Consider the following 284,695-nt stretch of genomic DNA (forward strand, 5'->3'; position numbering starts at 1 on the left):
GGTGATGACATCTGGCTTGGTGCACCTGGAATGCGACATTAGTCCAAGGTTAATATAAAGTGTGTTTTTATGTTTTTATGACAATAGTTATACATATACAGACTGAGTAGGAAGCATTCTTTTATGTATTTACAGTTTCTTATATAGCGCAGCAGATTCTTTTGCGCTTTACAATTGTAAACAGAGATAAAACAAACTGGGTAGATACAAACCGACATGGAGGTAGGAGGGCCCTGCTGCAAGCTTACAATCTATAGGTGTAATAGGAGGGATACATAAGGATAGATTACAGGACAGTCCTGATGGGATGCTATGAGATATGAATGCTACTGGAAGTTGTGTGGGGGTGCTGAATATGATAGGCTTGCCTGAAGAGGTGAGTTTTCAGGGAACACTTGAAAGTCTAAGGCTAGTAGAGAGTCTTATTGTGAGTGGAAGGACATTCCATAAGGTGGGTGCTGCCCGACAAAAATCCTGCAAGTGTAAGTGGGAGCGAGTGATGAGTTCGGATTCTTTGTATGTAATGTACTGTAAAGTGACATTTAAAACATTTGCAGCAGTTTCAGTGCGTCGGCAGAAATGGGTGTGTTTTTTTTTATACTTTTGCAACCAATCAAAGGCAGTTGGTATCATCTGTGGGCAACTTCCACCAGCGGTATAGGGGTATGGGTCATTGGGTGGACTCAATTAAGGTCGACATACATTGGGTCAACCACTGAAGGTCGACAAGGCTTAGCCCATCACCTGAAATAGGTGGACATGTCTAAGGTCGACAGGATTGGAAGGTATACACAAGCATTAGGTCAACAATGGGGAGGTCTTAGAAAATGGGAAAAACTCACCATCGACCTTTTGATTGTCGACCTAATGCTTGTGTCAACCTTTCCATTTTTGACCTAATGCTTCTGTCGACAGTCCAACCATGTTGACATTAGCCATGTTGAGCTATTTCAGGTGTCGATCTAAGCCCTGTCAACCCAATGTATGTCTACCTTAATTAAGTCAACCCGGTGACTGTTTCCCGTTTTATAGCATCTGCAGCCCAGGGACCCTTCGGGGGCTACATTAAATAAATATGTCAGCTCAGGAACAGTATTATTTGGGGGGCCCCGGATGACCGCCCGACAGTTGGGATTTCGACTTCTCCCTCATGGATGTCCATGACCCCGTATACGGAGAATAAAACCTGTGCAGAGAGCCCACAAGGGGCTTCTTTGTGCCCGCCGCCCTCTCGGAGTACCGGCAATTGGGATTCCTGACTGTCGGGCGCTCACACCACACCCATTACTTGGATCAGGTGTACATCAAGTCTGTATCCTTATGCCGCACCATAGAGGCTAGCACGTTATTACATCACCATGTTTGTACCCAATGTCATAATGGGCCTGATTCATAGGTGAATGCAGCTGCAGTAACGCCTGTGACTTGTGTTACAGCTGCTGTGAATTTATGACAATGCTGCAGCCGATCAGCTGTCTACTGAGATGCCCTCCAGCTGCGGCACCATCAGACAAGCACTGGCCACACCATCGGACGTTTCAGCAGCCCTGTGGTTGCTCGGAATGTCCGATGTTCCATGGCTGCCGGTATCAGTGGAACTGCAACGTTCTACGCAGTCTATGACACCAGCACACCTGCCGATCACTGTCAATGTCTAGGAGTGCCTATCGGGGTATCGGGGACAGCCCCGGGCTTCAGTCCCGGCAGGTAAATTCTGGAGAGGGGGGACCCATTCATTGGGGGGCCCCACTTCCCCAGGATCCCTGCCCCGGCTGACTGGTCAGGGGGTAAATGCTTTAGCCAGGGGGACTTGTTTAAAAAGTCTCCCCCCCCCCCCCCCCCCCAGCAGTGGCATTACCCTGCTGGCTGGTTGGGCCCGGTGCTGGTTCTTTAATTACGGAGGACTCCTACTCGTTTTGTCCCCTGTAGTTTAAGAACCAGGACCGGCCCTTGAGTCTGGTGCTGGTTTTAAAAATCAAGGGGGACCCTATTTCCTTTGACCTGTAATTTTTTTAAACCAGGACCGGCCTTTTGAGCCCGGGGGCTGGTTATGCTCAGGAGGGGGGACCCCATGCCGTTTTTTTTTTAAATTTTATTTTACATTTACCCATCTTTTAAGATCGAACCATGCACAGATCTCAATGGTATGAGCATGGGTCTGTCAATTTCACCTGTCAGAACCTATTTTTTTTTTTTTTGCACCTATTAAATTTGCAAGTTGTATACTTTATAATGGGAAAACATCTGGATGCGAATTGAAGTGTGAGAAAAAATCGATAGGTCAAAATGTGCAGCAAAAAGTGAGATTTTTAGTGCAATTCACATTCTATTAAATGTGCGATTTTTGGAAAATGTGCAAGTTTGGCAATTTTTGGGGAAAAAATTGCAAAAGTCTAAAAATTGCACTCTATTAAATCTCGCCCCGTGTCTTCACTAATAACAAGTGGCGCTCATAGAGGTGAGGAGCAGCGCCTTAACCTTTAATCTTATAGTATAATTGAATGACAGGACCCATATACACCAATACATCTTCCATAATAGTAGTAGAACATTTCGGCACTTTGAAACAAATTCTGCACAATGTGCTACAGATGGACACATAATATCAAAAAACATCATCTTGTCTTGACTGTTTTCAACAATTGTTTTGGTGAAAGTTGTATCCAATACAAACATAGAACCTCAAAAGCCGGCAACTGTTGTTTTCCAGAATCTGACACAATATAGCCATGATACAAATTGGGTGACAGGGACAATAGGCAATGCGATACATTCCAAGCTTGCACCCGGTGGCTAAAGCTATCTTTAGATGATGTTACCCAATAGAAACCTATGGGGTACTTTCCGCATTTCCTTCTGATCCAATCAGATCCCTCCCGGCAGCACCTAAACCCGGAAGTTCAGTGAACGTGAAGGACAGCCCTTATCAGGATAGCTGTCCTTTATAGGGATGGCCATCGTTGCCTTTTCCATCGATGGTTGCCATCGATGGCAAAAGTGCAACTGGCTATCAATAGTGTATTACTATTCAATGGATGACCATTGATGTTTTTACATATCGATGGTCATCCATTGTCTATGATTGATTGGCCCGTGGGTGTCGGGGGCGGAGCTATGCTCCGTGTCCTGGCCCCTTAAGCTTGACATTGATGGTGGGAAACCATCTGGTTCTCCCCATGGATGGCAAAACTATTCAACATCGGCCATAAACCATTGATGATTTATAATGGTCTTTGGCCATCGCTAGCCCTTTATGCACAGGACAGCATTATTAACTCAATTCTGTACACAATATGGTGGCCTGGAGCTGAAGTCCCATCCTCCCCATTTATAATCTGACCCTGACAATTACGAGAATAGAGACATTGGTAAAAGATATAACGTCCTGACAGAACTCCATAGTAAGATTGCCCATATTATTCTATCGTTAAAGGATCATCGTCCCATCCGGGTCCCAGGACCCATACAAGCCACAGCGTACACATCACAACCAGGTGTTGCTCATATTCTGCAATATTCTTCTGCCCTCACACGCTGTAGTTTGGGGACACTTACGTCTAAAATTACCTAGTTTGATGAAAACAGAACTATCGAAATCATGGGGTATGGGTAAAAACCGGACCCGGACAAGACCCCGGGAATGGACATCAAACTCTGCATTCCGGAGCTTGTAGTGTCCTGTCTGGGGAGGCTGCCAGTGACAGCTGTCACCAGGGAGACGAGGAGGGGAGGGAATAAAGCCTCCCTGTATGGTTCGGGGATGTAGCAATACCGGAATGGTCCGGATCACACAGGGAGGCTGTAATCTCCCCTTCCCCATGTCCCTAGTGCTATCACAGGCAGCCCCCTGGATGGGACATCCCCTGGACCGGACAATACAAGGAATGCTGAGTTTGATGTCCGGTCCGGTGTTCCGGGGACTTGTCCGGTTCCGGTATTTACTTAGTGCCTAAATCATATATGGCAAAACGTCGTCTGTCTGTCTGTTGAGTTATTATGTGACCTCCAGGCTGATGTTGACCTAAGGACAGTTATACGGATGGCTCATCTGTATTTCCATGCTGCGTATTGCAGAAGATACATCTGATCTCTTGCACCTATAACATGGCTGATACTTAAGTTGGGTGTGTGTGTGTGGGGGGGGGGGGGGGGCTTACAGTGATATCGACTATGAAAGCAACAGGTTCATTTTGGCATTTTTCTCCGTGCATTTAATGCTGGTCTACATACAACCAACCTACATTGCCCCATGTGTGTCCAAATGTTCCCCTTAATTTCCAGTGGCCTGGGTCAAATTCAATTGCTGAGTAAGATTCAAGGGCAGATGTACTAAGCCTGAGAAGTGATAATATGGAGAGTAATAGACAGAGAGTGAGAGAGAGGACAAGCTGCCGCTGCGTGTGCTGAGCTGGGGAGAGAGGCTGTGCTGCAGCAGTCTGTCATCTCTCTCCCCACTGCCCGGCTCCCTGCAACAGGGGAGAGGGAGCGGGACCCGGGCCCTTACAGCAGACCCGGGCTGGGGAAAAAGTACCACACAACACCACCCCCCCTTGACTCCACTGCTCCTAACTGCCATGTTACAGGATGGGTTTGAAAAATGAGATTAAGGAGCCATGCTCACTTCTTGCCTCAGGTCTCCTTACCTGCAGCTCATGTCACCTGTCTGTCTCCCCTTCTTCTAGATTGCAAGCTCCTTAGAGCAGGGCCCTCCTCCCTCCTGTTCTCACAGCACTCTTCTTGCATTTAAATTACAGCCCTCTTACTCACCTACCATCTATACCTGCATCTCTTCTCACTCACCTCCCTATGGGCCTTATTCTAGTTCACTCTTTCTGACAAAATCCTTCTTAGATGGACAAAACCATGTGCACTGCAGGGGGGGGCAGATGTAAAATGTGCAGAGAGAATTAGATTTGGGTGAGTTATTTTGTTTCTGTGCAGGGTAAATACTGGCTGCTTTATTTTTACACTGCAATATAGATCTCACTTTGAAGTAAAACCCCACCCAAATCTAATTCTCTCTGCACAAGTAGCATCTGCCCCACCTGCAGTGCACATGGTTTTGTCCATCTTAAGGTGGCCATACACGTTACAATTACACCTTAAGATGGACAAAACCATGTGCACTGCAGATGTATCCCATATTGGATACAATATCGCATCTCATCGCATCTCGGTTTTGCGATAAGATGAGATGAGATCTAGTACAAAAAGTATGTAAGGATTTTGTCAGAAAGAGTGAACTAGAATAACCCCCTATATCTCAGCTGTATTGTGTACTTAAGCTGGCCATACATCAGAAAGATCAATCTTAAGATCGATTGCGCTCATGATTGTGTACAATTTCCCTTGAAATCCCCGGGAGTCCTTGGTGGTTTTTGGACACACAATCTACTCACAATCCATCATACAATCAGTCATACAATCCATCTGCTGTATGATTGTGTATACAAGATGTGCACACAATCTGCATACAATCCATCATACAATCCGTCATACAATCCATCTTATGATTGATTGTATGATTGTGTACACAAGATGTGCACACAATCTGCATACAATCCATCTTACAATCACTTGAGATTGTATGATTGGGTACAATATCTTTCTGATGTATGGCCAGCTTAAGACTTGTGCTTTAGTTGTGTTATGTCTAGTGCTGTGTACCCTGTACTGTTCTAATGTGTTCAATATGTACGGCGCTGCGTACCACTTGTAGCGCCTTAGAAATAAAAATATAATCATAAAGGAGCTGATTTATCTAAGGAGGTAGTTTATCACTCTCCATTTTATCACTTTTCAAGGCTTAGTACATCTGGCCCTCAGTTAATTAAACCAGCCCAGCTTACATCTGTTATTACAGTAGTTGAAAACGAATGGGGAAGTAATTACCATCATTTCTAAAATCTGCCCTTAGAAATGGGGGTGGGGGGGGGGTAGGATATTCTTCCTGTTGTACAAACCCAAGCTAGCTGATCCTGCATCATGCGGGAGGGGTAGAAGTATGAAGCAGTGATAAGGGTGGGTCTGTACAGGCCCAATAGTGTACAGTGCCTTTTCTGCACACCCGAAGGCCATGGTGGTAATATTCGTTCTGCCCACAGCCAACTGTTTAAGAGTAGGGACGAGAAGATCCAGGGTATGGTCCCTACTCTTGGACAGTTGGCTGAGATCAGTATGAATATTACCACCTTGATCTTCAGATGTGCAGAAAAGGCTCTGTACACTATTGGGCCTGTACAGACCCCACTCAGTGGGGAAAATGGCTGCTGCTGAGGCTTGAGGCCAAAGTGGCCAGGAGGTTGCTGCCATCCTTATAGGATGGAGACGTTTTTTGGGACCTAATGACCTATTATCTTGTTAGCCTACGTAATGAGATACTTGATCCATCTTTATGGGAGCCTATGGGAATGCCAAAAGGCTGATGCAAGAAGAGGACCCACTAATACCCCTTTCACTTCGCAGCTAAAATCTGGTATTTTGCCGATTTTAAAACAGTAATCGCTGCAATGTGAATGCGCCCTAGGGAATTTACTGGTTCCGGTATTTGCAAATGTTAAAAAAGAAGGATTCTACACGGTTCAGACCCGTATTTTGTGTAGTGTGAAAGGGCCTGAACCGGTACTTAGTACCCAGGCAGTGAGCTGGTCCCGCTCCGTGCATATCTAATGAGTGGGAAATACAATTATAAATGGTACTTGTTTCCTAGCACGGCCACAAATCTTGGCCATTGGGGGTAATTTTAGTGGCCTGCGATGCCCCCGATTTTTCCATTGAAATGCATTGAAAACAGTGAAAAATCGGGTCGGTCGCGTCGTGTGCGCATAAAAATGCTTAAATGGTCCACCCGCGATGGCCGCGATTTCCCCATAGGGAACAATGTTAAATGGGTCAATTTACCCAAATCATCATAGGGAAGAATGGTAAATTGGCCAGAAAGCCCAAAAAAAACCCCTGACCAGTGAAATGTCCCCCCAAAAGTAGTTCACGCCACCCCGCGATGAACGTGAACCCGAAGCGTGGCGAGTCCGCGAGGGGCGGCGGAACGCGTCCTCCGACCTTTTCATACCCCCACTATCCACTAGGGCGTGGAGAGAGAATAGAATAGTGTGGCGAGCGCAGCGAGCCACCGAGCCCGAAGCGTGGCGAGCGGCCGCGGATACCTTCACAGGTAAACGCGTCCCTTCGCGGGCTTCACAGGTAAACGCGTCCCTTCGCGGGCTTCACAGGTATCCGCGTCCCCTCGCGGGGCGCGCTGCGCTCGCCACGCTTCGGGCTCGGTGGTTTGCCACACTATTCTATTCTCAACTCCACGCCCTAGTGGATAGTAGGGGTATGAAAAGGTCGGAGGACGCGTACCGCCGCCCCTCGCGGGCTCGCTGCGCTCGCCACGCTTCGGGATCACGTGGTGGCGTAAACTACTTTTGGAGGGACATTTGAATTTTCAGGGGTGTTTTTGGCCCATTTACCATTGTTCCTATGATAATTTGGTTAAATTGAGCCATTTCACATTGTTTCCTATGGGAAATCGTGGTCATCGCGGGTAAATTGAGGCATTTAACATTGTTCTCTATGGGGAAATCGCGGGCATCGCGCCTGGCCCATCGCACCCGATTTTTTTGCGCATGCGATGCCCGCGATGGCCCCGATTTTACCCCCGATGACCGCGATTATGATCGTTGTGGCCGTGCTAGGAAACAAGTACCTTATAAATTTTAGTTTATTTTATTATCTTTTAAATACTCCATGACAGGTGGCCCAATACTTATGTCTGCTTTATGGGCCCAATTCATAATTGTAAGAATTGTACAGCCACAATGCCATGTCCTTTAAATGCAAAGGCAGCAAAGAGCCGCTCGTGTTATATCAGTGCAATGAGCAGCCTGTAATAGCAGAGACTGTGGCCCACAATGATAGGAATTGGATACTCTCAGGGCTTGACGCTTGGAGCAGGGAAGTAACTAGAACTTTGTAGGCCTTATAGCAACATTTTGAAAGTTCCCCGCACCATTGTCATGAGAGAGAGAGAGACAGACAGTGAGAGAGGGGGTGTGAGGGAGACAGGAAATGAGAGAGCGTGTCAGGGAGAGAGAGTGAATGAGAGAGGGTGTCATGGAGAGAAAGGGGAAGAGACAGTGAGTGAGAGAGGGTGGCAGGGGGAGAAAGGGAGAGACAGGGAGTGAGAGAGGGTGTCAAAGAGAGAAAGGGAGTGATAGAGAGAGAAGGTGTCCGGTAGAGAGAGGGGGAGGAAAGAGATAGAGGAGAAAGAGAGACGGTGGCAGAGAGAGAAAGAGGTGGAGTGAGCAGGGGCAGTGGTAAAGCGATAGCACGGGTTGAGAGAAAAATCATAAAGACAGCAGGGGAGAGTGCATGGGAGAGAAAACGGGATAGGGAGAGAGCAAAAAAGAGGAAAGAGAAGGGGACAAAAGATGAGATACAGGGTGGTGGGGAGAAAAGTATGAGAGATGGGGTGGGCGGTTGGGGAGATAAAGAGGGGAGAGAGGTGAGACAGGGTGAGTGAGAGGCAGGAAGATAGAGATAGAGGGAGGGGGTGTGGGGAGGGGAGGCAAGGAGGGGGTTAGGGGGCAGGGGGGAGATAAGGGAGAGCAGGAATTTGAAAAGATTGTGACAGGCATCACTTTGTCCCTCGATATCCCTCTCGCCCACCCCCATCCCTCAGTACAAGCGGTGGTAAGTCTCCCACTCACCAGCCGCCAGTGCCGGGTCTCCCATTCACCAGCAGTGGCTTGTCTCCTGTGTGTTGGGTCTCTTATGCCTCAGTTCTCCTGTGGGGCAGCGGGTCTCGTGTGTGGTGTCTCCAATGTGCAGTGCAGGCAGTGGCATGTCTCTTACACAGAAGGTCGGTGCGGAAAAGCGGCACAGCCACTGCCCGCACATCCCTGAAAATGGGTGTGGATTTGAGGAAAGAGGGTGTGACTTTGCAGAAATGTTCCCTCCACTTGCCAGACTGGTTCCTTGCTCCGCTAACACTTTACCCAATGGGAGTCTACCTGGATGGTAAAGTAGGAAAAGGTTAAAAAAAATAGGGGGGAAAATCGGGAAAAACTCAGGTCAACCTTTTCTTGTGGCAACCATTTGTCCATGTTGAGCCAAGGCATGTCAATAGCGACTGTCAATGTATAGTGTGGATCCCATGGCTGCTCACTTTGCCCAATGATAAAAGGGCCGGGAATAATGACCTGACTTGTTCTTTCTCTTCCAGTCCTCATGCCGGGTCAACAGGAACACGCTGAGCGGCTACTTCCTGGCCGGGAGGAACATGGCCTGGTGGCCGGTGAGTACTGCGACTCTTCCTCAACCCTTTAGGACCCAGCGTCTCAGACTCATTTTGGAAAGAAGGGAGGGGGGCAGATGGGGAGAGGAACAGAAGCCTGTGTGCGGGGCGTGTCTTGTGTGTCCGCGGAACTGTGCATACGTACTGTAACTATGGGCCTGGCACACCTCTGCGCTGATAGTGCTGCCAAATATGAAACCCAGCGTAGGGCTGTCCCGGCCACAGAGATGCAGGTGTCTCTGCGTATCCACCTTTATGGCTTGTTAGCGGTTATATGGCGCACACATATTCCGCAGCGCTGTACAGAGAATGTATAACTCATTCACATTAGTCCCTGCCCTGGTGGATTCCTCCCACACGTACGCACATTTATTTGTCAGTAGCCAATTAACCCGCCGGTATGGTTTTTAGATTGCAAAAATATAACTAAAAATGTAGAAGACAGACAAACCCTGTTGGGAATTCAACTCAAGACCTCAGTGCTGTGAGGCCGCAATGCTGACCACTATGCCAACCAGTCTGTGCTCTATGGGAACAGTTACATACAGCTTGCATTCATTGTCATTAGTGCAGGAATTCTTGTCAACGGTAGGAGTAAGATTGAGGAACCCAATGTAATATAGTAATATGGGTACAGGCGTCACTTGGTATTATTAGTGGGATCCATTCACTAATATTCCAACTTAGGACCTTATTGAACTACTACTCTACAGCTCCACAGAATTCACTTTTTTGCATATTTCCCTCCCTCCCATACTAACCAAATGGGTCGGTGCATAGGGGGCGTGGCTGGCACACAGGTGGGCTGTCAGAGGGTGTGGCAGCATGTCACATCAAAGTGACTCCACCACCTGCCCTTCAGTGCTGAGAATACAGGCACTGTATAGTGTGGGGTGGGGGGGGGGGGGGGGCTACGGTGCCACAATTTAGCACAAATCACATAATTAGTTCCCCTGCATCTATTGGGGATACATGAACCCCCATCTCCAGGTTACCGGCTTTTTCGGCATCCCAACAACACTAGGTCTGTACTTGGGCGCTGCAGAACCCTTGTGGCACCATAATAATGAAGGATAAGTATAATAATATAGCTTGGAGAGGAACAGAAGACTGCAGGTAGCTTGGGCTGTAATACCCGGGGCTATGGTAACTGTATTAATGAACGGGTTAATGCACAAGTCCTGGGAATTACATCTGTAAGGATTCACTCGGATTTGTATAATGGATTAGCTAGAGCTTTTTGGCTTTTGAACTTATTCAGCTTCTTGGCACAGACAACCTGCTGGTCAGACGTAATGGGAAAGTCAGCGCCATCTGGTGGTGAAATGAAAGTACTGCATGTGTGGCATACATTTAGCTGGCCGTAGCACTCAGATTATTTATTAATTATTTAGTAAAAGTTATTATTTAGAGCAGCAAATTCCATTGCGCTTTACAATATGAAACAGAAATATAACAAACTGCGTAGTTACTGACAGTTATAGACAGTGCCAGATTAAGGTCTCTACTATTGTGGTCGTTTAGTATAAGGGGCACTACTGCTGTGGGCATTATGTGTATAAGCAGCACTACTACTGTAGGAATTGTTTATAATTGTGTATAAGACATAAATGTGTGGCGTAACATGTATAAGGGGTAATACTGTATAGCGTAACGTGAATAAGGGGCACTACTGTGTGTTGCTTGAATAAGGTACACTACTATGTGGTGTAATACCAATCAGGGTACTACATGCGGTGCATTCTGAATAAGATTGTGCTACTGTGCAGCGTAATTTAAATTCAGGGAACTGTTGTGTGACCTCACCCCTTGCTTGTGAGATGTAAGTCCCTTTATAAAGAATGGGAGGTAGGGCACAAATGTATAGTTTGCATGGGTGTTCTACAAACCGTAGCTCTGGCCCTGGCTCCACCTAATGGGGGGAAGGGTGGTGTCAAGGTCAATGCGTTCCCCCACCGGTCCAGGACCACTTTAAGTCTTACTCACAGAGTGCAATCTAGGCCTACGTGGAGTGTGGTGGGTAGCTGGAGCCACTTCATCAAGGGCTATTTCTAGATTATGGTTCAGGTGCCTTACAGCCATCTCAGGAGTAGTGAAAGCAGAGATAGGTACAAGCTGTTGTTGCAGAGACGAGGAAAGGTCTTGAAAATCTCTTATATATTTTACTACATCTGTCATTAAAAGTGTGTCTGGAGCCTCTGACTCACATGACAGAGAACCAGCCCAGTGAGCCTACAGACAGTGCCAGACACCCTCTGCCTCTCCATGTTACACAGCAAAGACACAGCTACACACCAGACACACCAGGTGAGCGCCCCACACCTCCATACCTCCCAACATGACCCTCTCCAGGAGGGACAGAATGCTCTGTTTGTGGACTTCCATCTTAATTTATGATTGTCATCACCTGTTTTAAACAGGGTAATTGATAAGAAAGGTGTTTAAGCACAGGTGATGGTAATCCATAAATTAAGAAGAAAGTCCAGAAACAGAGCAATGTGTCCCTCCTGGAGAGGGTCATGTTGGGTATGCACCTCCCTCCCCCCCCCCCCCCCCCGTTCACGGCATCCCCACGATTAAATGGCACATGCAAAACACTGACATGGCTATGGTCGACAATGAAAAAGGTTGACAAGATTTATTTTTCACTTTTTCAATGTTTTCATATTCATTCTCATGTGTCGACATGGACACCAATGAAGTGCCACACTTATGTCAACATTTACATGTGTTGACCTTTCTGTGTTGATTTTTTCTTGTGGCGATTCGCGGCACCCCCCACGACCCCCCTCCCGCGATTTGCAGCACACCCCCCGCAATTCGCGGCACCCCCGGTGACTCCCGCGATTAGCGGCCCCACCCCGTGACACCCCCCCCCCTCCTGCGATTTGCGGCACCCCGCGACCCCCCCTCCCACGATTCGCGCCAACCCCCCGGGCCCCCCCTCCCACGGTTCACGGTGCCCCCCACGACCCCCCCTACCGCGATTCCCCACCCCTGACCCCCCCTCCTGTCATTGCGGCAACCCCCTGCCCCCGCGACCCACCCTCCCGCGATTCACTGCACCCATACACCCCCCCGCCCGCAATTCATGGCATCCACCCACGACCCCTCCTCCCGTGATTCGCGGACACCCCTCACCTCCCCCCCCACCCTCGCGCGCGATTCACGGCAAACCCAGGATTAAATGGCACATGCAAAACACTGGCACGGCTATGGTCGACAATGAAAAAGGTTGACATGAGTTTTTCAAGATTTATTTTTCTTTTTTTTATGTTTTCATATTCATTCTCATGTGTCGACATGGACACCGATGAAGTGCCACACTTATGTCAACATTTACATGTGTTGAACTTTCTGTGTTGATTTTTTCTTGTAGCAATTTTTTTCCAGTGACAACTATGAACTATGTGCACGTCAACCTACACATCATCAACCAATTCTTTGTATAATATATAACACCTGTTCTGTTTTACTGTAGGTGTTTTAAGTCAGATCTTTTACTGCTACTATTACTGTTTATGTAAATGCATTCTGAATGACCGCAACATCCTACCATCCTTCTACAAGAATATATAACCAACTAGGTGATTCATCGCGCCCCGTGCCCCCACCCCCTCCCGCAATTCACGGACCCCCCGCGCACCCCCCCTCCCACGATTCGCAACCTCCCCTCGCGCAATTCACGCCCCCTCCCACGCTTTGCGGACCCCAACCCTCTCCCGTGATTCGCTGACACCTGCGCCCCCCCTCCCTTGATTCACGGCACCCCCCGCGCCCCTCCCGCAATTCACGGCACCCCTAAGCCCCTCTTTAGTCCCCCGTATACTCACACACCCTTATCACTACCCAGCTTCCTGCTCTCCTGAACCGTAACTTCCACCACTGGGGAGTCGCTGACGCTGTTTTGCCCACATGCCCCTATCATGCCTCATAGCCCAGCCTCCTGCTCTCATGCACCCGAACTCCCACCCAGTAGGAGGAGACACTGACTAAGGGCCACCATCCTGTACTCCTGTACTGCCACGCTGGACCCTCACCCACTGGCAGAAGCTGCACAGTATCTCCCACCCTCCTCTTTAGTCCCCCTTATGCCCACACACCCCTATCACTACCCAGCCTCCTGTTTTCCTGTGTCGTGACCTCTGCCAGTGGGGAGCCGCTGACTCAAAAACACCCTACTATACTATTGCACACACACACCTAAACAACATGCACACACAGCCCCCGCCCCCCCCCCCACACCCACAAATGTCACTGTACCATCCACACTATCAATGTACATCTTACTCTGTAACCGCTTTTTATTTAAACAAAAAAATACACACCCCTTCCACATCATATGCTCTCTATGTAACACATTTCACCTATAACTCAAGTTGCAATACAGGCCATCTTTCATACAATTCTAACCATCTTTCTCATATACAAATGTTCACAAATTAAGGGGGCGCAGCCCCTTACGACGGTGTGAAGAGCGCCCGTAGGGCGCGATGAATCACCTAGTCATTAGTATTTATATATATTCAGGTTTGAGGTAGATTGGAGACTTCAGTGACATAGAGTATGCAGTAATGGAGGGCAGTATTCAGGTGATAAGGTTGTGATCTGAGAGATGGAAAGGAGTGTTAGCGAATTCAGAAACTTAGCATAGACTGGTGAATACAAGATCAAGACACTGGCCCTCCCGATTAGTAGAGGAGTCCATCCATTGGGAGAGGCCAAGAGAGGAGGTTATAGAGAGTAGTTTGGAGGCATGAGCAGCAGATTTTGGGATATCAATAGCGATATTGAAGTCATCCAGGATGATAGTGGAGATATCAGCGGATAGAAAGTGAGGGAGCCCGGCAGAGAAATCTTCCAGAAATCGCGTTGGCTGCCCAGGTGGGCGATAGATAGCTGCAACACACAGAGAGAAAGGAGTGTAAGTCCTGATAGAATGTACTTCATACTGTATGATATGAGTGATGGAACCTGTGGAAGAACTGTGTATGTGAGGACTGTTATAGTAATATTCCAACCCCAACTCTTCTACTGTTACAAGGCCTGGGGGTATGTGTGAAGTGGAGACCACAGTGTGAGTGCTGCAGGAGAAGCTGTGTCTGATTGTGTGAGCCATGTTTCTGTTCTAGCCAGCAGGTTTAGGTTGTTAGAGATGAAGACGTTATGTATGGAGGTTCATTTGTTACAAACAGAGAGTGCACTCCATAAGCCACATTTTACTTATTTGGAGGCGGAAGGGAGACATCTGATGTTTATGAGGTTAGCTGGATTTCTATATTGCTTGAATTAGGGGACTGAGAGTGGGGTAAGCGGTTGTCAAACAAATATTTCTTAATACATTTAACACACACGCAAACACTTGAACATGAAGTACTGTATACCTGATGACTTTTAATGGTCACATCCAAAAGAGTCTACGTCCAGGTCCATGTGGCGCTGTGTATTACATAACCATTAGCCCGCCCTCTGACATACAATGATATAGTCCTATGCAGGGTGCAGGTCAATGATCATCTGATTTTGCGGAGATGACATCATTGAGCACCTGGACTACCCCTTCACCAAGTTAATGAAAAAGGAGGAATGGCCTCATAAATGGGGGCATGGCCTCGCTGTAGTGGGACATGGTTGTGCATCACGCTGCCATTTTTAGTCACGCGGGCATGCCTAGAGCTACCTGAGCTGCTGAAATTCCCCCAGCCCTTCTCCCTTAGGTATGGATGCAGTGAAGCTAGATTTGGCTAATGAACTGATTTTGTCTTGGCAGCTGCCCTACAGCCCCACCTCTGGATCCGCCACTGGTCCTGGTGGTTATTAATCACATGGCCCCCGGGCTGTCTTCCATCTTCCCATTGGAATGGCAACACATGGTATTGCCTCAGAAACTATAGAAACATAAAGCAATATGTAACGCTCAACCTGTTATACACATTCATACCAGCATGTTATGTTCTGGGGTACGGTACAAAAGGGGAATTGGAAGCGGCACAGGTTTAATGTCTTAGCTTTAGTTTCTCATATTAATATTCATCTCTCTGTTTTTCTATTACACCCTTAGATTGGCGCCTCTCTCTTTGCCAGCAGTGAAGGCTCTGGGCTGTTTATTGGACTGGCGGGCACTGGAGCGGCAGGTGGCATCGCTGTGGGCGGATTTGAATGGAATGTAAGAAATGGCACATTGTGATGGCAGCGCATTGTCTGGGTGCATAGGCAGGGGATGATAATCTGCAGAAGATATTTGGTTTAACATTGGGTTTTCGCTAAACAATTCTGTGCGCCTGTCCACCCTGGACATAGCTCCCATGCAGATTCATCATTGCAGAGTTTGTCTGCTACAGCCGGGACCCCCACCTACGGGTGCACTGCGACAGGTGGGAAAGGGGGGATGCAGGGTGGTGTAGAACCAGACAACGCTGATTGGTGCGGTACACCTTGACATTTGGAGACCATAATTGGCGCAGCGCTGGCCTATCAGTGTGTAGATCAGGCAGACCGGAGGCGGGCGGGGAGGGATAAAATTGTAATTGTCCACAAACTATGTTTATAGCCAATCCCAGCGTGCGATTCATCTGTCAGGTAAAAGTCTAGTATCGGAACGTTTACCACAGACGTTCTCTTCAGATTATTTTATAGGTAAGAGAAAGTGACACAAAACAAGTATTGTTTTCACAATAAGAATTTTTGGATAATGTACATTTAAATCTGCTATTAATTATTTTACAGGCCACGTACATCTTACTGGCCCTGGCGTGGATCTTTGTACCAGTTTATATCTCCTCTGGGGTAAGTACTGTAGGGGCATGTGGTCAGTATGTTTGGCATGGCCACGTGGGGAGTGTGGCTGCATCTGGTCCGTGACCAAAGCAGCCAGGGAGACCATCTTGGTGGGGGGGGGGTTACACTTACGTCATAGCTGTCGTGATAATAACCAGCTGGAAGCCGCTGTTGGTCTTTTATCCACTGGCAGCCTCAGCATCGGGATCACGTATCGCCCCACTAAAGTCTACTCACTCCTGAAACCTGGGCTGGATGTGTTCTAGGCATGGCCTTCAACCATGAATATATTTTGCAGCCGTCGATGGTCTATACCCAATGGCAAGGGAGTTTTTTTTCCCCATCGATGGTGGGTGCCTGATGAGAAAAAACGCATTTGTGGTGCCAACCGGATGCACATGCACAGCACTTGACTCAGCCTACAATGGCTAATCCATCGATGGTATACTAACAATGGCCATAACTAATGTGCACAACACTGTGGTGATGTCACATGCAGGAAGCACTGGGGAGAGGAATGAGGAGGATGTGTTCTACAAGAAAATGGCCACCAATCTCCTTATTTGAGCGCTAAACTTTAGAACTGCTTTGGGACATAAGTCTGACATGCCTCTCAGCCTCACAGTAAGCGCCCAGCACAAAGGTGTTGCCAGGGCCAATCTCGGGAAGTTGCCCATGGTCCCACCGTTCTAGGACCCTTCCAGCAGGGGCGGGTAGTGGTCACCCAATCAGAGTAGCCACACAGCATTCTCTACCTGCCTCCCATCCTGCAGCCAGCATGCTGATTGGTCGATGACTAGAGCTATCCACCAATCCATATGCTGAAAGCCAGTCACTGTTTGGAAGCATGTGGAGAGATAGCGCGGAACCACAGGATGGGCTTGTATGATGGTCCCCATGCATTGCTTTGCCCAGGGCCTACAATGTGTATAAGATGGTTCTGGGTGTTGCCAGGGCTGCCATCAGAAAGTGTGGGGTCCAGGACTGACAGAATAGACAGCCATCCCCCATGGCAAATGATTGTGCCTTTTATTTCTTTTGATTGTAAAGTTTTCACTATCCGCCTACACAGCTGACATACAATTTTCAGTAAATATTAACTAGCATATAGTATTATAAATTAAAAATATATATATTAAAATAAAATAAATAAATTATGTATTCTAATTACTAATTGTGGCCCTCCCGAGTGATATCGTTTATAATATCGTTCCGCGTGTACACTCGATATTGTTAACGACGCGCACTTCAGCATGTCGTTAACGAGCCTCCCCGCCCTAGCCCACCATCGTCTGTACTGCATGCTTAATGTTGACTGTATCATCAACAATGCATGCTGGGAGTGGGTGGGCAGTTGACGTCACTGAACAATATCGTTAATGATATCGTTCAGTGTGTATGCGCTATAATCCTTCGTCAGGGAGAACAGCTGATATTGCTAAGAATATCGCTCCCAGAACGATTCTAGTCTAGTTTGTATGGGGCTTTAGTTTTAAAGTCAGGGGAAGAGAGGAGCCTGGGATATATCAGTGGAGGCTGCAATTAAATTAACATAATCTCCGTAGCACGCTGTGGGACCCCTTCTCAGTCTGGGCCCAGGACTAAAGTCCCAGCAGTCCCCCCTTGATGGTGACCCTGGGCCTGGGTGGTGCTTTCACAATCTACCTGAAATGTGTTTTTTTTTTTTTTTAAAGTAGACAAGTTTTCCCCTGTTACTGTATAAAACGTATAACAATATGTCCATGCCAGGCTCCGCCCCCAGGGGAAATTTACTAAACGTTGATTTCAATTATTTATACATAAAACACCTGTTGACAAATTTATTTCAGCCCATGAAACCCAACATCGATCGAGGTTGATATCGATTTAAAATTGATCATTTAGTAAATTGCGCCCTGTTGTTCATCCCTAATGATACTACAAGTAATGTATCTATGTAATGTACAGTAGCGCAGTGGTAAACACGCATGTCATCGCTCCGTAGTATACACATCTTATGTAGTACATGCCTGCATATTAGCTGTGTGTCCTGGTCTCACATATCATCTTCTTCCAGTACAGAGATACTACCCCAGCAAAGTGCTGTCTATTACTAGTGTAACAGTGCCATCTTCTGGCGGGTTAGTGACAGAGCAGGCTGGAAAATTGGCAAGAAAGAGTTTCTGGAACAGTTTGTACTTAAGCATTGTTGCTTAATAGACACTTTGTTCGAATATTAATATTGTTATACTGAATATTAACAGATTTATTGTGATTAGGCAGAAAATGTGTTTATATTTAAGTAACAGTAAATCATTAACCTTATTATTATTATCTTTTATTTATACGGTGCCACAAGGGCACTGCAGCGCCTAGTAGAAAACATAAATGAGCAAAAACAAGAAAACCATGACTACAGTACAAAGCAATTTAGGATAAGCAAATGGTAATTATATATAGGTGCACCAGGGGCAGGACACTCATGTAATTATTAGGGTGGCAAAGACCTAGGGTTGGGTGCCTCTGAAAAGAATAAGGAGTACAAAATAGTCTAAAGGTGCGTACACACTAAATGATATATTGTTAGCGATAGTGTTAATCATTTATGGTGCATATCATCTAGTGTGTATGCACTTTATCGTTAACATTGATAAATTGGAGAGTGATAAACAACCAGCCAATCAGCTGCTACCTGTCATTTTTCAAACCCAGCCTGTGACATTGTAGGTAGGAGCTGATTGGCTGGTTGTTTATCACTCTCCATTTTCTCACTTTTTGAAGCTTGATACATCTGGCCCACTGTCTTTATCGTATGATCCAAATCTTTGCACTGAATCCTGATAGAAAAGTGGCACAGTTTAGTTGTGTTGTAGACGTAAGTCCGGGCATCTGTGTATGTGGGCAGTAGGCATGGTATAAATAGCCTGTGAACACGGCCTTTCATCTTTCAGATTGTCACCATGCCGGAGTACTTGCAGAGAAGGTTTGGTGGAGAGAGGATTCAGATGTACCTGTCTGCACTCTCGCTACTGCTATCTGTCTTCACCAAGATTTCCGTAAGTACCCACCAACCTGAGGCCCGCTTGTAGGGGTGACAAATAAACTTACAGGGGTGATCACTCCTGTTTTTTACCCTTATGCATATTGTTTTGTTTTGTTGATTACGCTCTGCTACCTTTTTACTTGACCATTATTAGTGTTATTGAAATAATGGACATGTTTCTGACAATATCTCTGACTTGTTGGTTACCGCCGCTTCTGTTGCTATGTCCCTTCACCCTAGCAACCGATGTTCAGCAGATTCATCCTGCAGCCGCTTTAGGGGGAAACTTACCAAACAACTACAGAGGATGATTGGAGGTGTTGATCTTAACAACCAATCAGATCTGGTTACCAGTTTATAGACTGTAGTAGAGAAATAATAGCTGGAATTTGATTGGTTGCTATGGGCAACACCACTACTTGTTATGATCATAGGTGTAATTACAACCAGCAGATTATCTGGATGCGCTCAGCATTCGGTAACCTCTGTCTGGACGGATGAATTCAATGAATCTGCTACATCAAGCAGAAAATGATTACGCAGAGATCCACGCCCTGTTATCTGTACATTACTGGAACTGGTCCCAAAGCAATTACCTCAGGGATCAAAGGACTTTCCACTATTTCTCCATCATGTCCCATGCTCAGACATGTCAGGGTGCGCTGGAGAGGAATAGTCAGGGTGCGCTGGAGAGGAATAGTCAGGGTGCACTGGAGAGGAATAGTCAGGGTGCGCTGGAGAGGAATAGTCAGGGTGTACTGGAGAGGAAGGGCCAGGGTGCACTGGAGAGGAAGGGCCAGGGCGCGCTGGAAAGGAAGAGCCAGGGTGCACTGGAGAGGAAGGGCCAGGGTGCGCTGGAGAGGAAGGGCCAGGGTGCGCTGGAGAGGAATAGTCAGGGTGCGCTGGAGAGGAAGAGTCAGGTTGCGCTGGAGAGGAATAGTCAGGGTGCACTGGAGAGGAATAGTCAGGTTGCGCTGGAGAGGAATAGTCAGGGTGCGCTGGAGAGGAATAGTCAGGGTGTACTGGAGAGGAAGGGCCAGGGTGCACTGGAGAGGAAGGGCCAGGGCGCGCTGGAAAGGAAGAGCCAGGGTGCACTGGAGAGGAAGGGCCAGGGTGCGCTGGAGAGGAAGGGCCAGGGTGCGCTGGAGAGGAATAGTCAGGGTGCGCTGGAGAGGAAGAGTCAGGGTGCACTGGAGAGGAAGGGCCAGGGTGCGCTGGAGAGGAAGAGCCAGGTTGCGCTGGAAAGGAAAAGCCAGGATGCGCTGGAGAGGAAGAGCCAGGATGCTCTTCCAGCCAGCCAATCAGCTCCTGCCTCACATTTTTTCAAACACAGTCTGTGACATTACAGGCAGGAGCTGATTGGCTGGCTGTTTATCACCTTTGAAGCTTAGTGCGCCTGGCCCATATAGTACTGCAGTGTGTATATCATATGCTGATTACAGACTTTAGACTAAAGTGTTTCTTCCAAGTCCCAGCACACTTTGGCAGGACGGACATGCTGGGGCATGTAGTTCCACAGCATTACAGGTTACCTGTCATACAAAGCAGCTGCCGCTCTCTACCTGCTGTCCTCACACCCTGTAACTATTCCTATGTCATGTATTTCGGGGTGTCTTTCTCACGCCCAGCTCTGGCATGTAGCTGGCTTTTATTTCATGCCAGAGGCCTGGACACGCCTGCCATGACATTTCTCGTGTTACTTGGTGCGTTATTGAGGTTACCCGGGTATTTATTACCACAGAGATTACGCCAGAGATTGTCAGATAGACAACCCATGCTGCACTGCAGGTGGGCAGATGTAACAGGTGCAGAGAGAGGAAGTTTTGGGTGGGGTGTGTTCAAACGGAAATCTAAATTGCAGTGTAAGAACAAAGCAGCCAGTATTTACCCTGCACAGAAACAATATAGCCCCCATCGAATATGTATAACCATTTTCAGTGTGTTCTGACGGCGAGGCACATCACATTTTCCCTAACATGTTACATGTATGTTTCCCTGCAGACTGACCTGTACTCCGGAGCGCTCTTTGTCCAGGTGTGTTTAGGATGGAACCTCTACCTGTCCACGGTGCTGATGCTGGTGGTGACCGCGCTCTACACCATTGCAGGTGGGCCGACGCCATGGGGCGTAGCTTACAGGAACACACATTGGACCTGATACACGAGAGATAAACCCTAGTCCCCCCTGTGGACGGTTCACATGATGTGCCACACTGCCCATGCTTAAGAGCTGAACATTCGTATGCATAGATGCTTACAGGTCGCAAGCAGTGGCGGATCCAGAGGAGGGGGCTGCAGCACCGTTCAAAATTCAAATAAATAAGCCACACCCACTGCGAATGAGTCAGTTTGGAATGGCAGTTGGTGGCAGTGAATGGGGCTTCCCTATTTAAATATTTAACTGTGCTTCAGCCCCTGCTCTGGTCATAAGCACCTCAGTGCTTATGGTCATAAGTCCAAAATCTCATTATGGAATGCAGATATTCCAAAATACATCTGGTCCCAAATATTATGGATATGGGAAACACAACCTGTATATACTTTTTCCAGGGTAAGTTATTGCACTTGGTTATGAGGCAGATCTGCTAGTATTTGCTGTATCCCATAGCAACAAGAATGTCAAAGTCTACCTCATCATGAAGTCAGTGGTTTTTGGTTCATGAAACAAAATGGCTGCCTCCACCAATGCTCTCTTTCTAATGCGTTTTTAGCCTGGTCAACACTTTAGTATTACGGTTCCAGTAGTGGTATGTAGTGTTCATTCTTATTTTGTGCCACAATAGTGCTATAGCAATACCTTGGCGGGGCTTGCTCATGTCAAAGTAGGGTTACCACCTCATCCCTTTTTCTATCCGGACACATATTAATTACACAGGTTCTGTGGCTGGATGCACAGGCCCGAGAGAGGCCTGATAGAACCCGGGTTCAATATCGCCCCCTGCGAGCGAGACCATTGCCCGTCATTAGCAAAGTAATCGCCTTTGGTTTTCTGAACAATAAAAACAGGACAACAGAAATGATATAATTTAATGACTCCAGAATTTATTACCTCCCTTCTCTTTCAGGGGGCCTGGCGGCGGTGATTTACACAGACGCACTGCAGACTGTCATCATGATTGTGGGGGCTGTAATCCTGACCATCACAGGTAATACAGGCTAGATCAGGCAGTACTGAAAACCCATCAGCCTGAATCAGGGGTATGTCAACATCTGCTCTGGAACTACACCTCCCAGCATGCACAGCTGCAGTTTTGCTGTTACGGCATGTTGGAACGGTCGTAGGGGATGCTGGGTTGTGAAGTTCTCCTAGATATATGTGCACAGCACAGGTATATTCCTGGCTCCTTTCCCCGTTTATCCTGGGTGTAGTCGGTGGATACTTTGCATTGGGAAGAAGCATGTTCCCGGCACCTCTGCTATTCCACCACGGACAGACACTAACGGCACGCTCAGCGCACCTCTCACGGAAAGCCCTGGGTAGTTATTCCGGGACACATTTAGAACCATCATTTGGGTGGAGTATTCCAGGATTGGCATGGGAAACACTAAAGCATCTACTCTGGAGACCGCACACCAGCTTCCACTAGAGATATTTAGGGTACTGGTATGATAGGTCGACAGCATATGTCAACATTCACAAACTGTCAAAACACCACTAGTCGACGCACGAAAAGATAGTCATGCGTTTTTCCACGATTTGTTTCTTTTGTTGGAATTTTCTCAAGCTTCACAATCCACACGGATGACAACTGGGAACGTTAAAGTGTGCCGACAGGTGTCGACAAACACAAAATCGTAAAAAAATCTCATATCAACCTTTTCATGTGTCTACATGTCTGTAAGTGATGTTGTTCTACACAGAAAACGCTAATTGTACTGAAAGGGAACAATTCCAATACGGGTAGAAAAAAGGGGTTCTACAGAACATGCAAATATTGCTACGGAGCCGCTTATTAAAGGGGTGGAACACAAGACCCCCGATCCAGTCCCTGTCCATCCTCACACTTCATTTTGTTGTAGCTTTTTGCCTTTGCTCTGTGCTTTTCAGCCTTGTATTTCTATCACCTGTAGCTGAGTACCCCGCATAACTTCATACATGATACTCTGCACTGAACACAGCCAAATCCATTGAGCAGCTCTGTGTTCTATCCCCCGGCAACATAAACAACGTGATCTGATGACACATACCAATGGCTGTAAAGCACAGCAAGACCGATCCACCAGTGTTTTTAATCCTTTGAGCGCAAAGTGAATTTGTCAAAATAGGTGTGAAAATTGGCAAGTAAACATTTTTATTCATCATAATGACCAGTAATGTTACATTATATAGGAAATAAAATCTTTGGTACTGGTGTAGTTTCACGGAGGCAGGAAAATCGCATGCGATTTCGCGATGGTACTTGTGTAGTTCCAAGGTGCCCCTTCCCGCATCACATGTAGCACATTTAGCACACCCCCCACTATCCACGTCATCCCGAAGCGTGGCGAGTGTACACGGAACGCGTCCTCCTGACCTGTTCATACCCCCACTATCCATATCGGGGTGGAGTTTATTTAATAAAGTGTGGCGAGCACAGCGAGCTACCGAGCCCGTGAGGGGACATTGAGAACGAGCCCGAAGCATGGTGAGCGGACGCGGAATACACGTCAAGTAATCCGCATCCACACGCCACGCTTCGGGCTTGTTTTCAGTGACTGCTCGCCACGCTTCGGGCTCGGTGGCACGCTGCGCTCACCACACTTTATAAAATCAACTCCGCGCCGAAGTGAATAGTGGGGGTATGAATAGATCGGGAGGGCGCGTACTGTGTCCTCTCGCGGGGCTCACCACGCTTCGGGGTGACGTGGATAGTGGGGGTCTGATAAACGGGCAGGGGCAACTTGATACAAGTACCATTGGATCGCATGCGATGCGATTTCCCTGCCTCCTTGAAACTACACACGTACCTAATCTTTTTTTACACATTTTTTTTATTTGAATTTATATAACAAATGTGAGCAATGCTCAAATTTTTCGTGGATATTTTGAACATTGCTCACAGGGATTTTGGCACTCGAAGAGTTAAACGGGTTTTGGGAGAATCCGAACCCTCAATTAAAGTCATCGGAAAGGGGAAACATTCCTTTGAGGCACCAAAATGCTTTGGAGGTGCTGTAACATGACGGAATACATTTTCAGAAGCCGCTGTATAGTTAAAATAGGCTGTAGTGATTTATATGTTAGATGAATACATCTGTAAGATATAATGTGATCATGTTCTCAGTGTGCTTTGTAGCTGCCAAAAAGATAATTAAAGGGTACGATAAATATTTATGTTGGTACAGTTTGGCTACATACATTTGTAATGTTTATCTACAAGAGGACGCGTGAAATACACAGAATTCGCCGTAAGTTACAATAAAACGCCAGATAGAAGTTTCCAGCTGTCACACAGAAGGCAGATGGGAACAAAACACTGAACATGGACCCGCCTAGTAATGGCCATCGACCATCGATGGTTTACGACCAATGGTGAAAAAGTTTGCCATTGATGGAGAGCAGCCAGATGGTTTCCCTCCATCGATGGCACAGCAAAACTTTTTTGCGGGACATAGAGCATAGCTCCACCACCCCACATTTTAGTTGGCCCATGGTCCAGTGCGTCAAAGAAATTGGATGACCATCAACAGGTAAAACTATTGATGGTCATCCATCAAATAGTTTGTTACTATCAATGGCTGGTTGCAGTATTGCCATGGATGCCAACCATCGATGGCGACTGCACCGATGGTCATCCCTAGATATGCCTTGTATAACTCAGTTGATATTATGAAGCAGGTCTGGCAAACCTGTGGCTCCTGCTGCTGTAAAACTACACATCCCAGCATGCTCTGCTACAATTCAGCAGAGAAACGTGGCAGGGCATGCTGGGACTTGTAGTTTCAGCACAGCTATCCAGGCCTGTTTTAAAGGCTTCCTTGCGTACGGAAAACAGACATGAGCTTTTACGTCCTATGAATAAAATAACGGACGTCAGTGGGACAGACAAATCAGAGGACACCAGGAAAGGGTTTTAAATACTGCATATATTTTAAAATAGCTTAAAAATTTATTTGACACCATACAAAAATACGTCTCAGAACTTTGCAGATTGTCACAGCTGAAACACGAGGAAACAGACAGCAGGGTATTCGCTGATCTCTGGTCATTTAAAAGACAAATTTAGACGGTAGATGAGACTTATACAGACAATATGGCCGACTGGTCACCTGACAGCAATGGTATTCATTTCCCTCAGAAAACACTGTAAACGCCGACACACACTGGACTGTATAGAATTACTATCATAACTGTACCAGTTCTTACATGTCAGGGGATTTTTCACTTACATATACTGTATGATATGTGCAGATACAGCCATGTGCAGCAGTTTAGCAGACAACCCCGCTTATAAAGAGCACCCGCCACCTAGCCACAGCGGCCATTTTGTAGACAAACAGGAATATTGCCTATTGAATTGCTAGGCTGTGCATTGTCATGACTACGGCTCACAAAATGGCCACATTACTGTACAGCTACAGGGCTGCCGCTGTTCACAGATTATGTAAAAACACACCAAACATGGTCTCAAGGTTCAAACGAAAGCTTTACTGCTAGGCCGACAGTCGGAACCTACGTTTCCGCATCTGTTCTAGAACATTTTTGGTTTTTCACATTTTTAGTTATATATTTATTTTTCTTTCCAGCATTTAACAAAATTGGAGGCTACCAAAATCTGCAAAAAGCATACGCCGCCGCCATTCCAGCTCTCATCGTCCCCAACACCACGTGCCACCTGCCTCGCTCCGATGCCATGCATCTGTTCCGTGACCCGGTCTCTGGGGACCTCCCTTGGCCAGGCATGACCTTTGGCCTTACCATACTTGCCGCCTGGTATTGGTGCACGGACCAGGTAATAATCGCTGTCAGAACGTATTGCACCGGCTGACTGAAGGCGCTAACACCCGCATTAAGTATCAAGCATTTGGCTTGGCCAGGTGGGGGTTGAGTGGCCGACTGTATCGGACGTGTGGCGTTTATATGCATATCCCCTTCCCTGAGGAATCTGACACTTGTTAGAATATTCTCTCCCCTGTTAAAGTGCACAAGTATTAAAAATAGAAAGCAGCACTTAAAAAGTTCAACCAATGGTCATTAATGCAATATCTAACCTGATGCAGTGACCAGCCTGAGGCTTTGTACAGAGGATAGAGATCATTTCCTATCTAACAAGAGAAAACACAATTATTGCCATCTTATATTCCATTCATGTATAGAAATGTGACTGCAGACATTGGAATGCGGCTTGGGGCGAGTGTAAGATACTTTTTTTCCCCCCAAAGAAAAGAGTCGCTTTAACATATTATCCCTTTAATCCCAGACACCTTTGATTTACACAGGTTTTGGGGCTGGCTAAGCCGGGTGGAATGCAGAATGGCAGCCCAACAGCCACAGAACCTGTACAGTCCTTGAGTGTCCCTGATTGAAGGGATATTATTAAAGGTCTCTGTATGGCTCACAGACAATCTCTAGGTAGACCGTAAATAGGTCGACATACAAAAGGGTCAACATGTACTAGTTAGATATTGACAAAAAAGGTTGACACCTGAAAATCGACATGGCATGTTTTTCACCGTTTTGGGGACTTTTTCATACCATCCATTGTAGTCTCCAAGGGGTGAATTTACTAACGTGGGAGTTTTTAGAAGAGAGATGTTGCCCGTAGCAACCAGATTCTAGCTCTTATCCTCTAGAACAGTGATTTTCAACCTTTTTACCTTTTCAACCTTTTAAAATTGCGAAGGCACAACATGACATTCCCCACAGGGCAAAACACATTGCCCCCCACAGGAAGAAAAAAAAAAAAAACTATTAGCCCCCATATAAAAAAAAAAAACAACCACACTGGTCCCCACAGGTAACAAAAATAAAATACATTGGCCCTTTACATGAAGAGACCAGTAAATAACAGTTGAACTGGTGGTGGCTGTAACTGGTTTGGGCATCGCTACATCTAAGGGTACACTTGAGAACAGCTCAAGGCCCACTAGTGTGCCACAGCACAGTGGTTGAAAAACACTGCAGCTAGATAAATAAGAAGTAGTATCTGATTGGTTGCTATGGGAAATCTCTCTCGCTTCTAAAAAACGTTATGCCGTAGCTATGATCCTGCCTGGCAGAACAAAGATGGCCCCACAATGACTTCGGGATCTGTACCCCTAGCACTAGTACCTGATGAGTTGGTCTCGCATACAGAAGTCTAATATATACAGTACATACATACACACATGTATCTACATAAAGTTACATATTCACATACATACAAATTGCAGCAAGTTTAGGAACCAGGGTAAACAATGCCAAAGCGCCAGGCCGGGCGACAGTGAGCGTTAGGAGAAGCTTAGATGACAGAGGTGTCATTTATAAAGCGCCTTTGGCGCTACACAAATGACCGCTAATAACAGCAGTGGCTTCCCAGACGCACGTTCTGATCACAAGCCACAAACTAAAACCCAACAGCACCATTTTCGGAACACAGAGGACGAACGCTATCCTTGCGGTAGGAATGTCTGGATCCACTACAGCGGAATGAGAAATCACAACTTAATACATTTGCCGCACTCCAAGCTCCTCGTTAAATGACGCGGTTCAAGTAACAATGTAAACAGGTCGGGCGGAAGCGCAGAACCAGCAGCCCAGGCAGAAGAGGGACACAGCTGCACCAAGCACATACATATCTGGGGCATTTAGGCGCCTCTGTATGTAAGAAAAGCAGCATGTTTCCGGGGTATCTGGATCAGGGTAGACCACAGTCCGTGTTCTCCAACCGTTGGGCTTACATTACAGAACGTCCACCTGCTCAGAGCACCTGGGCATTCCCGTAGTACGGAGGAACCAGCGCCCCTTAGTCCCGGGCTTCACGGAGGGAAATCTCTGCACTGCCAACTTAGAACCTGTCCCCCAAATCTTATTTAAAGGTCCTTGTGTCCTCGGGGGACATGTCCTTTCCTTCTGGAGTCCAGGCTGGAAGCTCCGATCTTGCTCTTGAGGTGTTTCGCCTGGGACAACTTAGAATAGGGAATCCCAAAGGGAGTGTTTGCATTGTCAGGTACTGGACTCTGAGCAGTGGGGCTCGTATAGCTGCTCCCGTAGTCCTTGCTGCTCCAGAGTCTGGATCTTGCCCCTGGAGATTCTGGATTCCGGTGGACATGCCGGTACGCACCGTCCAGACTCTCTTTATTGCCTCTTCCCTTGCCGGTGTTCCTGGTGTCAGGGTGGGCCTGGAACCGGTCATAGCCTCCAGTCGTCCCGTTTGCACTGTACTGAAACAGCGGGTTCCCCTTGAAGAAAAGGATAGGATGTTAGTATAGACTAATAGCCAGCAGGGTCAGTAGGGGCAAAGAACTGAAAAGCCAAGAAGGCCTGCAGCGTTACTATGAAGCACAGCGCACTGGCGTCAGCTATACACAGAGCTTGTGTCCTCCCCTAGCATGTTAGGTGGCAGGTGGCCACATGCTGCCTTTATCTGCATTAAAGTGCTCACCTGGGGTGGGATAGTACTGGGGATTTACTGCACAATGAGGCTCTGAGGAACGCAATGTCTGAGACGCTTTGAATCTATTCACTCCCTGCTGTTTGCATTAAAAGGCTTTGTGTCTCCATATTAGTACACCTGACCCATTGCACCTATTTTTTTTTTAAATTAAAAGTAATGTAAATTTGTATACAGCCACTAGGGGGCAGCACATCTACAAACACATCCCAGTGCAGAGCATGGTACCTGTTGCGGAGAGTTAACCGGGTGTTATAAAGCAATCCCTCATGTAGTGCCCAGGTCACCACGACCAATGGGATGCTTTCTCTACCCAAAGCCTTATAATGTGTTGTGGCCCTTCATCAGACAGAAGCCACCCACTAATCTCCTCCTCCTCCTCTTTCACCAGGTCATCGTGCAGCGGTCGCTGTCCGCCAAGAACCTGAGTCACGCCAAGGCAGGATCCATCCTCGCCAGCTATCTCAAAATGCTACCCATGATCTTCATCGTCATGCCGGGGATGATCAGTCGGGCCCTCTATCCAGGTTAGGTGGGCTACTACATAGGGGTGCTATGGGAAGTGAAATACTGTGGGTGCCGGACGGGGTCCCGATAGTCGGGATCCCGACAGTCATTTACCCGACGTTGGGATCCCGACAGTCAAAACCCAGACACACGGGGGCCCGACGGCCACTGGCTATTCTCCCTTGTGGGGGTCCACGACCCCCATAGAGGGAGAATAGAATAGCAGCGCAGCGAGCCTGCAAGGGGCTTTGTTGCTCTCACCATGCTGTCTGGGTCCGGCCATTCGGGATCCCGAGGTCGGGATAATGAATGTCGGAACCCTATACCACACCCCATACTGTAATATAAAGTATCTTTGGGCCGTCCACACATTGACCTTTAACCCTCTTATATTCCACTTGTATATAACGCCACGTGCATTTCACTGCCATCAGCACAATGCCAGCTTGTGTGGGCTAATGGCACTGTAACGAATATGGATATGACAAGTAACAGGCGTTCCTGGTCTGCAAACAGGCACCGTGCTACACAGTAGGCCAAGGGTATGTGCGGGTCACAGTAATCTGAGGGGAATAGATGTGGTAAAATAAATGGGTGAATACACGGTTTATATGAAGAATAGACGCCTGCAGAGTGACAGAACCAGGAACAGGTACTGTGGCGTTATTGGGAGAGTGTTTTGGGCATAGATCACCTCAAATCAGCATTAAATGTGTTCTCAGAGATCAGAGGATCGCCAATAAAAAACACACAAGGTAAAAGCTCAATGCTTTAGATCAGGCATGTCCAAACTGCGGCCCTCCAGCTGTTGTAAAACTACAATTCCCATCATGCCTTGCCACAGTTTAGCTATTAGGGAATGCTAAAACTATGGCAAAGCATGCTGGGATGTGTAGTTTCACAACAGCTGGAGGGCCGCAGTTTGGACATGCCTCCGTTATATGGTGCATAGAGGGTGGCGGGATCTCTCTTCATCTACGTTAATTGTATTTCCTCGCAGGCCGCACTGACTGGAAACATTACAGCAATTTTAAGTAATAACCTCGAAAGGATCATTTTTAAGTATAGGGGGGCCATTATTAACCATTTGAGCGCCAACGTTGCGGTGAGAGGTCCTCAAAATAGGAAAGCTAGTGTCAATCACAGCGACTGTTCTATTTTTTGGGTGCAATATGTAACTACGCTTGGTTGTATGTAGATTTATTTATACTGAAAGAACAGTCGCCGTGAGCAACGCTGGCATTTTTAGCAGATATTTTGAGGATCTCTCGGCACTCAAAGGGTTAAAACTTCCACTGAATGAAATGATAACACCACAGTAAAACATTTGCCTGATTGTTGTTAGACCAAGCCATTGATAGCTCTGAATGGGGGGGTGGGCAGGGAGAGGTATAACTATGGCTAGGCAAGGTGAGGGCATGCCGTAACTGGGGAGTGTTGGCAGGGTGTGAAGTCAGTGGTGGACTGGCCGTGGATATGGCACAGGTGTCAAACCTTGAACATTATGGGCCAGATGTATCAAGTTTCAAAAAGTGATAAAATGGAGAGTGATAAACAGCCAGCCAATCAGCTCCAACTGTCATGTTACAGGCTGTGCTTATAAAATGGGAGTTAGGAGCTGATTGGCTGGCTGTTTATCACTGTCCATTTTATCACTTTTTGAAGCTTAGTACAAACAAAAAAAATTATAATCCCTCACACCCTATTATTTATGAGACCGTTTCTTAACATCCTTTAAACAACTGTTTACGTCACAGAGAAAGTCCGAATCCACAATCTAGTGATATCTGACTGATTGATTACACAGACGCCACCAGGCAGCTGGCCCAGCGCTTTATACCACTTCCAACAAGAATGATCAAAATAAATCCTTACAACGTGCAAAAGCAAGGTTAGGGTTACAAATAAAAACGCAGACAGACGTGTGAGAAATGGTGTGCCACTGTAAACATCCCTGACAGGAACGCAGTGTACAGGCCATGGGTGATCAGACGGGCACAGGCTTAATACAGTGTGCCAGGCTCATTCCTCAAGGCTGCAAAAGAACTACAGTCTCTCCTACAGATATTCCAACCTCTGGCACCTTATCTGGCCACAAATCAGATCATATGTCTCCGCTGTTCCAGATCACTATGTGATTAGGATCATTCAGGTGGGATCCGGTTCACACCGAATCTGACCCAAGTTCTGAAGTGCTAGAACTTTCAGATTTGGGCTATATTTCAGCACGGTTACCTAGTCTGTGCCTCTGGAGCTAGGAGCAGGGTGCTTGCTATATAAGATATTATACAGTGTTCATTGCAATTGAATACAGGGGTTGGTTAACAGAAAAAGCCACAGAAATCACCATGGAGGCAATGGTCCTTTATTCTGGTTCACTCGTAAAGGCAAATTCCTTCTCAAATGGACAAAACTATGTGCACTGCAGGTGGGGCAGATGTAACTTGTGCAGAGAGAATTAGATTTGGGTGGGGTTTTACTTCAAAGTGAGATCTATATTGCAGTGTAATAATAAAGCAATAAAGCACATAAACAAAATAACACCCAAATCTGAAGCTCTGCACATGTTACATCTGCCCCCTGCAGTGCACATGGTTTTGTCCATTTGAGAATAAATTTGCCCTTGTGAGTGAACCAGAATAAGGGTCAATGGGGCAGATGTATTAAGCCTTAACAAGAGATAAATACAAGGGTGATAAGGAGAGATAAACGTCCAGCCAATCAGCTCCTTACTGACTTTTTTCAAACACAGCCTGTAACATGGCAGTTAGCAGGTGATTGGCTGGAAGTTTATCTCTCCTTATCACCCTTGCATTTATCTCTTAAGGCTTAATACATCTGCCCCAATGTTTGTTGACTATACCTACATATTATTTTACGCAAAGAGAACGGATCCAGAGGCAGCCATTTTGTTTGTGACGTGTAAACCAGTTCTCACAGTTAAGTAGCGTAATAACACAGAGTATGTAAAGCAGCAATGTTGTTTCCCCGAGAGATGGGTCCAACCTCAATTTCCAAGCAGAAAAGTGTTTTTCAACCCCTGTGCCGTGTCGCACTAGTGTGTCTTGAACTTTTTTCAAGTGTGGCACCTGAGCTAGAGATGTTCACATTAGTTTACAGCCAGCACCACCAGTTCAACTGTTATTCACTGGTCACTTGTTTTCATTTGAGGGCCAATGTTTTATCTCTATTACCTGTGGGGACCAGTGCAATTGTTTTTTTTTTTTCATATGGGGGCCAATAGGTTTGATTCCCTCCCTCCCCCCCCCCCCCCCCCCCCCATGTGGGTTAATGTGTTTTTCCCTGTGGAGGTCTGATGCTGTGCCTTGTCAATTTAAAATATTGTTTTGGTGTGCCGCAATTTGAAAATCACTAAAGTAGAATATGTCCCCTTTATTGCATTAGACATGTTCACCAAATCAGTTGCAAGTTGGTCAAAAATAATAATTTCTCTCATGTAACCTGCACATAGAGGAGGGAGCCATTTTGTATGTTGAACCAGGTTTCGGCCCCAAAAGTAACCAATAGAAAACTAGTGCATGTGACCCCATACATTTGCTTCCAGGTTCACACAAATATTACATCAACTAACAAAATGGCCGTCTCCTCTGCAACTTGAACTTTAGTGAAAAGCACTGTATATGTCTTGCTACCCCCCAAGGAGAGAGCAGCCATATTTTAAACAAAAGCGGCAACTGGTTTTAGACCCAATCGCTGTCCTTTTACATAGCACAATCTAGAAAATAACAAGGAACATGACTACATGAGGTTACAGACAGGTTGTGACCCTGGCACCATATCATTGAATTAGTCTCTGTTTGAACAGTAGGCACATAGGCCCAGATGTATCAAGCTTCAAAAGAGTGATAAACAGCCAGCCAATCAGCTCCTACCTGCCATGTTACAAGTTGGGTTTGGAAAATGACAGTTACGAGCTGATTGGCTGGCTGTTTATCACTTTTGGAAGCTTGACACATCTGGCCCATTATGTGTAACACTGTTTACCATTAAGAGTTTTGTGAGGTAACAGGGTAAGCTCTCTTAAAGCTGAGGCAATAACAATTGTACCACAGCTCAAATCTCCATTATTACACCTCATAGTCTGTCAAGTATACCACAACCTGCAGTTTGTGTCTCAAAATACACAAGAACAGCATTTGTTACGGCCTTCATGTTTTCTTAGCTGCCTTGGCTAGGGACAGAGTACCTAATATGCTCATCAGATGGTTACACATAAAATGTGGAGGGGGCTGCAAAGCAAGATCCTGTCAGAGCCAATCAGAGCGCTGGAATAGTAACAGCGGCACAAAGTAATTCAGCTTTTGCCAGCTCCTGCATGCCCATTGGACTGGAATGGCCATCATGCAGCCAATCCGGACAACGTCCAGAACGAAGAAGGTGATAGGACGCTCATTCCAAACAGCTACCAGAAAGTCATGGTGTCAAAATCCACCACTACAGTAGTTAATATAGTGAAACACAAATCATTATTTTTAGGTCTCTGATTCGCTTTTGATGTTGGTTTGCGGCAGATCATACCCGCGGATATCAATACACACCTGAGGAGGATCCAAGGCGTAGATCCGGTCTGTCCCTTGGACTTGATGGCCTGAGGATAGCACACGTTTCAGCTCCTCCTCCAGTGTGTTCCTCCTCTTGCCATTTTCAGCGGCTCTCCTGTCCATTAAATGCTGAGAGGAGCTGGAAGGGCTCAGGAAGCTTCCTCTGCTTATGTGGCCATCGCTCATCTTCCTGTGAGGAGTAGGGCGATCCCCGTTGGGTATACGATCCGAGCTCCTCCTGTGCACAGATGAGGAGGGGTAGTACTCCTCAGACACGGAGGAGGCATTGGAAGGGGGCAGAGAACCAGAACCGCTGGAGGAATATTCCTCAGAGCACAACCGATACACATCAGCATGGTCTCCCTGCCGATCACTGTCCGTGTGTTCATTCTCAATGAGAAGATCAATATCTTCCACCTCACTTCCCTCGGCATCCACACCGTTGACAGATGGCACAGTGTTTTCACCCGTTGGGGAGCCGGGCATGCTAGATTTGGTGTTCAGGGTGTTCTTCATGGTAATGAAGTCCGTTACTGGAACGGTTCTTGGCTTTGGCACCGGAGGTGGATTACCGTCAGCTGCTCCCGGACCTTTGTTATTGGACACAAGGTGATGACTCCCAGCCAGTTCTGCAAAGCCTTCTACAGGCTTCCGTGGAGAATGGGGAGGTTCTAAATCCTCAATCACATTGGAGGCTTCTGTGGGCACATTGTCTGAGTTTGGGATAGACTCCTGCCTAGATGGGCTACCACAACTATTACTAGGTCCCGACTGTTCCTCTTGGGGAGCCTGGGTTTTACTGAGTCCAGACTCCACATCTTGGCTGGCCTGCTTGGATAGGCTTCCCTGGCTGTGACTAGGTCTAGATGGCTCATCTTGGCTCCCCTGCCTTGATGGATTACCTTGGCCATTACCAATATCGGACCCTTCGCCTTGGCTGGCTTGTCTAGATGGGTTAGTGTTGCTATGGCTACAGATTGGACTGTTCTGGTTTTGCCGCAGTTCATTCTCCCTGCTCTGCTGCATATAATGAGCCGTTGCTTGGGAAGTGTCACAAATCTTGATTCTGTTCATCTGTGAGAGCTGTGCATTCTTGATACTGGGGTCAATGATATTAATATAGCCTAAGATATCACTTCCCGGTTCTGGGTCTGGCTCCACCCACGTGGGCAGATAGTCGAACATGTTGGCCCTCTCCATATCTTGTAGTGCTGGGTGAATCTGGGGCTCATCCATATGAGATAAGATCGGACCTCTGGTCTTGGTGATGATTTTCTTGACAGCGTTGGCTTCTGGTTTCACTTCCTTGCCAGACTCACTGGCACTCTTGACATTCACCAGAGCATATTTGGGGTTATGCATCTTCCGGGCAATTGCTTCGGAAGTTGCGCTGGGTACGGAAGCGGGCAGTACAACTGGTTCTGGTATCGGCTCATTATCCATTGGAACATTCTTCAGACTGACACTCTTGGACAGCAGATAGAGTTCCTGGAATTGCCGGTCAAAACTCTCCACTACTTGGCCAGAGAGGACGGTGATCAGATTTCGGTCGATCCTTGCCGCCGACCAGGTAAAGCTAATATAAAAGAAAAAGAAAAATAATAAGTGTCTGAAAAATATGACCAAATATAAAAGTTTAGTAAAGTAAAAAGTCATTTACGCAACAGACCCAAATGAATAGTCATAGACTGCCCCTATTGTATGTTATCAGCTGAACTATCTTACATGTAGAAGGATGGCCAATAATCCCTTTCTCATCATGGGCTGCCCATCTGGTTTGTTGCCACCTTTCCAATTACACTCCTGCTTACTGTCCCTCTCTCATAGGCTGTCCATCTGGTTTGTTGCCACCTTTCCAATTACACTCCTGCTTACTGTCCCTCTCTCATCATGAGCTGCCCATCTGGTGTGTTGCCACCTTTCCAAGTACACTCCTGCTTATTGTCCACCTCTCATCATGGGCCGCCCATCTGGTTTGTTGCCACCTTTCCAAGTACACTCCTGCTTACTGTCCACCTCTCATCATGAGCTGCCCATCTGGTTTGTTGCCACCTTTCCAAGTACACTCCTGCTTACTGTCCCCCTCTCATCATGAGCTGCCCGTCTGGTTTGTTGTCACCTTTCCAGGTACACTCCTGTTACTGTCCCCCTCTCATCATGGGCTTCCCATCTGGTTTGTTGCCACCCTTCCAAGTACATTCCTGCTTACTGTCCCTCTCTCATCATGGGCCGCCCATCTGGTTTGTTGACACCTTTCCAAGTAGACTCCTGCTTACTGTCCACCTCTCATCATGGGCTTCCCATCTGGTTTGTTGCCGCCTTTCTAAGTACACTCCTGCTTACTGTCCCTCTCTCATGGGCCGCCCATCTGGTTTGTTGCCACCTTCCGTCTGGTTTGTTGTCACCTTTCCAGGTACACTCCTGTTACTGTCCCCCTCTCATCATGGGCTTCCCATCTGGTTTGTTGCCACCCTTCCAAGTACATTCCTGCTTACTGTCCCTCTCTCATCATGGGCCGCCCATCTGGTTTGTTGACACCTTTCCAAGTAGACTCCTGCTTACTGTCCACCTCTCATCATGGGCTTCCCATCTGGTTTGTTGCCGCCTTTCTAAGTACACTCCTGCTTACTGTCCCTCTCTCATGGGCCGCCCATCTGGTTTGTTGCCACCTTTCCAAGTACACTCCTGCTTACTGTCCACCTCTCTTCATGAGCTGCCCATCTGGTTTGTTGCCACCTTTCCAAGTACACTCCTGTTACTGTCCCCCTCTCATCATGAGCTGCCCATCTGGTTTGTTGCCACCTTTCCAAGTACACTCCTGCTTACTGTCCACCTCTCTTCATGAGCTGCCCATCTGGTTTGTTGCCACCTTTCCAAGTAACCTCCTGCTTACTGTCCACCTCTCTTTATGAGCTGCCCATCTGGTTTGTTGCCACCTTTCCAAGCACACTCCTGCTTACTGTCCACCTCTCATCATGAGCTGCCCATCTGGTTTGTTGTCACCTTTCCAAGTACACTCCTGCTTACTGTCCACCTCTCATCATGAGCTGCCCGTCTGGTTTGTTGCCACCTTTCCAAGTACACTCCTGCTTACTGTCCACCTCTCATCATGAGCCGCCCATCTGGTTTGTTGCCACCTTTCCAAGTACACTCCTGCTTACTGTCCACCTCTCATCATGAGCCGCCCATCTGGTTTGTTGCCACCTTTCCAAGTACACTCCTGCTTACTGTCCACCTCTCATCATGAGCCGCCCATCTGGTTTGTTGCCACCTTTCCAAGTACACTCCTGCTTACTGTCCACCTCTCATCATGAGCCGCCCATCTGGTTTGTTGCCACCTTTCCAAGTACACTCCTGCTTACTGTCCCTCTCTCATCATGAGCTGCCCATCTGGTTTGTTGCCACCTTTCCAAGTACACTCCTGCTTACTGTCCACCTCTCATCATGAGCCGCCCATCTGGTTTGTTGCCACCTTTCCAAGTACACTCCTGCTTACTGTCCACCTCTCATCATGAACCGCCCATCTGGTTTGTTGCCACCTTTCCAAGTACACTCCTGTTACTGTCCCCCTCTCATCATGAGCTGCCCATCTGGTTTGTTGCCACCTTTCCAAGTACACTCCTGCTTACTGTCCACCTCTCATCATGAGCTGCCCATCTGGTTTGTTGCCACCTTTCCAAGTACACTCCTGCTTACTGTCCCCCTCTCATCATGAGCTGCCCGTCTGGTTTGTTGTCACCTTTCCAAGTACACTCCTATTACTGTCCCCCTCTCATCATGGGCCGCCCATCTGGTTTGTTGCCACCTTTCCAAGTACACTCCTGCTTACTGTCCCCCTCTCATCATGGGCTTCCCATCTGGTTTGTTGCCACCCTTCCAAGTACATTCCTGCTTACTGTCCCTCTCTCATCATGGTCCGCCCATCTGGTTTGTTGACACCTTTCCAAGTAGACTCCTGCTTACTGTCCACCTCTCATCAAGGGCTGCCCATCTGGTTTGTTGTCGCCTTTCTAAGTACACTCCTGCTTACTGTCCCTCTCTCATGGGCCGCCCATCTGGTTTGTTGCCACCTTTCCAAGTACACTCCTGTTACTGTCCCCCTCTCATCATGGGCCGCCCATCTGGTTTGTTGCCACCTTTCCAAGTACACTCCTGTTACTGTCCCCCTCTCATCATGGGCTGCCCATCTGGTTTGTTGCCACCTTTCCAAGTACACTCCTGCTTACTGTCCCCCTCTCATCATGAGCTGCCCATCTGGTTTGTTGCCACCTTTCCAAGTACATTCCTGCTTACTGTCCACCTCTCATCATGGGCTGCCCATCTGGTTTGTTGCCACCTTTCCAATTACACTCCTGTTACTGTCCCCCTCTCATCATGGGCTGCCCATCTGGTTTGTTGCCACCTTTCCAAGTACATTCCTGCTTACTGTCCCCCTCTCATCATGGTCCGCCCATCTGGTTTGTTGACACCTTTCCAAGTAGACTCCTGTTACTGTCCACCTCTCATCATGAGCTGCCCATCTGGTTTGTTGCCACCTTTCCAAGTACACTCCTGCTTACTGTCCCCCTCTCATCATGAGCTGCCCGTCTGGTTTGTTGTCACCTTTCCAAGTACACTCCTATTACTGTCCCCCTCTCATCATGGGCCGCCCATCTGGTTTGTTGCCACCTTTCCAAGTACACTCCTGCTTACTGTCCCCCTCTCATCATGGGCTTCCCATCTGGTTTGTTGCCACCCTTCCAAGTACATTCCTGCTTACTGTCCCTCTCTCATCATGGTCCGCCCATCTGGTTTGTTGACACCTTTCCAAGTAGACTCCTGCTTACTGTCCACCTCTCATCAAGGGCTGCCCGTCTGGTTTGTTGACACCTTTCCAAGTAGACTCCTGTTACTGTCCACCTCTCATCATGAGCTGCCCATCTGGTTTGTTGCCACCTTTCCAAGTACACTCCTGCTTACTGTCCCCCTCTCATCATGAGCTGCCCGTCTGGTTTGTTGTCACCTTTCCAAGTACACTCCTATTACTGTCCCCCTCTCATCATGGGCCGCCCATCTGGTTTGTTGCCACCTTTCCAAGTACACTCCTGCTTACTGTCCCCCTCTCATCATGGGCTTCCCATCTGGTTTGTTGCCACCCTTCCAAGTACATTCCTGCTTACTGTCCCTCTCTCATCATGGTCCGCCCATCTGGTTTGTTGTCGCCTTTCTAAGTACACTCCTGCTTACTGTCCCTCTCATCATGGGCCGCCCATCTGGTTTGTTGCCACCTTTCCAAGTACACTCCTGTTACTGTCCCCCTCTCATCATGGGCTGCCCATCTGGTTTGTTGCCACCTTTCCAAGTACACTCCTGCTTACTGTCCACCTCTCTTCATGAGCTGCCCATCTGGTTTGTTGCCACCTTTCCAAGTACACTCCTGCTTACTGTCCCCCTCTCATCATGAGCTGCCCATCTGGTTTGTTGCCACCTTTCCAAGTACATTCCTGCTTACTGTCCACCTCTCATCATGGGCTGCCCATCTGGTTTGTTGCCACCTTTCCAAGTACATTCCTGCTTACTGTCCCCCTCTCATCATGGTCCGCCCATCTGGTTTGTTGACACCTTTCCAAGTAGACTCCTGCTTACTGTCCATCTAGTGACCATGCTAGAACCTCCGAAGTGGGGCACCATCCACAGTGGGCTTACCTGTACGATCCACACACAGCTTTGTCTCCATCCACAAACATGAACTTCTGTCCTAGTGATCCCTTAAACTTGGTTGAGAAACGGGTATAAAACTCTGCGCCTTCAATGCTACGGACCCGGAGGTTCTGCAAAACAAACAAGGGCAACGGATCATTGTTTGGCCCCCTATGTAGTAAGACAGGACTATTTTATACCACAACAGGAGATGCAAAAGGTAACATGACTGTATATACTGTACTTTCCCAAATACGCTGCATACGCCGCCAATTATTATATATTCTTTAATTAATGGGAAACTAATAATTTAAATCTCCCGTGGAGTTTTGTAGTTGCATGAACAGCAAAACCTCTAATTACAAATCTAAATATATACGTGGAACATCCGCTCTCATCCTCCCCACCTACTATCCTGATTCAGGTAGGAGCGATGAGTCACACAGAGACAGGACGCGTTACAGAGAGCACACAGATGATACCAGGCTTTGTAATGAGACACAGGAAGATCTATTTACACAGGAGGCTGCGTAAGACACCATGTGACCGGGTAACTTGCCCCTTTTGCAGCCCGCTCCTTTGTGCATTTTGTTATTGGAACGCGGGGAGGTTTAATATGTAAGCAAAATATAATATCATGACAATGTAACCAGACCTGAATCCATGCATCGCTGTGTGACTGGGTGTCCCCTATGGCTACCCAGTGTTATTATTACTGTGAGCAGGAATGTGTCACGTACACCATCCAGGCCCTGAATCCAAACTGTGCAGGAACAACTAGTATTGGAGCGAGGGGGGGTGGGTGGGCGGTGGGTGGTGGTGCTTGGGAATTGTTGCTTAACGTGTAGCTATAATAACACAATTAGCCTACCTGTATATTTTTGGATTGTGGAAGGAAACCGGAGTACCCGGAGGAAACCCACGCAAGCAGGGGGAGAAAATACAAACTCAGCACAGTAGGGCCATGGTGGGAATCGAACCCATGACCTCAGTTCGATTGGGGGTCTGTGCATGCGTTGTTGTGCCGACCCCGGCTGCCCGCACTGCACCACTGGCAGTGCGGTCTGTAGCCTGTAGGCTAAAATGGGCTACCGCAGGACCCGATGTTGTCCGATATTGATACATCGGGCAGCATTGCATCCCCCCCATAGAAACATATGGGGGATGCGGCTGCCGGCGGCTAAAGAGGGATTCCTGCTGTGGTACTCGTAGATACATTCCGAGGATACTTGATAAATACAGCAAACCCCCGAAAACGGGTATTTTTTGTGGAATTAGTCGCAAACATATGAGCAGTGGAAACAAGGATGATAGGACAATGACTGCGCCCCTTAACACTGCAGCTGGTGAACACTCCCCAGGATGTACCACAATCCTCCAACCTCCAAAAAATTGGAATATCACCGGCGCGGTGTTTCCATATACGTCAACAGGATTAAAGACCTCTACTTATCAAACTCTGTATAAAAGGTCCTTCCTGTATCTGGTGAGACACAGAATTACTAACTGACCTTAAATAAATGCCCTATGTGCACATAGGGGGTATCTTCCATGGGGAGGTGGTGGACCTTCCTTACTCCAAAAGCCCAGAATCTGCACAAATTCCAAATAGTCTCCGGAACTCAAGAAAGTGACTTAAACGGACCTTATAGGACCGCACTGCCGGTGATATTCCAATGATTTGGAGATATGAGAAACGGTCCCTGCGGTTTCCACGTCCATAGAGATTTATTACGGTCCCTAGCTATGTATGATATTTAGGTGTAAACAAGGCTGTGTATTTTTCATGCATTAATCCCACTACAAGGTGATGTACTACAAGGAAAGCTTTGTCGTCTGGCACTAGTAACAGCGGAGACCCAATACAGATACAGTCAAATCTCTCTAGGTAAAGAACACTCAGCGTGTAGCAACCAAACCTTACAGAAACCAGTGAATCCAAAAATGATAGAGGCCTGTTAAGGATATCCCGACTTTCTGGCATGCTCGGGGAGAGCCAGCTCACACTTGTGTACTTGCTGGAATAAGCTCCCTTTGCCCCTAGCATGGCTACAGCTCACAAAAGACAGATAAGTGAGTTGTAGGATTCCAGACAATAAAAAGTACTTTGTAAACTGATCTGAGGGAATGTAATTACCCCCCCCTCCCCCTGGTTACACACTGTTTTTCTTACAGACTAATCTACACTCTATACATTGCACAGCAAACACACCCTGCCTCCTGGACAAAGCTTTCCTATAAACCTTCCTTCTGGTGGGGACTTGCCAGATGCACTGAAAACGTCTGTTTGAAACACTGTAAACACGGGTTATGGCTGGGGGAAGTATACTTGCAGTTTTGCATTAAAAAAATGAATGTATTTAAATACTATCACAGTAGGGCTGTACGGTCGGCACAATAAATGGCAGCATTTACTGTAGGTTGTAAATATTATATATATACATATATATATTTGTACACTTTTGATTTTTCCGCGCCTCCTCATTGTGCTAAATTTGGGAACGGCTGCCTGTATGAGTCCTGCCACAGTCACTTAACCGACCAATCAGCATGGTCAGGTCAGTTTCTCCTCCAAGTCTGTTCAATGAAGCAAACGGTACAAGCTGAATGGTTGCTCTGGGCAACGACTCCACTGGACTCATTCGAAGGATTGAACCACCTTGCCCAGTACCTCAGCCACGACATTAATAAGCAGGGCCCTTGTTCCCGTGCCTGGTCGTGCGTTTTGAGCCGTGTACCCCACTCACTGCAGTATCTAGTATTCTCCGGGCCTGGCTGCCATGATATTGTATAAAGCAGGCATGTCCAACGTTGGCCCTCCAGATGTTGTGAAACTACACATCCCAGCATGCTTTGACACAGTTTTGCTATTAGAGAATGTTAAAACTATTGCAAAGCATGCTGGGATGTGTAGTTTCACAACATCTGGAGGGCCAACGTTGGACATGCCTGGTATAAAGGGTAACCTGGGCCCTGTATGCTCACAGATATAGGTAAAGGAGAGGAGAGTATTCAAAATGCTGTAATATAATAGGAGACTGGTGCACCAGAGGCGGGGCCCATGGTAACCAATCAGATTCAGGCATATGGTAGCTGCATGTCCTCCTTAGCACCTGCACACAAGCTGTCGCCCCGTCCGCCTCTCCCATGTGATGGAATGCGCTGGCCTTGGTGTAATCAGGCGAGTGGGCGGGGCACAGATGTCCGCCGCATCAGGTGCAGCGAGCACACACCTGGGAGGTTATTAAAGTGCTGGTAGAGTGTGTTCTATGGATTCTGCGTGTTTCCATATCAACGCAGGATATAGGAGATTTGGGCGTACCCATGTCCTATAACCGGGTGCAAACTGCCCCTGTTCTCCAATATTATATTAGGTAGTGATGCTGGGCGTTCCCCTGGTAACGCAGCCGGTCCGATGCCAGCTCATGATGGGCGGCGGACGTCACTTGACCGTCGAATGGTTAGCGACCACATCCCCTGGTATGGCAGCGAAGGGATTCAACCTGCTTAGCAAGCAAATCTGAATTAGGCCATAAGTGAGACCTTGCAGGGAGCAAGTTTGGTGTTTACAGGACAAAACTCCGCCCCCACCACAACCGTCTGTCTGACGAGCAGATAAGACAACCGGAACGTCTGCCCATATACAGAGGCCACGGTTATACTCCGGGACAGTGACATTCCGCTCATTGCCGGCTGCTCACATGGGAACAGATACGATCTACAGGCCACTGACGCTTGTGTAACCGAATCACTTGCAAGTCTGCAGAACACAACATATTATATCATGAGAAAAGGACTCAAATCTAAAATTACCCAGTTAGAGTGTCACTCGTTTAGCCCCGAGGGACAGGAGAAGCCGTAGTGACGGCATTACGCCGGGGACATGGGGAATTACTGGTACGCCCGGTGAGTGTAAATGTGTGTGCGCTGCTCTGAAACAGCCGCTCACACATCATGGAGGCAGCGTTTGTACGGAATGAGGGCCCGATTCAGATCAAATTTGCAACCCTGGCATTTATTGAACGAGCACGCATGTACGCGGTACGCAGAGGCGCCTGCGAAGGAAGCCAGCGATGGATTGTCATCACTAGGTTTTTGCTACTTGATTGACAGGTGACCAGCATTTGTGTGCGGCACAGGCATTTTCTTGCAGGGCTGAATCAGGCCCTGAATGCTTGTCTGCAAACCCAAGGCATAGGGCATTATTCAATGACAATATTCTCCGTTCATGGCGAGCGTTTTTTTTCGCTCGCCATGCACTCGCCGTGTTTTTGCGGAGATTCTCTATGTTTGGAGACTCTCCGCCACGGCACTTTAGATAGTATTCAATGTGACTGAGGGGTAGATTTATTAAGCTCGGTGAAGTGATAAACTGTCTGTTTTTTATCACCGGCCAATCAGCTCCTACCTGTCATTTTTCAAACCAAGCCTGTAGCTTCACAGGTAGGAGCTGATTGGTCGGTGATAAAAACCAGACAGTTTATCACTTCATCGACCTTAATAAATCTACCCCTGAGACTCGCCGCCCCTCGCAGCGAGTCTCAGCCAATCCAGCGTATGAGGTGACGCTGCTGGGAGCCTGAGGACGGCGGCAGGCAGGGAGATGGAAATCTCCCTGCCTGCCCCAGAACGTATGTGGGGGGGAGGTGGGCTCCCCGGGAGCCAGGCAACACAGGCTGACCCCCGGGAGAGCCAACAGGGGACCGGATATTCACTGCACCATATCCTGCATATGTAATGATCGGGTGCAGTGAATATATGAATATCTAATGAGCGGCTCGGCTCCCGGCCCCCTACTGGCTGCTCTGTGTAAAAAAAATATATATATATATATATATATATTTTTTTTTTTTTATTAAATATATATTCATGTGCTATAAGCACATGAATAAAAATAGCATGCCCTTTCACAGAATAAAATTCCTGATTTTTTTACACCAAAATTAAAAACAAAAAAAACTTTTATTTTAAAAGTTCACATTCCACTTCTCCATGAAAAGATGGAGAATTGCTACACGGAGAGACACAGCGAAAATCACTTAGAAAGACGGCGAGAAGTGCACGTTGAATAGGGTTGCTCGCTTTTTGAGAGCAAAAGTCTCCATCCGACGCGAGAAAAGCACAAACTCGCCATAAAACACGGAGAATTTTTCTCATTGAATACTGCCCATAGAGTGATAACAATGGTCCATAGGGAGGCAATAGCCGCTGTGGCTGTACGGTGCGGTTATCCATTAACTGGCCTGGTGACATTGATGAGGCACCCAGATCCCAGGAAACAGACAGGCTGCGGTTTTATATGACTGGAGCAAACAGGATGACTGTCCTCACTCATTCCAATATACAGCTGCGGTTATAGTAGCTTCGCAGTCAGTCCTCAGTGCATCAAGCAGGCCAGGTTTTACGGATATCCAGGCTTAACCCTGTGAGTGTCACCATCTCTGTGAGAGATGTTCAAAATATCCGCTAAAAATGCCAGCGTCACTCACATTTGTTATATAAATTAAAATAAAAAATGGGTAAAAAACAAAAAGACATTGTTCCACCGTGGTGGGAAGAGGACATCCCTCCCTCCCTCATTCCAGACGGATTCAGTATGAAATCCCGGCGGTCGGGATCCCGGCGTTCAAAATCCTAACGCCGGAATCCCGACCGCCGAAATCCCGACAAGGGGGGGGGGGGGGGGGGACGTGGATCACCCCACCTTGCGGGCTCGCTGTGCTCGCCACGCAGCGGGCCCGGTGCCTCGCTACGCTCGGCACGCTAATTTATTCTCCCTCCATGGTTGTCGTGGATACCCACGGAGGGAGAAAGTGTCAGGATTTCGGCGGTCGGGATTCCGGCGCCGGGATCCCGACCGCCGGGATTTTAACTGCATCCCTTCCAGACAGCTGTAGCCCTCCCATAGTGTTACAGCTGCTGACATCACACCAGTCCTGCCCCAGTGTACGAACCCACACAGTATAGTCCCAGCAAGTTTGCCAAACGGTCACTCACATTTTGCCCCCTCACCCACATTATACCAACTGTCCCCTGAGAAGCGGGAGATCATGGTGCACATGTGCCCAAGTACAAACCTGGGGCATAAAGTCCCACTCGGAGAATGCTGTGGTAGGGGCTCATGTTTAGGGGTGTGGCCAGTCTCCAAAGTGGAATGCCTAACCGTAGGAGGGCAGCGATCCGGGCCTGCAAACGCTGAGGTTCCTGACCGCAGCCCCAATACCTGTCCCACTGCAGGAGAATGGGAAACGTCAGTGCGTATTTACTAAACCTACTTTCGCACAGGATGACAAGGTGTCACAATGACAGTCAGTTACCCATGCATTGTACACCATTAACAAACTGGTTCCCTCCGTGTGTCACACCTCTCCCAGTGACTACAATTACTTAAGTCTGTCCTGCATTGTGAATTATCTTCCATACACCCAAATGTCCCAGAGATCGGGGTGTGCGCAGTGAGGGAACCGACCCCTGCAGCCATGAGCTGCCCCCCCTCCCCCCCCTCTCCCAGCTTCCGCATCAGCGATGTACCAGGCAGAGCTGAGGCTGAGCGCACTGCTTACTCACATGTTCTCACAAGCACAGCCCAGGGGCAGGGAGGCGTCCGTGGGTGCTCAGGAGACTGCTGACACCTACATACAGAGCAAAAGCAGATATCAGGGTGTTGGGTAGGTGGGCCCGCTCTGTTACAAAGGGGGATTAGGCCGTAATCCTGGCATGCACGCACCTGTTCAATAGAGTTTCCTGTCTAACAATGAATCCTTCTGCAGAGTCATTTCATGGCCGCTAATGCAGATATAGGGTTATGTGGGTGCAGAATGGCTCACCTGCAGTCTCCAGTCCTGGCTGTTCTCTCGGACCGCACAGGCTGCAGTGCTGACTGTGGTGCCCGCTCTTCTGCTCGGACAGCCCCCCGTAGCGGTGGCGAGCAGGTGTGGTTAGAGCCATCCTGCCAGAACCGCTGCATCGATCACAGCAGGAGCGGCTGCAATCCCGCTACAGAGTCAGACCTGTGCGACAGGATGGTGTTTGGGCCCCCCAAGCTTCCGTACATCTGGCATGTGGGACCAAATTTAAAGGTCACCGTTTTCCAGATCACAGGATGCGCAGATGCTCAGGGCATGGTATTTAATAAATACACATTCTGCACCTGAATCGGAGCCGCTGGTTATTGAGCCAGCCGCAGGAACTTGATAGATCGGGTTTACGTCACCTCAGAAACAGTCCAATAGGAGGTCACCCAAATTTTGAACAAACATCTATAAAGGATTTTTTTTTATCAATGGTCTTTCCCAAATCACCACGCTTCCGAGTGCCGATGAGGTGCCGTACTGGTCGGTCTCCCATCCCTGCCGATATGGTGTCAGACCACTTTTTGTTTTAGAAATGGCCTTAGATATAAAGTAAATGGAGAATTGCAGACAGACAGATGGCCACGTCAGTCACAAGGACAGGATCGGTATACAACCAGTGCATAGAAACCGATGGGCGAACTGGGTATATCCCAGGCCCAGTGGCGGATTCAGGGGGGGGGGCACCCGGGCACGTGCCCCCCCTGTCATTTATTTTGTATCTGAGGACCAGGGCTTTCCAACGAGCCCAGCCCCGTGTCTCTAGTCCCCCGGGAACCGGAGATATTGCCTGGCAAACCTGTAACGTTTTTTCCCCATAGGATAATATGGGACCCGTCAATTCCAACGGCTGCCAGTTCCCGTCCTGGCATCTCAGAAGCTTGTGGTTGATATCATTCAATTCCAAATCGCTGGGCCTTCAATATGATACCAGGCTGGTCAAATCGGTCAATCGGTTCCAGAGATAATGTGTGTAAACCGAATTTTTTATTTTTGAAATGTAATTTCATGGCTGTTCATGATTTTGAGGGCAGATTACTCTGGAACCAAACGTTCCAGTTTCACTGGACCAAAATCATTCAAAGCCAACTCAAAAGTTCTTCAATATAATACTTGTCTCATGTAAATGGGTCAGTTGGTTCCAAAGATATAGCCGGTTAAATGAGATAACTGGTTAAAGGGGGGAGGGGTGGTTTTCTCTCCCCCTCACACCAGAAAATGCAGGGACTAGGCTGGTGTAAAAGGGGCCAACCTGGGAATGCATTTTCTGGTGTGAAAGGGGTATTATTTCAAATAGCCGGGACCTGCAGTGCTCTGAATACAGCCAGGCTCTGCCACTGTCAGTGGCTATCACTTCTGCCTGGCGGCGGCTGTCCCCCATTTACCACGAGCATGTATTCCCCCTTGGCAATGAGCATGTAATCCCACATGGCAATGAGCATGGAACCTCTGGCAATGAGCATGGAACCCTTGGCAATGAGCATGTAGAGAAGCAGCACTTATGTAGCATAATTTTTAATAGGCATTATGGTGTTTGGCATAACACATAATGGACATAATGGCGTGTAACTTAACGTGTAATGGACATTATGGTGTAAATGTTTAATAAGCGCCTTTGGTGGACAATGTCCCTGTTTATGAAGTGTATTGTGAATTTTGGCTTAATCTGTGTGGCATTATGTGAATTCTGGCTCAATCCATGTGGCATTATGTGAATTTTGTCTCAATCCGTGTGGCATTATGTGAATTTTGGCTCAACCCATGTGGCATTATAAGAATTTATGTGAATTTTGACACAATCCATGTGGCATTATTTGAATTTTGGCTCAATCCATGTGGCATTATGTCAATTTTGACTCATTCCATTTGGCATCATGTGTAAGGGGCAAGTATAATGGGGTCTAGTATTTTGTTGCATAATGTGTAGAAGTTGTATATGGTGTTGACACGCCCCCTGTTGAGGGGCCACACACCCTTTTCTGGAGCGCGCCTTTGGCGCGCGCACAACTACATCCTTCACTTTTGTCGCCATGGTGGGCCTCCGTACTTTAAATGCCAGGGCCTATTTTTAATTCCATTCCAACCCTCTCCTGCCGCTCTCTTAACATGTACACTGGCACCATTAACACCGCCCCTCCCCCACCCAAACCCTTTTTTATCATGGTGCCCCCCCTGTCATTTTATCCTGGATCCGCCCCTGCCCAGGCCTGAGGCAGTCATTTTTCAAACACAGCCTGTAACATGGCAGTCAGGAGCTGATTTGCTTGTACTTTATCTCTGCCCACTTTATTATAGCTCCCATGGTAACGACAGGCGTAGAGTGGGGGAAGATACCAATAGCAACCTATCAGCTTTGACGTAACATTTGTCAAGTGCATTCCAGAAAATGATACGTAGCAGCCGATTGGTTGTGTTGGCTCATTTCTCCACTGTTATCACTGCTTCATGCATCTACCCCGCAGTCTGTAAAGTGGCAGTTAGGAGCAGATTGGCTGGTACTTTACCACTTCTACGGCCTTGAGGGTCTCAGTGGAAAAAAGAGGAACATGCCACATTTACACGGAACTGGGATGTGTAATGCCAACATGTCCTGCCCACCAAACATCTACTCCACAACGTCTGGCACAGTGGCATGGGCCTGTTTCTCACTAGCAGCAAAATGCAAATCCCTGGTATTATGTTCAATGATATATTATAAAAAAGGCGAATCCCTCATTCACAGCATTGTGTCCAGTACTGGACTCAGGAGAAGCCGGTTACCACAGAGCAATATCAACATAATTAGCCAGGGGGCACTATTTAAGTCCGATTTCTGTTCACGCCCTTAGGAGGGTGCAAGGAGATATCGCTGGTCATCGTGGGTTTACCGCGCAGCCAACGGAACAGCCCCAGACACATAACCCAGAAGCGGCATCGCTCCGCACATGTCAGACCATGCAGGTCCTGGGATCAGCAGAGAACTCACCTTGAGGTGACCTTTGTGCATCTGAGCCTTCTCACACATCTGTAGGAAATACTTCACGTCGGACTCGTTCAGAATGAGGTAGACCCCGACTTTCCTCTTGAAGCCAGCTTCTAGAATGTCCTTAAATATGTCCAGATCGGTGAATACGTCCATTACCAGAGCAATCACCTGGGGTGGAGAGGAGAGAACACGGAGGTTATAGATGGAACTGCAGAGAATGACGGTAGGGGAATATACACTAACATGCTTGGGAAGTATACATAGTGATTATCCAGTGACAAAGCAGAACCGGCCCATCCATAGTACCACATACAGCCTCCTACCCAACCAGCATGTCCCACTCCCCCGGCCACATACAGCTCCGTGCCCCATGTATGATCCTTATGCCCAACACAGTCCTGAGCCAAACCTCACAAATCATGTTATACATATATATATGTATAATACCTTTACGTCCCCTGTTCTAGTCCTGCCCCATGTATAATACCTTTACATCCCCCGTTCTAGTCCTGCCCCATGTATAATACCTTTACGTCCCCCGTTCTAGTCCTGCCCCATGTATAATACCTTTACATCCCCTGTTCTAGTCCTGCCCCATGTATAATACCTTTACATCCCCGTTCTAGTCCTGCCCCATGTATAATACCTTTACGTCCCCCGTTCTAGTCCTGCCCCATGTATAATACCTTTTCGTCCCCCGTTCTAGTCCTGCCCCATGTATAATACCTTTACGTCCCCCGTTCTAGTCCTGCCCCATGTATAATACCTTTACGTCCCCCGTTCTAGTCCTGCCCCATGTATAATACCTTTACGTCCCCCGTTCTAGTCCTGCCCCATGTATAATACCTTTACCTCCCCCGTTCTAGTCCTGCCCCATGTATAATACCTTTACCTCCCCCGTTCTAGTCCTGCCCCATGTATAATACCTTTACCTCCCCCGTTCTAGTCCTGCCCCATGTATAATACCTTTACGTCCCCCGTTCTAGTCCTGCCCCATGTATAATACCTTTACGTCCCCCGTTCTAGTCCTGCCCCATGTATAATACCTTTACGTCCCCCGTTCTAGTCCTGCCCCATGTATACCTTTACGTCCCCCGTTCTAGTCCTGCCCCATGTATAATACCTTTACGTCCCCCGTTCTAGTCCCGCCCCATGTATAATACCTTTACGTCCCCCGTTCTAGTCCCGCCCCATGTATAATACCTTTACGTCCCCCGTTCTAGTCCCGCCCCATGTATAATACCTTTACGTCCCCCGTTCTAGTCCCGCCCCATGTATAATACCTTTACGTCCCCCGTTCTAGTCCCGCCCCATGTATAATACCTTTACGTCCCCCGTTCTAGTCCCGCCCCATGTATAATACCTTTACGTCCCGCGTTCTAGTCCCGCCCCATGTATAATACCTTTACGTCCCCCGTTCTAGTCCCGCCCCATGTATAATACCTTTACGTCCCCCGTTCTAGTCCCGCCCCATGTATAATACCTTTACGTCCCCCGTTCTAGTCCCGCCCCATGTATAATACCTTTACGTCCCCCGTTCTAGTCCCGCCCCATGTATACCTTAACGTCCCCCGTTCTAGTCCCGCCCCATATATAATACCTTTACGTCCCCCGTTCTAGTCCCGCCCCATGTATAATACCTTTACATCCCCCGCCCGTTCTAGTCCCGCCCCATGTATAATACCTTTACGTCCCCCGTTCTAGTCCCGCCCCATGTATAATACCTTTACGTCCCCCGTTCTAGTCCCGCCCCATGTATAATACCTTTACGTCCCCTGTTCTAGTCCTGCCCCATGTATAATACCTTTACGTCCCCCGTTCTAGTCCTGCCCCATGTATAATACCTTTACGTCCCCCGTTCTAGTCCTGCCCCATGTAGAATACCTTTACGTCCCCCGTTCTAGTCCTGCCCCATGTATAATACCTTTACGTCCCCCGTTCTAGTCCTGCCCCATGTATAATACCTTTATGTCCCATTCTAGTCCTGCACCAGATAATATATTTGTCCCACATACTATTTGCCGAGATCTTCCCCTTCCCGACCACACACACACACACACACACACACACACACACACACACACACACACACACACACACACTTCCCAATTGTAATGAAACCAACATGACATCATGTAGTTCCGGAACATGCAGAATGCAGGCGTAGCTGCCACAGTGCCCTGTGCTATCGCGTGCCGCCCTGTGATCTGGGTTACTTTGTGGCCTTTATAAACTCCTCTATGAAAACACTACAGAAGATAAAAGCGCCCAGAGTCCTTGTGTCACCCCGTGAGTCACACAGCTGAGGGGTAAATACACAACGGTGTATCGCACTTTGTACACAGCAACGATGACACCAAGGAACTCTCAAATACTCATTATATCCCAGTTCTTCATTCAGGAGAGTACCATGAATTGTTCAACTGTAATGTTCCCCAGAAAGACCACTGGGGCCCGACTAGGGGGGAATGCTACGGCGGGCACACTTCGTCCTGAGTCTGTCCACAAGCTGGCCGAGTGACACCGATGCTATACAATTTGGACATAGCCCAGCTAAACAGCCCCTTTGGCACAATCTCCTTCAACGTGAATTGAAGTCTGTACAATCAAAAACATGACAGTGGCCATCTTACTGCCACACGTGCTGACAGGCCCGAGAATAACCCAGTAACATGGTCATTTTAAGGCCCCACATTACGAAAGAGATTTTTGACCATTTGCCAGACATCACTAGAATATAGAATTTACAGCAAGCAGCATCGGGAGTATCATTTGAATTTCATTAACATGTTGGTAAACAATCAGAAAGTGTCCTGGTCGCCCACACAAAACTAAAAGGGCAGCCATTTTGTGAAGTGACCCAATAACCAGCCTCTAAATTCACTAGAAATAAGTAAGTTTCTGGCTCGTAATATATATGAAGGTAAACCAGATGCGATCAGATAAACGATTTATAAAGATGCAACCAGATGAGTTACTGTTTTGTGCATGAGGGGAGATATTTTTCCTACGCACCACAGACTTCCTGTCAGTAATGCCACTGACAAATGCTGCAGTCAGCCCCTATTCATTTTCAGGTCGACATGCGTTTTTCCTTTCGTTTTGTTGTCAATATGTAGTTTTAATTTGTGTCGACATTTTCATGTGTCAACGTCAACCTTTTGAACTAGACATCGTCGACCTATGATCCGGATCCCATTTATTTGCACTTTGCTACATCTATATATAGATATAGGGTACCGCTACTGACCGCTTGACAGACTAAATGATTCCATGGTGCGCTAAAACATGTCATAACAGAAAGTGAAAGCTATTGTTGCAGGGACACTGCTCTGTTTCAAAGATCAACTATCTTAATTTATATCAAGGTCTGGAAACATTCTCATATATATATTTGTGTGTGTTGTCAGTACCTCGTGCCTCACTGGAGGCACCGGGGGAAATTTACTAAGATGCGAGTTCTGTTTCAGAAGTGATGTTGCTATGGGCAACCAATCAGATACTATCTAATATCTTCTAGAAGGTGCTAAATAAAAAGAGGATTCCGATTGGTTGGCCATAACACCACACGTGAAACAGAACTCCCATCTTAGGAAATTTCCCCCCACCATTTTTCAGCAGGTTCTCTTTGCAACGTCAATGTTTTTGGGCCTGTTTTAGCACCACAGCTCTTTTCTAACCTACTTAACACTATATCTGTCATCAAGTGTCACATTCCCTCACACACCCAGAGGAGAACACAAAACATTTGAAAGTTTAATTAATACGCAGCCAGGGTGAGAACAGGACGCGGCATTCCTGCCTGGCATAGGGTTGTTTATTTGATAGGACGCCATCCCAACGCGCTGACAGAACATACGCCACAAAACATCGGCAGAGAAATGAAGCGCTGGAACCTTTTTTTATTTATTTGACCTCTTCTATATCTGTTGCCACCATGGGTTCAGCTTTGGAGAGAGATAAAGTGGACAGGTGTTGATGGAAAAGGTCTACGGTCTCTAGGTAGTAAAATCAATAGGTCTACGCCAAAATGCCAACATACCAATAGGCGCCATTAAAAAAAAAATCTGCAAAAATATTGTTTGTTTTTTTAAGACACCTGTCGACATGGACTTCCAATTAGTGTAGCGCGTACCCAAACATGGGGTCCACATTAAAGAAATATTAATGCATGTCGACAATTTGTCAATGCTAACTTTTTGGTGTTTCCCTAGACACTCTAGGCCTATCAGCCAGATACCAAAGCGGACAAAAGTACCAGCCAATCGGAGCCTAACTGCCATATTACAGGCTGTGTTGACAGAAGCGGATTGGCTGGTACTTTATCTCCTGATAAATATCAGCTTCCGTCATTAACGTAGCACAGACTTTGAGATAACCACTACATGCAGGATTAGACTTGGGTAACTTCTCTTCCTCCCGCCAGGCTGCCAGCGGCGCCGGTCGGTTCCCATTGTTCAGTACTAATACCGCACTGACTGTACAGGAGGTTGTGGACACTGGGCGTTTAATCAATATTAGAAGTAGATATTGTTCTGCTTAATAAGGGAGTGTTTGATAAGGCGGCCTAGTGGCAGGGTGCAGAGTATATCCAGGCCATGCAAAAGCCAAAGATGTCATTTATACACAAGAGGAATATTACATGGCGACACTTGAAAACTTAGTGAACCCCCCAGTATTGCATTGTGCACAGCGTACATGTGAAATATGGACCAGCCATTCATTTTTGCAGACCTCAGACGTACAGTACACAGTCTATTTAATAATTGCTTCTGTGGCCAGTCTCCTGACTGAACGGTATTTATTTAACACGTACAAATTGGCCTTGAAGTGTAATTCGTAGGTTTTTTTTTCGTTGTTGCTGTGGAACTTTATGACCTTCTATTATTATTAACCTTTATTTATATGGCACCACAAGGAGCCTTTTACATACATCCCACCGCTGCAGATGCCACATGTACATGTTGGCTGTGCAGGTTATATCTGAGACTTTGCTCTTAAACACTAAAGAGATATAAATGAATCTGTGTGTACAGAAGGATTACCTCGGCTGGAGCCTAGCACACAAACAGGGCCCAGCTTGTGTTTGTCAGCCTCCGAAGCCTCCACCTCACGCTGACTTGTGCTTCAGACCATGGCCGTATGACCTATTGTCTCAGGTTATTTACATCTGTAGAGGGCAGGTCATTTGTTCAGTCAGGTGAAATGTTATATTGTTACTTGAAAGCACAGTTATAATGGCCGAAGACATTACAACTGTTGCAACCGTTGTTGGGAAATCCACTTATTGGTAGCGCCCTGGTGCAATATTTCAGGGGTTTTCCAGCTCTTTAGAATGTAAGCTCTCACGAGCAGGGCCCTCCTCCCTCATGTGCTTTTACTTCTCTTACTTATGTAGGGTACGCACCAGGACGATCATGCTCGTGTGACGATCGGGAAACAATTTCCTTTGAAATTGCTCTATGATCTCACAATGGATTGGAGAATATATTGGGGGGGGGGGGGGGGGCGCATCAGAATTGTAGCGAAAACCTGTATTATTCTGCTCTTTTTACATACAATCGGTCGTAAGACGAATTGGAAGAATTGAGTCCAAATTGTCCTGGTGTGCACCCAGCATTAGACCCTCATTGATAGCACCAATCCTTAGTTTTTTTGCTACGGATATTAATTAGTGTCCTCTGCTGATTATTCGTTTATGTACTCTGTAATTGGGCGCTGCGGATCCCTTGTGGCGCCATGTAATAAAATAAAAGGATAACAATAGTACTCCATACGCGCTTATGTTGTCAACTTGAAAATAGTTGAAGAAATGTGGACAACAGGTACTTCAGGGTAAGCGCTAGCCATTTATTGAACAAAAAAAGAATATTACTTACAAATTTTGTCTCTGGAAAAGCACTAAATCTGTTCGATGTGTCCTCCCATAGTGGTCCAACAACAGTTTCCATTAGAAGAACACAATTCTCCATAGCAAAACGCAGCACGTTAGGCGAAACAGCCAGAACATGACTTTCATTTCGGACTTTGTAGGAAATCCTTCACATTCTATCCGGTTCTTCAAAAACTCCACCTCCAATAGTCATATGGGGTGAAGTTCAGTGATCGGGGTGGCCATGATGTCCGAAAGCAGCAGCTATTGACCACTTCTGTGCAACTGTAGCATTAATCAAGTGATCTTAGCATCACATCAGCATCTAGTTATACAAATTCCAACAAGTGGCTAGTGCAGTGGTTCCCAAACTGTGTGCTTAGGCACCCTGGGGTGCCTCCGGATGTTTGCGAGGGTGCCTCGGGGTTGGGGGTCCATTACCAAAACAAATTATTAATAAAGTTATAGGCAAATCCAGTGCTGATGGCTGCCAATCATACAATGTATGGACAATTAGAACCACAGCGATGTTCCCCACCACATATCTGAACCGGAGGGGGACCGTTAAGCACAATTGACTGTATTTTTTTATTTATCCATAAGAAACTTTTTAACTAGGGGTCCCTTGAACAAATACGGATATTCTAGGGTGCCCTGGTCAAGAAAGTTTGGGAACCACTGGTCTAGTGCTTTGTGTCAGAGACTCTAATTGGCTCTTCAAGTTCACAGGTCTGGCACAATCACGTTAAACCCGGCCAGGTCACCCATTACACAGAGGGTTTAACCATTCTTATCACCCAGGTTGAATTGCTGGGTTGCTTAACAAGGGTTATAAGGTTTGGTGCTTTCACACTGCACCTCGAACCGGGTTCTTTTGGGGATGTGAAAGGGGTATTATTTTGTATTGTTATTACATTTCCGGACCCTACTCTTTTGACCTTCTAGTATTTCTCCATTTTAATTCAAATAATAATTGATTTACATATTTACTAATCTTATACTACTGTATTAAGTTTTTTTATTTAGTGTTCTGACCTTGAGGATTACTCCTGCTTCTATGCCTAATGAAAGCACCTGAAACACATTGCAGACTCTGAATTAGCTGGTCCTCTATGCGTCACCTTTCTGAGTTATTGCGTATGGCTGCTGATGCTTCAGTGGGAGTCTACTACTGAGGGAGCCTTATGTGGCAGCGGAATATGTGGTGGAGGTAGAGGTAGGAAGCAGTGCGAAGAGTGGAGAAGTAGAATAGAAACATAGCATTTGACAGCAAATAAGAACCACGTGGTCCATCTAGTCTAGATTGCAGTAGGCTGCTCATTGCTCTTTTGCCCCAATAGGGATCTCTGATCCTTGCACTCAGTTTCCTGTCCCAAAAATATATGACCAAACCAATGTCCAATGTTCTTGCATGGTTGACTTTGCAGTGTTTTGATTGGCCGATTTACTGTGGTTTGAAACCTTTTTTTTTTAAGTTGGGATCAATGGTCCCTAGCCTGCAGCGTCCCCGCACACGTCTGTATGTAACACACAACGGGAATGATGGGAATGGGAATGCTCCTCTGAATTGGCTCTGTCACCCAGCACTGAGTACGGTTATTTGTGAGGTCATTAGAGCCTTGGGGCAGACGAGGAGACAGACTCAGAATTGCAAGCTGTACGCCTGCTGATGACGATGAAGCGCAGAGCGGTGAGAGACCCCAGGATTCTGCAGAGCATGAGTAAGATCGCACCCAGGTGTCACTCCATTCCCTAGACTGTGGTTAGCGCAGCCAGGTGTCAGTCAGTCCTCGCTGTGATCTCCAGCAGCCAGGTGCGGAATGCGAATTTCTGCTGCCTTCACACCCTCATCATAAAGCAGGAACCTTAACCCCTTCAGTTTTACCAGCGACTGCCCAGATGCGGACAAAGGGCCTGATTCAGCACTAATAGCTGCTGAGTGAATTTGCACAGTGGATGATTATCGATGAACTGCATTGCGCGTTTGCGGCGTATACTAGCGAAGGAATCCTGCTACTCTTTCCCTCCGTCCGCAAGTTGGCACAATGAAATCTGTATGCCATCTCCTGGGTAGAGTAATGCCCTCAAGATTGTAAATATACCCCGTTCAGATGCCTACTGGCTTTTGAGCCCCCGAACATTAGGATCCGCTGAGTACATGTCCCGCAGTCTCTGTGGCCGTGCGGATCTTCTGGATCTCTCTGCTGAATAATACAATGCCAGTTTAGCTCACATGACCCACCAAGGTAAGAAGAATCCCTACCAAGCCCAGTTGCACACTAGTGTATTGTTTAAAGGTTCCTCTTCTTCCAGCCAATCCAATAGCTGCTATGGCTTAGACTCTGCAATGGAACAGGGGTAGGGCCTGTGTTAGGAGGTGAGAGCAGGTCTGGCTAGTGGTTGACAAAGTATCCAAGAATGGTGTTAATATTATAGAATGCCTGTAAAGTTCTGGACAGGTCCAGTGTTAGTAGCCAAGATGAACCCCATCTGTTACCTCTACGCCTAAATGAATGTGCGGAACTGTGGGTCACCACCTATCTATGGCGGATATTATATAATCCCAGTTATATTCCGCTACGCGGTACAGAGAATATTTGACCATTCACATCAGTGGAGCTTACAATCTATATTCCCTATCACACGTACATGCATGCACACACATTCATGTTCATTTTGTTGGGCTCCAATTAGCCTACCAGTATATTGTTGGATTGTGGGAGGAAACCGGAGCACCCGGAGTTAACCCACGCAAGCACGGGGAGAATATACAAACTCTGTACAGTTAGGGCCATTGTGGGAATGGAACCCATGACCTCAGTGCTGTGAGGCAGTAATGCTAACCATTACACCGTCCATGCAGAGTTATCTAGAAGCTACCACCTTTTTTTTATGCACTTATTAAAAACTGTGTACTGGGAACATGCCTGGTTCCAGGCCCTGGGGTGGTAGTGCTGTTTCGGCAGCCTGGAGCTCGCTTCCTAAATCCTACCAGCTGCCAGAGGGAGCCTGGGTCAGGAATAAGGAGAGTGCCATCTTGGTGAATAAGAAGCAATACCATCAGCTGACGTACACCCTCTGATTCTGACAGTCTGGGTAATCCATCTTATTATTGTCTTATGACGGGATCCTTAACTCTTTGTGCCCTTTCCCTATGTATAAAACTTTTCTTCTCGTCACACGGACAGATAGTGGAGGGCCGACTGCTGAAGGTACCAGGCTTTCGGTAACCTACCCTCCCGCCCTGCACAGAGTCTTTTATCCCTTACACTGGCTGCACACTATACCAGAGTTTCCCAAACTCTGCCATTACAGTCCAGGTCTTAAGGATATCCATGCATGCATTTAGGAAAGTATACAATTATCCGGCCAATCGCACTGTAAGATCGGCTGACGATTGTATCGTGTACACATACGAGCACAGATTATTGCAATATCAGATGAGTGTTCCTTGCAAATGAATAAAAATCGCATCGTAAGTGACAAGAGACAGGGGTGTACCCAGCTGTAGGTTATGTCAGCTCCCGCTGTAATATGTAGTAAGACATTACAGTCTCCGCCAGAGCATGTTAATCCCTAGCACAAACATTCCAAAACGGGGTGTTCGCCTGGGGTGATATCTGCTCCCTTCCCATGTCTTCCTACGTCACGGCTGGGAAACGGGGACTATGCTGCCTGACGCTGCGGCTATGTCCGGTCACTTAGCAACCTCTAACCCAGCACAGGCAGACGCACTGTAATGTATTGTTACCAAGTTGGACTCATCATGCACAAATGCCTATGTGGTTAACGTCACGTGGCCGTATCTAGACGTTCATACACCCAGTGTGTACACACAAATGACACGGCTGCTCAGCGAGTCGGATTGTTATGAATGCAGCAGGAGTCCTTTTCCTTCCTTCCTCCCTGCTGGCAAAATATATAATTTGTGCATACTTGTGGAGACGATCGGCTATTTCTGTTCTACATTTCACGGTGACTGCAAAAACATTCGTAAGTACATCCGAACATTTCCGGCATGCAAAGACGGATGCTGAATAAAAACAATAAATAAGGTTCAGAAGAACAGCTGCACATGGGAGAGGTGGTACAAGTATCAGAGAGAGATAAAGTACCAACCAATCAGCTCTTAACATTTTACAGGCCGTCTCCCACCCTCACTGAACTCTGCTTTTCATGCGACTGCCCCCCCCCCCCCCTTCCTTCATCACAGGCCAGTTACACCCCTTCTGCTGCTGGTGGACTGATGGCCGACTTGGTTCCGGGGCATGCGCAGTGCAAAGTTAGGATAGATTAGTGATGGCCATCGTTTTTACCTATCGATGGTCATCCATTCTCTTTGACTGATTGGCCTCTTGGGCCTATCAAAACATAGGGGCGGGGATTCCATGTGTCAGGGGAGGAGCTATGCTCCATGTCCCAGCCGCTTAGGGGGAAAAAAAACCTATTTGTTTATTCTTGACATCGATGGGAGGAAAAAAAACATCTGTTCTCCCCTCATCGATGGCAAAACTATTCTACATCGACCATAAACCATTGATTTTAAATGGTCATCCCTATGCTAGATGGGCTTAACAAGCAGGCGCATGTTCCGCTCATTATTATCCCCATTGCATCTAAAAGTGCCGACCCCAAATCGCCAATTGTGGTGTCGCACTAATTGGACGGTGGCAACAGGGTTATGGTAGAATGGATCGACGAGGTCTAGATCCACAGTCATGTAATTGACCAAAAAATGGAGGAACGCGTCTAACTAAAAATGGTCGGACAGTAACAGAAGATCGAGGCAAGTTAAAGTTCTTCCTCTATATCCACTGGGATGGTAAAATATGAACAGGTTGGTTAAACAGACCAAAAAAAAAAAAATAAAGCATGAAAAATGTCTCCCTTGTCACAATCGACCACATTATTTGTCGACCTTTTGCTTGCGTCGATCAATTGCGAAGACAATGCCGACCATTTTTAGGAGTCTAACTAGACGCGTTCGACCATTAGTAAATCGACCACACGATTGTCGTTCTAGACTCCGTCGACCAGACACCATAAAGTAAAACACTGGCTCTATAGGAAGCATGCATGGAGCGTCCTTTAGCAGGTCCCGGCAGTACTGCGGCACCCATGTCCCTGACTGGCAGGACCGCTGGCATACCCCCAAGTTACGGCCTTGGCCTTTAAAGTACAATTCCTTTGTGTATAGGTGTATTCAGAAGGATTAGGATTAGGTGAAAGCCAAATAAAAAAAATCGGAGAGATCGTGCCCAGTACTTTTGTGAGCTCCAAAATCTCCCCAACCCACATTCCACAAATAGCAGCAACGCTGGAACGGAGCGAGTCCCGGCTCTGGGCTGTGCGATCTGGCTGTGCTGCTCAGACATAATGCTCGGTGCAGGGATGTAATGATTTTATACGGCGATACAAGACGATGAATCACCGCGCAGTAATATGTGACAAGTAACATCACTTTACAAGATCACATTCCTGGAAGAGATAAGGGGAACGTGTCAGGAGAAAGTTCACAGTGGTTCAGCAATAGGAAGGTCCAAAACAGCCGGATATCCAGACAGAAGATCAATGCTATGCACAAATGGCACCAATAGGAGATCAATGGAGTCCAATATTAATGGGTGAGATGAAGTGACTGGGTTACCGATCCCTGCATATGGCTGTGGTAGTCACAACGTGTGCCCAGTACAGTGATTAGAAGTGTGATCACACTCCTTGTATTACCTACACACTGCATAAGTTGGGCACAGAAGTGAATACAGCGCACCTAAGAGCCACCGGCCTTACTACACAGAGACCAACATGGACGACGTCCTGGCAGTATAAGAACACCAAACACAACACACAGATGCTCGGTGCAACACAACTTATTTTGTGACGTCTACATAGGATTTACATAACTGAGATGTTAACAGACACAATTATGGGCTTTGCGGAGTTTTTCAGTATTCTACATTAGCCACATTGCCACTTAGGACTAGACTAGGTGACCTACGGTAGCCGCCGCGGACTAGACTAGGTGACCAACGGTAGCCGCCGCGGACTAGACTAGGTGACCAACGGTAGCCGCCGAGGACTAGACTAGGTGACCAACGGTAGCCGCCGAGGACTAGACTAGGTGACCAACGGTAGCCGCCGAGGACTAGACTAGGTGACCAACGGTAGCCGCCGAGGACTAGACTAGGTGACCTACGGTAGCCGCCGCGGACTAGACTAGGTGACCTACGGTAGCCGCCGAGGACTAGACTAGGTGACCTACGGTAGACGCCGAGGACTAGACTAGGTGACCTACGGTAGCCGCCGAGGAATAGACTAGGCGACCTACGGTAGCCGCCGAGGACTAGACTAGGCGACCTACGGTAGCCGCCGAGGACTAGACTAGGCGACCTACGGTAGCCGCCGAGGACTAGACTAGGCGACCTACGGTAGCCGCCGAGGACTAGACTAGGTGACCTACGGTAGCCGCCGAGGACTAAACTAAGTGACCTAAGGTAGCGGCCGAGGACTAGACTAGGTGACCGCCAAGAACCAGACTAGGTGACCTACGGTAGCCGCTGAGGACCAGACTAGGTGCCCAAAGGTAGCCACTGAGGACTAGACTAGGTGACCAAAGGTAGCCACTGAGGACTAGACTAGGTGACCTATGGTAGCTGCTGAGGACTAGACTAGGTGTCATATGGGAGCCACTGAGTGCAGGACTAGGTGGCATATGGGAGCCAACGAGTGCTGGACTAGGTGTAACAGACATCAGTTAGCAAATGTCATTTGAATCTCTCTCCAAGCTGGACCCTTGGAAATGTTCCTCCCCCTTAAGCTAATATGGCCGAGAAGTCCTCCTTGTCACGTGTAAGCGCACATATGCAGCTTTTGCTTTGTGTGCAATTCGCCCCATAGAATATGATGCCTTTTGTAGACTATTTGTACCCCCTTCCCCAAGGCTAAGCCTGCCCCAGGCCTAGATTCCTCCCTATTATGCAGCAACAGAATACGCAGTAAACACATATTTTAAGACTTTTGCACATTCCTGCAATAACCAGTAATCCTGTATTACCACAGCGTGTAAACGGACAGAAACGTATGGCCATAAAACAGATTTTTACTTTTCTATAGTCGTTGACCTGTGTAACAGTGAGCAAACTTATGTCCCCAGCTCCTGGTATCAGGACTGGGAATCTCATGCCAAGTGGCGAGCTATGTCCATTCACGGCTTGCATCACCAACACAAACCAGCAACTGAGACTACCGGTGTTCCGTTTATCTTCCCCTGAGATCACACAGAGAATGAATCATGTGCTGAGGTCACGGCTCTTGCTCTAACACGTCAAGGGGTCTAGAGCCAAAATGAGAGAGGATTGCTTCATTCTGATGATGTACTTCAAACGAGTCTGTTGATCAAAATATAGAAGGGCCTCACACCTTCCAAGTGGGCTGTCCCATGGTCTGACGCAGCCTCTGGAAGGAAAGCCCCCATACACCAGGGCTGAATTGGGGCAATGATGTGATCCCTGGATGGTCAGGTCGGGGTTTTAAACAGGTTTCAAAATCCAAATCTTGACCATTTTCGGCTGGGATCAGGGAATCTGGCCCTTTTATTGTAGTATTTATTTATTATCAGTTTCTTATATAGCAACGAATTCTGTGGCGCTTTAGAATTGGAAATAGTAATAAAACAAACTGGGTATTTACAGAGAGTCATAGGAGGGCCCTGCTCCCAAGGTTACAATGGCTTGATATTGACATGTTTATCAAGGATTTTGAACAGGTTTAAAAATCAGGATCAGGGAACTGGGCATTTTTAACATGGTTAATTTCCCACAATCCCCTAATGGATTGCCATTCTTTGATGGCGGATCAGTACTTTGGAAGGGTCAGCGGAGATTATATATATATATATATATATATATATATATATACATATATATACATATACATACATACACACACATACACACACACACAATATACATTAAGGCAGGATGCAGTTATAATCCCGGCGTTCAAAATCCTGACACTTTCTCCCTTTATTGGTGTCCACGACACCCATAGAGGGAGAATAAATGAGTGTGCCGAGTGTAGCAAGGCACCAGGCCTCCTGCGTGGCGAGCGCAGCGAGCCGTCAAGACGATCGACATCCCCCCCCCCCCTTGTCGGGATTTCGGAGGTCGGGATTCCGGCGTCGAGATTTTGAACGCCGGGATTTCGTATCAAACCCATTAAGGCCAATGTACATTACACATTAACGCAAAATATTAATTCTGCCTTAAAATAAACTGTAGGTTTAATTCCATCGCCAAAATCTTGCCGCAGGCTAGTAGATCTGCACCGTGGAATGACAGAAGAAAACGACAAAGCAAAAGTAAATTTTTGCCCGCGCCTTTATGTTCCACCGTGAGAATCTCACCTTGACCTCACTCGTTTCCCGATATATAACCACGTTTCTTTATCTGTATCACCCTATTACTATTCCGACAACTTTTCTCAGCCCAAACATGGGAGCCACCTAAAAAAGGTGTGACGCTGTATAGTAAATATAAGGTACGGTGGTTTATTGTGTCAGCTTGCGTTCTTTGTTCTGTATATGAAGTTCGGAGGTTGATCTGGACTAACAACGTCCTTCCTGACGCACAGAGTCTTGGTGTGTACTTTAATAAGTCAATACACTCAGGAAAATGTACCTGGTAAGAAAATGCTATGACATGGTGACATAATTGTATGCATATTGTATAGACCTGGGGATTTATGGTCCCTGCCACCATATAGATCCACAACAGCTAGAAAGCCACCGCTTATTTGTTCTGAGAGTTGTTAAATGTTTAAATGGCATTTACTCACCTTCTGGGCTTGAGTAATCACCTTCCGGACCACCTCCTTTATGTGAGGTTGCCCATCAATTGGAGGCTGCATATATACCGTTGCTCGTGTCACTCCTCTGTAGGCCACAGTGTCCGGCCACCCCAAGTCTAGGTCTGGTATGGAGCAGTCCGATTTATCGGGCCAGTATTCCAAGGAATGCTCTGCAACATCTTGGAGGTCCACCTCTCCCTCCTCCAGCTTGTCTCCAGTTATCCTGGGGTGACAGTTATCAGGGTCAAAAGGTTCCACACTGGACACTAACTTGGCGAGTTCTGGTTCTGACAAAAAGTCCCTGATGTTCTCCTTTTTGACCACTTCATAGAAGGCATCTTGTCCAGAGCTCACCAGAGCTTCCAAGGCCAACCTCTGCTCCTCACTGTAGAAGAACTCTGGCTTGGACTCACTGGACCTCCAGTTGACATTGTTGTTGTCCAGACATTGGATCTGGGAGAGGGCCATAGCGGAGGATCCTCAGGTGGGCTCCTGGAGTGGAGCCTGCTGTAGATCCTCAGATTGGTCCCAGTTGGTGGACCTTGCTGAAGTTCCTCAGATGGGCCCCAAGAAAGGACCTTGCTGAGGTTCTTCAGGTGGGCCCCAGGAGTGGACCTTGCTGAGGTTCTTCAGGTGGGCCCCAGGAGTGGACCTTGCTGACGTTCTTCAGGTGGGCCCCAGGAGTGGACCTTGCTGAGGTTCCTCAGATGGGCCCCAGAAGTGGACCTTGCTAAAGTATATATATAATCTATGAGTCCTCAGACTACAGTGCCTACTGGTGGCCAGCACTCCTGCTCCTGTACAGGGTCTCACGCTGACCCATGATGCGGTAAATGCCCACCCGGGCTACAGCCTGTGTATCCGGGACCACCCTGACCCCTGGCAGTAGCACTCCAGTCTCGGGTCTCCCGCAGCTGCTGCCGCTCTCTGTCCCGGGTCTCCCGCTGCAGCTGTTGCTCCCGATCCCGGTCTGGGCTGCTGCACTCAGTTCTCTGACACCAGTAGTTAGCAGCAGGGCTCAGCCGGGAGGGGAGGTCACGTGAGCCGGCTGCTGGTCCCCGCCCACCCCAGCTCCCGGCCGCCGCGTCATGTGACTGCCAGGCTGCCTGCCTGCCCTGACCTGTGTGTGACGCTGTGCTACCTGGGCTGGCTGTGCTCAGGGTGCAGCAGAAGCAGGGGTTCGTTAGAGCGTCAGCTCTGCCGCCAAGTTCCATAATATCCTTTTAGTAGGAGAATGGAAATATGTTACAGTAGCTAGTAAAGGTTAGTGTTACTAATGGTTACTGACATCTGTGCAACCCCCTAGCAAATATACTGCGCTATTCAGTAATAAGTGCGCTGTAACTACTGTCTGGTGTGGCTGGCACTCACCATGGGCACAGATTAAGAGGCGGGTGCTCAGACCCCCTTAACTACAAATCTTCTGGGTCGGAAAAATGGGGGAATGCTCCCCTCAAATGTCCCCACCCCTGAAATGCCGGCTTCCTGTCAATCAACTTGCGTATGGTTATCAAAAAAAGTGCATGTGTACTTTCGGCCGTACACATGCGCAGTCTACCGATAATCGCTCGGCCTCCAAATTGGCAGCCGTGCGATCAGGTCTGAATAACCCCCTATATTTCTGCATCTACTTTGACTATCAGTAATGCACTTAGGTCTGTATTACTGAGACATCACCTCATTAGCAGCGAGATTCTCTATTACAGAAATGCGGTAAAAACCCCGTTATCGGGGTTTTTACCGCATTTCTGTATTCTCTAACCTCCCACCGCAGTGTCACCGCTGCGGAGGGAATCGCCAGCAAAAGCTGGCGGTTCCCTGCAGAAGCCTATGGGCTTCTTACCGCAGCGGTGTGTGAGGGATCCGTTACGGATCCCTCCCAGCATGCCCTGCGGCCGGCGCGTCAGTCTGCGCATGCGCAGACGGACTCCCGGGTCATAGACCCGGAAGTCCAGCAACGGTGCCGCATCGCAAGGGACAGCTCTTATCGCAAGAGCTGTCCCTTGCGTTAATGACCGCATATTTTAGAGAATATGCGGTCATTAGAAATGCGATGCCCGGCGAAGAGGGCTGCGGATTTTAGAGAATCCCGTCCTACCACTCGATAAAAGGTTATAGATCTCTCTGTATGCAGCAAACAGCGGGAAGCGCACAGTCCCCATTGCCGGCAGCGAGGCCCTTAAGCGAAGCCTTCCAGGGTTTGCGGAGTCCCTGCTTGGTGAAAGTGAGATGCGCAGAGGGCAATTCACAGATATACAGTATCACGTACAGCCAGAGGCGGAACTACCAATGGTGCAGCAGGTGCATTGCACCAGGGCCCCTGAGGACTAAGGGGCCATTGCTGTCTAGACCAGCAGCTTGTACCCCTGTCACTTGGTGTGGGGCCTAAATTGTTCTTTTGCACCTGGGCCCACCACTCACAAGTTCCGCCACTGCGTACAGCTGAAACCCAATATAGGGGCAGATTTATTAAGCTCGGTGAAGAGATAAAGTGTCTGTTTTTTACCACCGGCCAATCAGCTCTTAACTATGAAGTTACAGGCTTGGTTTGAAAAATGACAGGTAGGAGCTGATTGACCGGTGATAAAAACCAGACACTTTATCACTTCACCGAGCTTAATAAATCTACCCCATAGAGAGAGAGAGAGAGAGAAATGACAGTTCCGATGGATTGGGCAGTGTGAATGGAGAACACATTGCCTGATCTGTCAGTAGATATATCTATTCGTGTGTACCCAGCTGAAGCCACCAGATACACTGGAACTGCATCTTTAGATTATGTCACTTCTGTTATTTCAGGTGTTTTATGTACATGAATCACACACAGGCTTTGTTATAGTCCCCTGCGTTCCCGCTGTGTATCACCGCATTACAGATACAGGCTTACTGTACTTCCCGGTACATCTGTGTAATGTGAAAAGGAAATGTTCATTCATCTTTAGATGCAGTTACTAGTGGCAACATGACTACTTCTAGGTAGCCAAGAGTTGATAAAGTAGTAAATGACAAACTACAAACCAACTAGCTCATAACTCCCATTTTCCAAACAGCCCGTAACATGGCAGTTAGGGATCGGTGGCTGCTACTTTAACTCTCTCCATTTTATTACTTTTCAAGGCTTAGCACATCTAGCACCAGCATTTTTCTATTCTATTCTACTATTATATTATTATTTATAATAATAATAATAATAATTATTATTATTAAAAATGAACAACAACTCAGTGAGAATGGAATGCCATTCATTATCCAGATATGACTATAGAGCCAAAAATATGTTCTGTCATGTTGCCTGTAGGAAACCTGAGGTCCCTCATTCAGTATTATTCCCCCCCCCCCCCCCCCCTCCCGCCCCACCCTCTCCTCCCCCTGCTAGTATATTGGCTGTAAGAAAGCTATATCAGCATTTACATGTTAGCGATCCTTGAACAACAGGCACATCTGTTATTTCAGGTGTTTTACGTACATGAATCACACACAGGCTTTGTTACAGTCCCCTGCGTTCCCTTACAGATACAGCCTCACTTCCCGGTACATCTGTGTAATGTGAAAAGGAAATGTTCATTCCTCCCAGACAGCTCAGTCACTGGGAAGTTGTTAGAACGGACTCTCAAACAATGACGCGTTATTTTCACACGGGATTCATGTGGCAGGATGCCAATTCTGTGATTCCCGGAGATAAGGAAGGAATGTGCGGAACGCCAATGTGCCAGTATCGCCCCTATATACTGTGGCATATCGCTACCCACCATCATAGTGTCGGGAAGTTCAGGGTATGGCCGCATTCCACACTACCATGTCAGGAACGCTGGGTGACTTCGTGTCCAATAAAACATACAGGGAGATGTCACGTCTGTCACGTGCAGAGAGGGGCTGAGCAAAGCAGGTGTGGGTCATTCACCGTATTTACGTAGACCACTCAAGGTTGACAGGGCTTAGGCGGACACCTGAAATAGGTCGACATGACTGAGGTCGAAGGTCGAAACAAGCAGGTTGACATGAGTTTTTCAAGTTTTTTTTTTTGTCCAGAATGTCGACAAGGACGTCGAAGTGTGCCGCCTCTCCTCGCTTTGCTTATTTTCCTGCACATTCCTATAGGGTGCAACAAAAATGAACAAAGGTACTGGGGCAGGTCATCCCATAGCTGCAGGGTTGGCACAGAGGTTAGCATGACTGAGCTCATGAGTACAGTTCTCAGTCATGGCCAATCAGGGTGTTGTTTACGTTGGTGTCTCTTTCGTGTGCTGCACCATAACAGGGCGTCAGTGTACCCCGTCTCATAAACCTACAACCGTGTCCGGCTGCTCCGTATTCTTACCACAATCAAAAAACATAATGGTACTTGAACAGGGTCAGCTGACGAGAGGAGATGGCCATTTGCAGTCTCAGGGGCAGGTTAGGGCCCTTATTCAGATCTGATCGCAGTACAAATTTGTTCTCAAAATGGGCAAAACCATGTGCACTACAGGTGGGGCAGATGTAACATGTGCAGAGAGAGTTAGATTTGGGTGGGGTGTGTTGAAACGGAAATCTAAATTGCAGCGTAAAAATAATGCAGCCAGTATTTACCCTGCACAGAAACAGAATAACTCACCCAAATCTAAAGGGCCCTACCCAAGTAGAGATTTGTGCCAGAGATTTATAACGGGAGATTCAGCATGAGAGATTTCCCTTACACTGAATCTCTCAGATAAGGGCCCACACACAGAGAGATTTATAACGGGAGATTCAGCGTGAGAGATTTCAAATCTCTCTGTTTAAATAATAGGTTGTAATAAAGCCTGGGGGAGTGTCATATGACACATGTCACTGTCATTGTGACATGTAAACATTGGTGCAATAGTGTCATCGTCCCGTCCACCCGTCCACCCCCCTCAAATAAATAAAAGTTTTTCAAATAGTGTGGTCCCCCCCTAAACATAAACGTTGGTGATATACTGCCCCCCTCCCAAACACATTAACATATTAACATACTTTTGACTTTTACCTGAAGAAATGTGGTCTATACACTGTGCTGGCTCCTTTACGTGTTGGTCCGGGAAGTCTGCCACACAGCTGATGTCATGATCTCAGAGATGCTCCGCAGCAGCGCTTCCTCCCGCTCCATGTCCTGTGACAGCTGCGCACTGCCCGGGGAGCGCTCTTCCTGCTCTCTCTCATCTTAGAGGTCAGCCGCTGGGGTGCTGTGTTTGGGTGCTGCCAGTGCCAGGCGGGACTCGGGCCGGGGTGCTCGCCATCATCACTGAACGCTGCTCCCACTCCATGCGCTCCAGCGTCTCCAGGGGCGGCAGCACGGGAGCTCAGGGCAGCTGATCGCTCAGAGGCCACCACGCAAGCAGAAATGTGTGGGCCTTCTGAGCGACAATAACAGTCAGGGCTGTTCTGTATCGGGGTCCCGCAGGGCCGCGCATCTGGGTTGCTGTGTGGGCTGCACACACAGCGATAGTAAGCCACTATCTGAGCGATTATGTAAAACCGCTCAGAAAATGGCTGAATATCGCTCAGTGTGTAGGGCCCATAACTCTCTCTATACATGTTACATCTGCCCCACCTGCAGTGACCATGGTTTTGCCTATTTTGAGAACAAATTTGTACTGCGATCAGATCTGAATAAGGGCCTAAGCCTGGTGAAGAGATAAAGCGGAGATAAAGTAGAAGGTGATAACGTACCAGCCAATCAGCTGTGTTTGAATAATAACAGTCAGGATGTGATTGGCTGATGAGTTTTCACCTTCCACTTTATCTGCACTTTGGAGGTCATTCTGATTGACTCGCAAGGCTGCTTTGCGAACCAACTAAACTGCACCCGCACAAAGGTCCGCCCACCTCCCACACGCAGATCGCTCTAAGACACTCTCTGGTGTCTTAGATCTGTGGGCTCCCTGTACGGTAAGTGGGCGGGCAGCTGACATCCGACCACGGCACCGAGAACCAGAATAACTCCTTTATCTCTTCTCCAGGCTTACGACACCCGACCCTCAGTGCGGGCTCCCGCCTCCTCTCTTTCCGGTTTGACGCAGAGGCGCATGTAACGCAGCGCAAATGCTCTTGCGGCTGTCTCTAAACCTGAGTTTATTGGAAACCTTTCTCCAAACGACGCAGCTGTCTAAGCCCCATCCCTCATCTCTCTCACCGCAAGTACTTGTCTTAATAGTGCCACTTATGACGTAATAACAACTTTCACCAGATCCTTTCTCCTGTTTTACACGCCAGAGCACAGCTGCAAGATGAAAGCAACGTGCAAGGCGAAAAGAATGTGAAAACAAAAAAACTTTAAACAGGTTTTAAAGATATTTGAACTATACAATCATTTCTCACCTCACACCGGCTCTTGTCAATGTCAGACCAGGTACCAGCATCGCGCCTGCGGCTTTTCGAAACCAGTAAAAATGGGGGGGAGGGGGGGGGGTCGCTGAAGGAATATGCTGCGCTATATAAGAAACTGTAAATAAATAAATTATTACACATATTTTTAAGGGTTTGGAGTTAATAAACATACGTGACTTGCGGTGGATAAAGAAAGAGGTAATCGTAGCAAAGGCGATGTATTGGGACGCTAACTAAGACGCAAACGGATTTGGACTTTAGAAACATTAGATTGTCAAATGAAACGCATTGTGCATTGGAAGTTCTTAATATCTTCATTAATATGTTATTACTTACTTGTATGTTTCCCTAGGAGTTCTATCTGTATCCTGCAAAAATGTGCATCGTTTTGGTGATGTGACCTAGTGATTCATTGGCAAATGCATGATTTTTATAGGGGGGTTTCCCAATGTAATACAAAATCTCCCACTCATTGGAGTAAGTACGGGAGTCTGGGGGAGTGGTAACAGCCCCCAAAATTTGTCTTTTTATACACTGGATCCTGTATGGAATACAGTATTAATATTTAACAGTACACATGGTATATAGTGTAGCCTGTTTCTAACATTTAAATAAGATAAGTGGTCAGGAAAAGGTTAAACATTTAATAAATAAAAACAAAAACATAATAGAACCAGTACTGTACTTTCTAAGCTCACAATCTCCCACTTCATGGTAAGGCTTCTGTCTCTTCCTCCTGGCAGCTGCTCTCTCATCCATTGCAACGTTTGAGGGCTCAGAGCCACACATACAGTATATGTGGTAGAAGAAGCTGGTACACTGGGCATGTGCAGCAGCTCCGCTCTGTCCCTTACACTGCATGATGTGGTGGCAGCTCTGTTGACCATATTATATAGCAACTATTGTTGTCACAATTTAAGGCACTTGCCAAGAGGGAGTTTCTGGGCAACCAGAACCACCCCCAAAATATTGGTATGGTTAAGCGACCCATTGATTTAGTGAAGTAACCTATCAGTTTGGTGAAGTGACCAATTGGTTCGGTAAGGTTGCCCATTGATTTGGTGAAGTGACCCGTGATTTGATTAACTGGCCCATTGATTTGGCCAAAGCGACTGATTGATTTGCTATTTGATTTGATTGGGTAAAGCGATCCACCAATCTGGTGAAGTGCCCTAGTGATTTTGTAAGGTGACACATTTATTTCGCGGGTACCCGTTCATTTGGTCTAGTGACCCATTGATTTGGTGAAGTCGCCTATTCATTTAGCAAAGTGATCTATTGGTTTGTCAAAGTAGCCTATTGATTTGGTGAAGTGACCCATTGATTTGGTAAAATTGCCCATTGATTTGGTGAGGTGGGCCTATTGATTTGGTAAAATTGCCCATTGATTTGGTGAGGTGGGCCTATTGATTCGGGGGGAAGTGACCCATTGACGTGCAACATAGTACTGAAGATTGGATCCATGGCTTGGTCTTTAGCAAGTTGGGAATATGGTGAATTATTATATGTTCTGTTATGGATGGGTGATACCATATCCCAGCCTAGTAATTAACTAAAGAACGACTTGGGCTGAGGCATCTGGTCACATCATAATGGGCACAATAACTAGCACGTAAAGGAAACACTAAACGCAGTATTAAGGGTGTGTAGTAATGAGCATGGCCATATCAAAGAGATTTAAATAGTACATGCCCAGATATAAATGCCCTCTGCCAAACCTCGTAAATAAATGCTGCCAACAGCTTTACAAGAAATTACCGTCTAATCATCATTATTATTAATTATATGAAAATTTCTTAAAATAAGTCTAAGTCCGGTAAGTGGTTTACTTGCTTCCGGCAGAGGTTCTTAGCTGGTGGGTGCCTACGCTCAAAAGCAGATTTACATAAGCACCTGCCTAGGGCCCAGCATGTCCCAATGGGCCCCATAAAGATATCCCATACTTGCCGACTTTGAAATTTGCCTCTCCGGGAGAAGCCTGGAGAGGACAGCCGGATCTCCTGGTTGGGGGGCGGGGACAAGCCTGATGACTCAAAGCCCCGCCCCCAACCCATGCAAACACCGCGGCTAAAATGACGCGAAATGACGCGATTTGCGTCATTTTAGTCCCGCCCCCTCCCACGGACCCGCGAATTTCGGCATTTATTTCCAGTGTCTCCGGTGGGCATGCGGGAGACTTGCCCACCTTTCCAGGGGGCCGGGAGGGGGTCCCGATGTTCGGGAGCCTCCCGGCCATTCCGGGAGGGTAGGCAAGCATGAGATACCCTGGTCATCCAAATCTTGCCCAGAGGAGCATTGCACAACTACCGCCTGACATTATGACATCACATGGACCCGCCCACACTCCCAAAGTCCCTGTGATATTCTTTGATAGGATACAAAATGTTTGAGGGCAGTCAGGTTACTGTAAATGTGACGCAGGTATCAGGCCTACTTCCAAAAGACCTGATTCAGATTAGTACGCAGTGCCGATGGTCACGCAGCTGAGAATTTATCGGTAGACTCTGCACGTGCTAAGATAATCTATCGATGCTGCCCGCAACCAACAGCAAAACTATTGTACTACGGATGGTTTGAGGGAGGTAGGCCCCAAACCGGTATCTTGCCTAGGGCCCCATGAGGTATAAATCTGCCTACTCTGCGGTCAGTAGACTGTGATCAGATGCCAGCCTCGGTTTGCTCGCTGCCACATTGCTTCCAAGCGTTACTTCCCTGCATGATAACCCATCATGTGTTCATTACTGACCTATCAGCTGCTGTAGCTGTCTGGGCGGCTGTATCCGGTTTATGGAGCAACAATAGATGACTTAGAATAGGACTGTATTGTATTGTGAGCTGTGATATGTGTGTATAGCCAGAGGGATATCTCATGCTTGTAATACGGATTATAAGGAAACAATGAAGCTCTGACCCTTTTTCATGGCTGTCCTGATTTGTACCAGAAGAAAATGGCAAAACATTGACTTAAAGCCGCACATTGAAAATAAAGAAAATCTATTTAACGCATCTACTTTTGTTATGTATACAATGGCTCAGATGTCCCCAAAGGCAAAAGCGTTCTTCGCCATTTAACTCCCTCATTGAATACAGCCCTTAGTGTCCAAAACAATGGGACAGCATGAGAAACGCTGTAATGGAACGCAATGTTTATCAGAAACTAGCGAAACGTGGGCCTAAAAAGTTCAACGCAAACCAGCCATAGATGCCCCCTACAATTAAGGCTTATATGTTCTAAGCAACTTGCGTTTCACCTTGCCCCTACCCACACACTTGATTTGTATTATGATCAATGGTGTCCATTTGCATCACCAAAAATGCCATATTATCGATGGTGTACGCACTGTGGGATTCCTGGCATCGCTGATATTGTTAACTATATCTGTGGTGCAGTAGGGGTAACGATATAGAGCATGCACACTAACCAATATCAGTAACCATATCGGTCCATGAGGTTACCAGTCTTCCACTCCGTACATGCATTGTTGACTAGATAGTCAAGATTGAGCTGCATGTACAGATACTGAGTGAGGGGGTCATTAACGATGCAGCGTCCATCGTTATTGACATTGAGCGTACACACTGGTCGATTTGCACTATATATCATTAACAATACCATTCTCACCTCCCTGGGCTCAAATCAATCTGCAATATCCGTCAACATCCTGAGACCTGTGCAGATCTTTATCACTACTATCTGGTGATCTGGTAGTCTGTATGGTCATGATACAGTATGATGGTGCTATTCACTCATGTTCAAGCCAGAGTAGGTTTTACTGAATATAATATAAATGTAATGTAAGACAAATAAGAATCAATTTCTCTGGGGTTAAGTGTGGTACAGCTGTACAGCACTGTGATGCTCCAGAAACACAGTGACAGACATGTTCACATGCAGATATTTTTCTAGTGGCATGTAAACAAGTTTTAGACCTTGGTGGAGTGCTAACACAAAATTATAATTGACCAATTGGGTATCACAAATATTTTATTTACTATGAAAGATTATGATAAAATGATATATAGGTTTTAAAAAGCAATTGCATTTTCCATATTACAAATAAAAGGTGTACAGCCTAGTCTGGGACATATAATATATGCAAGAATACAGTTGGGGGTATCTCACTTGTTCCTAGATACGCTCTCCTGGGATAGATGTAGCAATCTCCCACAATCAATTGAAACTGGGATGGCGGGTGTCCATTAACCTGCTGGAGTTTTCTTGGGACCTGATCCAGATTTTGTTGGACCTTGGGGTTAAGTCCTTGGTGTAGTGACTCCAGATGTAGTGGCAGTTGGTGGTTTCCCTTAAAATGTCCAGTGAGTGTCCAAAGAGTAAGGAAGGTGGGGAAATGGAGAGGTGGTCCAAATGAGAGTTCTTTTGTAATCCCAAATCTGTACGCTGTAAACGCTTTGCCTGTTGAAAAAGTTGTCTGTGGACGACGAAACGCGTCAGACCAAGCGTTTACAGCCTACAGATTTGGGATTACAAAAGAACTCTCACTTGGACCAGCTCTCCATTTCCCCACCTTCCTTACTGTTTGGACACTCACTGGACATTTTAAGGGAAACCACCACCTGCCACTACATCTGGAGTCACTACACCAAGGACTTAACCCCAAGGTCCAACAAAATCTGGATCAGGTCCCAAGAAAACTCCAGCAGGTTAATGGACACCCGCCATCCCAGTTTCAATTGATTGTGGGAGATTGCTACATCAATCCCAGGAGAGCGTATCTAGGAACAAGTGAGATACCCCCAACTGTATTCTTGCATATATTATATGTCCCAGACTAGGCTATACACCTTTTATTTGTAATATGGAAAATGCAATTTCTTTTTAAAACCTATATATCATTTTATCATAATCTTTTATAGTAAATAAAATATTTGTGATACCCAATTGGTCAATTATAATTTTGTGTTAGCGCTCCACCACCTGTCTGTTTTTTTCCTCTCTGTTTTCTGGGGGCTGACCTCCCCATGGTGTGAGCAGCTTGCCAAACAACCCACCTTAAAGCGCCTGTATATACCGCCCCACCAAGATGGTACGGTATATATACTTTGTTGCAAGTTTTAGACCTTGATTTACTAAAGCTTCTAAATATGAAAAGGTGTTGCCCATATCAACCAATCAGACTCTGTCTATAATTTATCTATTACATCCTATAAAATAATAGACAGAATCTGATTGATTCCTATAAGAAACATCACATCTTTTCATTTTTAGAAGTGTAAGTACATTTATTTACTGGAGTCTAGACAGTCTGGTCTGAGTTTGGTGAACAATAGTTCCACTGACATTTACTGTTTTTTTTAGACAATAATTTGCATGAACTGGAAGTCATTGTTTGTTAATGCTACAGGTAGACAAGTATACACTTGTGATAATGTGGTTATTCAACAAGCAAGAATATTTATTAACATTTTAAATAGAGAAAATGTTCATGTTAAAATGTTAATTGGCTGCATCTCCCCCAACCCCCAAATTACCCTCTTAACCCAACTAGACATTTCGGGACTACCTTCAATATTAGTCACCATGTTGTGTTGGTTGGGCCACAGATTATTCTCCCAAGAAGGTATTGCTAAGGGTTAACAAGTGTCCAGGATATCGAGCATGCAATGTAATTCATAGCCCTTTGTTCTGTCCAATGGATCTCCTTTTAAACTGTTCCAAGGTCCACCACACTACCCACAGCTGACCACCAAAATGGGCTTGCTGTAGTGTGCCACACAGTGGGAGGCGAGCTGGAAACCTGTTCCTCCTAAAGTCACACAACACTGGGAATCAGTTCAGGGTAAAATTGGAACCTTTGTCTGTCTTCTTTGGTGCTGCACCAATTTGGGGTTAAAGGAACGTTTGGTACCTCCAAGATTGACCTAGGGATTGGTTCTTCACGTCTCTGCAGACATAGGACTTTGGGCCTTATTCTGGTTCACTCTTTCTGACAAAATCCTTCTTAGATGGACAAAACCATGTGCACTGCAGGGGGGCAGATGTAACATGTGCAGAGAGAATTAGATTTGGGTGAGTTATTTTGTTTCTGTGCAGGGTAAATACTGGCTGCTTTATTTTTACACTGCAATATAGATCTCACTTTGAAGTAAAACCCCACCCAAATCTAATTCTCTCTGCAAATTTAACATCTGCCCCCCTGCAGTGCACATGGTTTTGTCCATCTAAGAAGGATTTTGTCAGAAAGAGTGAACTAGAATAAGGCCCTTTATTCTGGTCCAAACACAAAACTGCCAATTTTGCAGCTTTGCATGTGGAGCGATCAAATCAAAATCACCCCCATTATCACAGCCATACCCTGGAGGAAGGAAGACGATGACCTTGGTCCCTACCATGGTAATAAATGTAAGGTACGCCGGTACATGGGTCTAAGAACCCTGGGGAATATAGCTGTGGTGGGTACGGTTACTTGGTAGGCTTTTTATGCATTGCAAAGTGATTAGATCCTGCAGTTCCTTAGACAGGTGGTATATTTCATTAAGTCATAAACTCAAATCTCTCATATGTGCCAAATATAATGATATTTATTTATGCAAATATATAATTACAAAATGCAAATTCCAGTATAACCACAAGCATCAGATGACATAGCAGTGACATCACTAATCTTGCTTAATACTCATTAGTCTGCCTCACAAGATTAGTGGATCCTTAGCAACTGATAAGGGGGGGTCCTCGTGGGCAGTGCATGCACTATGTACGGGTAACACGTCCAATTTAAGAGAGTCGGTGTAAAGGGCAGTAGTAATGTCATCCCAACATCTGCTCTCTGACAGACCGATGCGGTGCACACATACAGGGGAGAGGATTAGCACTGGATGATAATATCCGGTTACAATCAGAGATCGCCGTCTCCACTTCACTGTTGATATGTTTCTGTTGTTCACCAATTTTAAGTGATATATTAATAAGTTATGTATTCATTATTACCAAATTACCACCACATATGTGTGCCCCGAATAGCAATTTTGTTCTTTTTTGCTCCTTTGCAATCAGCAGACCATTCATTATTAGATTAAGCCAAGATCTAGTGAGCGTGTCCATTTGCCGTTGAGGAGGTGGCTGCACCCTCTGGTTACTCACTTTCAGCTTCTTCTTTGGAATTTGTGCATTGAGAACGGTTATGACACACCCTAGTTGTGTACACATCACGTAACCAGCTTGTTTTTCTATACATATATTCATATTTAGGTCTAGAGACATTTATTTGACCAAACGAATCAACCGTTGTACCATGTGCACGCTCATTAAAAAACAACAGCCCCATAGACAGCGGTTTGGAGTCATCGATAGACCTGGTAGACCTGCCTTGCTATCTAGTTGTTCATCATGGCGCTACGCCCTGGGTTCCTGGCCGTGGTTACACAACACTTGTAACAGGCCTTCATTTTTGAGTATAAATCTTCCATGTCTTCCTCATCGGAACGAGCTGCTTTGAGAAATATCTGTCGGTAGGAATTAATCAAAACCGGGCAACTCATCTAGAGCCTATGGATCTGCCAGGGAATATTACGTGCTGAGACTTTAGTCTGGGATTTGTTATCTGGAACAAACATTTCATAGAGTGATGCCAAGAGACTTCAAATCCCCAAATTCCTTCTCAAGTTCTGAGCTGGAGAAAGATTATCGGGCAGGAACGCACCAGCCACACAACCAGAGATTACGGCCCTTATTCAGATCTGATGGGCAAAACCATGTGCACTGCAGGTGGGGCAGTAGTAACATGTGCAGAGAGAGTTAGATTTGAGTGGGGTGTGTTGAAACTGAAATCTAAATTGCAGTGTAAAAATAATGCAGCCAGTATTTACCCTGCACAGAAACAAAATATCTCACACAAATCGAACTCTCTGCACTTGTTACATCTGCCCCACCTGCAGTGCATATGGTTTTGCCCATTTTAAGAACATTATTATTCAGACCTGATTGCAGCCCTGTTTACAAGGTGGACAATTCTAGACATGCATATGGATCATAGCGCGTAGCGAGGCCATTCAATGAAAAAGCATATTTTCTAATCGCAAGTTGATAGACAGGAAGCTCCCGTTTGGGTGTGGACGCCGGCCATTTCCTGGGAGTGTCAGGGAAAACGTCGGCATGCCCAGGTGTTTTTAGTAAGGGGGTGGAAAATAATTCGATAATAAGTGAGTTGCGAATGGATTTGCAGCTATTCGCCGATCAGCGAATTTACAGATGAGCGATCATGTCCGAATCAGACCCATAATCCTGTGGGCCTGATTCATTGGTTCTGGTTGATAGATCTACAGTTTCTAGATAGTCGTCTACCACAAAAGGTCAACTTGCAGTAGGTCAACAGGGTCAAAAGTTGGACATGAAAAAGGTCAATAGGGTCAAAGTGTCTTTGAAAGGGAGGGGGCACATCAGCCCCATTTTGAGTATGTGCCATCAGGCGCAGACTTCTTGGACCCCGGTGCCTAAATCCAAGGGGAATCATAACCGACGGCCATGATGGTGATACAAGGCTCCATCCTCAGACGCAGCACTTGGATCCCCACTAATGCCGACACGAGGCATCCCTCTCCTACAGGCGCCCCCTGCTGCATTATAGTTGTAATTACCCGGATTTGCACAGCCTGCAGCCCTGCAGCTACAGTATGTAATTCCTACTTACATCCATGCACCAGGACCTAAATGTATAACAGTTCCCCACATATCTAATGCCAGTCGAGTGAGAGGAAACTGTAACATACATTATAGGCAGATATGGGGCACTACAGGGTGACCTAGTAAACAGCATCATTGGCGATAGGATTTAAAAAAAATTTAAACTCTGTTAGACACGCTCTGATCAGGAAATGGTAGAAGCAGAATAATACATATTAATAATACCTGATAATCACGCTTAGGCCGAGATCCAGCACTTTGGTGAAACCGGCATACAGTACTGTGTGACTGGTGTCCTCAATGCTTTCTGTCTTGCAGATTCCGTTGGCTGTGTGGTCCCTGAGGAGTGTTTTAAAGTCTGCCAGTCTGAAGTTGGCTGTTCCAATATTGCATACCCTAAGCTGGTTATTGACCTAATGCCCAGCGGTAAGTGACCTCCTCCCTCTTATGATTGATTTGCAGTAGGTACAGTCAAGGGGATGCAGCTGCTATGGGGCCCAGAGCTGAGAGGGGCCACCTTCCCTGTCATAGTTACATGAGTTATATACATTTATCAATACTGGTTGGTATTTAAGGGCCCTTACAAACTTTTGCTATGGGAACCACAAATGTCTAGTTACAGCACAACCACAGATCTATGTTTCAGTCTATTGCTGAAGTGATATTACATAATGACACTGTTCCGCCATCAATTCAAATGGGAGTTGTGTTTTCTGATGGGAGTTGTAGTTCATAAACGTACCTGTCCCTAACCTGATCTTACCCTTGTGAACATGTCTGTTCTCTATTTCCCTTTCTGTGGCCACGACCGGTGACGGCTGCAGGCCTGCGCGGACTGATGATCGCAGTAATGATGGCAGCGCTTATGTCTTCACTGACCTCCATATTTAACAGTAGCAGCACTCTCTTCACGATGGACATCTGGCGGAAGTTCAGGAGGAACGCTAATGATAAGGAGCTTCTGCTGGTGGGAAGGTGAGGTTCTAGTCTACTGTTGGCATCTTCGAGGTTCTAGTGTTGGCATCTTCGAGGTTCTAGTGTTGGTATCTTCAAGGTTCTAGTGTTGGCATCTTCGAGGTTCTAGTGTTGGCATCTTCGAGGTTCTAGTGTTGGCATCTTCAAGGTTCTAGTGTTGACATCTTCGAAGGTTTAGTGTTGGCGTCTTCAAAGTTCTAGTGTTTTCATCTTCAAGGTTCTAGTGTTGACATCTTCAAGGTTCTAGTGTTGGCATCTTCGAAATTCTAGTGTTGGTATATTCGAAGTTCTAGTGTTGGCATCTTCAAGGTTGTAGTATTGGCATCTTCAAGGTTCTAGTGTTGACATCGTCAAGGTTCTAGTGTTGGCATCTTCGAAATTCTAGTGTTGGCATATTCGAAGTTCTAGTGTTGGCATCTTCAAGGTTCTAGTGTTGGCATCTTGGAGGTTCTAGTGTTGACGTCTTCGAAGTTCTAGTGTTGGCGTCTTCTATGTTCTAGAGTTGGCATCTTCGAAATTCTAGTGTTGGCATCTTTGAGGTTCTAGTGTTGGCATCTTCGAGGTTCTAGCGTTGGCATCTTCAAAGTTCTAGTGTTGGCATCTTTGAAGTTCTAGTGTTGAACTATATGTTTAGACTGACATTTATTGCTATAGCATTTCCTTGTTACGTGTTTATAGGTTGTGTTCTCTGTTTCTCCTGACTGCTTTATAACTTATAGAAAGATAAAAGATCTGCTCAGTCCCAGTAATTAACTTATATAGGAGTCAAGGGTAAGGCCCCTGGAGCCGTTGATGGTTTTCTAACCTTGTGCTCAGTGTGTTATTATTGTGCATACTGTGCCATTATGGCCTGTTATCTATAGAACACTGGGAAGTGAAAGTCAGCTGTGTGATTACAGGGCCCCGTGACAGATCCTGATTAAGACTCATAGGGCCCTCAGGCAGATAGTGGTTGTGTTCAGAATGAAAAGAGGGCGACAGAAGTATACACCTGGAACATCATGTGTAAAGACGGGCAGATGTACGAACTAAAGGTGCATACACACAGAGCAATTTGGCAAAAGATCTGCGCATTCCCGACCGATTGAAACAACCATTCCCTCAAATCGTTCCATGTTTATGAGCGATATAGATGCCGACGCGCATACCTGACAGTCGTTGGTAGAGGTCGATGATCTTTCCTGCATGCAGAAAGGTCATCTCTTATATATTTAGCCAGATCTGTCACTCATCCCCTGTGTATATAACGTTCCCGCCCAGCGGCATACACAAACCCGCCCCCCCCTAGGGAAGACCAGTGTTTTATGTGTATAACATTTTCATGTGTATAACGTTCCACCCCCTTGACATCACCTCCCCCCGCCCAGCCAGGGCTACAGTACACGCCCATTACTCCACAGCCACCATCCACCATTACTCCCGCAACCCCCCCCCCCTTCTATCATACAATTCTAACCATAATTCTCGCAATACAAACGTTCACAAATTAAGGGGGCGCAGCCCCTTACGCCGGTGTGAAGAGCGCCCGTAGGGCGCAATGAATCACCTAGTAGACCAATCTTTAGCGATGTGTACCAATCCTTTCATGTGTATGCAGGATGAACGATTTGGTAAAGCTGGTTGACTGGCTCCCACTCCCCTCCACCATCGTTACAGATCAATGGTTCATGTGTAATCCTTTGTACAATCATTCATCATTTGACACCAAATCGTTTGTGCAGGAGTTCTCAGGAAATCGTTAAAGACATTGAATCAGCCCCTGAAATTTTTCAAACACAGCCTGTAACATGACAGTTAGGAGCGGATTGGCTGCTATTTTATCTCACGTTAATTTACCCCTCTCCAAGACTTTAGAACATCTGCCCTAGGGATGATGTACATTATTGGGGTTAGGAGAGAGAGCACGCCTAACCCCGCAATGTGTGTATCCGGGCCCTGGCTGTGTATCTGACAGGAGGTAATCCCCTAGGGCAGCTATGCAGAGTGTTTGGTTTATTTTCAGCCTGTTTGGTCTGTCTGGGTTTTGGTTTCATTAACTCATATCTTATCTATTTAAGGATATTTTAATTAGACTAATTACCGATGATCAATCACTATGTCACACACTAACCTCTAGTGTGTTATTTTTCCTTCATACTAAATCTTCCAGGTTGCAAAACCTTACGCAATAATGTGTAACACAGATAAAGTGGGCAGATTTACTAACAAGTCTAAAACAGACAAGTTTCTGCCTGGCGTTCTCTGGGGTGCAATGGAGTCATTTCGGTTAGAACCGGGTGATCTGTGGCTCTCGTGTGTGTTGGTTCTCTGCTTGCACATTCTGTGGACGTAGACGTGCTGTTGTCTGTGCAGACTGGCGCAGTTCTGGGACGTAGATCCGCCTACACCTGGTGAGACGGGAAGGATGGGGCGGTTTATTGTCGGACAAGTACAGTAGGGATGTGGTTATCCAAATCCGGATCATGCCCAAATACAGGATGATGGCATAATCCAGGCCCGGAGACGCAGGACAAATTTGGGCACAGAGGGGTTGTTTACTAATATGGGAGTTCTATTGAAGATGGGATGTTGCTATTGGCAACCAATTAGATTCTGTGGGGGAAATTTTCTTATACCCCTTTCGCACCAGAAAATGTAGGGACTTACCCGGGAATATGGTCCCTGGATCATGCAGAGACATTCCTGGGTTTGCCCTTTTCACACCAGCCTAGCCCCTGCATTTTCTGGTGTGAGGGGAGAGAGAAATCCCCCCCCCCCCCCCAGGGGGGCTATGAGCTATGGCAGGAGGGGCTGGGTGCACAGCAGCTCTGTCAGCAGGCAGTGGAGACCCGGCAGCTTCCTCCAGCGGCGGCTGTGGCAGGAGGGTGTCCCCAGACAGTGACACAGCGGCTTCCCCAGTGGCAGTGCTCACCACCACGGCCAGAGACAGCAATCCGGGTCTGTATCCCAGGCTGGTCCCGGGAGCAACTCTGCCTGCTAACAGGGTTGGAATCCTGGCACATCAGTCCGGGATTTTGGCCCGGCAGCCTTTCACACAAGCGCTAGTCCCAGGTTGTTTCTGGGGCCAACCTGGGAATTTTGGCTGGTGTGAAAGGGGTATTAGATTGAATGGGTACGAATGCATGTCGGCTAATTACAAACAGACGAATTTGGCGGATTTGCTGTTTTCACGAACGGAATCTCACCTGAATTCATCATTATGAATGAGGAGACCATCGATGGAACTGGGCTGCAAATAGCCACGGAGTTCTAGGGGAGTGGCGGCACCCCCAATAAGTGGACAGAACTACAGGGGACCCTATGAGTATGTATGTTGTATGTATGTATGTTGTGTGCATGTTAATAAACTTTTACTTTACAGGGCGTGTGTGTGTGTTTTTATTGCGGTTTAGTTTTGTTGTGGAACTACAAGTCCCAGTGGGCCCATTAATGCCCCACACGCTGGGACTTGTGGCCCCAGTGAGGTGTCACATGAAAATAAGACTAATGCTGGGTACACACTGGTTAGTATATCATTGGTCATATCGATGCACAATATATTGGCAAGGGATCGGCAGATGTGTACACCCGATATGTCTGTGACCGACGTCCTTCACAGAAATGTCTGCTCGCCCCAGCAGCTCAGCTTATATATATATATGTATATAGAACATACTGTATATGAATGCATCTGCTGACATCACAGATGGCCGCACAGTTGTGAGTTCTGTCCTGACCTAGGGTCTGATTGGTCAGGCACGATGGTGGGACTTTCCAATAAGAACCTAGAACCAAGCCTAAAATGGCATAACCGTGAAACACCTGTAATGTAATGTGAAGTGACTACTGCAGAATGTATTAATGGACATTCTAGCGACTGAGGCTAACCATGTTAAGTACCAATTAACATATTTTTTGTCTTACATCAAGATATTTAATTACTTAGGAGATGCCTTAATGATTATTTTCATCTCCGTGGGAAGATCCGACACTTTTTTTAATGACACATGAATACATTTACATGGCCCAATAGCCTTCATTCCGATACACTGAGGGGCCCATTTACTAGTGACTATTGGTGGTTAATTCTCTGAAAACAACTGTTAGCCGCAAATATAATGTATAAGGTTAATAGATGAACATGGTATGGTTATGGTATGTTACACGTAAAAGGCCACGGGCGAGATGTACTAAGCCTTGAAAAGTTATCAAATGGAGAGTGATAAACCACCATCCAAACAGCTCCTACCTGTCATTTTTCAAACCCAGGCTGTAAATTGGCAGTTAGGAGCGGACTGATTGGTGGTTTATCACTCTCCACTTTATCACTTTTCAAGCTTCGTACATCTGGCCCCAAATATGATATGAAAGCAGGAAATGTCTGGGCATGGCCTATTATTTGCATAGTTCTGCGAGGCCACGCCCCCATTTTTGCCGCTGTTGGGGGCGTGGCTTCTAGCCATGCCCCCAGCCCCTCTGGCCGCTGGGAATAGATGCTGTGCGTCTATGTAGCGCTGCTCAGCGAGTGACAGGGGGGAATCCCAGCTGCCCCCCTCTGCGGAACGCTGCTGGCCCTGGAAGGGACGCGGGTACGTCCCTGCGGAAAACTAGACAGTTGGGAGGTATGCGTGTCAGTTCTGTGCATTGCCATGTATCATCTCACTTCCCAGAATCCTTTGCTGTTGGCGTTGGTCATAATAATATATAGGGTGAGGGGGAGGCTAGACATCAAGAGGTTCTTTGCATACTTGTGGCCAAAGCGATAGGTCAACCCACCGCGCCCACCTGCCCACCACGCCCAGGTGAGAGTCACTCGCTGATGCCTGCAGGAAGTCAGCTGACTATGAGCAGGCGTTGGAGGAGACGGGCCTGTTTGCCAACTGACCTGGATAGCTATTTCATTTCATTTAATTAAGGAGCGTTTAAAAAATAAAACCATTGTGACTTCTGTGCCAGGGAAACTATTTAAAATTGTAAATAGACCTTAAGAGGATCACGCCTCGTATGGAAGTCATAGCTGATACGTCATGTGAAACATATTGTCTATACGTACATTATAGGCATGGTCTCATGGCATAGAGTGGCTGATGCCAGAGAACAATAGCTTGCATTCCATACCAAATTAAATGTATTCATGTTCAAGTACACAATGAGTTTTGGGGTTGGGGTGCGGCTTAACAAAGGGCTTTGTCCAATGGTTTTAAAACTATCGGTCAAAGCTTCAGATGATCAGTGACTTTGGCCAGGGGGGCACCTCGGAGCCAGCATTGTAGGCCCCGGGCAAAGCAATGCATTTGGGGCCCTCCACACCCATTCACGGGAAAAATGTAAACAAAGAAGAATCATAACAAGCACCTCCTGTGGTCCTGCACTATCTCTCCACTTGCTTCCATACAGTGAATGGCAATCAGCACTCTGATTGGTGGATAGCTCCAGACATCCACCAATCAGCATACTGAAAGACATTCCCCGTCTGGCTGCAGGCTGGAAAGCAGGAAGAGAATGTTGCCTGGTCGTTCTGTCTTTGAATGCGCCGCTGGCTTTCACAAGCTGCCTTTTAGTAAATAAGCCCCGTGTACCGGTAACTTGCAACAGGCAGTTCACGCATCAGTTTAACTCCTCTAGAGATTGTGGTGAGTTTTGCATATGGGGTTTGAACGGCGCAGGGCAGTCTTCGACGTCGGTTGCATCATGTCAGCATCAGAATCTGTGATTGACAGTCTGATGCCATTTGGGGATCGACGGTGGCCTTGGTTTGTCCTTGGTTGCGGCCCGGATTAGTAATGCAGCAGGAGATGTGACGCCCCCTGCTGGATTACCCCTATTAGTGCTGTCGCTGCTGCTTCCATATAAGCACAGTGATAGCACCTCCAGCCACAACTGAACTGAGGGCCACTGAGTTTTGGACATGGGGGGTGACATTTAATAGGATGCGATTTTTAGTAACATTTTGAAATCGCACCTTATCGCACTTTTTAAAATCGTATTTTTTGCCGCGAATTCACATGTTTAATGAGGTGCGTATTCCGGGCAAAAAAGTGCGATTAAGTGCGATAATGTGCAATTTTTAGGCATGAAAATGTGTGATTTTTAGCCATGAAAATGTGCGAATTTGAGGAAATGTGCGAATTTGTGCTAAAACAAAACAAAAAATAATAATTTTACCCATTTTTTAAGACAGAACCCTGCACAGATCTCAATGATCTGTGCAGGGTTCTGGCCAATTCCCCTGTCAGAACCTGGTCTACATATGTGTCGAATTTTAGACACATTTTCCCAATTTCGCATCTCATATTATATGTATGCGAATTGTATACTTTTCAATGGGAAAACATCTGGATGCGAGTTCCAGCGCGACTTAAGTCAGAATGTGCGATTTCCTGGCAAAATCTGCGGTTTTGCCGTTTTTGGCATCTCATTAAATATGCGAATTCTGGAAAAAGTGCGTTTTCTGAGGTTTTTGGCGAAAAAAATATCAAAAATCACATTTCCGCATCTCATTAAATGTCACCTGGGATGTATGATATATATTATATATATATATATATATTTACCTTATAACTATATACAGTATATGCCACATTATACTGAATTCTCAACAATATAAGAAAAAAGAAAGACAAATGATCCTTTTTGCCGATAATGTTGATAAATTGGTCCCAATGTGGCGTCCCATATTTTGCTGAGACAGTGCACAGCCAGCTTCGTATCTGTCAGCAGAATGATTCAGCGATGCCTGCAAGTCACCGTACCGCTGGAGACGCGGCGTCAACACCAAGCTCAGCAGCAGCCGACACACCCCAGCATTCAAAAGCATTTTTTCATTCCACCCAGTCGCAGGGAAGCTCTTAAAACGTACAACGACGACGACACACCTCTGTAATTGTTTTCAGCCTGTGTGTCACGTGTAGCTCCTCCAATTCCACTTCCCCGTAGGGAACCGACCAGGACTGACCCAGCTGTGAATGAAATCTACTTGGCAGCTCCTAATCCTGGCAGGAAAACACGTTCATTGAAGTCTAATAATGTGGATCAAAGTTCCTGGCTGTTGTAATAATAAATGTTTATTTCTTTATATTTATGGAGAGTGCCTGATGGTGGTTTGGCCAAATCCAGCAAGTTCTGTCAGATGAGGCTTGTTGTGTTGTTGCTTCACGCACAGTGCCAAATGCTGGTAATTGCTGTAATTGGTCCTTGAAGTGCTGGCAGGATTTAATGAAAAACAAAGGGTGATGTAGTGGTGGCTGATGTCTGCCATTAACCCTTGTCTTGCATCTCCACGTAGGCCCCATATATATATATATATATATATATATATATATATATATATACAGTGGTCGAAGTGGAAATTTTGAAGTGGGGGTATGGAAATTTTGAAGTGGGGGTATGGAAAAGTAAAGAGTGAATATAGTGCGCACCTTCGGACACCCCCCTGTCCATCAACGTCTCCTGCCAGACTGCCCCGTTGTACAGGGGTTTTACAAAAGCACAATATGCGCTGCTGAGTGATCAGAGAGCATCCTGAGGGGGGGGGGGGAAGTTTTTTTTTTTTATCTTCAGATTAAAGTGGCGGTATGGCATACCCCCGTATACCGCCCCACTTCGACCACTGCATATATATATATATATATATATATATATATTAGTGGTGGGCAACGATTAAAATTTGTAATCGCGATTAATCGCATGAAATATTTTGCGATTAACTGCGATTAATCGCGCTGATAGGCACATAAGTGCCGCTTACCTAAAATCTCGTTGCCAGGGGTTCCATGCTCGTTGCCAGGTGGGATTACATGCTTGTTGCCAAGGGAGATTGCATGCTTGTTGCCAAGGGAGATTGCATGCTTGTTGCTATAGTGGGTTTCATGCTTGTTGCCAGGGTTTTGTGCTCCATGCGGGGGGGGGGGGTTACTTGCTCCATGCCAGGGGGGTGGTGGGTTGCTTGCTTCATGCCAGGGGGAAGGTGGGTTCCTTGCTCGTTGCCAGGGGGAAGGTGGGTTCCTTGCTCCATGCCAGGGGTGTGGTGGGTTGCTTGCTTCCTTCCAGGGGGGTGGTGGGTTCCTTGCTCCATGCCAGTGGGGTGGTGGGTTGCTTGCTTCCTTCCAGGGGGTTGGTGGGTTCCTTGCTTATTGCCAGGGGTGGGGGTTCCTTGCTCGTTGCCAGGGGGGTGGTGGGTTATTTGCCCAATGCCAGGAGGTGGTGGGTTTTTTGCTTCCTTCCAGGGGGAGGGGGTGTTTCCTTGCTCTTTGCCAGGGGTTGCAGGGTCCACAGCGCTCCCGGAATCCGCACTTCCGGGTAGCACTGGTCACTCTGCACATCCCTGACAGACGCTAGAGGTAAAGGAGCACCTCTAGCGTCTGTCTCCTTCACAGCGGCGGCCATATTTTGAGGGGCGCAGGGTCTCCGTCAGCATGTGGACAGAGACTCTGCACCCCTGCGGTGAAGACCGGTCCGTTTCCCCGTGCCCGGCAGCCCCCGTCTCCCAATCCCTGCCACGGCAGCGCCCCCATCCCGCCGCGTGCCCCCCCCCCCCCCCCACGCGTTAACGGCGATAATAAATTTAATCGCCGTTAATGTGCTGGCGTGTTAACGCGATATTAACGCGTTAACGTGCCCAGCACTAACATATATATATATATACATGGGTATATACAGAGAATGCTTTCCACCAAATCTAAGCAAGAGGCCTAGTTCTGTTACACACAAGGGGCACCGCCGAAATGGGCGGAAACAAACGATGTGATGGACGCCATCAGGGAAAATTACGCAGTTTGCTGTGCAATGACATGATCTGCAGCAGGGAGCATGGCCGCAGCGACACCATTTTGCATAAGCAGGCCCCACCCACAGCTGCGCAATGGCGAGACCCTATGAGGTAAATTGCGTCACTGTATCCCTTTATATGGATCCCAGCTGGTATTCTAGTGTTAGATGTAATGCTTGGGGGTGGGAAGTGTGTGTGTGGGGGGGTCTATTTAACCTTGTGATTGTGATTTAAGGCTTTTTGTTTGGTGTGTTTCAGGACCCTTCCTTCAGGGTTGCCAAGGGCTGGGATGGGCCCTGGTACTGGAGGGGCAGCGGGTCCAAAATCCTGGAGGCGTGTCTAAACAACATCCAGCAAAAGTGCTAAAAATACAATACACGGCGCTGTTGTGTGGCAGGCACAAAGCGGTGCGAGGGGTGGGGCAGGAACTAATTATCTGGGCCTAGGCTTGTTGGAGGGGCCCAGCGGAGGGGGGGGGGCGTCGCCAAAGATCTGTGATTAAACCATGCCCCTGCTATGATGACATGAGTCCCATCATTGCCTCGCCCACTTCCACTCGGTAAGCTGGCGGATGTGGAGGGGAGGAGCCGGCAGCTGCTGGGAGGTGTTTGCGGTTGAAGGCCAGCTATAGGGTGGCCCGGAGCACCACTCCACTTTAGGGGGCCTTAGGGCCGTTATGAGACAGTAGACAAGTGGTCGGGGGTTTATGGTACCCCTGTTTCTTGCTATTTTTGGCCAGAAAAATGTGGTGTGGATCAACATGCATAAGGTCAACAGTCAATAGTACGACCACTATTGGTCAACAAAAGGAAAATATTGGCATGGAAAAGGTCAACAAAAGGAAAATGTTGGCATGGAAAAGGGTCGACATGGGAAAATGTCGACATATACGGTTTTCATAATTTTCCTGTCGACATAGGTCAACATGGACACCGTATTAGTGTAACGCACCCCCCCGTCGACATTTTGCTTATGTTGACCTTTTCTCTATGTTGATGTTGGTGTTGATCTATTGGCTGTCAACCTAGACACACACTGTCGGCACTTTATACTATAGCCTGTCTGACAAACGCTTTGTCCCTGTGTCATTAATTTTGATGACCATGTGACATGCACACATGACAACCCAGCCGTTATATGGTGTGTGCACAGAGGTGACGCAATGGCCGGCCTCTACGTCTGGGCGACAGGCTTTTATCTGGGAGTCAGAACATAACAGGTGCTTGAGACTCTTGTATTAGCACTTGTAGTTAATGCTCCACTACAGGAAACTGGCACAAGCAGCACTACACACAATGTATGTGTCATTATTGCATTGTGAAGGGAGAAGGGCAGGGGGCCCACCCATTTCTGTCCCAGCGTGCACGCGTATGTAAGTGACTTGAAAGTCACATCTGTATGGTGCAGCCGGCTAACAAACAACGGGGGCCTAGGATACCGTTAGCAGAACCACAAGCCGAGAATAGGCAATTCCCTGTGAGATTGTAACGTGCGATGTTATGTCACCTGCAGGATAGTGACTGTCGTCCTGGTTATCATCAGCGTGGTCTGGATCCCTATCCTCCAGACTGCCAACAGCGGGCAGCTCTACGTCTACATACAGTCCGTCACTAGCTACCTGGCGCCGCCTGTCACAGCCATCTTCGTCTTGGCAGTGTTTTGGAAGAGAGCCAATGAGCAGGTAAAGTACACCTGGGCTGGTCACGCCCCTATGCATACAATACTAAACAATGAACACACACACACACCGCATGGCACACCTAAGACAGTGCATGTTGGTGTTCTATTTCACATTGGATGTTGCTATGGGCAACCACTATCTGTGGTGGGTATTGCTGGGGCAGGACAAACCTGCCCCAGTAGGTTTGTCCTACCCCAGCAAAACCCACCACTCAAGGGGTTAAATATGTACAAACATGTTTTATGAAACAGATTTGATGAATTGTCCCCTTAAGTAGGTAATTACAGTTGAAAAAGGCATTAAATGAATTGCAGCTTTTTGCTTTGAAATGACCACCTTATTTATATTTGCTTTATCTATAATTGCCAGGATAGCACATGTGGTAGAGGGCTGTGCAGGAATGGGGATTCTTAACATCGCATTTTGCAAAAAATGCTTGCATGCACCATAATCTGATTATGTCAGACAGAAGCTGATTGGCGAGCCAGCCAGGAAGAGCGGGCCGGTTAGGAGAATAGGGAGCTGACAGATATAGCGGAGAAGAAGTAGCCAGCTGGGGAAGTGAGAAGCCAGCGGGCCCAGTGTAAAATACAGTTCCTTTTAGTGCAGTGGATAAAAAACAGAAAGAGAAGTTAACTTCCCTGCCCTTCTCCATTTCTGCAGGTAAGAAGACACACAATGCTATCTAGAGATGACATTATGCTTGTCAGAAAAGATGAGAGATGCTTCCCTTCTCACATCTATGTAAATAATACTATATCCAATAGGGGCTGCAGGATAATAACTGAAAAGTGCCCTTTTCAAGTAATTAAAGAGAGACCAAAACACAACTGTCATTTTCTTATCGTTGCCGAGGACGTTGTTATGTAGACCCCCTAAGTGCTGTACCCTGAGAATGTTCTGTCGGCAGATTGTAAAACTTGCGGAGGCGTTGTAAGCCGGCGGCACAGTTTTACTAATCCAGCATATGTGACAGGATGAATCCAGACAGAGACAGCCGTCATCTTCATTTGGAATAATTGCTGCATTGGTAAACAGGTGTGTGTAGATTCCTGGGTTCAAAATAAATGTTAATCCTATGATTTAACCCTCTCTCCTGTTAAAAGCAGGAGTTCTGCAGATTATCTGCTCACTTGCAAATGTCTTCGTGTCCTGCACTTCTGTGAGTCCTACAGAGGAAGCGATATCTGATAAAAAGACGGTTTTATTTCTGTTCTATAACTGATGTGCGCTCCAGCCTCAGTTTCTCTGGAGATGTAATTCCAGTGTAACCATAGACTACTTAGACTGACCACCACCACCACCACACATCCCACTTCTGCCACCAAGATCACCTACATCGCTGCCACCACAACCACCAGTCAATATTGACTGCACCAATGAAGGACTGGATGCCCGCAGAAGTAATGCAATGGCAGTGGAGCCCACTAAAATTATGATGCCTGTACCCTATTTTAGGGATGTGCAGATCCGGATTTACCTGGATCTCAAAACTAGCTCTTATTGGAAATAGGGCTGTCACATGTTTGGAGTCGAAACATGTGACAGCTGATAGCCAATAAGATCCCATTTTGAGATCCAGGTAAATCCGTGGAAAATGTTGGATCTGCACATCCCTACCCTATTTCACATGTCCATGTTGACCACAGAGTGACAGAGAGCTTTGGTTGTGTGGGAACGATTCTATCATGTATGTTCAGGTCAGTAACGCACAGCCTTCCATGTACAACAATATCACTGTCACATACAGGCGTTACTTGCTCTGCAATGCTGCCGTGTCAATTTAAGTGATGTCTATTTATTAAATGCTGATTGTTCCATAATGTTTAAGTAGAGATTATTAAGCACTTACAATGTTCTTCTAACTTCCCAGCCCTCAGGGACACATAGCCAGACTGGTGTATCACTAACAGTTGAGATTAGCACAAAATGGCCGCTTTGTGTTCACATGACTTCTCCATACACAAAATGAGAGCTGAGCGGCCATCTTAGACAGAAGCTTAATGTGACGTTATCAGAGAGCAGCCTAGTATCCGACCCTGGGTACCCATAAATGAATTAAGCATTGGTGTTTGGATGTTTTTATCCGCCTGTCTGTCCTCACAGGGTGCATTTTGGGGTCTGATGGTTGGCCTTGCGATTGGACTAGTGCGGATGATCATGGAGTTTGTGTACCCCATACCCCGTTGTGGAATTCCTGATGAGAGACCTTCAATCCTGAAGGACATCCACTACCTGCACTTCGCCATCATCTTGTGTGCGCTGACGGTGGGAGTCGTTGTAGGGATCAGTCTGTTGACGGAGCCTCCCCTACACTCCCAGGTGGGTTCCTTATTAAAATGAGTACGACTTGTATCCGTATGATAAAGCTACAGGATAATCAAGAAGAGGCGTAAACTGGTAAACTCAAAGTAAACTGGTTGCCAAACACAGTGGAAACAAGGGCACTAATTACATAATAATACTTACTAAATTCTCACATTCACTTCAATAACTCATTCATTTCAATGGGGTTCCTTAACTTCCCGCACATTATACAACAATGGGTTACCACAGGGAACGATAGCTCTTGATATAATAACTGGACGTTACCGGCTGTGAGAGAACGTTAAGCCGATCAGTCACCAAGGATTTCTCTGTTTTGGGATAGATAACAAACCTCACATGGTGGACGATACCCCGTGGCAGGAACCCACCAGAGATGACCCTCAGAAAAATATCCAGTCGAAGCCACGCTGGCCGAGGAGACAATGAAGGTAATGCAGGTCTATGCATTCCTAATCGAGGAGATGTATCAAACTTTGGGCAAGTGGGCAAGTTAAGAAGCATCAACTTCTAGCATCTACCCAGTATGTTCTATAAAAGTATAGGGAAAAGCTTCACTCGTCCACATTCCACTCTTTCGAAGGTTTGATACATGCCGTCCCCAGATCACAGTATGGACGTCCTGTTGTTGTGTTGGTGGCAACAGAATGGAAAAGGTCTGGTGGGTCAGTTTTTACAAATGTTTTCCCCTAAGTGCTCCATACGCTGCACAGTAATTAGTAGTGTTTGGGTGGAGACCCCCTTTACGTTTCTGAGGTAAGGTTTTACTTTGCACCTTTTTCTGATGAACTTTCTGTTGGTTTTCCCCATTCCCCATGGTTAGCTCCAGAAAATGGTTCTGCACGCAGTCGGACCTGCAGCAATGTGTTCTGCAGCGAACCTAAAGAAGTAGCAGAGACCCCCAACCCTCTTCAACAGCAGAGCATTAAAGAAGACCCGTTCTGGGCGCGTGTGTGCTGCATTAACGCCATCATTCTGATATGTGTCAACATTTTCTTTTATGCGTATTTTGCCTAATATGCCAAGATCTGGGGGAAAACGCCTCAACATTAGTAATCTGACTGCTCTGTACATTACAACCTCTGGGGCCAACTGGCTGTCGCAGACGGAGATGAGGATAACGCAGCAACTTGGCTAATGTGGTAACATAAGGCGCCTGCACAACTTTACAGGATACTAGCCTGGGACAGTGTTGGATCTGCTAATTACTGCCACTTTCCTATTAAATCATTTGCCAGAACATCGCGTATGCCAGCAGAATATACATTCCTTGCTCCGGTAAACTACTATTGGTTCCAGCAGCGAGAGCCGGCGGTACGTGTCACGTGACAAAACCAAGATGGCGGACCACCAAGCCTAAACAGGCAGGAGGGTGACATTCCTGAGATTGTGTGAATGAATAAAGTACAATTATTGAATAAAACGTGTTATTAAATTAACTGCCTCCTCCTCGTTAACCAAGAAAGGGGATTTTAAATCCGTCTTTTACAGCCCTGACGCTCAGGAAATCACTGTGTGTCAGATATAATTTCCAGGTCATGAATCACTGAGCCGAAATCTTTCCCTCAAAGTTGTCAACAACAACATGCTGTCTGTGAGGGAACATTCCCAAATACTGTATACCTATTTCCAAGTATCTTGTTGCATCAAATTAGAGTTCTGCCCTTTCTAGTGCCTAGTGGAGGCAGCCATTTTGTAGAATAAACCAATAAGGAGCCTTAACCCCCTCCAACCCTACTTTCAATCAATTCAAGTGAAAGTTTGAAAGTTTAGCTATGGCATCTTAGAAGTTCCACAGCTGCCTAAGTAGAACAAGGATGTCTTAATCATAGACATCCTTTATTTGTGATAGGCAGGCTCAGTGGCGCCCTCTGGATCCCTGTGTCCTAAGCAGCTGCTGTCATGATGGCTGGATTACTCCCAGTGATGGATTAATTCATGACTGGAGTAGGACTTCTATCAAAATCACCTGTGTAAAAAGCAGAAACAGACCCTAGCTGACATTTGAGAGATGTGTTCTTCAGGACTGATAGTCAAAACAGAAGGTGTTCAAATATCTTTCACTATAAAAGTGTTGTCTTATGCCGCTTCCAGACATGTGACCCGGAAATTTTCCAGGTCTAGCAAATCTGCAAATTCACAGATCTCAGCTCCATGACCTGGGACATAGACCCTCATTCTGATCTGATGGGAACAGGGCGATTTCGACTTTGCACAAGAGGTCAGAGGCTGAGAGGCTTGTGCTGAGCTCTGATTAGTGGAGCTCATTACATGCTTCTCAGGCCCATGGAGGCTCGTCATGGGAGGGTTTTTTATCAGAGGGAGCGCTGAGCCTGTGAGGTCTCCTACAGTCCTACAGAGTAAGGTACAGAGGGAAAAACAGTTACCTATTGACCAAGTTTATACTGCCTTTGTGTTTTGACAGTGTAATATTCTCCTGTGCAGTTTGCGGCCAGTAATGACAAGTATAAGGGGGCCCCCTATCTAAAGTGACACGGGGCCCCCCCGGAGGCTTAATCCGGCCCTGCCCATATACCATACATAGCTGGAACTTCTCGCTGGAGAACATAGATGGTTGTTGGTGTCAGCGACCTCACTTAGCCCACCACGATCTCCTAGATCAAGGGTGGCCAACCGGTCAGAGGTAAAGAGCCAAAAAATATCTGTAGTCAAGCTAAAGAGCCAACAACATGCGCGCGGCAAAGGCACGCGTGCCAAAAAAAGGGGCATGGTCTATTTGGACCACTTGGGTGGGTGTGATACACATATGCCTCCAATAGTGCAGTGCCATATATACATATGCCCCCAATAGTGAAAGATACACATATGCTCCCACGATGCCAGAAAGCTGGTGGGTTATTTGCCCAATGCCAGGAGGTGGTGGGTTTTTTGCTTCCTTCCAGGGGGAGGGGGTGTTTCCTTGCTCTTTGCCAGGGGTTGCAGGGTCCACAGCGCTCCCGGAATCCGCACTTCCGGGTAGCACTGGTCACTCTGCACATCCCTGACAGACGCTAGAGGTAAAGGAGCACCTCTAGCGTCTGTCTCCTTCACAGCGGCGGCCATATTTTGAGGGGCGCAGGGTCTCCGTCAGCATGTGGACAGAGACTCTGCACCCCTGCGGTGAAGACCGGTCCGTTTCCCCGTGCCCGGCAGCCCCCGTCTCCCAATCCCTGCCACGGCAGCGCCCCCATCCCGCCGCGTGCCCCCCCCCCCCCCACGCGTTAACGGCGATAATAAATTTAATCGCCGTTAATGTGCTGGCGTGTTAACGCGATATTAACGCGTTAACGTGCCCAGCACTAACATATATATATATATACATGGGTATATACAGAGAATGCTTTCCACCAAATCTAAGCAAGAGGCCTAGTTCTGTTACACACAAGGGGCACCGCCGAAATGGGCGGAAACAAACGATGTGATGGACGCCATCAGGGAAAATTACGCAGTTTGCTGTGCAATGACATGATCTGCAGCAGGGAGCATGGCCGCAGCGACACCATTTTGCATAAGCAGGCCCCACCCACAGCTGCGCAATGGCGAGACCCTATGAGGTAAATTGCGTCACTGTATCCCTTTATATGGATCCCAGCTGGTATTCTAGTGTTAGATGTAATGCTTGGGGGTGGGAAGTGTGTGTGTGGGGGGGTCTATTTAACCTTGTGATTGTGATTTAAGGCTTTTTGTTTGGTGTGTTTCAGGACCCTTCCTTCAGGGTTGCCAAGGGCTGGGATGGGCCCTGGTACTGGAGGGGCAGCGGGTCCAAAATCCTGGAGGCGTGTCTAAACAACATCCAGCAAAAGTGCTAAAAATACAATACACGGCGCTGTTGTGTGGCAGGCACAAAGCGGTGCGAGGGGTGGGGCAGGAACTAATTATCTGGGCCTAGGCTTGTTGGAGGGGCCCAGCGGAGGGGGGGGGGCGTCGCCAAAGATCTGTGATTAAACCATGCCCCTGCTATGATGACATGAGTCCCATCATTGCCTCGCCCACTTCCACTCGGTAAGCTGGCGGATGTGGAGGGGAGGAGCCGGCAGCTGCTGGGAGGTGTTTGCGGTTGAAGGCCAGCTATAGGGTGGCCCGGAGCACCACTCCACTTTAGGGGGCCTTAGGGCCGTTATGAGACAGTAGACAAGTGGTCGGGGGTTTATGGTACCCCTGTTTCTTGCTATTTTTGGCCAGAAAAATGTGGTGTGGATCAACATGCATAAGGTCAACAGTCAATAGTACGACCACTATTGGTCAACAAAAGGAAAATATTGGCATGGAAAAGGTCAACAAAAGGAAAATGTTGGCATGGAAAAGGGTCGACATGGGAAAATGTCGACATATACGGTTTTCATAATTTTCCTGTCGACATAGGTCAACATGGACACCGTATTAGTGTAACGCACCCCCCCGTCGACATTTTGCTTATGTTGACCTTTTCTCTATGTTGATGTTGGTGTTGATCTATTGGCTGTCAACCTAGACACACACTGTCGGCACTTTATACTATAGCCTGTCTGACAAACGCTTTGTCCCTGTGTCATTAATTTTGATGACCATGTGACATGCACACATGACAACCCAGCCGTTATATGGTGTGTGCACAGAGGTGACGCAATGGCCGGCCTCTACGTCTGGGCGACAGGCTTTTATCTGGGAGTCAGAACATAACAGGTGCTTGAGACTCTTGTATTAGCACTTGTAGTTAATGCTCCACTACAGGAAACTGGCACAAGCAGCACTACACACAATGTATGTGTCATTATTGCATTGTGAAGGGAGAAGGGCAGGGGGCCCACCCATTTCTGTCCCAGCGTGCACGCGTATGTAAGTGACTTGAAAGTCACATCTGTATGGTGCAGCCGGCTAACAAACAACGGGGGCCTAGGATACCGTTAGCAGAACCACAAGCCGAGAATAGGCAATTCCCTGTGAGATTGTAACGTGCGATGTTATGTCACCTGCAGGATAGTGACTGTCGTCCTGGTTATCATCAGCGTGGTCTGGATCCCTATCCTCCAGACTGCCAACAGCGGGCAGCTCTACGTCTACATACAGTCCGTCACTAGCTACAGACAGAGACAGCCGTCATCTTCATTTGGAATAATTGCTGCATTGGTAAACAGGTGTGTGTAGATTCCTGGGTTCAAAATAAATGTTAATCCTATGATTTAACCCTCTCTCCTGTTAAAAGCAGGAGTTCTGCAGATTATCTGCTCACTTGCAAATGTCTTCGTGTCCTGCACTTCTGTGAGTCCTACAGAGGAAGCGATATCTGATAAAAAGACGGTTTTATTTCTGTTCTATAACTGATGTGCGCTCCAGCCTCAGTTTCTCTGGAGATGTAATTCCAGTGTAACCATAGACTACTTAGACTGACCACCACCACCACCACACATCCCACTTCTGCCACCAAGATCACCTACATCGCTGCCACCACAACCACCAGTCAATATTGACTGCACCAATGAAGGACTGGATGCCCGCAGAAGTAATGCAATGGCAGTGGAGCCCACTAAAATTATGATGCCTGTACCCTATTTTAGGGATGTGCAGATCCGGATTTACCTGGATCTCAAAACTAGCTCTTATTGGAAATAGGGCTGTCACATGTTTGGAGTCGAAACATGTGACAGCTGATAGCCAATAAGATCCCATTTTGAGATCCAGGTAAATCCGTGGAAAATGTTGGATCTGCACATCCCTACCCTATTTCACATGTCCATGTTGACCACAGAGTGACAGAGAGCTTTGGTTGTGTGGGAACGATTCTATCATGTATGTTCAGGTCAGTAACGCACAGCCTTCCATGTACAACAATATCACTGTCACATACAGGCGTTACTTGCTCTGCAATGCTGCCGTGTCAATTTAAGTGATGTCTATTTATTAAATGCTGATTGTTCCATAATGTTTAAGTAGAGATTATTAAGCACTTACAATGTTCTTCTAACTTCCCAGCCCTCAGGGACACATAGCCAGACTGGTGTATCACTAACAGTTGAGATTAGCACAAAATGGCCGCTTTGTGTTCACATGACTTCTCCATACACAAAATGAGAGCTGAGCGGCCATCTTAGACAGAAGCTTAATGTGACGTTATCAGAGAGCAGCCTAGTATCCGACCCTGGGTACCCATAAATGAATTAAGCATTGGTGTTTGGATGTTTTTATCCGCCTGTCTGTCCTCACAGGGTGCATTTTGGGGTCTGATGGTTGGCCTTGCGATTGGACTAGTGCGGATGATCATGGAGTTTGTGTACCCCATACCCCGTTGTGGAATTCCTGATGAGAGACCTTCAATCCTGAAGGACATCCACTACCTGCACTTCGCCATCATCTTGTGTGCGCTGACGGTGGGAGTCGTTGTAGGGATCAGTCTGTTGACGGAGCCTCCCCTACACTCCCAGGTGGGTTCCTTATTAAAATGAGTACGACTTGTATCCGTATGATAAAGCTACAGGATAATCAAGAAGAGGCGTAAACTGGTAAACTCAAAGTAAACTGGTTGCCAAACACAGTGGAAACAAGGGCACTAATTACATAATAATACTTACTAAATTCTCACATTCACTTCAATAACTCATTCATTTCAATGGGGTTCCTTAACTTCCCGCACATTATACAACAATGGGTTACCACAGGGAACGATAGCTCTTGATATAATAACTGGACGTTACCGGCTGTGAGAGAACGTTAAGCCGATCAGTCACCAAGGATTTCTCTGTTTTGGGATAGATAACAAACCTCACATGGTGGACGATACCCCGTGGCAGGAACCCACCAGAGATGACCCTCAGAAAAATATCCAGTCGAAGCCACGCTGGCCGAGGAGACAATGAAGGTAATGCAGGTCTATGCATTCCTAATCGAGGAGATGTATCAAACTTTGGGCAAGTGGGCAAGTTAAGAAGCATCAACTTCTAGCATCTACCCAGTATGTTCTATAAAAGTATAGGGAAAAGCTTCACTCGTCCACATTCCACTCTTTCGAAGGTTTGATACATGCCGTCCCCAGATCACAGTATGGACGTCCTGTTGTTGTGTTGGTGGCAACAGAATGGAAAAGGTCTGGTGGGTCAGTTTTTACAAATGTTTTCCCCTAAGTGCTCCATACGCTGCACAGTAATTAGTAGTGTTTGGGTGGAGACCCCCTTTACGTTTCTGAGGTAAGGTTTTACTTTGCACCTTTTTCTGATGAACTTTCTGTTGGTTTTCCCCATTCCCCATGGTTAGCTCCAGAAAATGGTTCTGCACGCAGTCGGACCTGCAGCAATGTGTTCTGCAGCGAACCTAAAGAAGTAGCAGAGACCCCCAACCCTCTTCAACAGCAGAGCATTAAAGAAGACCCGTTCTGGGCGCGTGTGTGCTGCATTAACGCCATCATTCTGATATGTGTCAACATTTTCTTTTATGCGTATTTTGCCTAATATGCCAAGATCTGGGGGAAAACGCCTCAACATTAGTAATCTGACTGCTCTGTACATTACAACCTCTGGGGCCAACTGGCTGTCGCAGACGGAGATGAGGATAACGCAGCAACTTGGCTAATGTGGTAACATAAGGCGCCTGCACAACTTTACAGGATACTAGCCTGGGACAGTGTTGGATCTGCTAATTACTGCCACTTTCCTATTAAATCATTTGCCAGAACATCGCGTATGCCAGCAGAATATACATTCCTTGCTCCGGTAAACTACTATTGGTTCCAGCAGCGAGAGCCGGCGGTACGTGTCACGTGACAAAACCAAGATGGCGGACCACCAAGCCTAAACAGGCAGGAGGGTGACATTCCTGAGATTGTGTGAATGAATAAAGTACAATTATTGAATAAAACGTGTTATTAAATTAACTGCCTCCTCCTCGTTAACCAAGAAAGGGGATTTTAAATCCGTCTTTTACAGCCCTGACGCTCAGGAAATCACTGTGTGTCAGATATAATTTCCAGGTCATGAATCACTGAGCCGAAATCTTTCCCTCAAAGTTGTCAACAACAACATGCTGTCTGTGAGGGAACATTCCCAAATACTGTATACCTATTTCCAAGTATCTTGTTGCATCAAATTAGAGTTCTGCCCTTTCTAGTGCCTAGTGGAGGCAGCCATTTTGTAGAATAAACCAATAAGGAGCCTTAACCCCCTCCAACCCTACTTTCAATCAATTCAAGTGAAAGTTTGAAAGTTTAGCTATGGCATCTTAGAAGTTCCACAGCTGCCTAAGTAGAACAAGGATGTCTTAATCATAGACATCCTTTATTTGTGATAGGCAGGCTCAGTGGCGCCCTCTGGATCCCTGTGTCCTAAGCAGCTGCTGTCATGATGGCTGGATTACTCCCAGTGATGGATTAATTCATGACTGGAGTAGGACTTCTATCAAAATCACCTGTGTAAAAAGCAGAAACAGACCCTAGCTGACATTTGAGAGATGTGTTCTTCAGGACTGATAGTCAAAACAGAAGGTGTTCAAATATCTTTCACTATAAAAGTGTTGTCTTATGCCGCTTCCAGACATGTGACCCGGAAATTTTCCAGGTCTAGCAAATCTGCAAATTCACAGATCTCAGCTCCATGACCTGGGACATAGACCCTCATTCTGATCTGATGGGAACAGGGCGATTTCGACTTTGCACAAGAGGTCAGAGGCTGAGAGGCTTGTGCTGAGCTCTGATTAGTGGAGCTCATTACATGCTTCTCAGGCCCATGGAGGCTCGTCATGGGAGGGTTTTTTATCAGAGGGAGCGCTGAGCCTGTGAGGTCTCCTACAGTCCTACAGAGTAAGGTACAGAGGGAAAAACAGTTACCTATTGACCAAGTTTATACTGCCTTTGTGTTTTGACAGTGTAATATTCTCCTGTGCAGTTTGCGGCCAGTAATGACAAGTATAAGGGGGCCCCCTATCTAAAGTGACACGGGGCCCCCCCGGAGGCTTAATCCGGCCCTGCCCATATACCATACATAGCTGGAACTTCTCGCTGGAGAACATAGATGGTTGTTGGTGTCAGCGACCTCACTTAGCCCACCACGATCTCCTAGATCAAGGGTGGCCAACCGGTCAGAGGTAAAGAGCCAAAAAATATCTGTAGTCAAGCTAAAGAGCCAACAACATGCGCGCGGCAAAGGCACGCGTGCCAAAAAAAGGGGCATGGTCTATTTGGACCACTTGGGTGGGTGTGATACACATATGCCTCCAATAGTGCAGTGCCATATATACATATGCCCCCAATAGTGAAAGATACACATATGCTCCCACGATGCCAGAAAGCTGATATGCCCCCACAGTGCCACAAACTGCTATGCCCCCACAGTGCCAAAAATTGCTATGCCCCCACAGTTTCACAAACTGCTATGCCCCCACAGTGCTAATTTCCCAGCAGCAGCACTCACCGTTGTTGCTGCTGCTGCCGGGCGGGGAGAGGACAGACTGGCATCTCCCTGCAGTCCTATAATGTCACTGAGGGGAGGAGAGCACAGCACACCGCGGGTCTCCTTCCCCCCTCACTGTGACTGGGCCGTCCACCAATCAAAGCTCGCAGGCCGGTTCCTGATTGGCTGCGGTCCCGCGAGTTCTGATTGGCGGATGGCCCATTCACAAGGATGCACAGTGAGGGGTAGGAGAGATGAGCGATGCTCACTCTCCTCCCCTCAGAGGGAGAAGGGAACCAGCAGCGGGTAATGGAGGGATGGGGGACTGGGGTGGGCGGCGGGCAGCTGAGTGGGAGCAGGAGCCACACTTTAACAGGGGGAGAGCCGCATGTGGCTCAAGAGCCTCAGGTTGGCCACCCCTGTCCTAGATCATTACTATATGCTTCTGTACCCTGATTAGCAAAGTGCCACACAATGCACAATGCAATGATCTCCAGCACTTTGTGCATTCGGCCAATACAAGCACTTTCACTTCTGCTGATGCTCAGGAACCCTGCTGACATAAATCATCCCTGAGAACATCTTGGTTCTGCTTGGGGAGATAAAACAGAATGGAATTAATGAAAGCAAATGAGAAAATTGCTGAGCTGTCTGTAAACCAGCCGAACCTGTGAAAATAACTCCCCATTAAAGCAATTATACTCACCAGGCCCTCGTTTAGTATGCAAATATTTCCAGGCAATTAAAGGCTTTGAGACAATGAAGCAACAGGCTAAGCATTTTATGCATGCAGCAATCAGCAAATGTCATTACACATGTCTGGTCTGCAGACAGCGGGAATAGGCCAGCTATCCCCTACCCATGGGGCAGCGCCTGAGGTTGTGGGCATGCCTTTCCCAACTTACCCTAAGCCAGAGGTTCCCAATCTTTTTTGATTCACGGCACCCTAGAGAATCAGAATTTTTTTTTCACGGCACCCCTAGGTCACAAAAAATGTGTTTATATGCGATTCTTAGCGGCAGTTATGTGGTAAAGGGCAGGATTTGCTTCTGTTTGTACACATTCTATGATTGGCAGCCACCAGCACTGGTTTTGCTCATGAATAATTAACCATTAATAATTTGAGTTGGTCCTAGACCACCAAGCCGCGGCACCCCTGCATGTGTCCCGAGGCACCCCAGGGAGCCACGGCACACAGTTTGGGAACCACTGCCCTAAGCCCTAATGAGCCAGTGAAAATGTCAGCTTTTGCCATCAATGCCACACCGTCTTCCTCACTTGCTTATGGTGACCGTATTACACGTGGCTCCGGATCTGCCACAGCATCCTGTAAATCCCTACACTGTCTCTCTGTGTCCACCAGTATATCATTCATGTAACTAATCTAGTATACTGCCATGTCACACCTCCCCTACTACCTACACTACTCCCACCTACCCTACTACCCCTATACTGTCTACTCTAATACACATCACACCTCCCCCTACTACCTACACTACTACCACCTACCCTACTCCCCCTATACCGTCTACTCTAATACCATGTCACACCTCCCTACTACCTATACTACTCCCACCTACCCTACTACCCCTATACCGTCTACTCTAATACCATGTCACACCTCCCTACTACTAATACTACTCCCACCTTCCCTACTGCCCCTATACTGTCTACTCTAATACCATGTCACACCTCCCCATACTACCTATACTACTCCCACCTCCCCTACTCCCCCTATACCGTCTACTCTAATACCATGTCACACCTCCCTACTACCTATACTACTCCCACCTACCCTACTACCCCTATACTGTCTACTCTAATACCATGTCACACCTCCCTGCTACCTATACTACTCCCACCTACCCTACTCCCCCTATACCGTCTACTCTAATACCATTTCACACCTTTCCTACTACCTACACTACTCCCACCTACCCTACTACCCCTATACCGTCTACTCTAATACCATGTCACACCTCGTTACTACCTATACTACTCCCACCTACCCTTCTACCCCTATACCGTCTACTCTAATACCATGTCACACCTCGCTACTACCTATACTACTCCCACCTACCCTACTACCCCTATACTGTCTACTCTAATACACATCACACCTCCCCCTACTATCTATACTACTCCCACCTACCCTACTCCCCCTATACTGTCTACTCTAATACCATGTCACACCTCCCCTACTACCTACACTACTCCCACCTACCCTATTCCCCCTATACCGTCTACTCTAATACCATGTCACACCTCGCTACTACCTATACTACTCCCACCTACCCTATTACCCCTATACTGTCTACTCTAATACCATGTCATATGTCCCCTACTACCTACACTACTCCCACCTACCCTACTACCCCTATACTGTCTACTCTAATACACATCACACCTCCCCCTACTATCTATACTACTCCCACCTACCCTACTCCCCCTATACTGTCTACTCTAATACCATGTCACACCTCCCCTACTACCTACACTACTCCCACCTACCCTACTACCCCTATACTGTCTACTCTAATACCATGTCACACATCCCTACTACCAATACAACTCCCACCTACCCTACTCCCCCTATACTGTCTACTCTAATACCATTTCACACCTTCCCTACTACCTACACTACTCCCACCTACCCTACTCCCCCTATACCGTCTACTCTAATACACATCACACCTCCCCCTACTATCTATACTACTCCCACCTACCCTACTCCCCCTATACTGTCTACTCTAATACCATGTCACACCTCCCTACTACCTATACTACTCCCACCTACCCTACTACCCCTATACTGTCTACTCTGATACCATGTCACACCTCCCCTACTACCAATACTACTCCCACCTACCCTACTGCCCCTATACTGTCTACTCTAATACCATGTCACACCTCCCCCTACTACCTATACTACTCCCACCTACCCTACTACCCCTATACAGTCTACTATTATACCATATCACACCTCCCCCTACTACCTACACTACTCCCACCTACCCTACTCCCCCTATACTGTCTACTCTAATACCATGTCACAACTCCCCTTACTACCTACACTACTCCCACCTACCCTACTACCCCTATACTGTCTACTCTAATACCATGTCACACCTCCCCTACTACCTACACTACTCTATTACACCCTCATACCTCCCCTACTCCCACCTGTACTACTCACACTAATACACCCTCACACCTACCCTACTCCCACCTATACTACCCACACTAATACACCCTCACACCTCCCCTACTCCCACCTGTACTACCCACACTAATACACCCTCAAACCTCCCCTACTCCCACCTGTACTTCCCACACTAATACACCCTCACACCTCCCCTACTCCCACCTTTACTACCCACACGAATACACCCTCACACCTCCCCTACTCCCACCTGTACTACCCACACTAATACACCCTCACACCTCCCCTACTCCCACCTCTACTACCCACACTAATACACCCTCCCACCTCCCCTACTTCCACCTATACTACCCATACTAATACACCCCCACAGCTACCATACTCCCACCTATACTACCCACACTAATACACCCTCACACCTCCCCTACTCCCACCTGTACTACCCACACTAATACACCCTCACACCTCCCCTACTCCCACCTGTACTACTCACACTAATACACTCTCACACCTCCCCTACTCCCACCTGTACTACCCACACTAACACACCCTCACACCTTCCCTACTCCCACCTGTTCTACCCACACTAATACACCCTCACACCTCCCCTACTCCCACCTATACTACCCTCACTAATACACCCTCACACCTCCCCTACTCCCACCTATACTACCCACACTAATACACCCTCACACCTCCCCTACTCCCATTTATATTACCCACACTAATACACCCTCACACCTCCCCTACTCCCACCTGTACTACCCACACTAATACACCCTCACACCTCCCCTACTCCCACCTATACTACCCACACGAATACACCCTCACACCTCCCCTACTCCCACCTGTACTACCCACACTAATACACCCTCCCACCTCCCCTACTTCCCCCTATACTACCCACACTAATACACCCCCACAGCTACCATACTCCCACCTATACTACCCACACTAATACACCCTCACACCTCCCCTACTACCCCCTATACTACCCACACTAATACACCCCCACAGCTACCCTACTCCCACCTGTACTACCCACACTAATACACCCTCCCACCTCCCCTACTTCCCCCTATACTACCCACACTAATACACCCCCACAGCTACCATACTCCCACCTATACTACCCACACTAATACACCCTCACACCTCCCCTACTACCCCCTATACTACCCACACTAATACACCCCCACAGCTACCATACTCCCACCTATACTACCCACACTAATACACCCTCACACCTCCCCTACTCCCACCTGTACTTCCCACACTAATACACCCTCACACCTCCCCTACTCCCACCTTTACTACCCACACGAATACACCCTCACACCTCCCCTACTCCCACCTGTACTACCCACACTAATACACCCTCACACCTCCCCTACTCCCACCTCTACTACCCACACTAATACACCCTCCCACCTCCCCTACTTCCACCTATACTACCCATACTAATACACCCCCACAGCTACCATACTCCCACCTATACTACCCACACTAATACACCCTCACACCTCCCCTACTCCCACCTGTACTACCCACACTAATACACCCTCACACCTCCCCTACTCCCACCTGTACTACTCACACTAATACACTCTCACACCTCCCCTACTCCCACCTGTACTACCCACACTAACACACCCTCACACCTTCCCTACTCCCACCTGTTCTACCCACACTAATACACCCTCACACCTCCCCTACTCCCACCTATACTACCCTCACTAATACACCCTCACACCTCCCCTACTCCCACCTATACTACCCACACTAATACACCCTCACACCTCCCCTACTCCCATTTATATTACCCACACTAATACACCCTCACACCTCCCCTACTCCCACCTGTACTACCCACACTAATACACCCTCACACCTCCCCTACTCCCACCTATACTACCCACACGAATACACCCTCACACCTCCCCTACTCCCACCTGTACTACCCACACTAATACACCCTCCCACCTCCCCTACTTCCCCCTATACTACCCACACTAATACACCCCCACAGCTACCATACTCCCACCTATACTACCCACACTAATACACCCTCACACCTCCCCTACTACCCCCTATACTACCCACACTAATACACCCCCACAGCTACCCTACTCCCACCTGTACTACCCACACTAATACACCCTCACACCTCCCCTACTCCCACCTATACTACCCACACAAATACACCCTCACACCTCCCCTACTCCCACCTGTACTACCCACACGAATACACCCTCACACCTCCCCTACTCCCACCTGTACTACCCACACTAATACACCCTCACACCTCCCCTACTCCCACCTATACTACTCACACGAACACACCCTCACACCTACCCTACTCCCACCTGTACTACCCACACTAACACACCCTCATACCTCCCCTACTCCCACCTGTACTACTCACACTAATAAACCCTCACACCTACCCTACTCCCACCTATACTACCCACACTAATACACCCTCACATCTCCCCTACTCCCACCTGTACTACCCACACTAATACACCCTCACACCTCCCCTACTCCCACCTGTACTACCCACACTAATACACCCTCACACCTCCCCTACTCCCACCTATACTACCCACACGATTACACCCTCACACTTCCCTACTCCCACCTGTACTACCCACACTAATACACCCTCACACCTCCCCTACTCCCACCTGTACTACCTACACTAATACACCCTCCCACCTCCCCTACTTCCACCTATACTACCCACACTAATACACCCCCACAGCTACCATACTCCCACCTATACTACCCACACTAATACACCCTCACACCTCCCCTACTCCCACCTGTACTACCCACACTAATACACCCTCACACCTCCCCTACTCCCACCTGTACTACCCACACTAATACACCCTCACACCTCCCCTACTCCCACCTGTACTACCCACACTAACACACCCTCACACCTCCCCTACTCCCACCTGTTCTACCCACACTAATACACCCTCACACCTCCCCTACTCCCACCTATACTACCCTCACTAATACACCCTCACACCGCCCCTACTCCCACCTATACTACCCACACTAATACACCCTCACTCCTCCCCTACTCTGATTTATATTACCCACACTAATACACCCTCACACCTCCCCTACTCCCACCTGTACTACCCACACGAATACACCCTCACACCTCCCCTACTCCCACCTATACTACCCACACGAATACACCCTCACACCTCCCCTACTCCCACCTGTACTACCCACACTAATACACCCTCACACCTCTCCTACTCCCACCTGTACTACCCACACTAATACACCCTCCCACCTCCCCTACTTCCCCCTATACTACCCACACTAATACACCCCCACAGCTACCATACTCCCACCTATACTACCCACACTAATACACCCTCACACCTCCCCTACTACCCCCTATACTACCCACACTAATACACCCCCACAGCTACCATACTCCCACCTATACTACCCACACTAATACACCCTCACACCTTCCCTACTCCCACCTGTACTACCCACACTAATACACCCTCACACCTCCCCTACTCCCACCTATACTACCCACACGAATACACCCTCACACCTCCCCTACTCCCACCTGTACTACCCACACTAATACACCCTCACACCTCCCCTACTCCTCCTATACTACCCACACTAATACACCCTCCCACCTCCCCTACTGCCATCTATACTACCCACACTAATACACCCTCACACCTCCCCTACTCCCACCTATACTACTCACACGAACACACCCTCACACCTACCCTACTCCCACCTGTACTACCCACACTAACACACCCTCACACCTCCCCTACTCCCATCTGTACTACCCACACTAATACACCCTCACACCTCCCCTACTCCCACCTATACTACCCACACTAATACACCCTCACACCTCATAAAGGCTTGTTGCGGTTATTTAGGGGGAGGGAACATTTCCTGGCCTCTGCGTCGGGCAGATTGAACACCCCCATGGATACCGCAAGCCTCCTGTGTTGTTACCTGTGGGGACTAGTGTGTTTTTTTTTATATGGGGGCCAATAGATTTTTTTTTTCTCTGTGGGGGCCAATGTGTTTTGCCATGTGGGGATCTCATGGTGCGCCTTGCCAATATTTAAATCTTATTTAGTGTGCTGCAAGGTAAAAAGGTTGAAAATCATTCAAGCAGATAAAGGCGCAAACCACACAATGTATAGGTTTCTACAGTTTAATAAACAGGAGGTCTAATGTAGCCTTTTTTCCTGCCCCACGTGTTCGAGCCCAGTGTCATACAGTCACCTTTACTGTGAATGTGATAGGGTCCCAACTTTTTACATACTCTTTGCTTTCCCATTGGTCCTAACACTATGCACCAAACAAAGAGGTAGGTCCTTCAACATGATTCCCTGGTGGGAACACATCTCAATGTTCATCATAATCACTATTTGCTAGTATTTTCCATCTCAAGCCAATATAAAGAAAGACATTCTCTGTCGCTACAAAAGAATATCTGGTGACAAGATCCAGTCTCTTACTAGAATGAAGAGAATATACTGAAGCCAATGTAAGGTCCTCCAAGTTCTCAGTAGAGTAGAGGGTCCGGCCACCCTCTGGCTGTCCTGTCAGAGAAGGTCAGTACGACCGGCCAGAGGAATAGGTGCAGTGGGTCATGACTGCATCTGGCTGACGTAGTTCAATGGGAAAAGACCAATCCTGCCGGCGATTCTTCCACGCCACCAGTTGGGGTCCGAGTTGTCCATGACCTCGATGACATCCCCTCGCTGAAAGGACAGCTCGCCAGGCTTGCCAGACATGAAGTTGAACTGAGCCTGGACAAACTGTTTTTTCCTCTGTAGGGGAAGAAAGAAAAGTGGGAATATTACTGGTTGTCTTCGCATGGCCACAAGGTGGGAATGGCGGCATACCTCCTACCTGACAATGGTGACTGTAGGATGGACAAATCGAGGAGATGTTTCAAAGCTTCCAAAGAGTGAAGACATGGAGAAAAGTAGAAGAAGCCCATAGCAACAAAATCAGCTTCTAGCTATCATTTATCAAGCACATTCTATAAAGAAAAGGCCGATTGGTCACTATGGGCAACTTCTGCATATCTCGCCATATTTAGAGGTAAATGTTTTGTTCTTCATAATTATCAAGTTCATCTACTTATTTCCATTAGATATTTAGCTGCACTTGCCAATGCTCTTGCAAATACCGCCAGCATAGTGATAGAATAAACTGCACCAAGGGATATATCGTATTGGAAAGATCTTCTTAGAAGGCAAACAAATTGTATACAGTCTTCTGGCTCTTACTCCCTGCCTGGCCAAACGCTACAGTCCCAACAGCCTCCTGGCAATAGGCCATTCATAGTAATTATATACAGTGTTCTGGCTCTACCTCTCTACCTGGCCACACTCTACAGTCCCAACAGCCTCCTAGCAATAGGCCATTCACAGTAATTATATACAGTCTTCTGGCTCTACCTCTCTGCCTGGCCACACTCTACAGTCCCAACAGCCTCATGGCAATAGGCCATTCACAATAATTATATACAGTCTTCTGGCTCTACCTCTCGGCCTGGCCACACTCTACAGTCCCAACAGCCTCCTGGCAATAGGCCATTCACAATCATTATATATAGTCTTCTGCTTGACCTCTCTGTCTGGCCACACTCTACAGTCCCAACAGCTTCCTAGCAATAGGCCATTCACAATCATTATATACAGTCTTCTGGTTCTTACTCCATGCCTGGCCACACTCTATAGTCCCAACAGCCTCCTGGCAATAGGCCATTCACAATCATGATATATATTAATATAAAGACATAGGTAACACATTTACATTTGATCATAATACAGCAGTCGGCTTGAAAGGCCTGCTGGGATTTGTAGTTCACGCATTGTCTGAGCTTGCTCTGTGACATCCTGCCTGTGAAGTTGTACTTCTCAAAAACTGAAAGTGGATAAATCAATGGGGCCAGATGGGATACATCCAAGGATACTAAAAGAGCTCAAAGGGGAGCTGGTAAAACCAATAACAGAATTATTCAACCAGTCACTAGCTACTGGAGTAATCCCAGAGGACTGGAAAACAGCGAATGTAGTCCCACTGCACAAAAGTGGAAGCAAAGAAGAGGTAAGCAACTATCGACCAGTGAGCCTTACATCAGTAGTAGGGAAAATGATGGAAACACTCTTAAAAGAAAGAGTTGTAGAATATCTCAAAACCAGCAATTTACAGGATCCAAAACAGCATGGGTTTACTGGGGGAAGATCATGTCAAACAAATCTTATTGACTTTTATGACTGGGTGACTAAAGTAATAGATCAAGCTGGGGCTGTAGATGTAGCTTATCTAGACTTTAGTAAGGCTTTTGACACTGTCCCACATCGCAGACTGTTAAATAAACTTGAAAGCTTGGGATTGGATTCTAAGATAGTTGAATGGATAAGAGCATGGTTGCAGGACAGAAAACAGAGAGTTGTAGTAAACGGAGTACAGTCAAAGGAGGGAAAGGTTACAAGTGGAGTACCCCAGGGATCTGTACTTGGACCAGTGCTTTTTAATATCTTTATTGGTGATATTGCAAATGGAATTGAGGGTAAAATGTGCCTTTTTGCAGATGACACAAAGGTATGCAACAGGGTAGACACACCAGGAGGGGCAAAACAAATGATTGATGATCTAGGTAGATTAGAGGAATGGTCAAGAGCATGGCAACTACAGTTTAATGCCAAAAAATGCAAAATCATGCACTTGGGTTGCTAAAATCCAAAGACTAAATCTCCTATATATTTGGCTACATCTGTCACTCAAAGTGGGTGTCTGTGTCTATAACGCTCTGTTCCTGGACTTTCCTCTTAATGTGTGATTGCCTTCATCTGTGCTGAACACCTTTCTGAGAAATTAACCTGTTTAAAACAGGTGATGGCAATCATACATTAAGGGGAAGTCTAGAAACAGAGCATTGTGTCCCTCCTGGAGAGGGTCATGTTGGGAGGTATGTGACAGAGAACCAGCCCAGTGAGCCCACAGACAGTGCCAGACACCCACTGCCTTCCCATGTTGCCCAGCACTGCTACTCCACAGCCACCAGGTGAGCGCCCCCCTCCCGCGATTTGCGGCAAAACCTCCCCCCGCGCGCCCCCCCCCCCCTCCCGCGATTCGCGGCAAAAACACCCGCTCCCCCGCGACCCCCCCTACCGCGATTCGCAGCAAAAACACCCCCGCGACCCCCCTCCTGCGATTCGCTGCAAAAAGAACCCCCCCACGACCCCTCCCGCAATTCGCGGCATAACCACCACCCCGCGACCCCCCCCTCCCGCGAACCCTCCCCCGTGCCCCCCCCCCGATTCGCGGAACACCCCCCCCCCCGCGACCTCCCTCCCGCGATTCGCGGCAAAAAGAACCCCCCCGCGACCCCCCCTTGCACGATTGGCGGCACCCCCCCTGCGACCCCCCTCCCGCAATTCGCGGCACCCCCCCCCCCGCAATTCGCAGCAGCCCCAGGATTAAATGGCACATGCAAAACACTGACATGGCTATGGTCGACAATGAAAAAGGTTGACATGAGTTTTTGAAGATTTATTTTTAATTTTTTAAATTTTTTCATATTTCACATTGTCATGTGTCGACATGGACACCAATGAAGTGGCACACTTATGTCAACATTTACATGTGTTGACCTTTCTGTGTTGATTTTTTCTTGTGGCGATTCGCATCACACCCCCCCGCAACCCCCCCTCCCGCGATTCGCGGCACCCCCCGTGACCCCCCACCTCCCGCAATTGGCGGCAACCCCCCACCGGAACCCCTGTGAACCCCGCCCTCCCGCGATTCGCGGCACCCACTCCCGCAATTCGCGGCACCCCCCCATGATTCGCGGCAGCTCCAGAATTAAATTGCACATGGAAAACACTGACATGGCTATGGTCGACAATGAAAAAGGTTGACATGAGTTTTTGAAGTTTTTTTGTAATTTTTTGAATATTTTCATATTCATTCTCATGTGTCGACATGGACACCAATGAAGTGCCACACTTATGTCAACATTTACATGTGTTCACCTTTCTGTGTTGATTTTTTTCTTGTGGCGATTCGCGTCACACCCCCCGCAACCCCCCTCCGGCGATTCGCGGCACCCCGGCACCCCCCTGTGACCCCCCCCCTCCCGCAATTCGCGGCAACCCCCCACCGGAACCCCCATGAACCCCGCTCTCCCGCGATTCGCGGCACCCACCCCCTGCAACCCCCCCCCCCTCCCGGCAAATCGCGGCACCCCCCGCGATTCGCGGCAGCCCCAGGATTAAATGGCACATGCAAAACACTGGCACGGCTATGGTCGACAATGAAAAAGGTTGACATGAGTTTTTGAAGATTTATTTCATTTTTTGAATGTTTTCATATTCATTGTCATGTGTCAACATGGACACCAATGAAGTGGCACACTTATGTCAACATTTACATGTGTTGACCTTTCTGTGTTGATTTTTTCTTGTGGCGATTCGCGTCACACCCCCCGCAACCCCCCCCCCCCGCGATTCGCGGCACCCCCCGTGACCCCCCACCTCCCGGAATTCGCGGCAACCCCCCACCGGAACCCCTGTGAACCCCGCCCTCCCGTGATTCGCGGCAGCTCCAGAATTAAATTGCACATGGAAAACACTGACATGGCTATGGTCGACAATGAAAAAGGTTGACATGAGTTTTTGAAGGTTTTTTTTCATTTTTTGAATATTTTCATATTCATTCTCATGTGTCGACATGGACACCAATGAAGTGCCACACTTATGTCAACATTTACATGTGTTGACCTTTCTGTGTTGATTTTTTCTTGTGGCGATTTGCGTCACACCCCCCCCACCCCCCCCCCCCCCACAACCCCCACTCCCGCGATTCACGGCACACACACACACACACCTCCCCCGCGATTCTCGGCACCCCACCCCGTGACCCCCACTCCCGCGATTCACGGCACACCCCCGCGACCCCCCCTCCCATGATTCGCCGCAACCCCCGCCCCGTAACCCCCCCTCCCGCAATTCACGGCACCCACCCCCGCGACCCCCCTCCCGCAATTCGCGGCACCCCCCCGCGATTCACGGCAGCTCCAGAATTAAATTGCACATGGAAAACACTGACATGGCTATGGTCGACAATGAAAAAGGTTGACATGAGTTTTTGAAGGTTTTTTTTTTCATTTTTTGAATGTTTTCATATTCATTCTCATGTGTCGACATGGACACCAATGAAGTGCCACACTTATGTCAACATTTACATGTGTTGACCTTTCTGTGTTGATTTTTTCTTGTGGCGATTCGCGTCACCCCCCCCCCCCCCCACAACCCCCACTCCCGCGATTCACGGCACACACACCCCCCCGCGATTCTCGGCACCCCACCCCGTGACCCCCCTCCCGTGATTCACGGCACACCCCCCGCGACCCCCCCTACCATGATTCGCCGCAACCCCCGCCCCCGTAACCCCCCTCCCGCGATTTGCGGCAACCCACCCCGCGACCCCCCTCCCGCGATTCTCTGCAATCCCTCCCCTCCCGCGATTCGCAGCATCCACCCCCCCACAACCCCCCCTCCTGCAATTCGCGGCACCCCCCGCGACCCCCCCTCCTGCAATTCGCAGCACCCTCCGCGACCCCCCCTCCCGCGATTCGCGGACACCTAAGTTGCAATACAGGGCATCTTTCATACAATTCTAACCATATTTCTCATATACAAACGTTCACAAATTAAGGGGGCGCAGCCCTTACGACGGTGTGAAGAGCGCCCGTAGGGCGCGATGAATCACCTAGTATAGTATAAATGGCACTATAATGGAAACTACTGAGGAAGAGAGGGATCTAGGTGTCACTATTTCAGGGGACTTAAAGGCAGGTAGGCAATGTAACAAAGCAATGAAGAAGGCAAGTCAGATGCTTGGTTGCATAGGGAGAGGTATCAGCAGTAGAAAGAAAGAAGTAATAATGCCACTGTATAGGTCATTGGTACGACCTCATCTAGAGTATTGTGTTCAGTTCTGGAGGCCATATCTCCAGAAGGATATAAATACATTAGAGACTGTACAAAGAAGGGCAACTAAAATGGTGCATGGCCTACATCACAAAACGTACCAGGAAAGACTAAAATATCTTAATATGTATACTTTAGAGCAGAGAAGGGAAAGGGGGGACATGATAGAAACTTTCAAATATATCAAGAGTTTTAACAAGGTACAGGTGGGATACATTCTTCACAGGAAGAGGAGCAACAGAACACGAGGACATGCACTGAAACTAGAGGGATGAAGATTCAGGGGAAATGTGAGGAAGAATTACTTCACAGAAAGAGTAGTAGATAAGTGGAATAGCCTCCCATCAGAGGTGGTAGAGGCAAATACAGTAGTACAATTTAAACATGCTTGGGATAGGCATATTGATATCCTTACAAAAAAATAAAGATCAAATATGGTTTGAGGTAACATGTTTAAAAAAGGGGCAGACTAGATGGGCCAAGTGGTTCTTATCTGCCGTCACATTCTATGTTTCTATGTTACTAGGCAGCTGTGTACAAATGAAGAATAAACTGCAGGCAGCATACAGGTACAGGTGGGGGCTGCCGCCCAGGTATTCATACTCAGCACATACACCCACCAGGTCTGTCAGCCCTCACTCCTGACTCTGCAGGTCTGTCACACTCACATGGCCCCACACAGCTGCCTCCCATCACTTTCACATCTGTACATGCAGCCCGGGCACCTGGAGGCTGGGAGGAGAAGCTTTTTTCAACATTGCTTTAATTAAGTTATTGGAGAAAAATAATAGACGTTTATAGTTTGACAGCCTGCCAGGTATGAGGTGATCCCGTCCTAGGAGACACACAGATGGCTGCTTGTTACCAAATCTGATAATAAACATACAAGTTTATGACGCAGTCTTTATTACATACATGTGACATAAGGGGCCCTCTGGGCACATGTCATGTAAGTGCCTGATTTATTTACAGTGCTGAGACGATAGAAAGGACTGATTGTAATGGGCATGGAAAGAACATAATCATGTTAGGCACTGAGTGTGTATTGACTTACTGGGGTAAGTCACTCCCTGGGGTGAGTCACTTATGTCACACTATAGTGCCTCCACATTATACTGTGCCACATTACAGTGCCTCCTGTTCCTATTATGTCACACTATAGTGCCTCCACATTATACTGTGCCACATTACAGTGCTTTCTGTTCATATTATGCTACACTATAGTGCCCCCACGTCATACTGTGCCACATTACAGTGCCTTCTGTTCATATTATGCTACACTATAGTGCCCCCACGTCATACTGTGCCACATTTCAGTGCCTTCTGTTCATATTATGCTACACTATAGTGCCCCCACGTCATACTGTGCCACATTACAGTGCCTCCTGTTCCTATTATGTCACACTATACTGCCCCCATGTCATACTGTGCCACATTTCAGTGCTTTCTGTTCATATTATGCTACACTATAGTGCCCCCACATCATACTGTGCCACATTACAGTGCCTTCTGTTCCTATTATGTCACACTATAGTGCCCCCACGTCATACTGTGCCACATTACAGTGCCTCCTGTTCTTATTATGTCACACTATAGTGCCCCCACTTCATACTGTGCCTCATTTCAGTGCCTTCTGTTCATATTATGCTACACTATAGTGCCCCCACATCATACTTTGCCACATTACAGTGCCTCCTGTTCTTATTATGTCACACTATAGTGCCCCCACTTCATACTGTGCCTCATTTCAGTGCCTTCTGTTCATATTATGCTACACTATAGTGCCCCCACATCATACTGTGCCACATTACAGTGCCCCCTGTTCCTATTATGCTACACTATAGTGCCCCCACGTCATACTGTGCCACATTACAGTGCCTCTTGTTCCTATTATGCTACACTATAGTGCCTCCATGTCATACTGTGCCACATTACAGTGGCCCCTGTTCATATTATGCCCACTAAAGTGCCTCCTCTGCATACTGTGCAACATTACAGTGGCCCCTGTTCATAGTATGCCACACTATAGTGCCTGCAATTCATCTTGTGCCACATTACAGTGCCCTCTATTCATATTATGACACATTTTAATGACTCCACTTCATACTGTGCCACATTACAGTGCCCCTGTTTATATTATGCCACACTATAGTGCCTCCACTTATATTGTGCCATATTTCAGTCCCCCCGTTCATATTATGCTACATTAAAATGCCATCTTTTCATATTATGCAACATTGTGCCTCTAGTTCATCTAATGCAGTGGTAGCCAACCCTAGCCCTCGAGAGCTACCAACAGTTCACATTTTCCAGACAACCTAGCTGCTGCACAGCTGCACTCATTAATCACTGATACATTTTAAAAGATCCACAGGTGGAGCTAATTAGCTCACTTGTGATTCTGTGAGGAGACCTGCAAAACATGCACTGTTGGTAGCTCTCCAGGACTAGGGTTGGCTACCCCAGATCTAATGCCACATCACAGAAACTCCAGTTCATATTATACCACATTATAGTGCCTCTGGTTCATATTATGCCACATTACAGTGCCTCCGGTTCATATTATGCTACATTACAGTTCCACCACTTCATATTATGCCACATTATAGTGCCTCCAGCTCAAATTATGCCATACAATAGTACCAACACTTGATATTATGCCACATTACAGTGCCCCCAGTACATATTATGCCATATTACAGTTCTTCACTTTATAGTATGGCAGAAACACTTTCCTTTAGGAGAATTTCAAAAATGTGAAAGCCTCTTCTAATAAACCAGGTATGTAACCTGTATGATCCCCTAAACACCTGTTTTCGGTGGTTAGCCTCAAAAAGTATCATCGGCATATATAACAGTGGTACCTCTGCGGTCCCTCCATTTCCGCCACCAGCCGCATCCCCGTAGATTTCTATGAGAGTTCACAGGGACTGACCACCTATGCGCAGATACTTCAGCAGTCAGCAGAGCACATCGCTGGGATTGGCTCCATTCAGTGCCCCCCTCCCTGTGGGTGCCCTTTTATACATGCTGCCCAATAGGATTGCATAGAGCAGTACGATCCTGGGTGGCTGAATTGAATATGCGATCCATCATAAATGGGCCCCATAGTGAGGTTACACTAGGCAGCGGTGTGGGACAGAAATGACCAAGGAAAGCTACATTTCTGAATAATTGTTTGCTTTTACCATCTAGGGGCATCAGTAGTCCCACGTTCCCAGCAAGCTGTGAAGCTGGTATAGTAATTCACAGACAAAGCCAAAAATCACACACGGCCAGCCATATAAAGAAACAAATATGTACATCTGTAACTATCGGCCTTCTTATAACAGAGTTAGATGTGTAAGAGAGCGGTGTGGCGGGGGAATTAGTGACACTGAAAGAGTTAATGTCCTCATCATGCACGGCTGCCCCCACCTGTACCCACTGAGCTGAGATGTTCTGCCAGTGCACCCAGCAGTGGGTGGTACATGGACATTACAAGAAGTGAAACCCCGGCTTCCTTCCTATAACTCTCTGATTCTAGGCCTCTAAGGTGCAGTATAGAGTTTATACACGCAATGATTAAAGGACACCTAAAATACTGAGTACCCTATTTGCATACAGTATGACACTAGATACATACTCATTATTCCTTTCTACACCAACACCTGAAACCTGAGGGGACGGCAGTGGGCGTCTCCCTACAAAAGACGGCCCCTGCGGAGCGGACTCAGTACTGAGCTGATTGGTGTCCACCTTTGAATGAGGGCCAAATACTGTACTATTATCCTGCCCTGATTTAACATGCACATGTCACATATGTTATTAGCGTGTTGGGTGTTGCTGTCAAGTGAAACAGATTCTTGTGGCTGAATATGACCGAACGGCCTCTCATGCGGATGAGCTCTCGGAAACTCCTATCAATCGTAAATCTTGCTAAACTGCGTCTCTTACCTTTATTGTTAGGTTATAATTCCTGTCACAATAGGCCAGGGGTTAGCTGAGCATGATGGGATTTGTAGTTCAGCTGTACTGGATATTGCTGAGGCTGTCTATTGCTGCAATATAATATTAAAGGGGAACTCCACTGTCAGACGTGGAGTTCCCCTTTAAGTCGCCTATGATGGATCCTATGTATAGTACAAGGAAGACACAACATAGATGAAAGTCCCCTTATTATAATGCAGCCCTCTTTGTGTGCGTCCCTGCAGGTTTACAAGCACATTCCAGGCATAGGGTGTTCTACAAGCTTTGGCTGCAGATCTTTGTCATTATTGTGTTATTATGCCCTGGCCAATCAGATGCCGGCGTTGCATTTTATAGGCGACAATCCCTAAGCATATAACGCTGGGAGGTAGTCATCCACAAATATTGTATAGTAATCATAATTCTTATTTACATGCTTCAGGCGTTCGGACCTGCCCAGGTTGTACACATCCCCCTAACGCGGTGCACACTGGAGAAAGGCATTTTTCCAGACAAACATACTAAGCTCTCACGTGATAGTAGCACAACAGCCATGGAGCCTTTCCAGGTAAAACACTGCGGTATGTCCTTATCCATACAGTACACATTCAGTGTACACTGAGCAGCCTGGGCGGCAGCCTGCATGTTGTGGTGCAATACCTACACCGAGCAGCCTGCAGTATGTAATGCAACACCTACACCGAGCAGCCTGCAGTATTTATATGTAATGCAACACCTACACTGAGCAGCCTGCAGTATTTATATGTAATGCAATACCTACACCGAGCAGCCTGCAGTATGTAATGCAACACCTACACCGAGCAGCCTGCAGTATTTATATGTAATGCAATACCTACACCGAGCAGCCTGCAGTATTTATATGTAATGCAACACCTACCCCGAGCAGCCTTCAGTATGTAATGCAACACCTACACCGAGCAGCCTGCAGTATTTATATGTAATGCAATACCTACACCGAGCAGCCTGCAGTATTTATATGGGTACTTATGTAATATCTGGGCTCCCGTTTTTCTTATGAGACCGCGTCCCCTCGCGGGGCTCGCTACGCTCACCACGCTTCGGGCACGGTGGCTCGCTGCGCTCGCCACACTATATAAAATCAACTCCATGCGTAGTTGGATAGTAGGGGTATGAAAAAATGGGGTGCATTTAACATGGGAGCCCAGATAATACATAAGTACCTTTATATGTAATGCAATACCTACACCGAGCAGCCTGCAGTATTTATATGTAATGCAATACCTACACCGAGCAGCCTGCAGTATGTAATGCAACACCTACACCGAGCAGCCTGCAGTATGTAATGCAACACCTACACCGAGCAGCCTGCAGTATGTAATGCAACACCTACACCGAGCAGCCTGCAGTATGTAATGCAACACCTACACCGAGCAGCCTGCAGTATGTAATGCAACACCTACACCGAGCAGCCTGCAGTATTTATATGTAATGCAACACCTACACCGAGCAGCCGGCAGTATGTAATGCAACACCTACACCGAGCAGCCTGCAGTATGTAATGCAACACCTACACCGAGCAGCCTGCAGTATGTAATGCAACACCTACACCGAGCAGCCTGCAGTATGTAATGCAACACCTACACCGAGCAGCCTGCAGTATTTATATGTAATGCAACACCTACACCGAGCAGCCTGCAGTATGTAATGCAACACCTACACCGAGCAGCCTGCAGTATGTAATGCAACACTTACACCGAGCAGCCTGCAGTATGTAATGCAACACCTACACCGAGCAGCCTGCAGTATGTAATGCAACACTTACACCGAGCAGCCGGCAGTATGTAATGCAACACCTACACTGAGCAGCCTGCAGTATGTAATGCAACACCTGCACCAAGCAGCCTGCAGTATGTAATGCAACACCTACCCCGAGCAGCCTTCAGTATGTAATGCAACACCTACACCGAGCAGCCTGCAGTATTTATATGTAATGCAACACCTACACCGAGCAGCCTGCAGTATTTATATGTAATGCAACACCTACACCGAGCAGCCTGCAGTATGTAATGCAACACCTACACCGAGCAGCCTTCAGTATGTAATGCAACACCTACACCAAACAGCCTTCAGTATGTAATGCAACACCTACACCGAGCAGCCTGCAGTATTTATATGTAATGTAACACCTACACCGAGCAGCCTGCAGTATGTAATGCAACACCTACACCGAGCAGCCTTCAGTATGTAATGCAACACCTACACCGAGCAGCCTGCAGTATGCAATGCAACACCTACACCGAGCAGCCTGCAGTATGTAATGCAACACCTACACCGAGCAGCCTGCAGTATGTAATGCAACACCTACACCGAGCAGCCGGCAGTATGTAATGCAACACCTGCACCGAGCAGCCTGCAGTATGTAATGCAACACCTAGCCGAGCAGCCATCAGTATGTAATGCAACACCTACACCGAGCAGCCTGCAGTATTTATATGTAATGCAACACCTACACCGAGCAGCCTGCAGTATGTAATGCAACACCTACACCGAGCAGCCTTCAGTATGTAATGCAACACCTACACCGAGCAGCCTTCAGTATGTAATGCAACACCTACACCGAGCAGCCTGCAGTATTTATATGTAATGCAACACCTACACCGAGCAGCCTGCAGTATGTAATGCAACACCTACACCGAGCAGCCTTCAGTATGTAATGCAACACCTACACAGAACAGCCTGCAGTATGCAATGCAACACCTACACCGAACAGCCTTCAGTATGTAATGCAACACCTACACCGAGCAGCCTGCAGTATTTATATGTAATGCAACACCTACACCGAGCAGCCTGCAGTATGTAATGCTGCAACACCTACACCGAGCAGCCTTCAGTATGTAATGCAACACCTACACCGAGCAGCCTTCAGTATGTAATGCAACACCTACACCGAGCAGCCTGCAGTATTTATATGTAATGCAACACCTACACCGAGCAGCCTGCAGTATGTAATGCAACACCTACACCGAGCAGCCTTCAGTATGTAATGCAACACCTACACCGAACAGCCTGCAGTATGCAATGCAACACCTACACCGAGCAGCCTGCAGTATGTAATGCAACACCTACACCGAGCAGCCTGCAGTATGTAATGCAACACCTACACCGAGCAGCCTGCAGTATGTAATGCAATACCTACACCGAGCAGCCTGCAGTATGTAATGCAATACCTACACCGAGCAGCCTGCAGTATGTAATGCAATACCTACACCGAGCAGCCGGCAGTATGTAATGCAACACCTACACTGAGCAGCCTGCAGTATGTAATGCAACACCTACACCGAGCAGCCTGCAGTATGTAATACAACACCTACACCGAGCAGCCTGCAGTATGTAATGCAACACCTGCACCGAGCAGCCTGCAGTATGTAATGCAACACCTGCACCGAGCAGCCTGCAGTATGTAATGCAATACCTGCACAGAGCAGCCTGCAGTATGTAATGCAATACCTGCACCGAGCAGCCTGCAGTATGTAATGCAATACCTACACCGAACAGCCTGCAGTATGTAATGCAACACCTACACCGAGCAGCCTGCAGTATGTAATGCAATACCTGCACCGAGCAGCCGGCAGTATGTAATGCAATACCTACACCGAACAGCCTGCAGTATGTAATGCAACACCTGCACTGAGCAGCCTGCAGTATGTAATGCAACACCTACACTGAGCAGCCTGCAGTATGTAATGCAACACCTACACTGAGCAGCCTGCAGTATGTAATGCAACACCTACACCGAGCAGCCTGCAGTATGTAATGCAACACCTACACCGAGCAGCCTGCAGTATGTAATGCAACACCTACACCGAGCAGCCTGCAGTATTTATATGTAATGCAACACCTACACCGAGCAGCCGGCAGTATGTAATGCAACACCTACACCGAGCAGCCTGCAGTATGTAATGCAACACCTACACCGAGCAGCCTGCAGTATGTAATGCAACACCTACACCGAGCAGCCTGCAGTATGTAATGCAACACCTACACCGAGCAGCCTGCAGTATTTATATGTAATGCAACACCTACACCGAGCAGCCTGCAGTATGTAATGCAACACCTACACCGAGCAGCCTGCAGTATGTAATGCAACACTTACACCGAGCAGCCTGCAGTATGTAATGCAACACCTACACCGAGCAGCCTGCAGTATGTAATGCAACACTTACACCGAGCAGCCGGCAGTATGTAATGCAACACCTACACTGAGCAGCCTGCAGTATGTAATGCAACACCTGCACCAAGCAGCCTGCAGTATGTAATGCAACACCTACCCCGAGCAGCCTTCAGTATGTAATGCAACACCTACACCGAGCAGCCTGCAGTATTTATATGTAATGCAACACCTACACCGAGCAGCCTGCAGTATTTATATGTAATGCAACACCTACACCGAGCAGCCTGCAGTATTTATATGTAATGTAACACCTACACCGAGCAGCCTGCAGTATGTAATGCAACACCTACACCGAGCAGCCTTCAGTATGTAATGCAACACCTACACCGAGCAGCCTGCAGTATGCAATGCAACACCTACACCGAGCAGCCTGCAGTATGTAATGCAACACCTACACCGAGCAGCCTGCAGTATGTAATGCAACACCTACACCGAGCAGCCGGCAGTATGTAATGCAACACCTGCACCGAGCAGCCTGCAGTATGTAATGCAACACCTACCCCGAGCAGCCTTCAGTATGTAATGCAACACCTACACCGAGCAGCCTGCAGTATTTATATGTAATGCAACACCTACACCGAGCAGCCTGCAGTATGTAATGCAACACCTACACCGAGCAGCCTTCAGTATGTAATGCAACACCTACACCGAGCAGCCTTCAGTATGTAATGCAACACCTACACCGAGCAGCCTGCAGTATTTATATGTAATGCAACACCTACACCGAGCAGCCTGCAGTATTTATATGTAATGTAACACCTACACCGAGCAGCCTGCAGTATGTAATGCAACACCTACACCGAGCAGCCTTCAGTATGTAATGCAACACCTACACCGAGCAGCCTGCAGTATGCAATGCAACACCTACACCGAGCAGCCTGCAGTATGTAATGCAACACCTACACCGAGCAGCCTGCAGTATGTAATGCAACACCTACACCGAGCAGCCGGCAGTATGTAATGCAACACCTGCACCGAGCAGCCTGCAGTATGTAATGCAACACCTACCCCGAGCAGCCTTCAGTATGTAATGCAACACCTACACCGAGCAGCCTGCAGTATTTATATGTAATGCAACACCTACACCGAGCAGCCTGCAGTATGTAATGCAACACCTACACCGAGCAGCCTTCAGTATGTAATGCAACACCTACACCGAGCAGCCTTCAGTATGTAATGCAACACCTACACCGAGCAGCCTGCAGTATTTATATGTAATGCAACACCTACACCGAGCAGCCTGCAGTATGTAATGCAACACCTACACCGAGCAGCCTTCAGTATGTAATGCAACACCTACACAGAACAGCCTGCAGTATGCAATGCAACACCTACACCGAACAGCCTTCAGTATGTAATGCAACACCTACACCGAGCAGCCTGCAGTATTTATATGTAATGCAACACCTACACCGAGCAGCCTGCAGTATGTAATGCTGCAACACCTACACCGAGCAGCCTTCAGTATGTAATGCAACACCTACACCGAGCAGCCTTCAGTATGTAATGCAACACCTACACCGAGCAGCCTGCAGTATTTATATGTAATGCAACACCTACACCGAGCAGCCTGCAGTATGTAATGCAACACCTACACCGAGCAGCCTTCAGTATGTAATGCAACACCTACACCGAACAGCCTGCAGTATGCAATGCAACACCTACACCGAGCAGCCTGCAGTATGTAATGCAACACCTACACCGAGCAGCCTGCAGTATGTAATGCAACACCTACACCGAGCAGCCTGCAGTATGTAATGCAATACCTACACCGAGCAGCCTGCAGTATGTAATGCAATACCTACACCGAGCAGCCTGCAGTATGTAATGCAATACCTACACCGAGCAGCCGGCAGTATGTAATGCAACACCTACACTGAGCAGCCTGCAGTATGTAATGCAACACCTACACCGAGCAGCCTGCAGTATGTAATACAACACCTACACCGAGCAGCCTGCAGTATGTAATGCAACACCTGCACCGAGCAGCCTGCAGTATGTAATGCAACACCTGCACCGAGCAGCCTGCAGTATGTAATGCAATACCTGCACAGAGCAGCCTGCAGTATGTAATGCAATACCTGCACCGAGCAGCCTGCAGTATGTAATGCAATACCTACACCGAACAGCCTGCAGTATGTAATGCAACACCTACACCGAGCAGCCTGCAGTATGTAATGCAATACCTGCACCGAGCAGCCGGCAGTATGTAATGCAACACCTGCACCGAGCAGCCTGCAGTATGTAATGCAATACCTGCACAGAGCAGCCTGCAGTATGTAATGCAATACCTGCACCGAGCAGCCTGCAGTATGTAATGCAATACCTACACCGAACAGCCTGCAGTATGTAATGCAACACCTACACCGAGCAGCCTGCAGTATGTAATGCAATACCTGCACCGAGCAGCCGGCAGTATGTAATGCAACACCTACACCGAGCAGCCTGCAGTATGTAATGCAATACCTGCACCGAGCAGCCGGCAGTATGTAATGCAATACCTACACCGAACAGCCTGCAGTATGTAATGCAACACCTACACCGAACAGCCTGCAGTATGTAATGCAACACCTACACCGAGCAGCCTGCAGTATGTAATGCAATACCTGCACCGAGCAGCCGGCAGTATGTAATGCAACACCTACACCGAGCAGCCTGCAGTATGTAATGCAATACCTGCACCGAGCAGCCGGCAGTATGTAATGCAACACCTACACCGAGCAGCCTGCAGTATGTAATGCAATACCTACACCGAGCAGCCTGCAGTATGTAATGCAATACCTGCACTGAGCTTACTGCTGCTTACTGTGTGCACCACAGCCGGGACTGACAGCTACTATAGCAAGGTATACAGCCATTAGGTAGACCCATTTAGGTTGACATGCATTGGATTGACCACTGAAGGTCGACATGGATTAGCTGGACACTTGGAATAGGTCGATGTCGCTAGGTCGACAGTCAAAAGGTCGACATGAGTTTTTCACAGGTTTTCCTGAGCCGACATGTGCTGACAGGCAGTATTTCATGCCCTACCATCCACTACGGTGTGGTGGGAGAATAGAATAGTGTGCCGAGCGCAGCATCATGCGAAGGGGGCATGGTACACTTTGACGGGGTCCATGTCGACTATGTCGTCATTCAGGACAAAAAACTTGAAAAACTCATGTCTACCCTTTGTCGACTTAAGGCTTGTGTCGACCTCCCAACCCTGTCGACCTATGTTATGTGTCGACCTAAACCATGTCGACCATTTCGACCCAATGACCCGTACCCCTATAGCAATGACCCAATAGGCTCACTTTATTTATAACCTGTCCGGAGCTCATTTAAAGGGTATCTGGTCGGTTAGTTGACAGTAATTAGGTCGACAGCCAATAGGATGACCACTATTGGTGGACAGGCAATAGGTCGACACATGAAAACGGTCGACGGGTTCATGGTCAACACTGACAAATAGTCAACACATGAAAAAGTCGACATGAGTTTTTCAGTTTTCCATGTCTGCAGATTTCGAAGCAAAAAAGTGAAAAACTCAAGTCAACCTTTTCCTGTGTTGGCCATTTCCATGTCAACCTTTTGATTGTGTTGAGCTTTTGTCAATGTCTACCTAGACCATGTCGACCTTTTTCACATGTCAACATACTGCCTGTCGACCAATAGTTGTCAGCCGATTGACTGTCGACCTAATGATCCACACCCCATTTAAAGAATGGAAAACTGTAATCTTCCTTGTAGACATCGCTGGCCTATCTCCCTGCAGCTGTGCCTCGGTCTGTGCAGAAGTGGTAGTGACTAGGGGACTGAGGGAGGGGTGGAGGGGGTACTAATTACCCGGGCCCTGGTCTGATGGAGAGGCCCAGTGGGACCTTGCATTACCTGGCAGAAGCAGGTCCTCTCAGCTCAGCACATGCTGCTGTGTGGATGCCTGGCCACGCCTCCCGTGATTAAGCCACACCTCCTGAAATCTATCTGGGCCCATCCAGGCTCTGTACTGGCCTGCTGTGCGGAAGTGTGCACTGTTACATACAGTATGCAGCATGCCCATGACTCATGCTTAGGGATGGACATCGTTACCATTGCCGGCAATTCTGCAACTAGCCATCGATAGTGCTTAACTATGCAATGGATGACCAATGATATTTATACATATCGATGGTCATCTATTGTGTTTGATTGGCTTGTGGGCCAATCAAAACACGGGGACGGGGCTTCGTGGGTGTCTGGGGCGGAGCTATGCTCCGTGTCCCGGGACTTTGAAAAAAAAAAGAAAAACATAGTTTTGCTTTTCCATCAAACCATCTGGCTCTCCCCCATCGATGGCAAAAGTATTCGACATCGGCCATGAACCATCGATGATTTAAAATCATCGTTGGTCAATGGCCATCCCTACTTGTGCTCAGTGCCGCCCACTGCTGATGCCTCACATCTGCCGCTCTTGCTTGTAAGCAGGAACATCAGGTGCATCATTGGACTCTTGAACAGCACTATGTTGCGTCAGACTGAGTGGCTTTCCTAAGGCGTTGAGGCCCTCTGGGACTAGGGCAGGGATGGGGAACCTTCGGCCCCGCTCCAGTTTTGCTATTTGGCCATGCTAAATCTGTTGCAGGGCATGCTGTGATATGTAGTTCAACAACAGCTGGAGGGCCGAAGGGTTCCCATCCCTGGACTAGGGAATGCCTGTATTTCCCTAGCCACACCCCCATTACCTGCCGGAAACGCTGACTACCTGTCACTCACTTTGTGTGCCTCGCTATAATTCTAACTACAAGTGCGCAGTGCGGTTTTGCGGTGGAAAAATATCACTCCACAACACTGCGCACTCCCCTGGCCCAGACCCTGTGTCGCAGCAAAGCGGCCTGATACCGGTATTTGGACACACAGGTGTGCTCAGGAGATGCTACAAATAACTCCGCAGATAAACAGGTTCCGGGCCAAGCTCTCATGTTATTAGGCACCGCCCCTGTCTTGGCAAAATGCAGCAAATCGTGGATCAGTGGGCAAGAAGTGGGGCTAAATGGCTCAGTTTGCATTATTTCAGTCACTCCCCCCCCCCCCCCCCCATACAGAGTTGCGTTTCTCGATATTATTGCACTATCCCGGTTGCTTCACTATTGAGGGGAGATCCACCTGTTCCTCCAGGGGAGCGGGAGACTGACCGCAAAACTGGGAGTCTCACACTACGTCTGGGAGAGTAGGCATCACATGCACTTTTTGTGCTTTACGCCCTCCTCTGTATCAGGAAAATTACCTCTGGATTATAATGAGAGACAAAGCGGTGACAGCAGGGCTTCCCCTGACTAATGCAATAATCACAATGAATGGAGCCCTTCCATCCTGAAACTTTACCTTGTCCTCCTCATCCCGCAGCAGCACGCGGTGGGTTTTGGCGATGGAACTTGATCGGTAATAATCCACCAGTTCATTCAGGGAGCTGAACTTGGTCTCCCACAGGAAGTAGCTGGTGCGACTGTCCTCCCTGTCCTTCAGCACCTTGAAATGTTGCACGTGGTGTCCATAGCTGGAGGGAGACAATAGGAAACACAGGCTGTGAAGGTGGCCCCCTCTCCATAACATATACCACAGTTACACATCTGGGATTAGGGATGGACACTCCGCACACAGATTTTATCACACATCGGGAGGTGATGTTGCCCATAGCAACCAATCAGACACAAGCTAGTATTTCTCTATTGCATCCAAATGATAGAGAGAATCTGATTGGTTGATATAGGAATCCCCACCAATTGTTTGGTATAGATACTGTAGTAAATCCTGCTGACACAATAAAACAGTGTAGGCCTTTACCACTGGTGTACACGCTAACAATGTAGTAGAGAAATTGTTTGTGACTGCACATGCAAGTCTCACCACGCATTGTTTGCGTGCACAGACACTTGACTGCCATCATGGGAGGCCATAGACGGACGGAGAAAGTGCACCCCCCATTGGGTGCCGATATGTATTACAGAGTTTATGGACGCTGACAGATGGCATCTCAGTCCTTGCACGTTCTGACGCACACAAGAGAAGGACTCTGTGTTGGCACTGCCATAAAGTCACTGATATGCAACCAATATACGCAGCTGCAGATGAGCCTTGTATCACTGATGTCACTGGTTTCTAGGCTTTATTCACATCAAATCGTTTCAGGTCACAAAATGGCTGCCCCAGTGCGTGAGGTGATGTGTACATTTAGCTAGGACATTCCTTTATTTGAATTTTGAACTGTGCTGTGCAGCCCCCCTCCTGTGCATGAATATATATATATATATATATATATATATATATATATATATATATATATATATATATATATTAGGGGTGTGCGTTTTGGGTTCTGATTACCTTCAGGTTTTGGGTTCTAATAGGTTTTGCCAAAACACCCCCTCAAGGTTTTGGGGGTTTTTTTTACTCCTGACTATATTACAGGCCATAGCAGAGACAGGCGGGAATCTCTGAGCGCCGCTCGGATCCGGCCTTGGATTCATACCGTTTGTGCAGGCTTGGATCTGGGAAATCCGAGCCCGCACCTTTCTAATATATATATATATATGTATAAAACACGCATGAGACACGTCACTTCCATAACAGGTGACTGTGTGGAACTGACTTCCCAGCCTGTGCCAGCCTCAGGGAAACACTTCCCAGTGAGTAATCATAATGAGCCGCAGAGCACTGCTTTGTCTGGATGCTGTCTCAACTTGCTCCCTACCTGCTTGGTACATGTGGGTGGGGCGAGTGGATGGGTGGAGGGGGCTGCCCCCCCCCCCCTTCTAGATACCAGAGGTATTGCCACAGCATCAGACTTGGTTGCCTAGTGACAGACAAATCAAACCTTGAAGAGAGATAAAATGGCAGCAAATCAACTCATAACTGTCATGTTACAGGCGGTGTTTGGTAAATGACAGTTAGGAGCTGGTTAGCGGTTACTTTATCTTTCTCCATGTTATCTCTCTCAAGGATTTGATACATCCCCTTATTAAAACAATGAACTGAGTTCCGGCAAATCATCTGTGACTCACTTGATTTGATTGCCAATGAAGTTGGAGTAAGAAGGGTAAATTGGGAAACAAGGAAGTTTTTACAGTCCCACGTGGGGATGTGATCCCAAGGAGACTGCAGGTTACAGTGTTATACAAACACACTGTCCAAGGAGGAGCTGCTGCTGCAATCGTTGTCGATGACTCACGTTTGCTCAGAGTATTAATGGATCCACCCAATATGTCCCACGTTTGTTTAACCTGCTGAATCTGTCTGTTAAGAGGACAAGAGGGGGGGTTTATAGATTCCAAATACACCAGAAGGTGCGGAAAGGATGGGCGCCGATCCCTCTAGGTTTTTTCCTTCATTTAAAGCTTAAAAGCGTGTCTAAGCCGTGAGCTCATTCATTCATGACACTGTACTATGAATATTTTATAGGATGTAGAACAGAATGCAGAAGCTTAGTGTCAGCATACGGTAACTAATCCCATCCATCCATGATCAAAGGTTTGGTGGGAGTACGGACATTGTACTTCCAGAGCGAAACCTGTACATTGGGAATCTTCAGGTAATACCCCTTTTAGACATTCTACCCGGGATTTTGGCCAGGTTTACCCAGGATTTTCAACCCAGGTCACTCCTGGGATTTTAGTAACAGACCCCCTTTCACACTACACCTCAGATCCGGGAAAACCCGGGTATACCCCTTTCACACATAAGCCAGGCTTTTCAAGCATTTCAGTGTTTCATCATTAAAATGGTACATTTCGAAGAAGATGCCCGGCAGCAAAAAAAGCAACATCACATGTTTAAAACTGAAAAACCCGGGTAATACAGTTCAGACATAAGCCGGGTATTATACCCGGGAGTAAAATACCGGGAAAAACCCTGGTCAATTGCAGGTGCTCAGTATCCGGGAGTGAAGTCCCAGGTATAGCCTTTCAGACATACAGTAGTCCCGGGTTTAGGCGCATTCATGTGAAAAAAACCAGGATTTTTTCGCGTATATGTCTGAAAGGGGTATTATAGAGGCACCGGTAGTGGCTCCTGGGTTCCACACCAGGAGTCGCCCTAGTCGCAGGATTAACCGTCTTAAACGGATCGATCGAATCGGACAAAAATCATATACTGCAAATAAAAATGTAACCCCCCCCCCCCCCAAAAAAAACCCCAGAGTTGTTGAAGGATCACACTTGTGTGTATATACTATCTATCTATTTATCTATCTATATACATATATATATATATATTTTAATTTTTTTTGTCATTTTTGATTTAAGTGGTTCAAATATAAAATATTTTGAAATCCCGTTTGTTCCTGACCAATCTGTTGTGATTAGTAACTGGGTAGGATATCACAAGGGGCACGCGCCTGCCTAGATGATGACTTTTTGGCTGCAGCCCAAAATAATTTGATATCTTTGACAGATCGGGAAGCCAGCAAGATCTACTTTGATCAAGTTGATTTTACAGATTTACCAGCTGAGACCTCGCTGGGTTTATATGACAAACTATTGAAATGAAGGAGACGTAAAACTGATTTGTTACTCCATGGCCAGTTTCTGAGCGGGTACCATCATACGAGAAAAATACCTAGAGGCTTCAGAATAGCCAACGTGCCCACCTTGGGGAGAAATAATCCCAGCATACACAGAAAAAGAGAAGGGGACTGTTCTCGGGAACGCATACCTCCCAACTTCCGTCCGGAGGAAATAGAGCGTCCGAAAAGGGGGCGGGGCGTATGCAAATGAGGGCGCGGCTTATGCTAATTAGCCACAACCTCATTTTCATACGAGAATAGACGCTGTGCGCATGCGCACAGCGTCTATTCTACTAGATTGGGGGGTCTCCCAACTGCCACCCCCCGCAGCGGGACAATGCCTGCCGCGGGTGGGACGTCGGGACAGGACCCGAAAATCTGGACTGTCCCGACGGAATCGTGACAGTTGGGAGGTATGGGAACGCACAGAAAATTATTAAAATATAACTTTTAATGTCTAATATTTTAAGACTCCCTTACATAATCTCTTCCGGGAGGTAACAGTGAAATTAACAAGAATTAAAAATTACACATATAGACGTACATACACAGGATGTGTATCATGGTGAAAATAAAGAAAGAAATGTGTGTGCTAAAATACTGGTGTCAGCCTGAAAAATGTCTGATTTTTTCAGCACAAATTGGTGTCGGTAATGGAGTACCTTATAACCCTGGATTATTTATTAGTAGGTCCGGGTTGGTAATTTCCACATGGGGTACTATGGAGTTTTATATCTACCGCACAGTCCAGGTATTATTCAATTATCGCACAGTCCAGGTATTATTCTATTATCTCCACCTATTAGGCTCTCTATCTAGTACCTCTTTGTGCAATATAGATTATACGGTTTAGCTGCCACCTATCAGATATATACCCGGCTCCCAAAAGGTGCTAATACCCTCTGGAGAAATAATCCCACCTACTGCTCTAGATGATGAATAGTTATTCAGCCGACCTACTCTTATTAGTTATCGGGGATACGCTCAGAGATTGAAGCCTTTAAGACAACACAACTAAAGAAATGAACCGGTGACAAGAGTGAGCCGTAGCTAGAAAAACTAAGACTCAGGTAGAAACCTATCATCAGGAGTTATTGCAACACACAGCTAACCGGTGGCTTGTTGGGGAGAGTGATCAAAGTAGGGGACGTATGTGGCAATCCACTCTGAGTGCCCCTGTGCCCTCAAAAAGGCTTAATGGCAGCCAATGCTGCTATTAGGAAAGACTGCAGCTTCATAGACACTGCAGGGATGTGAGGGGTTAACAGACCCAGCTCACATCCTGACATTCCCCTGATTGGCTGCCCTGGAGTGTGTGAAGACAGGAAGCTGAGAGGTCAGGGGTCAGCCAGCAGAACGGGACAGAGAAAACTTGCTGCAGTGGAGAGAAGGCAGAGATTGTGCACAGAGAGAGAGAGAGGACACTTGGCAGCCTAAAGACCTGCAGAGAGGGCAGAGGTCAGCCCAGTGTGAGAAGAAGCAGCAGCAGCAGCCATCACAGAAGGGGCCTGATTCGAGACCAGCAGGAGCTGGCAGCAGCAGCAGCTGAAACAGGTATTTCAATCCTCCTGTCTGCACCCTTGACACCCCAGTCACCCTGGGACACTGTTGGCCTGACCTGTACCTGGCTAGTCTATGCCGCCCAGCAGTCGGCCACACTGCCACACAGTACCCTCACAGTGGTGTGAGATGTAAAACTCTGCATATGCCCGGCTACTTTGCAGCCCCATTATCCCAGCCAAAGGGAACTAGCCACCGCTGCCATCAGCCACTGGCGGAGCCAGTGACCCCATCGCCAGGGTGTTGTTGCACCCAACCTCACCCCTTACAGTTGTTCCTCACCAACCTCGCAGGGAGTTGCCCTAGGTAACGGGAACCCGCCTGTACCCCTTTGAAGGGGATTGTTCATTTGTTCTGTACTATTCATAGTAGTGTGCACACTGTTAGGGCCTAATTCAGAGTGAGGATTTGTGCGTCGTGGGACCGTTATTGCCCTCAGGAACTCTGTATGGTATCTGAGACTGCAGTTACAGGGTGTGCAGCACCACCCAGTGGACAATCTGATTTATAGTAGTACAGGTGTAGTTAAGCATTTGAGTGTCATATTATTGTCTTTAATATTTCTCTCTTTAATAGTATTTTCTTTAAATGTCTTTGTCTTGGTTATTGATGTTTGCATATGTGTAGGAGTATATCACAGCGACTAGTGCAGTTGTTTTTCTTCAATAAATATTTGTCGCTGTTTCCCGAAGTAGCGTTGTCTTTTGTGGGTCCCTTGGGTTGTGCCGTTCCCTGCCACAGGTTCTCCAGCAGAAGCCGCGAAGAATCCAGAAGCCGCCGCCGTCACCAGCTCCAGATTAAGGTACGCCATCTTGCACCACACCGAACAGGGGCACTGTCACACTTGGCGTCACGAACAGGATTGCACAAGACCCCTGTGAACGGCAAGATGTGGCGATCGCAGTACATAGAACCGCTGGAGATGCGAAGAACCGCCACTCCACCAGCCCAAGCCAATCAGAACTCGATTGGGGCCATCATCGAAGCGATGAATGAAATGACCAGGATGATCCGTGAGATGCGTCAGGAATGGGCGGAGGATGAAAAGGAAAGACAGCAACGTGAAGGTGGCAGAAGGCTTAGATGGCAACAGAATCGCCAATGGAGGTCGGAACGACTACACAGTGACCGAGCCGATGTATGCCCACAGACTGTGAGATGGCATGGGAGAAGAGGTCCACCGGCAGTGTTCCAGAACACGTCAAGAGCATCCGGTGTAACGCAGATGACTGATAGGCCGCGAACCGGCCCAAGAAGGATCACAGGTCGTGTCCTGTGGTTTGATGTGCCACGCGGATATGGATACATTAGACGTGCAGACAACGGGCGTAGCGTCTATGTCCATTACACCGCCATACAGAACGAAGACCCCCAGAATTGCTTTCGGAGCCTGAGCGATGGTGAAGCCGTCGAATTCGAATTAACAAGCGGGAAGAAAGGCACCAAGGCCGCAAAAGTGACGGGGCCGAATGGAACGCCGGTGCTACGCAACAGACATGCCCCAGAACAACAGTGGCACTACCCGCACCGTAAAGAGCCTCTACCATACCACCAATACACCGTAAGTACAGCTGAACTGAGAGAGGTCAAGCTAGAAAAAGAAAGAGTGAACAGCAACCCTCCTCGACCAGGACAGATGCCCCGCCCACCAGAACCTGAGATCACGAGGGCAAGTGAGAAACCGGTCATGTGGAGTGAGGTAGTCCACCAGAAGCAGCAAGCAGCGACTAGGCCTCTTGCAGAGCCAACCAGAGAGTACGTGCCTAGAATGGATGATGCCGATTATCGGGTGGCGAACCTAGGGCCAAGAATGGTAGACCAGCAGAGAAGCCCCGAGACCGTGGTTCAGATTGCTGTGACGCAGACAGTAGAGCCACCAGAAGCAGAACCAGTGGTGCCACTGCATGAATCCAAGGCCAAAGTAGAAGCACCAGAGAGAGAAGACAAAGCCAAGATCTGTTTCATCGGTGGGAAGCCGGTAACAAGTGGTGAATATACGACCATCTCAGGAGAGGAATTCGCCCTCAGAATCCAGCAGGCGATACAGAGGTCGAAGAGGCAAGATCGAGAGGTGAGACATGCCTAAAGATGCGTACATCGTGAGAGTGGGCGCCATCCATTGACAGCCTTGGAGAAGCTGGACCGCAGAGGGATGGAGGTCCTGTGGCGGGGGGATGGTTGACCTGGGGAGCCCACATTAGATATCAGGTGGCAGGAAGGTAGTGATGCTTATAGTTGTTATTGAATGTATAATTGATCACACCTGTTTTCATTTAGCGTTTGAATGTTGTCATGGACATTGACAGGACTTTGTCAAGAACTTATTGGTCCGGGTAAGTTGCCTGCGGACAGGCAAATTTCCAGCAGGGAGGTATGTGGCAATCCACTCTGAGTGCCCCTGTGCCCTCAAAAAGGCTTAATGGCAGCCAATGCTGCTATTAGGAAAGACTGCAGCTTCATAGACACTGCAGGGATGTGAGGGGTTAACAGACCCAGCTCACATCCTGACATTCCCCTGATTGGCTGCCCTGGAGTGTGTGAAGACAGGAAGCTGAGAGGTCAGGGGTCAGCCAGCAGAACGGGACAGAGAAAACTTGCTGCAGTGGAGAGAAGGCAGAGATTGTGCACAGAGAGAGAGAGAGGACACTTGGCAGCCTAAAGACCTGCAGAGAGGGCAGAGGTCAGCCCAGTGTGAGAAGAAGCAGCAGCAGCAGCCATCACAGAAGGGGCCTGATTCGAGACCAGCAGGAGCTGGCAGCAGCAGCAGCTGAAACAGGTATTTCAATCCTCCTGTCTGCACCCTTGACACCCCAGTCACCCTGGGACACTGTTGGCCTGACCTGTACCTGGCTAGTCTATGCCGCCCAGCAGTCGGCCACACTGCCACACAGTACCCTCACAGTGGTGTGAGATGTAAAACTCTGCATATGCCCGGCTACTTTGCAGCCCCATTATCCCAGCCAAAGGGAACTAGCCACCGCTGCCATCAGCCACTGGCGGAGCCAGTGACCCCATCGCCAGGGTGTTGTTGCACCCAACCTCACCCCTTACAGTTGTTCCTCACCAACCTCGCAGGGAGTTGCCCTAGGTAACGGGAACCCGCCTGTACCCCTTTGAAGGGGATTGTTCATTTGTTCTGTACTATTCATAGTAGTGTGCACACTGTTAGGGCCTAATTCAGAGTGAGGATTTGTGCGTCGTGGGACCGTTATTGCCCTCAGGAACTCTGTATGGTATCTGAGACTGCAGTTACAGGGTGTGCAGCACCACCCAGTGGACAATCTGATTTATAGTAGTACAGGTGTAGTTAAGCATTTGAGTGTCATATTATTGTCTTTAATATTTCTCTCTTTAATAGTATTTTCTTTAAATGTCTTTGTCTTGGTTATTGATGTTTGCATATGTGTAGGAGTATATCACAGCGACTAGTGCAGTTGTTTTTCTTCAATAAATATTTGTCGCTGTTTCCCGAAGTAGCGTTGTCTTTTGTGGGTCCCTTGGGTTGTGCCGTTCCCTGCCACAGGTTCTCCAGCAGAAGCCGCGAAGAATCCAGAAGCCGCCGCCGTCACCAGCTCCAGATTAAGGTACGCCATCTTGCACCACACCGAACAGGGGCACTGTCACACGTAGACCCCCAAGATGTCGGAAACAAAGGGGAATCCTCAATTCAATCAATACTCAACTTGATCATCTTCGGATGGTGGGCTTACCTATTCCAGTGATAGCAGAGGAGAAAGGGCGGCTTTTAGAGATCCCACTCATAAGGTAAAGGGAAGAGAACGCCCCACTGTACCCACCGAAGGTGGGGGGGTGGTAGGAAGAAAAGGGTGAAAACCACAGAATCAAACCTAATTTTTAATCTGGTGGTTCAAGACTGGTGCGAATACAATCTTGAGATACGGCGCCAGCTATCAGACAGTGACCCATATAAAGTGTTGGCCTCAAACCCTACAACCATGATTAAGACGCAGATTGACAGTAATATTGGTCTTGGCCATTCGGCAGGGTGGATTGACATGAAAATTGCTAAATATCTATGTGTAGAACATCCAGTGACATGTATACCTTGTACATAAGCGGCTCAATAACCCCCCTGGTCGACCTATCATATCGGTAAGGGGGATGTTATTTCAGCCATGTTGATAGGTTCCTTCAACCCCTGGTTAGGTCTACTGTAAGCTATGTGAAAGATACTTCTGATTTTCTAAACAAAATGAAACACTGACTGATAATTAGACATGGGATGCACTGCAGTGTAATAGCAGTTCACCATCCTACCCCACTACCTAATGCACAGAACCATAGGTACAATACAATATTAACAAGCAATGCACAGAGACCGGAAAACATACATCCTATTCAGACTGAGTACCATAGACACCTGATCACACAGCGCCACCTACCTGCACCACCAGGAATAAACATTCGTTGAAAAAAAAAAACCTTCAATAACAGATGGAATTGTTAAAAGCTTAAACAGAGCATAACTATGTATGCAGATAGTAAATAAAATGTATGTAATATATATTCTGAAGCCTTAGCTCTTCTTTCAACCCCGGCCTATACCCTTATTTGTGTAGCATTAGAATGTGACCAGGCATGCCCAAACTGTGGCCCTCCAGCTGTTGTGGAACTACACATCCCAGCATGCCTTGCCATAGTTTTATCATTCCCTAATAGCAAAACAGTGGCAAGGCATGATGGGACTTGAAGTTTCACAACAGCTGAAGGGCCATAGTTTGTCCATCCCTGCAGAGCCGCCCCTAGCCTAAATGACGCCCTAGGCAAGATTTTGGCTGGTGCCCCCTAGCACCACCACTAGTTCCGCCTCTGACTCTGCTCCCCTTTCCCAGCACCATCAACCCTCATCATAGAAGTCATCATTTTGGTGCTCCTACCCGCAATATTTTAAATAGAAACAGTGCACACATTTGGTGTGCGGCCCAAACAGGGGTGTGTTCTTGCTGGGAAGGGGCATGGCCACACAATTTTACCCCCAGTTCAAATTATGCCACACAGTAGTGCAACTTTATTCACATTATATCATGCGATGGTGTCCTTTATTCACGTTACATCGCACTGTAGTATCACTTTACCTAGTTATATACATTACTCCTCACATTATTCCCTTAGAAAAAAATCCTGAGAAAATAGTGTATTTTAACCACCTCCATGGCCACACTGCAATTCAGCACAAAGCAGTGTGTGCTGGGCAGAGCAGAAGAGCTGATTAAGGGGAAGGGGCCGGGGCCCCAACTGGGCCCTCCCATCAGACTTTGGCCTGGGTAATTTGTACCCCCTACCCCTTTTTCTCGGCACCCCTGATAATACCACACAGTAATGCCCCTTATTAATGTCCTTATAACCATAATGCCCCTTACACATTATGCCAACCTTTATTAATGCCCTTCATACACATAATGACACACATAATGCCCCTTACACATATGTTGCACATTATTAATGCCCTTATACACATGACACACATAATGCCTGTTACACATATGTCGCACATTATTAATGCATTTATACATGACACACATAATGCCCCTTACACTTATGCGAACACTATTGCACAACCAACCCACCCGCAGACAGCACTCACACAGCCACTAACACTGTAACCTCTGCCTCTGCTTGGATATAGATGTTTCCGCATACATCTTGTCTCAATAGGCCATGCTGCTCCTGGCCAGTTCTGCTAACGTTGGTAGCATTTTTTGCTGAAAATTCGTCTTATTTGCATTGTTGGGACCAGCACACACAAGGGGCTTCTGATGATTAAAATGATATGCGGCATGCCTATATTTTATGTGCGACTGTGGCTGTACCTGCATATGGAATGCTATGTTACAGTGATTTCCATGAATACACTATTTCATATGCAAATACAGCCTCACTCACACACAGAATATAGGCATGCTGCATATCATTTTAATCAGCAGAAGCTGCTGATGCCCCTAGGCATTCCAAATGCCCTAGGCAATTGCCTAGCTTGCCTATGCCTAAGGCCGGCCCTGCATCCCTGATTGTAAGCTCTCTTGCAAGCAGGGCCCACCCCACCCTATATGACTTTATTTTGTCCACCCTCTAAACGCCTGCTTTCACTACTACTACAACTGTGGTGCCTTATAAAATGTATGTCAGTAATAAAACTGTGCCTGTTGTCCCATTTTAGAAATTGCTATTTTATACTTTATATAAAACAATGACATTTTAGGTTTGTCTGTGTCCTGTTTTAAGTGGGAGCTGTTATTAGGTGAGGAGAAGGGAGCAGGGTGCTTTACAGTCAGCATTATGGATTCTCCAGTCATGCCCCTGCTGTATGAACCACGCCCCTGCAGTATGTACCACTCCCCCAACATGATGTGGCCATCCCCTGCGGTGTGTGACTACACCCCCTTCCAGAGTGCACTCTCAAGACCAACTTTAAAGATATAAATGTGATGAGGTATGGATTCAGCCCAGACTTCTAATCTCCTGGTCTAACAAATTCCGTCACCCTTCTGCACCCTGCCTATGTCCTATAGAAATGGGTGTGACTTGGGGCCTGAGGACAGAATAATCCAGAAACTGCATCATCCAAACCTGGACCCTCTCTGTGCAATGATGTGATCTATGGGAGGGAGGTGGAGCGATACAAGTTGTGTCATCCACCCCCAGATAAACTGTTTAACTATATACCATACTAGGCTGCTCCACTTCACCTACCAATGGTCATCCCTGCTCTATTACTCACTGGCCAATCAGAAGTGGTGCACAGTTTGTGGATCAGGTCAGGGAACGGGGCTACACTCCGTATTCCAGAGACAATCCACCTGGATTGGCTTTGTGCCATGGATGGCAGATAACTATCAGATCTCAGCCATAGATGGTAAAACCTCTACCATTGGTGGTTAACCATCGATGGTTATAAATCATTAATTGCTCCAAAGCACAGCACGATAAATAATCATTGATGCATTTCCACTATCTACATGTCTTTGTTGTACCTCTGTGTTCTACTAATGAGTAAGAGGTTTGGACAGTCAGAATGTCCCTAGCACCCCAGAGGATGTTATTGGATGATTCCACACACGACCTCCCACTACTCTGTTTACAATGGCGCATCCCTCCCATAGAACAACATGGCGTGTGTTTGTTTATATGAAGCGGCGTTAGTCACCTCAATGATAAGGACTCAGAAAGGTGCCGCTCTGTTATGGCAGGTGACACCAGGTGAGGTGTAATCAGCCAGTGCTGGCGTCTATACTGAGGCATCCCAACAGGAGTGAGAAGATTGCAGTAGGGAACATAGTGATTTATTAGTGTCACAGAACAATTAGCTTGGCTCGGCACTGAGATCCCTGCAGGGAGGAATGAATGGAATTAATTAAGACAATAAACAATCATTGTGCATTGATCAGGATGTTTTTGGCAAAGGTCATCAGACCTCACTCAAAGCCGCAGGGAAACGAGAAGAAACGTCCATACCCGCACATGTAACGCTCGAAGCAGCAGCAATAGTGGGTGCAACAGTCTGGGAGAATTCTCTCGCATTCCTGTGGCTTCTGATTGGTTGTGGGCACAGGATAGGCGGCTGACACTCACAACCCATTGGATGTCTCCTATCTGTGACTGTAACCCCTAGTAACTCTTTGACACCTCTCCTAAACATTAGATGATTCATTCTAAAGGAGCTCAACAACCCATTGACCACTTAAATGGATAATATGTCTCCAGAACATGCTCAGCAACTGTAGTATCTTATGACTGAATGAAGTAAAAACATCATCACAAAAGATCAATGACCGATATATATTGGGCCATCGATGACCATTGAGGTCATTGTGACTCTCTCCAGGTTCAGGTGGTCTAATCTCTGAAGCTGTGGAGTGGGGTGAAGATCCTCTTCCAGCAGCCCCATAGTCAGCGTTTCTGACTGGTCATGTCAGGGAAAGGCCAGCCTGGTGTGGTCGCATTTTATGCGACAACGCCAGGCAAGTGGCTAAAAGGCAGCCATGCAAAAGTAAATGCTAACCCTTTGTTAGTGTCAATGAATACAATTTCTAATACAGGTGGAGTCAGGGAATGCAGTGCAGAGAAGCGTCGGGATGAAGAGGCGCTCTCTCTGCTGTGCTACCCTGCGCGGCTCTCAGTGTCAGCTCAGATCTCCAGTGTGGCACTACTACTGTGGGTATTATGTGTGGCACTACTAATGTGAAAGTTATGTGTAAGGGGCACTACTATGTGCATTATGTGTAGCACTAATACTGTGGACATTATATGTAAGGGGCCAGTGTAGACGTGGGTGTCACAAGCCACGCTCTAACGCGTTTCGTCTACACTGGTCCCGGCGTCTCTCCACACTGTGTGCCCCGTCCCGGTCTTCGGTGTTTATACGGCGCAACCCAGCGCCAGTGTTTCCTGTGGATTCTGTGAATTGGAGGTCCTGATCGGAGCAGCTTGCCTGTGGTATTTATTATATCTCATGTGGTATCCAGCCCACAGCGTGTTTGTTTTTGGTAGGAGCACTTGCTTTTAAAAACCTTTTGGAGTTCACCTGTATGTCTCCATATTAAAATCTTTTACCTGCACTATGGAGCGCACCTTTCTTTCTTGTTGTTCCCAGATTGCTACATCCTGACCCTGGATGCTGTTATTTGAAAGGGAGCTGCAGTCCGCTTGTGGTTGGACTTTGGTGATTTAACCCTCTCTTGCTCAAAAAAGGTTGGGCGCATATTGTGCTGGACATTATTAGCGCTATTTACATCTACTATTTTTCAATATATATATATATATATATATATATATATATATATATATATATATCCCACTATATGCCGGCACTCGGGGGTCTCAGGATCAGCTGGCTTGGGTGCACTTTAAATAATACAAACAGTCCTCCAATGAAAAGGCACTCCAATTGCAGATAAAAAACTTTTAGTAAATGGATGTCACCGAATACATGTATTTTCGGGGTCAGCGCCCCTTCCTCAAGGTACAATCCAAAACTGGAAACAGCAGAGTAACAACCGTCACCCCCCCACCACCCCCAATAAATACCTGTAACTCCATGTGTCCACACCTGCCGCTCGGCGCCCGGGCCACCTTCGCCGGAAGTAACAGCCTGAACTTCCGGGTATCGCGGGGAAGGATCATCTGTGCGCACTCCCTGTGCGTTCCAGATGCGCTCCACACATACTTCCGCCTCCCCGCTCATCAGGAAGTCCTGCACTTAGGTTTAACCAACGGGACGCCGGCGCGCAGCTGTAGAGGAGATACAAGCTTTATTTATACAGTGCAAAAACAAAAAATATGGAAACAGATACATACAGAGAATATGGAAAATACATACAATAACCAAGAATACATATACAGAAACGAAAAATAGACACATAGCATATTATAGATAAACGGAGCAGCCTAGGTATGATTTACACCAAGCTGTTCCAATTTATCTTTTCGTTAAGTCCCATAGGATTAATAGTATTTAATCTGAGGATCCATTGAGACTCTCTGATTAGAAGAGTCCTAGCCCTATCCCCCCTTCTCAAGTTTACTGGCACATGATCTATCATGTAATAGCGCAGGGATTCAAGAGTGTGGCCAGCAGATTTAAAATGCCTAGAGACCGGCTGATCAATATCTTTACCCCTAGATGTAAGGGTAATTGCCGATCGGTGGGCTGCCATTCTCTCCTTGAATTTCCTTGTGGTCTGCCCTACATAGAACAGACCACAAGGACAGACTATAACATAGACCACAAAGGAGGAATTGCATGTAAGCACGTGGCGGATATCATAGGACTTGTCTTGGTGTGGGTGTTTAAATCTTTTGCAGGTTACCATAAATTTGCATGTAGCGCAATTGCTACAGCTATAACAGCCTGCTGGCTTAACATACACATTAGGTGCTATCGGAGGGTTTCTGCAGGTGATGTCTGTTTTCACAAGCCTATCCCTGAGATTTCTGCCTCTAGTGTAGGCTATCAGGGGTCTCTGATTCCTAAACACCGGAAGGTCCTTGTCTGTACGAACAATTGGCCAAAGGGCCTTAGTTGCTCGACGAATAATGGGACTGGCCACTGTGAATTCATTAACCCAAGGAAGGATGTTATCATTAATACGTTTTTTAGGGACTAGCAGGTCTTCCCTTTTGATATTAAGCACCTGTTGTTTGAGCCTCAGCAGTAGACTCTGCTCATACCCACGCTCCAAGAACTTAACCACCATCTTATCAAGTTCTGCTTCAACACCCTGACTGTCACTAGTGATGCGTGCCACTCGCATCATCTGTGACAGAGGTAACCCCTGCTTAAGGGGGGGGGGATGATGACTGGATGCTCTCAGTAGAGTGTTGCGGTCTGTACTCTTAGCATACACACCTGTCGCAATGCTACCTTCTGCGACTGAGACCGCAACATCCAAGAAATTAGCCTGTATGGGGCTACACGTATAAGTAAACTTAATAAATTGACTAGAGGCGTTAATCTGCTGCATGGTGTCAAGGAAGCTCCTCTCCCCCCCGGACCAGATCAGGAACACGTCATCAATGTACCTGGTGTACATGACAACGTGCTCACTGATACTGGAATCCCGGAAGAAGAGGTCCTCCTCCTGGGCAAACATATAAACGTTAGCGTAGGAGGGTGCCACGGAAGAACCCATGGCACACCCCCTACGCTGCAAAAAAAACTCCCCATCAAACAGAAAATAATTACGGGTCAAAGTAAGTTCAAGTAAAGTAAGGAAGAGGGTATGATCAAACACTTCGGGATCCAGATGATTTGACAGAAATTCCTTCATAGCCCTGAGGCCACCCTCATGCGGAATGGACGTATACAAGCTGCACACGTCCAAACAGCACAAGAGGGCCCCAGGTGGAATCTCCACCAACTCCTTGAGCTTTAGTAAAAAGGTCGTTGTGTCCTTTAGAAAGGTTTTCTCCAGTGGCAGGAATGGCTGCAAGATACTGTCCAGCAGCTGTGATACTGGCTGCAAGAGAGAGCTGCAAGCCGAGATTATCGGTCTCCCTGGTGGTCTAAGCGGATTCTTATGAAGCTTCGGCAGAGTGTATAATGCCGGCACAGTCGGGTATTGTACCAAAAGAGTCTCATACACTTTTTTAGGGATGAGATGCTCACGGAATGCCTTTTCCAAGATGGCAAATAGTTCTCGTTGGTACATGATGGTCGGATCTCTTGCCAACTTAGAATACACTTCACCATCAGAGAGTTGGTTCTTGATCTCATCTCTGTAGTCTTCTATATTCATAACTACAATCGCCCCGCCTTTGTCTGCGGGGCGTATAACGATTGAGTTATCCGATTCCAATCCCTTTAGGGCTGATAGCTCTTCCTTGCAAAGGTTTGGACGTATTTGATATGGAGTGGCCAAAAACCTATCCATAGAATCATCCATTAATCTACAAAATGTTTTAAGGGAACCATTCTGGGATGGGGGATCAAACGACGATTTAGATCGTTTTTTTAAAAAAGGGTCAAAGATGGTTACTTCCCGTTGAGGAGCAGAGTTCTGGAAAAATTCTTTACGCCTAAGTTGGCGGGAGAACTTGTGCAAATTTCTTTTCCAGTTATATTCATTGTGTGAATTTGTTGGCACAAAGCTCAATCCACGTTCCAGAACTTGCATTTCTACGGGTGACATAGGCCTGCGGGATAAATTAAAAATCAAACTTTCAGCTTTGTTGCCGCTATTGCTGCGGCTTTTCTTCTCTCGACGGCTCTGGCCCCCCCGACGGGTGGGAGTGAACTGGCTGACGCCCCTCCACCCCGTTGTCCTAAAGGGACGGCATTTGCACGGCTGGTATCCTCTGACTCAGAGACCAAGAAGTCGCTGTCACTGCTTGATTTTCCCCCGCCTGATTTTGGATTTCTTTTTTGCCAAGGTCTACGGCGTCTTGTATTGCCTCTATCTTGTTGGCTTCTTTCACCACCTTGTAACCAGGTGTATACCCTCCGATCCTCATAGTCGGTATCCACTGTAGATTTTTTACTTTTTTTAAACTTAATGAGTTCCCTCCTGTACTGCTCACACTGGTTTTCCAGCTTCTGCAGCCAACTGCCACTGCTTTCTAGGTCCAGCACATTTTTGTATTCAGTCTGCAGTGATGCAATGCGCTGCCTTGTAACAACCAGCTCCCGATTGGACTCTTCCACAACAAGGACCATAAGGTCAAAAGCGCATTTATTTAAAATGGCGACCCATTTTCTGACAAATTCTGGGTTGTTTCGACCAATTGTGGGTGAGTTGTGTACTCGGAACCCACGTGGTATCTTACGCTCCTTATAGTAATTAGAGAGTGACACACTATGCAGCATATAATCAGTCTCTCGACGACGTAGTTTCAATAGTTGATGATACACATCCTCAATATTGTCTGCAATATCCATAATATCTCCACTTTCCTGGGAAACTATAGCATCAATTTGATCTTGTGAGAAGCTAAATACTTCACCAGGTGGAGTCACAATCATAGCCGGTATTTCTGCAGTGTCTGGCATGGCACTGCTATTTTGTAAAAAGTCCATACTGTTATAAACAGATACAATCCACGGCTAGGACTGATGCAGAGAAAGTAACGGAACAGTTGCGCTGCTGTGAAGCAACTGAACTTTTTAAACACGGTGGTGCCTTGCAACTAGTACTGCAATAGTACTTACAAACATATCCCACTATATGCCAGACACTGCAGAAATACCGGCTATGATTGTGACTCCACCTGGTGAAGTATTTAGCTTCTCACAAGATCAAATTGATGCTATAGTTTCCCAGGAAAGTGGAGATATTATGGATATTGCAGACAATATTGAGGATGTGTATCATCAACTATTGAAACTACGTCGTCGAGAGACTGATTATATGCTGCATAGTGTGTCATTCTCTAATTACTATAAGGAGCGTAAGATACCACGTGGGTTCCGAGTACACAACTCACCCACGATTGGTCGAAACAACCCAGAATTTGTCAGAAAATGGGTCGCCATTTTAAATAAATGCGCTTTTGACCTTATGGTCCTTGTTGTGGAAGAGTCCAATCGGGAGCTGGTTGTTACAAGGCAGCGCATTGCATCACTGCAGACTGAATACAAAAATGTGCTGGACCTAGAAAGCAGTGGCAGTTGGCTGCAGAAGCTGGAAAACCAGTGTGAGCAGTACAGGAGGGAACTCATTAAGTTTAAAAAAAGTAAAAAATCTACAGTGGATACCGACTATGAGGATCGGAGGGTATACACCTGGTTACAAGGTGGTGAAAGAAGCCAACAAGATAGAGGCAATACAAGACGCCGTAGACCTTGGCAAAAAAGAAATCCAAAATCAGGCGGGGGAAAATCAAGCAGTGAAAGCGACTTCTTGGTCTCTGAGTCAGAGGATACCAGCCGTGCAAATGCCGTCCCTTTAGGACAACGGGGTGGAGGGGCGTCAGCCAGTTCACTCCCACCCGTCGGGGGGGCCAGAGCCGTCGAGAGAAGAAAAGCCGCAGCAATAGCGGCAACAAAGCTGAAAGTTTGATTTTTAATTTATCCCGCAGGCCTATGTCACCCGTAGAAATGCAAGTTCTGGAACGTGGATTGAGCTTTGTGCCAACAAATTCACACAATGAATATAACTGGAAAAGAAATTTGCACAAGTTCTCCCGCCAACTTAGGCGTAAAGAATTTTTCCAGAACTCTGCTCCTCAACGGGAAGTAACCATCTTTGACCCTTTTTTAAAAAAACGATCTAAATCGTCGTTTGATCCCCCATCCCAGAATGGTTCCCTTAAAACATTTTGTAGATTAATGGACGATTCTATGGATAGGTTTTTGGCCACTCCATATCAAATACGTCCAAACCTTTGCAAGGAAGAGCTATCAGCCCTAAAGGGATTGGAATCGGATAACTCAATCGTTATACGCCCCGCAGACAAAGGCGGGGCGATTGTAGTTATGAATATAGAAGACTACAGAGATGAGATCAAGAACCAACTCTCTGATGGTGAAGTGTATTCTAAGTTGGCAAGAGATCCGACCATCATGTACCAACGAGAACTATTTGCCATCTTGGAAAAGGCATTCCGTGAGCATCTCATCCCTAAAAAAGTGTATGAGACTCTTTTGGTACAATACCCGACTGTGCCGGCATTATACACTCTGCAGAAGCTTCATAAGAATCCGCTTAGACCACCAGGGAGACCGATAATCTCGGCTTGCAGCTCTCTCTTGCAGCCAGTATCACAGCTGCTGGACAGTATCTTGCAGCCATTCCTGCCACTGGAGAAAACCTTTCTAAAGGACACAACGACCTTTTTACTAAAGCTCAAGGAGTTGGTGGAGATTCCACCTGGGGCCCTCTTGTGCTGTTTGGACGTGTGCAGCTTGTATACGTCCATTCCGCATGAGGGTGGCCTCAGGGCTATGAAGGAATTTCTGTCAAAACATCTGGATCCCGAAGTGTTTGATCATACCCTCTTCCTTACTTTACTTGAACTTACTTTGACCCGTAATTATTTTCTGTTTGATGGGGAGTTTTTTTTGCAGCGTAGGGGGTGTGCCATGGGTTCTTCCGTGGCACCCTCCTACGCTAACGTTTATATGTTTGCCCAGGAGGAGGACCTCTTCTTCCGGGATTCCAGTATCAGTGAGCACGTTGTCATGTACACCAGGTACATTGATGACGTGTTCCTGATCTGGTCCGGGGGGGAGAGGAGCTTCCTTGACACCATGCAGCAGATTAACGCCTCTAGTCAATTTATTAAGTTTACTTATACGTGTAGCCCCATACAGGCTAATTTCTTGGATGTTGCGGTCTCAGTCGCAGAAGGTAGCATTGCGACAGGTGTGTATGCTAAGAGTACAGACCGCAACACTCTACTGAGAGCATCCAGTCATCATCCCCCCCCCCCTTAAGCAGGGGTTACCTCTGTCACAGATGATGCGAGTGGCACGCATCACTAGTGACAGTCAGGGTGTTGAAGCAGAACTTGATAAGATGGTGGTTAAGTTCTTGGAGCGTGGGTATGAGCAGAGTCTACTGCTGAGGCTCAAACAACAGGTGCTTAATATCAAAAGGGAAGACCTGCTAGTCCCTAAAAAACGTATTAATGATAACATCCTTCCTTGGGTTAATGAATTCACAGTGGCCAGTCCCATTATTCGTCGAGCAACTAAGGCCCTTTGGCCAATTGTTCGTACAGACAAGGACCTTCCGGTGTTTAGGAATCAGAGACCCCTGATAGCCTACACTAGAGGCAGAAATCTCAGGGATAGGCTTGTGAAAACAGACATCACCTGCAGAAACCCTCCGATAGCACCTAATGTGTATGTTAAGCCAGCAGGCTGTTATAGCTGTAGCAATTGCGCTACATGCAAATTTATGGTAACCTGCAAAAGATTTAAACACCCACACCAAGACAAGTCCTATGATATCCGCCACGTGCTTACATGCAATTCCTCCTTTGTGGTCTATGTTATAGTCTGTCCTTGTGGTCTGTTCTATGTAGGGCAGACCACAAGGAAATTCAAGGAGAGAATGGCAGCCCACCGATCGGCAATTACCCTTACATCTAGGGGTAAAGATATTGATCAGCCGGTCTCTAGGCATTTTAAATCTGCTGGCCACACTCTTGAATCCCTGCGCTATTACATGATAGATCATGTGCCAGTAAACTTGAGAAGGGGGGATAGGGCTAGGACTCTTCTAATCAGAGAGTCTCAATGGATCCTCAGATTAAATACTATTAATCCTATGGGACTTAACGAAAAGATAAATTGGAACAGCTTGGTGTAATTCATACCTAGGCTGCTCCGTTTATCTATAATATGCTATGTGTCTATTTTTCGTTTCTGTATATGTATTCTTGGTTATTGTATGTATTTTCCATATTCTCTGTATGTATCTGTTTTCATATTTTTTGTTTTTGCACTGTATAAATAAAGCTTGTTTCTCCTCTACAGCTGCGCGCCGGCGTCCCGTTGGTTAAACCTAAGTGCAGGACTTCCTGATGAGCGGGGAGGCGGAAGTATGTGTGGAGCGCATCTGGAACGCACAGGGAGTGCGCACAGATGATCCTTCCCCGCGATACCCGGAAGTTCAGGCTGTTACTTCCGGCGAAGGTGGCCCGGGCGCCGAGCGGCAGGTGTGGACACATGGAGTTACAGGTATTTATTGGGGGTGGTGGGGGGGTGACGGTTGTTACTCTGCTGTTTCCAGTTTTGGATTGTACCTTGAGGAAGGGGCGCTGACCCCGAAAATACATGTATTCGGTGACATCCATTTACTAAAAGTTTTTTATCTGCAATTGGAGTGCCTTTTCATTGGAGGACTATATATATATATATATATATATATATATATATATATATATATATATATATATATATATATATATGTGAAGTCTTAAATGCCGAAACGCGTTGGGTACTGCCTGCTGACTCCTCCAAAATAGATAAGTTCTGATTTTACACTTTATCTTAAAACTTTTATATATCCCCTCCTTATTTTTAGCGATATCACATGTAGGCAATTTTTTACTGAGCTTCGCATTTTTTATATTGCTGTTTTTCTATGTAATTTCATTGAACTGTTTGTTCTTATATCCAATGCTATTGTGCATTTAAATTTATATATATAAAATAAATTCTTATATGTTTTAAAAAAAGGAAAACGTTTCTTATATAGGTTGGTATTTGTAGTCGCTTAGACCTCTATCCAATCCGTTGTATTTTTTATGTCAACACCCCTTACCAAAGTGTTTATCCTTAGAGGTTAGCCGACACCCTTTTCTATAAAGGTTTACCTGCATTTTTATACTACATAAACGAAGTTGTTCAGGACATAAGTGGCGCCCTACATCCCCCTTTTTTTCTATATATATATATGTACTAAATTGGGTATACAAGTATGATGTGGCCCACAATGACATAAAGAGGATCACACAGAACTTGTGGCCCATCATACAAAACGACAAGGATCTCAAATGTTTAAAAAAGAACCAGAATACGCTCCTGTTATAAGAGAGGCAAAAACATTAGGGATTATGTCATTAGAGCGGATGTCACGGAGCACGTCAATCTTTCTAAAGGTATCAGTGTGAAAACTAATGGCTGCCATAAATGCTCAGGGTGTACAACCTGCAGTCACATGACAGCAGGGAAGCACTTTTTTCACCCACATAATGGTACTAAATATACTATTAGACATCCGTTAACGTGTAGCACCTCACATGTGATCTATATGATTAAATGCCCGTGTGCAAAGGCATATGTGGGCAAGACCATCCTACCCTTTAAAGAACGGATGCCACTCCACAGGTCGTCTATAAGAGCCGCTCTAAGCGGCAAAGGTAATGACCAACCTGTGGCAAAACATTTTCTTGCTGAGCATCACACCATATCCAGTTTCCCGATGACCATAGAGGGGGGGACAGGGGTAGGAAGCTGTTATGCCTTGAATCCAAATGGATACACATGCTTGATACGGTGTATCCAAGAGGATTGAATGAGCAGTTGAATTTGAGCATGTTTCTATGAAATTTTCTATAAAACTAACAAAGTATCATACTGCGATACAGTGGTGTTATTGAAGAGAGAATTGCACTGGTATAATCATCATGTTGTAAATATGTATTATATGTAATAACTTCTTTGTTTGTATTAATATCACAGGTGAATGTATTGTACACAGCGCACACACGCTGAGACGCGCCAGGTAACCATGGCAACGCATCATACTCCCGGGGGAGGTGGGAGTACTACACACTCCAGACTTCCGGTTGAGGGGCGGAGATTGCGGGACTGGACGGGCGTCTAGCATGGCACGCTTCAGGTATAAAGGTATGTGTTGTTTTATGTCTTTGTTATTCTGTACTGCCTGACGACGGGTTTAATAAAGGAACCCGAAACGTTGCAAATGCACATCTAAGCTTCTGTGATTCTTTAGATGGTGGGTGAGTGCCAATTTTCGCCTATATATATATATATATATATATATATATATATATATATATACATACTAGCTAAGTCTGCTGAAAGCTAGTCCTAATTGCCTTTGTGTTTCTGTACGTGTGAAGAAACTATTCTGGGAGTGTCGGGGAATACTTGATAAATGCGGCCCTAAAACTTGCTCCAAACCTCAGCCACGCTGGCCAGGTGGTGGGCCTTGTTGTTACTTAAGAAGGCCATAGCATAACCCCCATTTCTCCATATGCATTCTGTGGGATTCTGGTTTGCTGAAAAGTACAACTGTCCTCATTGCCAGAGCCGCGCTGCAAGAGGAATAAGCCCTACAGATGAATCAGACACACTCGCCTCTAGTTGTACTATAAATAATAACACGATCTGCATTTAAACGCAGACAAACCAGTGCCCTATATTTAGCAATGCAAAGTACGGTCTCATTTCAAGTGAATAATGCAGGAGGGATTTGCATGACAAAAAAAAAAGAAAATGCTTATTAAATATAAAGTCATCTCCCAGTGCACTATGCCGTGACACAAGTACTCCATCCTACTTGCAATGCCTGTGTCATCCGTGCCGGTAATAGAAGTAATCTATGCATCAACTGGATAAAAGCCAATGACACTGGAAGAATGTAATTCCGGAGCATGACTGGGCCAACAGGCCTTATTAACACCTGACCGTGCGATTATCGATAGACTGCAGATGCGTATAGACCATAGTACGCAAGCACAAGGCTGAACTGTGATTAAATCCGGCTGCTTTTTTTTTTTTTTAATCGCTGGCCGTATGCATTGTGACTGACAGGAAGCCGGCGTTTGGGGGGTGGTAACCGGCTGTTTTCTGGGAGTGTCAGGGAAAACGGAGGCGTGCCCAGGTGTTCTAGGGGAAGTCATGTGACATCAGCTCTGCCCCCAATCAGCCTGATTCTATCGCAGCCGCTGAGTCCAAAGTCCTGGGCTACGCACAGACTGCGCACATTCCATGGTGAGCAAATGGATTTGCAAGGAATCTCCAATACGGCTAAACAATTCTCAGGCTTGCGCTGGGCAGGATTTTACTTTGGAAGGGCGGCATATACCTGATCGCAAGGCGCCAAAAATAAGCAGCTCAGCGATCAGGTCTGAGTTATGCCCAATAGCTGGCTGTGTAGGAGGCTAGAGAGGGAGCATGTATACTGAGAGGGATCTGCAATGCTGACTGTCCTCTCTAGGGAAATGTGCTATGAATGGGACCTGCAATGCTTCATGCTGAGACCAGCTGTCCTCTGATTTCACTATTCCAAGCTTTATTCCAGCCAGCAGGGTGCAGACACACAGCTCTGGGCCTGGTGGGCGGCAGACACATGTACGGCAGGAAGGAGTGTCCGGCCGGGATCTCAGTCCTCTATGTGGCAGAACCGGTTCCTTGTGTTGTGTTATTCTTGTATAACAATACATTCTATACATTGCTGGCTATGTGTTAATCCGCCGCCGGTGTCTGAAGGTCATCGCACAAATATGTCTGTTATCAGCGTGTGTAGAATAAGCAGTTGTACAAAAACACTATTCCCTGAACAGAATGTAACATAGAACATAATCTAGACTTCTTGTGCTTTATATCATGTGGACAAATCCGGATCATACATTAGGGCCCCAGGCCTGGCCAACCTGTGGCTCTCCAGATGTTGCCAAACTACAAATCCCATCATGCCTTGCCACAGTTTTGCTATAAGGGAGTGTTAAAACTGTGGCAAGGCATGCTGGGATTTGTAGTCTCACAACATCTGGAGAGCCACAGGTTGGCCTGTCCTGCATTAGGCAATCTAGGCTTCAGTAAGAATTAAGGGACACAAATTATTCCGATCTGTTAAATTTTTTTGTTTGTTGTTTTTTTTTTTTTTTGGGGGGGGGGGGGGGGGGCAGCCTAACCCTAACATTCCCCCTCCTGCAGCCTACTCCTAACCCTCACCAGTGCCAAATCCTCCCCCTCCTGCAGCCTAACCCTCTCCAGTGCCTAACCCTCCTGCAGCCTACTCTTATCCCTCTCCAGTGCCTAACCCTAACCCTCCTGCAGCCTAACCCTCTCCAGTGCCTAACCCTAACCCTCCTGCAGCCTAACCCTTTCCAGTGCCTAACCCTAACCTTCCCCCTCCTGCAGCCTACTCATAACCCTCCCCAGTGCCTATCCCTAACCCTCCTGCAGCCTGACCCTCCACCAGTGCCTAACCCTCCCCCTCTTGCAGCCTACTTCTAACCCTCCCCCTCCTGCAGCCTAACCCTCTCCAGTGCTTATCCCTGACCCTTCGCCTCCTGCAGCCTAACCCTCTCCGAGTGGACTGCGGGTGTAGATTGGATGAAAAATCCCCACTAATACCAACATTACACAGGTATTTAAAAAAACGATTTTTTGTTTCCCCTACATTAGGGAAACTATTGCCGGTTACACTAGGCACACGAATAAGTGCCCCATTCACAGCGCATTTTTATTATATGCGCTGGAGGTCACTCCTTAATTTCCTATACCTATCAATGCCCCGCAGTTAATCTATATTGCACTCGCATAGCACTGTATTAACAGCGCTATGCGTTCCACATGCGCTCCACTCGATTACCGGAAGTACGCAACCGGAAGTCCTATGACGCGGCCGAGGTACTCCGACGAAAATATCAGTTCTATACCCTAAGAACCACTCGTTTTCAAACTTATGTATCTTATGCTTACTTAGTTCTGTCTCCTGCTCACTATGAGGTATGTTTTTAACTGTTTTTATGCAATGCAAGGTTAATTGTTTGCACACAGGTGTACATGGTTTACCTGACATCGAAGGTATATATACCCCCACCCCTGCCTGCCACTAACCACCTTGAAAAAGCTGCTCATTGCGGCGAAACGCGTTGGCCCTGGCCTCTGATTGCCCACCCATCACGCTGCCATTCCACTATCACCACCTACTACAGAAAAGCTAACCGGAGATCCAGACTTTCATCAACCACCTACCCATTGACCTGGAGTGAGGTACACACCATCTGAAGGCAAGCCGCCTATCTAACACCCACCCAGAGTCACCCAGCGGACGTCTCAATACCACTTCTGATTCCAATTGGGAGGAATTCAACCCCCATTCTACAACTGGAGGAAGTTTCAATCGAGCACCGCTTTGGCCAAGTCTAAAAGGATCACTCCATACCATCCCCTGGACTTGCAAAGGTGATATTACAATTCAGTGGATGCAGCTTTTTACATCCCCTACCCCCCCCCCCCCCCCCCTGTTTTACATTGTGCATATTGTGATTCACTTGTATTTTCTAGTGTGTTATTGTACAATTAAATTACTTTTTTAATTTACCTCACTCTGTCATCAATAAGCGCAGTCTACCACCCTTTTTAATATAACCCTCTCCAGTGCCTAACCCTAACCCTCCCCCTATTGCAGCCTACTCCTAACCCTCTCCAGTGCATAACCCTAACCCTCCCCGTATTGCAGCCTACTCCTAACCCTCTCCAGTGCCTAACCCTAAATCTTCCCTATTGTCTATCCTTAACCCTAGTACCTAGCCCTAACCCTCCCCTCTCTGGGTTATCTGCGTGTGTCGGTGTCCCTGGGCTATCCCTGCACCTGGGATATATGCGTGTGTGTCCCTGGGCTATCCCTGCACCTGGGCTATCTGCGTGTGTGTTCCTGGGCTAGCCCTGTACCTGGGCTATCTATGTAACTGTAAATACACACAATCACTCAAAAGCATGTGAGCAGCGCCAGTTACATAGATTTATATAGTACCGCAAGTGTTTGATGGTATAATATATCTTTACTTGTAACCACATGAAATATACAGGTAATGAAAAACACAATTCTAAAAATCACATGAGGGAACCGACTGCAGCTTTATTAAAGGTCGATAAAGGTTTGATAAAGCTGCAGTCGGCAGTGAAACGCGTTAGTTGCCTTCACTTCATGCTCAGGCCCCTACATTGTGGACTTCCCTGCCCACTGTGGACACTTTGGAAAATCTGCTCCATTTGCATCCCCCCTTTTCCATTCAATTGGCGGACCCCACCCCCTGGACTCCTCCGGCGGCTTATTCTCATCTGGCCACCTGTGTGACAGGACACAAGTCTCGGTTGCGGGTCACCTGCCTCTAGCGGTTGCCAACATCTTGTACAACTAGTGAGGATTACAACTACGTGGGGATCGGAGCCCACCAGCAAACAGTGGTATTTAACAATTGGTAAAATGCACTTACCTTGAGATGTATTTCCACTCGGGCTAACATCAATACTTTTAATCCATTCCTGAGATGTGAAAGTGTTTTTATACATTTCAGTTTCATGTGATTTTTAGAATAGTGTTTTTTATTACCTGTATATTTCATGTGCTTAAGTAAAGATATATTATACCATCAAACACTTGCGGTACTATATAAATCTATGTAACTAGCGCTGCTCACATGCTTTTGCGTGATTGTGTGAATTTTTTGCTTCGGTGGGGACTGACTCTGCCCCCCCCCCCGCGCCATTGAGCAGCTGCTTCCCCAGAAACCCAGCTCCTGCCTAAGCGCCTGATTATTCGTTCTGAATCTTTCTCGTATCTATGTACCTGGGCTATCTCTGTACCTGGGCTATCCCTGTACCTGGGCTATCTCTGCACCTGGGCTATCCCTGCACCTGGGCTATCTCTGCACCTGGGCTATCTCTGCACCTGGGCTATCCCTGCACCTGGGCTATCTCTGCACCTGGGCTATCTCTGCACCTGGGCTATCTCTGCACCTGGGCTATCCCTGCACCTGGGCTATCCCTGCACCTGGGCTATCTGTGCATGTACCTGGGCTATCCCTGCACCTGGGCTATCCCTGCACCTGGGCTATCCCTGCACCTGGGCTATCTTTGCACCTGGGCTATCTCTGCACCTGGGCTATCCCTGCACCTGGGCTATCTCTGCACCTGGGCTATTTTTGCACCTGGGCTATCCCTGCACCTGGGCTATCCCTGCACCTGGGCTATCTGTGCATGTACCTGGGCTATCCCTGCACCTGGGCTATCCCTGCACCGGGGCTATCCCTGCACCTGGGCTATCTTTGCACCTGGGCTATTTTTGCACCTGGGCTATCCCTGCACCTGGGCTATCCCTGCACCTGGGCTATCTGTGCATGTACCTGGGCTATCCCTGCACCTGGGCTATCCCTGCACCTGGGCTATCCCTGCACCTGGGCTATCTTTGCACCTGGGCTATCTCTGCACCTGGGCTATCTCTGCACCTGGGCTATCCCTGCACCTGGGCTATCTGTGCATGTACCTGGGCTATCCCTGCACCTGGGCTATCTGCGTGTGTCCCTGGGCTATCCCTGCACCTGGGTGTTTGCATGTGTCCCTGGGCTATCCCTGTACCTGGGCTATCTGCGTGTGTCCCTGGGCTATCCCTGCACCTGAGCTATCCCTGCACCTGGGTGTTTGCGTGTGTCCCTGGGCTATCCCTGCACCTGGGCTATCTGCGTTTGTCCCTGGGCTATGCCTGCACCTGGGCTATCCCTGCACCTGGGCTATCTGCGTGCGTCCCTGGGCTATCCCTGCACCTGGGCTATCTGCGTGTGTCCCTGGGCTATCCCTGCACCTGAGCTATCTGCGTGTGTCCCTGGGCTATCCCTGCACCTGGGCTATCCCTGCACCTGGGCTATCTGCGTTTGTCCCTGGGCTATCCCTGCACCTGGGCTATCTGCGTGCGTCCCTGGGCTATCCCTGCACCTGGGTGTTTGCGTGCGGCTGCACAATACCAGCCACATAGTAATTGTCTCCTAATGTGACTGTGATGAATTAGCAATGACATATTTGGATGCGGAGATGCATGTTTTGCGCTACAATGGAGATTAATGACTTGTCCATTCAGACACTGACTCACTGGAAACTGGTGAATAAAACTGTCATTATACTGAATTAGTTCCGTGGAGACAGACTTTGGAATGTCACTGACTGCTACACCTGACAGTCACCGCAGCCTGGCAGCCGATCAAGGGTTAAAACTAATGATTATCCAGAGGAATCATAGTGCAGGTTAGATGGGAGAACATTCCGTGTGGTGACATCACCGGGTCTGATGCACATTAACCCTGATGGCTTCAGTTCATTATACAGATAGCGCCACACTGACACTCATCATTGCTGCGATCCGCCAACTCGCGCCAAAATCCGACCTGTGGTTTAGGAATCACCACACTGAGAAATCGCCAATAAGTTTGTTTTTATGAGCCATGGGAGCGAATTAGAAGCATGCGCGTAGCGATGGGATTGGGCCAATCAGCACAGGCGTTACATGTGGAGCTTGGAACGGCAACAAGCGTGCTATATCTGTATTACACACATAATACATCTTTCACCTGTAAATAGTTCTAATTTCCTAGTGCAATAAGCAGCGGTAGAGAATCTGTGTTATCCAGCATTACATTCCAGATTATAACTCTGGTCCTTGCATTGCAGAGTGGTTTGTCCAGGTGTAAAGTTACCTGGGTAATAATGACAAGGGTCGAGGACCTCGAGGTTATTGTGCTGTTGTCACCAGTAATACAGATGACAGGTATATCGTTTCTGCTGACTGGTGAAAGAATCATTACTTACATTTTAAAGGCCATTTTCCTCACCTCGCTAAGTGGCCTCATTATACCACAATGGGCCCTGCGCAAATTAACTACTTAATAAGCGTTGTGTGGCGACAGACCTTAATCTATCAGAACCTATCTATCATTGTCTCAGTGATGAGGTAACTTCTCCAATCAGTCTGAACTGTGACTCTGTATGTCAGTCTGTACTGCACTGTGATGCTGTGTATGGCAGTCTGTACTGCACTGTGACGCTGTGTATGGCAGTCTGTACTGCACTGTGACGCTGTGTATGGCAGTCTGTACTGCACTGTGACGCTGTGTATGGCAGTCTGTACTGCACTGTGACTCTGTGTGTGCCAGTCTGTACTGCACTGTGACACTGTGTATGCCAGTCTGTACAGCACTGTGACTCTGTGTGTGCCAGTCTGTACTGCACTGGGACGCTGTGTATGCCTGTCTGTACTGCACTGTAATCTTTGTATGACAGTCTGTACAGACATACACTGTTGTGTGATGCTGTGTATGCCAGTCTGTACTGCACTATGACTCTATATGCCAGTCTGTACTGCACTGTGACACTGTGTATGCCAGTCTGTACTGCACTGTGACACTGTGTATGCCAGTCTGTACTGCACTGTGACTCTGTATGGCAGTCTGTACTGCACTATGACTCTGTACGCCAGTCTGCACTGCACTGTGACTCTGTGTATGCCAGGCACAGATACTTGGAGTCACCGGTACTTGGAATCGCCATTACTTGGAGTCGCAGTTACTTGGGGTCGCAGTTACTTGGGGCCGCAGTTACTTGGGGCCGCAGTTACTTGGGGCCGCAGTTACTTGGAGCCGCAGTTACTTGGAGCCGCAGTTACTTGGAGCCGCAGTTACTTGGAGCCGCAGTTACTTGGAGCCGCAGTTACTTGGGGCCGCAGTTACTTGGGGTCGCAGTTACTTGGGGTCGCAGTTACTTGGGGTCGCAGTTACTTGGGGTCGCAGTTACTTGGGGCCGCAGTTACTTGGGGCCGCAGTTACTTGGGGCCGCAGTTACTTGTGGTCGCAGTTACTTGGGGCCGCAGTTACTTGTAGTCGCAGTTACTTTTGGCCGCAGTTACTTGTAGTCGCAGTTACTTTTAGTCGCCGTTACTTGGGGCCGCAGTTACTTGGGGCCGCAGTTACTTGTAGTCGCAGTTACTTGGGGCCGCAGTTACTTGGGGCCGCAGTTACTTGGGGCCACAGTTACTTGTGGTCACAGTTACTTGTGGTCACAGTTACTTGGGGCCGCAGTTACTTGTGATCGCAGTTACTTGGGGCCGCAGTTACTTGGGGCCGCAGTTACTTGGGGCCGCAGTTACTTGTAGTCGCAGTTACTTGTAGTCGCAGTTACTTGGGGCCGCAGTTACTTGTAGTCGCAGTTACTTGGGGCCGCAGTTACTTGGGGCCGCAGTTACTTGTGGTCGCAGTTACTTGGGGCCGCAGTTACTTGGGGCTGCAGTTACTTGGGGCCGCAGTTACTTGGGGCCGCAGTTACTTGGGGCCGCAGTTACTTGGGGCCGCAGTTACTTGTGGTCGCAGTTACTTGTAGTCGCAGTTACTTGTAGTCGCAGTTACTTGGGGCCGCAGTTACTTGTAGTCGCAGTTACTTGGGGCCGCAGTTACTTGTAGTCACAGTTACTTGGGGCCGCAGTTACTTGTAGTCACAGATACTTGTAGTTGTAGTTACTTGTAGTCGCAGTTACTTGGGGCCGCAGTTACTTGTAGTCACAGTTACTTGGGGCCGCAGTTACTTGTAGTCACAGATAATTGTAGTCACAGATACTTGTAGTCGTAGTTACTTGGGGCCGCAGTTACTTGGGGCCGCAGTTACTTGGGGCCGCAGTTACTTGGGGCCGCAGTTACTTGTAGTCACAGTTTCTTGGGGCCGCAGTTACTTGTAGTTGCAGTTACTTGGGGCCACAGTTACTTGTAGTCACAGTTACTTGGGGCCGCAGTTACTTGTAGTCACAGATACTTGTAGTCACAGATACAGTACTTGTAGTCGTAGTTACTTGTAGTCGCAGTTACTTGGGGCCGCAGTTACTTGGAGCCGCAGTTACTTGGAGCCGCAGTTACTTGGAGCCGCAGTTACTTGGGGCCGCAGTTACTTGGGGCCGCAGTTACTTGGGGCCGCAGTTACTTGGGGCCGCAGTTACTTGGGGCCGCAGTTACTTGGGGCCGCAGTTACTTGTGGTCGCAGTTACTTGGGGCCGCAGTTACTTGTAGTCGCAGTTACTTTTAGTCGCCGTTACTTGGGGCCGCAGTTACTTGGGGCCGCAGTTACTTGTAGTCGCAGTTACTTGGGGCCGCAGTTACTTGGGGCCGCAGTTACTTGGGGCCACAGTTACTTGTGGTCACAGTTACTTGGGGCCGCAGTTACTTGTGATCGCAGTTACTTGGGGCCGCAGTTACTTGGGGCCGCAGTTACTTGGGGCCGCAGTTACTTGTAGTCGCAGTTACTTGTAGTCGCAGTTACTTGGGGCCGCAGTTACTTGTAGTCGCAGTTACTTGGGGCCGCAGTTACTTGGGGCCGCAGTTACTTGTGGTCGCAGTTACTTGGGGCCGCAGTTACTTGGGGCTGCAGTTACTTGGGGCCGCAGTTACTTGGGGCCGCAGTTACTTGGGGCCGCAGTTACTTGGGGCCGCAGTTACTTGTGGTCGCAGTTACTTGTAGTCGCAGTTACTTGTAGTCGCAGTTACTTGGGGCCACAGTTACTTGGGGCCACAGTTACTTGTAGTCGCAGTTACTTGGGGCCGCAGTTACTTGTAGTCACAGTTACTTGGGGCCGCAGTTACTTGTAGTCACAGATACTTGTAGTTGTAGTTACTTGTAGTCGCAGTTACTTGGGGCCGCAGTTACTTGTAGTCACAGTTACTTGGGGCCGCAGTTACTTGTAGTCACAGATAATTGTAGTCACAGATACTTGTAGTCGTAGTTACTTGGGGCCGCAGTTACTTGGGGCCGCAGTTACTTGGGGCCGCAGTTACTTGGGGCCGCAGTTACTTGTAGTCACAGTTTCTTGGGGCCGCAGTTACTTGTAGTTGCAGTTACTTGGGGCCACAGTTACTTGTAGTCACAGTTACTTGGGGCCGCAGTTACTTGTAGTCACAGATACTTGTAGTCACAGATACAGTACTTGTAGTCGTAGTTACTTGTAGTCGCAGTTACTTGGGGCCGCAGTTACTTGTAGTCGCAGTTACTTGGTGCCACAGTTACTTGTAGTTGCAGTTACTTGGGGCCGCAGTTACTTGTAGTTGCAGTTACTTGTGGTCGCAGTTACTTGGGGCCGCAGTTACTTGTAGTCGCAGTTACTTTTAGTCGCAGTTACTTGGGGCCGCAGTTACTTGTAGTCACAGTTACTTGGGGCCGCAGTTACTTGGGGCCGCAGTTACTTGGGGCCACAGTTACTTGTGGTCACAGTTACTTGGGGCCGCAGTTACTTGTGGTCGCAGTTACTTGGGGCCGCAGTTACTTGGGGCCGCAGTTACTTGGGGCCGCAGTTACTTGTAGTCGCAGTTACTTGTAGTCGCAGTTACTTGTAGTCGCAGTTACTTGGGGCCGCAGTTACTTGGGGCCGCAGTTACTTGGGGCCGCAGTTACTTGGGGCCGCAGTTACTTGGGGCTGCAGTTACTTGGGGCCGCAGTTACTTGGGGCCGCAGTTACTTGGGGCCGCAGTTACTTGGGGCCGCAGTTACTTGTGGTCGCAGTTACTTGTAGTCGCAGTTACTTGTAGTCACAGTTACTTTGGGCCGCAGTTACTTGGGGCCGCAGTTACTTGGGGCCGCAGTTACTTGGGGCCACAGTTACTTGGGGCCACAGTTACTTGTAGTCGCAGTTACTTGGGGCCGCAGTTACTTGTAGTCACAGTTACTTGGGGCCGCAGTTACTTGTAGTCACAGATACTTGTAGTTGTAGTTACTTGTAGTCGCAGTTACTTGGGGCCGCAGTTACTTGTAGTCACAGTTACTTGGGGCCGCAGTTACTTGTAGTCACAGATAATTGTAGTCACAGATACTTGTAGTCGTAGTTACTTGGGGCCGCAGTTACTTGGGGCCGCAGTTACTTGGGGCCGCAGTTACTTGGGGCCGCAGTTACTTGTAGTCACAGTTTCTTGGGGCCGCAGTTACTTGTAGTTGCAGTTACTTGGGGCCACAGTTACTTGTAGTCACAGTTACTTGGGGCCGCAGTTACTTGTAGTCACAGATACTTGTAGTCACAGATACAGTACTTGTAGTCGTAGTTACTTGTAGTCGCAGTTACTTGGGGCCGCAGTTACTTGTAGTCGCAGTTACTTGGTGCCACAGTTACTTGTAGTTGCAGTTACTTGGGGCCGCAGTTACTTGGGGCCGCAGTTACTTGTAGTTGCAGTTACTTGGGGGCGCAGATACTTGGGGCCGCAGTTACTTGGGGCCGCAGTTACTTGTAGCCGCAGATACTTGGAGTTACTCGCAGTTGCGCATCTCACAGACATCCTAGGTTTGCCATCCTGTTTCCCGTGGTTTATGGCAGTAACAGGGACTGGGCTCAGTGAGAACACTGCCAAAGCATACATGTTCTCAGATAAGGGACTGATGTCAACTGTTGTTGGTGTTAGATACCAGGCTCATGTGGAAGAACAAAATAGTAAATGTTTTGTTTTCTGACTTCCAGGAAACAGCAAGATGCTGTCATGTATCTTCTCAGGGACATCATTTCATTACATCACCTGCATTCAAGCAGGACCATCCACCTGGGCTACATCCCCCGCTAAGGAGGTTTTCTAATGGTAGCCATACACTGCTGCCATGTATCGCAGCGGTCTATGTCCACCCGATCCCCTGAGCCACCCTGGAAGTTCCCGGGTGGCAGGATCGCATGCAGTACATGCGATGTATAGCATACGCCCCCGATCCCAGGGCCGGGAGGGGGCCGAATCCGGAGATCATATATGCAGCAGGTCCGTGCCGATCCGTTGACACTTAAGTCTCCCTTAGCCCTTGCCCTCAGAAGCAGGGAACATTCGTATTATACGTCACAACCAAATGTTACCATGTATCAGATCATTTGTGCCAGATTAAGGGGCCCATTTATCATGACATATTTGTGGCTAGTTCCCCGAAAACACACATTTCCTATAGGGAATGCAATGCCTTTGTCCCTGCGTATGCCCAATGGTACATCCCACTGATGGGTTGATCAGACCCTGATGGGCACAAAAGAGGCATCTGAAGAGGTTGTAGTAATTTCTTTTACACTGAGATTCCCATCCACCTCCTGCCTGCGGCTCATCCCTGTTCCCACACTGCCCCCTTATGGAGAAACTATGTATTGCATCTCCCAAGTCACTGGCAAATCCTCTCACATATTAATCCCACCAGACTCAAATCAGGGATCGGAGCACACTATGATCTGAGCTGGTTTGGGGGATTGGGGTGAGGTTTGGTCACATGTGGGCCTGACGGCAGGGATCGTGGCCACTGGCTAAGGTACCACGGTCAGTACACTTTACATATTGGGGGAAATTTACTAAAGGAAATTTGTAAAAAAATAGGTGTATTTGTATCCAGAAATACACTTATTTTTGACATTTACTATCCCGAAAATACGGCAATTCGTATTCATATTGATAGCACATCAATACGACTACGAATTGCCGTATTTTCGGGATAGTAAATGTCAAAAATAAGTGTATTTCTGGATACAAATACACCTATTTTTTTTTACAAATTTCCTTTAGTAAATTTCCCCCATAATATCTAAATAAAAATCTCAGTCCATTTGTCTAATAATAACGTAGGTATCGGAATGTGGCACAGTGCAGAATTACTGAGCGATGTGTTCCGTCCAGGTAGACGTAACGGCTATAAGTGATGGCCACCATTAATCTGTCTGGGGTCTGGGGACGTGGGAACCGCACATGGATAAGAACCAAACAATACCTTTCACACCATACAAAGGAATAGGTACCGCAGTGTGTAACACAACCCTGTAGTTACTGTACACATCATTTTATTATCAGCAGAGGACTACTCATTTTATCATTTTAGTGGACATGTCCTATATGTGAGCAGTATGTAGCAGCCCAGAGAGGAGACTGTCAGCAGCACTTCGGTGGGCGGAGCCTGATGTCGATATCATCAAGCCCGCCCCTAGTACAGCAAATCACGCGGGTCTTCGAGGAGGGGGTGGGGCTAAATGAATCCACTCACTAGCATGCATTCGCAAACATATCCGTTCGCATGTGGCCGAATGGGAATAAATTAATTTGATGGTCGCTCTCTATTGAATGATTATTTCCCCCCATTGCTAATAAAAGTCAGTCTGATGGATGAATTTGGGGCGGGCGCTAACATTTGCAGGGGTACGCCCACCATTTTTCTGGGCACACCCATCAATTGCTTGGTAGTCTCCTGCGTCCGCCCCCTGCCCTCCCATCCTGGAGCGAACGCCCGAAAAGTGTGAAACTCACCAAAGGCGTTTGCTCTCAACAGGTCACAGTAACCCCCAAGTGTAAGTGTGCCATTTATTCAGTTACCGTGAGCGTCAATGCGGGCTAATTCAGACCTGATCACACAGCCGCGAATTCGCAGTAGCCAGCGTTCAGGTAGAAGCTGCCCCCCCATAGTGAAATCCCACCAAATGAATGTGATCGCTGTGAGAACGGTTGTGTATGGCTGCAAATCTTGTTGCAATCATGCAAATACGTTCAAAACCCACCGTACCCGGCTGACCATGTAATGATTGTTACACCGGGCATCGCAGGCTCAGAATAGCCTGGGACTTATCAGCTGGGATGGGCTGGGATGGATAAAGACACATGTGGCCTGGAGCGGACGTCACACACCCTTCCCTAGAATGCTTGGGCACGCCTGCGGTTTCCCCGTCACTCCCAGCATTTTTTGGAGCACACATGCGTTTTTTCATGGCCAGATACTGTCCGGTTACCACCCCCAGACGCCGGCTTCCTGTCAATCACCTTGCGAACTGCTAGTGAAGGAAAAAGCGTCAGGCTTTCATCGCAGGATGACCTCGCCATAATCGATGCAAAGCTGTGGCCGTGCAATAAGTTCTAAATTATTCCCATTGTGTCAATGTAACATTGTCCTGTTACCTCAGGTGTCAGTGCATCATTGTCCTGTTACCCCAGGTGTCAGTGCGTCATTGGGGTCAGTGCGTCATTGTCCTGTAACCCCAGGTGTCAGTGCGTCATTGGGGTCAGTGCGTCATTGTCCTGTTACCCCAGGTGTCAGTGCGCCATTGTCCTGTTACCTCAGGTGTCAGTGTGTCATTGGGGTCAGTGCGTCATTGTCCTGTAACCCCAGGTGTCAGTGCGTCATTGGGGTCAGTGCGTCATTGTCCTGTAACCCCAGGTGTCAGTGTGTCATTGGGGTCATTGCATCATTGTCCTGTAACCCAAGGTGTCAGTGCGTCATTGGGGTCAGTGCGTCATTGTCCTGTAACCCCAGCTGTCAGTGCGTCATTGGGGTCAGTGCGTCATTGTCCTGTTACCCCAGGTGTCAGTGCGCCATTGTCCTGTTACATTGAGTGTCAGTGCGCCATTGTCTTGTAACCCCAGGTGTCAGTGAGCCATTGTCCTGTAACCCCAGGTGTCAGTGCGCCATTGTCCTGTAACCCCAGGTGTCAGTGCGCCATTGTCCTGTTACCCCAGGTGTCAGTGCGCCATTATCCTCTTACCCCAGGTGTCAGTGCGCCATTATCATGTTACCCCAGGTGTCAGAGCGCCATTGTCCTGTTACCCCAGGTGTCAGTGTGTCATTGCATCATTGTCCTGTAACCCCAGGTGTCAGTGCGTCATTGGGGTCAGTGCGTCATTGTCCTGTAACCCCAGGTGTCAGTGCGTCATTGGGGTCAGTGCGTCATTGTCCTGTTACCCCAGGTGTCAGTGCGTCATTGGGGTCAGTGTGTCATTGTCCTGTTACCCCAGGTGTCAGTGTGTCATTGGGGTCATTGCATCATTGTCCTGTAACCCCAGGTGTCAGTGCGTCATTGGGGTCAGTGCGTCATTGTCCTGTTACCCCAGGTGTCAGTGTGCCATTGTCCTGTTACATTGAGTGTCAGTGCGCCATTGTCCTGTAACCCCAGGTGTCAGTGCGCCATTGTCCTGTAACCCCAGGTGTCAGTGCGCCATTGTCCTGTTACCCCAGGTGTCAGTGCGCCATTGTCCTGTTACCCCAGGTGTCAGTGCGCCATTATCCTGTTACCCCAGGTGTCAGTGCGCCATTGTCCTGTTACCCCAGGTGTCAGTGCGCCAATGTCCTGTTACCCCAGGTGTCAGTGCGCCATTGTCTTGTAACCCCAGGTGTCAGTGCATCATTGTCCTGTTACTCCAGGTGTCAGTGCGTCATTGTCCTGTTACTCCAGGTGTAAGTGCATCATTGTCCTGTAACCCCAGGTGTCAGTGCGTCATTGTCCTGTTACCCCAGGTGTCAGTGCGTCATTGTCCTGTTACCCCAGGTGTCAGTGCGTCATTGTCCTGTAATCCCAAGTGTCAGTGCGTCATTGTCCTGTTACCTTAGGTGTCAGTGCGTCATTGTCCTGTTACCCCAGGTGTCAGTGCGTCATTGTCCTGTAACCCCAGTTGTCAGTGCGTCATTGTCCTGTTACCCCAGGTGTCAGTGCGCCATTGTCCTGTTACCCCAGGTGTCAGTGCGCCATTGTCCTGTTACCCCAAGTGTCAGTGCGCCATTGTCCTGTTACCCCAAGTGTCAGTGCGCCATTGTCCTGTTACCCCAAGTGTCAGTGCGCCATTGTCCTGTTACCCCAAGTGTCAGTGCGCCATTGTCCTGTTACCCCAAGTGTCAGTGCGCCATTGTCCTGTTACCCCAAGTGTCAGTGCGCCATTGTCCTGTTACCCCAAGTGTCAGTGCATCATTGTCCTGTTACCCCAAGTGTCAGTGCATCATTGTCCTGTTACCGCAAGTGTCAGTGCATCATTGTCCTGTTACCCCAGGTGTCAGTGCGTCATTGTTCTGTTACTCCAGGTGTCAGTGTGTCATTGTCCTGTTACCTCAGGTGTCAGTGTGTCATTGTTACGGGATACAAAAGAGGGTTTTATTCATTATAATGTATAACTTATCCCAGACAATGTGTTGACCCCTAAAACAAATCTTCCAGCCGTGTTGGTTTAGGACATGCAGTTTGGGCTACACAACAGAACATTTCTCTTACTTGACAGATATGGAGAATTCCCCCGGGGAGCTCTCACTATCCCGTAGTAGGAAGGCTCCTAGGAACCTCCGCTTCAGCAGGATTTCCTCTGCCTCTTGCCTGGAAATGCGTCCCGCGTACCACCTGTAATAACAAGCACACAACGTTTATATGGCATATACAGCATCATCTGAGCACTGTACACAACTCCCTATAGATTGTAAGCTTGCAGCAGGGCCCTCCTTCCTCCATGTTTGTCTGTGTTACCCAGTTTGTTCGTTCAGTGTTGTCAACATTTGTAAAGCGCCATATAATTAACTGTAAATAAATAATAAATACACACAATCAGCACGTCCTGTGGGCCCGCCCCACTTACCCAAAGCCCCACCCACTCTTCACTTAGTTGGGAGGTATGATGCTATTTCTTTAGATCATACTTATGTATGTTTTTGTCTTCCACCTGGGAGAAGCCTAGAGAGGAGATGCAGCAGGACACTTCGGGGGCGGGACCTTTCCATGACGGGAAAGGTCTTTGATTTGCGGGTCTGTGGGTATGAGCGGGGCTAAATGATGCGATTCATGATTTTTAGCCCCACCCCCTTCACATCGACACAGTCATTTTAACCCCATCCTGCCCAATTCACTAGGAAGAGGGTAGGATGCGGGAGAGCCACCCACCCTTCCAGGTCCAAGGGGGACGACCTGGAAAATCTGGAGTCTCCTGCAGCTTCTGGGTGGGTGGGCAACTACGCTTCATGTATTTAAGTGCATCTGTCTATGTGTCCGCCAACATCAGGCTTTGGTGGGTACCCAGCGTATGCGTTGATGCAAACAAGAAGGTAGAGCACCTGCGCTCTAAACAAAGGGTGCAGCCTTGTCACAAGATAGTCACCACACTATCCAAACTACAGTAGTGTTCACTCTAGCACCCGGTAACTTTGAAAACCCATGCAGTTCCTCTTCCCTGCCTGGGGTGTCGCTGTGTGCTGTGGTGTTTCTAGCACAGGTCTGGTTGGCATATCAGTGCTGATATACAGACCACACTGTGCTAGAAGCACTACAGAAGACAGCGACACCACAGGCAGGGAAGAGGAACTGCATGGGTTTTCAAAGATAACGGGTGCTAGAATAAACACTACTACAGTCAATACAAAAAGAATTGGACAGGGCGCTCCCACTTGAAATATGAAAGTATATATCCGCCACACTTCTTTAGCCGATGTCAGTAGATTCTGCCGTGTTGCGATACCTCAAATAAAAGACAAACAAATCGCACTTTTCATAGGAAAGGCTCAATTGCGGTACGGAGAGTACACATTGGTGGGGATAATTATTACCACTGAGAATAACATCTACACTATGAAAAGTGCGATTTGTTTGTCTTTTATATGAGGTATCGCAACACGGCAGAATCTACTGACATCGGCTAAAGAAGTGTGGCGGATATATACTTTCATATCTCAAGTGGGAGCGCCCTGTCCAATTCTTTTTGTATTGACCCAGCATAAGCGTGCCCACCTGTAATTTCTTTTTACCACATTTTAACCTTTTTACCATTAAAAGTACATTTAAATGTACCTGACTCCAGATTTTACATTGACCTATTAATCCTATTTCAGAGGTTAAGAAGCAACTACTGCACAGATTTACAACTCTGCCATCTCAGTACCATGTGACTGGAGGGTGCCTGATTTTTACTGACCACTACTGATAGGGAAGGAGTTACCTTACTTTTTTTTTTTATAAAGTATTTTTATTGAGCAAAATGTATGTACAGAACAGAGTATCACTTCAAATAAAGTGCATACATGCATATCAAGGCACTACCAATGTCTTCACCTATAGAATGTACATCATGTTAACCTGTAATATTTTCATATTTGCATGTACATATAAAATAACATCTTTAATAAAAGGTGATGGTGTCTCCATTCTGTGCAAGCTCCACAGTAATACTATCGATTTTTCATTTATTTTGATCAAGTACAACACAAGAACGAAAAAGAAAAGAAGAAGAATATCTATCATGCATATAGCCAGAGCCGGCCCTAGCCTAAATGATGCCCTAGGCAAGATTTTGTCTGGTTCCCCCTAGCAACGCCACTAGTTCCGCCTCTGACCCTGCTCCCCTTTCCCAGCACCATCAACCCTCATCATAGCAGGCAGCATTTTGGTGCTCCTACCCGCAATATTTTAAATAGAAACAGTGCACACATTCGGTGCGCAGCCCAAACAGGGGTGTGTTCTTGCTGGGAAGGGGCATGGCCACCCAATAGTACCCCCAATTCACATTATGTCACACAGTAGTGCAACTTTATTCACATTATATCATGCGATGGTGTCCCTTATTCACGTTAAATCACACAGTAGTACCACTTTACCTTATAAACATTACTCCTCACATTATTCCCTTTATACCCTTAGAAAAAAATCCTGAGAAAATATTGTATTTTAAGCACCTCCATGGCCACACTGCAACCCAGCACAAAGCAGTGTGTGCTGGGCAGAGGAGAAGAGCTGCAGCTTCTGCTGCCCGGGCCCCCACTGGGCCCTTCCATCAGACTTTGGCCTGGGTAATTTGTACCCCCTACCCCTTTCTCTTGGCACCCCTGATAATACCACACAGTAATGCCCCTTACACATGACACACATTATTAATGTCCTTATAACCATAATGCCCCTTACACATATGTTGCACATTATTAATGCCCTTATACACATGACACACATAATGCCCATTACACATATGTTGCACATTATTTATGCCCTTATACACATGACACACATAATGCCTGTTACACATATGTCGCACATTATTAATGCATTTATACATGACACACATAATGCCCCTTACACATATGCCGAACACTATTGCACAACCAACCCACCCACAGACAGCACAGCCGCTAACACTGTGACCTCTGCCTCTACTTGGATACAGATGTTGCCTCAATAGTCCATGCAGCTCCTGGCCAGTTCTGCTAACGTTGGGTGCCTTTTTTGCTGAAAATTCTTCTTATTTGCTTTGTTATGACGAGCACACACAAGGAGCTTCCGATGATTAAAATGATATGTGGCATGCCTATATTCTGTGTGTGACTGTGGCTGTACCTGCATACGGAATGCTATGTTACAGTGATTTCCATGAATACAGTATTTCATATGCACATTCAGCCTCACTCACTCACACACACACAGAATATAAGCATGCTGCATATCATTTTAATCAGCAGAAGCTGCTGGTGCCCCTAGGCATGCCAAATGCCCTAGGCAATTGCCTAGTTTGCCTATGCCGAAGGCCGGCCCTGCATATAGCGTGTGAAGTAAGGCTCAGTTCCCATCATAGCATAGATTAAACAGTGCCTGACAGTACAATGTGGCTGTTAGCACCCATATTTGGTTTCAACTCCCAGTTCCCCAGCATTAGGAGTGCGAGGAATGCAGAGACTCCAACCACCTGTTCTATATCTTTTCGAATTCAGGTAAGGTGCTACGAGACATATAGAAATATTTTTCGTGTTGTACATTGGTGTTTAAAAGGGCCCTCCAATCCGCCAACGTAGGTCCCGAGCTAGCCATCCAACATCTAGCTATTATGACTTTGGCTAGGGAGCATACACTGTTCACGTATTGGCCTTACGAATTATTCAATAGGGTATTTTCCTTGCTTCCCAGTATACACATTTTGGATGTCACAGCCTGCTCAGGGAACCCAGTGGAGGCTATCGCGAATTTAACAGCGGCCCAGAAGGAACTAACCAGGGGGCAATCCCAATGGAGATGCCAGAAGTTCCCCTGTGAGAGATGACATTTTGGACAGTCCGAAGAGGCTCAACCACCAAATTTAACCAGCGTACACGGGGTCAAATATGTTCTATGAAGAATGAATAATTGGATTTGCTGGACTCTCGCAGAAACTGTAGTGTACCGTGGATGTGCCAATGCCTCCTCCCACTCCTCCTCCTCAAAACAACCCACATCAGCCTCCCACCTGGTTTTTAAAGTGGATAACGAGTTCTTGTGTACAAAAGATAGTAGAAATGAGTAGGCTAGAGAAATAGTTTTAATTTGCCCTAAATTAGTTAGAAATATTTTTGTTGGACAGGATAACAATACAGGGGGGCTGTTGTTCAACTGAGTATTTAAGGCATGTCGCAACTGTAGATACCTGAAAAAGTACATATGAGAGAGCTCATATTCCTCCTTTAGCTGCCGGAAAGATTTTAGCACATTTGCCTCATATAACTGCCCAATTGTCACCACGCCCCGGGACGACCAAAGCCGCCTGCCCGACAGGTAGGTAAATTCGGATAATTTGATAGAGTGCCAGAGGGGAGCCCCAGGATCAATAGCTGTGTACCCCGTCAGGGATTGAGCCTCCTGCCAGATTCTGATAGCTTGAACGACCAATGGGGGGGCACCCCTAGGGATCCTACCACCCAGGAGTAGCTGTGAAGGTGAGACCGTGGGACATATTTGATGTAGAAACGTAGTTGGAAGTGAAGTCTGATGGGTATCCTGTAACCAGAGTCTGAGATGTGAGAATTGGCCAGCATAATAATACAACCTGAACTGTGGCAGGGCTAGACCCCACCAGTCCTTGGTCTAGTGAGGGTGCGGATGCTGATCCTTGTTTGCCCATATTAAGGAGGATAATAGGCTATTTAAATGTCTGAAGAAGGAGGATGGTACATACACTGGGGATTGATGACGTACGTATAGCACCTTGGGTTGTAGAATGATTTTTATTAAATTGACCCTGCCAATGACATTTAAGGGCAATTTAGTCCACACTAATAATTTGTCTTTGATAAGGGATAATAATGGCTGTAAATTCTTGGGGATAAAATCTTGACTATCATTAGTGATAACTATCCCCAAATATTTGAATTGAGAGACCCAGCTAAGCGGGAGGGGGGCGTCTGCAGCTAGAGGTGGGGGACCACCAGGGCCGGTGCAAGCCCACCGCCCGCCCCCAGGCAAAGCCCCCCCACACTGCCCGCCGCCCGCGATGCGGCACGGGGGTGGGTTGCTATAATACTGTGATGCGGCACGGGGGGGGGGGGGAGGTGCGGGCGATACTGCCGCGCTGAAATCCCCCAAGCAGGGAGTGGGCAGCGTTGATTAACGGGCGGGATGGGGGTCGGGGAGGGGAGAGGGAGGATGACAGTCTTACCTGCTCCCTGCTTTCTGGTACCTCTCTATGGTACCTTGGCGGCTCAGTACCGCCCTCCAGTGGCCGGCGCCCTAGGCAAATGCCTAGTCCTGCCTAGTGGTGGCACCGGCCCTGGGGACCACGCAAGGGAATAAAAGAGGATTTGGACCAATTCACGGTGAGACCAGAGAATCTACCAAACTCCTCCATCAGCTGTAAGGCGATTGGCATAGACAGTTTATAGTCTTTAAAAAAAAAGGAGTAAATCTTCAGCATAGAGTGCCACCGTATCAGTCCTCTGTCCCAGCTGGAGTCCAACTATGTCATGAAGATCAATAAGAACGCACGCCAGCGGCTCGATAGCTACAGCAAAGAGACCAGGGGAGAGAGGACACCCCTGTCTAGTACCCCGCTCCAGGGCAAAAGGGAGTGAGTCATGACTATTAACAGAAATCCTGGCCATCGTATGAAGGTACAATAACTGCACCCATTTTAGGAATTGTGGGCCAAAGCCCATACGTCTCATAACCTGCCACAGATAAGGCCACTCGACAGAGTCGAAGGCCTTATTTTCGTCGAATGAGACGATGGCAGAGTACGTCTAGTCTACATGTGTAGCCTGGATATGTGTAAACAGCCGCCTTAAATTCGTGCTGGTAGACATACCCGGCATAAAACCGGTTTGGTCCGGGTGAATGATGGACAGTATCACATTATTTAGCCGAATAGCCAGGATTTTCGCCAGGATCTTAGCATCAGTAGTAATTAGGGAGATAGGTCTGTACAAGTTAGGGTAGTCATGGTCAGGATCTCTACCAGGCTTAGGTATGACCACTATAATGGCTTCTGACATAGAGGCATCACGCAAACCAAACGACTACGTAATTAGAAAAACTTGAGGGGCGGTCATCCAGAGGGACAGAGCCAGGAGGCCACCACTTGTCCAGACCATGGTTCATTAGTTTATTAGAATCCCCGAGGAATATAACTGGTGTATCAGGAGATTGGGCCACATAAGCGGCCGCATGTCTTAGGACGTCATAATTAAAGGGGGGAGGAACATAGACTGCCAGGATAAAAAAGGGCTGTGAGCACAACTTGCAGTTTAGGAAGACGTATCTACCCAATGGCTCTGTCTTAACACCAAGTAATACAAAATGTACCGACTTATTAATTATTATTAATTAGGATTGAGACCCCCTAGAATGGGTAGTGTGAGAGGAGTGGCAGGTTCATCCCACCCAGGGACTACGTAAAGACAATAATCTTATACCCTCCATGTGGGTCTCCACCAGGCAGGTAATGTCTGAACCATATCGTCTGACCATTTTAAGAACCAAGGAGCGTTTAACTGTCATTTATCCCACGAACATTCCAAGTTAAAATATTAAGTTGCGTCATACCAGAGTAAAAAGTGCAAGATATTGAAGGCAGCCATTGTTGAAACAGCCACCACGGATCATAAGGCACATCTCAATTATCAATTTATCAAACGCAAGACCCTCCTCACAGATATGTAGTAAGTTAATACTTGTTGCATGTACCTTATTCTTTTTTACTGACCTGCAGTAAGTTTACTAATGCTGCTTTCACATAGCAAAATGCAGGGTCGCACCGGGACTTTGAAGCGGTTCAGTCCCGGCGCGACCCTGCATTTTGGGATGTTCACAACCTCTTCGAACCGGCATTAATGGCGGTTCGCTGACATCATCCTGGGGCGCGTCAGGGAGTCACGCGTCATCGGGGGCGGGGGAGGAAGTAGCACTTAGAGCTGGCACTGCTCCAAGCGCTACCTCCTCCATAGTGTGAACCCGTTTAGCCCGTTCAACACGGCAACGAATCGGTAAGAACCCTTCTGCTGTGTTGCTACCCGTTGGCAGGATCCGGTATCACATCGCACTAATTACCGGATCGAACCAGCAAGAACCCGGCTTGTACCTGGGAATTAGTTGCGATGTGAAAGGGGTATAACAGTTGAAAACCTGTGGTCAGCCAGCATACTGCAGTCTTCAATCCCACCATGTGCTTTTGTGTGAGCGCTGGTCTCTGTGGTTTCAGTTTCCTACTTGTACCTCTGTGACTTCAGGGAAATACCAACAAACCAGACAGATGTTGTTCTGAGTTACAGTAAGTATAGAAGCAGAGGAAGAGATGATTTCTGGGCACTGGAGTCACAGGTGCATAGAAGCTATAGAAGGCATACGGGGGGGGGGGATATACACACACAGAACTGTACTTACGGGTATGGCTTCACTTTTATATAATTCTTAGGAACATAGCCCTCTGCACCACGTAGTTCTGCTTTGTACCAATTCTGGTCATCTTCCATATTGAGTATCTAAAAAAGAGCAGAGTAATTATTTAAGAATAATATATAGCTCCACTGACTTATTCTGTGCACTTCACAAATGGCAAAAAAAAAAAAAGTTAAACTGGGTAATAACAGGCAGAGAGGTAAGAGGACCCCGCACACAAGCTTACAATCTACAGGATAAAAAGAGTATTATATATTTTGCATAGTGGTCCAACTAGATTGCAAGGATTGAGCATGTACACACAGCAAGGTCGATCCTGGGGTCAAGGGAAAGTTTCAGTAGAGAAGAACACATGTCATTTTTGTGTGATCTGTGTAAATAAGTTTTAAAATGTATAGAATAAAACATTTATGCATGTAGAAAATGATTGTTACCACAGTCGTATTCAGTGCCAGATAGTGGGATTCTTGGCTGCATATTTGGTAAAAAAAAAATCAAAAAGGTCCTTTTCTAACACCATTTAGAAGGTGGAAGCCTAAGTTTCTTCATTCATATGGAGAAAAGCACAGACACCATAGGTGCCAATTCTGTGGGTGCTTGAGAGCCCGAGCACCCACGGAAATTGATGAGCACCTACCCGCTCAGCAGCGGCCCACCCGCCAGTGTCCCACTGCACTCCCCCTCCCTCGTTGCTGGCACAGGTACTGTGTGGGCATTTATGTACCTGCACTGTGGGGGCATTTATGTATTTGGCACTGTGGGGGCATTTATGTATTTGGCACTGTTGCCATAATTTGAATATTGGAGACAACTTTGTGCTGTGTAATATCAATCAGTATTATTTTGTGGCTACGCCCCTTTCCCATGAAGCCACTCCCCTATATTTTTGGCTTGAGCACCCACCAGCAAAAACATAAATCGGCACCTATGACAGACACAATTGGTTACACAGAGGAGGTAAGCCAAGATTCTGTAATGAAGAGAAGAATAAGGGCTTCTGAATATGACAGATGTGATGAGGTAGAAGGAACTGGAAGTACATAGTGGATTGGAGTATGGGGGCAGAATGAAGACATCAGAAGATAATTAGGACTGCATGGTGCCCAGGGACGGGATGTCCCCAGCAACCATCAGAAGGGGTAGAGTGAGAAAGGGGACATGCAAATGGTGATTTGTGGGTGTGGTGCAGGAAACAAAACAGTTCATGCGTTAAGGCTGGCGAGGAGGGATGTAACGATGAGAACATAATAATTAGGGTGAGAGAATTAGGAGGCAGGAGAGAGCAGAGGGAACGGTGCAGTAGAAAAGGGACGCTAAATGCGTAGGAAAGGGTGCAGAACATAGAAGCGAAACGCGTAGGTGTATGGTGAAGTATAGAGAGAGATATGGGGAGAGGATGCAGAACATAGAAGCGAAACGCGTAGGTGTAGGGTGGAGTACTGAGAGAGATGTGGGGAAAGGGAGCAGATTACAGGGAGAAGCTAAAAACGTAGGTGTATGGTGTAGTAGTGTAAGAGATGTGGGGAAAGGATGCAGAATATAGAGAGAAGCGAAACACATAGGTATATAATGGACTACTGTGGGAGATGTGGGGAAAGGCAGCAGATCATAGAAAGAAGCTAAACGCATAGGTATATGGTGTAGTACTGTGAGATATGGGGATAGGATTCAGAATATAGAGAGAAGCTAAAAACTTAGGTGTATGGTGGAGTACTGTGAGATATGTGGGGAAAGGGTGCAGAATATAGGGCCTTATTCTTGTTGGTGCGGTCCGTTCTGAATTCTTTCGGAGCTGACCAAACGCCACGCTGTGCGGACATTGTAAGAACAAACGCCCACAGGTCGTCCGCATTCGGTCGGACTCACTCTCTAAGAAGAGGGTGTTTTCGGACAACATCCAAACCGTACGTGTGCGGTGGAAACACAAAGATTCTGCACGGTCTTACAGCGACCGAACGGACGGGAAGCTGCCCGTACGCACCGATGCAATGTTTTTTTCCGCAAAACTCACTACTGTAATCGGAACTCATACATCTGCCACATGACACACTTATGCAATTAGGCAACCTCATAAAAAAGGGATTGTTTGTAATTGTAATCAATTAATTCCTAATTTATATTACATTTATATTAGTGTTACACATTTCTGTCCATTGCTTGCAGTGTAAAATGTGTGTCAAATAGCAACAGTACAGTGGTGTTTGCAGCATATATTTGTGTATTTAGTAATGGGCCAATTAGGCAGCAATGATTCCAATTGAAGCTATGAAAAGAGTGTAATTAATCACTAATGAGTGGAGTAGTGGATTGTATTGTGTTCAGCTGAGAGTGCTTCAGGTGCGGGCGTACTAATTGGGCGAACCGAATGCCTAGCACATGAACAAGTGCTCTCTGCAAAGTGAAACTTGCTTATGAAGACCGCATATTTCATGCGTGTTGGTACGTTTGCAGTCGGTGTCGTGTCCGAATGCATGCCTACCAGAGTTAGTGCACTCCCTCGTGTACGCCCAGATTTACACCCAGTTTTTCCCACTTTGAAACCACGCCCTTGTGTAGGGCCGAATGACGCCTATATTACGCCCATATTTCCCGAGTCGATTCGGTGCACATTTGTGGACGGTATTAGAGAGAACGAGTACGTAGACCATGCGTGGCACATGCGCATTGCGTTGCCTACGCATGCGCAGATGGCTAAAAAGTGCCCTCCGAAAGAATTCGGAACGGACCACACCAACCAGAATAAGGCCCATAGAGAGAAGCTAAATGCATAGGTGTATGGTGGAGTACTGTGAGAGATGTGATGAAAGAGTGCAGAACATAGAGTCGAACGTGTAGGTGTATGGTGGAGTACTGAGAGAGATGTTGGGAAAGGGATCAGAATACAGGGAGAAGCAAAACACGTACGTGTATGGTGGAGTACTGAGAGAGATGTGGGGAAAGGGTGCAGAATATAGAAGCGAAACGTGTAGGTGTATGGTGGAGTACCTGAGAGATGTGGGGAAAGGGTGCAGAACATCAAAGTGAAACGTGTAGGTGTATGGTGGAGTACTGAGAGAGATGTAGGGAAAGGGAGCAGAATATAGAGAGAAGTGAAACGCGTAGATGTATGGTGGAAGAGTACTGTGACATATGTGGGGAAAGGGTGTACAATATAGAGAGAAGCTAAACACATAGGTGTATGGATTGCAGAGTACTGTGAGAGATATATGGAGATGGTGCAGAGTATAGAGATAAGCTAAACATGTAGGTGTATGGTGGAGGAGTACTGTGAGAAATGTGGGGAATGGGTGCAGAATACAGAGAGAAGCTAAACGCGTAGGTGTATGGTGGAGTACTGTGAGATGTGGGGAAAGGCAGCAGAATATAAAGAGAAGCTAAACGCGTAGGTATATGGTGGACTACTGTGATTTAAGTACGGAAAGGGTGCAGAATATAGAGTGAAGCTCAATGTGTAGGTGTATGGTGGAGTACTGTGAGAGATGTGAGGAAAAGGTGCAGAATACAGAGAGAAGCTAAACGTGTAGGTGTATGGTGTACTACTGTGAGAGAGGTGGGGAAAGGGTGCAGAATATAGAGAGGAGCTAATCGTGTAGGTGTATGGCGGAGTACTCTGAGAGATGTGGGAAAAGGTAGCAAAATATAGAGAGAAGATAAACGCATAGGTATCTGGTGTAGTACTGTGAGAGATGTGGAAAACGGGTGCAGAATATAGAGAGAAACTAAACACGTTGATGCATGGTGGAGTACTGAGAGAGATGTGGGGAAAGGGTCCGGAATATAGAGAGAAGCTAAATGCGTAGGTATATGGATGGCAGAGTACTGTGAGAGATGTGGGGAGAGGGTGCAGAATATAGGGAGAAGCTAAACGCGTAGGTGTATGGTGGCGTATTGTGAGAGATGTGGGGAGAGAGTGAAGAATATAGAGAGAAAAGAAACGCGTAGGTGTATGGATGGCAGAGTATTGTGAGAGATGTGGGGAGAGGGTGCAGAATATAGAGAGAAGCTAAACGTGTAGGTGGATGGCGGAGTACTGTGAGTGATGTGGGGAGAGAGTGAAGAATATAAAGAGAAAAGAAACACGTAGGTGTATGTATGGCAGAATACTGAGAGAGATGTAGGGAGAGGGTGCAGAATATAGAGTGAAGCAAAACGCGTAGGTGTATGGTGGAGTACTGTGAGAGATGTGGGTAGAGGGTTCAGAATATAGAGAGAAGCTAAACGCATAGGTGTATGGTGGAGTACTGTGAGAGAAAGGGAGCAGAATATAGAGAGAAGTTAAACGTGTAGGTGTATGGTGTAACACTGTGAGAGATGTGGGGAGAGGGTGCAGAATATAGAGAGAAGCAAAACATGTAGGTGTATGGTGGAGTACTGAAAGAGATATGGGGAGAAGGTGCAGAATATAGAGAGAAGCTAAATGCGTAGGTATATGGATGGCAGAGTACTGTGAGAGATGTGGGGAGAGGGAGCAGAATATAGAGAGAAGCTAAACGCATAGGTATCTGGCGTAGTACTGTGAGATATGTGGGGGAAGGGTGCAGAATATAGAGAGAAGCTAAACGCATACGTGTATGGTGGAGTACTGTGAGATAAGTGGGGAAGGGTGCAGAATATAGAGAGAAGCTAAACGCATAGGTATATGGTGGAGTACTGTGAGAGATGTGGGAAGAGGGTGTAGAATATAGAGAAAAGCGAAAAGTGTAGGTGTATGGTGTAATACTGTGAGAGATGTGGGGAGAGGGTGCAGAATATAGAGAGAAGCTAAACGTGTAGGTGTATGGTGGAGGAGTACTGTGAGAGATGTGGGGAGAGGGTGCAGAATATAGAGAGAAGCTAAACGCATAGGTGTATGGCGGATTACTGTGAGAGATGTGGGGAGAGGGTGCAGAATATAGGGAGAAGCTAAATGCGTAGGTGTATGTATGGCAGAGTACTGTGAGAGATGTGGGGAGAGAGTGAAGAATATAGAGAGAAAAGAAACGCGTAGGTGTATGGATGGCAGAGTATTGTGAGAGATGTGGGGAGAGGGTGCAGAATATAGAGTGAAGCAAAATGCGTAGGTGTATGGATGGCAGAGTACTGTGAGAGATGTGGGGAGAGGGTGCAGAATATAGAGAAAAGCGAAAAGTGTAGGTGCATGGTGTAATACTGTGAGAGATGTGGGGAAAGGGTGCAGAATATAGAGAAAAGCGAAACGCGTAGGTGTATGGTGGAGTATTGTGAGAGATATGGGAAGAGGGAGCAGAATATCTTACACTGTCTGGGTGCTTATGACCACGATAGAGCATCTTCCTATCTACCGCTGTGCTCTAATTTCTATGCTGTCCGTATGATAAGACACCGAGCGTGACTGAGGCGCTATGACAGAAGAACCACTTCGTACTACTCTGGATATGTCACATCTACAAATGCAGCAAAAAGCCCATCATGGTGTCCCAGAGACACTGGTCTGCAACGCTAATGGTTCCACTGGTATCCGGACTGGTCATAGACAGACTTATCATAGACAGTCATATGGTCGGCAGTCACAAGGTTGACAGGGTCAAAAGGTCAACAGGATTTAAGGGCCGACATGTGCCGACAGGCGGTATTTCATGCCCTACCATCCACTAGGGCGGGGTGGGAGAATAAAATAGTGTGCCGAGCGCAGCGAGACACGGTGCCCGAAACAAGGAGAGCGCAGCGAGCCATGCTAGGTGACGCGGTACACTTAGACAGTGTCCATGTGGACCTATGTCGACATAGACACCCTAAAAACATTAAAAACTCATGTCAACCTTTTTTCCATGTTGACCTTTTCCATTTCGACCTTTTGACCATGTCAACCTTTTACATGTCAACCTTTTACATGTCGACCTTAAGACCCTGTTGACCTTTTTCATGTCGACCATTAAACCATGTTGACCTTGTGAGTGTTGACCATTAGTGGTCGACCATATGACTGTCTATGATGAGTCTGTCTATGACTTATACCACAACCGGTTCCACTGCAACACTTATGGTTCCACAACCAACAACTATACAGTGTCAGACATGAAGCAGCACAGAACTGGCAGCAGAGTCCTTCGTAGTTACACACACACTGATATACAGCCGCACACAGATGTACAAATGTCACCACGTCGCTTTGTCGCTGACGCTTGTTTTATTTCTGCAAATAAGATTCTCAGCATGACTGGGTCACATGACTGAAGAACACTTTTAGGGGTAAAGTTACAAAAAAAATAGGGATGTTGCCCATAGCAACAGGATTCTGTCTATCATAGATAAAGACAACTTATTTATGCAGATACTTACTGCCGCAGGGGTCACAGGTGCAGTGATTGTACAAACAGCATAGATTCCACCAGCACTTGTTCTACAACAGGTGCTGTGTGTAAGTTACAGCCAGCTATGCCAGGACAGTGATCAGCTGTTGTGTAGGGGCTATAATGGGCTGATAGTAAATACGCTGGCTGGCTAACACAGGGGCCATTCATGAATAAACAGAATCTGGCTTCTTGGATGCGATTGTCTCTCTTCTGTGCACCTCCTGCTCTTTTATCGCAGCTATGCTGGTCCTGTCTTGGTGTTCTTCTGTGACACCCCCCGTGCCCTCTAATGCTGGATGCCAGCAGATGTATGATCTCCAAGAAGAGGGCTGCTGGTCTGCGAGCTGCAAATACCTTGTGCTGTATCGCTATGCCTGGCTGCTAGCCCGGACCCTTATTTTTGTCTGGGCTTGGGACTCCAGTACCACATCTTATGTCATCACTTTAGAAACTCGGTACTTGTGTACAATCACGGCTCCCATCGCATGCCATCACATGCCATATGTAGTGGCATGCGATGGCATGCGATGGCATGCGATGCGATTTTACCGTGGTTTTTATGCATTTTTGTTAAAAATCGCATGCGATTGCATGAGATCGCATGCGATCTGATGCGATGCGATGTCATTTTTTACTGAAATTATGGACATGAGTTGAAATCATGTAAAATGCACCCCAAATGTCATTTTTCACACTGTACCACCCCCACTATCAACGCGAACAGGAAGCGTGGTGAGCGCAGCGAGCCCGCGAGGGGCGGCGGTACGCGTCCTACGACCTTTTCATACCCCCACTATCCACGTCGGCGTGGAGTTGTGAATAGAAAGTGTGGCGAGTGCAGCGAGCCACCGAGCCCGAAGCGTGGCGAGCGCAGCGAGCCCCGCGAGGGGACGCGGATACCTTCACAGGTATCCGTGTCCCCTCGCAGGCTGCACAGGTATCCGCGTCCCCTCGCTGCGCTCGCCACACTTTCTATTCTCAACTCCACGCCGACGTGGATAAAAAACTATGAAAAGGTTGTAGGACATGTACCGCCGCCCCTCTCGGGCTCGCTGCGCTCGCCACACTTCGGGTTGGCGTTGATAGTGGGGGTGGTACAGTGTGAAAAATGACATTTGGGGTGCATTTTACATGATTTCAACTCATGTCCATAATTTCAGTGTATTCCATAATTGCAGCTTTAGGCATTTGCCTAGGGCGCCGGCCACTGGAGGGCGGTAGTGAGCTGCCTGCAGCCTTCCAACATGCGAGCAGCAGCAGCAGCGCCTCCCGGAAGGAAAGTACCAGGCCAGGAAGGAGCAGGTGAGCGTACCCCGCCCCCTCCTGGAATTAATCTGCTCAGATGCCCCCCACCCTGCTTGGTTGCCGCTGCCCCCCCCTTCCCCTGGTCAGCGGCAGCTCCTGTTCGGCGGGTGGCCCCTGGAGTTAATCTGTGGGTGGCACCCGCCACTGCCCCTACCCTGCTTGGTTGCCGCAGCCGCTGGAGTGCGGTGCTCGCTGCCTGCCCCCCCCCCCCTTCCAGCGTTAAAAGGCGGCTGGCGAACCCTAGCCCCCCCCCCCCCGCTGATCAGCCGCAGCAGCAATTTGTGGGTAGCGCCCGCACCTCCACCCCCCCTGAAGCACGTTGCCCGCTGCCTGCCCAACCCACCCCCCTCCTGGGCGCCAAGGGAGGGGGGCGCATTTGGCTTTATATGCCTAGGGTGCCCAATGTTCTTGCACCGGCCCTGATCCTACTCCAACAGGTAGGTCTATATGGTGTAGTACCGATTTAATTATTTGAAAGGCATATGAGCAATTCATAAAACGTAGGGATAAAGCATCTGTACCAAACTATTTGTCAGCTGTGGACTTAACACCACATGGCTCAATATAAAACCCACTGGCACAAGAGCTTCAAGAGACAGCCTGCTGTCATAGGATGATACACAGACTCACGGAACCGGCGCACCGCAATGTCCAGCAGTGTCAGGCGCAGCACGTGTCCCGGCGGCTTCTCCTTTGCCCGGTCAGTGGGAATCGTCTGGCATCACTCTGGGACCCAACGCGTTTCGCCGTCAGACTTCGTCGTAAGATTATTAACCCTTTGCGTGCAAACATCTCTGTGAGAGATGTTCAAAATATCCGCTAAAAAATCCCAGCGTCGCTCACATTTGTTATATAAAATTTTAAAAAAAAAGTTTTGTAAAAAAAAAAAAAAAAAGATGATGAATAACAATGTTTGCGTGCCAATTTTCACACACTATTTTGACAACTTCACTTGGCACTCAAAGAGTTAATGATAATGAATTAATCATAACTATCAAATGAATAACATCTGTCTGATTAATACTAATATGACCCCCTAAACTAGAAATAATACCAATATACTGATAAGTGACATTGTCAGAATACATATATTTTTTATAATTATTGTTTTTTTTATCATTTTGGTATTTTCTCTATATATTTTTAATATACGAGAACAGCAGGGGGTATATTTCCTACATAACATTTGATTTATTTTGTACCCCTTAATTACTGTAATATTGTCCCTCCAGTGGCCGCCAGGCTCCCCCTTACCTTCAGTATATCTCCTTTGTTGAACGCTAGCTCGTCCTTCTCGATGGTCTTGAAGTTGTATATGGCCACGGCCTCCATGTCTTCTGATGGGTAGTCTCTGACACTGACTGGGTTAAGGTACCCCTTACAGCAGAACATCAGTTGGAAAATCTGTGGGTGTGTGCTCTCAAGTGGTGAACATGTGGGCTGAGCTCTTGGCGGTGGAAAACGAGTCAAGCATGTCCGAGATGTTGTGGGGCGACAGAAGACACCCAGATGGGTCCGGCCAAACAGAGACCTGCTGCAAATGAGTCACCAGCCAGTGCCTAGGAGAACACCGGCAAAAAGTATTTGCATGAGGGTGGTTTTGTGGACATCACACACACAGGCAAACAGTGAGTAATGAATGCACCTGTGAAGCAGCTAGGTTGTCTGGAAAATGTGAACTGTTGGTAGCTTTCGAGGACTGGAGTTGGCTACCCCTGGTCTATGGTATTGTCCCCAATGAACAGTGAAGTAGTTCCATCAGCTACTAGCAACAACATTAGGAACTAGGACAAATATTATATACAGGAGACATATATCAGCATCACTCGTGCATTATACGTGTTTCCGCACTTAGAAGGGACCGTTCACCCCCAAGTCACTATCATCAGTCAACCTCAGAGCCCCCTGCACACCTGCTTCCAGGTCTGCCTCACTCACAGGACAATCCCTCGGCCCATCTCACCTGCCCGTCGGCCTACAAGGTCTCTCCTGGTGAGGGCTGGAAGCCAGGACGTGCGGGCTGAGGTCGTTCCTTGCTCTGCTGATTTTGTAAAGGAAGAGGGTTTTTTTTTTTTTTGCAACCTTAACCTTTCTGTCATTTTTTTTTTTTAAGATAAAGACAAACAGGATGTTACTGTAACACACACACTGCCAAAGCACAAGAGCTTGTGACAACACTAGGTAGACACAAATGTGTCCTTACACACTGTCTCAATCATTGGTTTGATCACAACAGAGTCACGGGAAAATGGTTTTATTCTGGGACAAATGCAATGCAACAGCATCCTTTTACTGAAACGTGGTTTGGGGGCAAACATGCGCAAAGAGAAACTCTTTTATTCGGGGTTAAATGTACAATTCACTATAATTGTTTAGTTATCAGTATTCCTAGATCTAAGAGGGCCAGAGAGGACAGACAAACATGTACATCAAGACTGTAGACAGAATACATAGATACAGTTGTGCTCATAACATTACATTCCCTAGCAGAATTTGTGATTTTCTGGCCATTTGTCAGAGAATATGAATGATAACTCACAAACTTTTCTTTCACTCATGGTTATTGGTTGGATGAAGCCATTTATTGTCAGACTGTGTTTACTCTTTTTAAATCATAATGACAACAGAAACTACCCAAATGACCCTGATCAAAGTTTACATACCCTGGAGATGTTGGCCTGATAATATGCACACTTATACCCTTTTCACATTGCAAAAACCTGCTTTCAACCCGTTTTTCTAAACGTGTCTTAAAACTGGTCAAAAGCCAGTTAAACCCCTTTCATATTGCATGATGTAAAGGTATATTGCAGTTTAAATACCGTTTTGTACCTTTCAGATTCAACCCGTTTCACCCATAGAAAGCCATACAATGTCATTTTAAATGTTTTTTTTCCTGCTTGTGGGCGGGGATCAAGTGTGGTTATCATTTATAGCAAATACCGTTTCTGAGCTGTTCTCACTGCAGGTGAAACGGCTCCAAACCGTGTAGGATCCTCCTTTTAACACACGTCAAAATGCCGGTTTTCTGTAACCGGTAAATTGACAATGTAGCTTTCACATTGCAGCTGGAAACGTTTTAAAGCACTAAAAAAACGGCAATATACCGTGTTAGAGCTGCAATGTGAAAGGGGTATAAAGGTAACCATCCTCACCTGTGATCTGTTTGTTTGTAATCAGTATGTGTGCATAAAATGTCAGTGAGTTTCTGGTCTCCTGAAAGACCCTTGCATCTTTCATCCAGTGCTGCACTGACATGTCTGGATTCTTTCATGGGGAAAGCAAAAGAATTGTCAAAGGATCTGCGGGAAAAGGTAATTGAACTGTATAAGTAGAAAGAAAGGAAAAAGAACCACAGGCACAGCCAAAGCTGCTGTACAGGGAGTGTGTAATTCTCCCAATTATATATAGGGAAAAAGAATTGGTGGGTGTACAGCGCTAGGTTTAACTGAAGAAAGTATACACTACCACATGTACATATATATATATATATATATATAACATTTATTATTACAAGAAAATTAATTGAATGAGAGCTCTCATAAAAACATGTACAATAAAATTATATATTAAAAACAATTAGACAGAGGCTCTCTGATGAGAAAAGGCTTCACAATCAGTGGCGTAGCTACGTTTTTCGGCGCCCCCCCGCCGTTAGGGGGGGGCGCCCATACCCACCCCCCGCCGCCGCCCCGTCAAGCACCGCCCCCCCGACCGCCCCGTCGCCCCGCCGCCCGCAGTCTTACCTATCGCGCTGGTCCCGGCGGCTCCGTTCTTCTGCTGAGGACCACCACAAAATGGCCGCCCCCATATAGCAGACAGTTTTAGAGAACAGTGTGCTATATGGGGGCGGCCATTTTGTGGTGGTCCTCATCAGAAGAACGGAGCCGCCGGGACCAGCGAGATACGTAAGTCTGCGGGGGATTGGAGGGGGGTAACTATAGCACCGCAGCCTCCGGCGCCCCCACATGCACAGCGCCCCCCCCCCGCGGTGGCGGGGGCTGCGGTGCTATAGTTACGCCCCTGTCCACAATATATGCACCAGCACATTGATATTTACCAGGGGGAGACGGGAAGATATAAAAGGTCTCCTTGATGGTATGACTGTATGAAATGTGTCCCAATCCGGATAAAATGCCCAGTGAGTCCAGGTGTCAAGATGGATAAGAAATAGGCAGTCCTTATGGTATGTATATACCAGGCATGGTTTTGCTGATGGCTGCTGGAAGATGAACGTCCTGGAGAAAAGTAAACTGGTCCGGAAATAAAGTGCAGGATTTGGTGCAGTCCTGGTATGGTGCAAACAGAGCAATAAAGTGCAGTGGAGTAATGCTGGAAGCTGCTCAACGCGTTTCGACGCTATCTCGCATCTTCATCAGGAGCTTGGGTATGGGGTCTTGTCCAAGGACCCTGTATTTATACCCTGAATTGATTGTTCCCATGATTGCAGGTGTGGGAACTTCAATAGTCATCATGTTAAATACTGTTAAAAACATACATCAAATACATTCAAAACAAATATGTGGTATGTATGCACAGGAGGGATGTGCAGAAATCTAATACTGTACACAATAATAGCGAAAAACTGGTTTTTAAAAAGCAATATAGTAGTCATGTGATCATGTCACATGATCGGGGCCGATCACGTGATCCCAAGGGTGACGTTAGTGATCTGTCTCAAATGAGAACGATAATATGGGGCAGATAGCGTTATGTATAGAGATGTAGACGGCATCCATGAGACGATTTGTCCCTGGAAGATAATCTTCAATGAATATATTAATCTAACCTCAGTGATTAGTGGAGGTTTCCGGCTTCCATGCTTCCGGCTGGCGGAAGTGCGCATGGTTGGTGGAAGTGACCGCTCTGTTGTCTCTGGTTGGAGTCAGAGACATCCCAGATCTGCTGTGCGCTGATAGATGTTTATGCACCGCTTGTTGCCGGAAGTGACAGCTTTGGATGGCGGAAGTTTAGTCCCATTGTGTGCATTGGTTGGCATTGCAATTCAATTTTTATATATTAGGAAAATGACATAAGAAAATAATATAAAAAAAAATAAAAAAATATATTGTAAAAAAAAATGATAATAATAAAATAATAATAATAAAGGAGAGAAATAACTCTAAAGAGTCTATAATAAAAATTAAGCGGGCATAAAAAGATTTAATAATAATAATAATAAATGTTGGCATCGGTTATATGGAGAGAGTGTGATAAATGAGAGATCGTTACGGAAAAGGAGATTCCCATGATATATGCATAGTACACAATATATACAGAGACAAAGTAAAAAAAATCTAAATTTATCTACAGATGTCATGTAGAGCGAAGATTGAACTGTATAAAACAGGAAAGGGATATAAAACAGATATCCAAGCAATTGAGAATCAGCAGTGTTCAATCTCTAATTAAGAAGTGAAAAAGAGGGATTCTGTGGAAACCAAATCACGGTCAGGTAGACCAACAAAAATTTCAGCCACAATTGCCAGGAAAATTGTTTGCGATGCAAAGAAAAATCCACAAATAACTTCAGCTGAAATACAGGACTCTTTAAAAAAAAGTGGTGTTGTTGTTTCAAGATGAACAATAAGGAGGCATTTGAAGAAAAATGGGCTGCATGGTCGAGTCGCCAGAAGAAAGCCATTACTACGCAAATGCCACAAAGCATCCCGCTTACAATACTCCAAACAGCAAAACTTCTGGAACAAAGAGTCAAAACTTCCCGAACAAAGGCCCTTATTCTGGTTGGTGCAGATATGTCCATGTGCGTTCGTTCCGCCGATGTTTTGTGTTTGCGCATGTGCAGAGGCATATCTGCGCATGTGCGAAAGGGACATACGTCCAAATTCCGCATGAATTGTTTACACTACGAACAGGGGGAGGAGAGGGGCGTAAAGGGCTGTTTGGGCTCATTAACATATGCATACGCCCGCGTTTCATGGGCGTTCCCATGAAAACGCTGGGCGTACGTATGGTAATGCGGCCGTGACGCACGTGTAGCGGGCGGACATATGACATTGCCGGATGTCAGCTGCCCGCCCAGATCCCTGCTTTTGCACGGAGAAATGCCCGAGTGGTCTGAGCTCGCGGAAGCTGCCTGACCACTCGGTCCTGCATTCGATGGTATGCGACCATCGAATGATGGGGGAGGTTCCCAGAGATGGAGGAGGTGTATACATGAGAAATCCACTCGTGCTCCTTGCGGTCAGCGGCTTACCGCATTCGGACGGAGTGAGCGATCCGTACGGAAGGCGGGGTTTAGGACGCACGGTCCTGGCCGCATATTCGGCTCCGGCCGCACAGACCAGAATAAGGCCCAAAGTCATTTGGAGGGATGAGACCAAAATTTTACTTTTTGGCCACAACCATAAACATTACATTTGGAGAGGAGTCAACAAGGTCTATGATGAAAGATACACCATTCCTACTGTGAAACACGGAGGTGGGTCGCTGATGTTTTGGGGATGTGAGAGCTACAAAGGCACTGGAAACTTGGTCAAAATGAATCACAAGATGAATGCAGCATTTTATTTATTATTATAATCAGTTTCTTATATAGCGCACACATATTCCGCAGCGCTGTACAGAGAATACATGAACATTCACATCAGTCCCTGCCCCAGTGGAGCTTACAATCTATATTCCCTACCACATGTACATGCACACACACAGACATTCAAGGGTTCATTTTGTTGGAAGCCAATTAGCCTACCAGTATATTTTTGGATTATGAGAGGAAAACGGAGTACCCGGAGGAAACCCACCCAGGTACGGGGAGAATATACAAACTCCGCACAGTTAGGGCCATGGTGGGAATAGAACCCATGACCTCAGCGCTGTGGGCGGTAATGCTAACCACTACACTGTCCGTGCTGCCCAAGAAAGTGAAGACAATAGTAATTCTTTCTCAGACTTGCATATGGCGGGATTTCACTGTCCGGGTGGTGGCTATCTACTGACAGTCATCTGCGAAGGTCTGAATTAGGTCCTTAGTACATCTGGATCATAGGATGGAATTCCTGTGTGGTCGGAGGGTGCGAATTGCTGTTGCCATTGACGTCATGTACGTAGTTCAGAGACAATGACCCTGTCGACCTTTTGACTGTTGACCTATTTTGGTTGACCTTTTGACTGTAGACCTAGACATTGTACGCCTCTGCTGCCAAGATTAGATATGGCCATCGGTGCAGACGCCATCAATGGTTGCCATCGATGGCAATTCTGCACACAGCCATCGATAGTGGCAAACTATTTGATGGATAACTATCGATAGTTTTAGCTATCGAAGGTCATCCATTATATGTGACTGAATGGCCCGTGGGCCAATCAATACTCGTGGGCGGGACTTCCGGGTGTCGGGGGCGGAGCTATGCTCCGTGATCCAGGCACCTTGAGAAAAAGAAAAAAAAAGGAAACATTGTTTCTCCTTTGCCATCAATGTAGGGAAACTATCTGGTACTCCCACATTGATGGTAAAAGTATTTAACATCGGCCTCAAACCATCGATGATTTGTAAATCATCGATGGTCGATGGCCATCCCTAGCCAAGATCACTTTGGCAGTGTGACCCTGCAGTATTGCAGCATTAGGTGGGGGCTCTGTACTGTGATTGAGGCCCCAGAGTCTCTCAGGCCTTCCCCCTGCAGGAGCCCAAGGTGGACTGGCTGCAGGTGCCATCACATATTTTGCAGGACGCTCCTAGCAAACAGACGGTTATCGCCCTCGAATGCCAACTTCCTGTCAGTCATGCTCCGGCCACATTGCGCTAATGATCTATGCACTATATCTGTCACTATATCATACCTCCCAACTTGTGTCCGGATGAAATAGGGACACTCGCGCGGCTGCGCCCGAAAAGGGGGCGGGCGTATGCAAATGAGGGTGTGGCTTATGCTAATTAGCCGCGACCTCATTTTCATACGAGAATAGACGCTGTGCGCATGCGCACAGCGTCTATTCTACTAGATTGGGGGGTCTCCCAACTGCAACCCCCCGCAGCGGGACAATGCCTGCCGCGGGTGGGACGTCGGGACAGGACCCGAAAATCGGGACTGTCCCGACGGAATCGTGACAGTTGGGAGGTATGCTATATGGGTCTGCGCTTGTGCGCTACAATCCGTACACACACACACACACACAGTCATCTCATTATCGATAGGATTGCGAATTCGCACAGCTGCAATCAACTCTGAATCAGGCCCTGAGTTTGCTGCCTGTGTGCGAGTGTCTGTGGATGCGAGTGCCCACTCATCTCACAACAGAGAGAAAATTTGCTAAGTGGCTTACCATGATCACTGGGCCTGCTGAATCTGTATTACATACACTCAGAGCCAGATTAAGGTCTAAATGGGCCTGGAGCTGAAAATGATCAAGGGCCTATTATGCGCAATAATAGGGGTTGCGGCCAGCACCTAATAATGTGGGTGGCGTGACCAGTGTTCTGGTTATATATTTATATTATATTTATATATGCCTGGAAAAGGCAGGGGGCTGGCATAAGAAAAATGCAGGGAGATATAATGGCGGGTGCACTCCAAAAGTGCACCCGCAGGACGCCGATGTCCTAAGATACTTGCAGGGTGAGGCGGCACTCCAGTCATAAAACAATACTGAAAGCCGAAACTTGGTAGACAATATGTCAGCACCTTTTATGTGGTCACCTAAGTTTACCACACCATATACCCCTTATACAAATCATGCAACACAATAGTAACCCCTTATACTGTACTTGCTTCTTACACATTATGCCACATGGAATGAGACAAAATTCACACCGATTGAGCCAAAATTCACACTATGGCATACAGATTGAGTCAAAATTCACGTTATGCCACACAGATTAAGGCAAAATTCACATTTTGCCACATGGATTGAGCCAAAATAGACACTATACCAGGCATGTTCAAACAGTGGCCCTCCAGCTGTTGTGAACCTACACGTCCCAGCATGCCTTGACATAGTTTTAGCATTCCCTAATTGCAAAACTGTGGCAATGCATGATGGGACTTGTAGTTTCACAGTTGGAGGGCCATAGTTTGGACATGCCTGCACTATACAAAACAGATTGAGCAATAATGCACAATATGCTTCATAAATAGGGGCATTGCGCGCCAAAGGCACACATTAAAAATTTACACCATAATGCCCATTACATGTTAAGCCTCACACCATAATCTCCATTATGTATTATGCCAAACACCATAATGCCTATTAAAAATTATGCTACGTAAGTGTTGCATACCTACATGTTCATTGCCAGGGGTTCCATGCTCATTGCCAGGGGTTCCATGCTTGTTGCCATGTGGGATTACATGCTCATTGCCAAGGAGGAATACATGCTAGCGGTAACTGGGGGACAGTCGCCGCCAGGCAGAAATGACAGCCATTAACAGCCGGGCAGAGAGCAGGGGGCTGCCCGGCTGTAGTCAGAGCACTGCATGTCCCGGCTATTTGAAATAATACCCCTTTCACACCAGAAAATGCAGGGAATATGGTCCCAGGATCATGCAGGGACATTCTCGGACTGGCCCCTTTTACACCAGCCTAGTCCCTGCATTTTCTGGTGTGAGGGGGACAGAAAACCACCCGCCCCCCTTTAAACAACCAGCTATATCTTCGGAACCAATTGACCCATTTACATGTAGGCTTCGAATGATTTTGGTCCCGTGAAACTGGGCCGTTTGGTTCCAGAGAAATCTGTCCTCAAACAACATGAACAGCCATGAAATTACATTTAAAAAAAAAAAAATAGTTTTACCTGCAATATCTCTAGAACCAATGAACCCATATGGACCAGGTATCAGATTGAAGGCCCAGCGATTTGGGTTCAACTGAGATCAACCTCGAGTTTCTGTGATGCCGGAGGGGGAAATGGCAGCCGGTTGAACCGGATGGAGGTCGGAATTAGCGGGTCCCATGTTATCCTATGGGGAAAACGTTCCAGGTTTGCCTTGCGGTATCGCTATAGCTCCATCACGCCCATTGTTAATCCGGCTCTGCATGCATTGCACCTTGCGGCAGACTATTGCTTGGTATATGGTAATTATGCATCCTTCATGGGCTGGGGACAATCACTCTGTAATCACACATTTGGAAACCCCCCTCCAGAAATCCTGCATTTCCCCCTAACAGGGTCGACAGTGTCTAGGCTGTTAGTCAACAGGTCGACACCAAAAGGTCAACATGCCCAAGGTCGACACTGGAAAAAGGTTAACATAAGCAAAAAGTTGACATGGAAAAGTCCCACACTTTAAAAGGTTGACATAAGTTTTTCACGTTAGTCGACATCAATGTCAACACCTGAGAATGGGGACCCCCAATTAGTTTACCGTTCCCTCACCATGACAGGTGCCGACACTCAGCACACTTCACAGTTTTCAATTGTGGTCCACGTGAATGAAAAGTAATTTTTTTTTTGTTTTTAATAAAATTGTGAAAAAACTCATGTTGACATTGGCATGTGTCGACCATTGCGATGACAACCTTTTGTCTATGTTGATCTTATGCACACCCATATGTTGTTGACCTATCATCCTAGGTCTTGGTGAGGGGGTTGCAGGAACACAGGGGCGGGGGTGAGCAGCTGAGTCTGCGTAACCAGTCTTCTCTCAGTGGCGTGCCGGAGCTGCGCGATCGCCCTGTACGCCCCTCCCCCTGGATCGGCCAATGCATTCATTACTACCTGACACATATTATAAGAGGATTACTGTACTGGCGGCGGCAGCAGCTCGTTTGACGCCAGGTGACTATCGCGCATGCGTTGATTAGCGGAATTGCTTTAACTCAGAGGGGCGGGGCTTTCCCGTGAGTGACAGCGAACAGACTGCTGTGGGCACGGTGGAGGGGCGACTGTGTGCTTTGATTGACAAGCAGCTGAAGCAGCGCTATGTAGCGGGGGCGGGGCCTTGGAATGTGAGTGACAGCGCTGCTGGGTACGTGAAGGGGCGTGGCTTGCTGTATACGGTTGTCGTGTGTGGGAGCTGGAGTGACAGGGAGAGGCGGGAGGAGGAGACCGGCGGTGGGAGTAGCGGCGGAGGGCGGAATGGCAGAGCGGTTCCTGGCTGTTTAAGAGGGGAATCCGTCCCTGTAACGGGTGACAGAGGTCAGAGACAGCCCCCTGGACTCAGGTGAGGGAGCTAATGGGAGGTTGGGTTCCCCTGGTCACGTGGTGCTACAGGTACATGGGGTATAGTGACCTATGGATTCCATACTGTCTGTGCAGGTAAGGTGGTCATGTGTTTCCTGGGCTGACCCCTTCATGCCCTGCTTTCCTGCTGCTTGCCCAGTGAGACCCCTGGCATTTGTGGGTATGCATGCCAACATTGCTGTATAACACCGACTGATCCCTGGCATTTGTGGGCATGCATGCCAGCATTGGTGCACATTGCTGTATTACACCGACTGATCCCTGGCATTTGTGGGCATGCATGCCAGCATTGGTGCACATTGCTGTATTACACCGACTGATCCCTGGCATTTGTAGGCATGCATGCCAGCATTTGTGCACATTGCTGTATTACACCGACTGATCCCTGGCATTTGTGGACATGCGTGCCGGCATTGGTGCACATTGCTGTATTGCACCGACTGATCCCTGGCATTTTTAGGCATGCGTGCCGGCATTGGTGCACATTGCTGTAATACACTGACTGTCTCCTGGCATTTGTGGGCATGAATGCCAGCATTGGTGCACATTGCTGTATTACACCGACTGATCCCTGGCATTTGTGGACATGCGTGCCGGCATTGGTGCACATTGCTGTATTGTCCCCTGGTATTTCAACATTTTCTGTGTATTATTATTATTTTTTTTTATTATTATTCTATTCATCTGGGGGTCACCCTGGCCCTAGTTTGCAGCAGAATGGTGGGTCACTTTGTTCTTCTCTCCTGATGTAGCCACAGTGGGGCATTGGGGCTGCATGCAGGCAACAAGATGGCGGCTAATATCTGGTCCTGGCGCTCTCACCTGTTGCCTCTATTGGAGAATACAGGCTGCTGTTGGTGTGTAGGGCCCTGCGGTGCTGTTGCGCGCAGCTTCACTGCTCTGGCGCCAGATCACATAGCAGCGGTTCCCAACCAGCTGTAGGTTTTGGAAACGCATTACCTGATTCTTCAAGACCTACTGTAGTAGATGATTTATGCTCGATGTAACTCAGTGAAGGACAACATGACATGCTGCATTGGGGGGCCTTCTAGCCGCACGTTACCCTTCATTTCAGTAAAAACCTAAAACCGATACGGCGAGAAGGAGAGAAAATCTGTAATAATCCATTACATAATGTCTTAAAGAAGTGTTGCCAGCAACAACAAATCTGACAATAAATCTTGTCTGTGCTGCATGTTCGTTATTAGCCATCGTCAATGATCTACGCGAGCAGTGGGGGCGGGTGACGTCGCTGAACAATATCGCTCAATGTGTATGAGATCTATATCCTTAACAATATCAGCAATGCCACAAATTGCCTAGTGTGGGCTTAAGAGCACTGACCCCTGGGGTCATACATGTGTGGCAGCACCTGCACTCCTCAATGCACAGTACCAATTCTTGGTACTTTGTGGTTGCACAGCACTGGTTGTGTGCAAACGTATCTTGCGACACAGGATGCAGGCCGGCATCAGTATGTCATTGATTGACAGTCTGATGCTGTTTAGGGGGCGGGCAAGGAGCGTTGAAAAATGTTGCCATTTGGAGGCGAGAAGATGCCAGGGATCTCCACCGTAGAGATTGGTGGAGATTTCCCGGCCTCTGCAACGGGTGCTGCAAGCCGCTTGGTGGTTGGTGTTTTGATCTGATGCTGCTTCCTAGTGCGGATCACTACCGCAGCAGGTAAAGCAGTGCAGTGGGGCCCCTACCTACACCACTCCCCCTTTTCACGCCTTTCCCTCCATCATACAACTTTCATTCCCCTTTTTCACCTTTGCTGCCCTTTACTACTTCTGATTTATTCTCTTCTGTCTTCTCCGTTACGGCGGCTCCTCTCATCGCTCCTCACTGATAACGTCTGGGAAGATGATGTCATGCCAGTCATTCCGTGCAACCACTGGAGGGGAAGCAGGGATCCAGGTCAACGCTGCCCTGTGCTCCTTGGATTGCCATAAGCAGTAATATACAATTGCAAGAAGAATCCCCATACACCGGTCGGAACTGTTTTTCCTTCTACACCCCCGGTAGCTCTCCAGGAGGGCGCCATAGGATTTATCGCATGTTATCGAACTCCCAGGGAGCTGCTGTAGAAGTTAAAGGGGAATCGGATGCGAAACATCGCTTTTTAGCACCTGTGATGCGACGCTGATGATCTAATTTCAATATATCACATGTGCTGCATAAATGATCTACAGGATCCAATCCGATGCGCACAGGAATGTGCATCTGATCGGACTTGATGTCAAACGCCTCCGATTTGGCCTGATATCATCCAATATATCGCCCCGATCTGTCGGAATTGGATGACATCTGACTTGTGTACTGCTTCTTTGGGTCCCTATGCTTGTGGGGCCCCAGGGCATTAGCCCAGTGGGAAAGACGGCCCTGCCCAGGGTGCCCTGGCACACAGTTTGAGGAATCGCTGACGTACTGTAGTTTTCCCCGTACTCTACCCGCACCCTGGTGCATTGTACGTGCCATGAAGTTCAGAAACTGCATACAGCATAAGGACCGAGATTACAAGTCCCTCTGCACAACCAGCTGCGCTTCTTACCACACAACTTGGTTGCTGTATGTGACAACTGAGCAGAAGTCATGTTAATGGTAAAACTATGACATCGTATAAAGGGGATTACTCCCAGTCTTGCATCTTCTTAACTTTGTTGGTTTCGTGTTTGCAGCATTTGACGGCAATGTCTTATTGTGGCAAATGATGTTTGATTGATCACCTGCAGATTATTCTTGTAATTGTATATTATTGCTGTGTGCGTCATGCTCTGAAAGGATCATGTGTATACAAAAATACAGAATTCTGTAATTGAACATCATCCGGATAACATCTTCTACCCCAACCAAAGCTGCTTTTCTAACGGTAACTAGTTCAAGTGCAAAATTCGGCTTCACTTTGTTTGTTTTTCTTTGTCCTTGTGTGATTTTATTAATTTATTTTGTCTCTGTGTACACACTACTTCATATAAAATATGGGTGGGGAGCATGTCACTCCATATTGTGTGTGTGTGTGTGTGTGTGTGTGTTTTCCAAACACCTCAGAGGAAAGAATAGGTGTTTTGTGTACCCAGAAGGCTTCAGACTGAACTCAAATATAATTAGTTGCTGTCTCTGCCTCTAAAGGCCCATACACACTGGGTGACTTTGAGCTGAAAGTCGCTCAAAACACCCAGTTTGAGCGGCTTTCAGCTCAAAGCCGCCCAGTGTGTTTGCCCCGGGGATGAGCACTGCTGCGCGCTCCCGCATCATCGCCGGGAAAGCCGCTCATCTGCTGGTAATACCAGCAGATGAGCGGTGTTGAGGATGGCTTGGCATAGCTCTGCGCTATGCAACGCCGTCCTCCCCCCTCCGTCAGCGCCGGGCAGGGGGAAAGCCGCTCAGTGTGTATGCACTGAGCGGCTTTCCCCACAGCGATCATCGCTGTCCATACACGCAGGGCATAGTCCTTAACACGCTGGGCATGGACCTTAACAGAGGTTTGCTTTCTATTTCAAATGAGATGCTGCCATGGGCAACCAATCAGATATTATCTTGTAAGTGCTAAATAAGAAGTAGATTCTGATTAATTGCCCATAGCAAACATCCCATGTGAGAGAGAACTCCCGCCTTAGTAATCTTCTCCCTTAATGTTTATTTAAAAGAAAATAAATATATATACACATTTTTTATTTTTTTGGGGGGGTGGCGTAAAAGGACATTTATTGACCCCCTGTACATTTCTGTGTATATATACTTTGCAGTATTGTTTCCTCCTATGTGCAGGGACTTTGTATTCCCTAAATAGATCTCACATGTGTTCCATTAGTGACTCGCTGGAAGATGATCACATTTCTGACTGAAAAACACTGTCGGCCATATTGGCTACGTGCTGTGCTTGTACGTATTCACTGGTTTCCAAGATTTCTCAGGCGTGTACTTCAGAGATGCTAATATTCACCATCACCAGCTTTAAGTGGAAGCTGCCATGATCCTAATCCTGGCATTGTCGTGCCTTGGGTTTCTATAGCAACAATTTAGGATGTGAAAATGGGTGCACACTATAGACCGGAGATAGAACCCACCATGTAGGGGAGTTGGGTGGAGAACTAGAACTGAATTTGCCTTTTTCAGGATCTTACATTGAAATCAGATTTTGTTGTACTGCGTTGAATACAGGGGATGCGGTCATCTATTAGAATGAACTTAGGTCTACAGTCATTAGGTCGACCCCACTAGGTCGACTGGCTGGAAGGTCGACCTGACTTAAGGTCGACATGGGCCAAGGTCGACATGACAAGGTCGAATTTGCATAAAGGTAGACATGAGGAAGGTCGACTGGTCATAAGGTCGACATGGGGTTTTTCACTGTTTTTTGAGCCGACATGTGCCGACAGGCGGTATTTCATGCCCTACCATCCACTAGGGCGTGGAGGAGGTTATTAAAGCTGTGGCGAGCGAAGCGAGGCACCGTGCCCGAAGCATTGCGAGCAATGCGAGGGTCCGATTCTCATTGCCAACTGTGTCCATGTCGACTGTGTCGACATTCGGATAAAAAAAGTGAAAAACCCATGTCGACCTTATGACCAGTCTACCTTCCTCATGTCGACATTTATGCAAATTCGACCTTAAGTCATGTCGACCTTGGCCCAGGTCATTCTGACAGATGTACCGATTCCGAATACAAAGGATGGATGTGTCCGATATTCGGTTTCGAAGACTATGGGGGTTATTCTGGTTCACTCCTTCTGGCAAATTCCTTCTCAAATGGACAAAACCATGTGCACTGCAGGTGGGGTAAATGTTACTTGTGCAGAGAGAATTAGATTTGGGTGGGGTTTTACTTCAAAGTGAGATCTATATTGCAGTGTAAAAGTAAAGCAGTCAGTGTTTACCCTGCACAGAAACAAAATAACTCCTCCAAATCTAACTGTCTCTGCACCTGTTACATCTACCCCCCTGCAGTGTACACAGTTTTGTCCATCTAAGAAGGAAATTGAGTGAACCAGAATAACCCCTTATGTCCTGGTGCAATATGTTGAAAAGCGGAGGTTACAGTCTGTTAAGCTGCTGTGACATCACTGCCCTGACAGAATTTCTTTACATCAGCCTTGCTAGTCACACTGTCTGCATGGTTTGACCAGTAACCACATCCCAACCTGCCAATCTCTGTCCCTCTTCTGTTCATCAGACTAATTGCTACATGATTAAATTGAACATTTTGCCCAATGTATTAATTAAGCTGCTTCTTACACTTGGGTGCGTTTTTGTTCGGCTTGCTCATAGCAATTTCCTATTATCTGGGGTCCCCTCAGGAATTGGTCATTCTGCCTTGACTGTGCTCTATGCTCCGCATTACTTATTATGTGCCACATCATCCTTCCCCGAGAATCTGGGTGTAACTGCAGATAAGTGTTCTGTGCGTAATGAATCTGATGTCCTCTAATATATGTATATGTACAATCAGACAGGAGAGACAAAGCACTTGGCCCATCTAGTCTGATCCTATTTTTTAAGTAATGGTACCTCGACCCTATTTGATGCTTAGTTCAAGCATGTCTAAGGATCCCCCTTTTCCGCCAACCTAAACATTCCAGGTTTTTGCATGTGAACACGCACCAACCCGGGATTCTTATCAGTGCTAGTGACAAAAGGAATATCCTGGGTCTAGTGATTTTTACCCCGTACTGGAGCAGGGTATTTTAGCAAGTAAAACCCAGGTAACGAGCTGTGAAATCGGCTCTTACCCAGGTTTTTCGACCTGGGCAAGGGAGGCTGGCCATTGCGCAGACATCTCCTGCTTGCTGCTCGTCCACCACTGACAGCCCTAACCCCACCAGTGCCGCACATCGCTTACTGCCGCCTGCCACTGCCCTACAGCTGCAGACCCCCTGCATCAGATCCCCCGACACTGGCCTCATACTGCAAGCACACACCCCTCCCTCCAGCCGTGCCCACAGGAGAGTGGTAATGGGGACATGGGAAGCGGTCCACCAAAATCCTGGTTCAAAAGTCCTGTGTGTGTGACCTGGGATTTTGGTGGAAAAGCGGTATTAGTGATTAGCATGCCTGCAGTTATTGGGGGGGGGTTAGGGACATCTGTGTAAATTTAGTAAGATGGGAGTTCTATTGAAGATTGATATTGCCCATAGCAACCAATCGGAATCTACTTACTACTTATTTCTTTAGCACCTTCTAGAAGATAATAGAATCTGGTTGCTATTGGCAACACCCCCATCTTCAATAGATCTCCCATCTTAGTAACAAACCCCATTTAAGTCTTCCGTTACGGTGGTGTCTTGTCACCCAGGTATAATAAGCACAGGTGCTGGTTACGCCTACAGAACCACGGTCAGCACCTTCCGACTTTATAATATATCCTATGATATCCCTGATTGGACACCTATATGAGAGATGTAGAGTGAGCAGGTCTGTGGTTGGGTGGCTGTGTTAGGAGTGTGCAGTAATGTGTGAAGCCCTCGGAGCCGGCAGCTATGTTGGGGTGGGGGGAATTGAACATGATTTAATCTCGTTACAGCATTTTATTGACTTGTGCAGTGATTCTGTAACGGATCTGCTGTGCTGCCGGAGATCCACCGCCCCCCTCCCTCCTGTGTGTGTGTGGCGGGCTGGTGAGCCGGCGGGTGACTGCAGAGTGCTCTCTCTCCTATCCACTTTATTACAAAGTCATTGCCCTGTCATGTGTAAGCGCTACCAACACTGGATATGGTAACATGTAGGTAGCTCCACTTGGATGCCCACTACCGATATAGTTAACGAAATCCATGTGGCTGCAAAACGAATGACCCACGGGATAAACGCCGACTATTGTGAATGATTTAACCATATGTTCAGACAATAGGGGGTAAACCATATAGTTGGTAAACACTGCACAATATGCGTGATGTTATCCTGTATATCGGTAACGACCATCGTATAGTGTGTACCCACCTTTACGCTGATTCGCCCACTTTTCTTTTTAGCTTGGCTAACCCTGAGCTGTGAGGAAGGTTAAATGCTGGTTGCTTGTCATCCAGTGCTAATGTGTGCCCAGTAGCTCTCACCCATTGGCACAAACCACTGAATATCCCTCGTCAAGCTGCGGCATGTGAGAAAACAACCAAATATCCCCTCCCCCTTCATATGTGCCCCAAAGGTAGTTCTACAGGGACATTTAATCTGCACAGACCCAGTCACGCATGCTGCTGTGACAGACTGTGTAACACACTGTATGCCCCTACCAAGCACCATAGGGTCTGTATGTATAATAAGCCATGTGACACCTGGTAGGCTTGCCGGCTATAATGCCCTTTAGTGCTGATGGGACTGGGGATTTCCCTGTGTGTAAATCACCTGCACCTGCTAGAACCACAGAACTTTCTTTGTCACTTCTGCTTTGGCTCCGGGAGAGTTGCCTGTCTTTAATGTTTCAGCAGCAGTCTCATGTTATCTAGGTCAGGATGATGTTATCGGGCGCTGTGTGGTAATGCTGCTCTCCTGTGTGTGTGTGTGTGTGTGTGTGTGTGTTTGTGTCTTGGCACAAGCAGATCTCCATTGTGTAACCTACTAATACACATGGCTTTTACTTTTGCAGGTAGCGAAGACTTTCCAAAACGTGTATCTCCCTAATTGTTACTGTAAACCTCTTTGTATCCAGTCTGGGCTATCATGGCCTCCCCTGATTCCACATGAAAGGCCAGCAGGGAGTAGGGGATGTCATGACTGTTCCTTAGGTCAGAATGGAAGGAGTACTTTGTTCCAGGCAATTGATTGACAATCCGTCTTAAAGCAGGAATGGGGAACCCTTTGGCCCTCCTGCTGTTGTTGAACTACACTTTCCAGCATGCACTGCTACATGTTTGCAGGGCATGCTGGGATGGATGTGTAGTTCAACAACAGCTGGAGGGCTGACTGTTCCCCATTCCTGTCTAAATAAATGGAGAACCCCTTCACCACACCACCCCCGATCCTGGGAGATCCAGCAGAAGCTCTTATAGAACCTGCATGCCAGGAGAAGGTACACTGTATTGCGCAGGTGTCCCCAGCAAGTTTTTTTTCATGTGGCGTTAGCGGTATTCTACAATACGCCAGTAGACTTTTTTTTACAGTTTAAATTTAGTTTCTTCGGTTTTCTTATGGCATGTAGTGTTCATGAAAAACGTGTCCTTTATTTATGTCTTTATTTTGAATATTATTTGTACCTCCTAAAGCCCCGTACAAATGGGGCGATTTTAGCCGAAATCGCCAGGGATGTGGTCGCTGGGTGACCAGATACCCGTGTGTACAGGGCGACAGTCGTCGGGAGCATGCTCCCATGACCAGCCCTGCGTGCTCCTGCGACCAGCGGCTTTCCCCAGCAAAGTGTCTCGTTTTCATCAGCAACGATCGGGACACTCAGCAATTGGGCCACTGAGCGACCAATCGCTCCTTGTGGATGAAGCTTAAGTTTTCAAGCTTTCATGGTTGAGCATGGATGGCTAAATTTAAGTTGACTGAGAAACTAATTAGGTCACAGCCATGTGCCCAAGTATGGATATAAATATAACTGGACTGTTGGGTTGCTTTGAGAACCAAATTTGGGAACGGGTGTGTCTGTAGGACAAAAAATTCCAGCTCCCCAACCTTTGTCCCCAAGTAGAAGGCTCTGTATAACAGCTGATCTTTTGGACAGCTCCTTCTATTTACAAACTAACCCCAACTGCTGTTATTGCCGTATTGTAGTTTTGTCCACGGGTGAATGCAGATCCTGTTTGAAGGAACCACATCACTGACCCCTAGAGGAGGGAATGGGCCCGGCCCACCATGTATTTTCCCTGTATACCGATGGATCAGTTTGACCCTGAAAGGAAACCTGATGTATTACATGCGATACATAGTGGGCATATTTTTACGTTGCAGAGAATTAAATTTTTATATTTTTATGTTATATTTTTAGAAACCGCTATGAACTGAGATTTCATTACTGAAGAAAAACATCCCACAAAGAGCTGCAATGGATGACACTGAATATGGCACGTTCGTGGACTGGGATCAAATGGACATGGGTGGATCGCAACAACCGAACCCCAAAGTACTGAACTGTACAGACTTCCAAGAGCTGAAACAGATGTCCCGGCAGGGATATTGGGCAAAGAGCCATTCATTGCGGGCCAAGGTGTTTCAAAAACTGATCAAGGACATCCCATGTCGCACGGTTACGCCTGACGCCAGCGTATACCGAGACATCGTGGGAAAGATTGTGGGCAAGCGGAATGCAAGAACCCTACCTCTTCCGGAATTCGTGGACGACCGCCAAGTTCCCACCTTCTGTCTCAACACCGAAGGGATTGGAGCTGTGAGGAAAATCATTCTCTGCATCTCAAACCAGTTCCCGGACATTTCCTTCTGTCCTATCCTCCCCTCCCTGGTGGCCCTTCTCCTTCATTATAGCCAGGATGAGGCGGAGTGCTTCGAGAACGTCTCTCGAATACTGGCTTGCAATGACCCCAACAGACGACTGGTGGATCAAACGTTCTTGGCATTTGAATCTTCTTGCATGACTTTCGGAGATCTTGCTGGCAAATACTGCCAGGGGCCCCATAAGCTCATGGTGGCTGTGTCTGAGGATGTCTTGGAGGTCTACTCTGACTGGCAGAGGTGGCTCTTCGGAGAACTGCCCTTCGCCTACGTTATACGTGTGTTTGATGTGTTTTTAGTGGAAGGCTATAAAGTGCTGTTCAGGGTAGCGCTGGCTCTGCTCAAGTTCTTCCACAAGGTGAGGGGCGGCCAGCCTATGGAGTCCAGCAATGTCAAAAGAGACATCCAAGAGTTTGTGAGGGACATTGCCAAGGCCGTGTCTCCTGAGAAGCTCCTGGAGAAGGCCTTTGCTATCCGCCTCTTTTCCCGAAAGGAAATACAGCTGCTGCAAATGGCCAACGAGAAGGCCCTGCAGCAGAAAGGGATCACCGTGAAGCAGAAAAGGTGAGCACTGCTGGTTCTAGCTTCTGCATGAACCTCACGCATTTTGACATCAAGTGGGGAGTATATCCCACAATCCTTGTTGCATATAAGAGTAAATTCCAAGTTGTTAATCGCTGCCAGTGAAGTGACTTAATATTTGGGCCATAGTATTCATCACCTGTTCATCTGTGTTTAGCCTATACAGCCGCACAGGTGAGGCAGTGACCTCTACACATGGGACATGACATGAAGTGAGATAGATTCAGCAGGAAGACACAGACTGAAAGTTATATAGTAGAAGGAAAGGAGCAGGATCCCCAGCAGCACAGAGTATATCAGGAGATGAGTGATGTGTTAGTGAGGACAGGGCTGCGTATGACTGGGGCAGTGACATGAAGTGTGGGGGGGGGAATGGTGGCAGCAGGAAGCCCCAGACTGAGAGTTATATAGTAGAAGACACACATTCCCCAGCAGCACAGAGTGTGTCAGGAGATGAGTGATGTGTCAGTGAGGACAGTGCTGCATGTGACAGGGGCAGTGACATGATGTGAGGAGGGGAATGGAGGCAGTTGGAAGCCACAGCCTGAGAGTTATATATTGGGAGGAGCAGGGTCCCCAGCAGTACAGAGTATATCAGGAGATTAGTGATGTGTCAGTGAGGACAGGGCTGCATGTGACAGGGGCAGTGACATGATGTGAGGAGGGGAATGGAGGCAGTTGGAAGCCACAGACTGAGAGTTATATATTGGGAGGAGCAGGGTTCCCCAGCAGCACAGAGTATATCAGGAGATGAGTGATGTGTCAGTGAGGATAGGGCTGCATGTGACAGGGGCAGTGACCTGTGAGGAGGGGAATGGAGGCAGCAGGAAGCCACAGACTGAGAGTTATATATTGGGAGGAGCAGGGTCCCCAGCAGCACAGAGTATATCAGAAGATGAGTGATGTGACAGGGGCTGTTATGTGAGGAGGGGAATGGAGGCAGCAGGAAGCCCCAGACTGAGAGTTATATAGTAGAAGGAGCTGTAGCTGTAGGTAACTCAGATCTTAGTTACACATAAAATCTGGCAAAGCCTCCAGGTCATCGTCAAGGCTTCTTTACTGGAGGTCCCTACACTGCACCCACACTGGGCCATGTAACTGTCCACTGTAAGGCTACATGATAAAAGCACATACAAATATATCTAAACTGAGAGCCAGCTCACCAGGAGTCACCCCAGACCAGCAATGATGGGGAAAACATGGGTTCTAGGTCTTGTAGCCTTACATTAGGCCATGCATGGACTTGTAGTTTCACACCAGCTAGAGGGCCCAGAGTGGGTACGGTTATCATGCACTGTAAGGACCTGCAGTATCAGAGAAGCCTTAATGATGGCTTGGGGCATTGCTAATTTGACTGAGTAGTTTGCAGTTTGTTTTAATTCTATATATACTCTTCTTACTGCCTCAGTAGCTAAATGCTGACCGTGCGCTATTAACATCCTGAACCCAAACATTCGCTCGTGGAAGGTCCCATGTGTCAGTCCGGCTGTTGCACTTTGTGTGTAGCATCTGGTGTGACATGTTTGCCACGTGCCGTGCCTTGGAACCATCAACCGCTCTGAAGCATTGCCTGGCTGGTAGGCAGGCATTGGGCCGTTAGGTAAGATGCTTCTGACCCGCTCTCTTGTTTTTACCACTATCGGAGCAGTCGGCGTGTTTTATATAAAGATGGCTGAACAAGTGATTTATTACTTCACGTACTGTGTGCACTCATGCCTTGTTCTTTCTTCCTTTATTCTTCCTTCTGTCCTGTCCTTTTCCAGAGTCCAGTCCCCTGTCCGGTAAGTGACCTCGCTGTCTCCCTTCCTCTGCACCCTGCAGCTGCTGTACTTCCTGCTTCCTCTGCGCCCTGCAGCTGCTGTACTTCATGCTTCCTCTGCGCCCTGCAGCTGCTGTACTTCCTGCTTCCTCTGCGCCCTGCAGCTGCTATACTTCCTGCTTCCTCTGCGCCCTGCAGCTGCTGTACTTCCTGCTTCCTCTGCCCCCTAATGTCCAGCGGCTGACTCTCTCTCCCCAGGCCGGCGGTCTAACTTGCCTGAGCTTTGCATTGTATGAGTACTGACGCTGTTTTCTAGTGGTCTCTAGGCTCCGTCTGCACGTTTTACATTTAGTATATATAATATTCTATGTTTATATTATTTGTAATGCTTAACATCTAGTGACCCATTACTATGTTTATAAGCACTAACTGGTCCTCTTAACGCCTACACTCTCCACAAGGGTTCCCCCTGCATGTTGGGGTGACACGGCCCTGTCTCTATCCATACCCTTCCAGTGTGGACATTAGCTTGCCACATTTACCATCCAAATATGGGTATGGGTCATAGGGCGGACACTATGGCGACACATAAAATAGGTCAAGAGGGTCGTGAGGTCAACACAAGCATGAGGGTGGCAATGGGAAGATCGACTTCAGTATTTCAAGTCTCCCCCCAGAATTTCGACGTAAGTCGACGTGGACTCGGTGCGCTGTTATATTCTCCTTCCGCTCCCTAGTGGATGGCCATGGCCAACTATTTCATGTGTCCCCCTAATGTTTATCTACCTAGCAACCATATCCCCAAATACAATGGATTGACCGTACAGGAGGGTTGTGGTCCATATACATGCAGTGTGCTCCATATAAACCCTGCAGAAGGCCTCACAAAGCGCCAGGTGTATCGCCATCTAGTGGGGAGACCTCATGTGGCGGAGTATGCGGCCTATCCACTCACTAGGAAGAAGTGCGGACACTGAGGCACGGAACCCCTGACTCTCCTAGTGGACTGATCCGCTGTGTAGTGATGGACGCGCATTACGCCGGTGTGTGTAAGGGATACGCGGCCGGGGATGAAACTGGTGTAATTACCTGATTGTCCACTCTCCATAGAGGTTCTGCTAGACGTCTTCCCGCAGCAGCTGTCATGTATCCACGACAACCGCAGACAATTAATGTTTAATACTATATTTGTCCGCTTCTCCATTCACTAAGGGCGAATCCTCTGAAATCCATCCATGTAAAGGAGGGCAGCGCCGGCTTCTGCATGTCACACTATATCCTGGCTTATTGTCTGCGTGGCTGCTGTAAGATAGCGTCTAACTGATCGCTTTCTGCTGCCCCCCCCCCCCACCTCCAATGGTATAGGCTCTGTGCAAGACCCTGAGCATTGAGATCCGAACTGGTCACATGTGTGGGGAGATGGGCTTGGCAGGGAAAAGCTGGTTAATATGGTGAATGGCAGCGGGTTTGCCCGTCTTGCAAGAGCATGCATGGAAATAAAGGGCAGCTTATCAGATCGTCTTCACGGTAATCTCTAAATATATAAAGGGTCACTAAAACAAAAATCTTAGTGACAGGGCAACTTGTGACATCCAAAATCAGTATACTGGGGCAGATGTATGAAGCGGTGAGAAGGGAGGAGGAGAAGTGGCCCATGGCAACCAATCAGCTGCTCTGTATCCTTTTATATTATGCAAATCATAGATGTTTCTTCAGTGCTGATTGGCTGCCATAGGCCACTTCTCCTCTGGCTCACGCCTCCTCCCTTTATCACTGCTTCATACATCTACCCCACGGTCAGATAACTGGACTCTGCGGAACGTGTTTCACGGTAAGGTGCCTGTTTATGTTCAATGTGAAATGGGACTACTGCACCTGTACGGTCCCACTGAGCGCACATGCACAGCGGCCATTTCTGAGCCCTCTGCAAGCTGCATATGTGATGTGTAACCTTCAGATGGCGATATCTGCTTGGGTCAATTCCCAGAATGCTTTGCAATACTCTTGCTGCATCACATCCCTCCATAGAAACCTACGGGTATGCAGTTACCAGCGGGAATGGGTGGGACTCGGCAGGTATTGGAGACCTCCACTGCAGAGCCCGCTACATACGTTCAGGTGCTACTAAATATATGCGGGTGTTTTCGGGAAAATAAACACAAATAATTTTCAATAAATGGCCCATGTAACATTTACCCCGCTGTGATGCCCCAAATAAAGTTACGGTATTTGAATATTTTGGGTCCGGTGGCCATATTGTGTTGGCTCCGTTCCCCTGCCTTGTAGCGGTGGAGCCATTGTGTGTGCTTGGTTTTCCATTTACATTCTGTATATTGATGATTTCTGTTTTGTATTCTTCCCCTGCCCGGTGTCTCGCAGGCAGAATGTCCACCTGGCTGTACATGCCGAGAACTTCAAGTCTGATATTGTCTGCGTGAAAGAAATGCGCGACATCTGGTCTTGGATCCCGGAGAGATTTGCGCTCTGCCAGCCTCTTCTGCTGTACACCAATCAGGAGCACGGCAATAGCCTCAGCAGGTACGTCCTCTGCTTACCTAGGATCGTCAGTCCTAGGAGAGACATTCCGATGTGGTGGCAGTTAGGGGCCACTGGGGCAGCTGTATTAACCCTGGAGAAGTGATAAAGTGGTCGGTGATAAAACAGCAGCCAATCAGCTCCTAACTGTCCTTTTTTCAAACCCAGCCTGTAACTTAACCAAAAGTAGCTGATTGGCTGCTGCATTATTGCCTTCTTTTTTTTTTATCCCTTCACCAGACTTAATTCGTCTGCCCCACTGAGACATAACCTCGTCTCCTTTCCCAGCACTGCGCTGGGCATGTAAGGATCTGCCAGGCAGCTGAGCTAGGTATAGTCCATACAGGGGTGATGTAGGAGAGGGTTACTCCACCAAGGACCAGACTCTGGGGTAAATGTACAATAGTAGCATGAATTGAGCCGCAGTACCTCTTTATTGAGGCAAAGCAGGGACATGTTGTCATGTCTGCCGGATCTACCCCTCCCTCCAACGGTGCCTGCCGGCGCTCACAGCCCATGCGTGGTGTCCTTCCAGTGCCCTCTGTAGCGGTCGTACAGCATACATGAGGAGAGAAGCAGAATGTCCTACCTCTACTACCCCCTATAACGATGCTTCGTACATTTACCCGGTTGTGGTATATGGTTCCGACAGTCTGGGTCCCGACAGTCATGTCGGGACCCCGTCCGGCACCCATTACCCCACCCTCCAATGGTGCCTGCCGGCGCTCACAGCCGATTCGCTGTTTCCTTCCAGTGCCTCTGTAGTGGTCATACAGCATACATGAGAAGACAAGCGGAATGTCCTACCTCTTCTGCCACCTATAACGACGCTTCGTACATTTTACCCCTCTCAGAGATGGCTTCAGTTCTACTCCATCCACACCATCCTCTGCCGCACTACACCCCGCTGCAGGGTGTAGATGTAACACTTGTGTTTAATGATAACAAATCGAGTATTTATATCTGCTCAGGAATTGTGACTTCTCTGGAATTGCATCATGTCTTGTATGCAGCGATTCTGCAGGGGATTTATACAACCAGTATAACCAGTTACGGCAGTCGTTCCCAAACTTTTTCGAATCACATCACCATTGAGCACTGCACTGGGTTTGCCTATGACTTTTACCATAAATAATTTTAATTTCTCCTGGACCACCAATCCATGGCACCCCCTGCAATTGTCCTGAGGGGCCCCAGGGTGCCACAGCGGTGCATAACTCAGTGGTTTGGGACAATTGTTGTCTGCTTCTGCCGCTACATACATACTGCCTGTTCTGCTACATACTGTAGTCCTTTTAGGGCATTGCGCCACAAACACCTGCTCACCACATCTTGGCATACTTAATAAGAGTGTATCGAATAGCGTTGGAGGGAAGTAAGACCACTGTCCCACAATATATTCTGTCAGTGAGTGCTGGAAAACACTTTCCCCGACAGATTCGGAAACTTTCCATCACCGTATGACCGCTGTTGACGTGTCTCCCACAGATTCCCATCATGGCATCCTGTTGTCCACTCTTCCTTGTTACATTTCTCCATGATAAGTCTTTGGGCACATCAGAAATTACAGGGACAATCACCCAGCCCTTTGTCATTGATATCTATTCTGCTAGCCTTGATAGATGGCAGTATTGGTACTGCGCTTGTCATTGTTACCTTGTACTTCTTCCTGCGATATGCGTTACACATCTACACCACCACACGGCGGTCCATTCCCTCCGTTATCTGTGCTCTAATTGCTCATCCTGCCAATGGTGATTTATGTAGTGTGCCCAAGATGGCTGCCTCGTCTAGTGCTCTCATGGTTAAGATAAATAATACTTGATATTTATGATCCAAAATGGCTGCTTCAACCCTTTACTGTGATTTCTGCTGATCTTTGTGTTATGTTCCTGATTTCTACAAAGCGCCAGGAGTTTCCTTTTCAGGGTCCATGGGTCCCACAGGGGACATCGGGGTTGTAGGTGGATCCAGGGGGTCCGAGGCACCAATCAGCGAAGCTTCTTAAGATTTCCCAGGATGCCCGGGCCCTCTCCCCTACAACCCCGCCTCCAGGCTCACACAGCTCAGTTTTTGTTTGGTGCCTGCAGGAAGCAGACGCACCTTTTTATCAGCAGGGATTACCTCACTGAGGTAATCCCATAAGAAGCTGCTATATTCTTTTTTTTATTTTTACTTATTTTTACTTTGAATCTGCCGCCTAAGCGGCTGAGCCGCTTTGCGGCTGAGGCTGCTCACCGCCGTCAATCATCTGACGGCGGCGCGAGCAGCCGCATCACTCCTGCCGGCGCCGACATTCCCCCACGACCTCGGTCAAGCGGGGTAGCCCGGCGGAGGGGAGACAGCGCCTAGCACCGCGGGATCTCCTCCAGGCAGCGTGGCCGGAGTCCAGGAGAAGGTAAGGCTCTCTTAGAGAGCACAAACCGCTGCCATGCTGCGCGCTGTGGGAGACAGCCGCAGCAGCTGGCGTGGACACTGGCCCTCGAGTCAGGGACTCCACTAGACCACCGGGGACCGGAGCGCAGGCCAGGATGTGGGGGACATCCATTTTACAAGGCTCCTTTTTACCTGGTGGGGGAAGACCAGCAAGGGGAGTTGGCGCGTAGCCTGCAGTCCCTCCCCCAGCTTTGGCGCCATTCTCCTCGGAGATAGCCGCTCAGTTAGCTGCATTAACCCTGTGCCCGCCCCCCCTTCTCTCAGACCAGCGCCATTTCCACAGGCACAGTAGTCTTCCAGAGAGAGGGCACAGTCTCCCCTGTGAAACCGTTCACTGACTAAGTGATTGCTTTCACAGACACCCTAAATCCCCCTTACTCCATTAGAGTTCAAGCGGTTGATACAGGGTGTGATAGCATTTATAGGCTGTAATATGGCTGTATGTAAATGCTTGTGTATGTGACTGCAATGTGCTAGTTCTTTTACTTTCACTTTCTGTCAGTACTTCTGCACTGTCCACTGTATTTCTCTCATCTTCTGAGGAGGATGACAGAGGTTTAATCCTCTAGGGTCACATACACTCAGTGATATCACTCTAGGTTCCCTCTGTGGTGTATACCTATTGTGCACTGTAACCCCCCCACTTTGGGATTGTTTGCATTATATCCAAACGGGGGTACAACCAGACAGAGTTTACAAAACTCCTGTCCTGCAAGAGCTGTGCTGCAGGCCTGTCTAACAGGATGTCTTCCAGGACGGGTTATATGTTATTCACTTTACCCCCCCTGGCCAGTCTTCTGCCACAGTGGTTCCCTCAACCTCCCTGGGCAGCCTAACAACAGTTACTAGGCAACCTATTGGATTGCCTTTGACCCCTCTGTAGTCCAGCCCCCCTCCCCCACCTTGGTGGGAGGCCCTGTCTACCTCTGTGCGGATCTGGCAGCAGTTTTCGGTAGCTAGGCAACACCTGCTACCTGACGCTGCACTACCTAATAGGTTTCTGTTAACAATTGCTCTCTGTAGCACAGGTTGACACAGATCATAAGGGGGAAAATAATGTTAATGCTGAGGATGTCATCAATATTCATAATGACAATATGATGATGCTATGCCTACAGCACTCCTGCTTCGAAGCAGGGACAACTGATGCGGCAGCTCTCACTCATGCAATCCGTGAGGTGTTAATGTCAGACTTGGTGAAGCCTGAACCTACTGCTAAAACCAGAGATGGTTTCTAATAAAAGCAGAAACTAACCCTACTGCCCTCATTCAGACCACTTGATGGTAATCAGGAGGGATTAAGGGGCTAGTCAGGTTTGTGAACCACGCCTACTCCCTTGGTTTATTCTAAGGTATCCTTCAATACTGTTGGTCACTTCAGGATTGATATTAAAAGACCCTACCAAGGTGTTTGAAGCACTCCTTAAGGGCCATATCCCCATTCACTGGGGAGGACCTCTATTGACATGGCTAAAGCCACTTATACAGGTCCTAGAAGACTCCTCCGAGGATGCTAAGTTATGTGTACTTCACATTAAACAAGCAGCATTATATACATATATACATAGATATTTATATCTATATATGTATATACATATATATATATATATATATATATATATATATATATATATATATATATATATATATATATATATATATATATATATATATATATATATATATATATATATATACATAGGAGCTATATCAGGCTGGCACTGTCGCTGCCCAGACATCCACCAGCTTCATTCATGCCAGCCGTATCATTTGCCCAATACAGGGAAAGTGGACCTGGAGTCCTGGTAGACCTTGGAACTTTTACCTTTTTAAGGGTAAAAATTATTTTGGGGAAAGGCCTTAACAAGTTTGTGGCCTCTCTGACAGCTGCCAATATTGCGTGTCTATCCACGGCTTTACCCCAAAAAGGAAAACCCGAGATCAGTCCTATTCTAGGACCAATCATGCCATTAAGGCAAGCCCAAGCATGGGCCACTACAGGCTCCTGCCCATCCCGGCAACCACCTGCATAACGGCCCCTCCACAGGGGGAACCCCAAGCGGGAGGCTGACTTCTCGTCTTCCTCACCTGCAGCCATACCACACTGGATAAGGCATATCTCGTCCAATCCGGGAAAACAGTGTTAGACCTGGTTACTAAGTGGATCGGAGTCCACATGGGAACACCAGGTGCTGTAGGAACACCAGTGACTATACATGCCTGGGTAAAGGAAGTTGTGTCACAGGGATAAGGTCTTTGCATGGGTCTACCTCACACAGACTAAGCAGAACAATTATTAAAATAAAAAGGTCTGCCACGGTCTCGGGTCATCCCTCACCACTAGAGAAGACTCTGCTACTACTCGTCTTTGGTCCTGGTTCTAAAACGGAACTTACAGGCCACTTCTAAAACTGAAGTCTCTTTAGGGTGGTGCAGGGTTCAAAGTTTCGGATGGAAACTTTAAGGGCAATAATCCTACCCATGGAACGGGGGATAAATAGTCACCCTGGGCATTCGGGACGCTTACTGGCATGTCCCAAATCTGCCAGCATACCAGAAACATTTCAGGTTTGCTTTTTAAAATAGCCATTTTTAATTCTACTGGGCTTAGCCACAGCCCCAGGATTTTCACAAAACTCATGGCTTTTATGGCTGAACATTCACCATCTGGGTATCCGAGTATTTCTATATATTTAGACGACCTACTACTGGTGGCCAAGTCCCTATTATTGCTGTTATCTCACCTATAGATAACAATCAGGACACTCCAACATCTCGGTTGGCTCCTCTCGCAACAAAGGTGGCATCTGGAGAGCTACACTGGACACTCAGTCATGTAGGATGTCTCTTCTCAGGGACAAGGACAATTCTCTGCATCACCAAATATGGGTGTTTTTTGCAGATTTCCAGAGTCTTAAGCCACTGGGCGCAATGAAAATCTTGGGAATTGATGATGTCAATGTTTGAACATGGTGGAGTGGGCACAGTTTCATTTTTGCCCTCTCAACACCTCATTCTGGCAAAACGGATGGACAATATCAGGTCCACAAGTCAACGTCCCTTCTGGTTCTAAGAAGGGTCGATCGCCGCCCTTCAAGGCTGGGGGACATTAGCTCACTCCCGAGCCTTGCAGGGCATGTGGGCCAATCCAAAAACACGTCTCTTCATTAACGTGTTGGAGCTTTGGGCAACTTACAAGGCCCTAATAATCCGCTCTCAGGACTTTCTTCAGAAGAACCCGGTCCTGATCAGAGTAGACAAGGCCACGGCTGTGGTGTACATACTTGACCAAGGATACCCTCGCAGCACTGCTGCTCTCCAAGTAGTCTCTAGGATCTCTGCCTGGGCGAAACAGTGTCTTATGGCTCTGTCTGCGATCTTCCCAGCAGTTCTAAATTGGAAAACAGATCCCTAAATCGACTTCCATCGGGGGGAGTGGTCACTCCATCCAGAGTTATTCGCCCTCCTCAAAGACCGATGGGACCTACCAGAAATGGACTTAATGGTGTCCAGACACAACAAAAGTGTCAACATTCGGGTCAGGGTACAGGGATCATCAAGCTAGCTTCATGGATGCCCTAGCAGGTCCAAGGAATTATTATCTTCCGTATGTCTTCCCACCAAAATCCATGATTCCCAGGGTAATCAGGATATTCAAATAGGGAGGCGGGAACCTCGTCCTGACAGCTCCAGCCGGGCCACTCAGCACTGGTATGTGGACCTTCTACAAATGTCCTCCCAACCACCCTTCCTCTTAACCTTTCGGGTGGTCTCATACTCGAGGACCTGGTCAGCGCCTGTCGTTGATAGCGTGGCGCTTGAAACTACTTTACTGTAAAGTAAAAAAATTTCTTCCAAAATAAGCCAAAGGCATGATTCAGGCGTGCAAGCCAGTATCATTCAGAATTTATTACCAAATATGGCACACCTACTGTATGTGGTGTACGGCTAGGAAGTTTGTTCCAAAGGTTTTCAAGGTGGCCAGATTTCTGGCATCCCTACAAAAGGTTCTGGACATTGGACTTAGACTACGTCTCTAAAAATCAAAGTCTCACCCTTATCCATCTGGGTTCAGATGAAATTAACCTTCTTGCCGGAGGTACGTACACTCCTACAGGGAGTGATTCATTCTCACCTCCATGTGGTCCCCCTACAACTCAGTGGGATTTGTCATTTGGACTGCAGGCCTTAATCAAGCCTCCTTTCGAGCCGCTACAAGCGGCGGATTTCAAAAGGTTGACAGACAAGATAGTATTCGTCTTGGTCATTGCTTCCGCAAGATATGTCAGCTTTCTCATGTAAGCTCCTCTCCTCATATTTCATCCCAATAGGGATGTTGTGGACTAAAACATCGCACCTTCTAAAGTTGGTCTCCAGATTCCACATCAATCAGGAGATGGTGATTCCGGCATTTAACACGGAATATATCTCTACAGAGGAACGCTTATTGGATGTGGTCAGGGCTCTACTAAGACGTACTAAGACGGTCAGAAAATCTAATTCCCTTTTCGTGGTTTATGAATTCCACAAAAAGGGTTGGCCAGCGAACAAACAGACTATTGCTCGCTGGATCTGCATGGCTATTCAAGATGCTTATTGGCAGGATAATCTGCCTTTTCCTCCTTCCACCAAAGCACACTATTCCAGAGCGGCTGACCTATCATGGGCAACACGCCAAGGTGCTTTGGCCGAACAGCTGTGCAAGACTGCAACGTGGTCATCTGTTCATACCTTCATTAAGTTCTATGCTTTTGACACGTTCGCCTCCCAGGATTCCTCCTTTGGTCGTCGGGTACTTCTGACACCTCAGGCAAATTCCCTCCCTTGAAATACGGCTTGTGACATCCCCGATGTCCCCTGTGGGACCCATGGACCCTGAAAAGGAAAATGAAAGTTATGGTAGAACCTACCTTTGTTAACTTTCTTTCCTTGAAGTCCATGGGAACCACAGGGCGCCCTCCCTTCAATTTGTTCCTGAGGTTTCCCTATGTGTGATATACTGCACTGTGACCTTTAACGACCATAGTCTTGTTCATGTACCGTGATATGTATGTATGTATGTGTACTTGGACATGTGTTCTCTCTGTCCTCTTCTTTTCTCCGCTTCCTGCTTACGGCTTGTTACCAAAACTGAGCTGTGTGAGCCTGGAGGCGGGGTTGTAGGGGAGAGGGCCCGGGCATCCTGGGAAATCTTAAGAAGCTTCGCTGATTGGTGCCTCGGACCCCCTGGATCCACCTACAACCCCGATGTCCCCTGTGGTTCCCATGGACTTCAAGGAAAGAAAGTTAACAAAGGTAGGTTCTACCATAACTTTCATTTTTTCTGGAGGAACGCACTATAATAAAAAAAATATATTCTTATTGTTTCTGAGGTAGAATGTTGAGTAGTAGGTTCTACATCGTCCTCTCATTATGGTTTCTGTACAAAACAGGCACTGTAGTGGGTTATCCCGTCTGACCTCTGTTTTCATTGGCAGGTTTTACTTGCACTGTGAGTGTCATGAGCCCACCCTTCTCCTCATCAAAACCACCAACCAAGAGGTATGTAACACGAATGTGCAGCCAGGCACCTTCTTATGTCTGGTAATGGTTAGAACAGGGGTCCTCAACTATTTTGCTCTGGGGCCCCATTAGACAATAAAAATAATTACGGGACCCCAGCAAGTGACTGCAGAAGGTCATCACATCACATGTGTAGTCAGCAGACAGCACATACTTGCCTACTTTTGAAAACGAGTTTCAGGGAGATTATAGTTGGTAGTAGAATTTTGCACAGTGCCCCATTGTGGGGGCGTGTCATGCTCCACCCAAAGGGCGTGTCTAGTTCCATATATGGAGAGATTGTGAACGTGGCACCTAGAGTTGTGGGTGTTTCCTGCTACATCTGAGAGGAATGACTTATATACAAATGTAGATGAGCCCCAAAGCAGTTACTAAGAGATACTATACTTGGTAAAGTGCTGGGAAATGCGCTGATGATTCAATGTAAATGTATCTGTCTCTTATTCCTTTTTTTTCCCCAAAAAATGTAACCGTGTAATGTGGGCTTGGTGACATGAGGGAGATTGCTGTTATTTCAGGGAGTCACCTGCAGAATTCAGGAGGGTAGGCTACTATGCATACTGTACATGCCAGCTATGTGGAGGCATAAAATGATGGGAGGAGTCTAAAATAACAGTCACTGACTGAGATTACAAAAATCATCAGCCTGATGGTCAGCAACATGGCGTGACGACCAAGGTTGGGACCCACTTTGGGGTCAGGACCCACAGTTTGAGAACCGCTGGGTTAGAACATATTCTCTGTCCAAATTGTCAAATCACAGGCCTCTCCTGGTCTCTGCCACAGACAGGCCTCTCTCAAGGGCTTAATGCTATGACCCAGTCACGTTGCTATTTAAACTTCGATGATGCATTTATCATGGTCCTTGCTATAGGCCCATTAGCGGAGGCGCGTTGCTAGCACCCTGCCTTTACAAACCCCCTGTGATACAAGTCTGCTATCTTCCCAGCATTGTGGCAGCAGGCCTGCACCTTGTGAGGGCTTCTCAGGAGCTTTATCTACATTCTATTACTAAGTAACTGTCCGCTTCGTAGGTGTGCGGGGCTTTCCTCTCTACCGACTGGAACGCGCGCAAGAAGAGCGGGAACAAGCTGAGTTTCTTCGGGACTGGAGAGTGCTTTGTATTTCGGGTAAGGTTCAGTTCTTCTGGTTATGGACTTGAGATGATCAGATGTGATCCATGACCTGATCTCTTGGTAGCCGCTTGTAGATTTTACTCCGATGTTCTTATGGGACACTGCACAACAGTCAGACGGTTCCGTAGTGATGTCCTGAAAACTTGTCCATAGACCAAACCCCACCATGTTCTCCTCCTCCTTTTCTCATCCATTCAGCTGCAGCCGGAGGTGGAGCGTTACGAGTGGGTGATCATTAAACATCCAGAGCTTGGCAGAGTAAGTTCTGCAGCCGCAGATAAAGAAACCAACTCTTCACTGGAGACCGCAGACGGAACCGACCCTTCCGACCGCCTCTCCCCCTTCTTGGCCACCCGTCACTTCAACCTCCCATCCAAAACCGCTTCTATGTTTATGGCAGGGAGCACCGACTGCATCATCATAGGTGAGTAGCCATTACTACTGGTGCTTCGTATAGACTGCATGATCATGCTAGGACCTTCTTCTAGACTGACGTTCTCTTCCATCAGGTGGTGGTGACGGCCAAGCCCTTTATCTGGATTCAGACCTGAATTATGGAAGAACCAGTCACTGCAATACTTTCAATAACCAACCTCTCTGCTCGGAAACCTTCCAGATCGCAACGATTGAGGTGTGGGGCTTCAAGGACCACTTAACCAACGATGACCATTCCTCTGCGTTACCTTGAGTCGCCCTTTTAGCTATCTGCACATGGTTCTGGCCATGCGGAAACATCTGAGCAGGTACCTAGGCGGTTAGTCGGGGTTCTACCATGCACTGGGAGGCGCCGCTTCTCTGTAGAACTGTAGCGGTTGGACACAACCGTACAAAGCACTAACAAAACTACAGTGATGTACCCTTAATAGCTTAATTCTGTCTCATGGGACCAAAGTGAACTGTGCCCTCTACACTTGGCACTCCCAGATTATGGACTGGCTTCTGTTAGAATACAGAACATTCTAATGCCGTGAGGCGGCACTCGCGGGTATAAGAATGAATTGTTCTTTGACTTGACACCTCCGTCTCTCCCTGGGGGTGGGGGTGTATTCTGCATATCTGGGGTCATATCCCATATCCTCAGGGCACCCGGCCTCCTGTACACTTTCTCCCACTTGTGTCACGGATTTCTGCGTTAAGTGTTTTTTTCATTCCCCTTCCACAGAAACGTCCATTACTGGAATGACTGTTACCAAGTTGGTATAGATATAATATTTGAATTAAAATGAATGTGTGGCATTGGGCTTGTTTTGTGTTGTATCATTCTCACTTTATTATTTTGTGTGCCATTGCTTAGAAATATACATACATAGGCTAGATTAGCATTTACTTGTAGACAGAACAGGTCTGGAATCAATCCAAGATTATTTAAAGGCCAAGAGTCCGAGCCCTTAAACAAAACCACTATTTCAGACTGTTCTGTACAGAGTGAGTGTTTTTAATGCTTGTTCCAATGGGTTATAAAATGGGTGTTGTCTTAAGGTGACAGAGTAACAAAAAGCGAGATCTACAAAGTATTATGGCTCCTACATCATTTAGCCTATAATAACCTAAAAAATGTTTGGCATCGCTATAGGAAAGATGGTTCAAATCTCTGTCTCTGAGATTTAGCACCCTCTCCCCTCATGTGCAGTATTTTATTATTATTATTATTATTATTATTATTATTATTATTATTATTACATTGTATTTATTAGGCATCACAATTAGTTGTCAGCGCCGTACATTTAGCACACGTTAGAACAATACAGTGTACACCGAATTATAACGTTACATTAATTGAAAAACTAGAAACCGAGCTCAGGTAACAATTCGCAGCACCGAGCACAGGTAACAATTCGCAGCACAAGTCTCCGTACACCGTACAGCAGAGATGTAGGGTGTCAGAGGAGATGTCCGAGTAATACCGGAGGAACGGATCTGAGCGAGGGGAGATACAGGGATAGACGGTCGCTGAGTAGGAGAACGCTGTCCTATATCTTTTCTTCTCTGGGACAATGCATCCATCATTACTCAGGAATGATACAAGCCTTGTGTTTTTACTCCTGCCATTTATATTTTAGAACATAGATTTATTTTTAGTGTCACTGAAACCAGGGCCCTGTCCAGGAGTAAAGACAACTGGAAGACATGTAATTTATTATATTACATCTTAAAAATAAAAACCATACAGATCTATGGGGCCCGCAGGAATCTCCTGCAGTATTCCCTGCACAGAACACAGTCCATGATTATGGGAGAAACAGGAGGCACTTACATTTCAATGGCAATGAGTTTAAATGGAAAATTTTCTTTTTTTTTTATAAAAACAAAAAAGAAAAGAAATAAAAATAGTTTTGAAAGTTGTTTTGGCCTCTACATTTTACTCTGTCCACTAGATGGCAGCAGTGACAGTGTTCACACAGTACTGTGTATCACATACGTTCATTGTTCTATTATACAATGTATTGCCTTTAACGTTTCCTGTGACAGTACTTGTGTAATAGAGGTGCTACTAGGCAGAAAAAAGACCATTCAGTTGCACAATCTGAACCTTTTTAATAAACTGCAATTTAACATGGAGAAAAAAAATTGAGGTTCTTACCATATTTTTGGGCAAAAAAATATGGGACCACCTACCCTAGCCAGGTGACCTTCTTTTTCCAGTATGGCACAAGCGCTAGGTGTATGAGCACACATCTGTATTGATTCTAGGTAGACGTTCCCAGTATGTGTGGCAATAAAGCTTATTTACTACCTTACTGCCTCAATGACTTCTAAAAAAAAGAACAACAGCCAATGAGAGTGACCGAGCAGATTTCTGGGTTTCTCTGATTGGCCACTCTTCTTGTTAGCTTTTGCAGGTAAGCAATGCCCTTCCAAACGCCGCCCCTGCCCGCTGCAGAATCTAGTCACCGCCGACCGCTATTGGTCGACCTAGACATTGTCTATCATTATTACGTAATCGATGGATAAAGCGAAGGATCGTTTCCAGTTGCGATCCATGTTGCTGCATCTCCACCAATCATATTGCCTGGTGGAAGTGATGGCTTGATAAAGGACACAGGGGTAGATGTATGAAGTGATAAGGGAGGAGAAGTGGCCCATGGCAACCAATCGGCTGCTCTGTATAATTTTGTATTATGCAAATTATAGATGTTACTTCAGTGCTGATTGGTTGCCATGGGCCACTTCTCTGGCTCACTTCTCCCTTATCACTGCTTCATACATCTACCCCACAGATACAATTCCTCCACAGACTGTTATTGTGTGTCACACGCCGCCGCGGTGGTACACGGCGGGTACTGTACTCACCCGCCCGTGTCCGCCGCCGGCTGGCGTGTGTCTGCCTCCATGTCAGGTGAGGCGGCAGGTAGAGGTCCGGCAGTGTTGGAAGGCAGAATGGGAATCTGCAGCGTGGTCCTGCTCTAAGACTATAGATGCAGTGAGACCAGCGCCGCCATCTTGCTTGAGGGCAAACAGGGGATTGGGCCAGGTAAGGTATTCTCACCTGTTTTACTGTGACAGCCAATGGCAGCCGCGCTCTATGCATATAGGGGATCTGCCTAGGTAGCTCAGTGTCAGTGCAAAAAGTCTTCTGTGCCGTGCACTTCCTGGAAGGCTCCTGACTCATTGTACCCTTGCTATTCCCGCTGTGCCCGTCAGCTTGCTATTGGCTATTTGACCTCATCGCTCATTCCAGTCACGCTGGTCGCCAGCTTCTCCCTGGTACTCTTGGGTGCTACCTCCTGGATTCCTAACTCCGGTTCCGCTCCTGGATCTTCCAAGAATCCGTCTCCAGCATCCTCAGGTCTCAGCCATTCCTCATAATTCTTTCAGTCTCCAGATCCATTGTTGTTGCCATCCTTCCACTTCTTTACCTGGACATTCCTCATCATTGTTATCTGGACATTCCTCATCATTGTACTCTGGATATTCCTCATCATTGTTATCTGGACATTCTTTATCATTGCTATTTATTATTATTTTGCCTGCCTTTATCTCAAAGAAGTATTTGAGTCCCTGTATGACATCATTCATTAAACCCGCTTGTTTTAACCCTACTGCTGCTGCCTCGTCTCCAGTCCCTGTGCATCACACAACCTCATCTGAATTTTCAACTGTGACATTGTGCTGTGCAAGCAAGATGTAGTGCAGCCAGCCGCCACATGGAGGGTTGTGTCAATGATACATTAGTGTATAAAAATGCCTTTGTGTTAGATTTTAGGAAGGCTGATTTTGTAGAGATGGGAAACTCTGTAAGGCATTCTTTGGCAGAGCGGAGGAACTTGGAAGGAGTGCAGGAGAAGTGGGAAAATTTAAAAAGTGCAATACTTAAAGCAACAGAACTTTGTGTCAAGAGTTAGGAAAAACACAAGGGAAAAGAAAGCCATTGTGGTTTACGAAAGAAGTAGCAAGTATTGTGAAAGCAAAAAAGTTGGCTTTTAAGAAATATAAGCAGACCCAGAATAATGAGGACAAAGAGGTATATCTTGTTAGACATAAGGAGGCTAAGAAGGTAATCAGATGAAAAGCACGGGCTGAGGAGAAAATGGCCCAGTCAGTGGGTAAAGGGGGAATTTTTTTTTTTAGGTATATAAGAAAAAGGAGAAAAAACTAAAAGTGGAGTAATAAGACTAAAGACAGAGAGTGGAAGTCTTCTTGAGGGGGACAATGTAATAGCAGATCATATTAATAATTATTTCTGCTCAGTATTCACTGCTGGAAGAGAGGGGAAGGGGCCACAGTTAAGTTGCAAGTATAGTCAGAAAAATTAGGGAGAAACATGTACATTTACAGAGGAGAAAGTCCACACAGAACTCTCAAAACTGAAAGTGGATAAATCAATGGGGCCAGATGGGATACATCCAAGGATACTAAAAGAGCTTAAAGGGAGCTGGTAAAACCATTAACAGAATTATTCAACCAGCTACTGGAGTAATCCCAGAGGACTGGAAAACAGAGAATGTAGTCCCACTGCACAAAAGTGGAAGCAAGGAAGAGGGACGCAACTATCAACCAGTGAGCCTTACATCAGTAGTAGGGAAATTGATGGAAACACTCTTAAAAACAAAGAGTTGTAGAATATCTCAAAACCAGCAATTTACAGGAACCGAAACAGCATGGGTTTACTGAGGGAAGATCATGTCAAACTAATTTTATTGACTTTTTTGACTGGGTGACTAAAGTAATAGATCAAGATGGGGCTGTAGATGTAGCTTATCTAGACTTTAGTAAGGCTATTGACACTGTCCCACATCACAGACTGTTAAATAAACTTGAAAACTTGGGATTGGATTCTAAGATAGTTGAATGGATAAGATCTTGGTCGCAGGAGTTGTAGTAAACGGAGTACAGTCAAAGGAGGGAAAGGTTACAAGTGGGGTACCCCAGGGATCTGTACTTGGACCAGTGCTTTTTAATATCTTTATTGGTGATATTGCAAATGGAATTGAGAATAAAATGTGCTTTTTGCAGATGACACAAAGGTATGCAACAGGGTAGACACACCAGGAGGGGTAAAACAAATGATTGATGATCTAGGTAGATTAGAGGAATGGGCAAGTGCATGGCAACTACAGTTTAATGCCAAAAATTGCAAATCATGCACTTGGGTCTCAAAAATCCAAAGACTAAATATAGTATAAATGGCTCTATAATGGAAACTACCGAGGAAGAGAGGTGTCAGTATTTCAGGGGACTTAAAGGCAGGTAGGCAATGTAACAAAGCAATGAAGAAGGCAAGTCAGATGCTTGGTTGCATAGGGAGAGGTATCGGCAGTAGGAAGAAAGAAGTAATAATGCCACTGTATAGGTAATTAGTACGACCTCATCTAGAGTACTGGGTTCAGTTCTGGGGGCCATATCTCCAGAAGGATATAAATACATTAGAGACTGTACAAAAAAGGGCAACTAAAATGGTGCATAGTCTACATCACAAAACGTACCAGGAAAGACTAAAAGATCTTAATATGTATAGTTTAGAGCAGAGAAGGGAAAGGGGGGACATGATAGAAACTTTCACATATATCAAGGGTTTTAACAAGGTACAGGTGGGAGACATTCTTCACAGGAAGAGGAGCAGCAGAACACGAGGACATGCACTGACACTAGAGGGAGGAAGATTCAGGGGAAATGTGAGGAAGAATTACTTCACAGAAGGAGTAGTAGATAAGTGGAATAGCCTCCCATCAAAGGTTGTAGGGGCAAATACAGTAGTACAATTTAAACATGCTTGGGATAGGCATATTGATATCCTTACAAAGAAATAAGGATCAAATATGGGCCTTTATTCAGATCTGATCGCAGTACAAATTTGTTTGGAAAATGGGCAAAACCATGTGCACTGCAGGTGGGGCAGATGTAACGTGCAGAGAGAGTTAGATTTATGTGAGTTATTTTGTTTCTCTGCGGGGTAAATACTGGCTGCATTATTATTACACTGCAATTTAGATATCAGTTTCAACACACCCCACCCAAATGTAACTCTCTCTGCACATGGTACATCTGCCCCACCTGCAGTGCACATGGTTTTGCCCATTTTCCAAACAAATTTGTACTGCGATCAGATCTGAATAACCCTCATGGTTTGAGGTAACATGTTTAAAAAAGGGGCAGACTAGATGGGCCAAGTGGTTCTTATCTGCCGTCACATTCTATGTTTCTGTGTTATGTCTGTGCTTATTTTGGTATTGGTGTAGAGAAGAAGACTGCGCTGTACATCAGGGTAGACGTGGTGCTGAAGATGGTTTTCATCATTGATCGACGTGTTGTGGCTTCTACAAATCTGTAGGATAATAATGTTATTTTTATAGTGCTCTTTTCCCAATAGGACCCTGGGCCTTCTCCATGCTTGGATGCAATGCAGCGTTTATCAGCAGACTATGTGCTGTGATCGCACTGTGCCCTGTGCCAAGGGAGTACTAGCAGAAACGTAGGAGTGTCACAACATGGCTACTGCCGGTTCCTTCTGCGTAGCCTTAGGGCTTCCCTAGCAGTCAGTGTGCTCCGTTATTGTGTATAGTCTGTGTATTTTTATCTTCTTTGCTGGCCGGCAGCTTCGCTTGCGATGACCATCCGTTCCCGTTCCAGCTGCGTAGGAAAGTAGGTACCGATAAAGGTATAAATCTGATGGTGCCTATGTGCAGAATTGGACTTGCAATAGCGCCTTCTGCCCTGTCATCTACGCATGATAAACATGTTGTAGCATTTGGGGGGGGGGGGGGCATGTGACACCGTTCTACCAATGGGATTGGGTCTGGGGTCTTACTGAGGTCACAGTACCAAATGGTCAGACTGAGTTAGCGTCAAGGTGACCAGCGCCCAAACACATTGCGAATCACGGCCGCCGGTTGCTATTGTGGTCTGAGACGCAGCACTCGGATCCTCACTAACGCTAACATTTTAATGGCAGTGAATTGCGCCGCTGTTTCCTTGCGGCTGAGCCGTCTCATATAATCCTGACTGGCCTATAATACAGTACAGAAGTTTAGCTATAATCTTGTATATTTTCTGGAATAAATGTTTTTTCCTTTGCCTATCTGAAGGGGGCAGTGTTAACCAAATAAACACACCAATACCATGCGACAACCCTGTCTGCATAAGAAGTCTAAAGGTAAACCGGGATGTCATACAAGCGCAGACCACCGCTGAATCTGTGGATGGATTTGAGGCATCTGGTTCGGAGTGACCGCTGATCAATGTATATGTGCCTGCACAATAGGATCTGGCCACACACACAGATTAATGAGGTTCTCTAATGTGCTCTGGACTGCAGTCATTGGCCAAACGGTGTCCCCCGAAGCCCGATCTGCTCAGAGCTCACCTCTGACCTCCCCAAATTAATCACCAGTCCCTCACATTGATAGATGATTAGAGAGCGGGCTGAGGGAGAGTGAGGCGCGCTCTGCATGGTGGCTGGCTGGATGGATCTGGTCTATACAGCTGAATGTTAGATCCGGTGCAGCACGGTTGGTGTAGTGGTTGGCATTACTGCCCCACATCCTTAAGGTAAAAACTCCAATGCCTAACCAAGACAAGGGCGCGGAGGTATTTGGTTTCCTCCATGGTTTATTTACTGCGATAGGAGTTCTATTGAAGATGAGATGTTGCTATGGGCAATTAATCCCAATCTATTTATTTATTTATTTATTTAGCACCTTCTAAAAGATAGTAGTTAGAATGTGATTGGTTGCCCATAGCAACGTCCCATCTTCTTACAGCCACCAATGGTATATCAATGGGCAAGTACAAATACATGTGTAAATGGAAATGCCAACCATTGATTGCTCACTGTGGGGCAGATTTATAAAGCCTGGTGAAGTGATAAAGTTGCTGGTTCTTTTATCGCAAGTGAATCAGTTCCTAACTGTCAAGTTACAGGCTGGGTTTGCAAAAATGACAAGAGCTGATTGGCTGCTGCATTGTCACCAGCCATTTATCACTTCACCAGGCTTAATACATCTGCCCCTGTATATGGCTTCCGGGTCTACCAATGGTCACCACTAGGACTGATGCAAAATGACCTACGTATTTTTTTGAACTCGCTGCATAATATGTGGGCTATATAAATAAGTGTCCTTTCTGGCTGAATCAGAACAACCTATTGGGCTTGGTGTGTATGCCCGATATGCGGGTCCCCGTGGTCCTTGGCGAGATGAGACCTTGTGTATCCCCAGGAGCATGTAACTGATAACCTTGGTCTTGCAGTGATCTCTGAGATTGCTCACAGGGAAATAGCACCGGTGACAGAGCAGGAACGTGACTTTGGGGAAGTGGTAAAACAGGAAGTGATGGTGTGGGGACAGTCACACACACACACACACACACGACTTCTGCCCATATTAGCAGCAATTGGTTGCACAAGCATTGCTAAACCAGTGTGTGGCCTCTGCTGCACCCATCCTGACCCAGACCTACCTTACAGTAACCGCGGGTGACAATGGGTGAACTGATTAGGGAATAGGAGGGTTCCTGATATCTGTCATTTAATGGCGGAAGGATTAGGTTATGGCTGCATTGGCTAGTAACACTGCATACCGTACAGATCGGGGTTCCAGTTTTGTAATATGATTATTAGTGATAATGTGAGCGAAATGCGTAAATCTTTGCACTGTCAGTACTTCCCTGTGTGTTGTTTCCATGCATACTCCCTGCATATGCGCTCAGTATACACTGGTGCACATTCTTCTTTGCATCAAGCACGTTTTTTCAAGTAAAATGATAAATTGGCAATACTGAGGTGTTAAATGGGGGCTAGTGCTTGGTTTCCAGTCACCACCTAATTGCTGTGCTGCACAAGGAGGGAACCAGTGACTCTGGCGCTCCATAACACTAAGTGGTCCATTTATTAAGATGGGAGTTCTATTGAAGATGGGATGTTCGTATGGACAACCAATCAGATTATATTGTTTATCTTGTAGAACGTGCTAAATAAATAAGTAGAATCTGGTTGCTATGGGCAACGTCCCATCTGCAATAAACTCCCATCTTAGTAAATTTACCCCAATATTTTAAATCCAATATTGGTGTTGTGACCCATCATTAGCAGCCTGTCGGCAGGTGGTCTCTTCCTGGCTGATCTGGTTCTGGGCACTTTCCTAGCCAGTATAGCTGCCTACAGTACGGCAACTTCACAGACTTTGCCACTCTGGGTTTGTAGGTGAACTTTTACCTGCATTGCCACCGTCCTGCCCGTCATTGCCCCATGCTGCAAACTCCGTATTTTACAGTGGGAAGAGACTGATCACGTGTTCTCTTCACCACACCACCTATATGGGAAACCCAAAGACAAGGTTTTGGTTTAGTCCGATCCGAGCTAGTTCTTTTATTACACATGTGCTTCATATCCTTAAGGGGCTCATTTTAGCATTGAATATTAGTGGCTTATACCCCAAAAACCATTTTCAATGGGTAACGTCAAATATTTAGTATCCCCTCCATGTATGGAGGTGGGATCACTGAAGATCTTTCCATTATCTGGCGTGTTCTTTCAGAACCCTTCCTGGCAATGGTAAAATGACCCCCCCCCCCCTCCTTCCCATCAACCACACCAACTTACTTGGAGGGAGCAGGTGGAGGCAGTGGGTGGGTGTTGTGCCGGGCGGTGAGTTTCCGGGTGACTGAACTTCTGAAGTGCAGCCGGGATGCGGGAGGGTTCCGGTGGATAATTGTTTGGCCTGCGCAGCGTGACCTATGACCTAATCACGCTACGCGTCAGGGTTGGGAACAGCCGGGCAGCCTGCGCATGCATAGTCTAATCCCGAAATCCCTGGATTGGATACACCAATCCCGGGATTGAAATCCCGGACATTTTGGGGCCAATCCCGGGATCCCCCCGATCCTGGGATTGGCCACCCTACTTGTCATGCTTTGGATTTTTACCATTCCCAATCCATGTGGATGTTTAAAGCATGAAAACAATAAAAAATAAAATAAAATATGAAAAATGAATGTCGACCTTTTTATGTGTTGACCACTGTCACGTCGACCATTTGGTGTTGATCTATTGACTATCTAGACACTGTTGACCTATCTTCCGGGTACCTGAGAGGCGATGTTCTCCTAGGTATTGTGCCAGCCCTACAATGCCTGGTGGGCACACTGTAATAGGATTTATGTGATGTCATCAGATTCATCTAGTAAGAGAACATGATATTTTGGGGTTACTTCAGACCTGGTCGCGCGACTGTGAATTAACAGTGTTCAGGTAGATGCCGCCCTCCAGAGTGAAATCTCAGAGTGAAGTCTATCGGTACTCGTACGCTGTACAAATGTGCGGCGGGTGATCAGGTCTGAATGACCCCGTGTATGTCTTTGCTTCTGTATGTACCTAGGACGGGACTCTCCAGCAGGGCTTGTTCTTGTCCTAGGATTCCGTCTGCCTACAGTGCTGAGTGTTAGTAATGCATCCTGCACAGCTGAGAGACGATGTAGTCCCAGGGGCCTCCTCGTCGGGATGGCTGCGTCAGTATAACGGTCTCACTTCATTAATGCACACATTACAATAGCACTGCAATATCGTTTTATAGTGAACGCCAAAGGCCTTGGGTCATGGATTTGTTTAGAGAAATGGAAATACACAGAATCCGTTCAGTTGTCGGCAATGCAGTGCAGAGTTCCCCTGTGTGCGATCTGCTCGCTGGGTCTTCACCAACATGGCAGCGACCCACTACATGGAGACAGGACAGAAATGATATAGCCCCATACCTGGACATAAGGCTTGTCATATACATTGTTCTCTTTCTTAAACAACTGGAGAGGACTCCCCAGTTCATTCAGCGCCTGCAATGGATTCCAAACTGGGAGAGTTAGAAGACTTCAGTGTCCTGGATTCACTATAGACTCTGCAGAGCCTGTGGGGGAGATGACTACTTTGTCCATTTTCTCTACCTGCTGCCTCATTTCCTGACCCTCCCTGCCATCCTCACTTCCTGCCTCAGGTCTCCTTACCTGCACCCACCTGTAGCATGACACCGCGGGCTGTTGGAGCCCGGTGCTGGTTTCAAAATACGAGGGACCCCCAGAATTTGTGTCCCCCCGTGTTTTTGAAACCAGGACCAGTCCAAAAGTCCAGGGCTGCTTTCAGAAAAAATGGGGACCCCTATGCTTTTTGTCCCCCGTATTTTTGGAACCAGGTCCGGCTCAATGAGCCCGGGGCTGGTTATGCTCAGGACGGCGGACGTCACACCATTTTTATAAAAAAAAAATTTTCAACACAAATTCGCACATTTTCGTGACTAAAAATCGCACATAATCGCACTTTTTTGCCCGGAAAATAATTAAATATGCGAATTCGCAGAAAAAAATGCGATTTTAAAAAGTGCGATCATGTGCGATTTCAAAATGTGACTAAAAATTGCATCCTATTAAATGTCACCCTTGCTGGTTTTGCATGTTTCCCACACAAATCTAAAGCTTGGAACACACTAGATCACATTTGAATAATACCATGGGTGAGATTTAATAGGATGAGAGATTCAGAAAGTGAGAGATTTGGGAAGAAATCTCCAGTTTTTTTAAAGCGGCAATCATTTACACTGCCAAACCAGTGTGGTTTGGCAGTGTAAATGATTGCCGCTTTAAAAAAAACTGGAGATTTCTTACTAAATCTCTCACTTTCTGAATCTCTCACTTTCTGAATCTCTCATCCTATTAAATCTCACCCGATATTTCTCACTATCTCCCCCGGGCTCCCTGAGATTCCCGGCCCAATGATATAGGGCCTAATTCAGCTTTGATCGTTTCTGTGATCCGCAGCACCGTTCTCGATGTTCTCGCCTGTCCTGTGCATGTGCAGGGTGGGTCCTGTGCTTGCATAGCAAAACTGCAAATGCCTCTGTCTTGAGCGTTTGCCGGTAGTGGCCAGGTAAAGGACCAGGCCATATATCGAATTTGTCGCTATGGATGGTGGATATCGGCAATATTATTTCAAATGTCCTCTAGGATGTCCCCAGTTTAACTCTCCCGCACTTGTTACATCTGCCCCACCTGCAATGCAGCATGGTTTTGCCTGGTTACTTTTTCTTTGCTTAAAAACATGAATCCGTCCCTTAGTGGCGTTGTGGAATGAGCTGACCAGGAGGACAGGATTTTGCAATCTGGCAGGAAGACCATATTGCATAATCCTAAAAAGTGCTTTATATACAGTAGTTAGTCTGCTTCCTTCTGTGTTTGTGCATGTGTGAGAAAGAGATGTCGTTTCACTCTCTGCCAGCAGATGGCAGTGTTTCAGAGAGCAAGTAGCGGGACAAGGCTATGTTTTGTGGGTGGGGCGAGACTGACTTCACCAAGCCCCGCCCCCATCACAGCCAGCCATGATGATTTGCGGGTCCGTGGATTGGGGGAGGGGCTAAAATGACTCACTTCGTCATGTTAGCCACGCCCGTGGACCTTCGGAATTCAGCATTTTATACCGTGCCGAAGAGGGGAGTGGGAGCTGCGATGCGGGAGACTTGCCCACCTGCCTGGGGACCCGATTTGCGGGACCCTCCCGGCCACTCTGGGTGGGTAGGCAAGTATGCTTATATAACATTCATATATATGTACATCATGTGTTTAGGAGAGTACCAACACAGAAACTGTGTGAGAGGAAGTTATGGCTGGTAGGGATCTCTGTTTTCCTATGCCAGCAGTAACCCTCGCTGATCTGTAACTGGAAATGGAATGAGAAAAGTCTTAAGTTCTATCACTGTATAGAGAAAATATAAAGAACTTAATCTGGGTACACACTATGCCAGGCATGTCCACACTGTGGCCCTCCAGCTGTTGTGAAACTACACATCCCAGCATGGCTTGCCATAGTTTTAGCATTCCCTAATAGCAAAACTGTGGCAAGGCATGATGGGACTCGTAGTTTCACAACAGCTGGAGGGCCATAGTTTGGACATGCCTGCACTATGCAATTCCTGCTGCCCCATGCCACGGGAGAACAAAATCTTTCAGTGACGTCACTCGCCCCCTGCACCGTACACACATGTTAAGACTATAGGCGCGGCAATTAACGATATGTATCATTAACGATATCGGTATCATGCATATAGTTAACGATATATCACCCAGTGTGCACCCAAAGTTACACAGTATATATCTGCTGTGCGAGCATCTGTACCCTGCAGCCTGGTCTGGGTGGAGATTCACTAGTTCTTCTGGGGAGGGTATAGAAGCTTATGTGTTGCTATGGGCAACACCTATTTATCATCTAGTGCAGGAGTAGACAACCCATGTCACGCCAGCTGTTGTGGAACTACATATCCCAGCATGCCCTGCCACAGTTTTGCTGTGGCAGGGTATGCAAGGTGATCTTGTGCTTGTTAGAAGCTGTGATACATCTCCCGGGTATGGTGTGCAGGGGTTATTACACGTGGCACTGGCCTATAGTGGTCAACAATGTCATTGGTCTGCTTCCTGGTTGCTGGCCACTCCCTCTCATTACACATGTATTTCGCTGTCCTATGTCACCAGCAATGCCAGCAGCAGGGCCCTTGAGGCTTTGAGTGATACAGGGTGCTTGGCCAAAGGCCTGGCCATGCATGCAAAAATAAATGAAAAATACCATGGGCCCCATAGGCAAATGCAGGGGGGGGGGGGGTTTCTTACATTATAACAACAATATCACTTGGTATATATTATGATGAATAGAGCTGCCACCGCATCATGCAGTGTAAGGACAGAGCGGAGATGCTGCACATGCCCAGTGTACCAGCTTCTTCTACCACATTTACTGTATGTGTGGCTCTGAGCCCTCAAACATAGCAATGGACCAGAGAGCAGCTGCCAGGAGGAAGAGACAGGAGCCTTACCATGAAGTGGGAGATTGGGATCTTAAAAAGTGCAGCACTGGTTCAACAATATTTGTGTATATATATATATCATATATGTTTAAAAATTTCCTGACCACTTATCTTATTTAAATGTTTGGAAGAGCCTATACTGTAGACAATCTGCAATGGGGGGGGGGCTTATTTGAAGAGGTAGTGATTGGAGGAGGGTCTAACTATACCTACACGCCTACATGCTGGTTACTCCCACACCAGTGTCCACCTCCTGTTGACTTGATCCTACACAATGGCCACACCCACTACCTACTGTATGACCACTTAAAACCTTTTGTCCAAAGTCACTGTAAATTCCTAAACCAACCTTGCCTATACCAACTATGAATTAGGATACCCGCCAAGGGCAACCGCTTGCTATTTTTATTAACGGATTACAGATTAATGCTGCAGGAATCCTTTGTTCTTACAACAAATATCATTTCTACCAGCACTGTCGTTTACCAGTATTCTGTTACGCAGGACAGGAATAACCACAACTCTGCTTATTCTAGTACCCATAACACAGAGCACATCGGTTTCCCAATCTGAGATCTCCCGGGGCTCTGGGGTCATTGCGTATGCTATGACAGACCCTCTTTGTCCTCTCTCTCTCTCTTTACCAACAAACACATCAGCCCAGTCGCGTGACACCCATCTCTGCCCCGTGCAGACGTCAGGAAGATCTGACCGGTTTGCCAGAATCTGTCATTGTGTGCCCTGCCCGAGCACAGCCAGTGCAGGTATCTCTCCCTTCCTCCAAGACGATGTGTTTAAGGGAAAACAACTTATCTAGATACAACCAGCCAGGCGTGTGTCCTCTAAACCGCTCCCACCCGTGTCTAGGTCACATAAGTAAGCGTCACCAGCAGCCCCAAATATCCAGGATCAGTCCCAAGTTGTAACAACATGTCCCTGGTAATGTTAGTCCTGGAAAGTATTATTATATTTTATTTATAAGGTACCACAAGGTTCTGTAGCGCTGCACGAAAGGGAGAGCAAAGAACAATAGCGTACTTATTATTTATTTATTACGTTTCTTATATAGCGCACACTTATTCTGCAGCGCTGTACATTTTTGAATATCAAATCAGTCCCTGCCCCAGTGGAGCTTACAATCTATATTCCCTACCACATGTGCATGCACACACAGACATTCTAGGGTTAATTTTGTTGGGAGCCAATTAACCTACCAGTATATTTTTGGATTGTGGAAGGAAATCGGAGTACCCGGAGGAAACCCACGCAAGCACGGGGAGAATATACAAACTCCGCACAGTTAGGGCCATGGTGGGAATAGAACCCATGACCTCAGGGGTGTAGATCGTATTGTCGACCCAACTTAGGTTGACAGTCATTAGGTCGACACCGTCGGATCGACAGAATTCTAGGTGGTACTCTTTACCTAGATGGGCGCCAGCGATTGAAATCGCGGGCGTCGGGGGTAAAAATCGCGGGCATCGCGGGTAAATCGGGATGCCCGCGATGCCTGCGTTGACCGCAATGACCGCGATTTTCCCATAGGGAACAATGTTAAAAAGGCTGATTGACCGCGATTTTACTGTTAAATGCCTCAATGGACCCGATTTGGCCATAGGAATCAATGTTAAATGGGCCACAGAGCCCAAATAGGCACAATTAACCCTTAAATGTCCCCCCCAATTTTTAACGCCACCCCACGATCCACGCCAACCCGAAGCGTGGCGAGCGCAGCGAGCCCGCGAGGGGCGGCGGTACGCGTCCTCCGACCTTTTCATGCCCTACTATCGACTAGGGCGTGGAGTGAGAATAGAATAGTGTGGCGAGCGCAGCGAGCCACCGAGCCCGAAGCGTGGCGAGCGGACGCGGATACCTTCACAGGTAGACGCGTCCCCTCGCGGGCTTCACAGGTGTCCGCGTCGCCACGGACACCTGTGAAGCCCGCGAGGGGACGCGTATAACTGTGAAGGTATCCGCGTCCCCTTGCGGGGCTCGCTGCGCTCGCCACGCTTCGGGCTCGGTGGCTCGCTGCGCTCGCCACACTATTCTATTCTCACTCCACGCCCTAGTGGATAGTAGGGCATGAAAAGGTCGGAGGACGCGTACCGCCGCCCCTCGCGGGCTCGCTGCGCTCGCCACGCTTCGGGTTGGCGTGGATCGTGGGGTGGCGTTAAAAATTTGGGGGGACATTTAAGGGTTAATTGTGCTTATTTGGGCTCTGTGGCCCATTTAACATTGATTCCTATGGCCAAATCGGATCCATTGAGGCATTTAACAGTAAAATCGTGTCCATCGGGCCTTTTAACATTGATTCCTATGGCAAATCGGGAGCATCGCGTCGCGGGCATCGCGGGTACATTTATGGCCGGCCGCGACGCGACCGACACGATTTCCATGTTTAACATGGGTTTCAATGGGAAATCGCGGGCATCGCGTCGGTCGCGTCGCGGGCGCCCAACTAAGTAAAGAGTACCTTCTAGGTCAACATGGGTAAATGTCGACAGGTGTCTATGTCGACATGGGACAAGGTCAACATGGGTTTAGGTTGACAAATGCGTTTGGTCGACAGGTCGCGAGGTTGACATGGGTTTTTTCACAGTTTTTTGACCCAACTGTCGATACAGTCGACATGGACACAGTTGGAAGCCAACCGCAGCCGCTCGCTTCGCTCGCAATGCTTCAAGCTCGGTGTCTCGCTGCGCTCGGCACACTATTTTATTCTCCCACCACGCCCTAGTGGATGGTAGGACATGAAATACGCCTGTCGGCTTAACAATCAGTGGAAAAAACCATGTCGACCTGTCGACCTAACGCATTTGTTTACCTAAAACCATGTCAACCTTCATCCATGTAGACCTAGAACCCTGTTGACCTTGTTGCCTGTCGGCCTAAGTCGGGTTGACAATACGACCGTATCCCGACCTCAGCGCTGTGAGGCAGTAATGCTAACCATCGGTACTGCCCCTTATTATTAGCTGTCCCTCTGTCTTACCGCTGCCCAGCTCGGCGATGCACATCCTCCTTATCCAGTATTTCAGACACTATTTCCATTCTCTGCTGTTATTCTTCCAGCTTGATAAGTTAATATTTAATTAAGTGGAAGGTCTTGAATGGAACAAATGACTGTATAATTAGATTGTCTGTGAAGATGACTGGGATAGTTGTAGGCAAACATCCGTCTGTAATATTACTGCACATAGGCGGTTATTCTGGTTCATTCGCTCCCCCATGTGTTCACACGGGGGAGCCATGTTTTGCAGACACATTTCTGTGCATGTGCGCGCTGCTACGGCGAACGCACCCAAGTTTGCTGGCGAGGGGAGCATGGTTTACATCATGCAAATGCCCCGATGACGCGGGTGCAGGGGGGGGCCAGCTGACATCACCGGATGTCAGCTGCCATGCATATGTAAGTGACTTGAGTCACTTTTAAATGCATGCACCGGCGGGCCGAGGTTTGGTGGACTTGCCGGGCTGGGTTCGGTGGACTCGCAAGGCTGCGAATCAACCAGAATGACCTTCATAATGGTCTGAGATCCTCCTGCTTATGTGTACAGGAGGCTCCGGCCTATTGGCCTTATGCAGACCTGTTAGAAAAGGTGCAGTTTTTGCAGATGGAAAAAACCATGCTGCACTGTAGGTGGGGCAGATGTAACATGTGCAGAGAGAGTTAGATTTGGGTGAGTTATATTGTTTATGTGCAGGGTAAATACTGGCTGCTTTATTCTTTCACTGCAATTTAGATTTCAGTTTGAAAAACCACACCAAAAAAAGAATGTCTGTGTGTGCATGTACATGTGGTAGGGAATATAGATTGTAAGCTCCACTGGGGCAGGAACTGATGTGAATGTTCAAATATTCTCTGTACAGCGCTGCGGCATATGTGTGCACTATATAAGAAACGGTTAATAAATAATAATAATATTTGATGTCCCCGGAGTACAGTATAATTAGTGTTCTCTTGTACCTGGAAACTAATTTCTGGCCAATGTCAGTACCCTTCCGGTGGAACCTTGATGTGCTAATTGCTATAATGCTTCTTGCTGGAACCTCTCCAACCAGTGCACACATCACACACAGGTTGTACAGGAGTGGGCGGGGTTCTGGGTGCTCGCATTGCTGTGTCTGTGCAACTACAGATGTGTTCTCCTCATACACTGAGGGGGCGATTCCACCAAACCCCGCCCTGCGAATGCCCAGCCGCCCCCCTCGCAGCACGGGTTCGCCATAAACATCCATTCTGCTGGGAACACCCACATATTTCGATGGTCGCCGACCATCGAAAGATGTGGAAGGTGCACACATATAAAAGTGACTTACAAGTCACGTACATACGCATGCACCCTGGAGCAGATATGGGCGGACATCCAGTGATGTCAGCTGCCGGTCCCCCGCACCCGCGTCACGGCCTCATTACCATGAGAGCACCCCCCTGCCCTTCTCTGCACGTTGTGTAGGGTGCGTGCGCCCGCCAAACCGAAAGTTCGCCATGGGTGCACACACCCTGCGCCTGCAAATGCGCAGAAACGCACATGCGCAGATGCACAACATCGTCCTCCGAACGGATCAGAATAAGGGCCTGTGTCCTCAGTCCCTCAGAGAGCCTCTGTCAGCGCCCTCGTTTCCAGGTAGCTGGGCCGCACTAAAATCATTTCTTATTCATATGCATTAAACATCTGTGAGTGACAAAACTGCACTGCCGGGTTACACTGATCAGTGTGGTGTGCCACAATTAAGCATCTGAGTGTGACTGAATCTTACTGGTTATATGGTTTTATCTACGATACACTATTCTCTTAACTAAAAAAAGAATTAAAAATGTCCGATTGCTATGGGCCACACACAGCTCCAGGCCTAAGAGATGCACTCTCGTGGACCTCAGCGATGCACAGAGAGAGCCGCCGCAAGTCCAGCTGCTCTCTCTGTGTGCCAATCGGGAGGCGGAGCCGCCACCTGGCCATCCGCCCCGCTGGCATTTGTCAGAAGTGCCAGATGGTCAGTCCGGCCCTGTCTGAGCCTGAGAGAAGGGTGGGTGGTCAGTGCCTCACACACAGCTCTGGGCCTGAGAGAGGCATTGGCGGTCAGTGCCTCACTCACAGCTCTGGGCCTGAGAGAGGCCCAGGTGGTTAGTGCCTCACACACAGCTCTGGACCTGAGAGAGGCCCAGGTGGTTAGTGCCTCACACACAGCTCTGGACCTGAGAGAAGTGTGGGCAGTTAGTGCCTCACACACAGCTTTGGGCCTGGGAGAAGCGACAGCGGGTAGTGCCTCACACACAGCTCTGGGCCTGAGAGGCGCCGGTGGTCAGTGCCTCACACACGGCTCTGGGCCTGAAAAAAGTCTGGTGGTTCAGGCTGCTTTGTGCTGACGCTGTGGGGTGAATTTACTAAGATGGGAATTCTGTTTCAGATGGGATGTTGCTATGGCCAACCAATCAGATTTTATCTATTATATTCCAGTGCTAAATAAATAAGTAGAATCTGAGTACATGTCACCCTGCATGTCTAACTACGCTGTGTATGTACAGTATGCTATACATGGAGCGATGTGCCTGGAGGAATCATTGCTATTTCACGCTTCCTCTGTAGTATTCCCACAGCAATGTCAGCAGCACCATGAAAGGAATCCGAGCATCCTTGGGCAGCCAGTGGCCGGCGTGGTGAGAGGCATGTGACAGGCGGAGGATGGATAGACATCTCTCTGGGAAGGAGCTGTATACACAGAAGCCACATAGCCGGAGTCATCTTGTGCTGTGCTTACAGTACACAGAGACACAACCCTGTGTGTACACAGGCAACACACTGTGCTCCTTAGTAAATGACATGTCACTGGAAGACAATGTAACCCTTTCCCTGCCAGCCGGGCTGTGACAATCATCTGGTTGCACAGAGCTGTATGGAGATCAGGGTGATGCAGGGTTACAAGTACAAAAAGGATCTGTCATTATTATATGTATGTTCAATGCAAGGTTACAGAGACCACCTCTAACACAGGGACCAAAGCAACTGGAGTATAATTGTGTAACGTTCCTTATCAGGGTTTATTTCATAATACAATCATTTAATATATTCCCGGTACAGTGAGTGTGTGGTTGTGTTCCCGGTACAGTGAGTGTGTGGTTGTGTTCCCGGTACAGTGAGTGTGTGGTTGTGTTCCTGAGTGCCTGGTTATAGTCCCGGTACAGTGAGTGCGTGGTTATATTCCCCGGTACAGTGAGCGTGTGGTTATGTTCCTGGTACAGTGAGTGTCTGGTTATGTTCCCGGTAAAGTGAGTGTGTGGCTGTGTTCCCAGTACAGTGAGTGTGTGGTAATTATTCCCGGTACAGGGAGAATGTGTGTTTGTGTTCCCTGTACAGTGAGTATGTGGTTGTGTTCCCGGTACAGTGAGTGTGTGGTTGTGTTCCCGGTACAGTGAGTGTGTGGTTGTCTTCCTGGTACAGTGAGTGTGTGGTAATTATTCCCGCTACAGTGAGTGTGTGGTTGTGTTCCCTGTACAGTGAGTATGTGGTTGTGTTCCCGGTACAGTGAGTGTGTGGTTGCGTTCCCGTTACAGTGAGTGTGTGGTTGTCTTCCTGGTACAGTGAGTGTGTGGTAATTATTCCCGGTACAGTGAGAATGTGTGTTTGTGTTCCCGGTACAGTGAGCTTGTGGTTGTGTTCCCCGTACAGTGAGTGTGTGGTTGTGTTCCCGGTACAGTGAGCGCGTGGTTGTATTCTCGCTACAGTGAGTGTGTGGTTGCGTTCCCGGTACAGTGAGTGTGTGGTTGTGTTCCCGGTACAGTGAGTGAGTGTGTGGTTGCCTTCCCGGTACAGTGAGTGTGTGGTTGTGTTCCCGGTACAGTGAGTGTGTGGTTGTGTTCCCAGTACATTGAGCATGTGGTTGTATTCCCGGTAGAGTGAGTGCCTGGTTATATTCCCGGTACAGTGAGTGTGTGGTTGTGTTCCCGGTACAGTGAGTGTGTGGTTGTGTTCCCGGTACAGTGAGCGCGTGGTTGTATTCCCGTTACAGTGAGCGCGTGGTTGTATTCCCGCTACAGTGAGTGTGTGGTTGCATTCCCGGTACAGTGAGTGTGTGGTTGTGTTCCCGGTACAGTGAGTGTATGGTTGTGTTCCAGGTACAGTGAGTGTGTGGTTATATTCCCGATACAGTGAGTGCCTGGTTATATTCCCGGTACAGTGAGTGCGTGGTTGTATTCCTGGTACAGTGAGTGTGTGGTTGTGTTCCCGGTACAATGAGTGCCTAGTTATAGTCCCGGTACAGTGAGTGCGTGGTTATATTCCCCGGTACAGTGAGCGTGTGGTTGTGTTCCTGGTACAGTGAGTGTGTGGTTGTGTTCCCGATACAGTGAGTGTGTGGTTATATTCCCCGGTACAGTGAGCGTGTGGTTGTGTTCCTGGTACAGTGAGTGCCTGGTTATGTTCCTGGTAAAGTGAGTGTGTGGCTGTGTTCCCAGTACAGTGAGTGTGTGGTAATTATTCCCGGTACAGTAAGAATGTGTGTTTGTGTTCCCTGTACAGTGTGTGTGTGTGGTTGTGTTCCCGGTACAGTGAGCATGTGGTTGTGTTCCCGGTACAGTGAGCGCGTGGTTGTATTCCCGCTACAGTGAGTGTGTGGTTGCTTTTGCGTTCCCGGTACAGTGAGTGTGTGGTTGTGTTCCCGATACACTGAGTGTGTGGTTATGTTCCCAGTACATTGAGCATGTGGTTGTATTCCCGGTAGAGTGAGTGCCTGGTTATATTCCCGGTACAGTGAGTGTGTGGTTGTGTTCCCGGTACAGTGAGCGTGTGGTTATATTCCCAGTACAGTGAGCGCGTGGTTGTATTCCCGGTAGAGTGAGTGTGTGGTTGTGTTCCCGGTACAGTGAGTGCGTGGTTGTATTCCCGGTAGAGTGAGCGTGTGGTTGTGTTCCCCGTACAGTGAGCGTGTGGTTGTGTTCCCGGTACAGTGAGCGTGTGGTTGTGTTCCCGGTACAGTGAGCGTGTGGTTGTCACGGTATGGGCTCTCAGGACCCACTTCTTCATTAAATCTAACAATTTCTCATCCTAACCCTCTGTTTATGCTCGCTTCTACCCCTAATGTGTCATCCCAGTCTATCTGTCCCTTCCTCTTTAGATTGTAAGCTCTCACGAGCAGGGCCCTCTCTTCTCATGTGCTTTCCTAAGACTATAGCTCTGCCACTGTTATAATTGCCTCCATGTTCGCTGCTGCAACTGTCTTTTATTTACCATGTACTGTACTTGTCCTAGTTTGCATTTGTACTGTAAATCAGTGTTATTGTATTTCCCAGTAGTCAGTGTGTAGTTGTATTCCCAGTATAGTTACTGTGTGATTGTATTTCTTAATGCAGTCAGTGTGTAGTTGTATTCCCAGTATAGTAGCTGTGTGATTGTATTTCCCAGTGCGGTCAGTGTGCAGTTGTATTCCCAGTATAGTAGCTGTGTGATTGTATTTCCCAGTACAGTCTGTGTGTAGTTGTATTCCCAGTATAGTAGCTGTGTGATTGTATCTCCGAGTATAGTAGCTGTGTGATTGTATTTCCCAGTATAGTAGCTGTGTGATTGTATTTCCCAGTACAGTCTGTGTGTAGTTGTATTCCCAGTATAGTAGCTGTGTGATTGTATTTCCCAGTGCGGTCAGTGTGCAGTTGTATTCCCAGTATAGTAGCTGTGTGATTGTATTTCCCAGTACCATCAGTGTGTAGTTGTATTCCCAGTATAGTAGCTGTGTGATTGTATTCCCAGTATAGTAGCTGTGTGATTGTATTTCCCAGTACCATCAGTGTGTAGTTGTATTCCCAGTATAGTAGCTGTGTGATTGTATTTCCCAGTATAGTAGCTGTGTGATTGTATTTCCCAGTATAGTAGCTGTGTGATTGTATTTCCCAGTACCATCAGTGTGTAGTTGTATTCCCAGTATAGTAGCTGTGTGATTGTATTTCCCAGTATAGTAGCTGTGTGATTGTATTTCCCAGTATAGTAGCTGTGTGATTGTATTCCCAGTATAGTAGCTGCTGCAACTGTCTTTTATTTACCATGTACTGTACTTGTCCTAGTTTGCATTTGTACTGTCAGTGTGTAGTTCAATTCCCAGTATAGTTGCTGTGTGATTGTATTTCCCAGAACAGTCTGTGTGTAGTTGTATTCCCAGTATAGTAGCTGTGTGATTGTATTTCCCAGTAGTCTGTGTGTAGTTGTATTCCCAGTATAGTAGCTGTGTGATTGTATTCCCAGTAGGGTTGCCAATCCCGGAGCATTTTTTCAATCCCGGAATTCGGGATTGAAAAATGCCCGATCCCGGGATCCCGGGATTGGCTTCCCTGATTAAAAAACCTGCCCCGGCCGCCCCGCATATTTACTTACATGTGCGGTGCGGCCGGGAGGGTGGGCGGCTGATTGATGCCGGGAGGCGGGCGGGTGAGCAGCCGGGAGGCGGGCGGGTGAGCAGCAGGAGCCGGGCAGGCAGGATACAGGAGCCGGTCAGGCGGGCGGGCGTGTCATGTTGGACGCGTCTGTGTGCAGCTGCTACTTGGCCTGCGCAGCGTGACCTCTGGGCTCGTCACGCTGCGCAGAGCCATACTGCCGGGTAAGGGAGAAGCCGGGCAGCGTCTGAGCACACGCTCAGACGCTGCCCGGCATTAGACTGCGCATGCGCAGTCTAATCCCGAAAATCCCGGGATTGGAAACTCCAATCCCGGGATTGAAATCCCGGCGTTTTAGGGGCCAAATCCCGGGATCCCGCCGATCCCGATCCCGGGATTGGCCACCCTAATTCCCAGTATAGTAGCTGTGTGATTGTATTTCCAGTACAATCAGCATGACATTAATAGGTTAGAGCAGTTGCAGGTCGTCATGTGTGGACAATGAGAGGAAGCTGATACAATAGTATTCATTATAAGTAGTATGTTCTGATTAGGGCAAGGAAAGCCTATTGTTTACTAAATAGTGAATATATTGGATTATGTTACATGGTTGGGTCTGTAATACATTACACTATTTACTTTTGGGATTTAACAGACAGCCAACAAGAACAGATTGAAAAATATTTCCACGCTGGTAAGACTGGCATACACCCACAAAGGGCATCACGCCTGCTGCTGTGTTACTCATCCTAATTGTGTCCGAACTGGTGGCACCCATGGTGAGAGATGCCCGTCAGAAGCCAGGAAATCTGTACCGGCCCAAATCGCCACAGACCATCACTCACTGACAGTCTGATGCCGTCCACTAAGTAGCCCCACTCCTCCATTGCACTAAGTCCCGTGGTCCCTATCCTTACTGTCCCACCATGTCCCACAGTAGTAATGCTCACCGATGGTTATAATCATTGGCGGCTACAGAGGTTTGGCTGAAGCACAGCCCAAAATTCAAATAGGGGAGCCACACCCACTGCCAGTGAGTCAGTGTGGAATGGCAGTTGGTGGCAGTTGCTCGCCCTTCCCTATTTGAATTTTGAACTGTGCCTCTGAAGTCTCCCCTGTGTAACCACCAATGGTTTCATGTCATCGATGCATCAATAGCACCAGTGAGGGTGACACCATCAATGGCCATCTCTAATCTCTTAACATGGGGAGTTATTCTGGTTCACTCGCAAAGGCACAATCACTGTCTAATGGACAAAACCATATGCACTGCAGGTGGGGCTGATGTAACATGTGCAGAGAGCGTTAGATTTGTGTGTTTTATTGTTTCTGTGCAGGGTAAATAGTGGCTGCTTTATTTTTACACTGCAATATAGATATCAGTTTGAAGTACACACCCCACCCAAATCTAACTCTCTCTGCACATGTTACATCAGCCCCACCTGCAGTGCACATGGTTTTGTCCATTAGAGAGTGATTGTGCCTTTGCGAGTGAACCAGAATAACCCCCATGATGTAGAATCACAGACACTCTCCATACGACGCTGTCCGCTGTGACTTGCCTGGTATTCCTGCCATGTAGTGTGCTGCTGTGGTAGACTATGGGGGCTAATGCAGAGCCGCAAGCAAGTCGGGCTCCAGAGCATGCATTCCATGAGTGATTAGGGATTGCCATTGACCATCGTGGTTCAAAATCATTGATGGTCTATGACCAATGTAGGATAATGTTACCATCCTGCGCATAATACCATCCAATGGGTTTCTTCCAAGCAGTGCAGGGACATGGACCATAGCTCCACCCCCTGACACCTGCAAAACCCAACCCCAGGCCATGATTGTCCACCGCGGGCCAGTCCATGAAACAACAGCGATAAACATAAGCATTGTTTGTTACCATCGATGGTCATTTATAGGTTTACCGTTAGTTGTAATCATTGAGGGCGCTCTTAGCAGTACGCACCTCCAGATGAATGGCCATAACTGGTGGATGGACTGTGAGACCATCTATACCGAACTGCCCTCTATTATACCCCTTTTCCACTAGCAGAAATAACCCGGTAATCTTCACGGGGACGCGCATCTACCCGGGTTTTTCTGTTAGTGGAAATGCTCCCTGTCAAATAACCCGGTTTGGATTCCCCCGCAATCCTACCCAGCTAACGATCAGTGTAGCACCCGGTTTGCACCTGGGTTCAGGGTTAGTGGAAACGCTCCCAACCCGGTATATTTGAAAAACAGAGCTGATTGGAGCTTCTGGGGCATTGTTATGTTAATTTTGTATATGTTTATGTGCACTTTTTACATGTCTATGTACACAAATGGCTCAGGTATACTGTAAACAACAGTTTTCACAAAAGTTTTACATATCGTGTGTGAAGACACTTAGGTTTCATATTGAATATTTGGGACTAAAATAAAGGCAACATTTTTTTAAATAAATATTTCTGGTCTATTCTTTTATCAGAAAATGTTGTGTTTAATGGTGGCCCTTTTGGGTAATGGTGGCCCTGTTTTATGACCTCCCCTTTGGTAAAGATCTTTAAAAAGGCCTTTTCTTATGTAATCTGTAGGAAAAAAACAGGCTTTACCTGGGTTAAGTGTAAACGGGGCTGATCCAGCAATTTACCGGGTAGCACTGTAGTGGAAATGTGTCTTAAACCTAGGTCCAACCCGGTATCGATCCGGGTACAAATTATCGGGTCCGACCCAGGTTGCTAGTGGAAAAGGGGTATAACTCTCCATGGACTATAAGGACGGCGAGCTGAAGTCACACTCAGTACTTCTCTTTTACAGGAGCTCTTGATGTTAGACCTTAGTGTCTCCGTCCCGCACAGTTTCCCAGCGCGTGACCCCCTGCCTGAATAATAACTTCTGTATTTCCTGTAACCGCCACTTACTCACTGTGTTCCCTATTCACTGTAATGACACAGGGGAAAGAATTAACAGAATGAAACTTGGCAGCAGACAGTAATACTTGTTCTGTGCAGATTCTGCCCTTACAAGCAGCAAAACACCAAGTGGCTGCAGGGATACATCTGTATTACATACAAGAGATTATAAACCAGGGCTATTCAACCAGTGCGCTGAACTAGATGTCCAAGCATGCTCAGCCAGCCAATGGGAGAGCTGCAAGATGCCTACCTCTGGTCAACGTGAACAGTAATGACAAATAATGATAATACATTTTATTTGAGGTGTTTCTCTTTTACCTGTTAGTGCCAATACCCCATTCTTATTACCTCTGTTCTAGAGAATATAATCTAGTACAGTGTTCTGCATGGTGCTGCAACGGAGCTTAAACGCAAGGTCACCTTAATGTATAGCCACACTGGGCAGCTGCCCAGAGCCATGTGATTAGAGGCCTTTGAACAGGGGAGGGCTGGGCTTGGGCACATCCCCTGGGCTGGTGCCTCCAAAAAATGCTGCCCGGCTGCTCTGATTGTGAATCACACACAATGAAAGGTGCAAGGCAGCATCTTTCCCTGCAGCCACGTAATAAATGGCTGTGATCATACTGATTTGTGATTGGCTGGGGCTATACACCAATCAGAGTGCAGCATTCTGTATCTGCCTCCCAGGCTGCAGCCAAACAGTGATAGAGCTATCCACCAATTAGGGTGCAGCATTCTCTACCTTGCTCCTAGCCTGCAGCCAGAGAGTGCTGGAGCTATCCACCAATCAGAGTGCAGCATTCTCTACCTTCCTCCTAGCCTGAAGCCAGAGAGTGCTGGAGCTATCCACCAATCAGAGTGCAGCGTTCTCTACCTCCCTCCCAGCCTGCAGCCAGACAGTAAATGTCAGCATGGTGATTGGTGGATGTCTGAAGCTAGACGGGGGGGGGGGGACCTTAGCCATGTCGACCTTTTTCATGTGTCAACCTTCAGTGGTCGACCCAATGCATGTCGACCTTAATTTGGTTGACTCAATGACCCACACCCTGGTTAAAGATCCTCAAGGGCAAACACTACAGGGCGTAGGCTAGACACCATGTAGAACTATGTACCAGTGACTTAGTGCCAGACATGATGCCACAAGCCGCCCAGGTGTCCCCATTGGGCCAATCAGAAAGGGAAATTATTTATTGGCAATAATGAGATGTATGGAGAGGAGGGGGCATAAAGGGGGTTATTCTGGTTCACTTTTTCTGACAAATTCCTTCTTAGATGGACAAAACCATGTGCACTGCAGGTGGGGCAGATGTAACATGTGCAGAGAGAATTAGATTTGGGTGAGTTATTTTGTTTCTGTGCAGGGAAAATACTGACTGCTTTATTTTTACACTGCAATATAGATCTCACTTTGAAGTAAAACCCCACCCAAATCTAATTCTCTCTGCACAAGTTACATCTGCCCCACCTGCAGTGCACATGGTTTTGTCCATCTAAGAAGGAATCTGCCAGAAAGAGTGAACCAAAATAACCCCCAAAGTGAGAACACATTTACATGCAGGTCCCCATCGTAATCTTACTGTACCTGCTACTTTCCTCTATTATCAGCCATGCTGAGCTTCCTCCAGTCTCTTGCGTAATAAAACTGACTGCTTTCTATGGATTTAATCCCCAGGCGGTCTGCACGGAGTACTGTATATAACATATGTGTATACGTCATATCAGGGTTGCCTACTTTTAAAGTCTCCTCTCCGGGAGGTGGGGCCTGATGTAGACCTAATCAAGCCCCACCCCCAGTACTGCAAATACCACAATTTGCGGGTCTTTGTGAGGGGGTGGGGCTAAATGATGCTATTTGCATCTTTAGCCCTGCCCCTCCCGAAAAGCCGCAAAATCGCGGAAGGGTTGCCCATTTTTCTGGGGGTCCGGGAGGGGGACCCAATTTTTGAGAGCCTCCCGGCCATTCCGGGAGGGTAAGCAACCATGATTTATATCTAATGTGACAAGTACTCACATATACTGGATAAGATAAAGTCTTGGTCTTTCATACCTTCCAACATGACCCTCTCCAGGAGGGACACAGTGCTCTGGGAGTTTCCACTTAATGTATGATTACCATCACCTGTGGTAAAACACCTTTCTTTTCAATTAACCAGTCCCACACAGGTGATGGCAATCCTAAATTAAGAGGGAAGCACAGGAACAGAGCATTGTGTCTCTCCTGGAGAGGGTCATGTTGGGAGGTATGGTCTTTATTTTGTAGCAGGTGAACACAGAGTCTGAACTTACGAGTGTGGTTGGCCCAGGTGCAAAACTACATTTTTGGGCCCTCCTATTTCAGTCCAACCCAATTTCACAATATGCCACACAGCAGTGGGTGGCAGAAGTGGGCCCCTTAGTCTTCAGGGGCCCCGGTGCAATGCACCTGCTGCACCAATGGTAGTTCTGCCTCTGGGTGAACAGCACACCAGGTAATCAGCAAAAGCAACTTTGGTTACAGCATTGCAGCATACAGGTGTCACAACATAGCACAAACTCTTCAGTATGTTCCAGTGGTCCCTACCGTAGCCCACATCCCAGACTGACCTCCTGCCCTGGAAACACTAATATCAGGAAAGCACAGGTGCTGCTAATTCATTTGGAAACCTGGACTGGAACTGATTTTTCTGCTGCTGCTCTAAAACCTGGTCTGGATTTTCCACATTATCCTCATGTGGAAATATTCTGTGTCTGCCACAATACCCTAAAGCCTAGTTCCCTACTTAGTATTGCCTGTACATACGGCCCGCAGCTCCGGAAGGCTCCTGTTTGCCCCATCTACTGCTAATTACTGACCACATTCTAATCCAATATAACTGACTGAATCTGACTCTATCCAGCTCATGTCTCTTTGTACAAAGGCTCCTGTGCCCTCTTATCTCAGTACAGCAGAGACGTTTGCAGTAAACACCTTTATGTTTTGCTGCGAATGGGGAAGACGATAGGCTACACCCATATAACAGACCCATGTCCTCTCTGTAAGCATGTGTTCATCATGGCCACTGGCCCTCCCACGTCCGGCGTGACAAACACGTACACGGCCTATATTCCAACACGCTGGTCTCAAATCAGTGAACATGCATCATTTATTCATATTATTCATATTTACTGTTATGGCACCAGCATATACCATGGTGCTTTACAACAGTCTTCTGCCTATGTTTCTTGTGTTTTCATTCATTAAGTAAACTCTTGTTTAGATGAGGGATCCCTAAGTGGAGAATGGAACGCTACCCGTCAACCTTGTAGGAGAAGACCGAACCGGCCCCAAAGACCTCTGTACCCTTAACTGACCAGATCATGATCAACATCACTTTGATGATGTACAGCGCCACATGGGAACATGGGTGATTGGTGACCACAATTTGCCAATGTGTGTGTTAATTGGATGACCGCAGAACTGGGACCCAAAGGATTTGCCCAGTGCTGGTGTAAGGTTTCTTGCACCCTAGACAAAATTTCAACCTACTGCAGTGCTCCCCACCCCCCACCATCACCACCACCACCACACACTGCCACTAATACCCATTTTCCAGCCCCTCAAGTCAGGGGGACGCGCAATAAGAGCGGTCGCGCTGGGCGCCTTCTCCTAGGGGCGGCCTCAGTCAGGAACGGTTACATGGGGGAGGCGAGGTGGTACATGGGCAGCATGGGGTCCGGGCTGCGTGGAGCGCCCAGGGCCTGTAGGCGCAGTGGCGGAGCGGGCAGTCCGCAGTGTCTGGGAAGCGCTGAGTGAGTGGACACTGCGGACAGCGGCGGCAGAATTTGAAAATTCAAAAGATAGGCCAGCTGCTGATTGGCTGAGAGTGCTCTCTCTCAGCCAATCAGCGGCCGGCCTATCTTTTTACTTTTCAAATTTGACAAATTCTGCTGCCGCTGTCCGCAGTGTCCACTTACTCATCGCTTCCAGGACACTTGGGACTGCCCGCTCCGACTGCCGCTGCACCCACAGCCCCCAGGCGCTTCATGCAGCCCGGACCCCATGCTGCCCAGGGATCACCTCGCCTGGAGCCGGCCCTGTGTGGAGATGTTGTCTTAGAAGTTGGACTGCTGCCACCTGCATTAAGTACAACAAGGATGTTCGATAACACATCCCCTCGCATTTTGTCCGGTAGCAGGAGAAATCGATGGTTGCCGACCATCAAATTATTTTTCCTGCCATCACAAATAAAAGTCCCAACTGACTCTTTGGTATCCGGGGAAGACGGGGGGAACGGCTGGCATCCTGTGATGTCAACTGCTCGCTCCCGGCAGGCATCGGGTACAGGGCAGGAGAGAGACGCGTTAGGGCCAGATGTACTAAGCTTGAAAAGTGATCAAATGGAGAGTGATAAACAGCCAGCCAATCAGCTCCTACCTGCCATGTCACAGGCTGGGTTTGAAAAATGACAGGCAGGAGCTGATTGGTTGGTTGTTTATCACTCTCCATTTTGTCACTTTTCAAGCTTAGTACATCTCTCCCTTAGTGCTGTCAGTAGCTGCTCTGTGTTCTAGCACTGTGCATCCTCTTACACGCAGGCTACACTCCCTGATATGACCATAGCTCTACCATTGTGTTCCCTGACCCGTGACGGCAGCTCCTGTACTATTGCTGGAATCACTGTTCTGTCACTGGGCTCTATACATACTACTACTGCAGCCCATGTTAGGATCTACACTACATTAGCATCTGCCACAATGGTCATACTGGGACTGAATCGCAAAGTGCGCAAAGGCCGAGATGCACGGGAAGACGCTGCTAGGAGGGGCCCTGTGCCGTGCACCTCAATTTGCTCAAGCACTTCTAGATTTGGGAACACGGGTATAAAAAGCATTTAACACTGTGCTTAGGATACGTCCCATAAATGAGGCCCGCTCATGTTCTATCACTGCCTCTGCAGCCATAGTGGACTTTCTACGCCTTACCCTAGGGCTCATTTATCAACGAGTGATAAAACTTGTTGCGTATGGTAAATGGTTCTCGAGCCAATCAGCTGCTAACGCTCATGTGTCCAGCTCGAAACTGTCATGTGTTTGAAAATTGAACGTTAGGAGCCAATTTATCGTATGCAACAAGTTGAGTTTGATCACTCTTTGATAAATGGGCCCTATGGAAACACAACATGCAACAGCAGATAAGAACCTCTGGGCCCATGTGGTCTGTATATACACTGGGTATTTTATTGCAGTGATCACTGACCTTTGTCTGTCTCATTCCTGCACTCACTGCTGTGACTGTAGTCTCCCATCTCAGGCCTGTTTACCGCTCATGTGTGGTGAGAAATATTTTCAATCACAGTGATAAAAAAATAATAATCAAACAACGTTCCGTGGCGATACCCGCTTTCAGCATTACGCTACATCGCCGCGTCTAGGTTGGGCCAATCCCAGGGCATTGTTCCAGTCCCGAGATTCCCAGGATTGAGATCGTCCATATAATGATAATTGTTTAACCCTTTTGAGTGCCAGAATAGGTGTGAAAATTGTCAAGTAAACATTTTTATTCATCAAACCGATAAATGTTACCTTATATAGGACATATAATCTCTTTTTTAAGGAACATTTTTTTATTTGAATTGATATAACAAATGTGAGCGACGCTGGCAGTGGTGTAACTATCATATTTTTTGCGCCCCCCCTAAAGTTAACAAATCCCCCCCTCAGGTTAACAAGGCCGCCACCTCCTCTAGCATCCTTAAACACTGTCTGCTGTATGGGGCGGACATTTTATGATGATCTGTTGTCATAGCAGCAGCCAGGAGGGGAGCCGCCTGGGACCGAAGACAAGTAAATCTGCGGGTCCTGGCCAGAGCACAGACGCGGCAGCGTAGTTACAATAGCCCCACAGACCCCCAACACCCGCACTTTCACAGCGCCTCCCCGCTACCACAGGGTCTGCAGGACTTTTGTAGATGCTGCCATTTTTAGCAGATATTTTAAACATCTCTCACAGAGATGTTGGCAGTAAAAGTGTTAATACCCCCTCTCCCCCCCAAACTGCGTGCCCCACAGTGTCACTTACCCACGCGGTGGTGCTCAGCACTGCTGTTCCAGGATTGGCCTGCATATGTGCAAAATTGAAGGGATTTGAAATAAATCGATCTTTTTAAGGCCAAATCCCAGGATCCCGCTGATCCTGATCCAAGGAATGGCCAACCTTATCGCTTCGCCAACCAAATGTGGCCCATCTGGACAATACTGGGGTGGGGGAGGGGGTGGGGGGTAAGGGAGTTATGAAGATTGCTAAACATAAGCAGAGAATAGAAATGCGCAGAGTATGGGCACGGATCACGTGTATGAAATCACTAACGACATAGTGAGCGATCTGTATTGCTCATGGTCAGAGGATCTGGCTCCGGCATTTTGCAGGATGCGGTTATACTGGCAGAATATATAATATATATGTATCATTCCATGCACTCAAGCAACGGGGCTCTGCGATATAGCAGGACTCTTGCGCAGTCAGCTGATCATGTGTGCATGCCGGCCATTGCTGGGGAAGGTTCCGGAAGAACCCTCTTCAGGTTCCTTTTGCAATTTATGGCCCATAGGCTACACTGGGCGAACACCATCATCAGATGGCATTGTCTGTGGGGACCATGATCTTAGTAAATGTAACAGAAGTGCTTCCCCATAAAAACCTATGTGCGTTGCGGTTGCTGTTAGAGAAATATTGGCGCTATCTGATACAATGCTTCCATGACGCATGGGCGGCGATACTTAATAGTCTTGGTTACCCATGGAAACGGGTGTTTACAGAGAATAAGCCGCAAATATTTCTTGATAAATGGGCCCAGAAGAGACAGAACAAGGGGAGACTAGGATGAATGCTCAGCATATCGGTCGGTGCACCTGTTATATCCTTTATTAGGATTTGGGATCTTCCAATGTGCCACAAAGCTGGAACTAGCAGCAGCGGACTCTGGGGCCGGTTCCGGGTCACTCGTACCAATATGAATGTAAGCATTAACCGTCCTATTCCGATGGAACAGTATTAGTTGCATTTACTAGAAAAATGGTAAAATTTAATTAAAAAAATTCAAAAATAAAATGTAACCCTCCCTCCCCCCCCCCCCCAGATGTTTAGATGATCACCCCTGAAGATGTAATTAATCCTGAGTTGTGAATATATGCTGTACAATGGTGTATCCGTCTGCAGCACTGTCTCAGACCTGTCCATGTTCCCCTGTGTAGCCATCACAGAGCCCCCGGAAGTCCCCCCATAGCCTGCGTTCTTCATCCACAATCTGCCCGGCAGTCATTCATCATGTACTGTTCCATCACAGCCGGAATAATCTCTCCCTCCCCTGTAATAAGATGGGACAGGCTCACAGGCCATTGTAATACATATTAGGTAATGCATCTGTAAATACCATTCTGTCAAATAAAGTGCTGCATCTGGTACGGGCAGCGATGTGCGATATATCACTGTGATCTGTAGCTACCATCCCCCTAGCTAATTGAGGATATATATATGTATATATATATATATATATATATATATATATATATATATATATATATATACACGCCCGGCCTGTTATAAAATCTCATCACCCAGATTTATAGTAACGTGGCCACATCAGCAATAAAAGAGTCAGGAGTCATTATTGACATGATTAAATGATCTTTATTTAACCTGCCCATCTTCAGTGGAAGAGTAGAGGTGCCTTTGTAGTTAGGGCGTCTGTGCAAAGCTCTCAGCTGTTCCAGCTAGGCCTGTCGCTGCACAGGCTGGGTTACACATTACTGCACTTGTCAGAGGATCCCTTACTGCTTAATGCTGCAGGAAAAGCCATTGATAAAACAGAGGCTGCTCCCAGACAACCCCCTCTCTCCAGCCTGTGGCTCCCTTGCCCACGCCCTCCCATCTCCCCATTAAGATCCATCCCTATTACTATTCTCTCCTGCCCGCTGTATCCCTGTGCGATGCTTTCCATGTTACTGTCTCCTGTTCTTCTTCCCTGCCTGCTCCCGCCATCCTCTGCACGTCATTTTCTGCAATTATCTGCAATGATCCTGTATTTTCCATCTATTGTCATAGCCTGTCTTCAAGTCGTTTCATCTTCAGGTCCTGATCCTTCATCTCATCCACAGTCCTCCCTGGCTACGTCTTACATTTCTGTATTTTATCCCCAGCTGCCATTAACGTATTTCCTTATGACCTAATTCCCCCCATGTCTTTAAAATTAACACCCCCCCACCACCACCACCACCTTTATTAATGGGATTTGGAACTTTAAACTTTAAATCAGAAACTTAAGGTGCGTACACACGGGGGCGATTATTGCAAATATCGCTGGAAATATGGTCGCTGAGTGACCATATTGCCAGCGATGGGAGTGTGCACCGGCGATAAATTGCCGGGTGCGCGCTCCCGTTTTCTGCCCGTAGTGATCGCTGGTCGCAGGAGCTTGCTCCTGCGACCACCTGATTTCCACTGCCGGGCTCCCCCGGCAGTTTCTTTTTCATCAGCGACCATCTCTGGTCGCTGATGCAAATGGGACACTGAGCGATATATCGCTCGGCGATATATCGCCCCGTGTGTACAGGGCTTTAGGGCGATTTAGTGGAGGTTACCTGCCCCCCTCCACATAATTCCCCCCTGTCTTTAAAATGAATTAGGCCCCTTACATAATCCCAAATCCACACAACCCTCTTCTGCATGAGCCTCATTAACCCTTTGCTGCTCCAGATCCTGCTTTCAGGACTTCTCTCGTTCTCTGTCCTGTTGGCCTGGCTCCTGGTTACACATTACTGCACTTGTCAGAGGATCCCTTACTGCTTAATGCTGCAGGAAAAGCCATTGATAAAACAGAGACTGCTTCCAGACAACCCCCTCTCTCCAGCCTGTGGCTTCCTCGCCATTTTTATTGTGGCGCACTGTATAGCCAAGTTATAATGACCGGTAATTTGTTCACTGTTGGGCATAGGTAATCTGGTCATACTTGAGAAAATGGGGTGCCGGACGGGGTCCCGACAGGCATTTACCCGACGTCGGAATTCCGACTGTCAAAACACCGACAGCCGGGTTCCCGACGGCCACCTGCTATTTTCCCTCGTGGGGGTCCATGACCCCGATAGAGGGAGAATAGAATAGGTGGCTCGCGTAGCATGGCGAGCGCAGCGTGGCGAGCCTGCAAGGGGCTTAGTTGCGCTCATCATGCTGTCTGGGTCCGGCTTGTCGGGATCCCGACTGTCAGACCCCTGTACCACACCCGAGAAAATGTATGGCAAAACTTTTATTCACCCAGCCCACAACAGAAAATGGCTTCTGTTTAAAGGTGTGTACACACGGGGCGATATTAAGCACATATCGCTGGCAATATGGTTGCTGAGCCAGTGATTTGTATGTGCTGTGGGCGATAAATCACCGGGTGCGCGCTCCCGTGTTCAGCCCCCTAATGGTCGCTAGTCGCAGAAGCTTGCTCCTGTGACCAGCTATTTTCCCTGCGGCTCAGCCGGCAGTCTCCTGTTCATCAGCGACCATCTCTGATAAATACGGGACACTGAGCAGTATATTGCACCATGTGTACACAGGTTGATTCAGATCCTACTCTTCAATAAAATCTACATTGTATAATCTTCTCCACTGAAAGCTCACATACTCCAGGGGTGGCAGGGCTGCCATCAGAAATTGTGGGGCCCGGGACTGTCAAAATATTCAGGGCCCCCTTTCCCCTTCTTGTACCCCCAGCTTGCCTGGTGAGACCTACGATGTCGCCAGCACTGGTCGCACTACTTATCCTCTACATTGCTTCAAGGAAAATGTGGACTTTGTTTATGACAAATATACTTTATAGACTCCATCGTGGGCCCCTTTTCTGTCTGGGCCCAGGACTGGGGTCCCTACAGACCCCCCTGATAGCTGCCTTGGTGGGTGGGACAAGGTCATACTTACCTACCCTTCCAGAATGGCCGGGAGGGTCCCAAAAATCATGCCCCCCTCCCGGCCCTCGGAAGAGTGGGAAGCCTCCCGCATTTACTGGGAGCCCGGCTTCAGCCCCCACACCCCCTTCCTCTGCTGGTCAAATACCGGCATTTGAGGCTCTTTGGGGAGGGGCTAAAATGATGCAAAATGCATCAGTTCGTGCCATCCCCTCCCCAACGAGTCAGGAATCACGGCATTTGAAGGAATTGGGGTGGGGCTTAATAGAGACAAGCCCCCCCCCCCCCCGGAAAAGCTGCAGAGAGGGTTGCAGAAGGTCAACCACTATCATTCAGACTGTCCATTACAACCAATGGACACAATACCCACTTAATTTACAAATCATGCATATTCATGAGCGGCATAGGTATTTAACCGGCTTCCAGGCACCCCCCAGGTTGGTCCTGACGAAGCTCCCCAGCGAAGCGTGCGCTGCCCCCATGTCCCCTTTCCCTACAAATGCATTTTAATTTGTTTAGAGAGGATTTACTTTTTCAGTGGCACGCCAGTCCCCGAGCTTGTAGCCAGAGGCGTGGCACATGGCGTCTGTGACCGCGACCTCTGTGTGAGCGCAATACTGAACAGCACGCTGCGGTAATCTACCGCCTGTAACAGGCTTCTCTGGATAGGAGACGGGCACACACAGGCTCCAATAGCAGTGTACCTGCTCCCTGTACACTGGAGACAGTCTGCTCCAAGTCCCGTGTCACATCGGTCCTGCTATTATCTTTAAGCCGCGCACCCGCCTGGAGTTCTCTATTAATAATGTATTACCACCTACAATATAACCCATTATAGGATTATTTGGACAATACCTGGCTGCATGCGCTTGTGTATATATATATATATATATATATATATATATATATATATATATATATATATACTGTATATATAGCGCAGTTTGCACCCTGGTACTGGTGACTTTTCACAGCTCCACGGGGTCAATTTATTATTATTTAAACTGAATAAGTTCCAGACATAATCGTTTCCACTGACCAGTTGTATTATTATTGAAACAAAAAAAAAGTAAAAACACATTCCTCTCTGATCACTATACAATTTATGGTACATGTGTAGTTTCACGGCGCCAGCATGGCGCCGTGCGTCTGAGTCCCCTTACGGGGCTCGCTTCGCTCGCCCACACTGCGGGCTCGGTGGCTCGCTACGCTCCCCACGCTATTTAAAATCAACTCCATGCTAACATGGATAGTGGAGGCATGAACTATCCATGTTGGCATGGAGTTAAGTTAGTTTATTTGACATATTTAGTGGCGAGCGGACACCCGGAAGTAGCACGGCGCCATGCCTACACAAGTACCCAATTTATTAATACATTTCACGGGACATCGGGCCCCACGTTGTAGGGATAACAATATCCCTTTTTAATCACAAGTCTGTGTCTTCATGTTAATGTTTTGTGTTTTTTTATTTTGCTGCCTTCTAATAATACTTAATAAAAGTTAATTTTTATTGTTTAACCCCTTTTGGTGGGCCACACAGAGACATTCTTTCTGTGTTTCTCTTGTTATTTATCACTTGTACTTAATTCGCCCTCCAACCAAACCCCCCCCCCCAATAGTCAGTCTCTCTTCCCTTCCCAATGTAATTCATTCTCAGCCCCCCCCCCCCCCCCTATAATTCCTTTGGCACACACCCCGAGTCTCCCTGCAGTGGATCAGAGGCGGCAGTGCCACAGGGGATAACATTCCGGGATGATGTGTTTCAGCATTCTAGCCTCAGCGGAAACTCATCTTTTCCCATCACCGACAAATGTGAAGACGTCTCAGTAATATGTCAGACTCAAATAGATTCAGACCTGATCACTTAGGTCCAATTCGCTAGCCCAGCCAATGATGGGTGTTTGTACACATGTGCAAGCCCCCCCAAGCGAACACCTTTGGCAAGTTTCACAATCACCGGGGTGTTTGTTTACTGATGGGTAGGCAGGGGGTGGTCGATGGGGTCTCTCCAGTGTTTCATGGGTGTGCCCAGAAAAATGGTGGGCGCCCATAGAAAAATCACATGATGTCGGTGCCCGCCCCATCTTGGCAATCCCTGTCCTGAATAAAAGTAAGTATAGACTTATTTTTATCAATGAATTGAGGAAAAAAATAATTTGATGGTGAGTGACCATCAAATGCTTTTTCCACCTTGCGGCCACAATCTGTTGATGTAATACTGCTTGATTTCGCTAAAGCTTTTGACACGGTGCCTCATAAAAGGTTATTAATGAAACTAGGTAAGTTAGGGTTAGGAGATAAAATTTGTAATTGGATTAAAAACTGGTTTCACATTCGGGTGGTGGTAAATGGCATACATTCCAGCTGGGGAAAGATCCAAAGTGGAGTCCCGCAAGGTTAACTATTGGGACCCACCTTGTTTAATATATTCATTAATGATATTGGAAGTGACATAGTGAGTAAAATTGCAATATTTGCGGATGACATGAAATTGAGTAAGGAAATTAACTCAGGAGAGGAAGTGGAAACATTACAAAGTGACTTAAATAAACTGGAAAGGTGGAAAATGCCGTTTAACGTTGATAAATGTAAAGTAATTCATTATGGGAACAAAAATGAACAAGCTACTTATAGGCTAAATGGAGTTATTATAGGAAATTCTGCTGTAGAGAAGGACTTGGGGGTCATCATAGATGAAGAAAAAAAATTGGGTTATAGTGCACACTGATCAAGTGCAGCAGCAAAAGCAAACCGGACACAGGCATGCATTAAAACGGGAATGGATTCAGGGGATGCCAATGTGATAGTGCCTCTTTACAAGGCATTGGTAAGACCACACTTGGAATATTGTGTTCAGTTCTGGGCACCGAACCTTAAAAAGGACATAAATGAATTGGAACAGGTGCAGAGAAGGGCGACTAAGATAGTAAAACGTCTTGAATCACTAGAATACAAAGATAGGTTAACCAGGCTGAATATGTTTTCACTGGAGAAATGGAGGTTGAGAGGTGATATGATTAGTATGTTCAAATACAGGATTGGGAATCATATGGAACTGGGAGATGATTGGTCACTAAGAGGCCTATACTTAGGACACGCGGGCATGTACTGAGGCTCGAGAAAAAGAAATTCTGTACTGAATTAAGAGGATTTTTCAGCATTAGAGCAGTAACATTCTGGAACTCATTGCCGGCGGGGGTGGTTACAGCAACTACTGTTAATGAATTTAAATCAAAACTGGATACATTTTTGGCCACTAAGGGAATCCTATAGATATGACTTACTCAGGTCAGTAGTAACAAGTCAGATAGGTTGAACTCGACGGACTAACTTATTTTTTTCAGCCTAAATTACTATGTTACTATGCTACATATGTTACATGCAAGCTGATATGTTAGTGTACATATCCCCTCGCATGCTAGTGCAGGGATTCACTTGGCAGAGGGGGTCGTTCGCTGGGGCGGCTGATGGTTTCTGAATCAGGCCCTAAGTACCTTATTATGCAAATTCCCATCCCTGGGGTTTGCAGCCTTTGGATCGGGACCTTTGGTATAAGCTGTACTGTTAGATGAGTTAACGGAGGTTGAGGCCTTGATAATTATCTTCTCATAGAATGCCCGTGCTACTAGAATGACTGAGTACACCTAGGTATATCTAGTCTGTGATAACAGGCTGACAATAACAGCGCTATCTGAAGATGGCATTAAGCAGGGTTCGCCCAAGCTGGGAGCCGTCTCCTGTGATCAGCTTTGTGGTCTAAACAGGTTGGTCACTGGAAGAAAAAAGTTTACTTTGAAAAAAACAAAAAACACTTTTTAAAATTTTTACAATGTGATTTTGGTTGAATTTATCACAATGATAAATATGCCCCAAAGATATCACCATTAGCAGTATCAGCTAGGTTATACCCCTTTTACACCAAAAATCCCGGATCCGACCCGGCATTTGGAAGAAGGATCCAAGCCGGGTCGGATCCGGGATTTACACCGTTTACACTGCGGTGCCCACCCGCAGTGTAGACGGAGGCCGGCGCTTGGAGATGACATCATCTCCAAGTGCCGGGACTGCGGTGATCCCTGCCGGAAACACCGATCGCCGTGCTGGGGGCACCCCAGCACCAAGGTAAGCTGCCCCCAGCCCCCGTGCACCCCCCCAGCCATCGTCTGGGAGGTGAATGGATGCGGCACACAGGCATCCATTCACCTCCTACGCTGCCACCGCTGCTGTCTGCAGAGTATAGCAGACAGCAGCGCAGGCTGTCTGTGCCCCCCCCCCGTCCAACCTGCGGTCCGCAGGTTGCACGTCCCCCATTTATGACCCGGCGTACCCATTTACACCGCCCTCTACCCAGGTCCTAGCCGTGTTCTATACAGGTCAGGACCTGGGTAGAAATCCTGTGTAAAAGGGACACGGCGTGTCCCATTTACACCACCGCTAACCCGGGTCTGACCCGCCAAAGACCCGGGGTTTTGTGGCGGTGTAAAAGGGGTATTACTTTCCATGTTCTCAGTGACTATTGCTCTATGCAGGGCACCTGACTGCTGATTTGTAAATAATAACAATCCCTTGGAGCCTGGTCAAAAAACGTCCCTCACTCCGGTTCACTCACCAGAGGATTTAATGAGGCCACACTGATTGGTCACCTCTTGGCAGTTCCCACACTCTGATCAATCAGCTCATCTTTAAACCCCATACACACTAGAGTAGGGGTGGCCAAACCTGTCCTCAAAATCTACCAACCGTTCATGTATATCAGGCCACCTGTGGCATGTATGACAATGTGACAGTTACTAATAACTACACCTGTGCACCAGCTAGTTGGTTTGGAAAACGTTGCCCGTTGGTAGATCTCGAGGACCGGTTTGGCCAGGCCTGCACTAGAAGATATTTTAAAAGATATCGCCCAGGAAGGGCCTTATGTGTGATAGCTTTTAAAATACAGTATCATCTAGTGTGTACACTCAATATGCACAATATCTTTAACAATGCGCACTCCCTCGTATTGTTAAGGACTCCTCCCTCCTAATTAACTTGCGAACGACCCTCATGTTCAGCAGGAGACGTTACTGAACAATATTGTTCAGTATGTACACTCAATTCAACCCCCCGTGGTCAATATCCTTACCTATATCAACGGCTAGTGTGTATGAGGCTAACATCATCTCTAATGCAATTGTCCTGCTGCCCTCAGGGCCAGATATTATTCAGATTTGTAATCTTGCCACAATCACAGCTAGTTTAAAAGTCAAAACTGACATTTGTGAATTGTATGTTTTACATTACAAACATCTGCTTCAGAGTCACTTCTATCTTTAATGGAGCAGGAGAGGCTGCCAACTCTGGTTCCCCTAGTTTGGGGGTGACGCCTTCTGTGATGACGAAAAGAGGATTCCGGAGCTTTTGGCACCCCAAATTTTCTGAGGCTGAGCACCGGCGACGAAAGGTGATCTTGTTCTGAATATATATTGTGGAAGCGCAGGCCACTACATTAAGGACTCTCCCTCCGTAGATCTGTAGAAAGTGACGGTTTTCAAGTAACAGAGATCCAGACCAAGAAGTTATTACTTATGGTCACTTCAGGCTTCCTAACTTCTAATGAAGGTGCCAAAGGTTCCCAAAAGGATGGTCAGGTCTATAACTGCGGTCGATTGATTCAGAACCCCAAGTTAAGACTTGGGAACCAATTGAAGGTATGTGAATCCCTCAAGTCTAGGGAAAGCCCTGGTCCTACAGCCTTAGGAGATACATTTAATGCCATTGTCCCAGGTGGGGTTCCCAAAGGCCACTCCCCCTGGAGGAGTCTCAAGAGGCACAGCCCCAGAAGCGATCCCAGAAGCTGTAGCCCTAGAAGGTGCCTTCAGAGGCATTGTCCCAGGAAGGGTCACGAAGGCCACAGCCCCAGGAGATTCTTCCAGCACCATAGCCCCTGGTGGGGCATTTAGCCCAGCAACCCCAGGAGGGGTGTCCAGCCCAGCAACCCCAGAAAGGGGTGTCCAGTCCAGCAACCCCAGGCTGGGTTTCCAATTCAGCAGCATCAGGTGGGGTGTCCAGTCCAGCAACCCCAGGTGGGGAATCCAGTCCAGCAACCCCAGATAGGGTGTCCAGCCCAGCAAACAGGTTATTCGGCAAAGGATTCACAGCTTCCGCCTAATGTTTAAGATTCAGATCTAGTCATCTTTGAAGGGAAACTGGAACAGTATCAAAAAGTCCTTTCACAAGCTATGGAGGTGCTTTCACTGTGTTACACTCCGGCACAGAGGGTGTTACAATGTATCTTCTCCTGTCCTTCAGAGGGGAGCCTAGGAAGTGGGCTAACCAGTTAATAGAGTATGAATATCTTATTCTGCAAGATGTAGGGGCTTTCAGTCAAGCTGTGGTCCAGAAATTTGGTGGACCAGAGTTAGTTCCTCTTGGACCTCTTGAAGGTTCTGATCCACCAGTCAAAGACCCTACTGCCAACAGGAAAAATCAATTTGATCAGAGCCAGGTATCTGAGGATGTTCAGACTCAGGACAATCATAGAACAGTAACCTCTTCACCTACACCGCAAGCCTGGAAGCTAACTGTTGGCCATGCCTCTCTGCCTCCGTCCTATAAAAAAAAAGTCCACCCTCAAGGAGGGGAGTTCTGTTACATCTGCTGTCAAGATTCTGACCGTCTGTTGTAATCAGCCTCTGTGTGCTTGTTCTGCTCACCTGGAGTAATCAAGTCTGTGTGTGCTCTAGACCTGCGCCTCAGCTGTGCTGGTCTAGCTTGTTACATGAGCGCAGGCTGCTCTCTTGTGATTGGCCTTGTCTGTATCCTTCCCTTGGAGTCAGGCAAGCCCTGTGTATCCATATCCTACCAATTGCATTTCTCCAGGAAAATTAATCTGGTACAGAGCAGATACCAAGAGACCCAGACAGAGGTCCGTGAGGCCTGTGCCCTGTACGCTGTGTGCAGCAAGGTCCAAAACACCTTGTCACCAGGGAGGTGGTTAGGTTTAGAAAAGATGGGAGAGAGGGGAGTTAGGGTTAGGAAGTGGTGAAGTGTAGGCTTTAGGCTGAGGGTAAAGGCTCATACACACTGGGCAACTGCAGCCCCGTGCTGAGCGATGTACACATCATTGACCCACATGCCATACACCAGCAATATGTGCTGAGCGATCTTTGCTGACCAGTGTTCCCTGAAGAGAACACTGACAATCTGACTAGAACTTAACTACATGCGATCAAGATCTAGACAGCCGATGGTAAATCGCCATAGTACATACACAAGGAGCAATCCATCCGGGAACATACACATGGAGCAATCCAAGCTTAAATTCTATGCGATCTGTTTGTGTACCCCATTAAGGTTAGGTGCTAATGGGGAGGGTTAGGGGAGTAGTGGGAGAGAGTAATACCCAGCCACTGTAGGGAATCTATTCATAGTGTGCTTAGGCTAAACAGATCCCCACCTCAAATAACAAACCAGTAATAAGTGAATGGGACAGACTAGATCTAACAGGTTTCCTTAAAAGCTATTTTATGCAATTGAGTCTGTAAAATCTTTCCTATCACCTAGCGAATGATGTATTAGAAATGAGGCATTCCTCACATGCGGTGCTTATAATCTATTTGTTATGTATACTCGCCGGCGATGCCCCATTTAGATTGTTGCTTTCAAAACCTGCCTGATCCAAAAACATATCTTTCATCGGTCTTACAAATATTACAAGAGATTATGCAGTGAGAGAACACAGACATTGTAATATGACCAGCACCCCCTCTGTGGATAAATCGTCGCTGCCATCACGGCAGATGCACTTCCTAAATGCATGATGCCCCCCACATTGAACATTACCCCTTGCAGGTAACTGACACCACCATACAAACATATCACAGGTATGGGCACTTAGGTTGCTATTGATGATCACAAGTTTTGGCAGGCGATGGAAGAGGTCCAATGTTACTCCACCATCGATGGTAGCTTCATTCAGTCGCACGTGCCTCAGAATCTCCCTCCTATTGCACAGCCCTAAATTTCCTTCTGATTGGCACTTCCAGCGCCCATCATTGGTTTCCTGCAATTGATGGCTAGTACCAATAATGCCATCAGTTGACGCATCAAAACTGAACTAGGGATGGACATCGGAAGCTGATGGTTAGCAACCATCGATGTTCCTGGGCTTGACAGATTTTTCATTTGATGCTGTTTGCCATGATTGCTAACATATGACAATCTTTTTTGGGATACCATCCAGTGGCTGTCTATGGTGGCCATGGAGGCACATACCTCCCAACATGACCCTCTCCAGGAGGGACACAATGCTCTGTTTCTGGACTTCTCTATTAATTTATGATTACCATCACCTGTAGTGAAACACCTTTCTTCTCAATTAACCTGTTTAAAACAGGTGATGGCAATCATTAATTAAGAGGAAAGTCAGAAATAGAGCAATGTGTCCCTCCTGGAGAGGGTCATGTTGGGGGGTATGGAAGCGCAGTCCACATTTCCACACATTGGTGGGTTCCCGTGGCCCACTGCACATGTGGGCAGCAGGACCATCACAAGGCATGCAACAATGGTGGCATCACTGGCACGATTTAAATGCTTTCGATATCTAGGTGGGCATTGGTATAATGCTATATATATATATATATATATATATACACACACACATATATATACTTGTAGAACGACCCCATACTATGTGCCTGTCAATGACAGCCACCACCAGCACCCCGCCTGCTGCCATTATATATCATCCCTGTTGCTGCTGCTGCTCCAGTCCCTAATGCCCCTCGCGCTACACACCCAGTCAGGCGGGCGCTACCAACCGGCATGGGGGAGGGGGCGCCGGTGCAGGGAGGATACTGAAGGAGACGTCGCGGGAGAATGTACCCGGTACACCGTAACATCGGCGCAGAGTGTGTCAAGGGCGGCTAGCAGAGTACGGGCGTAACGGCGGGTACCGGCGCAGCTCTCCACCCGCCGTCACCGTGACGCGATGGTACGGCCCAGCATGGGGGCGTGGCGTGAGCAGTACCGCGTCATGTGACCGGAGAGCGGCGGCCATTTTGCGCTGCGGTGAGGTATTTAGAGCGCTGAGAGGCTCCGGAGCTTTTCCAGTGTGAGAGGCGCAGCCGGCGTGACAGTAGTAGCAGCAGCAGCCCGCTTCCCCCTCCTCCTCCTTCACTCCCGCAGCCGCCGCCTCCTCCTTCTCCCCGCCGCCCGGAACTAGCATCTTTCCGCCTCAGCCAGCGGACGCGTCCGACAGCCGCAGCCATGAGCACCGGTACCGCCACCTCTCCCGAGTACTCCGCCTTCTTCGCGGTGATGGGCGCCTCGTCAGCCATGGTGTTCAGCGGTAAGTGTCTGTCAGCCCCGGGAGGAGGGGTCCCTGTCTGGTGTCCTACTGCGGAGGGGGGTAGCAGGGTCTCCTTATAAATGGAGGGTCATTTAATATTACAGAGCTCATCCTTATCTGTACACAGATCTCCCTGGTCATGTGACCGGCTCCTCTAAACCCCTCCCCCTATCGGGTCACTGGAGCGCCTGGTGGTCACGCTCCGGCCCCTCCCGGGCTATAGGTGTTTATGGGCTCTCGGTGACCGGGTAGAAGGGTGGGGGGTGTTTAGTCACGACGGGGGAGTCCGGTCTGTGACGTCACCCGTGGTTTCTGCTGCTGGCGAGCAACGGTCACATGACTGGGGGGTGCACTGGGGAGGGGTCGCCGGCTGCTGGGAACCGGGACTGGGGGAGGTTGAATGAGCGTGTGGCCGGGGCTGCGGGAAGGGGCTCGGCCTGGCGTATAGTGATGTCATAGATACCTGTCAGATCTATAGATCTCTGTGTATTACCGGCCACACCATGTTCAGTGTGTAAGCTTATTGGATGGATCTATCCCTATTATAGAGGAGGTTGGTGCTATAAGATCAGCCACCCTCACTGACTAGCTGCTGGAGTCTGTGCAGCCACCTGCTGTACTGTGTAATTGGCATGTGTGGTATCCTCCCTTTCAGTCCTTAGCTTCCTGGCAATAATTCGTGTTCTATATCCCATGTTATTGCTGCTATACTCCTGCTTACTGATGAGGCGTTCTGGTGCTGTCACCCTGTTGGCTTCTCTTTGCTGCAGGACTTGTGTAGGCAGCTATGAGCAGTGTTTGGCCTACTGTAGGTCCTCATGAGGAGTGTCAGTCTATTGAATGCAGATCTTGGAATCAGGCAAAGATGACACAGCTTAAGTATTTCTGATGCCTTTCATATTGTCTATAAGTCAGTGCCATGTAACGAAGGCAGCTGCAGTGGGATAGATTATTGCAGTAGGCCTCACAGCTATGACATCACTTGTAAGGAGGGTGGTGATGCTGGGTGAGTCCCCCCTGGGCTGCTATGGGCTTGTATCAGAGTGTACTGTATGAGGATGGATACCTTGTGACATCCCATCGGTGTGAGCAGGAAGTCTGACATGGCAGGATTCACATCACAATCCCAGTATTGCTGCTGTCTGCGGTGTTACCTTTGGACTCCTCCTATTGTCTAAGCTCTATCTTACCACCGTATCGGTAGATTGCTGACGAACCAAGGTCATGTGTACTAAGGGGGGACTGCTTACTACTGCTGCCTCTGACAGCACATACTGGCCTCTTCCTAGCTCCATTGAGGCAGCATAATAACCCTGTCCATCATATAATGCACATTTGTGTTGTGACAGTCCTACTGGATCTGGGTCAGCATGTGACCTTCAGGGGGTTTCCTGGTTGCTGGCGGTCTTGCATCATGCATCCTCTGCGGAGGACCATTTTGTGATGGGCCTTGGTGAGCTTTAATCTGCATCCTTCTCAGGGTTGCTGCTCATCGGGGAAGGTGTGCAGAATCCTGTGTTCTCCACTGGCAGATGGTGTTAACACTTCTCTCCTTCCCCCAGCAGGATGCAAATTGGTGTGGGTGAGCTGTATCCTATTAGTGAGCATTGCTTTTAGCATCTCCACTCGCGTTGTCGCTGAAGCTGAGATGTATAGTGTAAAAACCCAGCCAGTGTGAGGCATAGACTCTGAGGTTCTGTTAATTAGATTAGGCTTCCCTTGGCTCTCTACAGCTGTCCTAATAGATTGGCCACACTGGAATAGCAGTCCGGCCTGGTTGTGCGTTCCGGTCACTGCAAAGAAGCTGTTAGTTGCCGACAAGCATGATCGCTAAAAGTAATATAATATTTTGGGAATGGGAACTGGTAACTTAGTTTTGGCCCACCTGATGACTAATATATGATGGAAGTGCAGCTAGGTAACTGGGAACCTGGGGCTCTGAGCTGCTCTTTACACCTAGTGCCCAGTAAAGCCCTCATACACACCAGGCGTTATCTTAAAAGATATCGATCAGATGGAAGCTTCTGAGTGATATTTTACTATATCGCCTTATCTCCCATGCCTCATGAACTACCTTGTCGTACTGGTTAGTGATGGTGCAGCACGACTGTTGTCACCCCTGCCATTGCTCCCTTCCCCGCCGGCATTGGCCAGTGTGTGCATTTACAGATGCTGGGTCCCCACCACCAATATCTGCTTTGGTGTATTGGCCTTTACACTGTTCATTGCCATCTCCCAGGGTACCCAATGAGAGATGTCTAACCAGCTTCAGCAAGCCTTTGATTTGCTGCAGAAAATCGGTAGCATTGGCTGTATGGATGTTGGATAAGGTTATTTGTAAACTGACCTCTGCATGTCTTAAAGACCCAGTCCACTAGCATCAGGCTGTGGTAACCTGGAAGATCTGCTGTGTGCTAGCACAGTATACATTGTGTGCTAGAACAATGTTCTGACAATAACCTAATCATGGATGTTACAGAACTAATTTGCTGCTTCAGTGAACAGCTGGGATTGGATGCAAAGCTGATTCTTACTACAGGCTGTATAGCTGGGTCAGTAGGGCAGCGTGTACAGATCATGTCAGAGCACTTGGCTCTGCTGGATAGTGTCAGTGGTTAGTGTGGGCTAGTCTGGGAGCAAGGACAGAGATCCCAAGGTGATGAAGCACACCACTTACTGGTGCATGTGTCAACAGTGGGACCAGTATTGCTATACATCTGGAAGACTCATAGGCCAATGACTACACTGGTAACCAAATGTGCCTGAAGTAATGGCGGGAGTGTTCTAGTACATGCAAGTAACTGTTGACACTGAACACAAGTTGTGCAAATAGTAAATACCTTTTCGGAATTGTCAAGTTATTACTAGTGCGCCTCTGCTTCAAACCAGGGTTGACCTTAAGTAGTTGCACCTTATCGTTATTGTAAGATACATTCATAGATTTGATGATCTGAAGAACTGTGTGCATAATACGGTGGACAACAATGCATCATTCTGATGTGTACTGGCCTAAAGGTGCCCACACACCGTGCAATGTACTCCATGCCCACCTGCTTCACATACCTTTTATACTTCAACATGTGGGGTGTTCAGGAGTTCACGTTGCAAGCGCAAAACACACTGCCGGCACATTTAGTCTGAATTCCTTGCCAGGTATAAGCTGCAGCAAAAGTGCCTCCCAGTATGTTAAAAAATAAAGTGGACATTTTGGAATTGTTTACAAGGGCTTCTAAGTACTGAATTAAGTCTCTATAGGCTGGCCACCTACACCTCTGGCTAATTCTGACCCCATTTCATATGCCCCACTATACTTTGCATAGAAACATTCCCAAACATGCTGTATTGGGGCCACTGTCTAACTTATACTGTATACCCGTTCCATAGGAAATGAAGACTGACCAATACTTCTTAATCACTGCTTTTAAGATAGATTTGGCATAAAACTGCATTGCAGTTGATGTAAAATAAGCTATGGATTGGATCGGTCCACTTTACTGCCATGTGAGACTGCAGTAGCTACTGGCAAATGCTGCAGGATACTATACACCTGTCATTATCAGCACTGCTATCCTTACGATTGCCTCTGAATGGAGAAGGCATGCCAATGTGCAAACACCTGCAACTATTGACTTAAAATCTGTGGGTGCAGTTATAGATTCACTGCATCTGTGGGGCAGCACTTTCCATGACTGGCAGCCACTGGCTCTGGGCTGAACAGGATCTTGCAAGATGCCCAGTGAACAAAGGCACATGAATAGCAGAATTTAAAGAGGAAGGTCAAAGGTTTGTAGTGACTCAATAACACTAAATGTCCTGCACACTTACTGCACTTACTAATATACAAATTAGAGTTAACGGACGGTGTAGTGGTTAGCATTACTGCCACACAGCACTGAGGTCATGGGTTCGATACCCACCATGGCTAACTGTGCAGAGTTTGTATATTTTCCCCATAGCTGCATGGGTTTCCTCCGGGTACTCCGGTTTCCTCCCACAATCCAAAATATACTGGTGGGTATATGGCTCCCAAAAAATTAACCCTGGAATGTCTGTGTGCATGTACATGTGGTAGGGAATATAGATTGTAAGCTCCACTGGGGCAGGGACTGATGTGAATGGTCAAATCTCTGTAAAGCGCTGCGGAATCTGTGTGCTATAGAAGAAACTGCTAATTAATAAATAATAATAAAACAGCCACCTATTCAATTGCTGCTGTAATCGAGTGCATCGAACAGGTGATGATTCCCCCTTGCATAAATACCATGGCAACTATCTCGGTATTAAATGCTGGTCACTTTGCTTTGCTTTATTTATGCATCAAATTCTTTACAGCATTTATGATTTGGCAAAACCAGTTCGCCACCTGTGATAGCGGGCAGCGCCTATTCTGTGGTCAGTCATGGGACTGGCTCGCTTGTAGTATCAGACCTCCAGTTCCTATCAGTGCAAACCTGGAATTTCACACTATTTTACTTCCTCCCTGGAAACTGAAAGCAAATACCATTGTGTAATGAGTGACTACACTGCATAGCTTTACTACATGTAGTCATGTGCAATGGCCATGTGACCTGTGGGTAACTCCCTGTATAGCCGCCATTCACGTTCACTCGTAGTCCCATGTACAGTATATGGTTTCTGTAATGTTTATAGATCACACATATTCCGCAGCGCTGTACAGAGAACACTCCCATCAGTCCCTGCTCCAGTGGAGCTTACAATCTATATTCCCCACATGTACAGGCACACAGACATTCTAAGGTTAAATTGTTTTGGGTTGTGGGATGAAATCAACACAAGCACTGAGAGAATATACAAACTCCACACAGTTAAAGCCATGGTGGGAATGGAACCCATGACCTCAGCGCTGTGAGGTGGTAATGCTAACCATTACACCATCCGTGCTGCCCTAATGTATTTCCTTATGACTAGTGATTCCTGAATGCAGCAGAGGAATAGTATATGGGGAAATGTGTAGATTGGTTGTACCCTGTACTTGTCCTACATTGTCTTGTGCTGTAAAGTACTGGTTTGCTCATCGGTTTATGTACTTTGTTAGGCACTGGCAGAACCCTTACGGGCCATAGAGTGTGATGTAATAGAACCCTTGTCTTTGCCTTATAAACAGAACATGACCTTTATTAGTGTTTGTTCTAGTCCATGTTCTCATTAGAGAGAACGCAGGCGATGACTAGATGTTTAGCGCACACCTGAAATATCTAGCCCAGGGACAATGATGAGTGGGGCCTACACACAGCGATTTGTGCTTGGCTTCTAAGCAGATGGCTTAGAAAAAAGGCAGAAATTGCTATGTGTAGGCCCCATAAGACTGGTGGTTCTACATGATAAAGATATGCTCTCCCCAACAGAGCAGCTGATCAGGTAAGGTAGGCGGACACTTGGCTGTCAGCTGCACAATGCTAGGCCAGATATCGCATAAATTTGCACTTCGATGTCTGGTCCCTGCAGTCTGTATACATGTGGTGAGCAGGTCTCCCCTTCACATGCAGATACTGATATCTCTCAGATGGCTCTGCATAGGCTGTACTGGAGATACAATCTCCTCAGTCTGTCTGAGGTCATGCAGGTGTACAACCCACCCATCTGCTGCCTATGTATCACTAAAACTAGTGTGTATCCAGCTGTACTGAGAACTTCTGACTTATAACAGAATCTAGAAAATGACAGCTTTGTCCTCTCGCTTTCCCATAGACTGTTACACGAATGTGCTTTCCTCCTTATGAGTAGCATTAAATCTTTCTGTTAGGCGTTTGCTGCCATCATGGTGGCCTGATAGCACATAGAGAAATAGGGGCAACCTAACCTGTAAAGTAGTGTGTAAGTGGGCCACAGTGTCTAGCCTTTTGGCATGTAGTATTCAGTGTGGTCCCCCATGCGTGTATTCGTCACTGCGCTTCCAGTCTCTGCTTTCTGTGCAGGGACTTGTAATCCTGCTTCATGCAGATGTGGTGACTTGGGTAGAGGATCACAGCTGCCAGTAACACATTTGCTGGAGCCAATTGACTCTCAAACTATAATCTCTACCAGTCGGCAAGCATCTGGTTGCTACAGCAACTGCAATATTTCTAGTTCCTCTGAATCTGTTGCTTTGTATTTGCTGTATTAGCATTTATTCATGCTTGGCATAGACAAGTGTTAAAATTGTCTTCAGAAGCAGCTTCTAAATTTAAAAGATGTTTTGGAATTAGATGTACATATACTTTTTTAATGCTAGTCCTAGCCTTGCACATGTCGGCTGCCATTCTACTGGAATCTGCAGGAGAATCAAACCAAAACCCCAATTTTAAACTACATTCCTTGTGGTACAGAGATGGTGAATGTCCCAAACTTTATTTTTGGGTATCCACTTTTAAGTGAAGGATGTGCTCATGGTGTACCATGAAAATAAACTTTACAATATGTAGCACATTCTCACATGTGACTATAGTAAGCACATTAAGGTATCTCTATCAGAACTGATGTTCACAAATGTGATAAGCACAGATAGTATATAGGAAGGGCCACCGCTTCTGGTGTATAGTCTGGGTTTTCTCTAGCACTACCTTTCAGTGTGAATGCGACGAATGATGCGCCAGTTCATCAAGATTGTTCGGCAACTGTGCACGCAGCTCAATTTGGATATCTTTTAAAAAGCGCCTATTACGTGTAGCTGGATCTTTCTTTCGTCCAGGACACTGGGTTCAAGGGAAATTGGTCATCAATGACTTTCAATGAAATTGGTCAAAAAAATTGTACAGTATGCACACCTTTACTGTAATTGGTGGGGAAAGGTGAAGTCCCTCGACATGCTTGCTGCAGTGGGCATATCCTGGATACTACTCCACAGCATTGGAAGGCTACAGCAGCTGTATCCTGCTATTCACTTTATTAATAACCTAGGATCATCCATGACTTCCATAACTTGTCACGTTTTCTCCTACGATCCCCATGTCAGCTATAACACTGGGATATCTTCCCTCCTCCTAGTTTAGACAGGGTCTTTTTCAGGGACCGCCCACCTTGGGTATATCAGGCTCCTCCCATCCCTGTTTTTTTTTTTTTTTTGGTCTTAGTTAGGCAGAGCAGGGGTTTTAATTTTGTTTCTCTTACAGCTGGAGCTGGTGGGGTGGCTCCCCGGGAAGGATAGTATGTGTAGAGTGTGGTCGGTAGATTTCTGCCTCACATACTACATATATACCTGTCATATTCTCTCTTAGAAAAATTCATGGCATTATGGTACCTGTAGTGCACCAGCGTGGCGGTTGTTACCGGTGGTCTGTGGACGAGAATCGGTGCAGAGAGAAGCTGTCTAGAGACCTGTAGGTCTGACAGCGGGGACGGCATACTGCAACTGCCACACTTGTACTTGAAGCAGGTGCTGGTCATGTACAAGCAGAGAATAAAGTGTAATGGGGTGCTGCTGACTGCCTGTAGTAGTACCCCTTGACTTCAGTTGGTTGTGATTGGTCCTTATAACACATTAAGTTGTGGCTTCAGCTCGGCTGACATGCTTTGTAACTATCATGCTGCAGTCCCATATCGGACTCCAGGCGAAGTGGCCATTTTTTTGTAGCGTATTACCTTGCAGGACTGCCTTGCTAACACATGAGTCACCTTGTAGCTCCTGCAGCATAGGAAGTGCAGCATCTGCAGCTCTGTACACAAGCTGCATAGAAAGTTGCATAGAAAGTAATGTAAATCGGGGTATTTCACACTAGGTGAGGTACCCCTCTGGCTGATCTCATACAGGGATGATGGCTCCCAAGTTACATGAACAGGAATGGTCTATTTCCAAACCCAACCACTAAACTGCAGATATGTTGGCCTTGAAGCAGGAATTCTAGTTTGACTCATCCATTATGGTGCAGTGGAATTCATTGATGCCCTTTATGGTTGCTTGAGCTAAGGAAGCAGTGATCAGTTTGGTCCCTTGCATGTGTAACTGACCAGCAGTCATGTAGTGCGCAGATAACCCTCCAACATCCATATGTACCTGCAGTCACATGACCATGCTGATATTGGCTTGTTACGATCTGTGCCTAGAGGTACCCAGTAATCCCATAGTTCCTACAGGAGCCTCATTGGGTCGCTTGCAGGCCAGTTGCTGGTTTGTCTACTTCTCCACGTCTCTGCTACAGATGTGGTCTGCAGTGCATCGCTATGCAGAGACGTAGCCGTCAGTGCAGAAGCACCAGCTATAATTAGACTGGATTTCCTCCAGAGACTATTAAATGAGGCTATTTGCATAGCGGAGCGGTGTATTGTCTCCGGGCTTTCGTGCCTCTATCCCACTGCTCGTCCTCAGCCTGCTTGTTTAGATGTGGCTACTACAATGATCCCCTTTTGCCTCCTGGTGACTTATGATGGCTGTACAGGTCAGAAGGATAATGCTATGGTTGGATCAGTAGCATTTCTGGGTCAGCAGAGTAGGTCCTGTCCGGTCTCCAGTTGCTTGTAGCCAGAATCTCCAGTAACCACGTCAGCCAGTTTGGCCTCCTGTTTTTAGGTGCATATGAAGCACCTATAGATTGTTACTATGGTTACTTTGTAGGATGTAATACAGATCTCAGGATGCTGGCTGTCAAAATTCTGCCAGACAGATCTAGGTACAAATGTATCCAATAAGTACTTACAAGTGATCACAAAGATGCACTTAATACACATTTTACATATTCCTTCTATGTGACAATATAGGTTGTAAGCTTGCAGCAGGAACCTCCTACCTCCAAAGTTTGTCTGGTTTTTACCCAGTTTGTTCTACCACTGTCTCCAATTGTAAAGTGTAACGGAATCTGCTGCGCTATATAAGATGCTGTCAATGAAAATGACAAACTGAACTTTACATGTAAATCTTATTCATCATAGGTACATGGTTCATAAGCATTGGAATTCCTATAAAGGACCTGATTTCAGGAACATAACTTTTGCAATCCCTTTGTACCTGGATAACACTAAGAGGTTACCCTATTATTGCTATTATCTATGGAGGGTTTTATGATTAATGAGTCTCCCAATGACATTTTATTCATTATAACAATCACCTGCAAATAAAATGTAATGGGGAAGGTCAACATGGGTTTACATTTTTGTGCCGAAGGGCAGTATTTCATGTCTTACCATACAATAGGGTTTCTCTGTGCCTGGAACATGGCGAGGGGTCATGGCTCACCGATGCAGTGTTCATGACGACATTTGTGAGAACAGTGTCGGCCTTTTGACTGTCTGTTTCCCATGTGAACCTAATGACCCTACCGACCTTTTGAGGGTGTCTCCCTAAGGCCTGTCAATTTAATGATCCCAACCAGTTACAAATGGAGGATAACAAGTAGCACCACACTTCTGCTCAAATGCTCTTAATCATTGCATCCCAGTATTGGAGGGTGGTGGTACCTAAGTAGGTGTCGAGGAGACTGAAGAGTAAGGGAAGGGCAGGAGCACTGCTGAGGTCAAGAGGTAGGGTGAGGAAGGGGGCCCCTACTCATAAGAGTTAACATTAAAAGGAGGTGGGTGGACGAATGAAAAACAATAGGATAAATAGGAACAGATGGAAGGATATGAGGAGCAAAAGAGGTTAGGAGGAGGGATAGGCTAGTCGGAAGAAGTGCGTTTTGAGGGAGCGCTTGAAGGAGGTAAGGGTATCAGAAAGCCTGATGGGTGGCGGGAGGTTGTTCCAGTGCATGGGGGCAGTGCGAGAAGTATTGGACATGGGAGTGGGAGGAGGTGATTAGGTGAGAGGTCAGTTGGTGGTGGAGCGAAGAGGACGGGAGGGAGTGTGGATAGAAATCAGTGAAGACTGAGGAGGAGAGCGCCTTGTAGGTGGTGGTGCGGAGTTTAAAGAGAACTCTGAAAGCAATGGGGAGCCAGTGAAGAGAAAGACAGAGGGGGAGGCGGAGGTAGAGCGGTGTTAACAATGGATTGGAGAAGGGTGAGAGGTAGCCCATAGGATGTTGCAGCAATCAAGGTGGGAGATGACAAGAGAGTGAATGAGAATTTTGGTCACGTCAGTGGAGAGGAATGGTCTGATGTGCAAGGTGTTGCAGAGGTGAAAGCAGCAAGACGGAGCACAAATGTGGGGGGTGAAAGAGGGAGGAGTCAATGACAGAGGCAACGCATTTGGTCGGTCGAGGTGATCTGTTTCACCAATGCTGATGGAGATAGTGGGAGAAGAGGGGATGTTTGGGGGATGAAGTTCAGTTTTAGCCATGTTTAGTTTCAGGAAGCGTTGGGTCATCCAGGCTGAGATGGCCGTGAGGCATTTGGAGACCTTTGACAGGAGTGATGGGGATAGGTCGGGGGAGGAGATATAGATTAGGGTATCATCAGCATTAAGGTGGTAATGGAAGCCGTAGGGGCTGATGAGGGAACACTTCTGTACAACACTTGTATTGCCTATGGCTTTCCCTCATGAATATCCCAAAGGTCTGTTATGTTACTATAGATATTGTTGTGAAATTCAGAGGAAGTATCAGATATATGAAACCCAAAGCAGTCACATTCATTAGAGATGGAATGACTGGGGCAGCGGCTGTGGGGCTTGGAGGAGCTGTCCATGGTACCTCAGAGCCCATCATCTGCACTGTATGGGAGCTGGAAATGACGTCCTGCTTTCTGCAACCAGTGTATGCATACACATTATGTGCTGCAATGGGGACCTGCCCCTTGTGCAGTATAGGACGGGGCTATTCTGCTGCTCCAGTGATCTGCTGCAGGCTGATGCATTGTTCCGCCTGAAAGCTGACACTAAACTATACTGTAACTTGCTTTGCCCGGTCACTGTACAAACCTTCCGCCCCACCCTCTGTAGTCATGTGAGACAAGGAACAGAGAACCTTGTGCTGGTCACATGACTGAAGTATGACCAAACTACTATGTGGAATGGAATTCCTCTTTCCAGCTGCAGTATGATTGTCTGGTCTACAGCTTATCTCAAACACTGCTTCCCGATAAGTGTCTGGTTTTTCTTAGAGTTTATGCAGTGCCTGCTGGGTGTATTGACTGTATGCTGCTAGGGCTTGGTACTGGAGAATACTTCATGGCTATCTCTAGGTGCAGGCGCTTTAAGCTTACATTTAAGGGATATTCACTCTATAAACGCTTGATGAGCAATGAATGATCAAGAGTCAATTTAAATGTCACAAACCCTAGGATGTTTTGATTGCAGCAATTGGGTGTGCAGCTTTAAAAGGTAAACTGACCTATTCCTGCACTTGTCATTGTTGTGTTTACCTCATGTGACCCATGAAGGAAAATAGTAGAATAATAGAAGATACAAGTATTGGGGAGAGTATACCTCAATCTCCTGTCCTAATAATGGTTGTCACGACGCCCCAGGCTTCTGGCCACAAACATACTGACCGCCTGTCTGCCACACATTCGGCTGCTTGTAATTAAATCCCAGAATATTACTATTTACAGCTTCTTATATAGTGCAGCAGATCGGATCAGCAGACAATGAGCGTCTTGCTAGGAAGATCAGCCTAGCAGCAGCATTACAATGGATTGCAGTGGTGAGAGTCTGTTCTTGGGAAGAGCAGTTAGGAGACTATTGCAATAACCAATTCGGGATATTATGAGTGCATGGATAAGATTTAGTAGTGTCATGTGTGAGATAGGGTCGTATTTTGGATATGTTTTTCAGATGCATGTAACATGATTTGGAGACAGATTGAATGTGGGGTAGAAAGGACAGTTCAGAGTCAAGGATGACCCCTAAGCAACGAGCTTGCTGGGTAGATTGAGTTGTCAACAGTGATGGAGATATCAGGATGGTAACTGTTCTTAGTTGGCGGGAATAGAAGTAATTCAGTTTTGGAAATATTGAGTTTGAGGTGGCGAGAAGACATCCAGGATGAGATGGCAGAGAGGGATTCAGACTCAGCCCGAAACCACTATTAAAGAAGCCTATTACGTGTGTATATATACACCCTCTGTAGCACACTAGTAGTAACTACCCTATAGTGTGACCCTACCAGAAAAGCTTTATCGTTCTCTGGAACTACATACTCATTGCTCTGTGCCTACTCCGCTTCCTGCCCTGCAGTATTAACTGCCAGTCTGCTTTCCTGTGGCTTCCCCCTAGTGGTGACTTCTGTATATTGTATCATAACATAATACCTTCATTAAATCAAATTGCTGATTCTTTCCCTAAACCAGGAATGCCCAGGATGCACATAATCAGGTGCTGTGGAACTACACCTCCCAGCATGCCCTGTCAGTTTTTTTCTTTTAGGGCATGCTGGCAAGGCCATAGCAGCCGGACAGCTGCTTGTAGAGTGCTCCTGCAGGTTGTGTATGGTCAGCACTTACAGCCAATTAGGAATGTGCTTTTCTCCTGCTCTGCCCAGCCCTGTAGTGTGGATGAGCTGCATATTCATTCATGCTGTAACTCTCTCCCCCTCTCTCCACAGCATTGGGAGCTGCCTATGGCACGGCGAAGAGTGGCACAGGAATTGCAGCCATGTCTGTCATGAGGCCTGAGCTGATCATGAAGTCCATCATTCCTGTGGTTATGGCGGGTATCATAGCCATCTATGGACTGGTAGTGGCAGTGCTTATTGCAAACTCTCTTACAATTGACATCACACTATACAAGTAAGTACTTGTGGACCCGTTGTTGCTGCCTTATATATACATGACCTGATAAATCCTGTAAATCTGCGGTAGGCCAATTACCCTGATGGCTTATTGTACAGTGTAAGCATGTTGGCACTTTCTTCAGGACCAGTGCCTTAGGGGTGAGAATGACCATACCAGGTCTGTGTTCTGCAGAAGAGGTAGTATAGGCCAGGCATGTCCAAACTGTGGCCCTCCAGCTGTTGTGAAACTACACATCCCAGCATGCCTTGCCATGGTTTTAGCATTCCTTAATAGCAAAACTGTGGCAAGGCATGATGGGACTTGTAATTTCACAACAGCCAGAGGGCCATGGTTTGGACATGCCTGTTAGAGGCGTTCAGTTGGCCAGGGCTTGCCGCAAGACATCAGTTTGCTGGTTAAGGGTATTAGGTTACTCCATTATTGCCGGTAACTAGCCACTTATTGCAGCGTTTCTGGGTCTAGCCACAGGTGGTAACTGTATAGCTCCAGATACTTAACACAGTGAATAAACTCACTGGCAAGTACTGCAGGCAATGGTCTGCCATAATAAGTGTTTATAGGCTGGAGTCCCACAATGTAACCCATGGGTCCTCAAACTGCGGCCCTCCAGATGTTGTGAAACTACAAATCCCAGCATGCCTTGCCACAGTTTTAACACTCCCTTATAGCAAAACTGGCAAGGCATGCTGGGATTTGTAGTTTCACAACATCTGGAGGGCCGCAGTTTGAGGACCCATGATGTAACCTGTTCTGTGCATCGATGCACTTTGGCCCATGTGTTGATGAGTAGGTCTCTGTTATGGGGCCTACACCGGGAGATTTGCCTACAGTGTGCTGAGTGATTGGTCAGGGGGAGCACACTGGCCCTGACTGGCCATCCATCTAGATTTATCCTGCATGCTTGATAGCTCCATGTGTTGCTGGTGCTATGGCACCTACACATGGCGAGATGTAGGGGCATTTTTCTAAGCGATTTTAGTTAAATCGCTTGGATAATGCCCTAAAACTGCCCCATGTGTCTGCCCCATTCGTTTCCTCATTTAATACATGGAAGCATCCGCTGTCCTGCATCTCATTGATGTAGAAAACTCTGGGAACCAAGGTTAAGTTACCATAAACCAGGCATGTCCAGACTATGGCCCTCCAGCTGTTGTGAAACTACAAGTCCCATCATGCCTTGCAACAGTTTTGCCTCTAGGGCAGGGCTGGGCAACACCGGCCCTCCAGATGTTGCACTACACATCCCAGCATACCTTGCATCGGTTTCAGCATGGCCACATAGCAAAACTAATGCAAAGCATCCTGGGATGTGTAGTTCATTAACATCTGGAGGGCCGGTGTTGCCCAGCCCTGCTCTAGGGAGTGCTAAAACTATAGCAAGGCATGCTGGGATGTGGTGTTTCACAACAGCTGGAGGGCCATAGTTTGGACATGCCTGCCATAAACTAATAAGTATGGACCGAATTTATGGAATATACAGGTTGAGTTCCCTTATCCAAATTCCAAAAAGCATTCTCTCTAGCCAAAATTTTTCAACTGAACTCAGCACATTTATGTTATAGTTCGGTTTTCTGTTTTGTTACCATAAAATCTGAATATGGACTAATCACTTTTTGTTTTTGTTTGCAGGAGCTTCTTACAACTAGGTGCCGGCCTCAGTGTGGGCTTGAGCGGTCTCGCTGCCGGTTTTGCCATCGGTATTGTGGGAGATGCAGGAGTGCGGGGGACAGCGCAGCAGCCCCGACTATTCGTAGGCATGATCCTCATCCTCATTTTTGCTGAAGTCTTGGGTCTGTACGGTCTGATCGTGGCCCTCATCCTGTCCACAAAATAAAGATGTCTCCCTTCTTCCCCAGCGTTCCAGAAGTCGCCACTTTACAAATGGTTTTATCTCGTGTACAGTCATCCTCGGCCCACCCCTGATTCAGTAGATTCTCTTCCCCCTTCTCTCCCTGTAACTGCACAATTGTAAGTTAGTGACTGTTGTGTGTATCCCTCTAGCTATAATCATCAGATGGACTTCAGGCAATAAGGGGTCCTGATGCCAGTGGTCCAGGCAGGAAGCTGGCATCACTTTCACAATCCTCGCCAGACTCCTTCTGCGTGCAGTGTTTTTTTTTTCCTCCATTCAATGTCTTATTTATAAATATAAAAAAATCTTCATTGTTCATACTTTATAAAGGAGCCAGCTGTTTCTTTCCTCCTGTAACTTATCCCTGCCCTCCTCCTTCGCTGCATATATATTTAATCTCTTGCTGTATCTGTGTGGGTTCTCCTTGTAAGTGCTAAGCATTCCCTGGTTGTAATTTGGTTTGATTGCTGTAATGTTCTGACATTGGAGTGAGGTCTCAATATATCTATATATTTTTGTTCTAGTTTTTTTGTTTTAATACAAGGAAAAAAAAAAATTATGATTCCCGTCCGTGTTAACTGGTGACCAGAATATTTTAAAAAAGCAAAATCTTGACTTGTGATACAGATGCGCCCGATGCTGGGTCTCAGTTGCACATTTCCAAATAAAACCTCTCCATACACAGGCTGTCCCTTTTTATTGTCCACTCTTCCATGAGTGAATGTGTCGCTGGACTCGGGTGATTGAAGTCCTGCAGGGTGGTGAAAGAAAGTGATCTCCTGCAAGGAGCATGTAAAGCAATGGAAGTTTGGGGTATTCATGTAAAGATTAATAAATGGTCATTCAGTTACAGCACAAGTGCAGCCGTATCTGCTGTAGCGAGAACCCTTTTTTTTTTTTTTTTTTAAACACGATGTGAACAAAATCTGCACCAATGACTCTTGGCTAATAGGATTTACTCCTTTAACCCTTTGAATAACATTATCTGTGATGTGACAAATATCTGCTAAAAATACCAGTGTCGCTCACATTTGTTATGTAAATTCAAATAAAAAATGTGAAGGAGGGGGAATTCCTATAGAAGGCCAACATTGCCGGTCATAATGGATAAAAATTCGGTACTCTTTACCTAGCACGGCGGGCATTGAATGCACTAAAAAATTGGGTGCGACGCGATGCCCGCGATTTCCCATAGGGAACAATGTTAAATGTCTCAATTGACCCGATTTTCCTGTTCAATGCCTCAATTGACCCGATTTTTCCATAGGAAACAATGTTAAATGGCCCACAGAGGCCAAATAGGCACCCTGAAGTGTGAAATGGCCCCCACAATGCCACCCCACGATCAACGTCAACCCGAAGCGTGGCGAACGGTACGCGTCCTATGACCTTTTCATACCCCCACTAGCCACGTCGGCGTGGAGTTGAGAATAGAATAGTGTGGCGAGCGGACGCGGATACCTGTGAAGCCCGCGAAGGGATGAGTTTAACTGTGAAGGTATCCGCGTCCCCTCGCTGCGCTTGCCGCACTATTCTAGTCTCAACTCCACGCCGACGTGCATAGTGGGGGTATGAAAAGGTCATAGGACGCGTGCTGGCCACGCTTCGGGTTGACATTGATCGTGGGGTGGCGTTAACAATTGTGGGGGCCATTTCACACTTCAGGGTGCCTATTTGGCCTCTGTGGGCCATTTAACATTGTTTCCTATGGAAAAATCGGGTCAATTGAGGCATTGAACAGGAAAATCAGGTCAATTGAGACATTTAACATTGATCCCTATGGGAAATCGCGGGCGTCGGTCGCGTCACACCTGATTTTTTTTTTTTTAGTGCATTCAATGCCCGCAATTTTTTTACCTGTGATGCCCACGATCAAAATCGTGGGCGCCGTGCTAGGTAAAGAGTACCAAAAATTAATCGAGCAATTTTTACACCCTTCAGGACACATTCACTTGGCACTCAAAGGGTTAAAGTTAAGATTATATAAGGAACCCGTATTGCACTTGTCTGCTTTTGTTCCTATTTACAGTAACATATAGATGCTTTAACTTCATCTAGCTTCCTCACATGTTACATGTGCCATGGTAGGGCTGAATTTGTGTGCAAATTCCCATTAAAATGGACCTTTATTGCAGAATGTGGATATGATGCACAAGCAGCTTATGCTGATTTAAATAATTTCTGGTATCCCTATATTGTGTGGTACAAAGGCTATCTGCATAATACAGACTTAAGTTAACTTTCATTTTTGGATAAAGGTGCAGTGGCACATAGCTGGACTTTTTTTTTTTTTTAAGTCAGTGCAAGATGCTTGTGCCTCCTAATACATATGTAAAGATGACATATATTGGGGGCGTGGCCACGGCGGCGAGGACGTAGGCAGCAGGTCTCTGTGCTCCCCGGTCCTACATCCTGAAATTACACTCCTGAGCCCCTTCCTAGGCTGCCGCTACCCCTCACCTGCCGTGACATCGAGTCCTGGGCTGCTGGCGACCGTCCCCTACCACTCTCCCGGCGGGCGGGTGTCGCTGGGCGGCCGCGCGGTGGACTGCGGCCTGCTTCCGGGGGGCGCTGTGTGGAGCCTGACCCCTGAACCCGCTCCTGCGGCATTTCCAGTGGCCGGCGCCTTGTCACGCGGCTGAAACACCGGGGGACTCCCGGCGACGCGCGGCGGAGCTGAAGTACACTCCCCTGCTGCCTCTCCCTGGGGGGTTCGGAGCCTGGCGAGGTGGGTGAGTCGGCTGAGCTTGGGGTCACGCCTGCGGCCCTGTGCTGGCTCTGCTCCCCTGGCTACGCCAGAGCCCGGCAGCCAAATTTAAATAGACCCTGCTAGACTGCCTGGAGGTCGGGGGTGACGGGGGTCCTCTCTCCCCCCCCCTCACTATCAGCCCTAAGCTTTTGCTAAGCTGCCTGGGATATTGGGTCTCCCCCTCCTTGCTGCTGGTCAGTGACTGCGGTGGTGCTCCCTGCAAGGACTACTTATTGCAGAGTACCCTGGCATCCCCTGCCTGTCATTGTGGCTCCCTGTCCTCTACAATAAAAATAAATAAATAATTAAGCAAAGCAGTAAATAACAGTTAAAGCAAAATGAGGAAGGCACAGCAGGCTGCTGCTGCTAAACTGGAAAAATACGCCCGTGGCTCCGCAACTCAGACTTCTTCGGCCTCGCCGGAACCTGTGCAGCCCCAGCAGGGTACCTCCTCCTCAGATAATGCCTCTGAGACTCCCTCACCCCCTCCTATCTCACTACAACAAGTTTTGGAGGCCATTGCTGGCACTGAAAAACGGCTTACTGACCAGATAGGCCAGGTGCAGAGTGATTTATCATTACTGCGCCACGATGTGCAGCGAATCCGAGAGCGTGTGGGTGAAGTTGAGACCCGTGTCTCCACCATTGAGGACTCTTTTGGCCCGCTCAAGGACAACGTGTCTACACTGAATGGCCAAGTAGCGACCATACAGAATAAACTTCTGGATATGGAGGGGCGTCTACGCAGGAATAATATCCGTTTTGTTGGGCTGCCGGAGAGGGAGGAGGGTGCTGCTCCAGAGGCCTTCTTGGAGGCCTGGCTGACGGAGACTTACGGCAGAGACTCTTTTTCCCCTCACTTTGCTGTGGAGCGGGCCCACAGGGTCCCGTCTCGCCCCTTGCCCCCTGGTGCACAACCCCGCACGTTCATTGCTAAGCTGTTACACTACAAAGACAGGGACGCTATTTTGCAGCTGGGTCGCACTAAAGGTCCGCTGATGAGGAATGGTGTGCGGATATCTGCCTTCCCGGACTTTGCAGCGGAGGTGCAGAAGGATAGGGCGCAGTTTGCGCCAATTAAGCGGAGACTCCGTGAACTGGAGTTAAATTATGCTATGCTGTTTCCCTCCAGGCTTAGAGTGGTGGCGAACGGGGAGACAAAGTTCTTCTCCAATCCCAGGGAGGCTGCTGCATGGCTAGACCGCTATGCCCCTGCGGTCAGGCAGATGGCTCCGGAGTGACTGTCCCGGGTTTAAATCTTGACGAAGTGTTTGCGGCATATATCCGTGGACGCTGTGCCTGGAAGTCACGGCTGCAACATGTGGGCTCTGATACGGGACAATGCTACTGGATCTCCGGAGCATAAATCCTATTTTTTTCTGGGGGGGGGGGGGAGAGATAGAGAGTGGTTATATTTCTGTGGGGTGTTTTTTTCATAATCAGTGTTTTTGCCTTTCCTTTTCAATATCTATGACCTATGTTTTTTGATCGCTACATATATGATGATTTGAATAACTGTCTACGCAAATTGATTACATATGTCACGCTTGGATTGTCGGGGGGGGGGAGGGGTTGTGGGAAGGGAGGTACGTAACTCCTAGCTAATTGGGACTGGGGAGCCCCCTTGCTTTGGTGGCTGGTACATAGATTGCTTCCAACTTTTGGGACCGACTTGCTATTTGTTAGTGTTGTTAGGTTCTCTATAGGGAAGTGGGAGGGTTAGAATAACCCTGCCCTTCTAGTTTAGTTCTTGTTTGGGGACAAAGTGTACCGTGGTTGGGATGGTATGCGGGGTGGATGGGCGGGGATGTTTGTTTGTTTGCTTTATTATGTTTTTGTTTTTGTTTTCTGGATGTGCTGATATACGTACTATAGTCTCTGCTGCTGACGAATTAGAGTATTGTATGTGCGCTGCCTGCTGGGCGTTATATGCCTGGTTAATATGCTGGCTATGCTGTTGCTCCGAGTTACTGTCATTTGAACTGCAAAATGTCTCACCTCACATGTTTAACGTGGAATGTCCGCGGATTGAATGACAGGATTAAGCGCTCTCTGGTGTTTAAACTACTGCGGCAATATAAGTCAGATGTGGTCTGCCTTGTGGAGACGCATCTGGAGGGTAACAGGCTTCTCTCGCTTCGTAAGCCATGGATAGGATGGGCATATCATGCCTCCCATACCACTCACTCCCGGGGAGTATCCGTCTTAATCAAGAAGTCTGTGCCCTTTGTGTTGGAATCTGTGACCTCTGACCCATACGGCCGATATGTCTTTATTGCTTGTAAACTGCACTCTAGGCCATTCCTTATACTAGCCATGTATGTCCCCCCTCCCTTCTCCTACGAAACTCTGAAGAAGGCTGCGGCCTTCATAGCCCTATCCCCTGACACCCCTGTTATTTGCCTCGGGGACTTTAATAATGTGATGGACTATTCCCTTGATAGGTGGAGGGAGAACCAGGGACCTGACACAGTGTCTGGCCCTACGGTATTTGCTTCCTTTGTTAATAATTTAGGTCTTGTGGATGCCTGGCGATTAGCACATCCTCAAGACAGGCAATTCTCATGTTTTTCCAAATCCCATAACTCCTTCTCTAGGATAGATCTAGCACTGGTTTCCCCCTCCCTGTTCCCAAAGATACAGGATGTCCACTATGAATCCAGAGGGGTGTCAGATCACTCCCCGTTGTCTCTGCGAGTTGATATGGAGTGCCAGCGGGGTCAGGTTTTTTGGAAGCTGCACCCGGCGTGGCTATTGCAAATGGGGGCGGGCTTGGAACTAGAAGCCTCGTGGGAGGGTTACTTTAGGGAAAATGTGGGCTCTGCCTCAGTGGCTGTGGTGTGGGATGCTTTCAAGGCTTTTATGCGGGGCACTTTGATAAAACGCGTGGCGGCCTTGAAGGCTTTTAGTAGAAATGAGGAGGAAGAATTGGAGGCTGAGTGCCGCTCCTTGGAATCCCGGTACTTGCTGGATGGCTCGGAGGACTCTAGGGCACGCTGGCTTGCTGCCCAGTCTCACTGGCTACAGCATCAATCTGATCGCAACATGCGCAGACAGTTATTTAATTCCCATAAATATTTTTTACACTCTGACCGACCAGGTAGCTTCCTTGCACATTTAGTCCATGCAGATAGACCCGGGACGACAGTTATGGAACTATTAGATACTGGAGGTAACATAGTGGTTACTACCCCGGACATAGCGACCGTTTTTATGTCATTCTACATGACCCTGTATGAATCCAGGCTAACCTGTACACAGGCGGCCCTGCAGACCTTTGTGCAATCTGCCCGCTTGCCGCAGCTGACCTCGGAGGCCCGAGATTTTTTAGATGCACCAATTACATTGGAGGAGGTGGAGGGGGCCCTCAACGCCTCTCCGGGAGGCAAGGCGCCCGGCAATGATGGCATCCCAATTGAGCTATACAAAAAACACAGCAAGGTTCTTGCACCTAGATTACTTACTCTTTTCCATCAATTGTTTGAGGAGGGTTTCTTTCCCTCTTCGATGTCTGAGGCCATCATTGTCGTGCTGCCCAAACCTGGTAAGGATCCTAGACTTCCAGACTCCTATAGGCCAATCTCCCTGATCCCTACTGACGCTAAAATACTGGCTAAGGTCCTGGCAAACCGACTAAGCTCTGTTATTACTTCCATTATACACCCTGACCAAACGGGCTTTATGCCAGGTATGTCGACAGCTATCAATCTTAGGCGGGTGTATACTCATCTCCAAGCTTCTCACTCAGAGGGGGGCGATTCAGTCCTAGTTTCATTAGATGCCGCTAAGGCGTTCGATTCGGTGGAGTGGCCCTTTTTGTGGGAGGTCTTGAGGAGTATGGGTTTCGGCCCATCTTTTGTTAAGTGGGTACAATTGTTGTATTACCAACCCAGAGCTAGAATTGCAGTAAATGGGTTTGTTTCCCCTTCCTTTCCCTTGGCTAGAGGCACGAGACAGGGCTGTCCCCTATCCCCTACACTATTTGCCCTTGCTATTGAACCATTGGCATGCTTGATACGCAACCACCCAGGAATTGGGGGATTGACACTAGACACAAGGACAGATACTATAGCACTATATGCTGATGATGTCCTTCTTTTTTTAAAAGACTATAGAGCTGCGATGCCCATAGTCCTGTCTACTTTTACTGAATTTGGTACCTATTCAGGCCTTTCTATTAATTGGGGCAAGTCGGCTATTATGCCACTGAGGGATGCTTCCCCGTCATGCCCAGTAATCCCTCTCCCTCTATGCTGGGTCCCCCAATTTAAATATTTAGGTATTATTATTACTAGCAATTCCTCAAATTTTATACCTCTCAACCTTGCTCCAATTTTAATGTTTATCAAGGATAAATCTGGCCCCTGGACTAGGCTACCCCTTACAGTTACAGGGAGGGTCAATTTGATAAAGATGGTGGTCCTGCCAAAGCTCCTTTATGTCCTTCAGCAGTCCCCCGTGTATATACCGGTTGCCTTTTTTAGAAAGCTGAACAGTATGTTGAGTTCACTAATATGGGCCAATAAACGTCCCAGGATTAAATTAGACACACTTACTAGGCCTAGAGTTGCTGGTGGCTTGGCTTTACCACACTTTCGGTTTTATTACTGCGCTGCACAGCTCGCACATCTTAGGCGATGGGTCCAGGATACCAATGTGGACGCGCTACATGCTGCATTTGTCAGACACTGTGTCCCTGGATGTACTCCGATACAATTGCTATTGGGGGCCAAATTACCTCCTCATAGTCCCCCTATATTGACTCAGGCGGTTAAAATATGGCAGGTAGCCCAGACCCTTGTTGGCTTTTCAGATATTGATCCGGAGACATCCCTCTGGCACTCTACTCTTTTGTCTGAATTGCGAACCATTACAGGGAAGCGATTATGGGCCTCCAAGGGAGTTATAGCGCTGGGTCAACTGTATTTGAATGGGGAGCTAAAATCTTTTCAACAACTAAAAGAGGAGTTCAACCTGCCACAACACTATTTCTTTCGGTACTTACAATTAAGGCACGCCTTGCAGGTACAATTTAAAGACTCCCCTCCCGCCCTATCTACTTCCCCCATTAGGTCCTT

The 284,695-nt window shown here is 47.3% G+C and overlaps 6 protein-coding genes across 15 annotated transcripts; 4 read left to right on the forward strand and 2 right to left on the reverse strand.

Moving 5' to 3' along the window:
- Positions 1-9,223: 9,223 nt before the first annotated feature.
- Positions 9,224-94,075, forward strand: SLC5A10 (solute carrier family 5 member 10). The gene is made up of 14 exons (XM_083152653.1): positions 9,224-9,295; positions 15,357-15,461; positions 16,022-16,081; positions 19,003-19,107; positions 21,096-21,201; positions 22,159-22,239; positions 25,820-26,025; positions 29,057-29,192; positions 79,232-79,339; positions 79,738-79,888; positions 90,147-90,315; positions 92,422-92,637; positions 92,966-93,071; positions 93,464-94,075. The coding sequence occupies exons 1-14, from the start codon at positions 9,281-9,283 to the stop codon at positions 93,655-93,657; spliced, it is 1,758 nt and encodes a 585-aa protein (XP_083008779.1). The 5' UTR covers positions 9,224-9,280; the 3' UTR covers positions 93,658-94,075.
- Positions 25,142-65,041, reverse strand: SACK1G (scaffolding CK1 anchoring protein G). The gene is made up of 5 exons (XM_083152650.1): positions 63,937-65,041; positions 49,230-49,397; positions 39,420-39,544; positions 33,732-35,310; positions 25,142-28,453 (listed from the first exon to the last, which is right to left on the reverse strand). The coding sequence occupies exons 1-5, from the start codon at positions 64,414-64,416 to the stop codon at positions 28,085-28,087; spliced, it is 2,721 nt and encodes a 906-aa protein (XP_083008776.1). The 5' UTR covers positions 64,417-65,041; the 3' UTR covers positions 25,142-28,084.
- Positions 94,076-97,224: 3,149 nt separating the features above from the next.
- Positions 97,225-100,476, forward strand: LOC146019958 (sodium/mannose cotransporter SLC5A10-like). Of its 2 annotated transcripts, XM_083152652.1 has the most exons (5): positions 97,225-97,302; positions 97,596-97,754; positions 98,823-99,038; positions 99,367-99,472; positions 99,865-100,476. In XM_083152652.1, exons 3-5 carry the CDS (start codon positions 98,841-98,843, stop codon positions 100,056-100,058), a joined length of 498 nt encoding a protein of 165 aa, XP_083008778.1. In that variant the 5' UTR covers positions 97,225-97,302; positions 97,596-97,754; positions 98,823-98,840; the 3' UTR covers positions 100,059-100,476. The 2 variants fall into 2 exon arrangements, with proteins under 2 accessions (XP_083008778.1, XP_083008777.1); XM_083152651.1 differs by lacking the exon at positions 97,225-97,302 and having other exon boundaries at positions 97,408-97,754.
- Positions 100,477-109,364: 8,888 nt separating this feature from the next.
- Positions 109,365-191,930, reverse strand: GRAP (GRB2 related adaptor protein). 4 transcript variants are annotated; one of them, XM_083152658.1, is made up of 6 exons: positions 191,890-191,930; positions 183,387-183,691; positions 174,502-174,599; positions 167,128-167,250; positions 128,686-128,857; positions 109,365-110,000 (listed from the first exon to the last, which is right to left on the reverse strand). In XM_083152658.1, exons 2-6 carry the CDS (start codon positions 183,522-183,524, stop codon positions 109,818-109,820), a joined length of 714 nt encoding a protein of 237 aa, XP_083008784.1. In that variant the 5' UTR covers positions 183,525-183,691; positions 191,890-191,930; the 3' UTR covers positions 109,365-109,817. The 4 variants fall into 4 exon arrangements, with proteins under 4 accessions (XP_083008784.1, XP_083008783.1, XP_083008781.1 ...); XM_083152657.1 differs by lacking the exon at positions 191,890-191,930 and adding an exon at positions 184,096-184,179; XM_083152655.1 differs by lacking the exon at positions 191,890-191,930 and adding an exon at positions 183,778-184,174.
- An 814-nt stretch (positions 191,931-192,744) lies between these two features.
- TBC1D24 (TBC1 domain family member 24) lies at positions 192,745-219,420 on the forward strand. 6 transcript variants are annotated; one of them, XM_083152661.1, is made up of 8 exons: positions 192,745-192,873; positions 202,199-203,223; positions 205,005-205,022; positions 207,380-207,538; positions 215,449-215,512; positions 216,568-216,663; positions 216,868-217,093; positions 217,179-219,420. In XM_083152661.1, the coding sequence occupies exons 2-8, from the start codon at positions 202,256-202,258 to the stop codon at positions 217,355-217,357; spliced, it is 1,710 nt and encodes a 569-aa protein (XP_083008787.1). In that variant the 5' UTR covers positions 192,745-192,873; positions 202,199-202,255; the 3' UTR covers positions 217,358-219,420. The 6 variants fall into 6 exon arrangements, with proteins under 6 accessions (XP_083008787.1, XP_083008789.1, XP_083008788.1 ...); XM_083152663.1 differs by lacking the exon at positions 192,745-192,873 and adding an exon at positions 192,970-193,043; XM_083152662.1 differs by lacking the exon at positions 192,745-192,873 and adding an exon at positions 193,043-193,063.
- A 42,693-nt stretch (positions 219,421-262,113) lies between these two features.
- On the forward strand, positions 262,114-277,550 carry ATP6V0C (ATPase H+ transporting V0 subunit c). The gene is made up of 3 exons (XM_083152665.1): positions 262,114-262,422; positions 274,827-275,010; positions 276,646-277,550. The coding sequence occupies exons 1-3, from the start codon at positions 262,341-262,343 to the stop codon at positions 276,848-276,850; spliced, it is 471 nt and encodes a 156-aa protein (XP_083008791.1). The 5' UTR covers positions 262,114-262,340; the 3' UTR covers positions 276,851-277,550.
- The last annotated feature ends 7,145 nt before the right edge of the window (positions 277,551-284,695 follow it).

Source organism: Crinia signifera, chromosome 7 (assembly GCF_055691185.1).
Source record: "Crinia signifera chromosome 7, ASM5569118v1, whole genome shotgun sequence".
Lineage (NCBI taxonomy): Eukaryota > Metazoa > Chordata > Amphibia > Anura > Myobatrachidae > Crinia > Crinia signifera.

Bases quoted from the DNA above. Each gene is read 5' to 3' on its own strand.
- SLC5A10 (XM_083152653.1), top strand. The intron at 21,202-22,158 runs GTGGGCCGACGC...CTTCTCTTTCAG, and splicing joins CGCGCTCTACACCATTGCAG to GGGGCCTGGCGGCGGTGATT. The intron at 93,072-93,463 runs GTAATGCAGGTC...CCCCATGGTTAG, and splicing joins TGGCCGAGGAGACAATGAAG to CTCCAGAAAATGGTTCTGCA.
- TBC1D24 (XM_083152661.1), top strand. From the start codon at position 202,256: ATGGATGACACTGAATATGGCACGTTCGTGGACTGGGATCAAATGGAC. The intron at 207,539-215,448 runs GTACGTCCTCTG...TTTCATTGGCAG, and splicing joins CACGGCAATAGCCTCAGCAG to GTTTTACTTGCACTGTGAGT. The intron at 217,094-217,178 runs GTGAGTAGCCAT...CTCTTCCATCAG, and splicing joins CACCGACTGCATCATCATAG to GTGGTGGTGACGGCCAAGCC.
- LOC146019958 (XM_083152652.1), top strand. From the start codon at position 98,841: ATGGTTGGCCTTGCGATTGGACTAGTGCGGATGATCATGGAGTTTGTG. The intron at 99,039-99,366 runs GTGGGTTCCTTA...GTTTTGGGATAG, and splicing joins AGCCTCCCCTACACTCCCAG to ATAACAAACCTCACATGGTG. The intron at 99,473-99,864 runs GTAATGCAGGTC...CCCCATGGTTAG, and splicing joins TGGCCGAGGAGACAATGAAG to CTCCAGAAAATGGTTCTGCA.
- ATP6V0C (XM_083152665.1), top strand. From the start codon at position 262,341: ATGAGCACCGGTACCGCCACCTCTCCCGAGTACTCCGCCTTCTTCGCG. The intron at 262,423-274,826 runs GTAAGTGTCTGT...CTCTCTCCACAG, and splicing joins GTCAGCCATGGTGTTCAGCG to CATTGGGAGCTGCCTATGGC. The intron at 275,011-276,645 runs GTAAGTACTTGT...TTTTGTTTGCAG, and splicing joins ATTGACATCACACTATACAA to GAGCTTCTTACAACTAGGTG.
- GRAP (XM_083152658.1), bottom strand. From the start codon at position 183,524: ATGTTCTGCTGTAAGGGGTACCTTAACCCAGTCAGTGTCAGAGACTAC. The intron at 174,600-183,386 runs GTAAGGGGGAGC...GCTCTTTTTTAG, and splicing joins ACAAAGGAGATATACTGAAG to ATACTCAATATGGAAGATGA. The intron at 128,858-167,127 runs GTAAGAGAAATG...GTCTCCCTCCAG, and splicing joins GAATTCTCCATATCTGTCAA to CTATGGACACCACGTGCAAC.
- SACK1G (XM_083152650.1), bottom strand. From the start codon at position 64,416: ATGGCCCTCTCCCAGATCCAATGTCTGGACAACAACAATGTCAACTGG. The intron at 49,398-63,936 runs GTGAGTAAATGC...TCTCCACCCCAG, and splicing joins TGATTACTCAAGCCCAGAAG to GTGATTGCTCTGGTAATGGA. The intron at 35,311-39,419 runs GTAAGCCCACTG...CTTTTATATTAG, and splicing joins GCTGTGTGTGGATCGTACAG to CTTTACCTGGTCGGCGGCAA.